The following is a 243,793-nucleotide window of genomic DNA, read 5'->3' as shown; positions in this document are numbered from 1 at the left end:
TCCAAGACGACTGGTGGCTTCCCGTGTCGCGCACCCCGAGACGGGAGGTTCTGCAGCTCAGCATCTGGCGCGGGCAGTGCCTCGGGCTCGGACAGGGGCGTGTCCAGAGGCGTGTCCGGGGCGTGCCGGAGGCGGGGCCACCGCGGGCAAGCCGCGCCCCTCGGCCGTGCGAGAGGCCGAGCTTGCTGCATTGCAGCCGCCGCGGCGCCGCTCGGCTCTTCACTCCCAACAATGGCGGCTCCGAGCCCGAGCGGCGGCGGCGGCTCCGGGGGCGGCAGCGGCAGCGGCACCCCGGGCCCCGTAGGGTCCCCGGCGCCGGGCCACCCGGCCGTCAGCAGCATGCAGGGTAAGGAACGCGGCCGCGCCGAGACCCCGGCCCCCTTGCGCGGCAACCCGCGTCGTCGCGGCCTGCCCCAGCGGACGCCCCCGGACCCGGCTGAGGAAGCTACGGCAGCCGCCGGCGTCTCCCTCTCTCCCTCCCCAGCTTCCCGCCCGGCTCCCGGCCGCCTCCGGCCCGACTTGGATCCGGGCTCCGGCCCGCACAGGCCCCGGCCTCGGCCTCTGCCTGCGCTTGGCCACTGGGCCCTGCCGGGCTCCCCGCCGGCCCGCGGGGCCCACCTGGCCCGGGACCGCCCCCGCGGCCGCCCCCATCGCGCCCGCCGCTTACCTGGTGCCCGCCCAGCCCCCGTTTCCGGGAACGCGCGGGCCCGGGGCTGCGGCGGGGCGGGAGGGGCGTCGGGCCTGGCTCCCGGTCCCTGACGCCGCTCAGGTAGGCGGCGGAGACAGCGGCCCCGGCCGGCGCCCCTCGGCCCGGTCGCCGCAGTGGGCCCCGCTCAGGGCCATCTTGGCTCTCGGCTGGCACAGCTGGAGCCAGACCACCTAGCTGACTTCGGGCTCCGCGGGCCTCTTGGAACCTGCGTTTTCAAACTTTTGCAGGGTTTCTGTGCTCTGGAAGGGATGGGGGTGGGGGGCGAGTTGCTCAGTCCTGTGCCACCTGTAAGGTAGGTAGGTAGGCTGCCATTGGCCTGGGATAGGCGTTTTGTTCCAGGCCAGGGATTTCTGTGTTAGCAGGAAGGGGGAAAAAACCAGAAGACTGAATTCAGTTTAAATAGAGAGATACAGGAAATAGGCAGGGGTCAAAGTGATACTATCGTGTCTGGACATCTGAGGCAGCTCTGCTAATTAATGGCTTTGCCCACTGGGAATGCCTGTTAGCTCTGTATGGCTTTTGACAGGGGGTGTTGTGAAAATATCAGGCCCAAGCCTGTTGGGGACCATTTCCTTAAATTTACTGGGGAATTTTGAGTAGTAATGCTATTTTTAAGACAGAGAATTTCAGAAATCTCTTGACAACTTTAGCAAACGGCTTATGTTGAATTGGTAGCAGAATAAGCGTCGGGGTACCTTTGGTAGTCGGCGTGACCATGGTTACTTTTTGATTGCATTCTTCTTAAAGGGCTTTTTGTATTTAGTTAGGTTCAACAGACATTTATTGACTATTTCATGTTTATAGAGCATGCCGTAATTCAGGAAGAAAAGACAGGATTTTATTTATCTTTACATCCCTGTCACCCTGGCCGTGAGATAATTTTAATATACGTAAAAACCAGTGATAGATATATAGGCAGGATGATGTCAGAGCTTAGAGGACACTTTCTGTGCAGGCCTAAGATAATTCATTCAAATCGAATTAGTTATTGGATGCCCACTGTGTTGTACAGCACATTATACTGATGAAGTATAAGATTGGCTTCCTGACGGGACAGCTTTACCATCTAGGTGATAGTGGGGGGAAGTGAAGTGGCAAAATGACAATTTAGGATTGTATTTCTTGTTCTAGATGGGTGACTTAAGCTTACAAAAAGAAGGTTGTTTGTTTTATTGGTGGGGAAGCTGACAGTTTGAAATAGCTGGGTACAATTTTTTTTTTTTGGTTCAAAAAATATTTATTGAGCATCTGCATAGAACTCTTATGCTGAGTTTATAGAGAATTGGACAGTCTCTTCCCTGATGGAGGTTATCCTCCTGTGAAGATGGGGGAGGGAAGGCTACTTAGCTAAACATGAAAAATTCCTAGTTGGGAAAGTAATAAAGGTAACAAGCTGGGTTTTAATGGAGAGCCGGCCGCTTGATAAGATGGTCAGAGAAGGCTTGTCTGGAAAGCTAACTGTCTTTTGCTGGAAGACGGTTCTAGACAGGGGGAACAGTGTGTATGAAGGTTCTAAAGCAGGGAAGGGCTCAGACTGTTCTAGGAACTCTTAAGTCGTGTGTTTAGGAATTTTTCTGATGCTCTCCATTCTCCTCAACCCTTGTATGTTGATACCCAGTAAACTAAACTGTCTAATAAGCAGAACCCATTTTAGATGGGAAAAGGACCTAAGACCTCTCTTTGAATTATTGCTGAATTTTCTTTTGTATCAATATTGTGTCTAGTCTTAATTGATTCAGGAATTTGTTAGTTATATCTTGTTTTTGAAACTCTTGATTTGTCAGAATGAAGAGAAGTGCGTGAAATTCTCAGGATCTTGTCTAGCACAGTCTGAGTTATAAAGCTTGATCTTAAGCAGCAATTTAGGATCTTTCTTTTTGTTTTGTTCAGAGTCATACCTCCCATACCATACTTCATCTACCAAGGATCTTCTTTTCCTTTAGATCAGACTTTACAGAGTGGGCCTTAGAAGATGTTTGATGTACTTCCATTCCTTCTTCCCCAATCTGGTTATACTTGCCACTCAAAAAACTTCCGTTCTGGGAGTTGTTAATGACCATGCTCTTAGAAACAGCAGGATTCAGTTGTGGGACATAAGGAATGTTTCATGCAGTAGACACTGGACATCTCTTACGTGATAAGCACTGTGGTGGGCACTGGATAACCTTGGGTACTTTTTCATGACTTGATGTTTGTGGCCCAAGAGTTGTCCAGATTGGGCAATGTTTTCTTAATACACTACTTAGGAGCCAGAGCTCTGGAGTCCTGGGTTTGAATCCCTTGGCCAGGATTTAGGTATGCGTTTTGTGACCAAGGGCAATGTACTTAACCTTTAGTTTCTCACTTGGAAAGTAGAAATAATGCTTACCTCACAGGTGGCCTTGAGAATGCTTGTAAGTAAGCCTGGGACCTGGCATGTAGTAAGGATGCAATACACATTAGCCATCATTGTTAGTAGTGACAATATTGTTATAGTCTCATTAACGGTCCCTTTTATTATTAGTAAATGAGTCCCTAACCTCTCATTAGTTACCACACAGTTTCTTAAGCTTCATATTATTGGGTCCCATCCTTTTCTCTAGCCTGTTGATTTCCCCACTTTTCATTATTCAGCAGTCTTTTCAGAGTATCCTAGATGAGATTTTATTCTGCTTCAAACTCCAAATCTGTTTTTTTCTGGATCTGAGGACTCTCAAATAAATTATAATGTGAACAGTATAAAACAGAAGTCTAGCTATCAGGTCGGGCGCGGTGGCTCACGCCTGTAATCCCAACACTTTGGGAGGCCGAGGTGGGCGGATCACGAGGTCAGGAGTTCGAGACCCAGCCTCTCCAATTTGGTGAAACCCCGTCTCTATTAAAAAAACAAACAACGGTGGCTCACGCCTGTAATCCCAGCACTTTGGGAGGTCGAGGCAGGTGGATCACGAGGGTCAAGAGATTGAGACCATCCTGGTCAACATGGTGAAACCCCATCTCTACTAAAAAAATACAAAAAATTAGCTGGGCATGGTGGTGCGTGCCTGTAATCCCAGCTACTCAGGAGGCTGAGGCAGGAGAATTGCCTGAACCCAGGAGGCAGAGGTTGCGGTGAGCTGAGATCGCGCCATTGCACTCTAGCTTGGGTAACAAGAGCGAAACTCCGTCTCAAAAAATAAAAAAAAACAAAAAAAAAACAAAGCAAAATTTAGCCAGGCATGGTGGTGCATGCCTGTAGTCCTAGCTACTCGGGAGGCTGAGGCAGGAGAATCGCCTGAAGCTGGGAGGTAGAGGTTGTAGTGAGCTGAGATCGTGCCACTGCAGTCCAGCCTGGGTAACAGAGCAAGACTCCATCTCAAAATAAAAAATTAAAAAAAATAAATAAAAGTTAAAGAAGTCTAGCTATCAATTTGCTCTACTTGTTTTTTTCCATAGGGGATGGCTAGATGGTTGGAATGGATTCATAGTGAATTTGACTTTATAACAGTAGTCAACAGATGTAGTTTTGGTTGCCTGTTTAACAGTTGTGGCTTCTAATCTGGCCATTTTGCCACTGTCCCTCAGATAATAGGGAATAGCCGCTAATTTTGTTATTACTCATAGATTTGAGTGTTTTCACTCTTTCTGACTCATTTTTTTCTCGTGTCCATTCACAAACACACCCAACCTTTATAAGTTGAGTAGTTCTTATGCTTTGGTTCCTTGATGACTAAAACTAACAAAATGTAAATCTGTTTGCCAAGTAAGGTAAATGGTTTTATAAAAGTATATTTGACATTAGGATGAGTTTGCATTTGAGAGAGGAAATAATACTCAAATGAACTACTCTGAGAAATGTTTTTATTCTTTTTTTTTTTTGAGATGGAGTTTCGCTCTTGTTACCCAGGCTGGAGTGCAATGGCGCGATCTCGGCTCACTGCAACCTCTGCCTCCCGGGTTCAGGCAATTCTCCTGCCTCAGCCTCCTGAGTAGCTGGGATTACAGGCACGCACCACCATGCCCAGCTAATTTTTTGTATTTTTAGTAGAGACGGGGTTTCACCATGTTGACCAGGATGGTCTCGATCTCTTGACCTCGTGATCCACCCGCCTCGGCCTCCCAAAGTGCTGGGATTACAGGTGTGAGCCACCGCGCCTGGCCCAAATGTTTTTATTCTTAATGTTTCATCAGTTATTTGTTAATTTAGATAGATTTAATAGGGAAATTTCTTGGATATTAAGGCCTCATTCTGTGGAAAAGTATGATTCTTTTTTGTTTGTTTGTTTTTTGAGACGGAGTTTCGCTCTTGTTACCCAGGCTGGGGTGCAATGGCGCGATCTCGGCTCACCGCAACCTCGATCTCCTGGGTTCAAGCAATTCTTCTGCCTCAGCCTCCCGAGTAGCTGGGACTACAGACGTGTGCCACCATGCCCAGCTAATTTTGGTATTTTTAGTAGAGACGGGGTTTCACCATGTTGGCCAGGATGGTCTCGATCTCTTGACCTCGTGATTCGCCCACCTTGGCCTCCCAAAGTACTGGGATTACAGGCGTGAGCCACCGCGTCTGGCCGCCCTGCTCTGCTTTTTACAAACACTGTGACTTTAGGGAAATTACCTAACTTTTCTGAGCTCTCTGTTCAGAAATTTCTCATCTGTTAAAATAGGGTTAATGCTTCACCTGTAGGACTGTTGTAAGAATCATGTTATTAATGCATGTGAAAATGCTTTATTATAAAATATCTGTAAGTATATACAGATTGTTATTAGACATGATTATTTGCCTGCTATAGTTACTAGTCATTTAAAATGTAATCGATTTTAAAGATCTCTTACCTGAGAAATGTCAATTTTCAATAAAATGGTTAGAATAGAATCTGTAATTGATTCGGATAAACACTGAGCCGTTTGTAAAATACTTGTTACAAGTAATAGTTACAAAGTATATGTTGTAGGTGCTTCTGATTTTCTTAAAGCGCTGATCTGGGCAGTTTTTTTTTCTTCTTCTTAGGTCTTAAATATAGGTATATAACAGAAAACTTTGGGACTCATCCAGTCCTTAGCTGTTTACCCTTAGCTGAGCATTCTATATATTAATTTAAGTAAAAAGATAAGTTTATTCTGCTTTAGAAAACACACCAATACTTTAGAATGTAATGAGGTATATCTGTTAAGAAAAAGTTAAGGAAGATTTAAAATAAATGTAGTTATTTCTCCCAGTAGTATTTGAATATAAAATGTATATGAAATGTCCTGCTTTTGATTCTATTTATCTGTTTTTACCAATTGGTCTGGTTTTCGAGAACCGTGGGAGAACTTTATCTTAATTTTAAAGAACTAAATTGTGCAGACGGTGAAGAGTTTCAGACCCCAGAACTGCTTGCTCTTCCCAGTGTGTTGCATAACATTTCTTTTACTGTTTAACATAACCTCATACAAGTCCACCTCAGCAAGTTAGTACCCCCTGAAAGCACAGATTGCGTTTCATGTTCCCTTAAAAATTAAAGCAACCCTAGTATTAAAGTAAAAAAATGGAAAAACATCTCTCTTCACCTTTAGAATACATATTTTTTTCACATTTTCCTCTGATATACCTTACTAGAGTGAATGTATGCTGAAACTTGTTGAAGATGGGATATTAGTTAACCTTGTATTTTGAGTTATTTTCTTTTTTAGTAAATTTTTCTTCTTTCATGAATTTGAGAAGCTGGTTTGATGTGAGCCCACAGGTTACTTATTTTTAAGGGTCTGAATATCATAATCCTAACTCCATTCTACATAATTCAGGTTAGTCTCCTTTGTAGTCTCTAGGACATGGAGAGGGCTCAAATGATACAACCTGAGAAACTTCAATTGAGGCTTAAAAAAGAAAGGGAAACTGTTAACACAACTTTTTTTTTTCACTGTTCTTACCTAGTTTGATGCCCACAACCACCTGTAAGGGTAGAGGGGCATAGTCCCTTTCATAGATTAGGGGATAGACATTTATTTGTTCCAGTAAGGGTGGGTTTTAACCACCTGCGTGACTGGTAGCCTTTGCTCCTCTTAATACTCTACTACATGGTTCTCTGAGCTCTCTTTAAGTCATTTTGGCCATTCAGGTCTGAAGGAAGAATCTTTGCCAGAAGTGATGCAGATTCAGGAATAGAAGAGAGAGATTATTTTAGATTTCAGTCAGGGGGCGGAAGCTCCAAGCAACCAGACACCTTTTGAGATGATTTTGGAGCCTTGGTGCTCCAAGAATGGTGCACTTTATGTTACAATGTTCTAAACTTGCTGGAGGGTTTACAGTGGCATTTTGAATCTGGAGACATATTGATTGGGAATCTCCATGTAAGTAGAAGACTTTAAGTACAGGAAACCAGTGCAGATTTGAAAGGTAATAGAATCCTCTTAACACTATATAGATATATAAAAGGAACTCATTTGGCGTAGAATTTAACAAATGTTGCCATTCTGGCTAAATTTGTAATCTGGGCAAATTACTGCTTTTGCTAATGGGTTAGCTTCTAGCCATTTCCTCCCAACTCCAGAAAATCTTCAGCTGTCTCTTCACACTCTTGGTAAAGTTGGGAGTTTAATGTGTGCTTATATTAATGGAAGGTATTCAAGTACAAGGAGTCATAAGATTGGCTTAGCTATTGGCTACACAGTGAAAGGGAGATGAGCCAGTAGTTTACACAACTCAAGGTGGGCCTTTTCAATGAAGAAAACAATTACATCATATGCAGCTTGGTTCTTTAAGAGCAACACGTTGTTCCCCTTCATGGAGAAAGAAGATTAAAGTGGACGTCACAGCAGCTTTTTCAAGCTGTATTGTATTTCATCTTACTCAAAATTGCTCAAACATTTATAAAAGAGGAATCAAGAAAAGTGTTGCCAGATATATATATATATATATATATATATCTTGCCTATGACTATAATGTATATATATATATGACTTGCCTCTGTCTGTTGATTGCCTGGCTTTACTAAAGAAATAAGTGATGTTAAGTGGCTCCCCTGATGCTTTTGGCAGTTTTCCAGGGATCTGGTTATATGCCTGTCTTGGGGACATATCCATCTTTTTGGGGTTGTTAAGCGTCCTCAGGATACCAGCCTGTGCCTAGGAAGGGTTGTGGTAGAGGTATAGAATGTGGGGTGGGGATCCCCAGGGCTGTTTGGAGTCCTACCCATTTAATTCTCTCAAGGTGACTGGGAAAGAAAGGAGAAAGACTGGTTTTGTTTAGGTTAAGCTGGTCTGGTGAGCCACAGAAAGATAGGGAAGGTGCTATTATTGCTCCCATGAGGGAGAGAACAGGAATAATAATGCCTGTGATGATAATAACCTGCTTTAGTCCAGGCTCTTGGTTGGACATTTTAGATATATTTTCCCATTTAATCATCAAAGCTCTTTTGGGTATTATTTTCTTTTTCACAGATGAGGAAATTGAGGCTCATAGAAGTTAGATACTTGCCCAAAGGAACATAATTGTAAGTTACTGTCTCTGAATATACTGTGCTTCATTGAACCGGCTTGAGAAGGTAATGTGGCATTTAGTTTTGTGGTCAAAGAATAAATAAGGTGGTCATTGCTGAAAGGAAGAAAAAGAGCTAGCATTATGAGGAGGACAAGATCTTGAATTTAAAAAGTGTGGAAGGGATTTGATTAGTATTTTATCAAATCCTGACTGGTTTTGGATGATGCAAACAACCTGGAATTGCTAACTTAGGGTGGCTTCCTTTTGATAAAGTTTGAGAAAGCTCAACTAAGAAAATCTGAAAGAAATAAACCAGCAGGAAATAAATCTTGTGGAACTTGCTCTAAGCACAGTGAAAATACAAGTTTAGGATAAGTTTAGATAATACCTTAGATAGTAGAGCCATAATGATATACTACGGGTAGCCGTGGTTTAAGGCACATGACAGAATTTTGAGACTGGAAGTTTGAAGGTGTCAGACAACTAGACCCTTCATGCTTGTGACCGAAGAAAGACTGTGGCATGGTCTATGAGCCTGACCCAGTAAAGCAGCTCTGATTTTGTTTACATTAGTGTGGGTTCATATTGTAGTTCATAATGCACTTTCAGCAGTAGAAAAATTCAGAGTGTCCAGGGAATCAGAAGGAACTACTGAGGAGGTAGGAAACCACTTATGCCCCGCCCCGGACCCTCTCTGATTATATCATCAACCTAGAGGAATGGGAATGGAGATAACTACAAAACCCTGTAATGGCCATTACACAAGCAAAATTAGATTTAGGCACACTGTTTCCAAACTCTTAAGATAATAATCTTTATTTAAAAATGACAAAACTGGGGCTCAAGTGAAATGACTTCAGTTTCACAGTTGGAACTAGAACTCCGGTCTCCTAACACACTTCATTTTGTTTTTTATGTTATCAAATACTATTTGCTTTTTGTTTTTATATGCACTTACATCCTAAACAATCTCTTACCTCACTGTATTTGGTAAGAACAGTAAATTGTAGGTTTCAAGTTATGGCCACATGAAAGATCTTAAAATTGAGGTAAGAGGGTAAAAATGAGGGACAAATGTGGAAGTGAGAGTAGGAGAGACCCAGAGAGAAAGAGGAGGAGGAAAAAACCCCCATGTAGCTTTATTTCTTTTATAGGCTTACTAGTATTCTGTCCTATTCATTTTGATATTGATTCTTAAATATCACTGCCAAGAATTAAGAATTTAAATTCTTAAATATTATTTTTGATATTTATTCTAAGATTTACTTAAACTTGCCTGGGGCCAGGAAAAATGAAAAAGACTCAGATTTACCCCTACTTGCAATGGGGAAAATGTAAGTGGAGGATCATGTCAAATTAAGCCCCAGGGTACAGATAGTTCACCCAGATATAAAAAAACTGAGGCACACAAGACTTTTAAACCAGTTACAGTCAACAGGTTCAGCTGATTATCTAGTACTTCCAGAGATGTAGGACTTAAAGTAAGTGAATATAGAAAGTCAGAATTTCGGAGTCATGGGAGACCAAAAATTGAACATATGGGCCAGGTGAGATGGCTCATGCCTATACCCCCATCACTTTGGGAGGCCGAGGCAGGAGGATTGTTTGAGACTAGCCTGGGCAACATGTTGGGACTCCATCTCTACAACAAAAAAATACAAAAATTAGCTGGACATAATGGCTTGTACCTGCTGAGATGAGAGGATTGCTTGAGCCCAGGAATTTGAGGCTGCAGTGAGCTGTGATCATGCCACTGCACTCCAGCATGGGTGACAGCAAGACCCTCGTTCTAAAAAAAAAAGAAAAAGAAAAAATTGAACATAAGTGAGTGAATATTAATGAATATTATAGCATAACTATGAACTTGCATTTTGTAAAGTTGAGGATATTGGAAGTTTTCCTCAATTTTCCTTCCCACCATCTTTCTCTTGTACAAGATTGTTGGTTGTCCCCTTTGTTCACCCTTGCTCTTTGAGTATGAGCTAGTGGAGCTATTTGATACTTTCCCAAATCTGTACTAGAAGCACTAACTTTCTGACTTTTGCAGGTCTTAGAGGTTTAGACGGTTTAGCTAAAAAAGCTTCTTACCTAATTTAATTGATAATGTTAAGAAAGTTATAGAATACTAAAGAAAAGGTGAGCCAGTGTGTTCCAGTTAATTTAGCCCTTGCTTGTCAGTAGACTCTGGGCTAGTTACCTAGTATTTTCTTAGTGAGAAATAATACGGAGAGATGGATGTTTGGATGAGACCCCAGAATTCATTCACCTGGTCACTTCCTCCATAATTAGATACAAAGAGCAAATCTGTACTTATGCTTTGAAAATTTTAATCCCCTTCCCACCTCCTTTTTAGCTACTTATATGGATTCTGTACTGTGACAGATCTTCAGGTTTTGAGAATTTTTTAGCACTTAAACTGGGGCTTAGCTTCTAATGTGTTAGAGCAGTCATTGGTGACATTCTGTCATTCTCAGTCACATATGCCTTAACATTTTTAACATAGTATACACTGATTAAGCACTGTAACTTTTTTTTGACACAACCTTACATACACATTCAACTGATTTCATTTTCATCTACCTTACAAATTTGTTTTCTTGCTCCTTTCAGCATCCACATTACTGTTTTGTTCACCTCTTCTCTCACCTTTTCACCTCTTTCTTTTTGCTATCTAGTTACAATCAATCTCTGTATTTAGAGCTGCAAATAAATTGCTTTAAAGCTGTTTCTCCAGCCTCCTCTCCAGTTGTAGTAAAAGGTGAGTTTCATCTTCCCTTTTCCAGTGAGATTCAGGGAAGACTTGCCTGCTACTTCCAGAGAACCCTTTTCTTCCTGAATGTACTCAGCTCATTTTGCGTGTAGGAGGGGGCTTTTAGTTTAGGCTTAGAAGACCCATACACCTCGTTTTTCTGTCTGAATTCTGTTCCCATTGCACATTTGGTGGGGTAGCATATTGACCTTCAGTGGTAGAGAGACCAGGGCCATACTTTGTAGGTTTGCCCTGCTATTTCTTTCCCATGAAGTCTCCATTCTTACTTCTTCCTGCATTGTCATTTGTGTGATTAGGTAGTCAGCAGTGGATTACTTTGGTGGTACACCAAAGACACTTTCATGTCAAAGTAGCTACATTAGCATTTTTCAGTTTTTTTGCTTTATAGATGATATTTTAGAATCCTAAAAATTTTGATAATCTGATAGGAAAGACTATTTAACTATCCTTCCTTCAGTCTTGGCTCTTTTTTCTGCAGGTTTTGATTGAATTTGTTTAAACACGAAGTTATTATAAGTTTACTTCCCCAATTTTGTTCCCCAGAACAATAATAAACACAAGCATAGATAGACCACTAACCAGATAATCTCACTAAACTAGAGGTGAAAGAATATTTTGTGAAGGCTTTTGTTTTAAATGGCTTATTTTACTGGGACCACTAACCAGATAATCTCACTAAACTATGGGTGAAAGAATATTTTGTGAAGGCTTTTGTTTTAAATGGCGTATTTTACTGGGTGCATCTTATTAAAACTTACATCTGTATACAATGTATACATAAGGTATAACCAGATCCAACTGGATTTGGAAAATGTGTTTAGGTTTCTAAGGGGAAGTCACAAGTTTTCTTCCTGTAACTTCTGAAGTACTTGGCTTTCTCATTCCTAGGGATACTATCTTTTTTCGTGCCTATTTTAGAAGAATTTCAGCCCCTCTTCAGCAGTTCTTTGTCTTATTGTTTGAAGTTAGCTAATTTACTAGGAAATGTTTTATGTGTGTGTAAGTTTCACAATTTATGAACTGCTCAAACTTGTGAATCATAGATGGTAATTAATCATGGGTAACTCTAAATCAGTAATTTAAGCTAGTTAAGTAACTCATATTTTGTATTTGTAGGTTGAAAATATTGAAGAAAAGGACATAACTATCTTAAAGGTTACTGTTAACTTCTAAGGGCTTATAGCTCTTCTTTTTATTAAATATGAAAAATAAAGATTCAGACAGTGCAGTACAATTTAAACTTGATTTCAGTGCTATGTAATACAGTACATCTACCTGTAAAAGAGCTAAGTTTTTAAAGAAAGCTCATGTGTTATCGTTGTCTCTGGTGGGTGTAATGTGATTTGACCTGTTCTTGAATTCATTTTATTCAAAATGTAATACAAAAATGCAATGTCATGTTCCAATTTTGGTTTGTTTGATTTACAGTAAATGAACTGGAACTTATCTTTTTTACTTTAGGCTTTCAGATAAACTTCTGTGAAAAGGCACAAAGTAAGCTACAAATTTTATGATATTATACTATTTATTTTTTTCATATCTATCTTGGTTGTGGGAATGTGTCCACTATTGTTTCAGCTAACCAACCATGGCAATTTTACATTAAAAGAGCTTCCATTTTTCATTCTTCTTTGAAATATGAAAAAAATGGTATTCTTGATTGTAAATTGTTCTTTTTTCACTTGAAATTGAAATGGCAAAATACATATAATACGGAAATATGTATTTAGGTATAGAGAAGTATATATAGGTATTCAGACTTAACCATAATTTAAATTACAGTTTGAAGAGAGTTCACTTTTAAGATTGTGGTGCAGAAAGTATAGAGTTATATTCAGAGATCTTATGCTTTAAAATTGAATTATTATAAACCATATATTGAATGTATTTTTACATTTTTTCATTTAAACAAAACAGTGTTTTTCTCCTGTCTCCCTCACCATCCTTATTCTGTATTAGGACATTAGTCTTCATATAATACAGAATAGACTTTCTATATTAAAAACAAAGTTATAAACCTTGCATTTTATTTTATTTTTTTGAGACAAGGTCCCACTCTGTTGTCCATGCTGGAGTGCAGTGGTGCAATCATAGCTCACTGCAGCCTTGACCTCCCTCAAGCGATCCTCCTGTCTAAGCCTCCTAAGTAACTATACAGGTGCATGCCTCCATGCCTGACCAACTTTAAACTTTTTTGTAGAGACAGGGTCTCGCTTTGTTGCCTAGGCTAGTCTTGAACTCCTGGCTCAAGAGATCCTCCTTTCTTGGTCTCCCAAAATGCCAGGATTACAGGTGTGAGACACTGCACCCAGCCAAAAAAAAAAAAAAAAAAAGCATTTAAACTTAAATGTCATCTGTATAAAGTCATCTGTATAAAAAAATCTCAAGGAGACTATTCTCCAGTTAACATAAAAATATCCCAGAATGTGATATAGGTTGTTTTAGCATTTACTTCTTATTCATGAACTGGAGAAGAATGATGCTTTGATATGTGTCATCCTTAGGTAAATTGATTCAAAGGCAAAAAAAAATCTAACCTGGAAAAAACATTTCTGCTATGTTTAAAATTTTTTTTGAATGAGAATGCTTAATTTCTACTGGTTGACTGTTGTGACTTCTTCAAAATGTAGTTAGCAAAAATTTATGTCTTGAATGGTTCACCCATGATGTAATTGTATATAAATAATAGAGATCAAACACCTAGACCCTAGGATAAAATTTTTTAATTGGTTCATTACTGTTACTCTTCCCTTGCCTTAAATAACCAGCTAAAAATAATACATGATTTCCTGCTTACAGTGAACCTTTATATATGACATATATCAATATGTAATAAAGTTACAACTTCTATTTTGTACTTTTAATTTTGACATATTCACTGTGATAATTTTTACCTTTCACTTTTAAAAACATCTGCTTAATATTTAGCATGACAGTGTTTAGCTTTTATTTGTATTTTGACCTAAAATCAATTTATGAAAAAAAAAAAAATAAAAGACTGTCTTGTATTTTTGTTCATTTTGGAGACAGGGTCTCACTGTGTTTCCCAAGTTGGAGCCCAGCCTCCAATTCCTGGGCTCAATTGATCTTCCCATCCCAGCCTCTAAAGTAGCTGGGACTACAGGTGCACACTACCACACCCAGCTCATTAAAATTTTTTTTTTGTAGAAATGGGGGTGGGGTCTTGCTGCATTGCCCAGGCTGGTCTCGAACTCCTGGCTTTCGACACTCGCGCTTTGGCATTCCAGAGTGCTGAGTTTACAGTCATGAGCCACTACACCTGGCCTGACTTTTTAAAAATTTTAAGTTGTATTCACATTATTGTTCTTTTATCTAACTTATCTATTGAAGATATAAAACAAGAGAAACATTAAGTATAGTAAGATTGTATATACAGTATACAGTGTCTATAAGTAGCTTTGTATATGGATTAAAAATGCCTTTGAATCTTCTAAATGGTTCTGTTTTTTCCCATTATAGAATGATAGGTTTGCAGTGTGGCCTGCTTTGATACCTATGGAAGAATTTAACAATGGAGGCTTGGGATAGCAGAACCTATTATGACTTAATGATGTGGTGGGAGGAGCATATTTATTCCCACTTTGATATTCACCTTTATTGCCCTCACTGTCTCTTTACACTGTGGCTACTTTCTCCTGGCTTTTCACATCTCTCTTTTCATTTCTGTCTCTTCCTGTTGGGAATCTCCTCCTCTTTATTTTCCAGCTTTTGGGATTCAACACAGTTATTTATATACTTTCATTCATGAATCACATATTGGACACTTAGAAACCATACAGTAAGCGAGATTCTTGGTACAGAAATGAATGGAATAGGCCTCTGCCCTTAGCAAGCTCATAGTGTGGTGGACTAGAGTTGATCCTTCATTGATTACATAAGTGTTAAACCACCGATGATACATAATGATTGATTTTTAGTTGGAACCATGGTGAGGATGGTGCAGGAACTGATCTGTCCTGGGCACCTTTGCTCCTGCTGTTCTCCCAAGAGAAGGAATGAGCATAAAGGGTGCTGTAAGTCTCATAATAACTGCTTTCTTGATTGGACACCATGTCTTAGGGATCCAGCAATGGGCCTATCCTACTTTGGAGTTAAGCAGATCTGTCCCTGCTGGCTCAGACCTCAGTGAAAGACTCGGAGAACAGGAGTGCACACATCAGAGCGGGGAGCTGGAGACATGGTAGAGATGGCTAGCTGTAAGTTGACAGTATTTATTTTTGTACTATCAGTACCTATATGTTAGTGCAAGGTTTCAGTTGCTTACGTATATTAATGCTTTTAAGTCTGGTCCTGTGATTTGCATGACGTAAAAAAATTAGAAGTGCAAATTCGTAATGTTTGTAGACAATCTGCTGCTTTGCTCTGGAATACAGACATTAAGTTTATGGTTAAAGTGGTAACTAATTTCTTTAAAGGCTAGAAATCATCAAAGAACTGATTTCTCTACAGGGGCACGCCGTAGTTCTGGAATCTCCACCTTTATTCTAAGGATATTTCAGAATTATCAGATAAACTTTTGCTTAATTTATTAAAAAATTATATATCACACAGTAGGAGGAGGGCATGGGGCAAAGAGCTCACAATTAGATATCATTCAAGTTTGATACGTATGAGTACTGGCTGCTTCAAATGCTCAATTCTCTATCACAAATAAAGATTTATTGTAAAATGATTCTGATGACTAATGGAAGCTCTGAAGGATTTTTTTCATTGTTTGACTTTCACGTCGTTTCTGCTCTTTATATTGCTGCATCACTCTTTTAATCACTTTATTACGGTTGCCTGTTACAAGTCAGTGGAATTTTATTGGACATGTGTATGTATGTATTTACATACACAAACAGAGATTACATATTTAATTTGGGAACCAGATTTCTATAGAAATTCAATAAAACTTTGCTTCTCACAGTCTTCCTTTTATAGATTATGATCTACTCTTCAGTTTATTTTCTAAATGTATGTTTTAGATAAAATAAAATTCAAGTTATATTTATTTAAGACCATAGTGTCATGCTTCTTTTAATACTGTTGCATCACTGAATTTTTCTGAAGTCTGAATGTAAGACTACTTCAGGGAAAAAATATTTTTCCATTTGCAAATGTAGAGTTATAAGTGTAGAGCTCCTGCTTTAGAAGGTTGATTAATTTATCAGTTACCATTTGGAGATAATGTTTTTGTACACGTAAAGGTATTTATATAGTTTATGATCATATCTCACTGGCTTAATGAGCTAACCTTGAACATAGTTGTTTAGAAAAACTGCTTTATAAAACCAGTTTTTTATTTTTTTGAGGAGAGGTGATTTGTCTGAAAACTTTTTTTTCATGATCTGCCCAACTCCACCAAAAAATCATTCTTCCAAAATCTCCTGATGTTTATTCCTCATGAAGAGCAATTGAGTATGTACCACTCATGACAGAAGCCCCCTTTTTAGAAACATTGTTTTTGAGGCTGTGCGCAGTGGCTTATGCCTGTAATCCCAGCACTTTGGGAGGCCGAGGTGGGCAGATCACCTGGGGTCAGGAGTTCGAGACCAGTCTGACAAACATAGAGAAATTGTCTCTACTAAAAATACAAAATTAGCTGGGTGTGGTGGCGCATGCCTGTAATCCCAGCTACTCCAGAGGCTGAGGCAGGAGAATTGCTTGAACTTGGGAGGCGGAGGTTTCTGTGAGCCGACATCGCGCCATTGTACTCCAGCCTGGGCAACAAGAGCAAAACTCCATCTCAAAAAAAAAAAAAAAGAGAAAAGAAAAAAGAAAGAAACATAGTTTTTATAAAGTTGAATTTACCTTAATGTCAGCATTCTAATTTTTTTTTTTTTTTTCAGATGAGAATCATGACCCACCCATTAAGTGTCCTTGGGCATAGGGATTTTCCTCAGAAAATGCGTAACCGAATTGTGTGCTAATCAGAGTGATATTAGCTAGGAGTTTGGCAAATACTCTTTTAATAACATTTTTCATACAAAGGCACTTTTAGCTCCCCCACCGTTTTTTTTTTTTTTTTTTTAAACTACAGTATATTATCAGTTCATGGCTGAAGAGTTCTGGAGCTCTAAATATTTTGGGTAGTGGTAAGTTTCTGTAGCTTTGTCTTTTACCTTTTTGGCGGCCTTAAAAACCTTCTTCACTCCTCAAAAATTGCTCAAGTTGGAAATGCTTGCATAGCAACAGGATATTTATTTAGAAGATTAGATGCTCCAGAGCTATTATGTACAGGTGGTGGTGGGTTTTGGTGGCAGTGCATATCAGTATATTTGGAGGAAAAAAATGAGGCATCTTGGAGACTGATTTTTATAAGTAACTCTAATTGTTTTTTAAATTGATAATAATAATAAGGAAACTGAAGAGGAAGAAGGATGTTTTGTGAATCTTCTTAGAAATTTGGGAAAGATACTAAGTTTACTGGTCTTTCAAGAAGTATCTGTAAATGATGATGTTTTGACTTTTTTGGAGTGGAATATAGAAAAACAGGGAAAGTAAGGAGTGGAGGGAAGGTTAAGTCATTCTTCATTTAAAACTAATAATTTAGAAAATTCAGCTGGTTAAATTTCTGATTCCCTATTTTATGTAGCAAAAGTCTACAGCAAATGACAAAAATTGTATCGTTTGAAATTTACTAAATTCAGCTGAGTCTGTCAGCAATTCTAAGAAACAAAAATGTCATTTACTGCTCTTGGAGGTTTATACAGTTTATATATATATAGGTAATGAAGTTAGTTGAAAAATGAGACTTTTGTAGGAGTACCCATAAGTCAGACTAACATCCAATATTCATCAGTATTTGTGGGGATCATGATAAATTGTCAATGGGAAGTCCATCTGCTTGGAAAAAAGTTTTTATACTAGTTAAAGCCCAGGAATTGTAAAAGTGATATATTGGCAGAATGAGGATTCACCTATTCCTCTTATACCTTTTTTTCCTTTTTTTTTTTTTTTTGAGGTGGAGTTTCGCTCTTGTTACACAGGCTGGAGTGCAATGGCACGATCTCAGCTCACCGCAACCTCCGCCTCCTGGGTTCAGGCAATTCTCCTGCCTCAGCCTCCCGAGTAGCTGGGACTACAGGCACGTGCCACCATGCCCAGCTAATTTTTTGTATTTTTAGTAGAGACGGGGGTTTCACCATGTTGACCAGGATGGTCTCGATCTCTTGACCTCGTGATCCACCCGCCTCGGCCTCCCAAAGTGCTGGGATTACAGGTGTGAGCCACCGCGCCGGCCCTCCTCTTATACCTTATACCATTCCAAAGGGAATGTTGCTTAATCGTCTTTGACCTTGGAAATGATGGGAACATGAATTTGTCCTGAAAATGCTTTTTGTTGCTAGGAGAAAAAAGGTTTCTAACAACTATTGTACCTTAAAATAATTTGGGGATGCTTAATGTGTGACATTTTTGATAAGAAAATAATTAGTGACTTTCCCACATTGCAGAAAGTTTCCATTTACCTGCCACTTGAACTTTACTACTAGCAACAAAGGGATGTTGACAGAACTTTCATAGTTGAACAGATACAGAGTAAAAATGATATGGAAGGTTTCCAGAGAGTATTCCCAACTGAATCACCAACTAAAGTGGTTTTCAATTTAGCTCATACGTTTAGGGTGATGGTTTTCAAATAAGGTGTAGTAAATATTTGGATTGTCACTACATGGTTTCATGAGTTCCAAATCTAGGCAAAAATGTCCAGTTAATAAGATGCACTAAGAAAAACTTGTGACTTTCGTCTTGGTGTTCATTTTCTCTGGGTAGAACTGCCAAACGAACATTAATCAGAAAGTAAAATCAAGTGCATACAAACATATTCACTCCCCTTTAGAGATGCTCTTAGAAGGATAAGGAAACAGAGGCACAAATGTAACAGTTAACAAATCTGTATCTGTATATATACCTTAGATAGATAAAGATATTACCAGTGATAAGCAATGGGATCCTTAAAGATGAATTAAATCTAGAGCCTTGTCTGAAGAAGTGTATGTTCCTTGAGAGATTGAGCATGTATAGGAGCTGTGTGGTAGAAATAATAACTTTTAATGTGTGTCCAACCCTGCTCTAAGCACTTTATATTAACTCCTTTAATTCTCACAACAACGTTATGAAGTAGGTATAAGAGTATAGATGAGGAAACTGAAGCATAGGCTAAATAAAATTTCCAAAATCATACAGCTAATGAGTGGCAGAACCATGTTACTTTGGTCTGGTTGCATGTTGTAAACCGTAATGTTTTGCTAATTCTTGAAAGTAGTTGGCACTTAACGGGAATGATTTTCTAAATCAAATGGCTTTTGAGGAGTCTTCATTTGCACTAGGCTATGAGATCTGGACCTACCATTTATATCTTTGTAAGACATTTATAAGCCTTACCAAGGTTATTCAGTAAGCCTTACTGAACACTAAAGTAGAGAGATTTGTGTTGCTACGAAGCTAGGAACACAGGGGATCTACCACTAGGGAAAAAATGTTTAGTGAAAACCCAAAACTCTACTGGCCTAGGCAGATGCAAGGAATAAATTGCTCTAGGATTCTCAGATGACTTGTGTGCCTGGATATAGCTGAAGAAGATTAGTAGGTCAGGAGACCGTGAAGTTAGTGGACAAGGTGGCACAGCCATGAACTCTGTGAGGGCAGACTGTGTACAGACTGTCTTAAGAACAAACTGATGCTTTTAGTAAAATTTTTATGCATCCCTACCCCACTTTGTTTTTGGCAGGGTTAGAAGAAAAAATACTGAAGGTGTGAAAACTTCTAATAGTAGAAAATTTCAAGCATATTCAAAAATAGAGTAGTATAATGAACCCCCGTGTACTCATTATATAGCATCAGCAATTATTAACATATGGCCAATCTTACTCCTCCTCCCTCCACCTTTCTCTACTGAAATATTTTAAAGCAAATTCTGATTATCATTATTTTATCCACATAAATGTCAGTTATATGTCTTCTAAGTGATAAGGACTCTTAAATACATGACCTCAATACAATTATCTTACCATTAAATGAACAAAACAATATTACTAGATAGCTACTCAATGTTCACATTTCCCCAAAAGCTTTGTAAATACTTTATTTACAGTTAATTTCTCCAAGTTGAGACCTCAGCAAAGTCTATGCACACGTTGTGTTTGGTTGATGTGTCTCTTAAGTTTCTTTTTTTTTTTGAGACGGAGTTTTGCTCTTGTTACCCAGGCTGGAGTGCAATGGCGCGATCTTGGCCCACCGCAACCTCCGCCTCCTGGGTTCAGGCAATTCTCCTGCCTCAGCCTCCCGAGTAGCTGGGACTACAGGCACGCGCCACCGTGCCCAGCTAATTTTTTTGTATTTTTAGTAGAGACGGGGTTTCACCACGTTGACCAGGATGGTCTCGATCTCTTGACCTCGTGATCCACCCGCCTCGGCCTCCCAAAGTGCTGGGATTACAGGCTTGAGCCACCGTGCCTGGCCTCTTAAGTTTCTTTAACTCTATGGTAGTTTCCCTCTTCTTCCTTTCCCTTACCATTTAATTGTTTTTAAAAAAATGATTAGGCCGGGTGCGGTGGCTCACGCCTGTAATCCCAGCACTTTTGGAGGCCGAGGCGGGTGGATCACGAGGTCAAGAGATTGAGATTATCCTGGTCAACGTGGTGAAACCCTGTCTCTACTAAAAAAAAAAAAATTAGCTGGGCACGGTGGCGCGTGCCTGTAATCCCAGCTACTCGGGAGGCTGAGGCAGGAGAATTGCCTGAACCCAGGAAGTGGAGGTTGCTGTGAGCCGAGATCGTGCCATTGCGCTCCAGCCTGTGTTCCACCTCAAAAAAAAAAAAAAGATTAATTTATTTTGTAGTATTTTATACATTTTGAATTTGACTGATTGTATCCTTTTAGTGTTTAACATGTTTCTTCATGCCCTGTTATTTACCTTTAACTGGTTTATAGAAACTTGATCAGATTTTTGGTGAGAAGACTTATTTCATAGATGGTGTTGTGTGCTTCCTGTTGTATCACATCAGGAGGCATGTGATTACTTATTGTACCTCTTGTTAAGATCAACGAGTGGGCTTAGGTGCTGCCAATGTGATCCATGTAGTGTAAAGTTCTCCATCAGCCTTTCATGTGGTAGTTTTGGCCCATTAAATTGGTCTTCATTAATTATTTCCTTAGGAATAGGTTACCTCTCATTTTCAGACATTCGCGGGCTTTGGAGATAGTAGTTGTATCCAGCCAAAAAAAACAAAGTTTGTGTTTGGGGAATACCACTGAAAGCAAATTGTAGTTAAGCCTTGGTCATCTTTGACTTAACTATGCCAGTACTGAAGGATATGAAAGTTTATTTATATGCACACTTATGATATATAAACATTTATTGGGATATTCAGTATTTTGATAGAATAAAAACTGAATACCTGTCCTTTGTACCTTGGAACATGAGTCGACCCATTCATTAGAGCCTGTTAATCTTTGCAGATAATCAAAAGCCATGTCAAGTAATAAGACATTCTTGGGTGAAGTTGAGGAGCCAGTGGTTAGGCAAGTTAGTCCTGCCAAATTAAGATCAACCCCACATGAGAGTCCAGCTTTTAAAATTTGTATTCAGTGCTTAGAATGCTCAGATCCTGCACGGCATTGCCTTCCCAGTACTTGGAAATCAGATTTATACATCAAAAGTCAGTTTGGTGAGGATTAGAAGTGAATAAAAGTTCTTATCCAAGATTTAATAATAAAAATCTGATGACCTACTTGTGTTCCAATTAGTGGTCACCTTTTTAGTGACCAGTATATTGTTGTCAATATACTGGTATCATTCACCGTTTAGCAGTAATAATTTCTTAACCAGCTTTCCTTTTTTCCTATTCCTATTCCGTCATCTAACTAAATCATTAAAGTCTCTCTCTCTCATAATGTTCTACAACTGATTTGCTCTTTTGATTTTCTTTTTGGGTCTTTGTAAGTAACAAATTAGAACATTTTAGTCAGGATTCTCTCATGCACTTTATACACGTGAAGTAGATAGAAATACAACCTATCTTCTGTGAGTGCCGTTCACTCTCTTGATTATTTTTAATTTAGTCCAACCTTTTAAAACTTTCAATTTGTAGAATACATTTATGGGCAGCAAGTAGTTTTTGATTGTGTCCACTAGGGAATAAAAGTGTTATTCACAGGCTAATGTTTTTGAAATTGGGAGTTATCATTTAATGAGGTCAAAAGAAGCCATTCGGATGGGAAGAGGAGTATCATAATGCTGGTTATTACAGTATTATCTTTGTGTGGAAGATGCCTGCTCATTTTCTACCTCAGTTATTTGCTTTTGTGGTGACATAGTTGAATTTGAATTTAAATTTTACTGTGAATTGTTACCTAACATTTCTTAAAAATGATTATATAGTGTAATGTAGCATTGAAATGGAAAGTCGGTGGAGTATGCAAAAGATCGCCACATGTCTTATGACTCATGGCAGTTAAAAATGCCACATATCTTTTTCAAAGCCAGAAGATGCCTGACTAATTTTTGTGTCATGAAGTTCTATTGTTAGGAACATTTTTCTTTTTCTTTTTCTTTTTCTTTTTTTTTGAGACAGAGTCTCACTCTGTCACCCAGACGGGAGTGCAGTGGTGCAATCTTGGCTCACTGCAACCTCTGCCTCCTGGATTCAAGTGATTCTCCTGTCTCAGTCTCCAGAGTAGCTGGGATTACAGCCGCCTGCCACCTTGCCCGGCTAATTTTTTTGTATTTTTAGTAGAGACGGGGTTTTGCCATGTTGGCCGGGCTGGTCTCGAACTCCTGACTTCAGGTGATCCTCTCACTTTGGCCTTCCAAAGTGCTGGGATTACAGGCGTGAACCACTGTGCCTGGCTGTTAGGAGCATTTTTCTACTAAAAGCTTCTGGTAACTTTTTCAGAGAACCTGCATAACATCCAGTTATACATATTTTGATTAATGAGAAAAAAAAAAGAAACAAATTGGACCCAGCAGGAAATACAGATAAAACACCCTATTGTGTCTGTTAGTGAAACTGTTTGTCCTCAAGATGTTAAATCAAAAACTTGAGCTTTGATTCCTTATTTATTGAAGAAATATTTGAGTTCTTATTAGATGACAGGTGCTGTTATGAAAAGAACTGAGTTGTCAGATTCATTGGAATGTTTTATCGGATTTCCAGTAGTCAGAAGTCATGCAGATTGAGTCTGGGCACAGTGGCTCATGCCTGTAATCCCAGCACTTTGGGAGGCTGAGGCAGACGGGTCACTTGAGGTCAGGAGTTTGAGACCAGCCTGGACAACATGGTGAAACCGTGTCTCTACTAAAAATTCAAAAATTAGCCGGGTGTGGTGGCGGGCGCCTGTAGTCCCTGCTACTTGGGAGACTGAGGCAGGAAAACTGCTTGAACCTGGGAGGTGGAGGTTGCAGTGAGCTGAGATCGTGCCATTGCCCTCCAGCCTGGGCAACAAGAACAAAACTCCGTCTCAAAAAAAAAAAAAGGCACCATGTAGTAGTAACAGGTTATCTGAAGGCTATCTAAATGGTCTTAATTAAAATATAAACAAAATTATGTGTATGACTTAAGTATTCTTTTGCCTTTCTGGATTCCTAAGGACACATCATAGTGAAAAACAGAGTTATTACAGGTTAAGTATAATATGGTGGTGTGAATTGTTTGCTTTGAGAATAAAGTAATTGGTCACTTGGATAAGGTAGTCAGGTGTGCCCTGGAGAGTGTAGAGAAGTCAGCTTGGAATAAAAAATTAACTGTGAACTTGGGCAACATGATGAAACCTCTTCTCTACAAAAAATACAGAAATTAGCTGGGCATGTGGCCCGTTATCCCAGTTACCCGGGAGGCTGAGGTGGGAGTATCGCTTAAGCTCTGGAGGTGGAAGCTGCAATGAGACGTGATCATGCCATTGCACTCCAGCCTGGGCAACAGAGTGAGACCTTGTGTCAAAAAACAAACAAACAAAAAACTGATTCATTGTGGAGTCTAAAGGAAGGAAGGTAGACTCTCTGTCTGACTTTGCTGAGATAGGATAATGTGGACATACATGCTCCTTCTTTGCTTTAAGAGGATGTTCTTGAAAGGAGTCAGCTAGGTATTTGAAGGACATCTGGCTTGATAATCCTTGATAATATTTTCACATCAGTTTGTAAATCAACTTTGATATTTGATGGAGAAAAATATATTCATAAACCATATCTTCCTATTTTATCCCTAATTCACTTGGAATTATTTTAATTGTTTTTAGGCTTGTTTACGTATTTGGGTCTTATAAAAATCAATTACAAATATTAATGGAAATAAAGAAATTTTTATTTCATATTTCCAATATTGACACCTTGGGGTGTTTTCTGACACCAGGGGTTCTCCAATTCTCTGAAAACAACTGTGTATCCAACAATTGAATTCATTTCTGGCACTATATACCTGTAGTTAGCTTCAGATCCCACAAGTTAAAGGACTCAGTGCTTCAAGATTCTCCCCACTTAAGATGCTAGTCACAAATGGAGTGTTCAGGATACTCGTACTCCTGCTTGGATGACTACAAATTTGAGGGTTCCCATTATCAAACTTGACCATACCCTCCATCAAGTTTGGTAATTTGCTAGAATGTCTTACAGAACTCAGGAAAGAACTTTACTTATGGTTACTGGCTTATTGTAAAGGTTACAGCTCATGAACAGCCAAAATGGAAAAGACAGGACCTTGCATAGGGCAAGGAATTAGGAATGAGGGGACAGTGAGGTAGCACAGAGGTTCTGTGACCTCTCCAGGCACACTGTCCTTGATTAGTTTACCAATCTGGAAGCTCCCCAAACTCTATTGTTCAGGGGTTTTTATGGAGGTTTTATTAGGTAGGCATGATTGATTGTACCATTGGCCATTGGTGATTGAACTCAGTCTCTAGTCCTTTTCCCCTTCCTGGAGTTGTGTGTATGGGGCTGTGGTAGCTGAAAGGTTTAACCCTCTAATCACTTGTTTTTTTCTGGTGACCAGACCCTATCCTGAAGTTATATAGGGGCCTTCTGAGAGTTACCAGACTCTTGCACAAACTCAGGTATGGTTGAAAGGGCCACATTATCGTTAATAAAAGACACTCCTATCACTTGGGAAATGCTAAGGGTTTTAGGATCTCTGTGTCCCAAACCTGGGACAAAGGCAAAATCCAATTATGTTTTTCATTACACTACAGGCAGTTCTGTAGCAAAACTACCTTGCACACAATTGGCCCACAGCTTTATCTGGAAAGGAGTGGGAACCCAATAATGTTTTATATACTGGATGGCTGATTTTTTTTCTGTTGTGTAAAGGATGAACGTGGTATGTTTCCTGGGAACGAATGCCTGTACTCATGCTATGAAGTTGTCTGTGTCTTATAGCTTTCTTTATTCTAATCTACTTGCTAATGAAGTTCATATAGAATTGAAGTACAGAAGAGTTAGTTACTTATGACCAGTCTGGCTTTCTTGTATAGTTAATACCATTATTACTTAAAATATTATAAACTTGCCAAGAAGGAGAAGTCAGATCTGATTGTTTTGATATAAGGAAAAAACTCAACCTTTTTTTTTTTTGAGACACGGTTTCACTCTTGTCACCCAGGCTGGAGTGCTATATGGTGTGACCTCAGCTCACTGCAACCTCCGCCTCCTGGGTTCAGGCGATTCTCCTGCTTCAGCCTCCCAAGTAGCTGGGATTACAGGCATGTGCCACCATGCCTGGGTAATTTTTGTATTTTTAATAGAGATGGGGTTTCACTGTGTTGGCCAGGTTGGTCTTGAACTCCTGACCTTAGGTGATCTGCCCGCCTCAGCCTCCCAAAGTGCTGGGATTACAGGTGTAAGCCACCGAACCTGACTGTGTCATTGTCCTTGAGTCAAGAACAGCCTTGTATTTCTTTCATTGTGTTGTACAGTTTTTTTTTTCATATCATACATATATAAAAAAGGTTTGGAAGCAGTGATTGAAAAAATATTGATGGTATAGTTGTAAAATATGAGTTTTTGTTTCACTTATAGGTGGTGAAAAGTTGTTAAAACAGGGTGGTGATAGGATGTTGTGGCATTTACCAAGCAGGAAAAATAAATGTGATGTAAGACCTGTGGGCACTTGGTTCCTTGCTAGGATTCAAGCAAGCTGTTCTTCAGAGAGTATCTGATATGTGCCTCTGTCTCTACAGTGAAGTCAGACTAGAAACCACTCTGTGGGCTCTGGGATATACGTGGAAATCAGAACAAGCCTTTTGACTTTTCTTGACATAGCTTTCGTAAGTTTGCATATTATGTTCCTTGTTCATTTGTAAGATCATTACCAAAAAAATAAGCATCAATTATGTGGATGGTTTTCCAAAAATCCAACTATCTTGTTCTCGGTATGTTGTGAGACAGTGACTTAAAACTTTGGGATACTCATGAGGAACTTAATTAGAATATTGAGTTTGATGAGGAGGCAGAGGTTATCAAAATGCCTATATATTATGAAGTAATAGAACACTGTTGACTCTTCTACATAGAAAATTTTGTTGGGGTTGATCAGTTTGAGTTTGTGTCTCACTTGTCTTAATGGAATTTCTGTTGACATGTTCACAAGTTCGAGGCTTAAAAACACCAATGCCCTGCGGATATGCCAGTGTTTTAGGCATCACATGGATTTAAAGTGGTCTGAGCACCTGGATAAAATGCTGAGTACCTTTACTGACTCTTGCTGTTCTATAAATGTTACCTCTTCCTGGCTAGAACTCTCAGCACTGTGTATAGCAATAGTGCTTCTATGTGAATGGAATTAATGCAGGTATATAGCAGATCAGGCTGTTCTTATTAAGGACTGTGAAAGATGATGGTATAAGAGAACTCTTTAAATGAGCTAGGGACAAATTAAGGATTCAGAAAACTATTAGCACATTCTCTTCTCCCCTGAACCAAAGGTGGAGATGAGTTAACAGTAATGGCTGTTTCTTTTTGAGTATCCATTTGAAACTGTCTCAGGGTGGTGTGTAATTGTGGAATTCCAACTCTTAGGTTCCCATGAACTCTACTTGCAAAATCATTGGAACATGGAGTTGGGGGTTGGGTGTTATTTTGGATAAGCTTCTCATATTTTGTTGGCGATTAAAATTTAGCAACATTTTAAACTGCAGTAGGGCCTTCCTGGATTAGCTGGCTCCCTAGGTAATTTTTATGGTGTTGAACTAATAATGACTTGGCCAGAGAGATTTTCAGTTTAGCCTGTGGAATTACGTATTTGCTTGTTGGTAGTAGATGTCTGGCTCAGAGTCTGATAGAAGGTGATGCTGTTACTGGCTTTTAAGTGATAGCTCAAAGGTGTGGCTGGCTGTAGAATCCCATAATGATGGCACTGTGCGTAATTGATATGAAATAACTGGAGATCAGAGAGGGGCTATTATAATCAATGGCATTGGTAGTTAGTTGAATCAGTGAATGATGAATCAATTATCATTGATTTAAAAGGAATTTAGGGTGTTTTGGGAGCTTCATTCCATGAAACTCCATAAACCCCTTATTTTATTGTAACTGAAATGAGTTAAATTTTTTTTTCCTTGTTAGATGAACACCTTGGAAGCAAGTTTGGGGCTTTTAATTCTTCAAACTCTCCCTGAAGACTTTTGTTAACCAAACAAGGACCTCATAGTAAGAAGTAGTCTACAAGTAGAATGCTTCTGTTGCCTTTGTTTAGTGTTCTAAGAATTTCATAGGAGCTGTTAAGCCTTTTGTTATCAAAGCAGTACCCTTTCAGGAAGTGATAAGAGGAATAACACAATCCTTGGTATTCTGGGTTAAAAATTTCTTTTTCTATCCAAGAAAGGGACTGGATCTTTTGCCAGCGGTCAGAAATGCTGAAGGTGAACTCTTGTTTTTTTCCTTGGCATCAGAGCCTCTGAGGCCCAGGCATGTCAGATGGGGAAAATGTTTACTATTTAGGAAGCATGGCTGTTAGTAATCTACTTCCATCCTAGTTTAGAACTTTGCCATCATAAATGTAGACAATTATCATAATTGATAATAAAGCTTAGAAGAAATGAGTGACTAGCTCACTCTGTTATGCATAGTAATGCCTTTATTCCTCACAGTGCACTTCTGGGGAAGGTAATAATAATCCCATTTGGCAGATATGGTACTGAAACAGAGAGGTGAAGTCATTTGCCCAAGAAGTGTTCTATAGCTAGTAAGTAGCAGAGTTGAGTTTCAAAACTAGGCTGATTGGCACTACTAGTCTATATTACTTTTTCTGGTTTCCAATTTAGTACAATTAGGAAGGATCCTGGCTTAGGATAGGAATAGGATTTTTATGTGAAAGTAATTTTAAACAAATCTACAAAGGAAGATGAATTCTTTGTTGCTAATATATTTTGTTGGTTTAAATGCTATTAGGCAAACATTCTCTACTTCTCTAGAGAATTTAATTACTTTCTCAATTAGGTTTACCACTTTTCATGTCTACTGTTTGCTAAATCTTATAGCATATTTAAGGTATATCCTTATTACAACAGTGCTGCCAAGTAGGGGACTGTTTTTATCCTGGTTTCACAGATATGTAGTGTACTGGACCACAGAAATATTCCCGTTTTTATTAGTATTTCAGTGGTGATCATTCACCATCTAGCAAAAGAACATTTTTCCTATCCTTATCCTTTAACGTTCTTGAATTACATTTCTTTCTTTTTCTTTTTTTTTTGAGATAGTGTCTCACTATGTTGCCCAGGCTGTTTTTGAACTCCTGGGCTCAAATGATCCTTTTGCCTCAGCCTCCCAACGTGCTGGGATTACAGGTGTGAGTCACCATGTCTGGCCTCACATTTCTTTTTATTTTTTTGGCAGAGTGCCCAACAAAACAGTCTTTGTGGAGGGGTCAGCTACCTTATCTATTGTTCGTCTCCACTGCCTGTCATAGTCACTTGTTTGTAATTGTGGTATTTCTGCACTTGTGGTTGTGTAAAGTATTACATTGGGCTTTCTAAAAATCCATTTTACATACAAAAGTGTAAAGTGTGCTAAAAGTTGCTGTTGGGATATTTACTTGTTTTCTTTTTTTTTTTTTTCTTTTGAGATGGAGTCTCGCTCTGTCGCCTAGCCTAGAGTGCAGTGGTGCGATCTCGGCTCACTGCAACCTCCGCCTCCTAGGTTCAAGCAATTCTCCTGCCTCAGCCTCCTGAGTAGCTGGGATTATAGGCACCCACCACTGCGCCCGGCTAACTGGATATTTACTTGATTTCTTAAACTCAGAACTATCCAGTTTCTAAAATGCTCAGCTGTGTGGATGAATAACAGTGCTTTATTGATGAGAGTTCTAAGTTCTGAGTGAGGTTTTATGAATTTTTTAGTAATTGCTCACTCTTATGTATCAAAGGTTGCCAGGAGGAGACAGGGGCAGTATAATATTAGCTGATAGCAGCTCATGTAATACATGGATATATGGAATACCTGGTATTGCAAGGCTAACATCTCTATTTCTTTTTTGAGATGCGGTTTCGCTCTTGTCATTCAGGCTGGAGTACAATGGTGCGATCTCAGCTCTCTGCAACCTCTGCCTCCTGGGTTCAAGCGATTCTACTGCCTCAGCTTCCCAAGTAGCTGGGATTACAGGCATCCGCCACCATGTCCAGCTAATTTTTGTATTTTTAGTAGAGATGGGGTTTCACCATGTTGGCCAGGCTGGTCTCAAACTCCTGACTTCAAGTGATCCGCCCACCTTGGCCTCCCAAAGTGCTGGGATTACAGGCATGAGCCACCATGTCCTGCCTAACATCTCTTTCTTTTGAGCTTCTGAAATATTAGGTCTCTCATTACTGTAGTAATTTAGGGAGGAAAGAGAATGAAAGTAAGTTATTTTCTATCAGTTTATTTCCTCATTTCTGAAATTGTTTGACTGTAAAGTTGCACAGTTGGAATTTTGTGTTAACTCATTTCATAACCAGTGATTACAGATAATTAAAAAGTTATTCTAGGTAATCTTTCTGTTTTGAAAATGAGGTACTAACAATGAGAGCCAAGGGGGAAATGAGAATTGAAATGACAATTCCCCTCTCTGCAATGGAATGTTCTGAATACTTGTAGGTCAAATACCAATATCCTTAAAGGTATTCTATGAATGACTTGTACACTGGAATTCCAGTTTTCTCTTTTTTGTGTCGTTGATTCTAGGGAATACCCTGTGGTGTCAGTGGGTGGGTGTTCCCTAAAAGAGATTGCTTCAGATTGCATTTTGATAATTTCTTCCTGGCTCCTTTCACAGGTGAGTGGTGGCTTAAAAGAGCAGCTATTTAATTTTCATGATTCCTTTCATTAGTTGTGTGGTAGTTCTGTCTCACCTGAGCTCGCTTATGTGTATTTAGTAGGTCTGTTAGGATGACTGGAACTGCTGGGCCTTTTGTTCCATGTGGTCTTTCATCAGGGAGGCTAGACTAAGCTGCTTCACATTTAAACTCAGGGTGGCTTTCCAGGAGGGTGAAAGTGGAAGCTGCAAGGCCTCATAAAGGGCTTAGATTTGGAAGTCATACAGTATTCATTCCTTCTGCAGTAGTATTGTGCTTAAATCAAGCCCCAAGGCCAGCCCAGATTCTAAAGGTAGGGAAATAGACTTCACTTATTTATGGAAGAAGCAGCAAAGTCCTTTTGCAGCTGGGTATGGACTCAGGGTATGGGCTCAGGGAGCTATGATTCCTTGGTGGTTATTTTTCCAACAGTGTACCAAATAACCACAGTGAACTCAGCATTATATCAAAAAAGCTGTACACTAGAGGCAGCTACTATAGATTTTTCAGTGATCTTTATTGCCATGGACGATAAAGTACTTTGCTATTACTACAGCAGATGTTAAAGAAGGGCTATTGAATATGGTGATATCAGTGATGAAGATGCCGGGACTGCTTAAAATGTTTTAGAGATGGTCTCCATTCATACAGGCTGGGTGGGAGGATTCTAGTTCTTCTAGTTCTCTGTTTCTAACCACACAGGTAACAGAATCTTGCTTTCCCGAGATATAATGAAACAAAACAAGCCCATTAGATTTGGGCGGCGGGGGGGGGGGGGGCAGTGAAATATTGATAAGAAAAACAATCTAATAATTCTAATTCAATAAATATTTGTCGAACTGCTATTTTGTCTGAGGTACTGTTGTTATAGGTGATTTGCAGAGTTCAGAGGTAAATCAAGATAGTTAAAAATTTAAAGCAGAAAATAGTTTGATGGGAACAAACTTGAGGATGAGAGCGGATGGATGGTAAAATGAGCCCAGTGTAAACAGTGTTTCTCTCTGAAGGAAAGACTGATGTTTTTGGAGACTAAGTAATGCTGGCTCTTAATAGAGGAACTGACACCTTTTGCTCATCTGTAGAAGGTGAAGGAGAGTTGCTTTTGGTAACCTAGATTGCAGAGGTTCCATAGATTTTGTATTGAGGGGTGGACTCTCAACTGCCCCTATTGGGGTTTTTGGCCAACATTGAACCAAACTAGATGCTCAGCTTAGCTGGTTGTGGAAAGTGATGTTAAAGGTTTGTATTAGTTGAGAAGTTAGTGGAGGGAGAGTATTCAGAGCTCTTTATCATACTTGTTTTTAAAGCTAAATAAAGCTGGAAGGTGTCTTCTCTCCAACTCCAATATTCTGTGAATCAGTGAGTTGCTCACAATTAGACAAAGGATATTCCTAGGCCTCAATGAATGTGGATACACTTGACCAAATCCCATTCTTCAGAATTATAGTTCTTAATATTCTGGATGATTCCATGCTTGGGAGTGCTTTTCTCATGAGAAGTTTGAGGAAGACACTGTATGCAGACGCTGTGAAAAGCTTGTTTGAATGGTGCTGGCTGTTAAGGCAGAGTTCTGAAACCAGAATTTCGAGGATGATTCTTACAGATTGTTCCCCACAGCCTTGGAGTGACTGAGTGGGGACAGGACTGCTCAATGCCTAGGCCAGCCCCTCGGCCAGATGCAATTCTCATTTTCCCAGTGTGTTGAACAAATATTCTCATTTTCTAAACAAGCCATGGCATGAAAAAAGGTAGGCAGTATTGCCCTGAGGGGTAGAACAGTGCTTTGGAAGTGTCATGAGAACAGGTACCATTTTCCTAAGTCAAAGTTCTTGGTTGCAAACAACAAAGATTTACTCCAGCCAGTAACCATATAGACTTCAGTTGTCTGGGGCTGTCCATGTCAACTTTATTCTCAAATCAATAAACATTTGAAAGTGTTTTCTGTATCAGGCACAGATCTAAGATTTTAGGTATACAAAGAATCTCTCACAGGAAACTGCTCTGCATAAATATTTTAGGATGTTTGATGCCTTGTTTCTCTCCTGCTGTAGTTAAAGGGATGATGTTTATCTGTGTTGACTGGTTAGAAACTGATTATATGACAGTTCCACCAAAGGGTAATTATAATCACAAATTCATAATCTTTTTGATCAGTTATTTTAAACCTTGTACAAATATTTTAATCTTTGTTAGCATCTAAAAATATTCATAGGCCATTATAGTATCACTTCCCTCCTTTCTCCCTGTGAAAGTTGTTTCAGGCTTTTGAAAAAATTCATATTAATGTTCTATTTGTTTGTAATTTTTGGTAATTAAAAATATCTGAATACATGGTGACAGATTGCTTTTCAGTTTTGATTTTTTTTGAGGGACACTTGAGAAGGAAGTAAAGGAGAGAAGGATCCAGCCCCAGTAAAGGCTCTGGTACTTAGAGAAGGTGAATGGGAGAGGAGAAGATGCTTTTTTCTTTTCTTTTTTTAAAAAAAGCTCATGCCTCCAGATAGGCAGAAACAGCCTCTCTTGAGTATTATAAGAGCTATTTACTACTTTTCTTGAATCTCACCTTCAGTTGACATTTTGGGGCCTTCCTTTTCTTCCTCAAAACTGCCTTTCAGGTTCATCTTAAACTGATCATTTGAAGAGGTGGGGTACACAGATGACACCCAGCAATGTAACTTGATCATATGCTAAACTCCTGGGTTAGTCACTGGTTTTAGACTGGGAGTAATCTTTGCTTGGAAAGACTTTGAAATTTACAGAATTATTTAGTGTATTTTGTTAGTAAATGATCAGAATATACATTTGGGCTTTTTCAAGATAATTGCAGATGTCTCTGAAATGTAGTGTTTTAAAATCTGATTTATGTAACTTAAATCACATTCTGTTAATCATGGTGTACATTTATGAAGTTAATGGCCTTTAAAGCTTTCAATTTAGTTTTTATTTAAATGTGAATGCAATGCTGAAAAAGAATCTCTCTCTGTGTATAAATATTTATGCTCAAGAAAACAGCTTGAGTAAGTTTTAATTGTTGTAATATATTTTATTGTTTATCTGGTAAAGTTAGCTGCTATTCTGTTAAATTGGGCTTTGAAGAAAGGGCCGGTTTTGGTCTTTTTCTTTGAATGGTTTTCACAGTAGTTCTTTGTTCTGTCCTTGTCTTGCATTTTATCTTAGTCTTATATTCGTTTTTCTCCACATGGAGATAATGCATGATGTGCCAGATGGTTTCAAACACAAACTACATGACATATGCTCAGTTTTTGATTTGGGGAGTTTGTAAAGATTAAGTTTGTTCAAATTATGATAGCAAAGTTCCTTAATCTTTTCTGGAAACGATTTGCTGTATTAAGGTAATTCATAGGTTCAGGTTCTGGAGATTAGGAGCTTAATATCTTTGGCGACCGCCCATTCAGCCTACTACAGTCTGCCTTCTGGCCCCCAAATATTCATATCCTTCCCATGTGCAGAATACATTTACCCTACTCAGCATCTCCAAAATTTTGACTCATTTTAGTATCAACTCGAATGTAAATCTCACCTAAATATTATCAGCTCAAAAATCCCAAATCTTATTACCAAAATCATTTAAATCAGGCATGGATGAAACTCGCATTATCCATTCTGGCACAAAATTCTCCTCTATTTGTGGACCTAGAAACTAGAAAACAAGTTATCTGCTTCCAAAACACCATGGTGGGATAGGCATTGGATAACAGTTACAGACATTACAATTTGGAAAGGGAGAAAATGGAAGGAGGGGATCAGTAATCCCAAGCAATTTCAAAATCCAGCAGGGAAAATTCCTTTTGGTTTCAAGACCGGGAATAATCCTGTCTTTAAATATTTTCTAAGACAAATTTTCAAGAAGTAAAAGAGCATATTTACTAAAAATAACTTTTTTGTATATTGCTGAACCTCTTGTAGAAAGTTGTATCAATTTATTTTTCTATCAGCAATTTATCTTATTAGTGATTCTTTTACCTAGCCATTCTGATCATCATGTTATCATTATGTATATATAATATAAAACCTTCAAACTTTGCCACTTTCACATGAACAAAATTTAAAATGTTTGTGGTGTTAGGGCCTTTTATTTTTTCTCTTAATATGTCTTTATTGCTCACATTCTTGCCACATTTTTTTTTCTATTCTTGATTTGTGTGATGTCTTTATATATTTAGGAACTACTGATTCTGATATTGCAAGAATTTTTCCAAGTTTTAGTTTTTTATTTAATTTTGTTTTTTGGTAACATACTGAGGGTTTTTTTTTTTTTTTTAAATACAGTCATATCTGCAATTTTTCCTTGTGTACCCTTTGCACATGTTGTTTGAATGTCCTTCCTCTACGTTGTATGGAAAAGTCATATTGTACTATCCTTATTTCTGAAAATGGATGTGTCTGGTCTTTGGGGGAATTCACATGATCTGGTAGGAAGGAGGCTCATCTTTGAAAGCTGATCTAGGAGCCATGGCGAGGAGCTCTGTGCTCTTGTCCCTTTGCCATTTTCTCCATCGTGTGGCTCTGTCAGAATTTCAAATGTCATGTTTACAGTTTGAACCCTCTATTAAATCCTCATCCACTGAGGTTAGAAAGTGTTTGGATTACAGAGATATTTTTTGAGTAGTTAGATAAATGTATAATAAACTCTGGAGAGTGAGTGCAGGAAAAAGTGTCCCTAAGGTGAATGTGAAACCAAGATTTGCTGCAAATGCTTAAAAAATTCAGTTCTGTTACAAAGTATCCATATAAGTCCTAAATAAATGATTCTGTAAGACTTATTGATATAGAAAGAAATGTCAGTGAGTAAAGCATTTTACAAAGCAGTTTCATGGTCTGATTTCATTTGTAGTGAAAAAAATACATGTCCATATCTATGTATAGAAAAACGTCTGCACTAGAAAGTAAACCGAATATTTTGAGGTACTTGGATTGATAAGTTTATGTAAAATTTTAACCCTATGTATTATATAGATGTATATATAAGATTTTTAATATGTTTTATCTTTTTTTCCATTTTCTGCTCTTCTATAATGCATGTTTCACTTGGGTAATACAAAATATTGGTACCCATTTCCTTCCTACCCTAGAGAAACTGCTTCACAGAAATAATAGTTTAGAATACTTGTGTTACTGACTTGAAGTTTACTCTACCATGATGTTTTTAGCTCATTATGGTTGGGGAATTTTTCAGATTCTTCACTGTGTTGTTTATATTAATTAAAATGAGGGAAAATGATACTTATTAAACTGAGGACATTAAATATACACTGGATAGATGGTAATATTTTTAGAATTTTTCGGTATATCTGTTGAGATAAATGATTTCTATAGTAGTGTTTTCATTTGCAAAAGTATTAACTTTCCTGCACAATGGAAACTTGGAAGTGATAAGTATTTTTATCATAGCCGAGTGAGTGATTTGTAGTTAGTAATAACTTTAGATAATTTTATTTTTTCTTAGTTCTGAGATATTCCTTGTTGCCTTTCAAAATATTGTCATATATTATCTGTTAAAGCAAGTTCTACTGCCTTTTGGTGTGACTTTCTTATGCCCTCAGAATAGTACCTGTTTTGTAGTACTTGAAACTTTTACTTTTTATTTGTTATTTCTCAGGTAAACGCAAAGCACTGAAGTTGAATTTTGCAAATCCACCTTTCAAATCTACAGCAAGGTTTACTCTGAATCCCAATCCTACAGGAGTTCAAAACCCACACATGTGAGTATTCTTGGTAATCAAATAAAAGGCTCAACTGAAGCAAAGGTGTTAAAGTTACTGTATTTTATAAATTTTTCCAATTGAGGGAATGAAAGATATTTTCATTTTATATTTATTTTTCTCAGAATGCTATCAGTTTTATTAGACTGGTGTTGATAAATAGACTTCTTATCAGAGCCCAGCCTAGAGTCTCACCCTTTTTACCTTCTCTGAAATATCAAGTAGGGGCTATCTTGAGGAAGGAAACTTAGTACTTATTAATTATTCTGAATTTCAGCAGCAAGGAAACAATTCTTAAAAGAACCTCCTTCCTTATTTCTTAGAATTTGTAGTGAAAGCTAGTACAAAACGAATTCTTTAACGTAACCCATTTCTGTTACCTTGGTTACTAGCTGAACCATATGTTTGAAGTCTGAGAAGAAAAGGATATAGCAGTAATCACCAAACTTACCAGGTTTTTTTTTTTTTTAAAAACCTTTTTGGACAAGGAGAAAGACAACCTGACTTAAATTAGAACTGGAAAAACATTCATCTATTTGTACTGTTTTCCCTCTGGAGTTTCTTTATGTATGTGGAATTCATGGAGAAAAATTGTTTAAAAACAAATAAACACAGGGTGGAGAAAACTTTCTTCCAAAGATTGAGTTCAGGTTTTATTTTTTGTTTTGTTTTTAACGAATGCTTTGTAATAAACCTATAGACAGCTAGGTTTCTCATGGTTTGTTTCTTCCCAGCAGGTATTTAAAATTTGAAAGGACATGGTAATAGGTATTTTTACCTTATAATAGAATCTTTAGAGCTTGATTCCGGTATGTAAAAATTTTAGACCCAGATTTTGTTGGGAGTTCATTATTGTACAGATCAATTGTTCTAGATTAGGAATAGGTAACTACTAGCATTGATACTAGTCAGAGATAATTGTTTTATTACTTAGAACAGCATTATCTCCTCTGCCTTCCCAGCCCCTTCCAAGAGGTATCCTTTTGTACTTTTCCTCTGAGTTGTTTGCCATCAGCGACTAAAAACCATTGTTGGTTTTTGTTTAGGATGAGTACTTGGAATTGAAAAACATAACTTGTAGTTTGTGGGAGTTTTGAAATAAGGTGTCTCTTATCATTTATATGTTTTCTCTCCTACAATTTCCTTGAACTTTAATAATTATGGATGTGAATATAAAACTTGTTCATGGATTTAGGAAAATATAAGATGAAATATGCAACCTAATGACGTTAAGATATGTCACAGGAACTGGTTTCAGATTTCCTTGGCATTTGATATCTCCTGGATGCAGGATCCTTTAAAAGATTTTAAAAAAAATTGTAAGACAGTGTTCTTTTTTCTCAAAACCAACAGTTTAAATAAAATTCCAAGAAATGATAGTTGGCTATGGTAATTTTAGTTAGGCATAAGGTAATAATGGATTGAATGTCAAATGAGAGGTGCAGGAGGGGTAAATCATTTTTAGATAACCTACTTGATGAAATGTTTCCCAAAAGAACAAGATTTAACTGGATTTTGAAAGGCAGGGAAGGGTAAGTGAAGACAAGGGACAATGGCATTCTGGTGAGCATAAGTACAAGAGAAGTTTTGGAAACCATGTGTAGATCTGTTTAATTGTAGCAGATATGTTATTTATAGATTACCTATTTCTGTCTCTCACTGGAAGCTTTTAGTATTTTTTCTTTATTCTTGATATTCTGTAATTATATGAGGATAAGCCTCAAATTGCATCATCTTCCTATGTATTAAATTAACCCTTTTAAAGATTCATGTTATCTCTTTTTCTGGGAAAATTGCTGCTGCTTTCCTTTTGATACATTCCTTCATGTTTTTCCAATCATCTCCTCCTGAAACTTGTGTTACTAGGATGTTGGACTGCCTGTAGCCCCTGTATCTTAGACTTTAAAAAAATGTTTTCCATCTCCTTGTTTTCTTACTCTGTATTCTGGGAGATTTTCTTTATTTTCCAGCCCCTCTATGGAATCTTGGCAATCAATTTTAATTTCCAAGCATTGATTATGGCATTTTCTTAGTATTCTATTTTTAATTTATGAATACAAAATGGGGAATTTAAAAATTCTTTTCTGTTGTTTGAATTATCAATTTCCTCAAGGGTCAGTTTTTCTTTTACCTCTGTCTTTCTCCTTTATGTTAGTTTTTTTTTTTTTCACCTCTTATAATTTTTTTTTCATGTCTTGTTCTTGATTGTCCCTTGAATGGAAACTTTGGTTATGGCTCATCACCTGGTGGGCTTGGCTTTACTTTTCTGTGAGTATTTTGAGAGCTAGCTCTTACGCCAGGAATATTACAAATGCTAGAATTAGTAGAGCCAACATTTACTTTAGGAAGCCTAGTTCTCTCCAGATATGTTTGTTTTCTCTGAAGATTTGCCACCTTTTTATTTTAGGGGAAGAGTAAAGAGGAAAAGTGAAACTGACTAGACCTTTCTTTGTTTTTTAGTGACAGGGTCTCACTATATTGCCCAGGCTGGTCTTGAACTCCTGGACTCAAAGGATCCTCCCGCCTCAGCCTCCCAAAGCGTTGGGATTACAAGGCATGAGCTACCACACCTGACCTAGACCTTTCTTATAGAAACAAGTTTAATTAACTCTGGTTTCTAGGCCTTAATTTCTTCTGACCATGAATCCTCTCTGATCCAGGGTTCTATTGGAACCATGATTTATCTCTTATATTCACTGCATTCCCTACTCCTACCATCTGTTATAGGTTATAGTTTTTTCTCTCTATTTTTAAACTTTTAATAGGGAAAATTGCAAACCTACCCAAAAGTAAAGTGGTAGATGAAATCTCTCTTTACTATCAATCAGCTTGATCAGCTTCAACAATTAATAGCATGGCCAATATTGTTTTATCTATTCCTCCAACCCCTTTGTTTTAACCAAACCTCAAATGTTATACCACATGTATAAATATTTTAGTATGCATTTCTAAAAGATAAGAGCTGCTTTTTAAAGACATAATCACAGTACTATTGCTACATCTAGTAAAATAAATAATTCTTTAATATCATCAAATAAGCAGATGACCTCATTAGGTTTTTTTTTTCAGTTTGAAGTGAAGTCTACACAAGGTCCTACATTCTATGCAGTTAGCTAATAAGTCTTTAAACTAGAGTTTCTTCTCTGGAAATTGATTAGTTTTTCTTTGTCAAACATTTTTATCTACTCTAAGGCATTCAGAAATTTGTTTAATTCTTTTAATTTGTTCATTGCTTATTTTTTTTTTAAAGGATTTTTTGAGCATTCTAGGAGGATGAGGAGACAACCTGAACAAGAAACTTTGATTTTTAATTATCATTGGTTAAAATTATAAATATTTGTAACAGAAAATGCATATTATAATATAGACTCTTGTACCCACTAACATTTGCCCCTTGACTTTTAAATAAAAGATTAAACTGGTTAGCCAAAGAGTACAAAGAAAGATCCTCATATTTCAAAGGAAAAATATGTGGCTACCCTTTAAATTTTCATCAGGTTTGGATTATACTAGACACTATAAGTCATAAATATGGCCGGTTTATGTTAAAATTATGTTGTGTATATGAATTTGACAAACAGAAGTAGATATTCTACTCTTAAACATTCTGTGTATTTATAATGGTGAGTTATGGTTGAGTGCTGTCAGTGTACTAAATCATTTAGAATGTATTCAGTACAATTGTTATTCTGAAAGAACAGCCCTTTTATCTTCATAACATATTACAGTTGTCAAGCAAGAAGAGATACTAGCTTAAAAGTTAACACTGAAAATAAATAGTGATAAATGCAGATAACATTTTGGGGCTTAAGTGTTTTGGAACCAGGTGTTTTAAGTTTGAAGGGCTCTCTTTTTTTAGACAAAGAGGATCTCTAGGATCTCCCTTATCTTTGTTTATTACATTGGAACAGACAGAGACTCAGTTGTGCTATAGAACATATATAAGTAGTTTAAAGAGGTTTCAAAGTCCCTAGTTAATCACTAATATTCCTTATATTTCTTGATGAGCCTTCTCAGTAGAACTTTATCTTAAAACTTAGAATTTCTTCTTCTGTTGGTTAAATTGTGGAAACTTTGTCTTTTAAACGTTGCTGTCATAGAGTTAATGACGAGGCTGGGCACAGTTGCTCATGCCTGCAATCCAGCACTTTGGGAGTCCGAGGCAGGAGGATTGCTTGAGCCCAGAAGTTCGAGACCAGCTGGGGCAACATGGCGAAACCCCATTTCTACAAAAATAGAAAAAATTAGCCATGTGTGATGGCATGTGCCTGTGGTCCCAGCTACTTGGGAGGCTGAGGTGGGAGGATCAATTTAGCCCTGGAGGTTGAGGCTACAGTGAGTCGTGTTTGTGCCACTGCTCTCTAGCCTGTGTGAGAGTGAGACCCTGTCTCTATTAAAAAATAAAATAAAAAGTTGTTTTTAAAAAGAAATAACAATGAGTAGAAATTTAGGAGTCTTTATTTCTATTCTTGCATTGTCCTAATCTCGGTGCCCTTACTATATCACTTAATTTTGATTTCAGTTTAGGCATTGAATTAGAATAGCGACATTTACTATTTTATATAATGAGTTGGGGAGAGAATTAAGCCAGCTTTGCACTACTTCCTTTAAATAAAGTCTCATGTACAAGATTGATAGGCTAAAAAGATAAAAAAGGAACTGCTCTGACTGAAGTATTTGTGAGGTGGGAGAGGGCTTTGTAGCGTTGTCTGCCTTCATTCCCCAGAATAGTCCCAGGACATCTCTGGTGAATTTCTAAGTGTGAATACCTTTAATCTACATGAACTTGGAAGTTTTTTTCTATCTCTGAAATTTTTTGAAGCAATCATGATACTGTGAAATCTCTACATTTCTGTGGTGGAACGCTTTTACAAAATAGCAGTAATAGTAGAAGTGTTTATGGGTATGTATTAGTAGATGATGTTTAATCTCAAATGTGTTAAATACCATGGGATAAGAGAGAGAGAGAGAGAGAGAGAGAGTGCATGCGTGTGTGCCTGTGTGTGTGTGTGTGTGTGTGTGTGTGTGTGTGTGTGGCTGGTTTGGGCCTACTGCTGCAAATCTCTTTTTTCTTACTGTAGTAAATATACATAACATAAAAATTTTTATCTTAACCATTTCAAGTATACAGTTCATTGGCATTATGTTCACATTGTTGTGCATCTGCCCCCATCATCCATCTCTAGAACTTTTTTATCTTCTCAAATTGAACTTCTGTACCCATTAAGTGATAACTCCCTATTCTCACATCCTTCCAGCCCTTTCACCTACCATTCTACTTTCTGTCTCTGTGAATCTACTTTAGGTACCTCTTATAAGTGGAATTGTAACAATATTTATTTTGTTTCTAGCTTATCTCATTCAAAATAATGTCTTCAAGCTTTGTTCATATTGTACAATGTGTCTTTCTACACCCTTCTTTTTAAGGGAGAATAAATATTATTTTATTGTTATGTGTATGCAGCGTTTTGTTTAGCCATTCATCTATTGCTGGACATTTGGGTTGCTTCTACCTTTTGGCTCTAGTAAATAATGATGCTGTGTTTGAGATAATCTTTAAAGGTTAAATCATTATACTTCTTAAATCTACAGTTCAGGGATATTCAGTCTTTAGTCTCACGTTCTACCTCAGAGTACCTGAGGGTGTGGTACACTTCCTTAAATCAGCAATTCACTGGAGAAGTAATTCTCGGCAGAGATGGCAGTGGTAATAGGAGTGATAGAACTGATTCTCTTTATGGACCCCTACCTCCTTGAGATTCACATTCCCTTGAAGCTGGATGTTTATAGCTGAGATGGTGAATGCTAGTTCTGGAATATATATTTGCATAGATTAATGATTCATGCCGTTGAGTTGTGTGCTTTTGGTGTTATAAATCATCTTTATTCTTGAATCAGAGACTGAGGCAGACATTAGAAGATAGCCCAGGTTTTTTAACTCACGGTACTCCCAAGTGCTGCTCCTTGAAGATATATGTGACTTTTTAGCTGTTGATAAGTTTTCCAACCATTTCTAATCAGGCATTTGTGTTTTTGAGTTCTGATTTTGTTCAGAATATTATGAGGCCTTTTGCCTTTGTAGTATGTATGTTTCTGGAAACTTTTATCTGTTGTTTAGGAAATTTGCTATATAAAAGTAACATTTCTTCTGTTTTTTTTTTTTTTTAATTATCTACAACTAACGTGATTATATTATTGTTCTTGAGCAAATTTGTTTTCCCCAGCATTAATTGCCTCATTTATGGTTCACCGTGAATCTTCTCTGAACATAAGTAAATGTATCAGTTAATCACTCAGTTCTCCCCCTTTCCCCCCTTTTTTTTTGTTGAGCTAGCTACTCATCCATACTCTCGCTCTTATCTGGAGTTGGTTGCGCTTGAGGCCTGCTTCATACTGCTGTTCCCATTGTTTTGTGAAGGTCTGATTCTGATTCTCTGTTTCTGGGATTTCATCTTTTTGTTTTATTTTTCCCATTTCCACTCTACCAAAATGAGAGTAGAGATATATTCTTATCTCAGGAAGACTTAGAATATATACTCTACCAAAATATACTCTAATTTTGGTACAGTATTCTAAGTCTTCCTGAGATAAGAGTTCTGTCTTAGTAGTTTTTAATTATTTCTTAAGCTTTTTGGGTCTTTCTGTGCCTGAAAATGCCTTTTTCTTTTTTGAGACAGGGTCTTGTGCTATTGCCCTGGCTGGGAGTGAATGGTGCTATCATAGCTCACTGCAGTCTTGAATAGCTGGACTCAAGCGATTCTCCTACCTTACCCTTTTGAGCAGCTGGCACTACAAGCATATGCCACCATGCCTAGCTCATTGTTAAATTTTTTTGTAGAGGACAGGGTCTTGCTCTGTTGCTCAAGATGGTCTCGAAATCAAGCTATCCTCCTGCCTCGGCCTCCCAAAGTGCTGGAATTACAGGCATGAACCACTGCCTGACCTTGAAAATGTCTTTAAATAATTAATCCTCATAATAGATTAGTAGATTTATTGGATATAGAATTCTGGGTTAGAAATTTTTTTCCAGAATTATGTTTGTATTTCAACAGCATTTTCTATTTTACATGGTTACTTTAAAAGGTTAGATGTGATTTTGATTCCTGAACCTTGGTATGTGACCTTTTTTTCCTTTTGTGATTTATTGTGGTGATTTTCCTTTTTCCCCAGTGTCTGAAATCTCACTATATTTGCATTCTTCATCCCCCTCCCCTCCCCTCTTCCCTTTTCCCAGTCTTTTCCCTCCTTTCCCTCCCCTTACCTTTCTTTTTCCTTCTAGTTTGCTCTCAGTCGACTCTTTCAATCTAGAAACCTCTCTTTGATTCTAGGAAAGACAGTTTTTTATTCTGTTATTCATCTGGGATGTCTGTTCTTCTTAACGTTGATGTATTGATTCAGTGAAATCTCATCAGACTTTTAAAATGCGTATAATGTGACATTTTGATTCCAAAATATGTGTGAAAATGCAAAGTACCTAGAACAGCCAAAAACAATTTTGTAAAACAGTAAGTTGGAAGACTTAAACTACCTGAGTTCAAGTACAACCTACAAGCTACAGTAATTAAAACTTGGTGGAAGGATATTAAGGATAAATAAATAGAACAATGGAATATAATAGAAAGTCCAGTAGACAAATGCACATGTATATTCAATTTATTTTTGACTATGGTGCTTATACAGTTCAGTGGGAAAAGGGATAGGCTTTTCGTGGTGATGGAACAAACTGGAAAAAGGTTTGAAAGGATAAATCTTAATTTCTACTTCACACCACATGCAAAAATTACCTCAAGATGGATCATAGACCTAAAAGTAAAAGCAAAAACTCTATAAAGCTTCTAAAAGAAAATATTCAAAATATATTTATCTCACATAGGCAGAAATTTCTTTGATAAGACAAACCACTAAAAAAAATAAATAAATTGGATTTTATCAAAATTAAAAATTTCTGTTCATCAAAAGTTTTTTAAGAAAATAAATAGGCAAGGCCAGGCGTGGTGGCTCATGCCTGTAATTTGGGGAGGCTGAGGCGGGCAAGTCACTTGAGGTCAGGAGTTCGAGACCAGCCTGACCAACAGGGTGAAACCGCATCTCTTAGCTTGGAGTGGTGGCGCATGCCTGTAATCCCAGCTACTTGGGAGGCTGAGGTGGGAGAATAACTTGAACCCAGGAGGCGGAGGTTGCAGTAGCCGAGATTGCACCACTGCACTCCAGCCTGGGCGACAAGAACGAAAAAACAAGAACAACAAGAAAAAAAAACAAAACAAAGGCAGATCACATACTAGAAGAAAACATTCACAATGTATATGTGTGACAAAGGACTTTTGTAAGTGTAATGAACTACAACTCAAAACAACCCAGTTTACTTTTTTGTTTTTGAGACAGAATCTTGCTCTGTCACCAAAGCTGGAGTGCATCATAGCTTACTGTAACGTTGAACTTGTGGGTTCCAGTGATCCTCCCACCTCAGCCTCCAGAGTAGCTAGGACTACAGGCACATTCCATCAACCCTGACTCATTAAAAAAATTTGTTTTGTAGAGATGGGATCTTGCTATGTTGCCTAGCTGGGTTTTGAACTCTCCTTAAAAGTGATCCTCCTGCCTCGGCCTCCCAAAGTGCTGGGATTACAGACGTTGAGCCGCTGGGGCCAGCCCAAAGAACCCAATTTAAAAAATGGTTTAAAGACTCTGATAGACACTTCACAAAGAATGTATTGGAATGGATGATAAGTATACAAGAAACATCCATAAGAACATTAGTAATCAGAGAAATGCAGACTAAAACAGAAGGTGATAACCACTACACCTCCACCTGAAGTAGAATTTAAAAGACCAGGCAATATCTTGGCAAATCATGGTGTGAGCAGAATTCTCCTATATTGTTGAGGAAGTAGAAAATGGTACAACCACTTTAGAAAACTGTTGGCTAGGTGTTTTATAAAATGAAACAAGCACCTGCCTCATGACCCAGCCGTTTTACTTTTTGTTATTTACCTAAAGTGAAAATAACCTCAAATATTTTTAAGTGAATGTTCATAGAAACTTTATTTGTAATAGCCTCCGAATTAGAAACCCAGAGTGTTCAATAATGGAAAAATGAATAAACAAATTATGGTATATTATTCAATAAAATACTCTTCCTCGGTAAAGTGGAGAACATACTAATACCTGCAGCCATATTGATGAATCTCTAAAAATGCTGAGCAGAAGAAGCCAGACACAAAAGAGAACACACTGATTCTATCTCTGTGAAATCTAGAGTAGGCAGAAAGCATCTGTGGTGATTGAAATCAGAGCAATGCTTGCCTCTGGAGGAGATTGACAATAATGGCATTAAGGAACCAGGAAATTTTCTGGGCTGATGGAATATTCTCTATCTTGCTATATTTTGTGAAATAGAAAGGTGTCGGCATTTGTCAAAGCTCATTGAACCATGTATGCTTATGATTTGTGCATCTCACTATATGTAAATGATGTCTCAATTTTAAAAGCAATACAGAACAATAACACATATATATATACATATATTATTATTATTTTTTGAGACGGAGTCTTGCTCTGTCACCCAGGTTGGAGTGATGTGATCTCAGCTCACTGCAACCTCTGCCTCTTGGGGTCAAGTGATTCTCCTGCCTCATCCTCCTGAGTAGCTGAGATTACAGGTGTCCACCGCTACGCCCAGCTAAGTTTTCATATTTTTAATAGAGGCAGCGTTTCACTATGTTACCCAGCATGGTCTTGATCTCCTGACCTTGTGATTCGCCAGCCTTGACCTCCCAAATTGCTAGGATTACAGGAATGAGCCACTATGCCTAGCCAGTAACAATAAAAATTATATTGATAGATTTTTTTTTTCCTCTCACTGAATAGTATTTATGGTTTTCTGTCCTTGTTCTCAAAGCATCTGTATATTTCAACAATTGAGATGACTCGATAAATATATGAACACTGTGTTTTTATTGAATTCAGCTTTTATGCCTGTGGAACAATATTGCGATAAATTTTATTTCTGCCCATTTGGTTTCCCTTTTTGTGATGTTTGTGAAGGAACCCTAGAGTGAAATTTTTAATATCTGTTGCGCCACATCAGGTATGGTGTACCCCTAAGCAGTTAAAGTCCCCTAAAAAGTATGTGGAGACTTTTTAGTGTGCTTTAAAAATTTACTATTTTTTTTTCTTTTTTTAATACAGAAAAAGTATAAAGAAGAAAGCCAAAATGGCCCATTATCTTATCATCCAGGTAGTTCATGTTACTCTTTAAAAAATCAGTAGTACCTGCTTCTGGTAAGATAATTCAGTTGGTGCAGAAAGTTATAAAACAAAAAATAAGCTTCATGCCCTTAATATTTATCCCCAGAGATAAATGTTATAAACCCTATTTATATAATAGGGTTAATAGAGATAACACTATTAAATGTAATATGCTCTGCAGAAAAGCTTATTATAGATCAGAATATATAATAATTTATATAAATCCTTAAAGAATATTTACACACAATAGCAGTTTTATTCTGTACTTTTTGTAGCTTGATTTTTTTCACTTAGTAACTTAGTACATCTTGAAAATATTTCTGAATTAACACATAGCTTTTTCTTTTCTCCTCCTCCTTTCTTCATTCTTCTTTCTCCTTCCTTTTTCTTTTGGAGACTCTCACTGTGTTGCCCAGGCTGAAGTGCAGTGGTGTGATCTCAGCTCACCACAATCTCTACCTCCTGGGTTCAAGTGATTCTTGTGCTTCAGCCTCCCAAGAACCTGGGTTACAGGTGTGCACTACCACACCTAGCTAATTTTTGTATTTTTTGGTGGAGATGGGGTTTTACCATGTTGACCAGGCTGGTCTTGAACTCCTGTCCCAAGTGATCCACCCACCTTGGCCTCCCAAAGTGCACAGGGGTGAGCCACTGTGCCCCACCCACATACTTTATTCTTAGTTATATAGTATTTATTACACTGTATAGGTGTATTCTATATTTAACTAGTTTCTTATTAATAGCTATTTAGATTATTTTCATCGTTTAATTAAAAACAATGTTTTAAAGAACAACTTTGTGCTGGTGAAACATACTTTTAAAAATTAACCAGTGTTTAATTGTTCATAATTGGTAATGAGACTGGAAGTAGCTGTGTCTTCTCAACCTTGTTACTACTGAGATACTAGACTGGAAAATTCTTTGTTGTGGGAGGCTGTTGTCCTGTGCACGGTAGGATGTTTACTGGTATCCCACCAGGTGTCAGTAACACCTGCCCCCTACTAGCTATGACAGCCTAAAATGTCTTCAGACATTACCAAATAACCCTTGGGGTGCAAATTTGCTCCTTTTTAAGGACCACTGGTACAGAGAGCACTGCAGGTTTACATAGATGAGTCTTTTTCCTGACTGAGGAGCTGCAGAGGTCAGATATAAGAGGTGTATTCCTTATCTTGGGGTTTGAATGGATGCCAGAAAGGGGAATTTGGGGAATGGTTATAGGGATATCTCATAGAGTCCAGGGAGAACATCAGAGCTTTCGGAGCAACTCATAGTTGCCAGAAACCAAAGCAATCCAGTGTGTGTTTTTTCATACATTTAGCAAATGTTTGTTGGATGTCTACCATCTGCTAGTTACCATGGTTTGGGCATGGGTATTTCATTTTGAAAAAAGAGATGTGATTGTTACTTCATGAAGATTGAGATTTAGAGGTAGACACAGACTGTGTGTTTGTGTGTGTGTGTGTGTGTGTGTGTGTGTGTGTGTATAACATTATAGTCACCTATATGCTATTAAAGGAAAAGAACCAGGTGCTAGGAGAGAAATACAGGCCTAATTTAGAATGAAGGTGGTGAAAAGGTAGTCAATGAAGGTTTCTAAACCTGAATGAGTTTTACTAGATTTGGGGGAGGGATTGATGAGTGTTCCAAGTGGAAGGAATAGCATGTATTTGACATTGCCAAAGTGGGAAATATTCAACTTGCCATGGAATGGAAGGAATGACAGTTTGCATGGAGGATGACTGAGTGGGAAAGGTAAAGTGGCTTTAAATTAAGGTGTAGAGATAGTTAGATATGGAGAGATGGGCCATGTAATATAGGGCCTTGTAGATAAAGAGCTGGATGACATCCAAAGTGCATTGGGGAGCTATGGAAAGGTTATAAGCAGGTGAGTGATTTACAATCTCAACTGATTATTTACAGGCTAAAGTAATTATTCTGGCTGCCATATAGAGTATGTGTTGGAAGCAGGTAAGAATAGAATTAGGGAGACCTGATAAAGTTATGGTAATACGGCTAAAACATAGTGGTCACCTGTAATGGCTTTTATAATATTAAATTGTTGACAGTAGAGGTAGAGAGACTGTGAAGAGATTTTGGAGATAAGTAATAAATATTGGTAATAATTTGAATGTAGGCGGTGACAAGGAGGAAGGTGTTCATAGGGACTTGTAGAATTCTGGCTTGAATTAATGGGTTCAGTTGCTATTACTGTGATGGAGACAACTGGGTATGGAGCATCTGTAGATAGGGGTCATAAAAGGACAAGAGTTGAGTTTTAGATACGTTAAGTTTGAGATGTCACATATTTTATTAGAGATATCAAAACATACATATATGTAGTGTGTGTATATATATATGTATGTATATGTATTATATGTGTGTCTGTGCTTATGTGTATATGTCGCATACTCTGGTGTTGAAAATATGAGTCTAGTGCCAGAGGTGAAGTTGTAGGTTGGAGGTAAAAAGTTGAGAATTGCTGGCTTATAGATGATAGGGTTACCTAGGAAGAGAGTGAGAATGTATTTTGATGAGAAAATTTGGTCCAGAGCTAAGTCCTGAGGAAATCTAACATTTAGAGGTTGGATAGAAGAGGAGGGACAGGCAAAAATTAAAAGATGCTTGAGAATTAGAAAGCAAACTGGTAGTGTGTGATGTTATAGAAATCTAGCATTGTTTCAAAGTGCAGGTCAGAAGGAATTATGGTTGGCTGTGTCTAATGTTCTGAGAATACTAGTAAAGCTACCTTGTTAGTAAAAACAACAAGTTTTTAGAGTATGTAAATATCCTGAGACACACTCTAAACTACTCTTAATGTCTTACATACTTGGGAAGAGGTTTTAACTGCCACTGGAAATTGGGGCCTAAACAGGGAAAGGATCTTATGAAAACATGTAACCTATAGGTTTAGGGCAGCTTTCTTTACCTTTTCTTAAAGAAGCACAGCCCAGAAAAACTATTCTAATGGTAAACTTTGAGTACAGCTGACACAGGATCAGGTCTTAGGAAACAGTCAATAGCAGCACGATGCAAACATGAATGTTTGTCTTGTCTTCCGTGATGATAAAACATTTCTTTGTGTTTTATAAATCAGTACTGCTTCAGAATACTGCAGACTTTCCTAATTTGTTGAATACATCCTGTTCACTAAATGTCAATATCAGAATTTGGAATTTTCTTTTTAGAATGTTTGAGCCATTCTTCTGGACATTTCAGTTTTCAGTTTTTCCTTTCGCCTCATCTTAGATCACAGCAAAAATACTCATTTGTTAGTAGTGCCAGGAAGCAGGCAGTTTCCATGGTAACTGACAGACCGAGTTTACTGTGGAAATTTCCGGAACTAACAGAGCTGCATTGCAGAAGGATGCATAAAGCAGTATTCATCTAGAGATCGTAACAGTACGGACACAGAAGAACAGTTGCAGTGGTGTGCAGGGTATGTGTTACCTTTATTTTCCTGTCTAAGGAAGGTTAGTCATTTATATATACTTATACTGAGGAGAGCAAAACAGCTTGGGTCATTTTAGTATATGCTGGCTTGGTAGAGTCAAAGTTGCTTAGGAAAAAGAAGGAAAAAATGATTTGAGAAAGAAGGTATGTTTGATAGCATTGGGAAGAAATCAAGATCAGATGATCGAGGTAGAAGAATGTGATAGTGAAATAAGAGGAGAAAACATACTTCAAACTAATTTAAATAATAAAAGGTTCTTATGGATAGTGGTTCTAGGCACAAGAAGATATTTATTTATTGAAGGAAAATAGTAGACATTGGAAAGTTTGAGGAATCAAGTTCTCATGTCCAGGAAGAAGAAATCTGTTAAGATAATTAGCTATTACTTGCTGAAAGATAGGTAGATATGAGAGATGCCCAAGACATTAAACAAGGAGGTTTGCTGCCATCTTAGTGTTCTTACCTAAGTGATGAGAGAATCCTAGAAGGGTTTCTGCCCCTAATTCCACTCCCTGTTGATTGGTGGGGGATTTTCAAGAAAAATTCTGAAATGTGTCTTGAGATTAAATTCTGGGAACAAAACTACAGAATTTGGGCACATAATTGAAGGTGCTTATCATATACATCATAATTATAAATTTAAAAGAGAAAAAGGGTATAGAAAATATGATTTAAATTGTTTAAATGATAGATGCAGTTTAGATTGCTAGATACCATTTAGGTATCATTTATATCATGTAGTCAGTAAACTATAGCTTATCAGCCAAATCCATCCTGTTTGCTTGTTTTTGTAAGTAAAGTTTTATTGGAACATAGCCACACCCATCTGGCTGCATAGTTGCAACAGAGACTCATGGCCCACAAAGCCTAAAATACTTGCTATCTGGTTCTTAACAGAAAAAGTTTGTGACTCGTGATTTAGATGGTGTACTGGATTTTTCAAGGCTGCTGTGAGATTGCCATGAACTTAGTGGCTTAAAACAACAGAAATTTATTCTCTCACAGTTCTAGAGGCCAGAAATCTGAGATCAAGGTGTTGAGAGGGCCATGCTTCTCCCTAAGGTTCTAGGGAGGATCCTTCTTTTCTTCCTGTTTCTGGTACTGCTGCTCTTCCTTGACTTGTGGGAGCAGAACTGTAATCTCTACAGCCTTCTTCCTTGTGTCTGTCTTGTGTGTCTCTGTCTTCTCCTTTTCTTTGTTTGGTCTCTTATAAGGACAGTTATTTTATTTAGGGCCCACCTAATCCAGGATCTCTTTTTTGAGATATTTAATTTGATCTGTAAAGATAAGGTTACTTTCTGAGATTATGGATGGACATTCTTTTTTGTGTGTAGTGGGTGGTGTATAGTTCACCCTACAACAGATGGTATTGAAGAACTGAGTTATGGCTTCTTAAGTCACATTGTGTATTAAGGATAGCCAGTTCTTACTGTTTCCTTTGACCTACTGGAGAAGATATTAAACTCACGTTTCAAAGGCAACGTGATCGAAGCATAGTTGAAATCATAGAAGATAGCTTCTGTGACACAAATATAAGCAGCAGAGTAAAGGGAGTACTAGAAAATTCACAGGAAACTGACAAAGACCAGTGTCTGATGCTTTGTATTATTCTCTTCTTGTGTCTTCATGTCTTTCTCCCCTTAATTCCCACCTCCAAAAAACAACAAAATGAATTTGAAATTTTAATGAAGAATAGTTGGCACAAAAACAAAAACACAGTTTTGAGGGATGAGACTCATGGCTAAATTATGGCACTGGGAAATATATATATATATATATATATATATATATATATATATATATATATATATGATTCAAAAGAAGTAGACTTAATAAGCAAGTGGAGGAGTGGCAGTGTAGAAAGTATACACCAATGTATAGACCAGTGAACCTGAAACTTGACTTTTGTTGACAGGGTACAAACTATTGGCCTAGGTAGGAGAGGTCTGTGATATTTTCTTTCCTTTTATCATATGGGCATATTTGTAAACCATAATAACAGTGATAGATACCTATCTTTGCATTCTCCAGAAGTCTCATTTAGCATATTTGGGTATATTCTGAAATGTTTAAAAAGTGATGAATTTACATAGTGAAGAATCAAACAGTAGGCAAGGGATTCCAATGTAGATCCTGGAGCTGCAGAGAAAACTCACCTAATATTGCCTATATCTCACATGCACACTTTGAAATGAAGCTTCTGATACAGACTTTATAGAGGGGATCATCAGAGGAATTAAACAGAAATGGTTAATCCAAATTAGTGTTCACTAAGTGTAAGTAAGCAGTACCAAAGTAGCCTAATATACTTTTTTGAAAGTGTTACTAGGACTGTGGATCAGGAGTTTGGCACAGACTAGTTGTATCTTAGAGATTTCAACATTCTTGGGTACAGAGGAGGAACATGAAGCCCAATCCAGTATTTTCAAGAAGTTTCGTAGAAGGACTGAAGTCTGCATTTTCTTTCTAATCAAATTCTGTTAGTCTGTGACTATGTATATTCTGAACGCCAAATTGAGACTTTGGGAAGCCATGGGAATGAAAGTTTTCTTACTTTCTTCCTTTAACAAAACATTGAATTGAATTATATGCTTAAGCCTAAATAGCTTCATAGAAAGATTCAAATTCCCTTGAATCCAACTACAGTTAGACTTTAACTTTTAATTTTTCTGTTAATATCATGAGTATATGATAAAAATATCAAAAGGAAATAGAATGAAATCAGGTTTAAAGCGTAGATTGGTATTAAATTATGCTGGTTGATTGTAGTTCATATGTACAGGCTAAAAATTTAAGGAGTATAAGATACTCATAAATACCCTAGATTTCAAGTCTTTATATGATGTAAATACATGTGTTCCTAAATGTGTCCATACATAAAATTTATTTCTATAAATTGCTTTTTCTTTTCTCATTGACATGTTTAGATAAATGTCTCAAAAACAATAAAAGTAAGTTTGAGAATGTTTAATAATTAGGTGTTCAAAACACAACTCACATAGTAATAGTATTAAGAATTAGCTAACAGATCACAAATGAAAAGTAGCTAAGACTCTTGGTTCTTAATTGCTTCAGGAACTAAATTTCTGACTTCATAAAAGCAATTTGAAGTTTGTAGTACAAAATGATATATGAGTAGCAGTGTCCTGCTAAAATATTTATTAAGAAACAAAGATGAAAATATGAAACACTGAAAATTGAGATGACTTGTTGGATCTAATAATAGATACTAATAGTAACACAGCCAGATTAAGGAAAATTTTTACCAAAGGTTTGTTTTATAGCAGAGACTTCATCCCATCCTTTTTCATGCTCCTTCCTCTTCCTGCCCACACTGGTAACTACTAGAAAAAAACTGGGTAGGGATGGGAAGAGGAAGGAGAAATGGAGGCTGACGAATTTTATCTGGGAAGTGTGGTCATTATGAGTAAGGTGTTCTAGGTGGAAGTAGAGAAGGATTGTAGTAACAGTATAGTGCTTCCCAGTATAGACTTAGGATTGTATTTTTATATTGCTGTTGTCAGTTCAGAATACAGTATTAGAGACCAAGGCAATTTGAGAGAGGCGAATTTACCATGGGGGCAGTGAGCTCTAATTGGAAATATACTAAGCCTTAAAGGATATCTCAAATCTGCCTTTGAACCATAGGCATGTAGTGGGCAAATCCTTATCAGACAAGTAGAATGCGGCCCAAGGATAATCTTCTATAATCTTCTGTCTTTTTCTTTCTCTCCTTCTCTCAGCAGTGTTATTGAGATATAATTGGCATAGAATAAACTGTACATATTTAAAGTGTGTATAATTTGCTAGGTTTTGACGTGTACATCTGTGATGCCATTACCATAGTCAAGTTAACGTAGCCATCATTCCTAGAATTTCTTCCTTCTCATTGTAGTTTTTATGTTTAGGCATTTGATTTGGTTATTTTTTTTTTCTATTTTCCATATCTATATTTAACATACTTTATCCATCCTTTGGTTTTTTTAAAATGTGGAATATGTGTTTCATTGTCTTTGTCTACTAATTCTAGTATTTCTGGGTCAGTTTCAATTGGTTGATGTTTTTCTCTTCATTATGGGTCATGTTTTTCTGCTTTTTTGTGTACTGTAGTAATTTTGGATTGCATGCTAGAGATTATGGTGTGATGGCCGATTTTGTATTTTCATAAATGTTTTTGAGTTTTGTTCTTTAGTTAAGTTACTTGGAGGTACTTTGATTCTTTCAGGTCTTGCTTTTTAGCTTTGACAGATGTGATTACTCTAGAGCTAATTTTGCCTTACTAGTAAGGTAAAATCTATCTAAGTACTTGATTGAATTTCAATTAGGAAGTTTTCCACTCCAATGGATAAGAATAGGAGCTGCCTTGTATGAGCCTGGGTATCATTCCCTCTTAATCCTTTTAGGTGGCTCCTTCTTCAGGCTTGTGTAGGTTCCTCACAAGCATGCATCGATCAGGGAGGGCCCTCTACATATCTGTGGGGTTCTCTTTCTGTGTAGCTATCTCTTATCCTGCACTCTGACTTGTGAACTCTGGCTGCCTTGGTCTCCGCAGATTCCCAGATCCTTGTTCTCAACATAAGGGTACTGCCAGGGTCTGCCTGGATCCCCTTCCCTGTAGCACAGTTGGTGAACTCTTCAAGCTGTAAGCGGGGACAGTTGTAGGGCTCACCTTATGTATTTCCCATTTTTCAGGGTCTGCTGCCTTTTGTTTCCGGAGGACTTCCAGTGTCTTCCAGATTGCCTCATACATTCTGTTTTTTCAGTTGTTTTAAGTATAAGGTTAAGTCTGTCTCCTGATACTTCATAGTAGGACAAGTGGAGGTGCCGCATGTGAGATGGGAACAGGAATTGTGGAACTAGGGAATAATATCTTGATGACATTGAGAAAGAGCATCTCCAAATAAGATATTTTGCAAGATTCAGAATAGTTTTTTTACAATAGTGACTGACATTCTTAATACAGTAAAAGAAGTCATGCCATTTATAAAAATGGATTGGAAAATCTCAAGGAGAGAACAGATTGGATGGATAGGCAACAAGATTATAGAAAAGGGTGACAGATGAGGGAAAGACATAGCTAGGGACCTGAAAATGCAGTGGTAGAGTAAAATCCCTTTTGCATGCAGTTGTGAATTTAAATGATACTGCATGACAGCAAAAGAAAAGAATGTGAAGGCAATTATTGATTTGACAGCATACAAATTACTGAATTTTTTCTAACAAGATAAATCTGATATCAAAATACAGTTTCTATACATTGTACTTTTAATAAGGCCTGTATTATATGAATTCATGCCCCATATTAACTATCTATAATCTTGCATGTTTTGCAAAAGTTGGGACCATTCATATTTCACTTATTTTGAATGTCTGTAACATCTGTGGCAGTTTTTCTGGGTGTGTGTGTGTTTTCTCTAAAATACGGAACTGCTAGGTCTCTGGGAACCAAGAATTATTAGATGTGGAATAGTAAGGCTCTGAAATCAGGGACAGCAGAGTTAAGGATTTTTTTTGTTTGTGTGTATTTTTTTGTGTGTGTGTTAACAATCAAATTGTATTGCTTTATTCATATGGTGTTTTTTGCAGAGTACTGTGGTATGGACTAGAAAACTTGGAATGATTCATGAAGAAACCTTGGAGTGAAACATGAAGGATGATAGGAAAGTCATTCTGAGGCAGGATGCTTTGCTGAATTGTTTTCAACCAGGGTATCAAGCATCAGGAATGAGTTCAAGTTAAAATTCACAGAGAAACGGGAACATCTTAGATGCTCTTCACATTCAGAGAAACTTCTCTAGTATTGAACTATAGAAATGACCCCCTGAAAGTATAGTCTTAGAGTTAAGGATTCTATTTAAGGAAATACTTTTGGCCTGTTGTCTGGAACTGCTCTGTGAATTTGAAGACAGCATCATTGGTCCCCAGCCACTAAATACTAATTGCACTTCCCAATGATTGTGATAACCAAACTGCTGCTGCTGATGGAGGTGTCCGGGCATTACTTCCTTTGAGAATTACTGGGTAATAAAATAATGCTAGGGGCTGTATTAATTAAAAGTAAGTTTGTTTGCATCTAAACAACAACAAGGATAGGAACAAATAGTAGCTTAAACCAGATAATTTATTTCCCTTTTCCATAGATAAGTCTGGAGATAGGAAGACTAGGGTTGGTATAGTGGCTTCATTGTTTTTGGATTTAATGTTTCTTTCTGCTCCATCATTCTCAGGACATTATTTCAATTCTGCAGGGCATTACAAGTGACTGGAGCTCTAGTCATTACCTACATTCCAGGCAACAAGAAGGAAATTGGAGGAAAAGAAAGTTTTTTTTTTTTTTTTCAAGCTAGTTAGCTCTTTTTTTATATATATTTTTTGAGACAGAGTCTCACTTGGTCACCCAGGCTGGAGTGCAATGGTGTGATCTCGGCTCACTGCAACCTCCGCCTCGCAGGTTCAAGTGATACTCCTGCCTCAGCCTCCTGAGTAGCTGGGATTACAGGCTCATGCCACCGCGCCCAGCTAATTTTTGTATTTTTAGTAGAGATGAGGTTTCAACATCTTGGCCAGGCTGGTCTCGAGCTCCTGACCTTGTGATCCACCCGCCTCGGGTTCCCAAAGTGCTGGGATTACAGGCGTGAGCCACCGTGCCTGGTGAGTTAGCTCTTTCTAAGTACTGTGTTTCTATTTTCCACCTCTAAGTGCAAGGAATGTTGGTAACTTAGATCGGGCTGCAAAATACCACACACTAGGTAGCTTAACCAACATAATTTATTTCTCACAATTCCAGAGGCTAGAGAGACCAAGATTGAGGTACTGGCAAGGTAGGTTTTAACCTGAGGCTTCCTCCCTTGGTTTACAGGTGGCCATCTCTCACTGTGAGCTCAAATGATGTCTTGTGCATGTAAGAGAGTGAGCTCTGTAGTCTCTCTTCTTATAAGGATACTAATCCTGTTGGATTAGGGCCCCACCCTTCATTAACCTTCACTGAACCTTTGTTATCTTCTTATAGGCCCTGTCTGCAGTACAGTCACATTTGGGGTTAGGGCCTTAACATGTGGATTTTGAGAGGGAACATAGTTGAGTTTATAGAAGTTGGGAAATGTAGCCTTTTAGGTGGGTGTATTGCTGCCTCAAATAAAAGAGGATTCTGTTAGGGAGAATGAAGAGGAGATTGGATGTTGGGTAACAGCTGATAGTTACTGCCATGGTGGCTGTTGGCTGAGTTTCCCAGGTTGGTAATGAGGACCTTGGGGTTAGAAACCTATGGAGTGTTCACTGGAGGCAGGTAAGGGTGATCTGTATAAAATAATGCACAGAAAATTAGGATGGGAAAGATGAGGGGTATTTAGGAATTACTATTTTTTAGGGTACATAGGTATATATGTTTATGGAGTACATGAGATGTTTTGATATAGGCATGCAATGCATAATAATCACATTGTGGGAAATTGGATATCCATCCCCTCAAGCGTTTATCCTTTGTGTTACGAACAATGCAATTATATTAGGAATTATTTTTGATAAAATATAATCCCCATTCTCAAGAAAGTGATATCCCAAGGAAAAGTCAGGGAACTTTTTTTTTCTTTAAGAGTATAATTGTAGGCAAATATATATCAACAAATAAGGGCAACTTTGCATCTTTATTGGTTTTTATTTTTCACCAGTCTTCTCATTGAGTGTGTTTTCTACTGTTTATGCTCTTTCTTTCCTAGGCCTCTTATGTAGTTTAGGACAGAAATTGATTGACTATAGAGTTTAATGGTAAGGTTCTGGTCCAGTTCATGGATCCAGTCAGTCCAGCACTGTATCTGTGTATAGTCCTTCTGTGGAAGTACTGACTTCTGTGGTTGTAGCAACTATTAAAGCAATTGCTGTGAAATGGACTCAGTTTTACTGGAAAGATTGCTGGCCCAGTATAAAAACGACTGTATGAACATGCCTTGGTGATGTCGTAACTGTGGCATGTTTTTCTGTGGTTTTTATAGCACTTTTTCTTTCTAAATGAGAAACTTGAAACTCTGGGTAGGAATCACATTCTGCTTTTTTTTTTTTCTTTTTTTTTGAGACGGAGTTTCGCTCTTGTTACCCAGGCTGGAGTGCAATGGCGCGATCTCAGCTCACCGCAACTTCCGCCTCCTGGGTTCGGGCAATTCTCCTGCCTCAGCCTCCTGAGTAGCTGGGATTACAGGCACGCACCACCGTGCCCAGCTAATTTTTTGTATTAGTAGAGACGGGGTTTCACCACGTTGACCAGGATGGTCTCTATCTCTTGACCTCGTGATCCACCCGCCTCGGCCTCCCAAAGTGCTGGGATTACAGGCTTGAGCCACCGCGCCCGGCCACATTCTGCTTTTTTAACAGTTCTACTGAGATATAATTCACATATTCTGTAATTTACCCATTTAAAGTGTATAGTTCAGTTGCTTTTAGTATATTTACAGAATTTTGCATCTGATACCTTATTCAGTTTTTTGATATTAGCCCAAATAGATACCCTGTATCACTTAGCTTTCAACCTATTCATTTTCAAAAAGTAAAAAGGACTTTATCCAGAAACTATACAAAAAGCTATAGTGAACTAAGCTATTAGTAGAGATATTCCATAATACTAAAATTTGATCTTTAAAGTAATAGAGATGATATTGTAACTATTTTCATTCTGTAATTTCTATATAGTAATGAAATATCTTTCATTTCAGTACTCAAGAAGGCTAGCAATAAGTATTATATAGCAATGTAGTCATGAGAGTCATATTATCTCATGTTTACCATATTCTCTTGGTTAGAAGCAAGTCACAGGTCCCACTTACACTCAGAGAAAAGTGCTTACACAAAAATATGAACTCTAAGAAGGTGGGGATCATGAGGACTTCCTGGAGCCTGTCTGCCACAGCCCTGAAATTAGTGAATACTTAAAAATTTTGCTTTTGATTTCTAAGTAACTTTAACTTTTTTTTTTCAGCTTCCCTCAATGGTAGATTGGTACTGTATGTTTCACCAGTGATTAAACTGTGCCATTGATATGGTATTTACTTGCCAAAGATTATAGAACAATAATCATTATACATGGAACTTTCTTCATGTTAGATTTTTTTTCAGGCTTACTCTGTCTACTTCATGAAAATGATTACCAAGAAAAGTTTTCTGTTTTTACCTAGATCTGATTTCCATCTTAAAAGATCAGTTCTGGCTTCATCCTCACCTAAATGGTCACTTATGCCACTGATTTCTGGGCTTATCCTGTGACTCTGGGTGCTAGAGTATCAAATAATATGGGTGAAAGGATTTTGAACCGAAAAGCACTTGTATGAATGAAAGCTGGAGTTATGACCTAGTATGATTTGAAAGTCTGCTATTTGTAACACCGATTTAGTAAATTGTTATTTAGACCGAATGTATGAATCTTTGAAGTGTAACTTTGGACCTTAATATTAGTACATATGATTATTCTTAGGGTGGGGGTGGATTTTAAAGTGCTAAGTTTTTTGGGAACCTTAAAAGTTGCTACAGAAAACCATTCTACTAATTGGAGAAAACATTCCTAAATTTTGGAATAAGAAAAGTAAATGACCAAGCACATAACTTTCCTTGTTTGTATCATGGGATCAGAATTTAAAGGAGATACTGATCATTTAGTATGAAACTGAAAAATATAGTTAATATTTAATGAATTTTTTTTCATTAAGTATATGGTTGATAGAGTTTGTTCCTACACGTTGGGGTTTGGTGTGTGTGTGAGAGAGAGCGAGCAAGAGCGAGAAACAGATTGATTTTACATTTTTCATTGGATTTACTATTTTACAAAGCATGGTTAGAAGCTAATACCTAATACTTTGATCTCCAGGTTGAGATTTTGGAGATGATTTTTTTATTTAATGGAAATATGTAATGAGTGAGCTCTTTTGCCTACGAGCCACTCATTTTTCATCCCATTGCTTTATTGAACAAGGTCTGAAAATTTTAATTTTGAATAGCACATGGCAGTTTTCCTCTTAGAGCCAGCTGGCTATTCAGTTAACTGTTCCCCCACCTCAGCATGGTATAAAGAACAGGACAGTATACTAGGGCACTATCTAAACATTACTGGAATCATCTGGGGGTCTTTAAAAATACTGTTTTCAGACTCCTGTCCCTGGATAATTCAGATTTAATTGTTATGGGATGATACCTGGGCATTGAGATGTTTAAAATCTCCCCCAGGTGATTGTAAGGTCCAGCAAACTTTGGGAATAGTTGTACTAACTGAAGATTGAGGCACTGGAATAATGAATGTTGGGTAAGATACAATAAGAGCTTTTTTGCAGTGAGGTTTGCAGCTCTTGGGATTCTCACTTGATAATACTGTTTGACTAAGTTTAAATAAGATCTTATATTTAAAAATAAAAACTGATCTGCAGAATTAGTTTAATCAATAAATGGGAATTTTAAAAAATCTTCTTGGGAATTTGTTTTTATGAATCCCATTGAAGGTATATGTGTTGACTCCCTAAGTCTAGATCATTCTCAATCCAGTGTGTAAAAAACCAGGATGACACAAACGAAAAACTTCAAAAACCTGGAGGTCAGACTATTTTAGTAATTTAGAAAACATTTTTCCCACACATTAATCAGTACTAAAAGAAAAAAGTTAAAACCTATTTAAAATGTGGAAAAATTGCTTCCCAATATTTTAACAGAGAGAGACTGAGAACACACAGCATTGAGTCATCAGGAAAACTGAAGATCTCCCCTGAACAGCACTGGGATTTCACTGCAGAGGACTTGAAAGACCTTGGAGAAATTGGACGAGGAGCTTATGGTTCTGTCAACAAAATGGTCCACAAACCAAGTGGGCAAATAATGGCAGTTAAAGTAGGTGATGCCATGATTATTTTTGGTACTTTAATCCATTAGGTGAAATTTCATGGTGCAGTAATACCACTATTGTTCTGTTCCTACTTTTGTGGTAAATGTGGGTGTTTAAAAAATTGTTTCTCCAACTCCTTTGAGGGTGTTTTGTGTAGAGGTTGTCTTATTGGTGGCACATTTTCTCTTTGGAAACATGAGTGTATGAAGTGTGCATGTTTATTGCATTTTTGGCATGATGCATTAACATGTTTTAAACTTCAGGCCCTTCTACTGCCAAGGTGAGTTCAGGCTGGGCGGCTGCACCCCTGGGAGCAGGGCAGTGCTGCACTGAGCCAGGCGGGAGCTGGAAGAAGAGGCAGCACACTGGGTTGGGCAAGGTGCGGGGCTAGGGCTAACAGCAGTCTTACTGAAGGTTTCCTGGAAACCACGCACATGCTGTTGCCACTAACCTCAACCTTACTCGGTCCTGACCGGCTCGGCTTCTGTTTGTTTATTTCATCTCTACTCAGTACTGCCCTGTTCCCTGGTTTTAAAGTTGTACTGAAATGCATACCTTGTGATAATGTTGTCACATTTTGTCATTATTGTGAGTTTCATGCCACTTAATATATTCATTAAAAAAAATTGCCAGAAATGGAGATTTGATCCATAGATAATACCTGGCAAGCTTATGCTGGTACCTGTTATGAACTGGTGGTTTCCATCTGATTACTAGTGGTTTCATGTAATTGTAATTTATTCATTTGTTTGTTTAGATGTTTAATAAATCTTTGCTGTATGTAAGCTATTTCAGGAAAATCAGCAAAAGGGGGAACAACTTATAAAAATAAAGGAAAAAAAAGCTAGCCAAAGCCACACCCTCACTGAGCTTAAAATTCCTATGGGGACAAATAATGTTTCAGTTTACAGGAATTGAGAATGGGTTTACATATAGTTTAAGCTAATCATCTTCCTATTAGTGTCCTGTTTCGAGAGTTTGTCAGAGTAGCTTGATGAGAGTCCTTAGTTTTTTCTTGACATTTGAGAATGAATTTACATCATATTACAATAAAGTGCTTTCTGTATATAAGTTTGTTGTGAGCCAAACTTACTGTAACTATTTTAGTCTCCTTCATTGTTGAGCTTTTCTTTTTGCTGGCTCATATGAAAGTAATGTTAAATTAGTGGTGGGGAAAAGCTTTATGATTCTCTCTATGAGTTCTTAACATTGTTTTTGGCTGTATTTTTTAATGCGGTGAGAACTGTAGACTTTTCATATGCAGATGTATATATACACAACATTTTACATATAAACCATAGACCTCTACAGACGCACAGGTTAAGAACTCTTCATTATGTGTTAAAATAAAATGTTCTCTTGGAATGTGAAATGATTTCTGTATTCCTGTTTTGTGCCACTGCAGTGTAAGTGGAAAGAGTCATTTATTTAGACCCCTGGATGAGTGTCCTTATGTGCTATCTGTGTGTCACATCCAGTTTTAGTTGGCTAGATCTTAAGGGAAAGGTTTCCTGTATAGTTAAAGTTGTAAACTTTTCTTTCAGTTATTAGGGAAAGTAGTTTTAAAAAATTATTTTCTGCTTTTTTCAGTTTGTGTTCTGTGTGCTTCAACTTTGTTGATGAACATTACAAACTGTTTTAGTAATATGGATTGATTTTAGCCATTGTTAAAAAGGTCATTAAGGTAAAGAAGGTACTTCATTTTGACATTTAAAAGTTTTCCTTAGTGATTACTTTGATAACATTTTGAGTGATATAACACTCAAGTTTTGAAGGAATTCAAGAATGAAAATAGGAAATTCTTGTCCACCATTCATAATTTGAGCTAATCAATGGCTACAGTTCCAGTTGGGATGCTATTAAAAATCCCAACTGTACTTGAAGAACTTTGAAGGCAGTCACGAGACCTCCAAACTGGTTGCTGTCACATCTGTACCTACCACATGATACTATCTATCTTTGTTTACCGTCTTGAATTCTTGAGCAAGCATAGCAGTTGGGGATGGGAGAAGATGGCAGTACAACACATCAATGAACGTATAGCTGAGGAATACCTTTGGATTCCATGACTTTATTAATACTGGAAGTAAAAGTGTTTTTGCATTAATATGCATTCACATTTGATACCAATTGGTGAGTGATGTATGCCATCTCTGAATTAAAAAATGTATTTCTTGTCAGTTTCTTCAAAGAAACATAGTCTTTGATCACACTTGAGAGAGTTTGTTCATTCCTGACCTAGGTACATTGACCAGATTGACAGGCACAAATATACAGAATCAGTGTATGACTAAGGAGAAGTTTGATTTGAGAGTTTATAGTTAAAGGAACCATGAGACAGTGGTTCACATGGCTGAGGGCTTTCCATTGCTGTTGGTGAAATGAGAAACACAGTTGAAGTAGTACTGTGCTAGCATCTTAATACTCATTTTGGGAATAAAGAAGGATTGCTTTATTAGATGTTAAGCTGGAAATAATCCTTAAGATTTATTTGCAATAATTGTAGAAAAATGAACTGTGGTATTAGCTTGATTTTTTTTCTTTGCATTATTCCTCATTTTTAGTTTTGAAGAAGTCCTTCCCCAAATTTATTTTGCCACATATAAGAAGTATTTGAAAAAGGTGACTTCTTAGTAATCAGAAATAATTACCACAAAAACTAAAAATCAGTTATAGTATAATCAGATTTAGTAAGGTAACATTGTAAGAGTTAAAGAATTTTTTTATCCTTGGTTAGAGGACAGTCTCCCAAGCTGTCAGTGAGTTTCTGTGTTGGGACCTAAGATGTGACCGTTTTTTTTTTTTGAAATGGAGTTTCGCTGTTGTTACCCAGGCTGGAGTGCAATGGAGCGATCTCGGCTCACCGCAACCTCCGCCTCCTGGGTTCAGGCAATTTTCCTGCCTCAGCCTCCTGAGTAGCTGGGATTACAGGCACGCACCACCATGCCCAGCTAATTTTTTGTATTTTTAGTAGAGACGGGGTTTCACCATGTTGACCAGGATGGTCTTGATCTCTTGACCTCGTGATCCACCCGCCTCGGCCTCCCAAAGTGCTGGGATTACAGGCATGAGCCACCGCGGATGTGAACATTTTTTACCCTTTAGTTTTAATTGTACATGCCTGAGGAATGGGTCTTGGTCTCCTGTGAGTGAGAGTAATTTTGTTTACTTGTGCCTGAATGACTAGTCTTAGGGCTGCCTAGGGCAAAGCCATTGTTTCCTCTGGGGTTTCTTAAAGCTCAGGGAGGACAACCTTCAATACTTACTGGGTATTTACTTTTTACTGTGATCAATATCCTTTACAAATAATATTTATTTAGTGTCCTATTTTGCATGGTGGTGAGGTAACCACTGAATGAAAACATTAGATGTGAATAGTCACCATCCTCTACCTAAAGTAGGTGTCTGCTCAGCTCTCTGGCAGGGTTAAATGTAGTGGGGTAAAGCCCAGAGTTCAGAGCAAATGTTTGAAGATGCGGTTAGGATTAGGTTTCTGAGCTAGGGTTAGAGAAATTCAGATCTGGGAGAAACACCCAGCATCATTGATCAGAATCACAGTGTTGCCACAGAAAATCTAGGGACACAAGAGAAAAGAAAAAGAGTAAATGAAATGTCACAGCTTAGAGCATGGACTTACAAGTTCAGATGGCTGACAGAGGGAAGAATGACTGTCTGTAAGCCTCCAATACTTGGTAGTATGTTCTCCACCTGACCCTGTGTGCAGTATAAAAAATCCTGCACGCCTAGAGTACCAGCTTCCCTGCTGTTTTCTAGCAGACTCATGTCCAGATTGACTTCTTGAAGGTATGCATGCCCTTTTTATGTTTGTACAGTATGTTTGAGAAACCAAAGAAATATGGAAAATTAAGAGTGAAAATGAGAGGGAATATAAGGGAATGAAGTTCCTGTCACTAAAGCGGAATCTGAATTGTTGTATGAAGGGTTAATGCTGTAATAAAGCTGTCATCTCATTGAAGAACTGAATAATATTGTGCAGGTAGGTGGGAATAAGAAGGTGTCATGCTAAATTTGTCACTGTTGATCATTACGATGACTTTTCAGTCTTCTGCTTGAGAAATTATCTGGATTAATCAGGAAAAACAGATCTGTTGTTTGAGGGTAGGTGCATAGGCCAGACTGAGTTAGCAATGTGACCTGGTTTGCAAGAATTTCAAGTGTTTTCTTTCTGTTGGTGATCTGCCTAACTTGTCTTGTTCTTTTAAACCTCATCTCTACTCTTTCAGCACAACTATTTTATTGATTTGAATCTTGATGATCCTGCCCTGTTAACCTGATTTTGATTCCTGCATTCCTGCCTATCCTTGGTATTTAGATTTTGACTTTAGTGTCCTTGACCTGGAATTGAGACACAGCCCAATCCTGATGCTTGATAGGAAGGAATAGAGCCCTCTGCTGACAGTAGCAGCAGCCCACAGCTCAGCTGTGCCTGAACAGAATGGAACTTTAATCTGCTGGTTGTGTAGGCCTCACTGGTGTAAGATAGTATGGCAAGTATGGGAAGTCAGGTATCAGAAAATGGCTTGTTTTCCTGCCATTGGAGAGACCATGCCACTTCTGTCAAAAGTTCGATTACCGAATGATTTCAGTGAAGATTATGATGATAAATAATGATTTGATGAGGTTCATTTTAGTGTTTAAACATTGGTTTTGCATGTTCTGAAAGCACTAGAATATATTGGGGTGGCCTCAAATTGGAAAATTTCCTTTTTGATGGCATAGAGTGCTTTGTTAGGCCATTTTATTCACTTCCAGCAGGCTAAAGTGATCATATTTGATTATCCAGATCACCTGTGGGATGCAGATGTCAAGGCTCTTTTGTTTAGAATTGAGACTGGAGTCTAATATCTTACACTGTTGTTTGGTCAGATTATGTGACTTAATTAAGGCATCTGTGATTGACTGAGCCATGTTCTTTTGTGCTTCCTAATGTTGTTTAAAAGCTGTGATGTTCATATGAAAAGTGTAAGCAGAGCATTTCCAGGAGTGGGTACATTCCAGGCATGTGGCAGGGCTGTCCTCTAGTCAGCCTTGAATTTGAACTCAGGTACCTTATGTAGATGGGGTTGGAACTCCCAGTATTCATGTGTGTGTGTTTTGCTGTCATTCCAAGTTAGTGTTTTTCAGACTGTGAGTTTGTTCCACTAACAGAATTGTATGTGCAACCCAAGAAATAACCAAAACTAGTATTGTTCGGGGTATGAGAGGGTGGGAAGTAGAGACTCTGCCTACAGCCATATTGAAAGTCCTTGGCACACTAGCTCTGAGGAGGTAATTAGGGATACACAATTAAGACAGTTTGGAAATGGTTGCTCTAGGTGAACTTTAGTCAAGCATTATGTATTTTTTAACATTCTAGAGATCTGGTTTCTGAAACCTTCTACCGTCACTTGGTTAACCTAAATGAATTTTGACTTTGGACTAAATCCCAGCTTATATAGTTATTTGGAGAAAAATCTGTTTTTTTTTTTTTTTTAAAGACACAGTTTCACTCCGTCACCCAGGCTGGAGTGCAGTGGCACTGCCTCAGCTCACTGCAACCTCTGCTTCTTGGATTCAAGTGATTCTCCTGCCTCAGCCTCCCAAGTAGCTGGGACTAAAGGCACGCATCACCACGCCCAGCTAAAGTTTGTGTTATTAGTAGAGGCGGGGTTTCACTATCTTGGCTAGGCTGGTCTCGAACTCCTGACCTCAGGTTATCTGCCCGCCTCAGCCTCCTAAAGTGCTGGGAACAGATGTGAGCCACCATGCTGAGCCAAAAACCTGTCTTACCACACTTCACTCTGCATGGGTGTCATTTGAACCAGTCAGTATTTGATATATTTCCTGCATATTTTCTATCATTCTTTGTCATTTTATGGCCATGCCTCTGAAATTTGTTGTTATATCAGATTTCTACTGTTATCTCACTTTATGTCATAAGTACTGAAGTGATGATCTGTCATTTATGGTCTTTAGACCCTTAAAATTTTCAGTGCTAAGGTTGACATTATTTCTTTAAATGTGAATGATGTAATTAGTAACGAGGAAGAAGATGATACCACTCGTACCAAGGCATGTCAAACTTGTTCCATTAACTTTGTCCTGAGGGCAGCGCTTCCCATGACATAATATAACATGTGCTTTTGGAACTGATCTCCCAAGTGCTCTGATAATACATAGCAGAAGGTAATGTAAAAGGAATTAAGTGGATCTCAGTATCCCCAGTGAGAAGAATGGGGTATTACTATTAATTAATTAATTAATGAGGCTAAGATACAACTGGGAGTTTAACTTGATTTTAAAAGACTTGGATGATTTTTGCAATTATTAATTAGCATTCTTCTTCCACATTCCAGGAATGTAGCAGAACTGTGGAAAACCATATGTGCTTTCATAATTTAAAACAATTGACTTAACAGACAATTATTTTTTCACAGGAAAGCAAGATTTACATCTGTGATCAGCATTCCAGATAACTTGCTTGCTTCTTTTACTGTTTGTTTTGGGTAATGTCACCATCTGCTTTGACCTTATTAATGATCGTTTTTTGAGATGATATGGCCATTTGTGTGTGTGATCTTTTCAGAAGACTCTAGCTGATAAGGAGGAACTCGTACTGCAAACTAGGAAAATAAGATTACCCATGATTTCCTGCAGCCCAGAGGAAGGTGATAGGATATTGATGTGCTGCTATGGTTTCTAGGATTTTCCAACTTTGTATTACAACTGAATTCTTGACATTTCTGCTGGGAAAGCAGCATATTTGTAGGGATCAGAATAGTGGGGATTCTGTAGGACTGTGATCCTTGCTCTCCTATCCTCTACATCACTGACTTTGGTTGATCTGGTGTCATTCATTGACTAGCAGTGGACTACCCTTCACATTTTATTCGTAGACAGTAGCCTTAAGAGGGATCTTTAGCGAGGATTGCTAAATGAACAAGGGAGGGTATGATTATGGCATAGCAGTATTGGTGTTTGTAGATCACAGAAACTGGATACATTTTCAAAATATGATTATAACTACATTAATTAAGACAATCTTTGTTCTTTTCATCTTTTGATTTTTAATGCTGAACCTTTGCTATATCAGTCTTCATTTTCTGTGGAGAAGAGGTCCCATGTGCTGTGTTTGCTCATGTACTAGTTCTAGGATTTCTGCGTGGGTGATAAAATATTTACTAATGTCTACCTGGTACAAAAGGTAGGCAGCTGTCATAATAGGGAGCTTTCGGTTTGGTTCTTGTCTTGGGTGTCATGGTTTTAGCCATCATATTAATTTGACAGGACAATTGGCAATTACTTGAAATACGGAATACAGATTCTTTGGTAACCTTACATGACAGTAGGTGCTTATGTAGCAGAATGAGTCCCCTGCCCTGAAGTATGGCTTTTAGCTAACTTAGTTATAGCAGATTCCACATAGATTGCTGAAGAGTAAATACCTTCTGGCGTTCTGATTTTGGTTGCTGGTCAAAAATGATGTTTTGCCTTGCTAATGGCCAGATTACTAGTAGCTTGCGTTATTTTATTTTGTGTCAATTTGTTTTAATTGGTGTCTGGAATAATCTCCATAGCCTTATACTGATTTTCTCTAATGATGATAGAATTCATCACCTTGCTGAGTTTCATTGTGTCTGTGCTCTATTATCTGATCCAGGAACTCACCTGTATTTTACTTTGGAATACTCGCATCTACCTATTCCTAACTTCTCTAAGTAGCTAAACATGTACCTGTGTGGCAGGGAGCTGTGTCTCCTGTTCTGCTCTTACTGTCTTTTTATACTGCCCTCTGGACCCTCAGCTGAGCCATACAATCATCTGACAAGAATTTGTCATGTGAGAATTTAGAGATCCGCCAGGATAGATGATCATGCCCTTCCATGTCAGTTTTCCCATTTCTTAGGCTCCTCATGTCTCATTCCTTCATGTATTGTCTCCATTTCAAAACAAAACAAAAATAGCATCAGTTAGAATTGATAGCCATTTTGTAAGTTTATTTGATTGTATTGCTGTTTTTAAGTGTGTCTATGGCACCACTGCTTTCTAAAGTTGTTTTCTGGACTCCTCAGTTCTTGATTCCTTACATGTTTGCTGATGACTCATATCCTTTTTGCCTAGAATGTTCAGATCCTAGGAACTGACACCTGTAATGGCCTCTGTGGAACTTCCGTTTTATTGAAGTTCATATATGACTTCATCCAATAATGACCTATTTTCCCTTTCTCCAGGCAGGAATGGGATCAGGTAACCCAGAGTGCCTCTTACACACATTGTTTAAGAGACAGCATTTGTTTTCTGTCTGGCAACTTTCTTTCTTTTTTTTTTTTTTTTAAAGAAAGAAAGAGAAAGCGGGAGAGAGAACAGGAGTCTTGCTCTATTGTCCAGGCTGGAATGCAATCTAAAAATAGGTATTAAAAACCTCTTTTATGCCGATAATTGTGCTTAACAGCGAAGACAGGAAGGAATAAGGGAAGAAAATAACAAACAAACAGCCAACCAATATTTCATTTAAGTCTGTGAAATTCTATGCAAATGCTGAAGAGTGATTTACTTCCAATTATATAGTCACTTTCAAAATAGGTGTAATGTGATACTGAGAAAAATGTATGTTCTATGGACCTGGGGTGAAGAATTCTATAAATATTCACTGAGTTTTCTTGTTCCAGGTCTGAGTTCAAATCGTAGATGTCCCTGTTAATTTTCTATCTCGTTGATCTGTCGAATATTAACAATGTGGTGTCAAAATCTCCCGCTATTAGTGTGCGGGAGTCCAAGTCTCTTTATAAGTCATTAAGAACTTGTCTTATGTATCTGGGTGTTCCTATATCGGGTGCATATATATTTATAATCATTAACTCCTGTTGTTGCATTGATCCTTTTACCATTATGTAATGTACTTCTTTGTTTCTTTTAGTCTTTGTTACTATTAAAGTCTATTTTGTCAGAGACGAAAGTTACAACTCCTGTTTTTTTTTTTTTTTTTTTTTTTTGCTCTCCATTTGATTGGTACGTCTTCCACCAACCCTTTGTTTTAAGTCTTAGTATGTCCTTGCTTATGAGATGGATCTGGATACAGCGTACTGATGGGTTTTGACTTTTTATTCAATTTGCCTGTCTGTGTCTTTGATTGGGGCATATAATCCATTTAAATTTAGGATTAATCTTGATATTTATGAGTTTAATAATTGTCGTTTAATGCTAGTTGGCTATTTTTCCCATTAGTTGATATAAATTCTTCATTATGAAGATACTCTTTACCTTTTGGTAAGTTTTTGGGATGACTGATACTGGTTGTTCCTTTCTGTGTATAGTGCTTCTTTCAGAAGCTCTTGTAAAGCAGGCCTGGTGGTGATGAAATCTCTGAGTGCTTGCTTGTTCGCGAAAAATTGTATTTTTCCTTCATTTATGAAGCTTAGTTTGGCTGGATATGAGATTCTGGGTTGAAAATTCTTCTCTTTAAGGATATTGAATATTGACCCCCACTCTCTTCTGGTTTGTAAAGTTTCTGCTGAGAGATCTGCTGTAAGTCTGATAGGCCTCCCTTTATGGGTAACCTGACTTTTCTCTCTAGCTGCCCTTAGAATTTTCTCCTTTATTTCAACTCTGGTGAATCTAACGATTATGTGTCTTGGGGTTGCTCTACTTGAGGAATATCTTTGTGGTGTTCTCTGTATTACCTGGAGTTGAGTATTGTCCTGCCTTACTAGGTTAGGAAAGTTTTCCTGAATAATATCCTGAAGAATATTTTCCAACTTGAATTCATTCTCTTCATGACATTCAGGTACACCTATCAAACGCAAATTAGGTCTTTTCACATAGTCCCATATTTCTTGGAGACTTTGCTCATTCCTTTTTACTCTTTCTTCTCTAATCTTGTCTTCTCGTTTCATTTCATTAAGTTGGTCTTCGACCTCTGATATCCTTTCTTCTGCTTGATCAATTCGACTGTTAAAACCTGTGCATATTCGCGGAGTTCTCGTATTGTATTCTTCAGTTCCATTAATTCACTTATATTCCTCTCTAAATTGTCTGTTCTCGTTAGGATTTTGTCAAACCTTTTTCCAAGGTTCTTAGTTTCTTTACATTGGGCTAGAACATGTTCTTTTAATTCACAGAAGTTTCTTATTATCCACCTTCTGAAGCCTAATTCTGTTAATGGAACACACTCGTTCTCCATCAGGCCTTGTTCCCTTGTTGATGAGGAACTGTGATCCCCTGTAGAGGGAGAGGCATTCTGATTTTGGGTATTCTCAGCCTTTTTACGCTAGTTTCTTCCCATCATTGTAAATTTATCCACCTGTTGTCTTTGTGATTACCGACTTTCAAATTAGGTCTCTGAGTGGACATCCAACTTGTTGATTCCCAGCGCCAGAATCTGAGCAACCCACTGTGCCGGCTAAAACAGTGGTGTTAAGATTCATGGTGCTTTTCTACCCTGGAATCTCTGGTCTGGCTTCCCTCTTGAGTCCCTTTTTCAATCAGCTGAATAGGCGACTCTGCCTTCCCAGAACTCCAAAAGTCGACCAAAGGGGGACCAAGTCCTGTTTACTCTGCACCAAGAACTGCCGCACTGGGGCGCCGGCAAAATCGCCACACCGGCCACAAGAGTCACGCTGGTGACCCTTGGGGCTCCTCCGCTGGGAATCTCCTGGTCCGTGAGCAACAAAAATTCATCTGAAAGTGTGGCGTCCTCTCCTTCTCTGTGCTTTCACTGGGAGCTACAATCCTGAGCTGCTAGTAATCAGCCATCTTGGATCTCTCTCTTGACAACTTTCTTTCTATAGCTTGACTTGATAGGAAGAAAAACTGGGTTTATCTGGGAGAATCAGTAGTTGTCACATCAGGACACAGGCAGTTACAGAATGGTCATTTCAAGGCAGGCCTTTGTGCTTTGAGATATCTTTGAGCACCCTAACATGGAGCTGTTAGGGTTAACTCTGAATCCAGGTGACTGCCAAGGACCACTATCAGAATTAGCCAGGTATTTATTGAGCACCTAGGCACAATGCTATTTGGTGACCTGCTTCTTAGGACTTACAATGTGAGCCTTTATTTTGCTTCCTGTACAATTCCACCCTTAGTCATTACATTGTCAGCCTGCCTGCCTTCCTCTGCCACATCTGAGTCTTCCTAACCTTACCCCCTGTAATAGTGATCATTTCATCATCATGCTCTTTTCCACTACCCCTTCTCCCTCTCTCTTCCCACCCCTGAAAACAAATTTAGAAAAGGAAGGGAAACAAACAAACAAACAAACAAAAGTTACCATTATGATGGGATTAAGGCATAATATCTCAGTAAGAAGGGGTAAATTAGTTTTCCTTGACGGTATATACTGCCTGTTTCTATCCATCCTCTTGTTTGCTTCTTTTTCTTTGCTCTTCCACTCCAGTCCTTAAGTGAGTTTAGTTTTATTGGTTACTCTAATCCCTTTTCAGTATAACAATGTGCCATAATCTGTTTGAAAGTTTTTCATACTTACCGATGTTTTATTGCTAGTCATTCATTCCTGATGAACACCAACAAATTGTATGTGAGAAACGGATTTGATAGGGTTTGGATACAAGGCTGGAGAATTGTGTCAGTGTGAAAAGAGGGCTCCCCTGGAGATCTCAGTGTAAAATTAGAGGACATCTAGAACAACACCACATTTACATAGTTCTTCAGTATTGGTAAAAGGGTTATTTATACTTTAAATTCAAGTTGTCAAAAATGGAGACATTGCACATGAGGCTAAATATTATTCAAGGTTTTTATCAATTGATGTTATAAGCTGTCAACATTTAAATCTACCAATGACTTCTGATGCCATGTTGTACAAAAAGAAGGAAAACACCCTTTCAACAACTTGGGATTTGAGCCATTTCTGTATGATTGGGGCTGTCAACTAAGTGGATGTTGCTATGTTTTGTGATGAGGTGGAATAGAGGGCAAGGGATTTGTAACTGAAAATTTTTAGCTTGTCCTATGGGACTTGTTAACTTTCTATTACTTTAGCCTAATCCATACAACTCCCAACAACTCAACTTGTGGCTGATCCAACCAATGGCATGAGGTGGACTGATAGTTTTAGAAAAATTACACTCTTTGGATTTTTTTTTTTAATTGGACAGGAACCATGTATTGTATTAGTAGTCTTAAAGCCAGAGAACTGGGAATGTATCTTTTTCCCCTGTGTCTCTAAGTGACTCTTAATTGGAGTGAGGTTGACATTTCTGACCTGTATCTACCTGCTGTTTTTTATTGGGTTTATACTCAACCTTGAATACAGATTTGGACACCAATTTAAAAAAAATTAACTTCAGGTTTATAAATTTCTTCACTATAGAAAGCTACTTTTACATGTAGAGTAGTAATTTTTGTTTTGATTTTAAATGTTAATTTTTAAATTTTTTCTTTTTGTTATATTTCAATTTAATTTTTGATTTTAAATTTTAAATTTTTTCTTTATGTTATATTTCAAATAAAGTGAAACTTGAAATGATCTGAAAATACTTTATTATTGGGAAATAGATGTGGAATTTTTTTTCAAGAAACACAATTTAATTTGTCCTGGGGCATGTAATAACTTAAGCTAAGTTAATAAAGTAGTATTAAGTAAAAAGAGCTCAGTAACCCCATAATAAAAAAGAATGATTTTGATGAGTTCTGATATTTAGATGAAAATAAAATAAAAAACTTAATATTCTTGAGTTGATTATCTTAAGTATGTTATGGTTTCCTATAGTTTTCATTCTACCCTTTACTGACAGAGAAAAAAGGTTTGCTGAGCTCAAGTAGACATCAGCCTTATATAACTTTTAAATTTATATAAATAAATGAAATTTTCCTGCTATTCAAGATTTTTTATTGATGGCTGTTACTTCTGAACATTGTGACTATGAGAATTTCAAGTCATATAATTGGCGTCACCTTTGTACTTGCATTTTTCTGTGCCCTGAAGGACAGCTTTATAAAGGGAAGAGAAGTTTGTTCTTTTTGATATGTTAAATTTTTAGGTGTGCTCCTTTAATATTAGAAGATCCTAGACTCACTTGTTTCAAATGTAGAAGTCTTTCCCATAGATACTGTTTTGATGGTCCATTAGAAAAACTTTCTTGGTAGTAGCTTTTGTCTCTAAGTATTCTCTTATTTGAATCATTGATTGTCACCAAGTATTCTACTTGAATTATTTATTGAGTTATTAAAATCACTAATTTGAAGTTACTGCTTTTGTAGGCATGTGCTTGTAGTTAATCCCCTTTTGGGGTCCTTTAGGCCTTTTGAAATAGTTTATATTAATTGCTCACATATGATAAATGTTACAGTTCAACCCTAAAACGTTAGAATAATTAGGAGTTAGCTGTACTTGCTCAATTCCAAACAATTCAGAGGTGATACCAGCAGCTACTTTTCTACCCACTGCCAGATACTTAGACAAAATGTTCGGAGAGTGTGGGGAGGTGTTGATCTGTTGAAAAGCACAATCAATTTTTTTTTTTTTATTGCAGATTGTTGCATTAGGCACACACATGGCAGCATGATTTGCTGCCTTCCTCTCCTTCACCTATATCTGGCATTTCTCCCCATGCTATCTCTCCCCAACTCAAGCACAATCAATTTTATGTTAGGCTAGTAGGCCATTCAGTTCCTCGGTGTTCTGTTTTGTACTAGAAGTGACATTAAAGAATACTTACAGATGAATAGATTTTGCTGCCAGTGCTGCTGATCTCAAAGGTTAGAGCTGTGCTGGGAACTCTCTACAGTCTGGTTAATAACACTTCTGTCAGAGATTGCCTCAGTATTATCAGTCAGATGTTGAAACTTCAGTTAGGGCCTTTAGATCATGTAGTCCATATATCCTTTCTGTAGCTACAGTAGAGTTTTTGGACACTGGCTCCCAAGTGTCAGTTACTGATGATAACTATTGAGGTTTTTACTGTAATATGCTTTCTAGTTGAAATATAAGTATTTGTACAATTGTATACTTAGCATACCACACAACTAGTTTTGTGAAACAAAAAATAAACTAGTAAAGAGGATACCTTTTATGTATTTTATGTGCGTTAGTGTATTTCCATTTGCCAATATATTCATACTAGTAAAAATAGAAAAAAATACATTTTTTAACACCTTTTGATAGTGAGAGTACTTTAACTAGTAGGTGGAAATCTTCCCCCAACCAAAGGGTTATTTGATATGTAACCAAAGGGTTATTGGATTTTTCTTCCCTGCTTGTCTCTAATTAATAACTCTTTGTCTATTTTAAATTTAGATATACAGGATTATTAAGATTTTTTAATAAATACTTTCCTGAATTAGCATTTTCACAACTATACTTTTAGAGTTTTTCTTTTTTAAAGGTATAAATGTAGTCAAAATATTTACAAAAATTATCAAATCATGCTGTGAACAAATTCACATCACATCTCTGGGCTATTTTGACTTTTTAAAAATATCATTTCTGAACATACATGCTGAAGTTGATTTAAAAGTAAAATTAGTAGTCCATAAACTATGAAAATAGCAAAATGAGAGAGAAAGGGAAACTTTCCTTAACATTAACAGAACTAGTGTTACTTTGTTTCTATTTTTCATTCTTATTTTAGTCCTTGTTTGTCTGAGCATTGATATTTACTATAAAAGTTATAGGTAAATCTGCATATATAACATAGATGCCAGTTAATAAATTTTATTTGCTTATGAAATACTGTAGCTAGCAAGCTATACATTTTAAGTAGCAAAGTTAAATTTGTTTGGAATCTATGGAATTCCTCAAAAATGAAACTGAGAGAACCTACTTCTATTCCTTAAAAAACTGCTTATACTCGTGTCACATGAAATACATCTTTTGTATCTCTTTGTGCCTCTGGCTTCTTTTGTGTAAAATGGGCTCAAGAATTTAATTGACTGCCTTCATCCCTTTCAAGAACATTGACAGATACCTTGAAGTCTTTGGAAGACAAAATGCCACCTTGTGTATTTTTTGATACTAACTTGCCTTGTAAGTATGTACTATGTATTGTACACAGTGGCGTGGTGTGATATTGTGAACTTTTTTTATGAGAACAGAAGTTGTTTGCATGCTTTGATGTTAAACTATAATTTCATTATTAATGTTTTATCATTTCTGAACATGATTCTTTCTTCTGTCTCCAGTGCAGTGGGCATTGTCCCTCCAAATACCTCTGTGTTCTATGCTGTTCTTGAATAAGAGGTGGGAGGTGGGGTACTTAATGTTTTCTGGCATTCTCTTAGAAATGTGCAAAGAAATTGTTGTGTACCTTGGTTAGGAATATATCCCTGGTACAGCTTGGTTAGGAATATATGGAGGAGGGCTTTATTAGCTTAGGAATAGACAAAAGAGTCCTCTGTTTTCTCATTTTTAGGTTTTCTTCCACAGGTTTATGCCGCCTTGCATTTTGTTTTTAGTGTATAGAAAGTGCAGTTAAAGGACAGAGTCCCAGTCTAGGATTTTGGTCACCTGGATTCTTGTCTGTGCACTGCTTCTATACTAGTATTCACTTTATCCAGTTCTGGACTATTCCCCATCTTTATGAATGAGGACATTGTGGTATGGTGATGCTAGTGAGTGAAGAGGGATGTTCTTGCATTGAATGCCTAGACTCCATACGATTTTGAAATGGTGATTAAAAGTATGTATAAAGCTACCTGTAATTATTCATATGAAACTGTTACAACTCATTATCATTTTATCTATATTTGCATGTGGAGGTTAATTTTTACTGCCTATGAACTTTGTTGTGTAACTCCCAACGTTATTAGTAAATGCTTGTGGTTAAATTGCCCTGTCTCCTTTAAAGGATTCCTAAGTGCTGTTTGTTAAAATTTCAGTGGTAAAAATTATTCTTGTAAAGCATAAGGAAAGCTGATAATTTTCATATCTCGTTAATATTTGTGAAGTTTACTTGGTTATTTTTAGTCTCGTGGTAGAGGTTTTTCTCCACCACGAGACTGAAAATTATTATTTTTTTTTGACAAAATTATTTTGGTTTTTTTTTTTTGACGTCTTTTGTCATTCTTTTCCAGAGAATTCGGTCAACAGTGGATGAAAAAGAACAAAAACAACTTCTTATGGATTTGGACGTAGTAATGCGGAGTAGCGATTGCCCATACATTGTTCAGTTTTATGGTGCACTCTTCAGAGAGGTAGGAATAAACTGGATTTTAGCCGATGAATGAGTATCTAATTGGGACAAATGACGATGGCAGGATTAGATTCTAATCTTAAATGCCATACATTAGTCATAAGTTAATATCTCTGTATCTTAGTATGTAACCATGATAATCTACACAGTAACTTCTGACACTCTTTTTGGGGTAGTGGGTAAGGGGTGAATCACATATATTTTTGTGTGTGTGTGTGTGTGTGTGTGTGTGTGTATGTGTGTATTTTAGTATTTGTGGCTATCATTTGTAAATCTCATATTTCCTTTTTTTATTTATAAGTATTTTCTTTAAGAACCTGACAAATCAACTGACTTCTAAATATCAGTGCTTTTGCTATAGGTTTAGATTTTCATTGGGCCTTGAGCAGTGCCTCCCCCAACTTTATTTTTTAACTTTTACTCATCTGTCATCAAGTGTATATCTGCATTTGTATAAACATTTGTGTGTCCCTGCCCATAATCCTGAAGTATACCCATCAGATATGGAAATTAACAATTACAATAGAAATTATTTTTTTCTGATTCTCTTATCCAGACTTTTGTGTAGAAACTAAAGCTCTAATTTCTTGGTCTCATAATCATGTTTCTTCTTTTGGCCTCTGGTTATTCTGTATCCTAATTTGGATTATCATTTCTGCCTCCAGCTCTCAGTCCACTTACTCATGTCCAGTCATCCAGCTGCCTGAAGTGTGGAATTGAGTTTGGGCTAGGAGTAGAGCTGGAGCTGTAAATGAGTCAATGCATTACGGTATCCTAGACTACCATCAAAAATTGTGATACTTAGTTGAGTAGGACTTGAACTGAACTGCTAAGCATTGCAAATACTCTTTAAAAAAATACCTTTCTCATTTGAAAATGTTAGGATGAATAGCTGGGTTATAATAAACTGGAAAGAAAAAGCCTCCCACTCCTCTCTTCTTTTTGAGATGGGATCATAGAGTGTAGCCTTGGGGTTTTTGCTGTTATTGGCTTTAAAATGAATACATATTTTTAAACAGGGTTGAATGTGGCACTGAATAGAAATATATGAAATCTTATAATTGGAAAACATGTTAGACGTTAGTTAATTCTAAACCTGATTCTGAAATTTTTATTTGTTTTTCTGTGCTCTTACTATGTAACTAGTAACAATGCATTCTACTTCATGACGGAGCCCATTTCTTTGTTGAATCACAAATTGTTAATTCTGGACTCATGTAGTTTCTTTTTATTCCTGTCTTGATACTTTTTATTCATTTTTATGACCAGATATACTGAATTTGTTAATTTTCTTCCATCATTTCACATCAGCATTATATTACATCAGTATACAGTCATGTATTCATGTGTATGACTGTATCTTGGACCTAAATGTTATGTAATATTATTCTAAATGTTTGGAACTTTTTTCATGTTGCACAAGAATCTTTCCATCTCCTCCTCTGCCTATTCCCAAACTGTGAACTTTTCTTCACAATCATTAAATCATCACACCATATGCAGAACAATAGTTAATTAGGGATTGAACTAGGTTTTCTCTCCTAACTAGATTCTCTGGTCAGCTTTTTCATTGCTGTATTCATTTTCACTATAGACTTTCCCCAGCTCTATCTGAACCCTAAATCGCCTCCATAGTGCTGGAATATACCAATTTATTTCACTTCTTCACTTATTTAGTCATTCATTTAAGTACCATTTACATACCTAGCCTTGGGCTAGATAGTGTGCCAGTCTGAATGTATGAAAAGAAAGCGGAGTAAGTCATATCCATGATTGATAAAAGTGGAAACAGCACAGAAGCTTGGAGTAGTATCTGAACAATATTCTGATGGTTTTCTTATGGATAGCTGAGTAAAATTTGATTTTATGTCTCGGAAAGGTTGAAGGGAGTTGACATATGCAGCTGTAAACACTGACATCTGTGGAATGCTTTACAGTTTTCACATATATTGTCTTCCCAATAATATTTGGGATTTGGTGGTATTATCCCCTATTTCCAGATAGAAAAATGAAATTTAGTGTTTTTGGCAAAAGTTACACAGCCAACAAGTGGCAGAGATGGGATTCCAGAGACAGAAATCTCACTGTTCCTTCTATTTTATTAGAAGTGGTCCGGAGATGAAGATATAAATATATATGCTTTTTTAATAAGAATTTTGATATGATAAGATGTATGATAAGATGAAGGTTACTTCACACTAAGATGAGATGAAGGAACTACACAGCTAAGTTGTATAAAGACACAAAATGCCTAAGTAGATGAAACACGAGCTTTCCCCTCAAGTTAGAATGGAATCTGTAATAGGTACTTTCTCAATAATAAAAGGTTAAGTTTTAGAAAAGCAGAAAATAGGGCTGGGTGTGGTGACTCACACCTGTAATCCCAGCACTTTGGGAGGCCGAGGTGGGTAGATCGTGAGATCAGGAGTTAGAGACCGGCCTGGCCAGCATGGTAAAACCGTGTCTCTACTAAAAATACAAAAAATCAGCTGGGCATGGTGGTGTGTGCGTATAGTCCCAGCTACTTGGGAGGTTGAGGCAGGAGAATTGCTTGAACCCAGCAGGCAGAAGTTGCAGTGAGCTGAGATCGAGCCACTGCACTCCAGCCTGGGCAACAGAGCAAGACTCCGTCTCAGAAAGAAAAAAGAAAAGCAGAAAGTACAACTTTTACAATAGTGAAAGTGTTACTTTTATTATTTACCTTTAAAGAGTGAATAGTAAAAGTGTATTTCCCGAAGTTACAAAGGTTAAAAATATTAAAATAATGAACAGATTTAGTAAGAGTTTAAAGAAACATTTTTCTTTTGCAGTAGATGATTTACATGCATCTTTTTTTGGTGCTGTGACCTTCAGTTCTAGTAATAGAACACAAAATCTGAATTCATGAAAGGAAATAGTAGAAATGAATGTATGTAGTCAGGACTTTTTACTTCACCTTACCGTCACTGTGTGAGAGAGAGTGCTTTCAATTCCTGTTACTGTGAGACACCCTTCAGGGATTCATTTCACCTAATTTGTACAACCACTAGACTTCAGCTCTTGTTTTGGTTCAGTCAGCCATCCATCAAGGAGCTTATGAGACGTTATTTTTCTTATTCTTGCAGCTACTATGTATTTATTTAAATTTAAATGTTATTTAAATTTAGGGGTACAAGTGCAATTTTGTTATATGGATATGTTGAGTTGTGGTGCAGTGTGGTTTTTTAGGTATCCATCATGTGAACAATGTACATTGTACCCTCAAGTAATTTTTCATCATCCACCCCTCTCAACTCCACCTACCCTTCTATGTCTCCAAGATCTCCAGTTGTGTACTGTGTCCATGTGTGCACATGATTTAGCTCCCACTTACAAGCAGGAACATGCAGTATTTATCTTTCTGTTTCTGAGTTGTTTCACTAAAGATAATGGCCTCCAGTGTATCCGTGTTGCAAAAAAAAAAAAAGATTTTATTTTTTTATGGCTGAGTAGTATTCTATTCTGTATATATACCATGTTTTAAAAAATGTGGACATTTAAGTTGATTCCATGACTTTGCCATTATACGTAGTGCTGCAGTAAGCATACCAGTGCAGGTATCTTTTTGATATAATGATTTATTTTTATTTGGGTAGATACCCAGTAGTAGGATTGCTAGATCAAATGGTAGTTCCACTACTTAGAGATTAATCTTGCTGTTGGGTAGTATTGAGCATCTGAAAGTTCTATAACTTATTCAGAGCAGTGAGTAATACTTAATATTGAAGTTGGTAACTTCTTTATTGCCATTGTCTTCAACCATGCATACTTCTTCCTAGGATGGAACCGAATTCAAAAGTCCAAGTACAGCTTGGATTTGGTTTAGATAAGTTATTAGATCGCTCAATTGCACAGGTTTCTAAAAGTCATTTTCAGGCTTTGTAGGTAGGTGGGAAAAAGAGCTTGATAATAATAGAATAATGGAAGTAACTTTTAGCCTATATTTTACAAAAAAGACCTACCACTTATCTTAACAATACTGAAACTTAGTATCACTTAAAAATCCTTTGCTTATGAAATAACTATTGCTAGCAAGCTATACATTTTAAGTAGCAAAATTAAATTTGTTTGGAATATATGAAATTCCTCAAAAATGAAACTATTGTCTTCTAATATATGAAACTTGAGAATTTCATAGCAGGTAAACTCTTATTTTAAACCTCTTTAGAGGTTGGGAAATAAATTCTAGTTGAGAAAGCACTGTTCTTAGTAACTTGTGAATGTAGAAGTTCATCAGACTATAGAAGACAGTGATGCTGACTGAAGTGAGCCTTTTCTATCCTTACTTCCCCTTTTCTATCCTTACGTCCACCCCCTTCTCCTGTCCCTTTTCTTTCTCCTTGCGAGTTTTAAATGCAGCTTATGGAGGTAAAATTGACATATGATAAACTTCCCATATGTAAAATATACAGTTTGATATGCTTGAACAAATGTATATACCTGTAGAATTATCACCAAAATCAAGATAATGAATATACCCATCAGTCACAAGTTTCCTTCTGCCACATAGGTAATACCTGCCACCTCTCTGTTGTCCCCATCCTCAGATAACCACTGATCTGCTTTATGCCACTATAGATTAATTTGTATTTTCTAGATTTTTATATAAATGAAATCTTACAGTGTATACTTTTCAGTTTGTTGTCTTTCACTTGGTATAATTGTTTTTGCATTTATCAGTAGTTTGTTTCTTTCTTTTAATTGCCAAGTACTATCTGTAATGTTACATTATGCAGATATATCAGTTTGTTACTCATTTACCTGTCGATAGCCATTTGGATTGTTTTCAGTTTTTGTCTATTACAAATAAAGTTGCTTTGAGCATTTATGTCTAATTGTATAGACAAGCTTTTATTTTTCTGGGGTAATTACATGGGGGTGGAATGGCTAGATCATATTGTAGGTGTGTGTTTAACTATTTAAAAAATGTGTGAGCCTTTTTCTAAGGTAGTTGTATCATTTTATACTTTCACCAGTAGTATTTGAGAGTTCTGTTTCTTCCATATCTTTTTTTTTTAAAGATAGAGTCTCGCTCTTGTTGCCCAGGTTGGAGTGCAATGGTGTGATCTTGGCTCACTGCAACCTCTGCCTCCCAGGTTCAAGTGATTCTGCAACCTCTGCCTCCCAGGTTCAAGTGATTCCCCTACCTCAGCCTCCCAAGTAGCTGGGATTACAGGCATGCGCCACCACATCCAGCTAATTTTTTGTATTTTTAGTAGAGATGGGATTTCTCCATGTTGGTCAGGCTGGTCTCAAACTCCCGACCTCAGATGAACCACCCGCCTCGGCCTCCCAAAGTGCTGGGATTACAGGCGTGAGCCACCACGCCCAGCCTCTTCCATGTCTTTTCTAACACTTAGTATGATCTTTTGTGTTAATCTTTAGCCATTCTAGTAAATGTGTGGTGCAATCTCTTTGTATTTTTAATCTGTATGTTTTTAATGACTTACAGTGTTGAATGTCTTTTCATGTGCTTCTTTACCAACTTTATATCTTCTTTGATGAAGTTACTGTTGAAATCTATTCTACATTTTTATTTAAATTGGGACATTTGTTAATTATTCAGTTTTGGGAAGTTTTAAAAAATATATTTTGAATACAAGTTTATCATCAGACCTACAATTTGCAGATACTATCTCCTGTCTATGCTTATCTTGTTATATTCTTAACTGTTTTTGGAGAGCAAAAGTTTTTAACGTTGATATAGGCCAATTTTTAAATTCATGTATTGTGCTTTTGATGTTGTATATAAGAGCTCTCGTCTAACTCAAGCTCACTTAAGATGATCTCTTACGTTTTCTCCTAGCAGTTTTATAGTTTTAGATATCACATACTTATCATCCATTTGGAGTTAGTTTTTATGTATATTGAGAGTTATATATTGATGATTTTTTTTGCATATGGATATCTTTTGCACCTTTATCAGATATCAGTTGTCCATACAGAGGTGGGTCTATTTCTGGACTATCTGCTCTGTTCTGTTCATCTGTTGTCTGTCTTTGCACTAATCTCACATGGTTTTGGACTACTCCAGCTTTATAGAAAGTCTTCAGATTTGAGAGTGTTGGTCCTTAAACTTTGTTCTTTTAAAAGTTGTTTTGGCTCTTTCATATCCTCCATTTTCATGTGGATTTTAGAATCCACTTGTCAATTTCTACCAAAAAAGATGCAAACAACAACAACAAAAAACAACCTGCTGGGATTTTTGATTAGGATTTTGTTAAATTTGTAGGTCTACTGGGGGAACATTGATATCTTAAAATAGTAAGTCTATTGACCCTTTAATGTGGCATCTCACTCCATTATTTTACATCTTCTTTAATTTTTCTCAGCAATATTTTATAGTTTCACTGTATAACTCTTTCATGTTCTTACTAGAGTTGCCTTTAAGTGTTTAGTATTTTTAATGCCATAATATATATTTTTAAATTTAATTTTCTCTTGTAACTAATATGCACAAATATCATTTGATTTTTTATATTGATCTTGTCTGCAGCAACCTTGTTAAACATATATTCTAGTAGCTTTTTTAGGTCCTTTCAGATTTACTACATAGATCATCATTTTGTCTGTTAATAAAGAGAGTTACTTCTTTCTTTCTCAATTAGTGCCTTTATCTCTTTTTGTCTTGCCTTATTGCACTGGCTAGAACCTTCAGAATGCTGTTGAATAGATACGGTGAGAGTAGACATCCTTGTTTTTTTTCCTGATTTTAGAGGGAAAGCATTCATGTTTTCATCATTAAATATAATATTAGCTATGGGCTTTTGATTGCTTTTTTTAAAATTGGTTGAGAAAGTTTCCTTTTACTCCTAGTTTGCTGAGAGATTTTATCAGGAATGGATGTTAGATTTTTGTCATATTCTTTTTCCACATCCTTGAGATGTTTTTGAGATGTATGATTTGTTTGTTGTTTTAATAATGGTAAGTTATATGGATTGATAACGGATATTAAACATAGCTTTTATTTCTGTGAGAAATCCACTTGGTTATGATGTATTATTGTTTTTGTCTATCACTGGATTCAGTTTGCTAAATTACTAAAATTTAGCTAGTTTGCTAAAATTCATTAAAAAATTTTATATCCATAAGAGGCATTGATGTATGGTTTTCTTATTTCTGTCTGACTTGTATCAGTGTAATGCTAGCCTCATAGGATGAGTTGGGAAATATTTCCTCTTCCTGAATTTTCTAGAAGAATTTATATAGAATTGGTATTATTTCTTCTGTAAATGTTTGATAGAATTTACCAATGAAGCCACTTGAACTTGGAGATTTCTTTGTGAGAAGATTTTTGACTGAGTATCCAATTTCTTTCAAAGATAGAGTTCTATTCAAGTTATGTGTTTCTTGTTGAGTGATCTTTGTTATTTGTTTCTTTCAAGAAATTTATCCCTTTCATCTAAATTATAAAATTTATTGGAATAAAATTATTCATAATATTCCTTTTTTATTAATATTGGTAGAGTCTGTAGTGTATACTTTTGTCTTCCCTGTCCGTCCTTCCCTCCCTCCTACTTGTTTCTGATACCGGTAATTTATATCTTCTTTTTTTCTTCCCAATTAGTCCGGCTAGAGGTTTATCAATTTTATTGACCATCTCTGTGAACCAGCTAGCTCTCAGTTAAATGATTTTCTTATCTTTTTTTTAAAGAGTCAGGGTCTAGCTCTGTGGCCCAGGCTGGAGTACAGTGACATCATCCTAGCTCAACACAACCTTGAATTCCTGGGCTCTAGGGATCTTCCCACATCAGACTCCTGAGTAGCTGGGACTGTAGGCATGCACTACCACTGCCTGGCTAATTAAATTATTATTTTTGTGTGTATTTAGATGGGGTCTTGCTTTGTTGTCCAGGCTAGTCTCAGACTCCTGGCCTCAAGCCATCCTCCCACCTTGGCCCCCTAAATCTGGAATTACAGGCATGAGCCAAAATCTGGCCCCGTAAATCACTGGAATTACAGGCATGAGCCAAAATCTGGCCCCCTACATCACTGGAATTACAGGCATGAGCCATTGCACCCGGCCTTAGTTACATGATTTTCTGTATTGCTTTTCTGTTATTATTTTTTGATGGGGGGGGTCATTCTGATTGTGATTTCTTCCTTTCTTTTTTTGTTTATTTATTTTACTTTAGGTGCATACTATATCTGGCATTTCTCCCCATGCTATCCCTCCCCACCCTCCCCTTCCTCCCTACCTCCCGCTGTCTCCCCGCCACCCTGCCACAACTGTCCCCAGTGTGTGATGCTCCTCTCTCTGAGTCCACATATTCTCGTTGTTCAACACCCACCTATGAGTGAGAACATATGGTGTTTGGCTTTCGGTTCTTGTGTCAGTTTGCTGAGAATGGTGGTTTCCAGATTCATCCAAGTCCCTACAAAGGACACAAACTCATCATTTTTCATGGCTGTGTAGTATTCCATGGTGTATATGTGCCACATTTTCTTTTTGCTTAATTTGGTTTTCTTTTGTTTCTTAAGGTGGTCCATGCTCTTTTTATACTGTGAAATATTTTAAACATAGACTAAATTACAGAAGAGAAACAACTACCCAAATCTTATATTGGCATATTTATTCTTTATCTTTCTTTAAATATTATAAATACAATTAAAGCCCTGATCACATTTCCCTTTACAGATCTAAACACTACCCTGAGTGTTTCCTTCAATTTGTTTGCTTGTTTAGGTTTTCCACATGTGTATTTTCCCCTACATTTTACGTAATAGTGCTTTCTGTATTTTCAGTTTAAGTAAATAGAATCCTGTATGCATTCTCTATTGTACATTTTATTCAGCATAGTTTTATTCAACATAGTTTTCAAGGTTTATGTAAATATAGATTTATAATATATAGTCTTAGTTAATTTATTTTAACTACTATGTAGTATTCTAATGATTAAATACACCCTATTTTATTTTATTTTTAGAAATCATAATGTAGATTGCTTCTAATTTTTTATAATTGTAAACAGTACAAAAATGAACAATTGTTTTGCATGTCTTCTTGACAACTTAGGTTACAGATGATTTAGCATATGTCCATGGAAATATAATTGCTGGATATAATGATACAAATGTCTCCAACTTGAGTACTGACTTACATTTCCACCAGAATTTCTGTATCAAGAATTGTATTTGATGTTAGTCATTCCTGACTATTAGTAGTTTGCTTAGTTTATAGTTTCAATTGTTAGGGTTACCTCATGGTCGAGGTTGGCTCCTAGAGTTCAGCTATCATGTCGATACCAGCCTGCCCAACATGGTGAAACTCCATCTCTACTAAAAATACAAAAATTAGCTGGGAATGGTGGTGCATGCGTGTAATAGCTACTCAGAAGGCTGACGGAGGAGAATCACTTGAACCCGGGAGGTGGAGGTTGCAGTGAGCTGAGATCACACCACTGCATTGCAGTCTGGGTGACAGAGCGAGACTCTATCTCAAAAAAAAAAGAAAAGATACTTGGTGTCAGTCATTCCTGACCGTTATAGTAGCTAGCTTAGTTTATAGTTTCAGTTGTTTAGATTACTTCATGGTCCACATTGGCTCTTAGAGTTCAGCTATCATTCCATATGAAGGAAGGAAAAAGGGAAGAACTAAAAGGATTTTCCTGGAGTCATGAACCAGTGGTTTTGTGTCCAGTGGTTTTGTGTTGATAGCTCTTTGGTTGCCTTTCTTTACATTTAAAGACTGAGAAATGTAGATTTTATCTAGGTACATTGTACAGAGGAAAGGGGGAATGTTTATTGAGTATGCTATCAGCATTTACTGTCACAGATCTTTTTTTTCCTGGTCTGTACTAACATTTGATAATAAACATTTAATTTTTGGCAGTTTGAAATGGTATCTCACTTTTAAAATTGCATTTCCTTGATTGGTGAGATACAGAATTTTTTGACACGTATTTAGGCTTTTTAAAAAATTGCCTTTGATGTTATTCTACTGTTTCGTCTTTTCCTAATTAATTTAGCGTAAATATTATTCAGGGATTTAAAACAATCTGTAATGTAAGTAATGTTTGAATGATACCATTTAATTATAGCCAGCATCTAGTTGTTTAACAAGTATTCTTTGAGTCCTTGCTCTGGCAGAGGTTACATTCTAGTAGGGAATATATATGACGAACATAATAAGTAAGTAAATTACATTTTATATTAGAGGACGGTGAGGGCTTTACAGAACAGCAGGGTAAGGGAATGCCTGGTGGGATGATTTGAACTTTATGTCAGTACAAATGCACTTTATATCAGTGGTATTGATCTTTTGTTTCTTTACATCTAAATAGATGTTTTTGTCTTATTTTTAAACTTTTGGTATGTTGTCCTTGTTTATACAGAGGTATTCATTATAATGGAGTTAAATTTAACAGGTCTTATCCTTTGTGATTTGTTGATTTTATGTGTGTACCTGGGAAAAAAAATTTTCCGACATAAAAGTCATGGAGAACTCTTACAAAAAAAGTTTTAAATGTTTGCTTTTACAAAATCCATTTGGGAGTTTTTGCATATATATTTGTCAATGATTTGATGCCAGAATTTAATTTTTTTCTATATGGAAGGCCAGTGGTTCCAGCAGCATTCATTGAATAATGCATTCTTTTGCCACGATTTGCTTTGTTGCTTCTGTCATTTGTCAGACTTCTGTATCTGCATGAACTTTTGCATCTGTTTCTTTGGTGTATTTATCTTTTGTTTGTGATGGTTTTATAAAAAGTCTTTATATGGTAGGTCAGTATCTCTTTAAAATTATCTAAGTTATTCTTGGCTCTACTTTAATACAAGCTTTAGGGTCAGCTTGTTCAGGTTCTTGAATTCTTAGATTAATTTGGGAGAATTTGACGTGCTTATGATCTTCACATTTGTAATCATGGTCTGCCACTCCATTTGTTCAGGTTATTGTTATGTCCTTTAGTAACATTTTATATTTGTTTTAATAAAGGTTCTGCCTATTTTATTATATACATTCCTTGGTGACATAGTTTGTATCTTTATCGAGAGTGACATCTTTTTTACTGTATTTTCTAATTGGTTATTATTAGTATATGTAATTGGTTATATGTGGATCTTCAGGAACTATTATGTTACCTTTGTAGTTCAGATTTTCATTATTCTCCAGCTTTTTTTTTTTTTTTTTTTACCAAATAAACCTACATTTATTAACTTTTTCTGTATTTCAGACCTGTGGTCATCCTGTTTGCTGCTTGAGCACGACAGTCATGCTGCTGTCACTACTTTTTCAGGCAGCTCACAGCATTTCATTTTTTAAATGCAGCTCATTGCCATTGCCTTGTTCTCTGTATGACCAAAAGGAACCGTCAGAGAGATAAGAAAGTTACATTAGGTTATGTTCCTTAAAAATTACAAAGACTTGTTGCTCTGGAGCTCATTGCTCTTTTCTCTCCCGCCTTCTCATCTTCAGTTTTCAGTTTTCTTCTTACCTTTATTCTCCCACTCTTATATCCAGCTTTCTCTTTTGTTTGCCCATATTTCCCTTCCTTTTCCCTTCCATTTGGTAACTGTAGTGTTTAGCACCTGCCAGTCACTTTAGTTTGTGCTTTGCATCCTCCACTGAGGATGTTGGGGCAGTCTCATTTCATAGATGACATGAGGAGGCCCAAGCTTATGTAAGTAGAAAGTAGGAGAGCTTAGATAATGTCAGGCCTTTCAGACTCCTAACATCTGTGCATCTGTGTGTGTGTGTGTGTGTGTGTGTGTCTGTGTCTGTGTCTGTGTCTGTGTTTTCAATTTGCTATATTATAGAGGTTGTTTCTGTCTGCTATTTTTATAAGTGGATGAGGTAAATGTGCTGTTCATCTCTAATGAAAATTTTTAGTAAAGCTGTTTAGATAGTGTCTCTAAAATAAAGCTGTGTCTGTTTTGGGTGGAGGGTGTTACTCGATCTTCCATGAGAGCCAGTCTCACAGTGCACTCTAAAGAAAAAGAGGTTTACAGAGAGACGAAAGATTAAATGCAGAAAATGTAAAAGTTCACTATGTCAGATATGCTTTACAAAAACTTATTATGTATAGCCATTTAGCTACATGATTGTTCTAGAAAGTGGTCCTGTTGTAAGAGTGCATTATAAACATTGATAGAAGAAAAGCATTAGGGACACTGGATTCTGTTCATGGGTAGTGTATTTTTCTAGGCAAGTAATTTTACTTTTAATAAGCATTGATCTCTTAGATAATCCAAGGATAGGATTGATTATATAATTATTATATAATTGAAGGATAGGAGATTAGTGGGTAGAAAATCTTTGATGATAATGGTTCTCTTTAAAAGTAATAACACAAATGACTATTTAAGATAATTTTAAAAAAATTATTTTGATACTATTTTCACTTTTGTAAGGTACTTTGTAGTTCTCGTTCATCTGCGTATCCTATACTTTTACAGCTATAATCATGGTATTTGCTTATAGTCTTTATTTTTTCATGACTCATGCATACTTCTCATGAACTGTACTGTTTCCAAAAAAAATGATTTTAGATAATCTCTTTTATATTATACTATTCCCTTTTATAAGATAGTTCATCAGTTTCTAGTTTTGTTTTTTCTTTTTGTAATTTATGAAATATTTGCTTAAGTTACATTCCCAGTCATAGGATGATTCTGTAAAATGGTATCAACACATTTATTTCTATTTTATTGTCAAATTGCTTTCAAACTGGTTTAAAACAATCTATAATGCAGGTAATGTTTGAATGATTCAGTTTAATTATAGCCAGCATCCAGTCATTTAACAAGTATTTATTGAGTCCTTGCTCTGGCAGAGGTTACATTCTAATAGAGAATATATATGACAAACATAATAAATAAGTAAATTACACTTTAGAGGATGTTGAAGGCTTTACAGAACAGAACAGAGCAGGGTAAGGGAATGCTTGGTGGGATGACTTACACTTTATGTCAGTTAAAATGGGCCTCACTGAGAAAGTGGCATTTGAACAAGGTCTTGAGGCATAGAATTTACTTTATGTGTTTTTGTCTTTTTCCTATTTTTGTCTAATTTAAGACGTTTATATAATCTCTTAAGATTACTGTCATCTATTTTTATTAGTAGGAATGAATGGTTTTCTACATATTTCTTGTTTTTCAATTTTGGCAAAATTTGAAATTTATATAAAAGCATAAAAGTTTTCAATATAAAGCTGTCCTTGTCCATACAATTAAAGAGTGGGGAAAATTGGCTTTAATTACATTGTTTGTGTTTAAACCTGAGTACAATATTCTGTTGAGGGCTTTAGTAAGAAAACAAAAATTATTACTAGTTTGAGATTTGAAATAAACAAGAAGATTGTTCCTTTCTATTGTATTTCCATTTTAAGTAAAGGCAAGGTGATATATAAGATATATAAGAATAACAGATACTTCTTTTTTATAGGGCGACTGTTGGATCTGTATGGAACTCATGTCTACCTCGTTTGATAAGTTTTACAAATATGTATATAGTGTATTAGATGATGTTATTCCAGAAGAAATTTTAGGCAAAATCACTTTAGCAGTAAGTACCTGGTCTTTAAATTATTCATTGTATGTATAGTTATATAGAGATGCTGCTGGAGTTTTGAATGCACATATCTGAGTGTCACTCACAGTACCTTCCTGAAAATAATTTGTAGTTAATAACCAGAGATAAAGTCACTTCTGTGGGGTAGTTAATATAATAGATCATAATGGTCTAGATAAATACTGCCAATGTTCTTTTCCTTTGAATCTCAATGAATCATAACAGACTTTTCTTTAAATAAGACTAGAAAAAGCAGTTTTCTGTTCATTTTTTTCCGTTGCTTTAACTATTTTTAAATCGGTTATATTATCACACTTATCCTGAAATTAATCAGAATCATAGCAATCTCCTTGAAGCCCCATAATTGAAGTCCTTGGACAAAGTATGTTTACTGTGATTTAAGATTTTGGTTATTCAGTCTAAACTATTTAAAATATTGATTAGCAGTTTTAGGGACCAGGCTTACTACTAAATTTGGTTAATTCACTTTTACCAGAGTACCAAAAAAGAAAAAGGATATTCTTTTACATATGTGTTTATAGTTTTGAAAGTGAATTCATTGCTCAATTTGTTTCTTGCTCTGAATCTTTAATTTGGCAAATGTTTATATATTTTTTTTTCTAAAGAAAAAAGATAATTTACTTTTCATAGAGCAAAATTCATAAGATTCTTAGAAACTCCTGAGAATCTGAGCTAGCCTGTTCTGGGTTAGTTGATATATAAACTAAATCATATAGGAAGTTGTAAGATAGATACTTTAATTGCATGTAATTTCCTAGCTCTTCCTTACCAGCATACTCCCCCTCCAATGTAGTTCACCAAGATATATACCCTTTCAAATAATTTCATAAAAATATTTTATCATTTTATTTTTAAATTTTATAAAAATAATTGTATAAAAAGTAGCTAACTTAGACTACAAACTTATTCATTATTTAGCTGGGTATGTGATATTTCACAATTATTAGTTTAGCCATCTCTCTCCAATATATTAAACCAGTATTATCTTGAAACTTGTTACTATTCATAATTATAACAGTAGAAAAAATGATAATAGCTAATGGTTATAAATGCTTATTTGCACCAAACTGTTGGTGACATTTAATCTTCATAGCAACTCTGTGGTAAATAGTGTTACCTCATTTTTATGGATGATAAATCTGAAGCATGAACAGATTAAATAATTAACTTGCTTTGAAGTGTATGCAGTTATAAGTGGTAAATGATTTAAATCCAGGCAGCCTGATCCCAGGACCCTGCTCTTAACCACTGTATGACATGGTGGCCATGAAATTAGAATTGCAATACAAAGAATATATACTGTAAAAAATGATTTATTCCATATTGCCTAAGTTAAGACTTGGTGATCACCTTGTATATATATTAAGCACACACGTACAATTTGTGTTTAGTCTCTTCTTGGTAATTAATAAACCAGCAAACACAAAAGCATAGCTATTCAACAACAAATTTATGTGTTCTACATTTATTGTACCTAGCAGCTTGATGTCAGCAAAGACTTGACCTTACAGCACATGGTTGGCCTGTCGTGTAGTTCTCCCTTAGTTTGAGGGGTATCTCTGTTCCTTCCCTTCCTGAAGAAATGTATAATTTTCTGATCATGATCAGTGACCAAGCAACAGGATAAATTCTGGATAAATTCCCATAGTGGTGAACAGAGATACACTAGCTCTTCAAATATCACCTTGAAGGCTTAGCACCCAGTGAGGGTGAATGATTGTGAGGAACTGAGAATTTAGAAAACTTTTCATTTACTCCTGGACTTAGAAATTGAAATAGTTTTTGCTTTAAGTTGTTGTTACTCTTAGTTGAAATGGAACCAAGTCAGTGATCTTTGTTGTCCTATTTTTAAATTTTGAACATTTCAGAGGTCAGGCACAATGGTTCATGCCTGTAATCCTTACAGTTTTTGAGAGGCCAAGGCAGGAGGATCGTTTGAGCCCAGGAATTGGAGACCAGCCTGGGCAACATAGCGAGAACCTTGTCTCTACTAAAAATTTAAAAAGTTTGCCAGGCATGGTGGTGTTTGGGAGGCTGAGGTGGGAGCAAGACCCAGTTTCAAAACAAAAAGGAAAAACAAAGACAGGAAATTTTAGGTTGGAGATATAAAAAAAGATAAAATTTTAAATGAGTTATTAAATTATAAGTCTAAAAGTTACTGGGTTTTTTTGTTTGTTTGTTTTAGCTATATGGGAACATCATATAAAGGCAACTAAGTTTTTAGATCTAAACATTCAGTTTCTTTAGTTAACAAGAAATGACAGACTATTGAAATACTAAGCTTAAAATGTATGCAAAAGACTACATGGGATATTAATTGTAATAAACTGTTGTGCTGTTTGAATAAAAAGAAACAAATTGTTTATCCCATCTCTTCTTTTTCTCCCTAGACTGTGAAAGCACTAAACCACTTAAAAGAAAACTTGAAAATTATTCACAGAGGTGGGTATGGATTGGTATTTTTTTTAAAATAGAAATGAACTTTTTTCTCCTAATTGGTAAAACAGTTATTCAGAATTACAGTGTCACTGTATAAGCTTTCCTAAAATATTGCTATTTTTAGCAAAAATACTTTATGTACTCTAAAACTCTGTTATTACTATTTTTGGGGGGGATTCAATAAATTTTAGTCTAACTTAGTATGTTGGACTTACAAATTGAAATAGATTTTGCAGCAAGTTGTTATTACTGTTAGTTGTAATATAATTATTCATTTGCCTGATAGATAATTAATGTTTTACTACATACATATAAGGCATCGAGATGGTCCTGTGGACGTTCAGAGAATAATCCGAGGAATAGTACCCTCAATCATTTTTTAGCACGCTACTATCCCTGTTTAGTGTTTCTTCTTCACGTTAGAAGATGTTTCTAAATTGAGAGAAATGTTTTAATTAGTATTATAAATTGAAATTTCTCTAAAGCATGTTGTATTTGTGTAAACAGTGGTCTTGCCCTTATTAGACACACAGTTTAAACATTGGATGTAGTTGAAGGCCAAACCTAGAAAAGCAGTAACCCTGTGGGAATCTGGAATTTAATCCAGCAAATAGATGAAATGCTTGCTCTACTTACTACTGTGTTAGACTCAGGGCAATGAGGTGCTGGCTTTGAGGAAACACACCAGCTCTCACTACCCCTTAGCAAATTTGTAATGGAAAAGCCTAAGAGAGTACATGGCAGTGTGTGATTTAGCCTGACAATAAATAGGAAGAAAAGTAAAAGGTCAAAATCAAGAGAAGTGAAACATTTCTAATTCTGGGAAACAATTTCTAGTGGTTAAAGAAATTAGTAATTGGGCCATTTATTTAAGTTCTTTTAGTTTGTGGTTGACACTGGGCCAATGAAATTAGTTCATCCTGAACATCAGTATATTTTATTTTGTTTGGCTTAATGCTTGTTAGAAATAACATCATTTTCTCTTTTGGTCTAAAATTATGTACAATTATGTTCCTAAACAAAATTCTTTGTTTCTCTTGTAGTTCTTCTCGTTCTTGTCTTGATTTTTTCTTTTCTTCTTCATTAGCTGTGTTTTATAATTATGAGAGTGGCACCTTTTGGGCATTTGATAGTTACCTTAGGAATACTTACTGATCGCAGTAAAGCACCAAGGGTACTGCCTGGGGAGTGGTTGAATGAAAAATCTTCAGAAGTAACTTTATTTTTCTCTTACTAAATAAAATGATGAATTTATAGCTGTCTTTTATCAGTTAGGATCAGTTAGCTTTTTTGTTGGAGTCAGTGCTTTTGATTACAGGTAATAAAAATCCTGATAACTCTCTTTAAACTTCAAGGAAATTCATTATCTGTCATAATAAGTCCAAAGATGGGGTGGCTTAAAGGACGATATGACTAGGAGTCAAGCTTGCTCCTTTTGTTTCTGTCCTTCATGTGTTGACTCTGTCCTCAGGGTAGTAATAACTAGGGCAGTTCTCACTATCATATCTAGATGGACTGCCTCTTGAAGAACCTGTGCAGCTATATTGGGAGTGTGGAAACTTTTCCCACATCTCTAATACCTTTTCTTGGCTCATTCACTAGAAGTGTCTCATGCCCTTAAACCTTAAACCAGCTACCATCAAGGAGCACAAGACTAACCTTATAAAACTTATACCAGCCAACAGCTAGGTTTTGGAGGTGTGCATGTTGAGGAGAAGAGATACCTCAATAAAACATGGGTTCCATTAGAAAGTATGGATGGGGCTGGGCATACTGGCTCATGCCTGTAATCCCAGCACTTTGAGAGGCCAAGGCAGGTGGATCACTTGAGGCCAGCAGTTCAAGACCAGCCTAGCTAACATGGTGAAACCCCATCTCTACTAAAAATACAAAAATTAGACTGGCATGGTGACACATGCCTGTAATCCCAGCTACTCGGGAGGCTGAAGCAGGAGAATTGATTGAACCCAGGAGGCGGAGGTTGCAGTGAGTAGAAATTGAACAACTGTATTCCAGCCTGAGCTAAAAAGAGTGAGACTCTGTCTCAAAAATGAAAAAAAAGAAAGTATAGATGGTTAGGAATGGATGTTTGATAGGCCAACAGCTGTTTTAATGATAGTAAGAGATCTTTACTGAAGTTTTTTATGGGTCACCTTCTGAGTTACATTTAGATGTTTTCTGCATCCTGTATTTTAAAACCATATTTTTTATTCATTGAGCCAGGATAGTGACAAGGACATGGATAGAAGAACTGAGATATGGGTAGAGAATTCGTTGGTATGTACTGGTAGTGACTTGATTGTCAGTGAGCGAAAGGGATTTGACATTCTTTATATTTTGACTGTTATGCAATAAATCTGAACTAAGTAAATGAATTTGTAAGCCTCTTGATGAAAACAATTTAATGCCTAAATTTCTTGTGAAACTTTTTTTTTGATATTTAGTACTTAAGCACTGGTATTCAGAAAATTCTTTTTCTTTCTCATTTTCAGTAGAAGAAAACCATCGTTTTGTCTGTTTTTTTATAAATATGAAGATGTTAAGAGAAAAATCAATCCACATCTGTATTTTGTAGATTAATGTTTGTTAAATGACTTTTGCTCTTACATTTGCATAATTATAGTTATTAAAGCTACATGTTTAAAACATGAATAATTATTGTATGGGAGGAATGAAGATGTTTTACTTCTTATATATCTGAATTTAAAAAGTTGGCCGCTTATGTTGTCTAAGGTTTTTCAATATTTTTGCTTAAAGTGAAGCCTTATGTAACTTAGGAAGATATTAATTGTATACTGAATGGCATCTATCTCTTGTAGATATCAAACCTTCCAATATTCTTCTGGACAGAAGTGGAAATATTAAGCTCTGTGACTTTGGCATCAGTGGACAGCTTGTGGACTCTATTGCCAAGACAAGAGATGCTGGCTGTAGGCCATACATGGCAGTAAGTGATAAGTCTAGGCCTTCTTGCATGATAGTCATTGCACAGAGAGCCTGTGCTCTTTCGTGCTATAATTCTAAGGAATCTGCCATTAGTCATGTGGTTTTACAATGAAACTGCTAGAATATTTCCCTTACCCTAAGGCCCAAGCTCAGGTTCTAGCATCTCCACGAAACTTTGCTAAATTATCCCACTCAGCTCCTGTTTTCATTGTCTTGCTTTATTTCTCTTCCTTGATATTTAGCAGTTGTGGTCTTCTCTGATTATTGTTTTTTCATTATATTCATTTCAACTCATCAGACAGTTGGTAACTTCTCAGAAAGTTCCCAGCATCCCTTAGTGAGACAAATTGGAAGCCCTGAGTTCATAGCAGAATTCACGGTGTGACAGTCTGAAGCTATAGGTTTTAATATTGTTAGTCCCTTTTTCAGGGGTAGATGAAGCTCACCAACAAATGCAAAGGTGGAGGCCTTCGGTATTTTGCCACCTGAAGCCTCTTTTCCTGCAGAGAGACAGATGTACACTATCCATCCATAGATATCACACTCATCTTACCCTAGTATATTTGTATACAGTGTTCCTACAGCCTGGACTTTGATCTGTATTTTAATGGGAATTTAGTGTCTGTATTTTAAACATTCCCCTAGATGTTGATGTCTTTCTTCAGTGTTACCATGGTTCTTTGGGGACCAGCACACTATTCTAAATGTGACACATAAGGTGTTGTGTTTGTTTCTTGAGGCCTTCCTGCCAGCAGTATTTCTTTCTGTCTTTGTAGACTCTTTTAAACTAAAGATAACTTAGAATTGAATAAAATTTTTCTCTTTCTTTACTTGTTAGTTTCCTCATTGATATATATGTTTTCAAACCTAGTGCTATACATAATATAAAAGTAAGAATCACAGGCTAGATATTACAGGTGTTATATATTGCTTATGAATGGATAGGCTTAGTGCTACTAAAATTTCACACTTATTGCATTTTTTAATACCTCTTTGGTTTTGTTATATCTTTCTATATCACCTTTTATTCAGATGAAAATGTAAAAGGTGTATGTGTGTGTTTGTAGACACCTAACCTGTGTGTTAAGACCTTCTTTTAAACTTTCAGTTTTATGCATATTGACTGGTCGGGCAGATTCTTGATTCAGTTGGAAGACTGAATTTGTCTATTATGCGTTTATCATGATAACTAGGGATAAATGGCACAATAGTTTCAAAGGCAAGAAATAGAAATAATTAGACATGGAGCATTTGGAAAATGATGTGATTTACACATTTATTAAGGATATCCTGAGAATAAACTTGAAATTGTTATCTGCAGTTTTAAGGCTTGTCTCAGTACTAACAGTTACTAAATGCTTTTGTTGTGTTACACTGGCTAAGAATTATATTTGATTTAAACAGGCTTTAAAAATGCAATTGCAGCTCAGATAAAGTAGAATATTTTGAATTGAGCTTTTAAAGAAAGACGCAGACTTTCTTTAAAACAGACTTTCTTCATTCTTGTGCAGAGATATGCTTTGCAGGCCCAGGAGATATAAGACTTCTGTTTTCCTGCTGGCCTTCATCTGTGGAACACAAAGGCTGATAAACTCTGTGCCTCTAATCTTTACTGAACCAAATGAAATTCTTCTGTCCATTCTCGTCTTTCAAGGCCTATTTTGATAGACAAGAACTCAATGTTAATTCAAGTGGTTTGACTTTTCTTCATATATTGACAAAATATATCAGAGGTGTATCATTTTATTTGAGATTTAGAATTGTCTTTACAGGACTTAGGATTACTCTTTAGATTGTGCAACATAAAAAAAGTATATAAAATGTAGAGTTTATTCATAAATTTTTCCATAAACTAATTTCCTGTAAACATTTTCCCAACTCTACACCCTCATATAGGTATTCAGTTATATGTTGCTTAACCGTGGGAATATGTTCTGAGAAATGTGTTGTTAGGTGATTTTGTTGTTGTGCAAAATCATAGAATGTGCTTAGACAAACCTAGATGGTATAGCCTACTACACACATAGGATGTATGGTATAGTCTGTTGCTCCTAGGCTACAAGCCTATATAGCATGTAACTATACTAAATACTCTAGGTAATTATATCACAACAGTAACTATTTGTGTATGTAAATATAGAAAAGGTATGGTATAAATATGGTGTAAAGGAGGTAGAAAAGCAACGTGCCAGAGGTGAGATGGAAAACTACCAGCCTTCGGAGGAGACTGCTTTTGTTGTTGACGAAGTGAGCAAATTGTAAAAGAAGCTATAAAAAATGCATGGTGGTAACACTTATCAACACAGCAAAGTGAACCAGTGGACCACAAATGTAGCAGAACAAATGTTAAGCCAACCCACCAAGCTGGCTGGGAAAACCATTTAAATACATTGTGACCTGTGTAATTAGGCAAAAGGATGGAGCTGGAATCCACATGGCAGGTTCCTGCTTCTGGGACAGCTCTGCTGATGGGAGCTGCACTGTGCAGTGGGAGAATATAACCATGTACTGCATTGTTGGTGCCTTCAGACTATCTATTAGACCTCCTAGTCCAGCCTATGAACTTTCTCCTTTTGTCTCAACATTTCTAGTTCAGCTTCTCACACCAGCCATGAATTCAGTGAATTCTTTTCTTGTTCTTTTTAAGTGTGTTTTGAGGCACTCTCAAAATGTAGAGAAAAAAACCAAAAGACCACACTGTTACATGAACTGTGCACTGAAGTCAGATGACTATCCCTATAGGGCACCAGCAGCCTGCATTGCCACTTGTAACTCTGAATGTTTCTTTTCAAAGGTGCTAAAGTCTGAAATCTGCTAGTGTGAAACTTGTTCTGCTCTCTGAAATGATTCAAATACATGAAATTTCCATACTATATACTTTTGTTAGAATAGATTATTCAAATCTAAAACAAAATATGGTATGAAAAAATAAATAGTGGTTCACCAGTATAAGGCACTTATCATGAATGGAGCTTACAGGACTAGAAGTTGCTCTGGATGAATCAGTGAGTGAGTGGTGAGTGAATCTGCAGGCCTAGGACACTACTGTAGACTTTATAAACACTGTACACTTAAGCTACATAACATTTATAAAAATTTTTTTCTTCAATAAATTAACCTCAATGTACTGTAACTTTTTTACTTTATACACTTTTTAATTAAAAAAATTTTTTTTTACTTTTTTTGTATTAACACTTCAGCTTAAAACACAAACACATTGTACAGCCATACAAAAATATTTTTTTCTTTATATCTTTATTCTATAAGGCTATTCTGTTTACTTATTTATTCTTTTTAAGCTTTTCTGTTAAAAACTAAGACATCACCCTAGGCCTGTACATGGAAGGATCATTAATATCACTGTCTTCTACCTCCACATCTTGTCCCACTGGAAGGTCCCCAGGGGCAGTAACACGCAGGAGCTGTCATCTTCTATGGTATCAGTAGTGCCTTCTTCATAATACCTCCTGAAAGACCTGCCTGAGACTGTTTAAAGTTAACTTTTTTTTTTAATAAGTAGAAGGAGTGTACTCTAAAATAATGATAAATAGTATCATACAGTAAATACATAAACCATAACATAGTCATTTATTATCAAGTATTGTGTCCTGTACATAATTGTGTGTGCTGTACTTTTAAATGATTGGCAGAGCAATAGGTTTGTTTAAAACAACATCACCACACACGTGAGTAATGTGTCGACCTACGTTATGAGAGCTATGATGTCACTAAGAGAAAGGAATTTTTCTGTTCCATTATAACGTTATGGGACAACCTTTGTATATGTGGTCTGTCATTGACCAAAATGTTGTTTTGCAGCACATGACAATTTCTGTATGTGAGTATGTGTGTGCCAAACCACTTGAAGGTCACTTGCAGATACTTTGCATTTTATTCTAGACACTTCAGTGCATATCTCCCAAGAAAAAGACCATTCTTCTGCATAATCATAATCATGATATCATTACCACGCCTAAAAAAACACAAGAATGTCATAGTACAATTTGAGCATCCCTATTCTAAAAATTCAAAGCCTTAAATGCTCTAAAATTTGAAACGTTATCAGCACTAGTATGACCCAAGTGGAAAATTCACCTGACCTTATGTGATGGGTCACATTCAAAATGCAGGTGCACCACACATTGTTTATTCAGTGTTCCCAGGGTAAAAAAGACCCTCCTAGCCCCCTTTAGCTGCAATCTATCTTTTCCACACATGCCCCGATTTTCCCCACATAAGCACACCTACAAAGGGTAATAAAATGGCATGTGTGGAGGCCAGATGTGCTAATGACAAGTTTCACACTATGGCCCACATGGGACCAAGACGTACCTGCATTACTCACTGTATTTTTATTTTTTATTTTTCTTATTTTATGCTCAGTAGCGTAAAGATAATGTTGAAAATGTCAAATAGGCCTGCAGATATCCCTAGAGAAACAGCAGTTTGTTAAAGGGGAAGTGTTTATAGCACAGAAAGTCAAGCTGTTAGAGACACTGGACAATGGTGTAAGTATGAAATGTCTTAGAGAGAAGTGTGATGTTGGTGTGACCACCATATATGACCTGAAGAAACAGAAGGATAAACTGCTGAAGTTCTGTGCTGAAAGCAATGAACAAAAGTTACTCAAAAATAGAAAAACACCACATATAGCTAAAAAGGAAGATCTTAATAATGTATTGAAAGAGTGAGTCTGTCACCCACACAGTGAACACATAACACTTGATGGTATGCTCATCATGAAATGAAAATCTATCATGATGAACTGAAAATTGAAGGTAACTGTGAAGATTTAACAGGCTAATATAGAAATTTTAGAAAAAAACATAGCATTAACTTTTTAAAGATTTGTGGTGATAAAGCATCTGCTGATCATGAAGCAATGGAGAAATTCATTGATGAATTCGCCAAGGTTATTGATAATGAAAATTCAACATCAGAACATGTATAATGCTGATGAAACATCACTGTTTTGGTATTATTGCTCCAGAAAGACACTATAGCTGTTGAGGCAGCCTCTGCAGGATTTAAGGATGTGAAGGGCAGAAAACCTTTGACGGGATGTGTTAATGCAGTAGGCATGTGTAAGTATAAACTTATAGGAGGCAAAAGCTTGCATCCTCCCTGTTTTCGAGAAGTGAATTTCTTACTAGTCTATCATTATGCTAGCCAAAAGGCCTGGATCACTCAAGATACCTTTTCTGATGGGTTTCATAAACATTTTGTACCAATGCCTTATGCTCATTGCAGGAAGCTGGCCTGAAAGAAGACTGAAAGATTTTGTCATTCATTGACAACTGTTCTGCTTAATGCTGCAGCTGAAATTCTCATAAAAAATAATGTTTATGCCATGTGCTTTCACCCGAATGTGACTTCATTAATTCAGTCAGGTGACCAGGATATCCTTAGATCAACGAAGGGTAAATATAAAAATAATGTCTTGAACATCCTGCTAGCAGCAGTGAACAGAGGTTTGAGTGTGGAAGGTCTTCAGAAGGCATTTAGCATGAAGGATGTCATCTATGCTATTGCCAGCACTTGGCCAGCAGTGACTAAGACACAGTTGTGCATGCTTGGCATAACCTCTAGCCTGTGACTGCTCAGTGATGATGGTGATGATGAACAAGGTCTTGACTTGGATGGATTCCACATGTTAAAGTGAGAAAAAAATGATACCTGACCTCCTTTTATATGAACAACAACAACAAAAAAATCTTTAGAGTCTGTCAGTAAACTGAAAGAAGTGGCTATCAAAGAAGTTTTTATTACATAATGAAGCTTCAGTTTTTCATTACTGACCAATGATGAAATAGCTAAAATGGTTCTGAATCAAGGTAAATGTGATACTTAGTGATGATGAAGATGACATTAACACTGCAGAAGAAATGCTCATAGAAAAAGTGCACATTTTGCATAGCAAAAAAACTATCAACAGAGTAAACAGACAACCTACAGAATGGGAGAAAATATTTACAAGCTGTTCATCTCACAAAGTTCTAATATCCAGCATCTGTAAGGAACTTATAAGAAAGAAAACAACCTCATTAAAAAGTGGGTAAAGGACATGAACAGACACTTTTCAAAAGAAGACGTGCACGCATCCAACAAGCCTATGAAAAACACAGCATCACTAGAGAATTGCAAATCAAAACCACAATGAAATAACATCTCATACCAGTCAGAATGGCTGTTACAAAAAAGTCAAAACAACAGATGCTGGCGAGGTTATGGAGAAAAGAGAATACTTACATACTGTTGGTAGAAATGTAAATTAATTCAACCATTGTGGAAAGCAGTGTGGTGATTCCTCAAAAAGCTGAAAACAGAACTGTCATTCAGCCCAGAAGTCCGATTACTGTAATTGGGTATATGCCCAAAGGAATAGAAATTATTCTATCATAAAGACACATACACACATATGTTCATTGCAGCACTATTCACAATAGCAAAGACGTGGAATCAACCTAAATGCCCATCAGTGGAAGACTGGATAAAGAAAATGTGGCACATACACACTGGAATACTGTGCAGCCATATAAAAGAATGAGAGTACATCCTTTATGGGAACATGGATGGAGCTGTAGGCTATCCATTAATATCTAAGGATACATAGCAAACTAATGCAGGAACAGAAAACCAAATACCATGTTTTCACTTACAAGTGGGAGCTAAATGACAAGAACACATGTACACAAAGATCAGCAAAATAGACACTGAGGCCTACTTGAGTGTGGAACAGGATCAGAAAAAATAACTATTGGATACTAGGCTTAGTAACTGGGTGACCAAATAATCTGTACAACAAACCCCTGTGGCATGAGTTTACTTATATAACAAACCTGCATGTGTAATCCTGGGCCTAAAATAAAAGTTTAAAAAAATAAAAATTAGACTGGGCGTGGTGGTGCATGCCTGTAATCCTAGCACTTTGGGAGGCCGAGGGGGACGGATCACTTGAAGCCAGGAATTTGAGACCAGCCTGGCCAAGATGTGAAACCCCATCTCTACTAAAAGTACAAAAAATTAGCCAGGCATGGTGGCACATGCCTGTAAGCCCAGCTACTGAGGAGGCTGAGGCATGAGAATTGCTCGAACCTGGGAGGCAGAAGTTGCAGTTAGCTGAGATTGTGCCACTACGCTCCAGCCTGGGCAACAGAGTGAGATTCTGTCTCAAAAAATATATATGTAAATAAAAAGGAAAAAAAAAGACAACAAAAAAAAGGAAACAAGCTCCCTCATGCCCCCATTCCCAAAAAAAGAAAAAATACTCTTTGTGAAAAGTGTGTAATGGACTTATTAAAGGGTTAGAGCAATATGCATTGATAACACAACAAGAAATCATGTCAGTTTATAAAGATGAAGAGAGACTTTTAAGACAAAAACCATTGTTAATGAGGCAGATGACTTGGGAGGAAACATTTTACAAAACCATCCAGCAGAATACCTCTTCATTACTAGAGGACCCACTTCTGGTCCCTCAAATGCTTTTGATGCTGCTTCTTACCTAAAAAAATAAAATACAATGTACAGTAGTCTTTTAATCAAAACACAGCATCATAGTTGGAGGCCAAAAGGCTGCAGCTGTTTGTTGTTGCTGCTGTGTAACAGCTGTTGCAGGTATTCTGGTGATGCTACTGTTCCGCTTAGTTCTCCAGAACTCATTGTTTTTCACTGTATTAATAATATGTCATATTTTTACTGTTAAGTATTTATGTATGAACAAGTATAAGACAATGATTGCTTGTTAATGGCATGTAAATTCTGATTCTGGAATGATGGTGATGCCCAACAACCACAGATTGTCTACCTGGGTGGCTGAGATAGTGACACTTTTGCTTTTTGGTGCTTCAGTTGACACAAACTTTGCTTCATGCACAAATTCATTTAAAATATAGTATAAAATTACCTTCAGGCTATGTGTATAGGTGTATATGAAACATAAATGAATTTCATGTTTAGACTTGGGTCCCATCCCCAAGATATATTATTATGTATATGCAAATATTCCAAAATTTGAAAAAAATCTTTAAATTGAAACACTCAGGTTTCAAGCATTTTGGATGAGGAATACTCAATCCATATTATCTAATATATAGTTCATACTCAGATTTCCCTTATGTTAAAAAAAAAAAACAAACCTGTATTTTTTAGCTGTCAATCCAGGGTCACATTGAGATTCCACACTGATTTTAGTTGTTATATTCTTTATTTTAGTATATACTGGGCTTGATAATTCTTTTTGTTATCTGTGACATTGGCGGTTTTGGAAGTGTTTTCGGAAAGTCTCACATTCTTAAAACATCTGATTGTTCCCTCATGATTAGATTCAGACTGCAGCTATTTCTAGACATGCATACTTCATATACGATGAGTGCTTTTTGTTGCATAACATTGCACAGCACATAATGGTTATTATTTGTAATGTTTACAGACATGGCTTTTTTTTAAGCAGTTAAAACAATTGCAAAATAGACTTAATTTTCCCAATTTTTTTCTACATTTCCCTCTTCCAATGAGTGATAATCTTTCATTTTCAAAGTGTTCTCACCTAGTATCATCTCATTCTCCCCTTCTGCCATGCTACAACATGACAAGACTTCTAAAAAGTCACTTATTTCCCCATCTTTTAGCAGCCTCTTATGCGTCTTTTGGTACTACAGAAGCCCATCTCTATTAGTTTGTAAGATGATATTAGATAATTGGTAATAGAAATAAGAACTTGTTTCCTAATGGTGCTTTCTGCAATGTGTTGATTTATTTATCTTGGGCATTTCCCAAATTTTGGCATAAACCTCTTTTGAATTATATACAGCCTATTAGTCATTAAAGTTTAATCAAGTTATATCAACATTAGGAAATGGTTGATATGCATTCCTGCTTTCATTTGGCAGATTTGATTTGTTAATTCTTACTCTTATTCTCGTTCTCACTCACTCATGCTCTGTCTCTCTCATTTCTCTCTGTCAGTGTCTCTTTAGTTTCAAAAGAACTTTATTCTTCAGGATATAATTTTTGTTTTCCACTTGTATACAACACTGAAAAAAATAGTATTTATTTCTTCCCCCTTGTATGACCATTCAGGTTTTCAAAATGTCTGGTAAAGAAATTGTCTATCAGCTTTTAAAGCAATTTTTTTGTTGTTGTTGGGAAGCTTTGGATTACTGATTCACTCTCTATTTGTTACAGGTCTGTTTGAGTTTTCTATTTCTTCTGAGTCAGTTATGGTCATATGTGTATTTTTAGGATTTTTTTTCCATTCCTGCTAGGTTATCTATTAACAATTGTTGGCTTACAGTTGTTCATAGTGTTTTATTATAATCCTTTTTATTTCTGTGAGGTATATAGTAATGTCTCCATTTGTATTTCTGATTTTAGTTATTTTCATCATCTTTTTTTGTTACTTAGTTTGGGAGATCTTTTCTGGGAAAAAACTTTATGGTTTCTTGGATTCTTTCTTGTTTTTTTTTTTTTTAATTTTTTATTTCATATATTTCTACTCTATAATATTTCCTTCTTTCGTCTGTCTTTGGGTTCACCTCTTTTTTTAGTTGCTTAAGGTATAAATATGTTACTTGTGATGTTTTTTCTTTTTAATATAGGTGTTTACAGCTATAAATTTCCCTCTGCATACTGTTTTTTTCAGAATCTCATGCATTTTGTTTTCTGTTTTTGTTTTTATTTATCTCAAAGTGTTTTCTAATTTTATTTTTTTCTTATTTTATCAATTTGTTAATTACATTAATTTCCACATATTTGTGAAATTTCCTTTTCCCTACTTTTACTAATTTCTAGCTTCATTTCACTGTGTTTGGGGAAAATACTTTGTATGATTTCAGTCTTTAAGAATTTATTGAAATATACTTTGTGGGCAAACATATGGTCTATCTTGCAGAACATTCCCTGCACACTTGAGAAAAATATGTATTCTGCTGTCATTGAATATAGTGTTCTGTATATAACTGTTAGGTTCAGTTGGTTTAAAGTGTTGTTCAGAACCTTTATTTCCTTATTGACTTTCTGTCTACATGTTCTATCCATTATTCCAAGTGGGGGATTTAAATCTCCAACTGTTACTATTAAATTGTATTTTCTCTTCATTTCTGCCAATGTTTGCTTCATATATTTTCCAGCTCTCTGTGTATGTTTTTAGTTGTTACATCTTTTTTTTTTTTATGAATTGGTCCTTTTTTCCATATTTAATGACCTTTTGTCTCTTGTAATAATTTTTTACTTAAAAATTATTTTGTCTAATATAACTGTCCCAGCTCACTTTTGGTTACTATTGCATTGAATATCTTTTTTCATTCTTTCACTTTCAACTTATTTGTGTGTTTCGATCTAGAGTGAGTCTCTTACGGGCAGCATACAGTAGGATCATGTTTTTTGTCTGTTCTAATCTCCCTCTTTTGATTGGAGAGTTTAATCAATATACATTTAAAGTAACTACCGTTTTCTCTATGTCTCAGTCATTTTATTACTCGTTTCCTTCATTACTGCCTTTTTTTCTGTTACTTTTTTTGTGGTATATCTTTTTGATTCCTTTATTTGTATTTTTTTTTTTTAGATATTTTCTTAATGATTATTATGTTCATTACAATTAGCATTCTAAATTTATAACAAGGCAGTTTGAATTAATACCAACTGAACTTCAAAAGTATACACACCTTCTGCTCATATTCAGTTCCACCCCTACATGTTGTCGTTGTCACTGATCCTATGTATGCAAGTTATGTATCCAGTAACATAGGTTTATAATTATTATTTTATGCATTTGTTTTTTAAATTATATAAAAAACACAAGAGGAGTTATAAACCAAAATACAATCATTATGGCTTTTATATTTGCCTATGTAGTTACCTTTATCACAGTTCTTTGTTCATATGGCTTCAAGGTACTGTCTAGTGTTTTTTAAAATATTCACTTGCTTTTTTCAACTCACAATCTGTTTATGTCTTCAGTTTTAAAGGACAGTTTTGATAGATAAGGAATCAAGCACATTTAAAATGGTTGTCTTTGGGGAGGAGGAGAGTGGGACTCAGGTGTCAAGTAAGAAAAATATATAAAATAAAACTATATCGGGATCTTGCACAGATCCATGGGGCAGGGTGCTGTGCACTGAGGAGTGGACAGCTTGGTTTTCTGCATCTCTCTTGAGTTTACAAAAGAAGTTTTAGGCTAGGTTCCATGGCTCATACCTATGATCCCAGTACTTTGGGTAGCCAAGGCAGGAGGATTGCTGAAACCCAGTAGTTCAATACCAGCCTGAGCAACATAACAAGACTCTGTATCTATAAAATGGAAAAATTAGCTGGGCATAATGGCACATGCCTTTAGTCCTAGCTACTCTGGAAGCTGAGGCAGGAGGATCACTTATGTCCAGGAATTTGAGGCTGTTAAATGAGTTGTGATCATGCCACTGCACTCCACCCGGGTGACAGAGCAAAACCCGTCTCTTAATAATAATAATAATACAATTTAGAGTATAATTATCTATAATCTATTCATAAAGGGAAATTTCTTGTCATTTTAAAAATGTAAATTAATCATATTTAACTGTTTTTCTGCTTTGTAGGTATACATTTTTATATATAGTGCATTTAGTCATTAGAAATTATTCAACTTTTATTATCTGCTTACATTTTTATGTTATTGTTTTCATAAATACTGCTGTAAACATTTCTAAGCTGTATTGTTGCCAAACTCTATTGTATCTTTTGTTGGACATAAAAGGTTTACACATTTTGGTACCTTTGGAACAAGTTGTATTATCGAAAGTTGTTTTATAAACAGTCTTTAATGTCTATCAGAATGTTACAGTTATATCTTTGTCAAATTGATAGGTCAGAGTGGAATCTCTTTTTAATTTATTGGGTTTTTTTGTATATATTTTGAAAATATTGATAGAGTTAGGTACTTTTGTACTTTTTCTTATATTTGGCCACTTTTATACATTATCTTTGGCCCATCTTTCTGTTGGCCTGTTAGTGTTTTGTGTTGATATAAAATATAATGACAATATTAATCCTTATTAATTTATATATGTTGGCTGAGCACAGTGTGTTATGCCTGTGTATTTGTCCATTTTCATGTTGCTAATAAAGACATATCTGAGACTGGGCAATTTGCAAAAGAAAGGTTTAATGAACTTATAGTTCCATGTGGCTGGGGAGGCCTCACAATCATGGCAGAAGGCAAGGAAGAGCAAGTCATGTCTTACATGGATGGCAGCAGGCAAAGAGAGCAAGCTTGTGCAGGGAAACCCCCATTTTTTAAAACCATCAGATCTTGTAAGACTTACTTACTATCACAAGAACAGTGTGGAAAAGACCCTCCCCGTGATTCAGTTATCTCCCACTGGGTTCCTCCCATGAAATGTGGGAATTGTGGGAGTTACAATTCAAGATGAGATTTGGGTAGGGACACAGCCAAGCTATATCAGCCTGTAATTCCAGTGCTTTGGAAGGCTGAGGTTGGAGGACTGCTTGAAGCCAAGAATTCGAGACCAGCCTGGGCAACATAGCAAGATCTTGTCTTTACAAAATAAAAATAAAAAACATTAGCAGGCCATGGTTGGCATGTGCCTGGAGTCTGTCTACTTAATGGGCTTAGATGGGGGGATCACTTGAGCTGGAGAGTTTGAGGCAGCAGTGAGCTGTGATGGCACCACTGCACTCTAACCTGGGTGACAGATGAGACCCTGTCTCTAAAAAGAATAAGAAAGAAATAAATATGGAAAACATTTGTGTTGTTGTTAGTTATAGTTATTCAATAGTTTTTTTCCTTTTTAATTCAAAAATATTGAGGCAGATTTGTTCAAAATTTATTAAACATTGGGATTGTCTGTTTTTCCTTTTACTTGGCTTTTATTTCATATATTTCAATACAAACTAATTTGGGTTGTGTATTGTAAACTATACAACTATGCATACTTTTGACATAAGATTGTTTAATCTGGTTTGTTTTTGTTAATGTTAGGTACTCTGTTCTCTAATATTTTCTTGTTATAGTTTTTTTTTGCATTTATTTGTATTTATATTTTATTCCAGTAGTTTTTGGGGTACAGGTGACTTTTGATTACATGGATAAGTTTTTTAGTGGTGATTTCTGAGATTTTGGTGCACCTGTCACCCAAGCAGTGTACACTATACCCAATATGTAGTCTTTTATCCCTCACCTCTCCCCCGTCCTTCCCCTGTAGTCCCCAAAGTCCATTTTATCACTCTTATCCCTTTGCTACCTCATAGGTTAGCTCCCACTTGTAGGTGAGATCATATAATATTTGTTTTTCCTTTCCTGAGTTACTTCACTTAGGATAATGGCCTCCACCACCATCCACATTGCTGCAAAGGCCATTATTATTCCATTTTATGACTGAGTGGTATTCCATGACGTATATATATACAGCACATTTTCTTTTTCCATTCGTTGGTTGATGGGCATTTAGTTTGGTTCCATATTTTTGCAATTGTGAATTGTGCTGCTATAAACTTGTGTGTGCATGTGTATTTTTTATATGACTTCTTTTCCTTTGGGTAGGTACCCAGGATTGGAATTGCTGGATGGAATGGTATTTCTACATTTAGTTCTTTAAGGAATCTCCATACTGTTTTCCATAGTGGTTGTACTAATTTACATTCCCACCAGCAGTGTAAAAGTGTTCCCTTTTCACCGTATTCCTGCAAACATCTATTATTTTTTGATTTTTAAATTATGACCATTCTTGTAGGAGGTAAGGTGGTATCTCATGGTTTTAATTTGCATTTGCCTAATTATTACTGACATTGAGCATTTTATATATTTGTTGGCCATTTGTGTATCTTCTTTTGAGAATTGTCTATTCCTGTCTTTTCCCTACTTTTGGATGGGATTATTTGTTTTTTTCTTGCTGATCTGTTTGTGTAAGAGAAAAGAAAAGAAGCAGGTAGGGGAATAGTTGATTATGTGTTCCTCTCATCCTCAGTAAATCAGCACTTTAAATAAGATAAGGTGAACAGAGTAGCTACCCTCCGTCTCCCCCATGCTGCCTACTTTTTCCCTTTAAATACTGAAGCCCTCAAAATCATCTTTAGAGAAAGGCACAAACTTCCCTCTCAGGCATGTCCTTAACCTTGCCAAAATAAACTTCTAAATTGATTGAGAACTGTCTCAGATTTCTTTCTGTCTTAGAATACTGTTATTGGGAATGGAATTAAAAATATTTTCAAATATCTTGCTATTATTATATAGAAATACAACTGCTTTGCATATGTTAACATTGGATCCTGTGACCTTACTAGTTTAGTTTTACTGTTAGTTTCAGCAGGAATTTTCTGTGTCTGTGAATGAAAGTAATGCTTTTCTCCCACTTGCCTTTCTATACTGGCTGGGTCCTCCAGTATAATGCTGAATAGGTATAGTGATAGTAGGCATATTTGCCTTATTCCCAATGTTTATTAAAAAGGAAGTGTTCTATATTTCACCAGTAAGTATGATGTTAACTCTTGGTTATTTTAGATGCCGTTAATGGAAATGAAGATCTTTTCTTCTCTTAGTGTGTTGTTGTTATTGCTGTTGCTATTAGTGGTTTTTAAATTTTATCAGATGTGAATTCTACATTTATTGAGATGATCACATGATTTTCTTCCATTCTGTAAATAATGGTGCATTGCATTGATTTTCAAGTATTAAGCTAGCATTGCATTCTGGAGATAAACTCTACTTGGTTATTGTATGTTACCTCTTCATTTGTTCCTGGGTAAGATTTGCTCATATTTTGTTATTTTTGTGTCTTTGTGTACAAGGGTATTAATTGTCTTGTAATGACTTTGTCAGGTGTTATGCTGGCCTCATGAAATGAGTTGGGAAGCATACCCTCTTTCACTTTTTTGAAAACAAAAATTTGTGTAAGACTAGTGTTATTTCTTTCTTGCATATTTGAAAAAAGTTCACCAGTGAGCCCATCTGGGTCTAGACTTTTCTTTCTGGGCAGGTTTTTAATAACGTTCATTGAGTAACATAGTTTGAAGATTAGTCACACTTTGATATTACTTTTGGTAGGTTTCATTTTTGAAGAATATTTCTATTTTATCTATTTCTGTAAGAACAGTAGTAATGCCCCCTCTTTCATTCTGATTTTAGTTATTTGAATCTCTTCTTTTTCTGTGGGTCAGGATAGCAAAAGGTGTGTCAATTTTATTGATCTTTCCAAAGTTTTCTTTTGCTTTTCTAGACTTTTCTCTCCTGTTTTTCTATTCCTGTTTTATTTGTCTTCACTTCACTTTTGTTACATTCTTCCTCCTGCTTGCTTTGGGTTTTGTTTGTTCTTTTTTTCTAGCTCTTAAGCTATAAAGTGGTTTGATTTGAGGTGTCTTCTTTTCTAATGTATGCATTTTACACTATAAATTTTCTTCTGAGCATGATTTCTGCTCTATCCCACAAATTTTGACAAGTTATAATTTCATTTTCATTTAGTTCAATTTTTAAACTATTTCTTGAGACTTTTGATTCATGTGTCATTTAGAGGTGTGTTGTTAAATCTCCAAATATTTGAGGACTTTGCAGATATCTTCCTGTTACTGATTTCTAGTTTATTTATTTTATGATCTGAGAACATGCTTTGCATGCTTTCCATTCTTTTAAAACAAGGTGTGTTTTATGCCCCAGAATGTGGTCAGTATTAATGAATGTTCCATGCTGGTTTGGGGAAAATGTTGATCTTGATGTTGTTGGATGGAATATTTTTTCTGTTGGTTAAATATCTGGGATTTTACTGTGTACCTTATCAGGCAAATACATATATTTCCAACAACAACAACAACAAAACAATAGCTTACAGTGAATTTTATGCGGTGCAGTACTCATGCTCAAAGCAAGATACAGAGGTCTCCAAAGTAGTTAGTGCTCACAGGCAGAGAATGTAATATGAAGTCAACTATTATGCTTCTCTGGACATTTCTTTCAACAGCAGTTACTCTCAGACTTAGTGAAGGATCCATTGTCAACTCTGTGCCACCAAGACCCTCTTTCTCTCTCCTCTTTCCCTGATATACCATATAAATAAATGATGGTCCTTAATTTCAAGGAAATGTAAAGATCTTCCCTTCACAGAAATTACTAAAAATGATTTCTGCTGTACATATAATAGGATAATATATTACTGTCTTGGCAGTGCTTTAATTTGGCTACAAATGACTAACAGACAAATTATCTTAACACATATGCATAGTGATAAATTTAGCTTTATTGTGAAATATGGGTGGAATAATTGTAATAAATTTAGCTCTTGTTTTGCTTTTCTGTCTCAAATATGTTGTGGTATGGCCTTATCCACTGAACAAATTCTTTTAAAATCAGAAGACAGTCTTTTTTGTTTGCCACTAATTGCCACAAATTTGACCCTGTAATCCTTTATTTTTTCCAGTTTTCTTCCTTTCTCTCTCTCTGTCCTCAGCTTCAGCTTTGTAAATGCTTTTGAGTCTTTGCGGGGAATAGTTAAACGAGTTGCTTGGTGTTCTTTTTATGGAAGTAGCCGTTAAGTTTTTTTTTGTTGTTTGTTTTTATGATAATGATGGCTTCTTATTACTTCCAGTCTGACCCTAGACATGGATTCCTCTAGGAATATACTGGCATTTTGGCTGTCTACCCAGCTGTTGCTTTCATTTGCCTATTCCTTGACAGTGAGGCAATTAATAACTTACACTTCTCTTTATGTTACAGCCTGAAAGAATAGACCCAAGTGCATCACGACAAGGATATGACGTCCGCTCTGATGTCTGGAGTTTGGGGATCACATTGGTATGTTTATGTTGATTCAACCTTGCCACAGTAGTGTAACAATGAGAAATTTAGAAGTGAAAGAAAACTTAATCAGACTTTCACCCCCCTCATTAAGAACTACTTTTTTAGTCTTTGATTTTGTTCACTTATTTTTTTTTTCTACCATAGCTATAATCACAGGCACAATGGTTTTAAGTTGTTGAAAGAAAAGTATGTATGTATTTACTTTAAAAATCAAATCAGACTTATTTCCCTTGATGTTATGTGAAGTGTCTAGAGCCCTTTAATGTGTTAGCTGGATCTCTTGGCCACAGATAATAGGAGTCAACTATTATCTGCGACTGCACTAAGAATGGGAACGGGAGAAACCAGTTTGCCTGCAATCAATTAATTGATGAGGGCATATAGGCTTCTCCCATCTCAGGCAAGGTGTAGTATGTCCAGTAATATTGTATATAGTGTGTATATTAAGTATACATATTTTTATATGTGGAAAATAGTTTCTTCTTGGAATTTTCTATTCACTTAATAGAAAAATCACAAGTGAATGAGCTGAAAGGAATTCAGTTTTTGAGGGACAATATATTAGTCCATTCTCACACTGCTGTAAAGAACTACCTGAGACTGGGTAATTTATGAAGAAGAGAGGTTTAATTGACTCACAGTTCCGCAGGCCATACAGGAGCAGAAGAGAGAGAGAGCGAAGGGGAAGGTGCCAGACACTTTTAAACAACCAGGTCTCATGAGAACTCTATCATGAGGCAGCACTAGGGGGATGGTGCATTAGAAACCACCCGCATGATCCAGTCACCTCCCACCAGGCCGCTCCTTCAACACGTAGGGATTACAATTCGCCATGAAATTTGGGCATGGACACAGAGCCAAACCATGTCAGACAGGAACTATCTAGGTGATAATTCTAAATGAAAGTTCTACCTTAGAATAACACTGAGAAAGAATAATAAGAAAGCTACTTAATTTGCAACAAGCAAGCACAACTATATAAATTCTTCTTTCTTACCTATGGACTGTATTGAAATTTTGGTTTCATTTAAAGTACCTGTATTAGTTCAGGCTGCTCTAACCAAATGCTGAACTCTGAGCTATAATCTTATCAAGAACAGAAATTTCTCACAGTTCTGGAGGCTAGGAAGTCCAAGATCAAGGTGCTGACAGATTTGGTGCCTAGTGAGGGCTTGCTTCCTGGTTCTTAAACATCTTCTTGTTGTGATCTCACATGGCAGAAGGGGCAAGAGAGCTGTCTGGGGTCTTTCTTACAAGGGCACTAATTAGATTCATGAGGTCTCCACCCTTGTGACCCCATCACTTCCCCAAAGATCAATCCCTAATCACGTTAGGAATTAGGTTTCAACCTACGAATTTGTTGTGGGGTGGGGACACACAAACATTCAGTCTCTAGCAGTATCTTTATTTGCTCATTTACTTTTTACCAAATTTTGTTTTGAAGTCTTAGGTTTATTTTCTTGTGCTTGCTGTTCTACCAGGACTTGCTGGGTTTTTCTGATTTGGTATAGCTTCGCTAGCTGCTTCTACATTGAATGTGAATTTTCTATCCCTAGATGAGGCTGTCCTGTTAGGTAGGCAGGCCAATCCTCTTCTTTCATTTTCTTCCATTTTCAGTTTTTGCTACCTAAGACTCTACAGCCCGGAAATACACAGGTTCAGAGCAATGAGCTTTTTTTTTATAGCTTATTAAATAAACTATTTGTTCATTAAATAAACTATTGTATGTTTCTAGGATCTTCCCTGTGATCAGAATCACATACCCTTGATAGTCATTCTTAATGAGTCACATTGCCAGGCCTAGAGAATTTTTTGTATAAAGAGTTGAAGGTTAACAGCTCACCTCTGCAGAGGACTTAATTTACTTTACTTTGTGACCAAATATAGGAAGTACCTTCTGGAATCTTTTCTCACTGTGAAGCCAACCAGCTAAAGAAGGGATTCTTTCTTCTTTAGACAGGAGAGAATATGGATTTTGGGCATCTTTCAGGTTTGGCAGCTGGTCCCAAAGACTGCAGCAAGACCTAGAGCTTCCAGCTGAGGCAACTGTTTGCATATACAGGATATTTATGATTCAGAAATATCCATCCCTGACTAAACAATTACTTTTTTAAAAAGCAAGTATGTACTTTCTTACAGAAAGAAAATTTTGATTTGTGAAAGGTTTTAACAGAAAATTTTTTAGCAAGTTTCTTTAAGTACTTTTAGCTAAATCTTGTTGCTTGTTGTTTAAAAGGTATTCTATACTTACAATTGGTTCATAATTTATTCTTCATAGGGATAATCTTATTAAAATTATGAAATGCATGAAATTAATTTCTGGGATCCTAAGTCTTTTATGATGTGCGGCCAGCTTTTCTTTCTATTAATAAAACATAAGGAGGAATCTAATGAACTTATTCCTAATTCTGTGAATAACCAGGAAGGTTTATGTCTTTAAAAGCATTTATAATTTTAATGAAAAGAAACCTCAGCTAAAGGAATACATTTTTCTGTGTGTGTACGCATTCATGCCTGCTTACTTTTTGTCCACACATGTTTGTAATTAGAAACAACAGTGAGCTGACAGAGGCATCTTTTAGGGAGGAAACTGAATCAGTCTTCTGAGTAATGTGCTCTCTTCCTGTATGCTGTCTTCCTCTGTAATGTTTGGAGCTTCATCCTCATGTATCCATCACCTGTCAGTGCACGTAAAATGGGATTTATTATGCCTGGGGGCAGATTTAGATATGTTTCTTGGAAAAAGCAAAATTTGTCGGTTTTCATTATTTCTCAGAACATAATGGGAGATAGATGAGAACATGATTCACTGGTTATTAGATAATATTTTTGACCTTTGATGGGATTGGGACCTACGTATGTAAGACTCTTCAGATGTCTTCTGGTGTGGCTTAGAGGTACTGTCCTGAGCCCTTTATTGGTGCTTCAGGGTGCAGAGTTTGACCCTGACTTGATTTATTCACTGCTTGTAAAATCTGGTTGTGGTTGAAACTGTACTAACTACAGGATAGCTGTAGAGCAGGATTTGCACATTGATTCCTCCAAGCTCAGATTGGGCTTTTATTTGTTGGATATTCTTTTGCCTTAAAAAGGAATGTAACCACTGTTCTGGACCAGGGTCTTCCACTAAGATGCCTACAAGTTGTGTATATTCCATACTAAAATAGTTCTAAAACCAGTCTTCCAGACTTTCTTATAAAGAAGTCAGAATCAGAGGCTGTCCTGGAGCATGTGTAGGGACATTGTCTAGCCTTAAGTTTTGTGTTCCCTTTTATTTCAGGTCCTTGGATTTGGTTGATTCAGAGTTCTCTATATTATCTTGATTTTTAAATACAACTTTTACTTAGCCTTTATGATTCTGAAGATTCCTCCCCAAACTAACCTGTGTTTGATTCAAGGCTTTACAAGAGTTTTGCTTGTAGTTTAGATTTCTTTTTATGGCCATTCCATTGGGGAGTAGTAAATAATTTCTGGCATATTTTGCTCTTTCTCCTCTTTGTTCTCTTTAGTATGAGTTGGCCACAGGCCGATTTCCTTATCCAAAGTGGAATAGTGTATTTGATCAACTAACACAAGTCGTGAAAGGAGATCCTCCGCAGCTGAGTAATTCTGAGGAAAGGGAATTCTCCCCAAGTTTCATCAACTTTGTCAACTTGTGGTGAGTACCTGATTTATGAATGCTCGAACACGCATGGTGAGAATAGTGAGGTTTACTTGGTCTTAGCAGCATTGGTACTTTACATGGAGGAAGGGGACCCTTTGTCACATCACCCTACTTTTCAAGCTGGGACTCTGGATCACTATGGCTGTATGGAAGGTTACAGCTAGCTGGGAGAGGCATCACCTTCTTATTCTACTACTCAGGTATTGGTGAAAAACAGCCATGAGTGGTGGAGAAGCTGCTGTCTCCAGACTTCCAGTACCTGGTACAAGAAATACCAGGTTAAACTTCTAGGTGAGACTGATCATCTTACTCTAATGTGGTTCTCACAATGCAATTACACCAGAATCACCTGGAAGCATTACTTAATCTACTGAATCAAGTACCTTGCCAGATCAGACATTCAGGGTTGGATCTTTGTTCTGACATAACATAGAAAACAGTCAGGTGTATGTAGTAGGATCACATCCATACCCAAAGTGTAGTTGGTAGAACTATATATTTTTTCACTTTGAAATCTTATTCCAAGGAAGGTGTGAAACCCACACCTGTTGTTGTTTGTCCACCTTTTTAATAGTTTTTTTTTGTGTGTTTGTGTATATATGGCACCTAAGAATAATTATATGCAGATACGGCAGTAATATAATCATGCTTTGTACTGTTTTAGTCTCTATTTTAAATAAAAACTTTTTGTGTTGTCATTTGAATATTTTTGACATTTATTTCATCTATTAAACATGATTTAAATGTAAGACATAGTTATGAACAAAAAACCTCAGAGCATTTTGTATATCTTCTGTTTATTCCTGAAAATACTTTCTGTTTCTCTTAATTTTTTCCTGCCAAGAATGCTCTTTCTCTCTACTGTTTTTGTGGCTTATAGGTGTATATCAGGGTCTAACATTGTCCTCCTCCGTATGAAATTTTAAAAAATACTTGTTTGGCTATAGTTTTCAAATCTCTTTGATCTTCTATAACTAAATTCTACTTTTGTGTTGGTTTTTCAGAGGGGAGAGGAACACCTCAAGGTTTTCTAGGCAGAAGGAGGACATAAGGATGACTCACATTAGCTACTTCCTCCTTTTAAAAAACAATCAATTCTTTATTAATTTCCACACAAAATGGATAGTTTATGTAATTGTATAAATGTGATCATTTTCTGTATTTCATTTTTACGACATATTTGCTTAAAAGTATCTAAGTCATAGAGTATAATATCTAAAATGATCACCTGTGAACCTTCCATCTGGATTGCTTTGTTTTTAATTCCTTTATCTCTTTATTGGTTTTGTTCTTTATGTGTGTGGTACTTGTACATTTTTATTTCTGTTTCCCTTGATGCCATAATACAGTAACAGTTGTAGACATTAGAGTCCCATTGTTTTCCTTGAGTATGTTCGTAGTTCCATGTCATTGCAAATCATTCCAGTCTACATTGAAGGATATTTATGTTTATAATATGCTCATATTACCTCTCCATATTTGTCCATTCTTTCTGCCACTCTTTGTTGTGGACATTGCCTGTAATCTCTAACCTAGATCATTCAGATTTCTCATAATTGAATACTGATTTTCTTGTAATCCAATATTGCCTTATTCCAAATCATTCTCTTTTTTATTAGAGTTGTATTTTTTATGATGTATAGCTGATCATGTTATTCTCTGTCTAAAGCATGCATTCTTAACAGGGTGATATTGACCCTAAGGAGGCAAAAACTGATTTTGGAGAAATGAAAGTCTTGTGGTGGTTTGTTCTCCAAAGGGCCATAGAATTTAAACAGATATGCACTATATCTATGGTATTTGAAGTTCATGATGGAGAGGATAAACAATGAAAAAAACATTGACAAATACTATTCTACAGACTTCCTCTTGCCCTTATAATATAGTCATTAATTTAGACTTTCAAAACTGGACTTAGTTTATTGCTATTGTGATCTGGACTTAGTTTATTGCTCTGGCCACATTTTTCTTTTTTTTTCTTTTCTTTCTTTCTTTCTTTCTTTTTTTTTTTTTGAGACAAGAGTCTTGCTCTGTTGCCCAGGCTGGAATGCAGTGGCGCAGTTTAAAATACAGTTTAAAATACTGACATACCAAGGATTGGTGAGGATCCGAAGCAACTGGAAGTCTCATATATAACTTGTAGGAGTATAAATTAATACAGTTCGTTTGAAAAACAGGCAGTATCCAGTATAGCTGATCTAATATGGTTGATGTATACACTATGGTTCAGCAATTCAAGTTCTAACCATATATCCAACAAAAGTGTGGACATAAATACACTAAAAGACATATATAAGACTGTCCAGAAAAGCACATTTATAACCTACAATTAGAAAATCTATCAACAGTAGAACATAATAAATTGTAGCATTATGTATACAACCGTATATGGCATCAGAGAAGATAGCACCATTGCTTCACTCAACAACTTCAGTAAATCTCATGAATGATATTGACTGAAAGAAGTAAGACATAAAGCAGTATGTATGGTTCTATTTATATATGAAAGTTAAAAGCAAACAATATAAGGTATTGGAAGTCAGAATATTGTTACTTTTATTGTAGTTCTACATGTAGTTGTGTTTTCTGTATGTCTGTTTCAATTAAAAGTTTTCCTAAGAACAAAAAGGGTAAGATTTATAGTTTAAAAGGAAGATCTTGTCAGCTGAGGTGCCTGAGCCCTCAGCATTGGGAAATGGTCGACTCATTAGTTGATAAAAAGAATTTACCGACAACAGTATAGGTTTGAAAAAGGAAAGTTTATTAGAAAGAAAGAGTGCTGCAGAAGAGTGCAGCGGGGTGCTGGGAGTGCCACAGTGGATTTTTCCTTAGGGGTATTCATGGACCTTAAAGCTTGAGAGTAATTTGGACCATATTAGCCAGGTAGGTCATGACAAATGATTAGTAGAGAGTTTTGCCACATTGGCCGGGCTGGTCTCAAACTCCTGACCTCAGGTGATCCACCTCCCTTAGCCTCCCAAAGTTCTGGGATTACAGGCGTGAGCCACTGTGCCCTACCTAAAGTGCCTTTTAAAATGTAAAAGAGTTGGTGCAAGACAGAAGAATCCATGGAGCTATGAAATTCAATGAAATTCAGGGAGAGAAGGAAGAGTCAAAGCAAATTAAAAAATGATAACCCAAGCAAATGTAGATTTGCTGTCTAAATTTATATTGTATATGGTATAAAATACTAAGAGAATTTAATTTTAAGAAAATTATTTTTTAAAAGTCCCTGGTTGGAAAGATACCTCCTTTTGCCCCCAGTTGATGGGCAGAAGCAAAAGCAAATCATTCAGCCTAGGACTAAATAATAATGAAAGATAAAATTAAGTGGAATATGTAGTCCACAAAAAAATTTCAATGCTCACAAATGAGAATAAAAAACAATGGATAGTAGGAATAGATCTGCAAAGACTTCAAATATTGGAATGAAAGGAAACAAAAAATATATAAGTTTATAGAAAAAGAAGTAGCTTGGAAATATAATCGGTACAGATTTATAAAGAACAGATAGAACTTCTAGAAATAAAAAGCATAAATTTAAACACTTAATAGCTGGATTAAACAGATAAGATATAATTGAAGAGAGATTAATGCACCCGAATGTAGATCTGAAGCTCTTTCAATAGAACTTTTTGAGATGATAGAAATGTTCTATAATCTGCTCTGTCTAGTGTGGTAGCTACTAATACCTGATATGTGGCTAATGTAACTACGGAAGTACATTTTTTTATTGGAATTAATTTGCTAATGACTACCTTATTAGACAGTCTAAGAGGATCTAATATAATTATTGATAACAGATTATTAATGTCAGCTGTAATTCAGAAACAGAAGACAATGTTAATAGTTTAAGATTTCCACCCAGATAGCATGAGTTTATACACTGACATAATTTTCTGCTCCAGTAGATGAAATAGAAAAACACAAAACCAGAAAGCTATGGCAGCTTTGCAAAGAAAGCAAACTTCTATGTGGGTTAAAAATGCAACAAAAATACTTACAAAATGCTGTGTAGATCTGAAGCCATGGGCTTGCTATATTCCAGCTCATTTTTCATTCTGGAGAATGAAAAAAACGATGTCAGTTACTTCCTGGGCCACAGCTTTAAACAAGCTGTGGTACTACACAGTGACAAGGATTTAGATACTGGTTTTGCAATCAGAGGACTGGAACTGTAATCGTCCTAATACCAACACAGGAATGGAACTTGAAAGGTCCATTATAGGACCTTGTTCTATACTGGTGGCCCTGTACAATAGACACATCTGTAAAACTGCTCTGTATTTGTGATTAGGCACTCAGACATTTGTTGAACAAATGAATGGATATGCATGGAGGGTAAGCATGTTATTTCGGAATGAGTCTGCAAATCAAAATTCCTAAATACTGAAGTGTAATGCTAAGAAAGCATCTAACAAAATGGAACAGAAACTTACTGTAAGTTGAAATAGATTTATTAAATAGTCTGAAATATGTTATAAAAGAAAATCAGTATATTAAGGGTGCTCAAGGAAATGAAGGTATAAATTCAATTAAAACTGAGGGAGAAATAAAATAAATGAAGCAGTAATGAAGCAGTTGGAAATAGAAATCTTGGAAATGAAAAATCTTAGCTGTTGATATAAAAGACACAACAGACTTGATGTACTCTAGACTGGAAATAATTGAAGACAAAATTAGATAGAAAATGGAGCTGAGAAGTGCATGACACAGATTTATGAAAAGCAGTAAAGAATCAGAGAGAATATAATACAGAGTAAGAAGTTCTAAGATGCGTGTAATGGGAATAGAGAAGGCAATTCTGAAAGTAGAGAAGCAATATTTACAGATATCATAGGGGAAAGAAAACATTTGAGAACTGATCAAGGATAGGTTTTCAGATTGAAAGTGAAGTCTCTATCATGTAGGATAAACAAAGGTATACGTTTAAAGGTAAATTTAAATTAAATTTAAAAGGTATGTTTTTCTTTTTTCTTTTCTTTTTTTTTTTTTTTTTGAGACGGAGTTTCGCTCTCGTTACCCAGGCTGGAGTGCAATGGCGCGATCTCGGCTCACCGCAACCTCCGCCTCCTGGGTTCAAGCAATTCTCCTGCCTCAGCCTCCCGAGTAGCTGGGATTACAGGCACGCGCCACCATGCCCAGCTAATTTTCTTTGTATTAGTAGAGACGGGGTTTCACCATGTTGACCAGAATGGTCTCGATCTCTTGACCTCGTGATCCACCCGCCTCGGCCTCCCAAAGTGCTGGGATTACAGGCTTGAGCCACCGCGCCTGGCAAGGTGTGTTTTAATTGATACTGTTCTGCAGTTTTGCTTCAATGCATAAATGATGATAAACAGAGGTACAAATTTAAAGGTAAATTTATGCCTTTGTTTATCATCATTTATGCATTGAAGCAAAATTACAGAACAATATCAAAAATCAGCAGGAAGAGAAAACAGATTATCTGTTAAGGATTGATAGTTAGACTGACGGCAAATTTGTTCCCAGCCAGAATAGTTGCAGGAAAAAGTGGAGACACAGCACCGGAGTGCTGAGGGAAAGTAACTGTCAACCTGGTCTTAAAGCTTTATTCTCAGGCACTCAAATATTTACAGTAAGGAAGAAATATAGATATTTTAAGGAATGGAAAGCCTAAGAGTTTACCATTCATAGACTGTTTTGATCCTTGAATGATGTGGAGGTTAGGGATGCTGACCCCCTGTGCAGTGAAAAATCCGCATATAACTTTTGATTCTCCCAAAATTTGACTACCAACAAATAGCCTACTGTTGACCAGAAGGTCAACTTACTGATAACATTGTCAATTAACATATATTTTATATATGTATTACATACTGTATTATTACAGTGAAGTAAGCTAGAGAAAAGAAAATGTTATTAAGAAAATCATAAGGAAGAGAAAATGTATTATTCATTAAGTGGAAGTGGGTCATCATAAAGATCTTCATTTTTATCTTCACATTGAATAGACTGAGGAAGAGGAGGAGTTGGTCTTGCTGTCTCAGGTGGCAGAGGCAGAAGAAAAACCCACATATATGTGGATTTGTACAGTTCAAATCTGTGTTGTTCAAGGGCCAACTGTACTTAACCAAGAAGAAAAGTTAACTCAGAAGAAGGATGCCACAGATTGCATCCCTGGAAAGCAGGCTTTTGAGACAGAGATAAGTGTGTAGGAAGTTGACTAGATAGTGGTCTTGGGATCAACACTAGAGATAAGAAGGAAACAAGATTGGGCAGAAGAAGTTGAGTTGCAGCAGTCTCAGTGAGGTCCTCAGCCACCTCTGTGGGAATCTGTGAAGCTGGGAGGTCTTTAGTGTTGACCACCTTGGAATGAAGGTCTTGGATTTTTATACACTTTTGTAGATCACCCTGGGAGGGCTAAGGTGGCTCTCTTTAGCTGTGGTAATCCTGAAGAGGCCAATAGTAAAGTGTTGTCTGCTGGCAGCATGCCACTCTGGCAGCATGCCCCACAGTGGAAGAAAACATCCTTCCTTCTTAAAGAGGGAATCTACAATAGCACATTGCAGGATCCATTACAGAAAATGTGGGATACGGAAAACAGCAATGAGTTTAGAAAGAAGTGAACTGTGTTACCCATATTAATGCTTGATAGTAAAATATTAATTGAGGTTGAAAGGTAATGGTGATTAAGATATTGGCCAAGATAGATGAGGTAAATATAAACAAAATGAAAATACTTTCAGCAACTTTAATTAGGCAAGATAGAATTCAAGGAGAAAATGTCAGCAGGGCAGAGATTTTTATATACTGATGTAGTCTTTAGTGAGGTTATATTGTTTTCGACTTTTGGACCAAAGAACATATCATTGAGATACAGAGTATAAACTTTTCAAAAACTTAAGGATAAATTAATAAAAATGCATATATAATGTACCTCCCAGAATTATTTAATTGCTGGTTTCTCTTGGGTAGTCACTGCATAAATATCTGTCTACTTATTTATTTACATTTAGAAAAGCATATATGTATACAGTTTTATACTTACAAATTCATATATTTAACTGTAGTATTCTGTGTAGCCATGCCATAATTTAGTCAATTTTCAACAATTAATATTTTTTCTAATTTTTAACTAATCATCCTACACTGACTATCCTAGAAATAAATCTTCAGATTATAGATTGTCTTAATTTTGTGTATGTGCTTTACTGTGTTTGGAAAGGTGTCTACGTTGTTTGTTATTTTGGATCTGAAGGAAAAAACTATTGCATTCTTTATAATATTTCATCTGCTAAAAGAAAAATACATGGGCAAATGAATCTACATTTTAATAATGTTATTTTTACGTTATTTTAGCCTTACGAAGGATGAATCCAAAAGGCCAAAGTATAAAGAGCTTCTGGTGAGTGTGGGACTGTGGGGATTGTAGATACATCCTCACTCCGGAACTCTCTTAACATACTGGTTCACTAAGCAAGCAGTGGGCCTCTCTGTCATAAACAAACATCTCAACTTTATTGCATGGTTTTTTTTTGTTGTTGTTGTTGTTAATGTTTTTAAACAACGATTTGGAAACAGCAAATTTGTAGTTATAATTTTTCTACTAATACTAGCTAAATTCTCATGGAAAATTTTGGTCTTAACATGTTATAAAAATTACCCCCCAAGAATTCTGACTTTCATTTTAAGAAGCCATTTTCCACTGCATAGTCTATGTATATGTGATGCATCCATAAGAAAAAAGTTAGTGAAAAGTTTGTGTTGATTCTGCCTTTATAAAAACTTGCATGCAAATATATATCATACAGCCTATTCCCATTTCTTTGAAAGTTCTCATTCATCTCATGGAACCTGGGTGTTGTAAGCAGTCTACTGGATGTGGCATTGGTTTGGGCGGTGGAGATTGTATTGTGATCTAATAATGTGGGAATATTTTAAGAAAAGATCCATTTGTTTGTCACATTTAACTACTAGCTCTCCAAGAATATTGTGTCAAACTTATGATGTCACAGTCCAGCAATGACTGTTAGTATACTTAGAGAGGCTGTAAAAGAAAACTGTTGATAGAGATAGAGTTTTAAAAGGTGGGTTAGTGAAGCAGATACTGGGGCCCTGGTTCTGGAGAGTAAAGGGAAGAGGCTTCTAGGGCAAATTTCTCTTGGGCTTCTTTTGGAGAAGAGGTCAAAAGGATTACAGCCTCTTTGTAAAAAGGTTCTCCTGTCACATGTGGGGGAAATGGAGGTTGAGATTTATACTGGTGTCACAAGAGGAATAGTGACTGAGAGTATTCACATCATTCTTCTTAGCTCTCAGATGGTGTAGTGGAGGCTCCAGCTCTGTTTTGTGCTGAGTAACAACTTGGCTGTCTTCCTCAACAAACACTCCCTGGTATACAGATAAGCTTCCAGACCTCACTGCCAAGGTGGCATCTCCAAATCATTACCACGAATCCTCTCTAGGCATGCTCATGTCCATTAGCATATCTGAGTGGAATAAAGGCTGTACTTGCCTCTCTGAATTTGTGGTGTTGCAGTATTTCATCACAGCCATGTGTGGTTGGGAGCCTGAAGTTCTGTGTTCTGTAGAAATTGGAAAATGTTCAGTGTGGGCTGTCATACAAATTTCTGGCATTTTTTTCTTTCAATTTTCTTGCAGAAACATCCCTTTATTCTGATGTATGAAGAACGTACCGTTGAGGTCGCATGCTATGTTTGTAAAATCCTGGATCAAATGCCAGCTACTCCCAGCTCTCCCATGTATGTCGATTGATATCGCTGCTACATCAGACTCTAGAAAAAAGGGCTGAGAGGAAGCAAGACGTAAAGAATTTTCATCCCGTATCACAGTGTTTTTATTGCTCGCCCAGACACCATGTGCAATAAGATTGGTGTTCGTTTCCATCATGTCTGTATACTCCTGTCACCTAGAACGTGCATCCTTGTAATACCTGATTGATCACACAGTGTTAGTGCTGGTCAGAGAGACCTCATCCTGCTCTTTTGTGATGAACATATTCATGAAATGTGGAAGTCAGTACGATCAAGTTGTTGACTGTGATTAGATCACATCTTAAATTCATTTCTAGACTCAAAACCTGGAGACGCAGCTACTGGAATGGTGTTTTGTCAGACTTCCAAATCCTGGAAGGACACGGTGATGGATGTACTATGTCTGAACATAGAGACTCGGGCTTGAGTGAGAAGAGCTTGCACAGCCAACGAGACACATTGCCTTCTGGAGCTGGGAGACAAAGGAGGAATTTACTTTCTTCACCAAGTGCAATAGATTTACTGATGTGATATTCTGTTGCTTTACAGTTACAGTCGATGTTTGGGGATCGATGTGCTCAGCCAAATTTCCTGTTTGAAATATCATGTTAAATTAGAATGAATTTATCTTTACCAAAAACCATGTTGCGTTCAAAGAGGTGAACATTAAAATATTGAGACAGGACAGAATGTGTTCTTTTCTCCTTTACCAGTCCTTCTACTTTTCATTGGGAAGACTCAGGAGTCTGCCACTTGTCAAAGAAGGTGCTGATCCTAAGAATTTTTCATTCTCAGAATTCGGTGTGCTGCCAACTTGATGTTCCACCTGCCACAAACCACCAGGACTGAAAGAAGAAAAAAGTACAGAAGGCAAAGTTTACAGATGTTTTTAATTCTAGTATTTTATCTGGAACAACTTGTAGCAGCTATATATATCCCCTTGGTCCCAAGCCTGATACTTTAGCCATCATAACTCACTAGCAGGGAGAAGTAGCTAGTAGCAATGTGCCTTGATTGATTAGATAAAGATTTCTAGTAGGCAGCAAAAGACCAAATCTCAGTTGTTTGCCTCTTGCCATCACTGGTCCAGGTCTTCAGTTTCTGAATCTCTTTCCCTTCCCCTATGGTCTGTTGTCGCTATGTGACTTTTGCTTAATCCAATATTTTGCCTTTTTTTTCTATATCAAAAAACCTTTATAATTACCAGGGATGTTCTTTACCAAGGATTTTTAGCCCCAAATCTCTCATATGCGCTAGTGTTTAAAAGGCTAAGAATAGTGGGGCCCAGCCTATGTGGTAGGTGATAAAGAGACATCTTTTCTAGAGACACATTGGACCAGATGAGGATCTGAAATGGTAGCCTTTATGTTCATCACCTGCTAGAGCCTCTCATAGTTCACCACCATTTCTTGGCGTTAGAATTCTACCGGAAAAAAATACAAAAAGCAAAACAAAACCCTCAGCACTGTTCGAAGAGGCCATTGAAGTATCGTGTGCTTCTTCACTTCCCCATTAGCCAGGTTCCCATTAGGTTTGCTCAGGCCTTCCTGGCACTGAACCTTAGGCTTTGTATGACAGTGAAGCAGCACTGAGTGGTTCAAGCACACTGGAATATAAAACAGCTATGGTCTGAGATGCAGGTGACGCCATTACAGAACCAAATTGTGGCAGGTATTGCCGTGTCTCCTCTCAGAGTGACAGTCATAAATACTAGAAAACAATAAAGGGAGAATGGTGCTGTTTAAAGTCACATCCCTGTAAATTGCAGAATTCAGAAGTGATTATCTCTTTGGTCTACTTGCCTCATTTCCCTGTCTTCTCCCCCACGGCATCCTAAACTTTAGACTTCCCACTGTTTTGAAAGGAGACATTGCTTGATGTCTCCCTTCGACCACAGCAAGCCATCATCCTCCATTGCTCCCGGGGACTCAAGAGGAATCTGTTTCTCTGCTGTCAACTTCCCGTCTGGCTCAGCATAGGGTCACTTTGCCATTATGCAAATGGAGATAAAAGCAATTCTGACTGTCCAGGAGCTAATCTGACCGTTCTCTTGTGTGGATGACCACATAAAAAGGCAATTTTAGTGTATTAATCATAGATTATTATAAACTATAAACTTAAGGGCAAGGAGTTTATTACAATGTATCTTTATTAAAAGGGTGTATAGTGTTCACAAACTGTGAAAATAGTGTAAGAACTGTACATTGTGAGCTCTGGTTATTTTTCTCTTGTACCATAGAAAAATGTATAAAAATTATCAAAAAGCTAATGTGCAGGGATATTGCCTTATTTGTCTGTAAAAAATGGAGCTCAGTAACATAACTGCTTCTTGGAGCTTTGGAATATTTTATCCTGTATTCTTGTTTGAATTCCTCCTCTATTTAAGATATATACATGGAATCGAAGTGTTTATGTAATAGTTCTATCCTTTTGCCTGCAGGTCAGTTGTAATAAATCTAGGATGTGATGATGACTTTGTAATTTGATTTTCTGAAATCAGACCCTGAGAGGGGAAAATCAAGTAAATCACATTAAATTATCTGCATTTCACACTGGGGAAAATTACCTCCTTTTGAAAGTGTGTTATGGCTGCTTTCTCTTTCTTCCTTCCCCTGGCTACCCTTTTTGCTTAGCCTTCTTGAAACCACAGATGTATATGTTAAGCATAGCTCTGCTTGAACAGGTGTAACACAGTCTCTGAGTTTCTTTGTTGGTTGTCCTGACCTGCCCCAGGTTTCTTAATGCTAAAGGAAGGGGGTACAGTTCTTCAACCTGTGTCATGGTGGAGGTACAACTTGTAAGTCTATCTGGGCCCCGCGCATGGTTTCCAGCCATGCTCTCTGCTCTTGGTGCTACAGTTGCCAGGTGAGCATTAGATGTCAGGTTAGATAGCAGGTTGGAATCACTCACTGTTACCTTAGAAGGGTAGGGAGGATTGTGGGTAAAAGAACTCTGGGGGTCAGACCTGGGAGGTTTATGGATGAGAGGACAACGGAAGTGAACAAAGAGCCATAGGAACCTGGAAACTGTTGGAGAAAAGCATTTTGCAGCTCCAGCACTGAATATATCTGCTGTAGTCTACCAGCTACCAGTGACTGATAATAGACTCATTGATCATACGGTAATTTCAGTACTTCACCCTTTTCTTGTGCCTGCTCCTAACTGAATCTCAGATACTATTAGAGAGCCAGATGTGTTATCAAACATTTCCCTGAGAGGGATGTGAAAGCAGGAATTGGGGCCTCTCCAGCTAAGCCTCAGCTGCTAAGGGAAAGGGTACCCATTGGGTTTCATGACTGAGTGGCATGAGAGAGACTACACACTCCATGTTTTGTAGGACACTACCTTGTATTTGTTCATTTCATTTGATCCCAAATACATTCCACTAAAATCAGGTGGCTGTATCCCCTTTTAGATATAAGAAAACTAAGGTTCAGAGAAATGAAGTTCTGGCCCAAATAACAATAGGGAGCAGAGCTGACATTCAAATTCAAGGCTGTAACACATTGCCTAAGAAGTTACATTAATTTAAAAACACTGTTATTAAAGAAGTGTTGTGGAGTTGAGAAGTAGAATGAATATAGTTGGGGATATTCTGTTCATAAACCTGACCAGGGCCTGCTTTGTTGTTTTGGAAATGAGTTGAAGGCAGAGGTTCTGGGGGCCACAGTAGGGCTTAGTGATCCAAAGGCAGCTGTGTAATTACCTTAGAATTAACTAGAGGAACTCTAGGTTGTAATTCCTAAGTGTGACACCTGAGAATTCATTGTCATGGACTGAATGTCACCATTAGACTGATAACTTGGAAATCACTGAGAATGAGTAAAGTGCCCCTTCGTTTATTTATATATTTTATTTTTTATTTTTTGAGATGGTGTTTTACTCTTGTTGCCCAGGCTGGAGTGCAATGGCGCAATCTTGGCTCACTGCAACCTCTGCCTCCTGGGTTCAAGCAATTCTGCCTCAGCCTCTCGCATAGCTGGGATTACAGGTGCCTGCCACTACCCCCAGCTAATTTTTTTTTTTCTTTTTTTGTATTTTTAGTAGAGACAGGGTTTTGCCATGTTGGCCAGGCTGGTCTCGAACTCCTGACCTTAAGTGATCTGCCTGCCTCAGCCTCCCAAAGTGCTGGGATTATAGGTGGGAGCCACCATGCCCAGCCGCCCTTTGATTTATTGATTCGATCCAACCGTCTTAGCTCAGGAGAATAGAGAAAGGACACATAAAGTCTTGAAAGTACCCTTGGGACATTGGTTACCTGTCTTGGCAGTGTGTAGTGATGATATGACTCCATCTCTTGTCCAGGGCTGTATGCTATGCACCAGTCACATCCATTGTACCTGGGCTTATCGCTTGGGATTTGAGGGACAGAGAATTCAAAGACTTGAAAATTACTAGCTTGCTTTTAAATACCTCATTAAGTGGTTGAGGGAAAATGTAATCATCAGTAATAACTCTTAGGATGAACTTAAGAACCACATGTTATGGAAAATGGATACTAGACGACATCATATAAAACACCTGTAGAATGGGAAACAGCTTGTCCTCCGGGAATTTACTACCTACTGGAGTTATCTTTATTTTTTGGTTCTTCCCATCTTTTGGATAAATAAATGTCCAGAAATTCTCATCTCAAACCTTGAAATCATAAGGATAGTGGTTTGGTATCTGCTTTTGATACCGTTTTTTTTGTTTTGTTTGTTTTTCTGATATGCCAAAATGTATTTATACATCTTAAATGTAAAATGTAGTCCTGCTGTTGAAAACTTGTTAACCCATATAGCATATAGTCACAATTCAGTAATTGTAATGCAGAATGAATCAAATTTTTGTCTGCATTTGAAATTTCTATCTACATAGGCATTTTGCTAAAGAACCGTGTATTAAGACTTCCAGTTTTTCTTAGTACTTATACAGATTTAATGTGAACACCACTCTTTAAGATAGATAGGGAGAGCATTTTGTTGCTTCAGCCCTACACATGGGTAACAGTACTAAATAATTAGGTAATTTGCCTAAGGTAATACATCAAGAGGGTATATAGAGCCCAGGTCTCTTGATGGCTTGTTAGGACTTTTTCTTTCTATTTTCTTTTTTATGACAGGGTCTCACTCTGTTGCCCAGGCTGGAGTGTAGTGGTGCGATCTCTGCTCACTGCAGCCTCTACCTCGGGTTCAAGCAATTCTCCTGCCTCAGCCCCCCGAGTATCTGGGATTATAGGCACCCACCACCACACTGGCTAATTTTTTCTATTTTTAATAGAGATGGGGTTTCACCACGTTGGTCAGGCTGATCTCGAACTCCTGACCTCAAGTGATCCACTTGCCTTGTCCTCCCAAAGTGATGGGATTACAGGCGTGATCCTATCTTAATAGGATTCTTATGAAACTGTGCTTCCTATTTGACAAGGTGATGAATTACAAGGTTTAAAAGCAAAGGCTTGTTTCTTACATACTCAGTCATAAAAAGGAATGAAGTAATGGCATTCGCAGCAACCTGGATGGAATTGGAGGCCGTTATTCTAAGTGAAGTAACTTAGGAATGGAAAACCAAACATCATATATTCTCACTCATAAGTGGGAGCTAAGCTATGAGGATGCAAAGGCGTAAGAATGATACAATGGACTTTGGGGACTTGGAGGAAAGGGGAAATGATGGGAGTGGGGTGGAGGATAAAAGACCACACACTAAGTAAAGTGTACACTGCTCTAGTGATGAGTGCACCAGAATCCCACAGATCACCACTAAATAACTTATTCATGTAACCAAACACCACCTGTTTCCCGAAAACCTATTGAAATAAAAAAAAATTAAAAATTTGTTAATTGTGGAAAAAAAATAGTGCATCAGTCTGAAAAGGTAGATACAGTCATATAGGAACTTGTGCATTGTGCCAATAATGCTGAACTTTAAGTGCTGGAGAACCATATGGGACTTTAAGCAAGGAGATTGTTTGATCTGATTTGTATTTTAGACAGTTCATTTCAGTGACCCTGTAGCCTAAAATGAAAGTGGGGAGACTTGGATGCCAATTAGAAAACTTGTAATATTCTAGACAAAAAAGAAAAAAAAAAAAGTAAAAAGTTAAGAGAGGTAAAGTGGTAGAACTGGGAAGGGAGAAAAGAGAATTTTTTACGAGATACTTTATCAGTTCCCAATCAAAAGTGCGGGGTAAAGAGGCCTGGAATAATGTTTTCTGGTTTGAGTGGTTTGGGTTGTTTTATACCATCTGTTGCACCATGCATAATCTTTCATGGTTTACCAGATCTGTTTTGCTCTTTTATGCCTTCTTGTTGCATAAGCTGGTTCCTTTTGTCTGGAATTCTTTTTTTTTTAACTTGCCTTTTGAAAGCACCTACTCATCTTTTAAGACCTGGGTTAAATGTCAGACACTTCAGAAAGCCTTTCCCAATTCTTTTATTTGAGCTCAAGAGAACAGAATATGTATTTCTACATATATTTATGTTACGTTTGATCATGTTGAGTTATGGTCAAGTTATTAAACTAAAGAGCTGCTGCCCAGCAAAATAAACTATCATCAGAGTGAAAAGACAACCTACGAAATAGAAGAAAATTTTTGCAATCTATCCATCTGACAAAGGTTTAATATCCAGAGTCTACATGTAACTTAAACAAATTTACAGGAAAAGAAACAACTCTTAAAAAGTGGGCAAAAGACATGAACAAGCACTTTTCAAAAGGAGACATACATGTGGCCAAAACATGAAAAAAAGCTCAACGTCATTGATCATTACAAAAATGCAAATCAAAACCACAATGAGACACTATCTCTCTCACACCAGTCAAAATGGCGATTATTAAAAAGTCAAAAAAAAAAAAAAAAAAAACCAGCAGATTAACCGTTGTGGAAGACAGTGTGGTGATTCCTCAAAAACCTAGAGGCAGAAATACCCATAGACTGGATAAAGAAAATGTGGTACATATACAACATGAAATACTATGCAGCCTTAAAAAGAAATAAGATCATGTCCTTTGCAGGGATATGGATGGAGTTGGAAGCTGTTATCCGTAGTAAACTAATGCAGGGACAGAAAACCAAACACCACATGTATGATGAAAACACATGGACATATCAGGGGAACAACACACATTGGGGCTGTCAGGGGTGGGATGGGGGGAGGGAGAGCATCAGGAAGAATAGCTAATGGATGCTGGAATTAATACCTAGGTTGATGGATAATCTGTAAAGCAGACCACCATGGCATATATTTACCCATGTAATAAACCTTCACATATACTGCACATGTACCCATGAGCTTAAAAGTTGAAAAAAATCACAAATGCACAAGATACCATGAGTGAAAATTAGCAGAGCAAATAAGCAGTAAGAGTTACTTAAATTGTCAGAAGCAGAATATAAAATGAATGTTTAATATGTTAAAATAAAAGGTAAGCTGGTGTCAAACTCCTGACCTCGAGTGATCTGCCCGCCTTGGCCTCCCAAAATGCTGGGATTACAGGCATCAGCCACCGTGCCCGGCCATTAATTTTTTTTTAGATTGTTCACTGTTGGTATATAGAAATGCTACTAATTTTTGTATCTTGATTTTGTATGAATTACTTTGTCAGCTATAACGGTTTTTTAGTTTAGGTTTTTCTAAATATAGGATCACGTTGTCTGCAAAGGAAGATGATTTGACTTCTTCCTTTCCAATTAGGATGTGCTTCATTTCTTTCACTTGCCTAATTGCCCTGTCTAGGATTTCCAATATTATGTTGAGTAAAAGTGGTGGAAGTGGGCATCTTTGTCATGTTCCAGACCTTAAAAGAAAGCCTTTTAATTTCCCCCCATTCAGTGTTATATTAACTATGGATTTGTCATATATAACTTTTACTGTTTTGAGGTATGTTCCTTTTATATACCCAGTTTGGTGCATATTTTTGTCATGAAGGAACGTTGAGTTTTATCAAACACTTTTTCAGCATCAATTGAAATAATCATATGGTTTTTGTTCTTGATTCCTGTAAAGTGATATGTATTTGAGTTTAGGTTATATTTTTATATTTTCTGAAAAAGCCATATCTATAATATTTTGGGAATTTTCCCCTTAATAATCTTTTGCTAAGCTTCATATTGCTTTTCATAGATGTATATTTCATTACATGTTCTTTTTTAAAAAAATCTACTTTCCCATTGATGAACATTTTGGTTATTTCCAGATTTTTCTCTAGTGAATGATACTACTATGAACTTTCTTGTATATGTGTCCTGTTTTACAAGTGTCAGAGTTCCTTTTGATACAGGAAACTCTGCTGCTATATAGTTAAATTGCTGGATCATATAGTATGTGAATGTTCAACTTTAAAAGGTAATGCCAAACTGTTTCCCAACTGGTTGCACCAATTTATTTTCCAGGTCTTCCCAACATTTCATATCTCAGACGTTTAAGTTCTTCCCAGTTGACATCGTTTAAAATAGCATTGCATTGTGATTTTGATATGACTTTCCCTGATCACTAATGGTGAGCAGCCTATGTATGGGTATTGGCCAGATACGTTTCCTCACTCAAGTTTCTGCTCATCTTCCCATTAGGTTACTTATCCTTCCCTTAGTAGTTTGTTGTTGTCATTCACTCATTATTGATCCAAATTATTCATGGATGTTATTGAAAATACCTTCTCGTAGTAACTTATCTTTTCACGTTTTTTAAGATATGTTTCGAGGAACAATAGTTATGAACACCAATTATTCAGACATTAGTACTTTTAAAAATTAACAGATCTTGTATCTTATTAAAAGATAAGATTTTAATACTAAGATTTAAAAATATTTATCCCATATTTTATTTATTTGTTTTACATTCTTGAAATTTCAACTTTTATTTTAGATCCAAGGGTTATATGTGCACATTTGTTACATGGGTACATTGGGTGACACTGAGATTTGGGGTACAAATGGTCCTATAACCCACGTAGTGAGCACTGTACCCAATAGGTAGTTTTTCAGCCCTTGCCCTCACCATTAGTCCTCTGCCCGCTGTCCCCATCTTTATGTCCATGTGTACTCAATGCTTAGCTTTCGTTCCTGCATTAATTAGCTTAGGATAATGTCCTCCAGCTGCTTCTATGTTCTTACAAAATACCTGATTTTATTATTTTTATGGCTATGTAGTATTTCGTGGTGTCATATGTACCACATTTCCTCTCTCCAATCCACCCTTGATTGGCACTTAGTTTGATTCCATGTCTTTGCTATTGTGAATAATACGGCAGTGAACATACCAGTGAATAAGTCGTTTTGGTAGAAAGGTTTATTTTCCTTTGAGTATATACCCAGTAATGGGATTGCTGGGTTGAATGGTAGTTCTGTTTTAAGTTCTTTGAGATATGGCCAAACTGCTTATTTATTTATTTATTTATTTATTTATATTTTTTGGGGGTACCAAATTTCTTTATTTGAAGGAATGGTACAAATAACTTAAGTGGATGTTTTGGTACAACTTATAGAAAAGGTAAAGGAAACCCCAATATGCATGCACTGCCTTGGTGACCAGGGAAGGCACCCCGTGGCTATGGGGAAATTAGCTTAAGGCTTAGCTTTCATTATCACTGTCTCCCAGGGTGTGCTTGTCAAAGATATTCTGCCAAGCCAGATTGGCGTGCTCCCATCTTGCGCAAGTTGGTCACGTGGTCACCCAATTCTTTGATGGATTTCACCTGCTCATTCAGGTAATGTGTCTCAATGAAGTCACACAAATGGGGGTCATTTTTGTCAGTGGCCAGTTTGTGCAGGTCCAGTAGTGACTGATTCACATTTTTTCCCAAATGTAATGCACACTCCATGGCATTCAGCCCGCTCTCCTGGTCATCATGGTCTGGTTTCTGGATATCCTGAAGGAAGATGCGGCCACCTCGTTGGTTCTGCAGCGTCCTCAGTTTCTCCGCATGTTCCCTCTCCTCATGAGTCTGTTGAAGAAAGTACTTGACAAAGTTCTTCAAAGCCACATCATCGCGGTCAAAATAGTAAGACATGGGCAGGTAAACACAGGAGACGCAGAGCTCCAGGTTGATCTGGCGGTTGATGGCGGCCTGTGAGTCCCGGTGGTAGTTCTGGCGCACCTGCGAGCAGGACACAGTAGTCATGGCCCGGGCTAAGCAGAGGCGGCGGCGCGGTGGCTGCGGGCACTGGAGCCGCGGCAGTGGCCCTGGGGCGGTCCGAGGGCGCGGTGTGCAGGTGACGGAGGGCTGGCTGTGGACGGCCGGTCGGGGTGGGGGACGAGCGCCTGTTCCGTCCGAGCACTGTTGAAGCAGGAAACTGCAGGGACTCTCAGGGAAGAACCTCTCGCCAAACTTTTTTTTTTTTTTTTTTTTTTTTAAATAAAGAGACGGGGTTTCACCATGTTGGCCAGGCTGATCTCGAACTCCTGACCTCAAGTGATCCACCCGCCTTGGCCTCCCAAAGTGCTGGGATTACAGGTGTGAGCCACCGTGCCCGGCCCAAACTGCTTTTTAAAGTGGCTGAACTAATTCACATTCCCACCAACAGTGAATAAATGTTTCCTTTCCTCCACAGCTTCATCACCATCTGTTATTTTTTGACTTTTTAATAATAACCATGCTGACTCATGTGGGATGATATCTCATTGTGATTTTGATTGCACTTCTCTGATGATAGCGATGTTGGGCATTTTTTCATGTTTGCTGGCCACTTGTCTGTCTTTTCTGAAGAAGTGTCTGTTTATGTCTTTTGCCCATGTTTCAATGGGATTATTTGTTGTTTGCTTGTTGAATTAAGTTCTTTATAGAGTCTGGATATTAGATCTTTCTCAGATGCGTAGTATATGGAGATATTCTCCTGTTCTGTAGGTTGTCTGTTTAGTCTATTGATAGTTTATTTTGCTGTCCAGAAGCTCCTTAGTTTAATTAGGTCCCACTTGTCAATTTTTATTTTTGTCTCAATTGTTTTTGAGGACTTAGTTATAAATTCTTTCCCATGGCTGATGTCCAGCATGGTATATATTAGGTTTTCTTCCAGGATTCTTAGTTTGAGGTCTTATATTTAAATCTTGAATCCATCTTGAGTTAATTTTTGTATATGGTGAAAGGTAGGTGTTCAGTTTTATTCTTTTGCATATGGCTAGCCAGTTATCTCAGCACCATTTATTTGAATAGGGAGTCCTTTCCCCACTGCTTATTTTTGTTGACTTCCTTGAAAGTCAGATGGCTGTAGGTGTATGGCTTTATTTCTGGGCTAGCCATCCTTTCCCATTTACCCTGTATTTTATACTAAGAGTTTTAAACTGTTATTCCTGAGTTTAATTCCTCAATCCATTTGGAATTGATTTTTGTAGATGGTCTGTCGTAGGAATTCAATTTCAGTTTTTTCCATGTGATAATCATTTTTCTGGCTCAATTTATTAAACAATCAACCTGTCCTTCTCATACTGATCATGAAGTCCATATTTATCATATGAAAATGTTTCTAACATGCATGGATTTTTAGGCTCTCAGTTTATTGGCCAATTTATCCCTGAACTAATACCACAGTTTTTATTATGGCTCTATAATAAATCCTGGGGGGCGGAGGTTGCAGTGAGCTGAGATTGTGCCATTGCACTCCATCCTGGGCAACGAGAGCAAAACTCCATCTCAAAAACAAACAAACAAACAAACAAACAAATAAATAAAATAAATCCTAATATCTGATCCTCTCTCTGCTCTTATCAGGTATTTTGGTTATTCTTGACCCCATTTTCTTTCATATGTATTTTAAAAATAGCTTTATTGAACTCTAATCCAATAATTCAGCTATTTAATGTGTACAATTGAATAGTTTTTAGTATCTTCAAAGATATGTGCCACCATTGCCACAATCAATTTTAGAATGTTTTAAGTACCTCAAGAACAAAAAACAACAACAAAAAACCCCGTACCCTGACAAACTCTCTCTCACTCTGACCCTGCCCAATCCTAAGTAACCACTAATCTGCTTTCTCTCTATAGATTTCCCTGCTCTGGACTTCTGCACAAATATGTGGACTTTTATGGTTGGCTTCTTAACGGAGTTTTAGAGTTCATGTAAGTACCATGTATTAGTACTTTATTTCTTTTTATGACTACATAATATTCCATTGTATGAATATGAATATGACTAAATAATATTCCATTATATGAATATACCACATTTTTTATCCATTTATTTGTTGCTTAACATTTGTGGTGGTGTTTCTACCTTTCGGCTATTATGAGTAATGCTGCTATGAATATTCATGTGCGGGTTTCTGTGTGGACATATGTTTTCATTTCTTACGAATATTCCTAGAAGTGGATTTTCTGGGCCATATGTTAACACTGTGCGCAACCATGTGAGGGGCTGGCAGACTGTTTTCTAAAGCAGCTGTACCATTTCATATTCTCACTAGGAGTATATGAGAATTTTGATTTCTTTCCTTTTTTTTTGTTCTCCCTAAAAGAGTTTTATATTCTAAAAGTATAAAGAGCAAAACTCTTATGCTTATATCTTTGACTCATTTTGAGTTAACTTTGTATTTGGTGTAAAAAAAAAGAGACCAACTTCATTCTTTTGTATGTAGTTATCCAGTTATTCTTTCTCTGCTGAATAGTCTTGGCACTTTTGCTGAAAATCAGTAGGCCATAGATGTATAAATGTATTTCTAGACTCTCGAATTTACTCCATTTATTGATGTGTTCATTCTCATACTAGTATCACATTGTCTTGATTATCACTGTTTTGCAGTAGGTTTTGAAACTGGGAAGTGTGAGTCATCCTCCTTTGTTACTTTTCAGGATTATTTAGTGTATTAGTCCATTGACTGTTGCTATAAAGAGATACTTGAAGCTGGGTAATTTATAAAGAAGGGAGGTTTAATTGGCTCAAGTTTCTGCAGGCTGAACATAAAGGAAGCATAGTGCCAGCATCTGCTTCTGGTGAGACCTTTAGCAGCTTATAATCTTGGCAGAAGGTGACGGGGAGCCAGCATGTCCCATGGTAAGAGAACAAGGGACAAAGGGAGAAGGAAAGTCTCAGACTTTTAAAAATAGCCAGATCTCATGTGAACTCAGAGCAAGGGCTCACTTATCACAAAGAGGATGGTGCCATGCCATTCATGAAGGATCCACCCCCATGATGCAATACCATCCACTAGGCCCCACCTCCAACATTAGAGATCACACTTCAACATGAAGTTTGGAGGAGGCACACATCCAAACCATATCATTTTCTCCTGCTCCCCGCAAATCTCACGTCCTTTTCACATTGGAAAATACAATCATTCCTTCCCCAAAGTTCTTCAAAATCATAACTCATTCTACCAACAACTCACTCAAAAGTCCAAAGTCCAAAGTCTCATCTGAGACTCAAGTCAAGCTTCTTTTGTCTATGAGCCTGTAAAGTCAAAGCCAAATTACTTACTTAACTTCCTTCCTTCCTTCCTTCCTTCCTTCCTTCCCTCCTTCCTTCCTTCCTTCCCCTCTTCCTTCTTTCCCTCCTTCCTTCCTTCCTTCCTTCTTTCCTTCTTTCCTTTCTCACAGTATCACTCTGTCACCCATGCTGGAGTGCGCTGGCACAATCGGCTCACTGCAGCCTTGACTTACCTGGGATCAACAGATCCTCCCACCTCAGCCTCCTGAGTAGCTGGGACTACAGGCATGCACCACCACACCTAGTTGTTTTTTTTTTTTTTTTTTTTTTTTGTAGAGATGAGGTTTTGCCATGTTGCCCAGGCTGGTCTTGAACTCCTGGCCTCAAGTGATTCTCCTTCCTTGGCCTCCCAAAGTGCTGGGATTATAGGTGTGAGCCAATGTGCCTGGCCCAGAATTGTTTTCTTAATTTCATTTTCAGATGTTCACTGCAAATATATAGAAATACGATTGATTTTTATATAGATACTATATCTTGCAAACTTGCTGAGTTCATTTATTAATTCTAACACTTTTTTTTAAAAAAAGTACATTAATTCATATTTTCTATATACAAGATCAAATTATCTGCAAATAAAGATAGTTTTACTTCTGCTCTTCCTATTTTTTTTTTTTTTTTTGAGATGAAGTATAGCTCTGTCACCCAGACTGTAGTGCATTGGTGCCATCTTGGCTCAATGCAACCTCCGCCGCCCGGGTTCAAGTGATTTTCCCACCTCAGCCTCCTGAGTAGCTGGGACTACAGGCATGCATTGCCACACCCAGCTAGTTTTTGTATTTTTTGGTGGAGAGGGGGTTTCAGCATGTCAGCCAGGCTGTTCTTAAACTGCTGACCTCAAGTTATCTGCCCACCTTGGCCTTCCAAAGTGCTAGGATTATAGTCATGAGTCACTGCATCTGGCTTTCCTTTCCTATTTGGATGTCTTTTATATCTTTTTCTTGCCAAATTTCTCTGGATAAAATCTCTGGTAAATGTTGAACAAGGATGATGAGTGGACATCCTTTTCTTGTTTCTGATCTAAGGGGTAAAATATTCAGTATATCATCATTAAGTATGATGTTTGCTATGGGTTTTCATAGATTCTCTTTTTTAGGTTGAAGAAACTATTCCTAGTTTCGTGTGTGTGTGTGTGTGTGTGTGTGTGTGTGTGTGTGTGTGTGTTTTTAATACCATAAAGGCATGCTGGATTTTGTTAAATGCTTTCTGTGTATCCATTGGCATGATTGTGTGATTTTTATTTGTTCTATTGATATGTATGACATTAGCTGATTTTCAGATATTGAAATAACTTACATTCCTGGGATAAATCCTAGTTAATCATGGTGTATAATTCTTAGGTGTTGCTGGATTTGATTTGTTAGCATTCTGTCATTTTTTGTGTAAGTATTCTTTTTTTTAAGCTTTTCATGTATTTTATTTATTTTTTATTTTTATTTTCTATTATACTTTAAGTTTTGGGATACATGTGCAGAATGTGCAGGTTTGTTGCATAGGTATACACATGCCTTGGTGGTTTGCTGCATTCATCCCCCTGGTCATCTACATTAGGTATTTCTTCTAATGTTATCCCTCCCCAATCCCCCCACCCCCTGCTATCACTCCTCTAGCCCCACTACGCACCCCCGACAGGCCCCAGTGTGTGATGTTCCCCTTCCTGTGTCCATCTGTTCTCATTGTTCAACTCCCACTTATGAGTGAGAACATGTGGTGTTTGGTTTTCTGTTCTTGTGTCAGTTTGCTGAGAATGATGGTTTCCAGCTTCATTCATGTCCCTGCAAAGGACATGAACTCATCCTTTTTTATGGCTGCGTAGTATTTCATGGTGTATATGTGCCACATTTTTCTTATCCAGTCTATCTTTGATGAGCATTTGAGTTGGTTCCAAGTCTTTGCTATTGTAAACAGTGCCGCAATAAACATACGTGTGCATGTGTCTTTATAATAGAATATATTATAATCCTCTTGGTATATACCCAATAATGGGAATGCTGAGTCAAATGGTATTTCTGTTTCTAGATACTTAAAGGAGTTGCCACACTGTCTTTCAAAATGGTTGAACTAATTTACACTCCAACCACAGTGTAAAAGCCTTTCTATTGAGGGAAGGTGTTCTCTTTCCGGGTCCACAAGGGGGCGTAGTTTTAAGGGCAAGAACTTCCCAGCACCATGCCCTCCTCCCATCTCTCTCCATCCAGAAGATTTAGCGGTTTCTGTTTTAATTTTCACAGACGTGGGAAGGGGCAAAAGTCAATCACTCCAGCGGAAGCTCTAAGGAACTCCTTTCATTGACCAGAGGTCTAGGAGAAGGTGTCCTCCCAGGTTAAAAGTCCCCTTCTTCCATACCCCTTTGGACTCCATGTTTGGGTCCCCTTCCACAAACACTCCCTGTGGAAGCCATTTTTCTCTCTTGGATTTCCCTTCTGGAGTCCCCTTCCACACTCTCTCGTGGAAGCCTGTCTTCCCCTCCTAAACTCCATCTCTCTCTATTCCCTTCCACTCAGTGTGGAAGCTGTTTTCCTCTCCTGGATTCCATCTTTCTGGATTCTCTCACTCAGTGTGAGAGTTAGCTGTTACTTTCTTTCTCTACCTAAATAAATCACTTTCTACAAACAACTTTTGAGTCCAGCATTTACTGTGCACTGTGCCATGATCTCCTCTCCCATTCTTGAGGGCATGATAGACCAAGAACCTGGAGAAATGTCCTCTCAGGGGAATTGAGGGCTTCACCTGAACCCCTGAACCCCTGAACCCCTACATTATGCTGTTCTCCATATCCTCTCCAGCATGTGTTGTCTCCAGATTTTTTAATAATCAGCATTCTGACTGGTGTGAGACAGTATCTCAATGTGGTTTTGATTTGCATTTCTCTAATGATCGGTGATGATGAGCATTTTTACATATGTTTGTTGGCTGCATAATGTCGTCTTTTGAAAAGTGTCTGTTCATATCCTTTGCCCACTTTTTGAATGGGTTTTTTTTGGTTGTTGTTGTAAATTTAAGTTCTTTGTAGATTCTGGTTATTAGCCGTTTGTCAGATGGGTAGATTGCAAAAATTTTTCCCATTCTGTTGATTGCTGGTTCACTCTAATGATAGTTTCTTTTGCTGTGCAGAAGCTCTTAAGTTTAATTAGATCCCATTTGTCTATTTTGGCTTTTGTTGCCATTGCTTTTGGTGTTTTAGTCATGAAGTCCTTGCCTATGCCTACGTCCTGAATGTTGTTGTTTAGGTTTTCTTCTAGGATATTTATGGTGTTAGGTCTTGTGTTTAAATCTTTAATCCATCTGGAGTTAATTTTTGTATAGAGTGTAAGGAAGGGATCCAGTTTCAGCTTTCTGTGTATGGCTAGCCAGTTTTCCCAACACCATTTATTAAATAGGAAGTCCTTTCCCCATTGCATGTTTTTGTCCGGTTTGTCAAAGATCAGATGGTTGTAGATGTGTGGCATTACTTCCGAGGCCTCTGTTCTGTTCCATTGGTCTATATCTCTGTTTTGGTACCAGTAGCATGGTGTTTTGATTACTGTAGCCTTGTAGTATAGTTTGAAGTCAGGTAGCATGATGCCTCCAGCTTCATTTTTTTTGTTTTTTGTTTTTTGCTTAGGATTGTCTTGGCTATGTGGGCTCTCTTTCAGTTCCATATGAAGTTTAAGGTGGTTTTTTCCAATTCTGTGAAGAAAGTCAATGGTAGCTTGATGGGGATACCATTGAATCTATAAATTATTTTTGGCAATATGGCTATTTTCACAATATTGATTCTTCCTAACCATGAGCATGGAATGTTTTTCCATCTGTTTGTGTCCTCTCTTATTTCCTTGAGCAGTGGTTTGTAGTTCTCTTTGAAGAGGTCCTTCACATTCCTTACTAGTTGTATTCCTAGGTATTTTATTCTCTTTGTAGCAATTGTGAATGGGAGTTCACTCATGATTTGACTCTCTGTTATTGGTGTATAGGAATGCTTGTGATTTTTGCACATTGATTTTGTATCCTGAGACTTTGCTGAAGTTGCTTATCAGCTTAAGGAGATTTGTGGCTGAGATGATGGGGTCTTCTAAATATACAATCATGTCGTCTGTAAGTAGAGACAATTTGACTTCCTCTTTTCCTAGTTGAGTACGCTTTATCTCTTTTTCTTGCCTGATTGCCCTGGTCAGAACTTCCAATACTATGTTAAATAGGAGTGGTGAGAGAGAACGTCCTTGTCTTGTGCCAGTTTTCAAAGGGAATGCTTCCAGTTTTTGCCCATTTAGTATGATATTGGCTGTGGGTTTGTCATAAATAGCTTTTCTTATTTTGAGATACATTCCATGGATACCTAGTTTACTGAGAGTTTTTAGCATAAAGAGCTGTTGAATTTTGTGGAAGGCCTTCTCTGCATCTATTGAGATAATCATGTGGTTTTTGTCATTGGTTCTGTTTATGTGACAGATTACATTTATAGACTTGCAGATGTTGAACCAGCCTTGCATCCTAAGGATGAAGCTGACTTGATCATGATGGATAAGCTTTCTGATGTACTGTTGGATTCAATTTGCCAGTATTTTATTCAGTTTGCCTGCACATTCTGCACATCAATGTTCATCATGGATATTGGCCTGAAGTTTTCTTTTTTAGTTGTGTCTCTTCCAGGTTTTGGTATCAGGATGATGTTGGTCTCATAAAATGAGTTAGGGAGGATTCCTTCTTTTTGTATTGCTTGGAATAGTTTCAGAAGGAATGGTACCAGCTCCTCTTTGTACGTCTAGTAGAATTTGGCTGTGAACCCATCTGGTCCTGGACTTTTTTTGGTTGGTAGGCCATTAATTTCTGCCTCAACTTCAGACCTTGTTATTAGTCTATTCAGGGATTCAAAATAAATTGATGGAGGAATATTTGCCAAGCAAATGGAGAGAGAGAAAAAAAAGCAGGGGTTGCAATCCTAGTCTCTAATAAAACAAACTTTAAACCAACAAAGATCAGAAGAGACAAAGAAGGACCTTACCTAATGGTAAAGGGATCAATGCAACAAGAAGAGCTAATCATCCTAAATATATATGCACCCAATACAGGAGCACCCAGATACATAAAGCAAGTTCTTAATGACCTACAAAGAGACTCAGATTCCCACACAATAATAGTGGGAGACTTTTAACACTCCACTGTCAATATTATACAGATCAACAAGACAAAAAATTAACAAGGACAACCAGGACTTGAACTCAGATCTGGATCAAGTGGACCTAAAAGACATTTACAGAACCTCCACCCTAAATCCACAGAATATACATTCTTCTCAGCACCACATTGCACTTACTCTAAAATCGACCACATAATTGGAAGTAAATCACTCCTCAGCAAATGCAAAAGAATGGAAATCATAACAGACAATCTCTCAGACCCCAGTGCAATCAAATTAGAACTCAGGATTAAGAAGCTCACTCAAAACTGCACAACTACATGGAAACTGAACAACCTGCTCCTGAATGACTACTGGATAAATAATGAAATGAAGGCAGAAATAAAGATGTTCTTTAAAACCAATGAGAATGAAGACACAATGTACCAGAATCTCTGGAACACATTTAAGGCTATGTCTAGAGGGAAATTTATAGCACTATATACCCACATGAGAAGTGAGGAAAGATCTAAAATTGACACCCTCACGTCACAATTAAAAGAACTTGAGAAGCAAGATCAAACAAATTCAAAAGCTATCAGAAGACAAGAAATAACTAAGATTAGAGCAGAACTGAAGAAGATAGAGATAGAAAAAAACCCTTCAAAAAATCAATAAATCCAGGAGCTGGTTTTTTGAAAAGATCAACAAAATAGATAGACCACTAGCCAGACTAATAAAAAAGAAAAGAGAAGAATTGAATAGATGCAATAAAAAATGATAAAGGGGACATCACCACTGATTCCACAGAAATGCAAACTACCATCAGAGATTACTACAAACACCTCTATGCATATAAACCAGTAAATCTAGAAGAAATGGATAAATTCCTGGACACTTATACCCTCCCAGTACTAAACCAGGAAGAAGTTGTGTTAAGTATTCTTAAGAGATATGTAGTTTTAGTTTCTTGTGATATCTATCTGGTTTTGTCATCAGGGTATTAGTGCCTTCTAAAATAATTTAGGAAGTGTTTTTTCCTCTTCAATTTTCAGAAGAGTTTGTGAAATAAAGAATTGGTAATAATTCTTTTTAAATATTTGGTAGAATTTATAGGTGAAGCCCTCTGGGCCTGTTATTTACTTTGTGAGTAATTTTTAGACTACTAATTCAGTCTCAGATTGTTTATTGCTTCTTGAATCAATTTTGGGATTTTGTGTCTTCCTGGGAATCTATTCTAAGTTGTCTCATTTTTTTGGCATATAATCATTAATTGGTATTCCTTTCTAATCCGTTTTATTGCTGTAGGTTTATAGTCCTATATCCATAAAAAAGAACAAAATTATGTCTTTTGCAGCAACATTATCCTAAGTGAACTAACACAGATACAAAATCAAATACTTCATGTTCTCACTTGTAAGTGGAAGGTAAACGTTGGGTACATATGGACATAAAGATGGGAACCAATAGACCATGGAAACTTCTAGAGCGGGAAGAGAAGTAGCGGAAAGACTGAAAAAGTCTGTAATGGGTACCATGCTCACTTCCTGGATGAAGGCTTCAATCATATCCCAAACCTTGCACTACACAAAATACCCATGTACCAAGCCTGGACACGTACCCCTGCTTCTAAAGTAAAAGTTGAAAAGAAATTAATTGTAATAAACTGATTCACTGTTCAATTTATGCTCTATGCATTGCAACAAAGTTTGTTTTGTAGACTTGAAAAGAGGGATATTATATTTTTGATCTTGTTAGAGACAAGGACATATTACTGTTTCAGGGGAAAGGTGATTCCCTGACATAACCACGTCTGTTAATAAGTAGGCCTTCTCATCTCACTGTGTACACTTTCTTCATAGCACTGACCTATATTGAAAGAATAGACTCTTAATAATTTTTTTTTGAAATGACGTCTCACTCTATTCCCCAGGCTGGAGTGCAGTGGCGTGATCTGGGCTCACTGCAACCTCCGCCTCCCAGATTCAAGCGATTTTCCTGCCTCTTAGCCTCCTGAGTAGCTGAGATTACAGGCACACACCACCACACCCAGCTAATAAATAAATATTTTAAAATAAATGAATGAATAAAAAGTAAAAGAAAAACAAAAGAAAACAGAAGGAAATTATTAATGGCAGAAATAAATGAGGGAGAATCCAATGATAAATTTTAATAGGGAGGATCAATCAAGACAAAAATAGATTTATCTGGAAGGGCTGATAAAAGGATTAATCATGGCAAGATTTCTATTTCTATATAAAGAAAGAAAAGATGCAAAGCACATTAGGATTGAATAGGGGTCTGTAACTAGACTTGTAGAGATTAAACAGTGGAATGTTAGGAAAAAAATATATGCTGATAAACTTGTAAACTTAGTGGAAATTAAAAAAAAATAAATAGAGAACTATAGCTTGCCAAAACGTATTCAAAAAGAAATAGAAAACATTAGTTCTATAATTATTAAAGTCAATGAAACATAATTTAAAATATTAAAAAACATACCATAGCTTAATGCTTGGTTTTCATAGTAATTCTACCAAATATAATAGAACAGATAGTTTCAAAGTTTCTCAGATTTTCCAGAGAATAGAATAAAAGGGGGACATTCTGTGACTATTTTTTTTTTTAAGAAATTGAATAGAGCCACAGAAAGAAACTCATGTATTCATAAAAAACTTGATTTTTGGCAGAGTGGAAATTCTCTGTGGAGAAACGTAAATTAACGGTTCTGTGACAATAAGTCTTTCAAATGGAAAAAAGTGATCTTACAGACCAATTTTATAGCATACACAAATATCAATTAAATATATATTTAGAATGAAAATGTGAATGGCAACATTTTAAAACTTCAGAATACAATAGAAAATAATATCTTGAAGGCTTGGGGCGTCTAAAATATATTAAAAAACTCCTGTGAATCAGTAAGTGAAACACAAAGAAATCAGTAAAAAAATGGGTAAAATCATGTATAGGCATTTTTTGCATTTCTTTGAGACAGAATCTTGCTTTGTCACCCAGACTGGAGTGCAGTGGTGTGATCTCAGCTCACTGCAACTTCCACCTCCTAGGTTCAAGTGATTCTCCTGCCTCAGCCTCCTGAGTAGCTGGAATTACAGGCATGTGCCACCATACCTGGCTAATTTTTGTATTTTTAGGAGAGACGGGGATTTGCCACACTGGCCAGGCTGGCCTCAAACTCCTGACCTCAGGAGTGATCTGCCTGCCTCGGCTTTGCTGGGATTACAAGCATGAGCCATGGTGCCAGGCTCATTTATAGGCATTTTAACAGGAGACTAACAGCATATGAAAAGATGCTTGTTCTTATTGGTATTCAAATTGTAGATACCATTTTCATACTCAGCTATATGAAAATATTTTAAAAGCTGGACCAAACCAAAGTTGGGAAGGATGTAGAATTGTGAGAATTCTCGTCTCCTACTGTTGGGAGCATCAACTGATATAAATACTTTGGGGAGAAATGTTGTAATCTAATAAGTTTGAGAATAATAATACTTGATGACCCAGAGACCTGCCCTAAGTATGTATGCCAGAGAAACTCTTGCCAGTGTACATAAAAAGTATGAACAAATGTCTATATTGCTTATAAAAACAAAACCCAGAAATGCTCAAATGTCTACTAACAGTGGAATGGATGTATAATTTGGCAAGTGTATAATTATACATATACTATACAAGTATATACAAGTGTATAATTTTACATATACTGTAGAATACTAACAAATTTATGATTATATGTAGACATATATACGTATAGAATGTTATAAGGAATTAATAATGAAGGCCGGGTGTAGTGGCTCACGCCTGTAATCCCAGCACTTTGGGAGGCCTAGGTGGGCGCATCTCGAGGTCAGGAGATTGAGACCATCCTGGACAACATGGTGAAACCCCAGCTCTACTAAAATAAAATAAAAAAAAAATTAGCTGGGATGGGTGGCGAGAGACTGTAGTCCCAGCTACTCGGGAGGCTGAGGCAGGGGAATCGCTTGAACCCGGGAGGTGGAGGTTGCAGTGAGCTGACATCGCACCACTGCACTCCAGCCTGGTGACAGAGTGAGACTCTGTCTCAAAAAAAAAAAAAAAAGAAAGAAAGAAAAGATTATATCCCTCCATATATCAACATAGATGAACCCCCAAAAAGTAATGTTGAACATAGGAAGCAGGTCATTGAAGGGTATATAAGCTCTGAATCCATTTATATAAATTTCAAAATCAGGCAAAACTAAAATATATTTTAGGAGTACATTTAAAGATATTAAAACTCATAAAAAGCAAAAGAACAATTAACTCAAAATACAAGATGTTGGTTTTCTCTAGAGAGAAAGAAAGAGAGGGGCATACAAGAGCTTGCCTCTAAGAGACTATTAGAGTATTAAGTCTGTTTCTTGTTTTTTGTTTATTTGTTTTTTTGAGATGGGGTCTCACTCTGTCGCCCAGGCTGAAATGCAGTGGCGCGATCGCGGCTCACTGCAACCTCTGCCTCTCAGGCTCCAGTGATGCTCCCACTTCAGCCTCTCAAGTAGCTGGGACTACAGGTGTTCTTCTACACCCAGCTAATCTTTGTATTTTTAGTAGAGATGGGGTTTTGCCATGTTGCCCAGGGTGGCCTTGAACTCCTGGGCTCAAGTAATCCACAGGCCTCAGCCTCTCAAAGTGCTAGGATTACAGGCGTAAGCCACCATGCCTGGCTAAGTCTGTTTATTAAGCTGGATGGTGGTGGCTACAGTGATGTTTGCTTTATTTGAAAAACCATACATACACATTTTATATATCCTTATTTATCTGAAATATTTCACAGTAAAAAATTTTATAAGATTCTAGAGAGGAGGAGTCTGAGAAGATGAAGAAGTAGGAAGCACGAGGGATCTGTCTCCCCATCTAGACAACAATTGCACTGTCAGAATCCGCAAATAGGCCAGGCATGGTGGCTCAGGCCTGTAATCCCAGCATTTTGGGAAGCTGAGGTGGGTAGATCACCTGAGGTCAGGAGTTCAAGACCAGCCTGGCCAACATGGTGAAACCCTGTCTCTGCTAAAAATATAAAATTCTCCGGGTGTGGTGGTATGCACCTGTAATCCCAACTACTTGGGAGGCTGAGAAAGGAGAATCTCTTGAACCTGGGAGGTGGAGAATGCAGTGAGCCAAGATTGTGCCACTGTAATCCAGCCTGGGCAAAAAGAGGGAAACTCTGTCTAAAAGAAGAAAAAAAAGAATCTGTAAACAAAACTTTTACATGCGCTGGGAAACCAAAAAATTTTTGTGACTCACTTTATTGCAATATTGGCTTGGGCTTTGTTGTGGTTGTCTGGCATCAAACCCACAATATCTCTGAGGTGTGCCTACGCCTGTTTGTACACGAGATCTCACCCTGTCACTCAGTCTGGAGTGCAGCGGCACAATCACAATCAGAGCTCACTGCAGCCTTGACCTCCTGGGCTCAAGTGATCTTCCCACCTTAGCTTCCCAAGCAGCTGGGACTACAGGCATACACCACCACACCTAACTAATTTTTAAAATTTTTTGTAGAGACGAAGTCTCCCTATGTTGCCCAGTCTGTTCTCAAACTCCTGGTTGGGCTCAAGTAATCCTCCCAAATCAGCCTCCCAAAGTGCTAGGATTACAGGAGTGAGCCACCATGCCCGGCCTAGCCTGTATATTTAATACCACTGAACTGTACACTTAAAAGTGGTTAAGACTGTGAATATCACGATATGCACATTTTCCCACAATAAAAAGATGACGAGGAAAAGCTGCTAGAGAATAACAACAAAAAAAATAGTAGAGGAAGAACCTCAGCAGTTCTAATTGTTCTAGATAGAAACTCAGGCAGCCACAGAGTGACAGGTGACAATACCTTCTACCCTCTCCCTCTGGTTATAACTTATTGGACTATGGAGAATCAACTGAGCCATAGGCGAGGCTATGACAGTGTTGAAAACAGTGAGTTCCAAATTTCTCTTCAAAAAATCAGTATGCCAGTATGTTCAGTTTCTGTATTCTTTGTTTTCCATTTTAAAGTTTAAGTTCCTCCTTCACTTCGTCTCCTTGCCCACAGTTTCAGTCAACAAACTCTCGCCAGTTCTAATCAGTAGTTCACATCGGTTCCCCTGGTTACCTGCAATGATGCCTCTCACCGAAACCACATGTCCCACTCACACATCCCCCTCCTAATCCACATATCTAGAGTCCTGACTCATCCTGGTCACCTGCTCTGTCTTGAGTCACGTTTAGTTACCTGTTCCATAACAGTCTTTCCTGCTGAAACTGCTCACCCCACCACTCTGGCTTGTACCCTTGCTTTCTTTAAAATAGCCAATTGGAATTAGCTTAGACTGTGTGATTCAACCCTAGCCAATAGGAGAATGACACAGCAGTAGGGGCAACCTGCATCAGGGATAATGACCCTTCCCCTCCCCTGTTCAGGTGTGCTCTCACCATTGAACCATTCGTGAGATGCACCATTCTATAGAAGTAAAAATCGCCTTGCTGAGAAAATTTATGTTTGAATGCTATTTCTTTTGCAGCATCGAAAATTTGCTGCTAATAACAAGGCTGAAGAAAAATGATGAGTGAACAGTTTATTTATTCTTTGTCAAGAATTTGAACTGGGAAATATTGAGATAAGCAGGTAGCGGTGGGAACTGATGCTGAAAGAAAACACAGAAATACAGAGCCCCTGAGTAGGGGAAGCATGATATATTAAGTCACACATAAGTCAAATTCCAAGGGAACAGAAGCCATTTGTGAGCAGAAGCTACAAGGGGGAGAACGTTCATAGAGAAGAAAGCCTATTCATGTAGGAAGAGAAATGGACAGACTTCAGGCCTGGAGGCATAGAGTGAAGTTCCTTCAGCTGCCCCCACAACCTTTGCTGAAGGCCTTGGATCTGAGCATCCCTGAAGGTTCAGTCTGAGCCCCAGGGCCACCTGGCCATGGTTCGTGTTTCCTTCTCCTTGGGACCCCTTCATGGACCAATCCACAACTTGCTCCCCAGCTGGTACAGGGAGTTCTCTCTTCCTTAAATACTGAGTCCAACTACTATCCAAATAGATTGTTCTTTTCAAGATGTCAAAACTATCTAGAGAGCTCCGGGGCTGGCAGAGATGCAGTAAGCTCACTTCAACCATCTCTCCAGTTAACAACTAAAAACTCCAGGCAGAATACAAGCGTTCACTCCCTGAGGGTGCTGAAAAGTTAACTATAGCAGGTGGATTGAGGAAAGAAGTCAAGAGTTGAAGAAATGTCTATGCTTTGTCAAATCTCATAGAAATACACAGCAGAAAGAGTAAATTTTACTGAAGTTAAAAATTTTTTTTAAAAATAGTGGGTGAAAGAGGAAAAAGAATGGGATATGGGTCCAGAAAACCTGGATTCCACAGTCTCAGCTAATTCTTAGCTGCTTGATCTTGGTCACTTCACTAAATCTTATAAGCGAAAGACTCCCTCAGACAACCTGGAGGCAAACAAGGACAGCAAGGCAAGTCAATCTCTGTGCAGTTTCTAATTGTGCTACTGAAGACTCTGATCTAAGGAAACTGCCAGAGTAGAAGATGCTTCTTGGAGTCCTGATGGATCTTAGAAGCCTGCCTTCTTTCCTATAGCACTGAGGGCCTGGACAGCATGGATAGCAATGGTTTTTCAACGGGACCTCGGTTGGCTTCTGAAATCCTTTCTGACCTCGGGAAGTGAGAAGAGAGCCAGCTAAGTCTCTCCACAGGCAGGTAGCCATTTATAACCTCTCCAAGTCAAGGGCCAACACCCCAAAAGCTTCTCCAGCCTTGGCTGTTCATCCGTTCTTACCCCTGAACAGTGACTTACACTGGAGAGCTTAGTTGTTAAGAGTTAAGACTCTGGATTTAGACTGCCTGGGTTTGAATCCTGGATCATCATTTCCTGTTGCTATGTGGAATCCTATGTCTCAATTTCCTCATCTGTAAGATGACAATATAAACGGTAACTGTCTTATAGTGTTTTGGTGAGAATTTAATAAGAAAATGCACCCCCTTTTTCTTATTAAATTAAATGCTTACTACATTGCTTACTAAATGCTTACTACATTGTCTGACATATGATGAATGATCAATAAATGAACTTATTAATAACCCACTGCATAAAACACAAGGCATTCATTCCAGTTACATTTATTTCATTGGCCACTTGGGGGAGCCATAGAGCTGTAAAACAAACAAGTTTCAGGAACGGTTTATTTTAGAAAAGATTTTAGTTGCTGACTATTAAGAGAGGGAGAGTTAAGGGTCATCTAATTCCACTCCCGTACTTTTTCTTGCGAAGAAATAAAGGTTCAGAGAGGAGAAATGATTTGTTTGCAGTCAAACAAGTAACTGGTAGTGTGAAGGCCAGAGTTCGTTTTTCCCAATTCATTGACAAATTACTTAATAAAAATCAAGTGTAAGGTTTCAAGCACAGCTAAACTTAGTCTCTTTGCTGTGTGTCTGTGTAGAGTTTAAAATAATCCTACTGTTCTCAGATTCTCTGCTGATGAACTTGTGTTGTGCTTTTTACTTTGTTGAAGTCTGTGCTTAACAAGATATGGGTAAAGTATCATGATATTTATTGCCATGATGTATACACTGTTCTTCTGAAACACAGGCAAACAGACATTATTTTCAAGAAACTTACTTATACACTGAAATAAGGACACACACAGACACACACACACATACACACACACACACACACGCATACATACTCTGTTAATGATCACATTCAATTCCAAAGCTTTCAGTGGCGCTGTTAGAGGATAATTCTCAAATTTATATTGTCAACCTGGATCTCTCCCCTGAACTTCTAGCTTATTTATCTAACTTCTGATGCAGCATTTCCACTTGGAAGCTTTCGAGCCATCTCATGTTTTCGATATTTAAAGCCAAGTTCCTATCTTCTCTCGTACTTGCTCCTCCAACACATTTTCCCATTTCAGGTAATGGCAACTCTGTTATCCATTTACTCAGCCAAAACCTTTGCGTTTCCCTCAAACCTCTGCTTTCTCTCATACTCCACATTACATTCAGCATCAACATGTTGGCTCTAGATTCAAAATAAATCCAGGATCCACCGACTTCTCGCTGCCTCCATCACCCCCACCACCATCTTGCGCTGGTTATTCCAACAGCCTCTTAATTGGTCTCCCCGATCTAACCTTGCCTTTCCTGCCAAGTGGCGCCGAGTGATGCTGTTAAAAGTCCTCGTAGTTATCAGGCAGACTTCTGCTCAAAAGCCTGCAATGGAACCTGCTATAGTCTGAATGTTTGTGTCTCCTCCAAATTCAGATGTTAAAATTCTAATCTCCAAGATAATAATGTGACTAGGTGGAGGCTTTAATAGGAAATTAGGTCATAAGAATGGAGCCCTCATAATAGGATCAGGGGCCTTATCAAAGAGACCTTGGGAAGATCCTTGGCCCCTTCTGCCGTGTTAGGATATGGCAGGACGATGGCCATCTATGAGCCAGGACGTGGGCCTGTTACACATGGTGTTGACTGAAACATTGCTTTGTGATGCATGCATTTCTTTTCTTGTCTAGTTGCCTTGGCTAGAACTTCTGGTAAAATATTATGTAGAAATGGCTAGAGTGGGCATCCCTGTCTTGTTCTTAGGGGGAATGCATTTAGTCTTTCACCACTAACTATAAGAGCTCTGGGGTTTGTTTTGTTTTGTTTTTTTTTTGTTTTTTGAGATAGAGTCTTGCTCTGTCACCCAGGCTGGAGTGCAGTGGCGCAATCTCAGCTCATGCAACTCTGCCTCCCAGGTTCAAGGGTTCAAGAAGTTCTCCCTGCCTTAGTCTCCCGAGTAGCTGGGATTACAGGTGTGTGCCATCATGCTTGGCTAATTTTTGTATTTTTTAAATAGAGACGGGGTTTCATCATGTTGGCCAGGCTGGTCTTGAACTCCTTACCTCAGGTGATCTGCCCAACTTGGACTCCCAAAGTGCTGGGATTACAAGAATGAGCCACCGCACTTGGCCTAGAGCTGTGGGTTTTTAGATGCCTTTTATTCGGTTGAAGAAGTTTCCTTCTGTACCTAGTTTGTTTAGTATTTTTTATCATGAAAGCGTTTGATTTTGTCATATGCGTTTTCTGTGTTAAAAGAAAAAACTGTTTCTTCTACACTCACATTTCTGACACCAAACGTGGAGTTTTTCCTACACTAAGCAATTCTCCAGCTTTCCAGATACCAACTGGTGTCCTGCAATTCAATGATGACACTGATTACTCAAAGTTAGCACAGACCCCACAGGTTAAGGGATCATCTCCACAAGACTGTTCCCAATTCAGATGCCAGACTCAAGCCCTGGTTGTCATACAGACATCTGACCAATGAACTAGAAATTGAGTTCCCACAATCCCTTCCTCACGTTTAATAATTTTGATAGAACGACTCACAGAACTAAGAAGGGTGCTTCAGTTATGTTTACTGGTTTACTAGAAAGGCTACAACTCAGGAACAGCCAGATGGAAGACATGCACAGAGTGAGGTTTGTGGGAAGGAGTGTGGAGCTGCTGCGCCCTCTTTAGGAAGGCCACCCTCCCACTGCCTTCCTGTGCTCCCTCACCTGCAAGCTTTCCAAACTTCATCATTTAGAGTTTGTTTGTTTTTGAGACAGAGTCTCACTCTGTCGCCCAGGCTGGAGTACAGTGGTGGGATCCTGGCTCACTGCAACCTCTACTCCCGGGTTCAAGCCATTCTCCTGCCTCAGCCTCCTGAGTAGCTGGGATTATAGGTGCGTACCACCATGCCCAGCTAATTTTTGTATTTTTAGTAGAGATGGGGTTTTGCCATGTTGGCCAGGCTGGTCTCCAACTCCTGACCACAGGTGATCCATCCACCTCAGCCTCCCTGTAATCCCAAAGTGCTGGGATTACAGGTGTGAGCCATGGCCCCTGGCCTGTTTAAAGTTTTTATGGAGGCTTCATGACATAGGCATGATTGATTAATTATTGGCCACTGGTGAGTAAGTCAAATTTTCACGCCTGCTTCCCTCCGCAGAGGCTACAGTTGGGGCTAAAAGTTCCAGCCCTCTAATCACATGGTTGGTTCCAACAAGCTCCGCTTCTCTAAGGGTCTCCTCATTAGCATCAATTCAAGTATAATTGAAAAGGGCTTATTATAAATAGCAAAACTTTTTTTTTTAACTCCTATCATTAAAAAAATTCCAAGGATTTTAGGAGCTCTGTGCCAGGAACAGGAGATGAAGACCAAATATGCATTCTGTATTATATCACAATATCATATGTATCTATTGAGATAGTCATGTGCTTGTGTCCTATATTTTATTAAGACGATGTATTATCCTCATTGAACTTGGATGCTATGCCAACCTGCATTGTGGGGATAAATCTCACTTGATCATGGTGTATAATAATTTTTATACATTGCTAGGTTTAATTTGATAATACTTTTTGGGAGGGAGATTTTTGCATTGCTATTTATAAGGTACGTTGATAGATTGCTTTCTTTTCCTGTCATGCTCCTGTTGTGGTATTAGAATAACACTGATCTTACTGAATGCATTGGAAAGTGTTTCCTACTCTTATTTTTTTGAAAAGTGTGTGTGTGTGTGTATTTATATTGTTGGGTCTAAAACATATAGAAATATCATATATTTGACAACAGTACAAAGGAGTTGGGTGATAATAAAACTGTATTGATATTAATTCTTTAATCATTTGGTTGAATTCACCAGTGAAATAACCTTGTCATGAACTTTTCTTTTTGATAACTTTTTTTGATTACTAATTCTATCTTCTTACTTGTTATAGGTTAACTCATATTTACCATTTCTTCTTGTGTCAGTTTTTATAGCTTGTGTCTTTCTAGGAGTTTGTCTATCTCATCGAAATGATCTAATTTGTTGGCATACATTGTTCATAATATTCACCTGTAATCCGTTTTATTTTGATAATGTCAGTGGTAATGTTGCTTCTTTTATTCCTGACTCTACTAATTCAAGTCTTTTCTCCTTTTTTAAAGACACTCTAATTAAAGATTTGTCAATTTTGTTGAACTTCTAAAGTTCAACAAACTTTTGGTCTCATTGATTTTTCTCTACTGTTTTTCGTCTTCATTTTATTTGATTGGGCTCTAATACTTATTATATCTTCCTATCTGCTTGCTTTGAGTTTGGTTTGATCTTTTTTTACTTTTAAGGTGGAGGCTCAGGTTATTGATCCGAGATTTTTCTTCTTTATCAATATAGACATTTACATTTATAATTTCCCTCTAAGCCTGGCTTTAGTTATGTCACATAAGTTTTGGTATGTCATGTTTTTGTTTTTGTTCACCCTGAACTATTTTCTGATTTGCGTGGTCTCTCCTTTGACTCATTAGCCATTTAATAGTGTTGTTTATTTTCCCTGTACTTATGCATATTCTGCCTCCTTATGTTATTCATGTCTAATTTTATTCCATTGTGTTCAGAAAACATGTTTTATATGATTTCAATTTTCTTATATTTACTGAAGCGTGTTTTATGGGCTACCATATGGTCTATTCTGGATAATGTTCTATGTGCATTTGTGAAGAATATGTATTCTGCTGTTGCTGGATGAAGGAGAGTTCTGTAGATGTTAGGCCTAGTTGACAGGTTTTCCTTTGTGTGTTTTGGGGCCCTGTTAGGTGCATTGTATGTTTATAATGGTTATATTTTCTTCTTGGATGGATGCATTTATTATTGTAAAATATCTTGTTTTATCTCTAGTAACATATTTTTGTTTTAAGACCTATTTTATCTGTTATTATGTGACCACTCCAGCTCTCTCATGGTTGCTATTATATGGTGTATATTTTTTCATTCTTTTGTAAACGATTTGTATCTTTGAATCTAAAGTATATCTCCTGTAGTTGGATCATATAGTTAGATCTTGTTTTTTAAAAATCTAGTCTGACAATTCTGTCTTTTGGTTGAATTGCTTAATCCATTTTATAATTATATCCTTTTTAATATAGTTTAATTTATGTCTGATATTTTTCCTATTTTTATTTCTTTTGAGACAGAGTCTCACTTTGTCGCCCATGCTGGGGTGCTGTGGTGCAGTCTTGGCTTACTGCAGCCTTGACCTCCCAGGCTCAAGTGATCCTCCTGCCTCAGCCCCCAAAGCTGGAACTACAGATCTATGCCACCACACGTGGCTAATTTTTGTATTGTTTTGTAGAGACAGGGTTTCACTATGTTGCCCAGGCTGGTCTCAAACTCCTGAGCTCAAGCAATCTGCCCACCTTGGCCTCCTGAAGTGGTAGGAATAGAAGTGTGAGCCACTGCACCTGGCCTTATTTTTATTTTCTATTTTTGTGGGTACATAGTAGGTCTATCTATTTAGGAGTTACATGAGATATTTTGATGCAGGCATACGATGCATAATAATCACATCAGGGTAAATGGGATATCCATTACTTCAAACATTTATTTCTTGTGTTACAAACAATCCAATTATACTCCTTTAGTTATTAAAAATGTGCACAAATTAATTTTGACTATAGTCACCTTGTTGTGCTGGCAAATACTAGGCCTTATTTATTCTTTCTCTCTATTTTTCATACCCATTAACTGTGTCTGATATTTTGTGTTCCATATGTCTCATGTATTTTTTCTTGTTTCTTTTTTACTGTTTTTTTTTCATAGAGTGAATTTCCTCTATTGCAACATGTTAATTTTAACCAATTTTTAATTTATGTTTTTGAGATACTTTCTACATTTTGTATCTATGTTTTTGAGATATTTTCTTAATGGTTGCTCCAGTGCTACAATATAAATCTTAAATTATCTAAACCTACTTCAGATTTCTGCTCTCTTAATTCCAGCAGTATTTAGAAATATCACACCTATGAAGTTCTATTCCCTATTCCCTACTCACTATTTGGTGCTGTTGTTGCATATATTATGTTTATATATGCTACAAAGCTATCAATACATTGTTATAGTTATGATTTTTTAAATAAAGTATGTATTTTAGAGAAGCTGAGAGAACAGAAAAGAGCAAGTATATGCTTACAAAGTTTATTATATTAGTCTTCTTATTTAAATTTCAGATTCTCTTCATTTTTCCTGTGGATTCAACTTACTATATGGTGCTCTTTCCTTACTATAATACAGCTTTATTATCACCATCTGCTTTGTACTGTTGTTGTCAGATATGTTGCGTTTCTATATGTTATAGGCCCAACAATACAAGTACACACATACATGGACACATAGACATGAGAACACAATGTTGTGCAATTGTTTTTAAGTCAGTTAAAAGAACAAGAAGGAATAAATATACACATATACTGTATTTTATGTTTGCCTGCATAATTACCTCCAGCAGAGCTTTTTGTTTTCTCCCATGAATTTGAATTATTATTTTGTGTCATTCATTTGTTTATCTTGGAATGCCTTAATCTCTCTCTTGTTTTTGAAACATAGTTTTATTGGATATAATACTTTTAGTTGACAGTTTCTATTTTCAGTACTTTGAATATGGCCAGCTCACTGTCTTCTAGTCTCTGTTGTTTCTGATAGAAGTCAACTAATAATCTTGTTGGAATTCCTTTGTATGCAAAGAATTATTTTTCTCTTGCAGGTTTCATAATTTTCTCTTTGTCTTTGATCATGTTGACTATTATGTATCTTTGTGTTTATCCCATTTGGAGTTTGGTAAGCTTCTTGTATGCATGTATTAATTTAAAAGATCATATTTGGGAAGTTTTCAGCTATTATTTCTTCAAATATTTTTTCTGGATCGCTCACTGTTTTCTTTCCTTCTGGTACTATCACTAGGCATATGTTGATGTGCCTAACGTCTCATATTTTTGCCGAGGCTCTGTTTATTTTTCCCTAGCCTCTTTTTCTCTCGGTTGATTTGATTCTTTCTTCTGACAGCTGAAATCTACAGCTGAGTCTCTCTAGTGAATTTTTCGTTTTGGTTTCTCTAGTTTTCAATTCTGAAATTTCTATTTTGTTCTTTATTAAATAATTTCTACCTTAATTGCTATTTTTGATTTTATGTGACATTGTTATTATATCTTCTTTTAATCATTTAAGTACTGTTTCATTTAGTTATTTGAACATATTTATAGTAGTTCCTTTAAAATCCATATCTACCAAGTCAACTTCTGGACCCCCACTTAAAGGCAGTTTCTGTTGTCTGCTTTCATTCCTGTGTATCAATTGCACTTTCTTACATCTTTGAAAATCTTTTTATTTATTTATTTATTTATTTATTTTTTGAAAACTAGGCATTTCAGATAATATATTGTAGCAACTCTGAATACTCATTTCCTGTCTACCCCCACCCACCACCCCAGGAAGGGCTTTGTGGTGTGTTATTTGATTGTTCTTTTGTTTAGCTACTTTGTTGAACTATTTCAATGAAGTTTCTTTTTCATGCAGTGTGAAACCTTTAATGTTTTTCCTCAAATGGCACAGACTTGTGCATTCTCATTTTTAAGGATGACAGTGATTTTAGGCTCTCCTTGACTTTCTCTTTTTCTGATATTCCTCTAAGTTTCCGGCTGGTCTGCTTCTGTTGTTCTCTACCGATTGCTAGCTGATCGTTCTACTGTTTTCAGCAATGCCCCTGGGCATACATTGCTCTACAGTCTGATCCAATTAAGGTCAAGCTCTGCAGGGATGAGTTTTTGAGGCCCGTCTTTGGGGATTGTTTTATCCCCATGATGGCCTTTTTAGCTGTCTCTCTGTCTTCCCTGGTTCTCTCTGCTAAACTTGCTTATTTATTGCTATCCTGGAGATACCAGCTTCCTCTAATTGCTTACCAACAAAATCCTTCTTATTAATAATGCGAGTGCCCTTCTGCCTGAACTTTCATACCCTCTGCTGCAGATAAAACAAATCTCCTCTGACAGAGGTATGGAGTTCAGCTCTCTGTTCTTATGGCTCGTGTGTTACCCACTGGGCAGAACCTTTGCATCATTGCTCTGGAGCTGGGGTTGGGGATTGTCTTAGTCTATTTGTGCTGCTATATAACAGAATACCACAGACCGGGCAATTTATAATGAACAGAAATTTATTTCACAGTTCTGGAAGCTGGGAAGTCCAAAATCAAGGCACCGGCAGGTTGGGTGTCAGGTGATGATCCAGGTTTTGCTTCCAAGACGGTACATTGATCACTGCATCCTCTAGAGGAGAGGAATTCTGTTCCTCACATGGCAGAAGAGTAGAAAAGAGAAAGGAGAGAATCTACTCCCACAAGCCCTTTTTATATGACATGAATTCACTCATTGGAGCAAAGTCCTCATGACTTAAATACCTCATATAAGGCCCACCTCCCAACACTGTTGCACTGGGGATGAAGTTTCTAGCACATAAATTCTGGGGGACACTGTCAAACCATAGCAGGGCAATGGTCCACTTCTCTTGGTGCAATATCTCTGCTTTATGAGCAGAGGTCTGGGCATGGGTGGCAATCTCTGGTGTTTTTGTTTTTTGGCTCCTCTCTCTTTTTTTTTTTTTTTTTTTGAGACAGAGTCTCACTCTGTTGCCTACGCTGGAGTGCAGTGGTGCGATCTTGGCTCATTGCAACCTCCGCCTCCCAGGTTCACGTGATTCTCCTGCCTCAGCTTCCCGAGTAGTTGAGATTACAGGCACCCACCACCATGCCTGGCTAATTTTTGTATTTTTAATAGAGACAGGGTTTTGCCATGTTGGTCAGGCTGATCTCGAACTCCTGACCTCAGGTGATCCACCTGCCTCAGTCTCCCAAAGTGCTAGGATTGCAGGTGTGAGCCACAGTGCCCAGCTGGCTTATCTCTTTCACTACAGACTCTTCACTCCATAAGTGAACTAGAGTAAGGGCGATCTGAACCAAGCATTTTTGACTTGCTGTGCCTAGCTTTCACCCTATAAATGTGGGTTGGGTGGAGGAAGGGAGCCCCAGATCTCTGGGTATTAGCCTCTGTGTTTCCAAAACATAGAGCTTGGAGAGAGGGATAAGAACTGCTGGCAATATGCTCCTCCCAGGGGGGAGCTGTACCCCTGGACTGAGAGCTGGGGGAGAAAGAGCTCTGTTCCTGGTGGCATCTGCCCAGAGTTGAGCTTTTGTCACACTGAGTTGCAGGGGGAGTGGCCTCTAAGGAGTTGACTCGCAGCTAAAATACCACAGATTCTCACTGTTTTACTGATATTTAGTAGATTTCTTCTAAAGAAATGTTTCTCCATTTGTTTTTAGTATTATTTCTGGAGAACTTTAGTTGGTTGTTTTATAAATTTCACCCACTGTGGTTGTTTCATTGGGAAGAGGTTATGTGGAGTTTCTCAGATTGCTGTTCTGGAGTGCTTCTTGAGTGCTATTGTGTTTATATGCTGCTCTTATGTCAGGAAATATTGCTATATTATCTCATTCATTCATTCACTCATTCATTCATTCATTTTCTCATTAATTCAACAAATATTCATGAGTTTGATTGTTTTGAGATTTCTAGTAAATGAGCTCAAAGAATTGCAACTTTTAAAATAATTCTGGGCCAGTCACAGTGGCTTATGACCGTAATCCCAGCACTTTGGGAGGCCAAGGTGGGCAGATCACTTGAGGCCAGGAGTTCGAGACCAGCGTGACCAACATGGAGAAACCCATCTCTACTAAAAAGTATAAAAAATTAGCTAGGTATGGTGGTACATGCCTGTAATCCCAGCTACTTGGGAGGCTGAAGCCTAAGAATCCCATGAACCTAGACTAAGGCAGAGGTTGCAGTGAGCTGAGATCATACCACTGCACTCCAGCCTGGGCGACAGAGAGAGACCCTGTCTCAACAAATAAAAATAAAAATAAAAAATAATTCTGTCTTCTGGAAGCTGAGATTTTCAAACAATTAAAAAAAAGTCTTTAAATAATTGCAAGTTTTCTTACTTTTTTCAGTCTTTTTCTTTTTTTTTTTATTTGAATGAATTAGACAAGGACTTTCAAAGATTGGCAAAAGTAGTGATTATAGCAAGTATATTTGCTTTGTTTTCTACCTTCCAAAGTGGCTCCATTACGTGGGTTTGCTGTAGGGTTTTTATAGGTAAGCTTTATCAATTTAGGAATCTCCTTTATATTCCTGTTTTACAAGAGTTTTAAATAAGAATGTATTGACTTATAAAAATGATTTCCATTATCTACTAAGATAATTTGAGTTTTCTGTGTTACTTTACCCTTGTGAATAAGATTTATAGATGTTCTAATGTTGAATCATCCTCTAAAATCTGGATAATGTCTGATTATGATAGCCTATTTTAAAATATATGTTGGATTTTAGTAGTCAATATTTTATTTAGGATTTTCATTTATATTCATAAGTTAAATTGGCCTATAATCCTTTCTTTGATTTGCCTCTGTATGGTTTTGCTATCAAAGTTATACTTTTTTTTTTTCATACGGGTAAGACAGCTTTCCTTCTTTTTTAATTTTCTTTGTGTGTGTGTGTACATGGCACAACTTGTTTAACATAAAGATCAGTTTTTATTTGAAAGTTTGGTAGCAAACCTGTAAAACCTGGACCTGGCTTTGTGTGGGCATGAGGTTTAGAGAGAGAAGTCTTTTTATTACCTTCTAAATTTCATAAGCATTACTGGTATAAATGCATTTTCTATTCCTTTGTATTAATTTTTTTTTGCATTTTGTACTTTTAAAATTATTCATCCATTGCTTCTGGATTTTGGCATTTGTTGGTGTTTACTTGTTCATATTATTCCTTAAAATTATTGAAACATCACTTATATCTATAGTTATTTCTCCGTTTATATTCTCTATTGTGTTTATTTGAATCTTCTTTTTGTCCTTTGATCATTCTTTCCAAAGTTTTATCTTTATAAGCCTTTTCTATAAACCAACTCTTGTTTCGTTAGTTATCTGTAATTTTCCTTGTCCTATGCCTTGTTGACCTTCACCTTTATTATTTTTGTTCTCCTTGTTTTTTTTAAGGTTTTCAACCATAGTCCATCATTAACACATAGTCAATGAGGTCATCAGACTCTTTCATATATGGACAACTTTTGAGATATAACCCTGGTTAAAGAAAACCATAGATGTTTTAGAGCACTGAATTGTAAGCATGCTCAGAGATCATTTATTCCATTGAGGGTACATATTTAATGTGCTCATTTTGAATGCATTGTCCACATTCATTTTCCCCCCACTGAGGTCAAATGCATCCTGGTACTCCCAATACTGTCGGAGATGGCACTGCAGGTGAGGATTCTTTGCCCTCCCTAATTCTTTTTCCTACTTAAAGTGTGGACCACATTGCAATCATCGGGGAATTTTTTTTTAAGAATGCAGAATATTGGGCCCTAGCCCAGGCCTACTCAATCAGAATCTATATTTTAACATCTTGAGCTGAATCATTTAGACATTGAAGTTTGAGAAACACTTGGTCTAACACCTTTACTTTGCAGGTAAGGAAACTAAGAGCCTCAGAAGTAAGGTAATTTACCCAAGACTATGTAGAAGAAGGAGGTTTTCATAGCAAAATTAGGCAGGGGAAGAGAGGGAAAGAAAAAGGAAGGGAGAGTAGCAAAGCCAAGAGGCAGATGAATGCAATGGAAAATGAGAAAAATGAGTGAGAAGGGAGATGGGGAGGCAGTCTTCCCTCAGGATGTAGGGAAGTCTTCCCTCAGGATGTAGTTCATCTGAGGCCAACTTCTGGGCATGCTGAGTAGCCAGAAGTTGTATTCACCATAATAGAAGCTTTTCTCAATGTCTTTGGTATCAGGCTTGAATGAGTGTCAGAAAACACGCCCACATTTCAATAAACCTCAAGTTCTTTTTCTGATGGTGAAAGTAGCAGTAACAAAAGCTAGAAGATGAAAACATCTGTCACATGGCTCTTGAGGTGTCAGGTGTCACAGCCCTAGGGCCAGCTGTCCTTTTGCAGCATGGCTTCCTTGGACCTCCCACTATCTGCAGGCCTCTGCCCTGGGCTGTGGGTAGCCTGCTGCCTCAAGGATGGAGTCATAAATCTGCAGTGACCCTACCCTGTCTGCTCACAGAGCTCCTTTCCAGGAAGATCAGGAATTATTTATTGCAGCCCATAGAATTCTCTGTAAGGTTTTACCCCCAGATGTGGGAGATGCATGTTCTATTTCTGTTTGACATCCCATGTCAGAACTGAGCTCTGGAAGAGGAGTAAGTAATTCAGCATTATACACAGAGAGTAAAGTTATGTGGTTATATATCAACACGGGGCACTGGAAGTCCTTCGAAATCAGGAGAGTATAATTTTAGAATGAACGTAATGAAAATGTCAAAGGAGATCCATTTTTCTCTTCTACCTCTAAGATGTGCTAAAAATAATTGAGACAATTTTCCAAGTGTGGATGCATGCCTTATACTAGAGTTACCACGTGGGGAGGACACTGAGCTGGGAGAACAGTACTCCAGGTCACCAACCGTGATCTCTGTGGACTTTCAAGACCTGAAAGTCCAGCTGCTTCTCAAATGCCTTCCCAAGACTGTCCCGCCAATAGCACCTCAAACTCAACATGTTAGAAACTGAACTCATTATTTTTCCTTCCAAATTTCTTCTTCTTGATTTTATCTTTTTTTCATGCAATGCACCGATGCAAGATCTTCTCGATTTCATATCCAGGTTATTAGCATCACTCAGTTCCCTGTTGGGCAAGCTCCAAGAAATTGCTATCTTTGACTTCCCCCATTCCGCTATTTCTCCCATCCAAAGAGTAGCTGGTTCCCATTAATTCTTCTTCCAGAGCGGTCCCCAGATTCATCTTCCCAGTCAGCTGCAGCTGTTCTAACCCAGGCCATTGTTTTTCACTGTACTATTGTGTATTGTGATGACCTCCAAAGGTTAGTCTCTGTCCACACCATCGCTGGTTTATCTTCTGAGAGCATCAACACAGCCCATCTCTTGCCCCCTTAGGGGCCTTCTCTCTCAGGCAGAATCAAGAACTCGCTTAGATACTTGCACACGCATGTTTATAGGAGCATAACTTGCAATTGCAAAAATATGGAACCAACCCAAATGCCCATCAATCAATGAATGGATAAATAAACCGTGGTGGATAAATTTGAAGGAATACTACTCAGCCATAAAAAGGAATGAATTAATGGCATTTGCAGCAGCCTGGATGGGGATTGGAGACTGTTATTCAAACCGAAGCAACTCAGGAATGGAAAACCAAACATCGTATGTTCTCATTCATAAGTGGGAGCTAAGCTATGAGGATGCAAAGGCATAAGAATGACACAATGGACTTTGGGGACTCAGGGGGAAAGGATGGGAAGGAAGGGAGGGATAAAAGACTAGAAATACTGCTTGGTGTATTTGTATAGTGTATACTGCTTGGAGGATGGGTGCACCAAAATCTCACAAATTATACTAAAGAACTTACTCGTGTAACCAAATACCACCTGCTATGGAAATAAATAAAATAAAACAAACAAAGTCACTTAGGAGCATCTCCTGTCTTCTCTGTGAGCTGGCCCCATCCACCTTCTCCATGCTGTCTGTCACCATGCCTCTCCACACAGCTTTGGCCACGTCAGCCTGCCTGTTCTTCCTTCACACGCTCACACCTTAGACCTTTGTGTATTCCCTTTGCCAAGGCTGGGAATGTCCTTCCCTGCCTCCTACATATCAAAAAAATGACTATTTGAACAGTGCTATTCTTTTCTCCTCAGCTTTCTGGGGTTAATGTGTCCTCTATATTTTGATGAAATGGTGGGTGGTTGAGTCTGCCAGCTCATTCTTCGGAACTAAAAAGTCCTCCAGTCGTTTTTTTACCATACAATAATTCTTATTTTAGTAATTAATACATCCAGCCCAAGGCAATGTTTAAGAAGAAAAGGCACCCAACTGTATTCAAGGTAAAAATGTTTGTTCCCTTTTTCACCCCAGTTATGCCTATTGTCAAAGTCATAGTGTGTGTGGATGTGTGTATATGCGTATGCATGTATGTGTATATGTGTGTGCATATGTGTATATATGTAGGTGTGTATGCCTAGATATGTATATATAGGTGTGTATGTGTGTGTATGCATATGTATGTGTATGTGTGCATGTGTATGTGTTTATGTGTAGGTGTATGTGTGTGTTTGTGAGTCTATATGTGTGCATTCATGTGTATACTATGTGTGTGCATGTGTGTGTATGTGTGTGTGTATTTATGTCTATGTGTGCATGTGTATGTGTTTATGTGTAGGTATATGTGTGTATGTGTGCACGCATGTGTATACTATGTGTGTGCACGTGCATGTGTGTCTGTGTGTACATGTGTGTATGTGTGTGCATGCACATATGTGTGTGTTCATGTATGTGTGTGTGTATGGTGTGTGAGTGTGTGTATGCATGTCTGCATTGTGTCAGATGGGGAGTCGGGAGCAAGTGGAAAGCTTCTTTTCTGTTTCCCATCTTGTGTTTTTCTTCTTCCTGCCCTGCCACCAGTTTATTAGCTGAGGTTTCTGACCTTCCAGGTCAGAATGGAGGTGGGGGGATGGGGATAGGTGAGGGCCAGGAGAGGTCTAGCACAACTGGTATTTACACAATTGTGAGTTGACTGCTTCTGACCATAGCAAGTTAGTAGATGCAAAGCTGACTCCATTTGTTGGAGTACATTTGTGGGCTCTTTGGGGTCTGCACTGGGAATATTTGACAAAGTTTCTTGTAGTATATGCCATTTCTGTTTTCTGCTGCTGTTCTTAGGAATCCAGGTCTAGTGTTCCACTCCAGGCTGGGGTCCTCATTCTTCCCCAGGCAGATCTCAGGGGCAGTATTTGAGTGATTCTACAAATGTCCACTCTCTCCTATGGCCCATAGCTGATCCATTAGAAACAGTTGTGCATCTTTGCTGCTGATTTGGGTGGACATGTCTACCTCTTCTGGCTCATAGGGACAGCTTCTTCTATTTAGATAGAGGCACCAATATAGGGAGGCTAAAAGTTCCTGAGCACAGCCCATTGTGGTAGCCAAACTCCAGGATGCAAGGGAAGCACCCTGGAGGGTGCCTTGAAGTCATACTAGGCTTAGGTGAAGAGAAAATATCCCTCCAACAAGGGACCTCACCACCCCATCATCTCAAAGACAATTTCTCCCTAATTTCCAACTTTAACTCTTCAGCTTTTGGGTAGGTCAAGGTGGGCTATGGGCCACATAATGATTCTATTAATTCCTTTGTAAGTTCTGCAGAGTTGGGCAAAGGGAAAGCCTGTGTTTGCCCTTTTGGAGCACCTGCTGAAATTGACCCTGCATTGATGTCTGTCTACACTGTCATTCAAGATTTTGCTCAAGTGTCTCCTCCCTAGAGGACTGTGAGGCTTCCATCCTCCTCAAGTGTGAATGATGGTAGTGAGGTAGGAGGTAGGACTCAACTCAGGAGGTGGAACCTGACTCTGGAGGTGGGGCTTGGAAACTGGACCAAACTGAGGACTAGCTAAAACAGGGACAGGGCGGAAGCACCTTTCCAGAAGACACACCCACCAGTGTGCCATGACAGTTTACTGTTGCCATGGTAATGCTTGAAAGTTACTGTCCCTTTCTAGGGCAACAACCTGATGGCCTGAAGTTACCACCTTTTCTAGAAATTTCTCCATAATCCACCTTTAAATTTGTGTATAACTAAAAGTGAATATAAATATGATTGCAGGTCAGGTGCGGTGGCTCACGCCTGTAATCCCAGCACTTTGGGAGGCTGAGGCGAGTGGATCACTTGAGTTCAGGAGTTTGAGACCAGCCTGGCCAACATGGTGAAACTCCGTCTCTATTAAAAATACAAAAATTAGCCGGGCGTGGTGGCAGATGACTGTAATCCCAGCTACTTGGGAGGCTGAGGCAGGAGGATTGCTTGAACCTGGGAGGTGGAGTTTGCAGTGAGCAGAGAACACGCCATTGCACCTCAGCTTGGGTGACAGAGTGAGACTCTGCCACAAAAAAAGAAAAAAAAAATGATTGCAGAACTGCCTCTGAGCTGCTAACCCCACACACTGCCTATGCAAGAACACGCTAGGAGTTGTAACAGCACTATCTCAATAACGCTTCTACCACTGGCTCACTCTTAAATTTTTCCTGAATGAAGCCAAGAACTCTCCTGTGCTAAGCCCCAGTTTGGAGCTCACTTGCCCTCCATCAGTGGCAGGGGGTTTTCTGGCATGAACCAGAAGTTACTTTTTCCTAAAAAAAAATGCCTGGAAACTGAAGAGGGGTGCCTTTGACCAGTGGGGCTTCAGCCTGTCTTTTACAAATTATTTGCCAATACCTACACAGATGCACATGTGCAAGAGATGCCCACCCGGGAATGGTCTTCTGTTCCCACGTCTCTGTCCTTCCAGCCTCACTCTGCCTTCTGAGCACCAGCTGTCTCTGAAGGAACAGGGCTGCCACCTACAATATTAGAGCAAGATGGAAGATTTGTTTGGGATCTGTGCCTTATCTTGGTGCAGAGAGAGCCAGATAAAAGTGACCCAGTTAGTCATTCAAGAAATATTTGAGCATCAAATATGCCAGGCCCTTGGCTAAGTACTGGGGATTTAATGATTAAAGGAAAATAGGAAGAAATAGTTCTTACCTTCATGGAAGATGTGATCCCCAAGTAATGGAAAGTTACTATCATTTGTAATTTTTTTTTTTTTTTTGAGACAGAGTCTCGCTCTGTCACCAGGCTGGAGTGCAGTGGTGTAATCTCAGCTCACTGCAACCTCCACCTCCTGGGTTCAAGTGATTCTCCTGCCTCAGCCTCTTGAGTAGCTGGGACTACAGGCACACACCACCAAGCCCAGCTAATTTTTGTATTCTTAGTAGAGACGGGGTTTCACCATGTTGGCCAGGATGGTCTCAATCTCTCGACCTTGTGATCTGCCCACCTCGGCCTTCCAAAGTGCTGAGATTACAGGTGTGAGCCACTGCGCCTGGCCTATCATTTGTACTATTTTTCCAGACCAGAGCTAGTTGATGACCTAGAAGCCAGATCCAGGTCATTGATGTACATTTTTGGGCCCACACAATATTCTAAAATAAGCTGCATTGGTTGATGACATTTAATAATTGGGAGATTTTACATAACCAAATCTTTTTTTCTTGTTTCTCCTGAAAATCAGCAGATCTGACAGCCCCAGGTTCTTATTTTTTCAGAGCAACAACCTGCTGGAGTTGAGTAGCAGCTAACTTTTAGAGGAAGCGTGCACATGCCAGTTTGCCACACTCCCCACTACTCCTTTTTGTACGCTCCTCAGCCTGCCTTACTCATTTAGGTTACTAGTGTGTCACTGTAGAGGTTTGATTTTTGGATCTGGCTCTGAATTAGTCATTTTCAATTTTTTTCTAAGAAAATACCTTTACAAAAAAAGAAAAAACAAAATTTTATGCAAACCCGAATATATAAAATACTTGAAAGCAGAGCTGCTTTCATTGGAGGAAAAGAGAGCTGGGAGCCTCGTCTCCCCTCCTGTCCACTGAGGGAAGTCTTGGGGCTCTGAAGGATGTATTAATAGTTTGGAATCCCTTGCCTTTTGTTCAGACTCTGACCCTGCAGCCCCCTGCTGCAACCATCTATAACCATGAGTAGTAACCAAGTAGACCTTCAGGTTTGCCCCGTTCCCTTTGCCACCTGGAGCCCCGTCTAGCTCACACCGCCCTCTTTGCTCTGATGGGCTTAACAGCCCTGTATGCCTGGGTCTGAGTGGCCTCCGGGCTGATGTGGTCAGTGCGGGACTTACCAGGAGGCATCTCTGCAGAAGGTTCCACTGCACTTTGTGCTTCCTTTAGCATTTCAGCAAACTATTGGATTTCACTGTGACTTTAGCTCCTGTCTGATGAGTTTAAACAAATGAGGCAAATATGAATCAAATCCTCACCTATAATAAAAACAATTCAAGAGAAGGACCCTTGGTCTTTATATACAATAGTCCCCAACTTCTTTCCAAAATATTTGCAACTCTTTATGCCAAAGGGTGAGCCCACAAGTGAAGAATGTGAGCTTGGAGGGTAAGAAAATTGTCTTCTTTTGCATTTACGATATTTCGAGGCCAATATGAGGCTCTGCCTTAGGTTTGGGCTTGGACAGTTCTGCCTCTGTCTTCCTAAAGTCCTATTTTAGGATTTTAAAGATTGCTCTTTTTTTTGGTCTGTCCCATATGTGTGTCTCATCAGAAGGTCAGAGGGTAGGTCAGGGGTCTGCATGTCCTCACTTTCCTCCCAATTTGTCTTAGAGACGGTGGGAATTCAAAATTTTATGGCCTCTTTGGAAAAGAGCTTGGCAGTTTCTCATGAAGTTAAACATTTATCTACCTTATGAATAGGTTTTTACTCAAGTGAAAGAAAACATGTTCACAGCAGCTTTTCTCATAATTGCCCAAACCTATAATAATCCAGGTGTTTATCAGAATGTGAATGGATAAGCAGTTGTGGTATATCCATACCATGGAATACCACTCAGCAGTAAAAATGAACAAACCTTGAAACATGCAAAACATGGATGGATCTCAAAGGCATTATGCTAAGGAAAGAAGCCAGACACAAAACACTAAATCTTGTATGATTTTACTTCATGTGACATTCTTAAAAAACAAGCAAAGCTATAGTGACAGACAGCAAGTACATAATTAGCAGTCTGGGGTTCAGACTGGGGGATGAGGATTGACTACAAAAGGGTGTGAGGGAATGTCTTGGGATAAAGTGTTGTGATTTTAGCTTTTGTATTTAGGTTTGTGGTTCATTATCAGTTAAATTTTGCATATGGTGTGAGGTAAGGATTGAAGTAGGTTTTTGTTTGTTTGTTTTTTGCATGTGGATATCTGTTGTTCCAACACATTTGTTGAAAATGTTCTCATTTTTCTATCAAATTCTTTTTGCATCTTCCTCACAAATCAGCTGGCAATATGTATGTCTGTGGATTGTAATGATTTGCTAAATGATAGATTTTACTTTAAATTTGCAATTAAAAAATCTGACTTTCCCTCTAGTTGTAGACTCTGCCTTTGACATCACTGCTTCCTAACAGTAATAACTGGTGTCATAATAGCTAACATTTACTGAGCACCTACCATCTACCTAGCACTATTCCAAAACTTTTACATCTATCAACGAACATAATCCTCACAACTACCCGGTGAAATGCATTCTATTATTTCCATTTTACAAAGGAAAGAACTGAAGCTCTGTAACATTAAATAATTTACGCAAGTTCCAAAGCTAAAATAACAAAGCTGGGATTTGATCCAGGCAATCAAACTCTCATGGACTGCTTAAATTCAACACTGCAACTGCCTCTCCATCTCTCCCCAGCTCCTGGCATATAGTAAGTGCTCAACAAGTGTTAATGGAATCAACAAATATAATAATTGATAATAGCACATTGTGATTATTTACCTGTTTATCATTGCAACTTGATAGTGTGCTCCTTTGTTACAGAAGGAAATGTGCCCTTGACTAATTCTAAAACATTTAGTGAGGCTTACTATTATGTTAAACAGTGCGCCAGATGGAAGGAACACAAAGATTAACACATGGACAAATGATTAAGTGAATGAACAAACACATTGGCTTCAACTGGTAGATTCTGTTCCCAAAAAGGTTGACTTAACTTACAAAACTATCCCTAGGATTTAGATTTGGAGTGGGAACCCCATTGCTTGCTATAGCTCCAACTTTCTGATCTTCAGTTTGATTATCCATGGCATGCGGCTAATAAAACCTGCCCTGCATTCCTCTTAGGGTTATTGTGAAGTCAAAATAATACTGCCCATAAAAGAATTTAGCAAACTGTACAGAGCTAAGCAGATGTCAGAGGCTGTTACCTTGACTTTAAACTTGTTCCAGGTGGGGCAAGGCCAAGTATGTGATTTGCTCGTATGTATGTTTTGCAGCCCCTGTCTCAGGGCAGCAGAAGGCGTGCTGCAGAGAGTAAATCTACAAATGGTGCGCAAGGAACCATAAGGTAGATGTTAACTCCGGCCTAGAAAATGATCAACTGATTCTGTGCTGCTCATAGGGGCACTGACAGTGTATCCTCATATCCTGGTTTGTGGCTGGAATATAATCCCCACAGATCGGAGTACTAGGTGTAGGCATGTGTTAGGTGCCTGTGTGCCTGGTACTGCATGGCAGAGCTGCACAAAGAAAAGCCGTCGTGCAGGAGAGTGACAGAGAAGACTGGACAGAGGCCTTAAGGTCCTGCGGATGTTGGGAATGAGCTTTAGCTTTGTCAGTATCAGGAAGCTGGAGACTTCTCTCTTGATAAGAAAGAATGTAAAAAGAAAATCTACCTTTTTATTCAATTCAATTCAATAAATGGTCATTGAACACCTACTGTATGCCTGGCATTGTATTAAGTACTGTGGGGACCCTAAAGATGAACAAGATCCTAACCATGTCCTCTGGGAGCAGATGTGCCCTCAATAAACAGAGGTGCGAAGGGACAGGCCTTGTAAAGAAGCCAACCCACTGAAGTGTCCTCTGAGCCTCATGGGGTCACTTGGTTTTGGCTTCCTCTGTATTTCAACATAAAGCTCATCTTTGCCCTTGGCCTCCATTTGAAAATTAAAAACTGTAAGCATGCATTGCTGAGCATCAGTGAGCATGTCTGATGCTTTACTGGAGGTGTGGGATGTCATGGTGGAGGGGTAACATTCTCAGCACTTAGGGTTCACCTAAAACATTCAGCTCCACAGGTTTCTCCCTAATCTCCCCTCCCAACCCTAGTCATGAGGCTTGAACTTCTTCCATCCTCCCCCTAGGCCTCTGCCCCACTTCTTCCATTTTTCCTTGGCAGGTTAATTTCCTTCCATAGAAACCCTGGGCTCCAAACAGGACTGGGAGGTTCTTTCTCCTTCCATAGACCCCTCATCAATACCAAGTGTCTTCTTTACCAAGAAGCTCTTTCCCTGCAAAGGAATGCTAAGAGCAGCACTTGGAAAATATACACAGACATAGGATTTATCAGTTGCTATGTTCTGCATTCTTGTGTACCCTCAAATTCACATGTTGAAACGTAACCCCCAGTGTGATGGTATTAGGAGGTGTGGCCTTTGGAAGGTATTAGGTTATGAAAACAGAGCCCTCATGGATGGGGTTAGTGCCTTTATAAAGGAGATCCCAGAGAACTTCCTTGCCTCTTCTGCCATGTGAGGACTCAGCAGGAAGGCATCACCTGTGAATCAGGAAACAGGTCCTCACCAGACAATAAATCTGCCAACGACTTGATCTTGGACTTCCCAGCCTCCAGAACTCTGAGAAAGAAATTTCTATGGTGTATCAGCCACTCAGTTTATGGTATTTTGTGATAGTGGCTTGAATGGACTAAGATATTAATTAGTTACTAGTTTTTTTTGATTGAGGTAAAATACACATAACATAAAACTCAACATTTTACCCTTTTTATGGTGTGCAATTCAATGGCTCTTAATCCCTTCACAATGTTGTGCAACCCTCATCATTATCTAATTCCAGAACAATTTCATCACCCACAAAAGAAACCCTGTACCTATGAAGCATTCATAGGTACTCTCTTACCGCTCCCCCAGCTACCCGTAGTTATTTGTGTTGACAAAACTGGTTCAATTTACATGGCTCTATGATTTAATTTTCTCACTTCAGACATCAGAAACATGCCTTTCAGTTTAAAAGTCGATCTTCTTTTTTCATGGCTGCAATGTGATTTTGTAACTTGCCTATACCACAGCTAGTGGACATTTTCCTATTGACAGTCAGTTGTTTTCCTGTCTGAGTCTCTTCAGAGATCCTTGTTTGCATGTTCTCATGTACTGCTATTATTAATTGTTTTTTTTAATCACCCTATCGCCCAGGCTGGAGTGCAGTGATGTGATCATAGCTCATTGCAGCCTTGAACTCCTGGGCTCAATCTATTATCCCACCTCAGCTTATTGAGTAGCTAGGACTACAGGTGTGCACCACCGCATCTGGCTAATTTAATTTATTATTATTATTTTTTTGGCAGAAATGAGGCCTCTCTTTGTCGTCTGGGCTGGTCTTGAACTCCTGGCCTCAAACAATCCTCCTGCCTTGGCCTCCCAAAATGCTGGCATTATAGGCATGAGCCACAAGTCTGGCTTGCTATTAGTTGTTGTTGTTGTTATTTTTCTTTGAGATAGGGTCTTGCTCTGTTGTCCAGGCTGGAGAGCAGTGGTATGATCGTGACTCACTGCAGCCTTGATCTCTCTGGGCTCAAGTGACCTCCCACCTCAGCCTCCCAAGTAGCTGGGACTATAGCATGCATCACCATGCCTCACTAATTTTTGTATTTTTTGTAGCGATGGAGTGTTGCCATGTTTCCAAGGTTCACTTGAGGCTTGAACTTCTGGCCTCAAGTGAACCTCCTGCCTCAGCCTCCCAAAGCACTGGGATTACAGGCATAAGTCACTGCACCCAGCCCTATATTACTTGTTTTTTTTTTGAGATGGAGTATCGCTCTGTCGCCAGGCTGGAGTGCAGTGGAGCAATCTTGGCTCACTGCAACCTCCGCCTCCCAGGTTCTAGTGATTCTTCTGCCTCAGACTCCTGAGTAGCTGGGACTACAGGCGCCTGCCATCATGCCCAACTAATTTTTGTATTTTTAGTAGAGGTGGGGTTTCACCATGTTGGCCTGGATGATCTCGATCTCTTGACCTCGTGATCCACCATCCTCGGCCTCCCAAAGTGCTGGGATTACAGGCGTGAGCCACCACTCCCAACTATACTACCAGTTTTTAAAAGTTGAGTCCCAAAGTGAAACCGCTTTGTCAGGGGCATAAGTATTTTTAAATGTAGGAAAGTATGACTTTCCCTAATGGTTCATACAGTATATATATTTTTGTATCACATGACATTTTATTCTCTGTTCAGAAAGACCTTGCACATGACTCACCTAATGTCACACATCCTTCAATCTCTGCCTTTGTGTGGTGTCTTCATTTTCACATAGTTGAGGACATCTGAGCCCCTAAAGCACTTGGAACCAGGATGAACAAGAAGGGTTTGTCCCCAGGGACCTGGGGTTTTCTGTATACTCTCTGGGCTTTTCTGTATACTCTCCTGGGGCAGATGAGGTTGGCAATGACTGTCTGTTTATTTCTCATTTTCAGCAGGTTCAACTATGGCGGTCCTTTCTGTTCTGTAGCAACAACGCAGCAGGCTAGCAGAGGTGTTTTTTTTTTTTTAATAAGTATTTTCTTTTAGAACAGCTTTAGATTTACAGAAAAATTATGATGATTGTACAAGACGTTCCCATATCCCCCACACCCAGTTCCCCCGTTATTAACATCTGACACTGGTGTGGTACATGTGTTACAATGAATGAACTGCTGTTGATACATTACTATTAACCAAGGTCCATCAGCTACTCAGATTTCGTCAGTTGTGTGTTTTTCTTTTTTGAGACGGAGTTTTGCTCTTGTTGTTCTGGCTTATGTGTTCTTTTAGTTTTCAAATCATTCTAAACAAACCCAAATTTACATCTGCCCCAGGAGAGTGTAGAGAAAAGCCCAGAGCATAGGGAACAGGTCCCTGGGGGAGAACTCTTCTTGTACATCCCGGTTCTAAGTGCTTTAGCGACCCAGATGTCCTCAAATATGTGAAAATGAAGACACCATACAAAGGCAGAGACTGAGCAGTGGTGCGATCTCAGCTCTCTGCAACCTCCGCCTCCTGGATTCAAGCAAGTCTCCTGCCTCAGCCTCCCGAGTAGCTAGGATTGCAGGCATGCGCCACCATGCCCAGCGAATTTTTTGTATTTTTAGTAGAGATGGGGTTTTTCCATTGGTCAGGCTGGTCTCGAACTCCTGACCTCAGGTGATCCACCCACTACAGACGTGAGTCACCGTGCCTGGCCTTAGTCAGTTTTTATCTAATGTCCCTTTTCTGTTTCCGATTCCCATCCAGGATCCCGTATTAGATCGAGTTGCTTTGTCTCCTTAGGTTCCTCTTGGCTGTGACAGTTTGTCAGATTTTCCTTGCTTCAAATGACCGTCATATAGCACTTTTGAAAGAGAAGATGTCTTCTCTATCATTATAGGCATTATATAAAGACCAGAGACAGATAAATTCTGCCAGGGATGATGTGAAAAGGCTTCATGGAAAACGCAGGATTTGAGCTGGGCCTTAAAGGATGGCTTTGTAAGCAGAGATGCTGCAGAAAGCTTCTGGGCAGAAGCGATTGTGTGAGCAACACCACAGCGGTGGGAATGTGCTGATACGTTCTGAAAGTGGCAATTAGCGTAGCAGGGGTGACTTGTGTGGGGGCCCTGAGAAACGCATTTAGTGCAGTAAGTGGACTGCTCAGGGCACGCAGGCATGGCTAGTTTAAGAAGAGCCCTCACTTGCTTTCCCTGCTTCTATTTTTTTTTAAGACAGAGTTTCTCTCTTGTTGCCCAGGCTAGAGTGCAATGGCGTGATCTTGGCCAACTGTAACCTCCGCCTCCCGGGTTCAAGAGATTCTCCCGCCTCAGCCTCCCGAGTAGCTGGGATTACAGGCATGCACCACCACGCCCGGCTAATTTTTGTATTTTTAGTAGACGGGGTTTCACCATGTTGGCCAGACTGGTCTCAAACTCCTGACCTCAAGTGATCCGTCACCCTCAGCCTCCTAAAGTGCTGGGATTACAGGCAGGAGCCACCACACCCGGCCTTCCCTACTTCTTCCTTACCTCTTTTTCTAGCATGACAAAAGAAATAGCTTATCAGAGAAAGAAGAGATCCTGCCCAACACGGCCTGAGTGTGGTGTTTGTTGGAGGGACTTGTCACACAGATATGCTCTGATCTTGTCAGTCTCGGTAATCAAGCTCCCAGTCTGAGCCTCTCTCTGTTATTGCAGATGTCTGTAGCCTCTGTGGGGTAAATAAGGGACACCATTTCTAAACTATTTTAGAGATTACTTTACAAAGTCATAAAAATGCACAATTCTACCAACATTATATTACAGTTGCTAAAAATATCACATGACCATTGGTTAGCTCACAGCAATAGATATCCCACAGGCTAATTTAATCATTGGCAGGAGGCCACGCAGTCTCCAGACAGGATCAGAATCAAACCGGGGGCTGCTAAATATAGAAATATAAATTTGGGTTTGTTTAGAATGATTTGAAAACTGAAAGAACACATAAGCCAGGATGCAAGCATGGTCCTCTGCTCAGAAGGCAGAGCCCCTGAAGCCTTTCTTGATCACCTTGTACTTGGGTCTGTCCTGCAGGCCCAACCCTGCTTTCAGCTTTTCATAGTAAATAGTAGGCAGGGATCCATGTTTGAAAGTCAGAGCAGACCTTTGATGTCATCTGGGCTGGACATACATTCTTCTTCTGGGTATGATACCATTTTCATTGGTTTGCTATGAGGCTTCTATGATGGATTGCTTTTAGAGATGACTAACAATTCTCCTATTCCTCTCTTTGACCTTGCATCAGTGCTGCTTTTCCCACCCAGATGGAAGAATGAGTGTCTGCAGAGTCGCCTTGAAGTTTTATCCGGGGCCAGGGGGCTAACGAGTCCCGTAGGGAATGACTAAAAGGCAAGTAAGGGATAAAGAAAAATTGTGCCCTACACACTCCTCTTGTTCAGTGTTTATTGTGAAGAGGATCTTAAGGCACAAATGTCCTTAGCCAGAGGAACGCTAGTAGGTGGGGATTCAAGCTGGTGATGGCCAGGTATGGAAAGGGGAGTGGTGAGGCTCACTCATGTTACTATTTGGAATGTTGCCCTTAAAATCACGGAGGAAATCAGCATGGTTGAGTCAAAGGGCTCTTGAGTACATATCAGCACAACCAGCCAGCTTATCCAGTCCCAAGTGCTTCTCACGTGGCCTTCAGGGTATCTGCGACTCCCCTCTTCCTTGCTCGGGATGCAAGAGGATGAGCTCTCACCCACTTTCCCTACTTCCTGTTACGTATCCCTCTTGCTGTCCTTCAGACGCCAAACGCTTCCGTGTCCAGGCTTTTGTCTTCACACACTGCCTGGAATGCTCTTCCAGCAGATACTTCCATGGGCTTCTTCTCTATTTAGGGGTCAGTTCAAACGTCACCTCCTCTGAGATGTCTTCCTGGAAGTCTTATCTACGATAGCTCTTTTATAGCCCCATTCTCTCTTCCTGCTTTATCTTCTTCGATATAACCCGTTACTCTGTATTATATATCACATCATATTGTGTGTATATATAATGTGATATTATGTGTATATATAAATAATACATATTTAAATTATATATATATATATATATATAAAACCATATGTGTATTTTAGAGATGAAGTCTCCCTCTGTCACCAAGGCTGGAGTGCAGTAGTGTAATCTCAGCTCACTGGAGCCTTGAACTATCGGACTCAAGCAATTCTCTGGCTGGGACCATAGGCACACACTGGCATTCTTGGCTAATTTTTAAAATTTTGTTAGGGGATATTAACATTTTGCTATGTTGCTCAGGCTAAATATTATACATTTATTTGTTTATTTGCTATTTCCTTCACAAAAATGCGCCCTACCTAAGGATGCTCAATAAGCAGTTTTTGAGTGAATAAATGAGTGAATGAGGGACAATAATGTCCATTCATTATACTTGGATAAAACTTTACTACAAACATGGCGGGACACTGACATGCAAATTCAATCAGGAATTCATATCCTCATTCTTTTAATATGTTGTTTATTTCTTCCGTGGTTTTGTAACCATCTTTGTAAATGGGTAATTACAGACTGAGATACAGGCTCTGAAGGGAGGCCAGAGAGAGCAATCCTTGAGCTGGGAACTGAATGGCAGTAGTCTAGATATAACCCATTACTCTGTGCTATATATCACATCTACTGACTGGGTGAAGTGCAGAGAAAACAGAATACACATCAGAGTTCCTCCATGTTACGGCACGCATTTTCAGATCTTCACCTTTCTGACTTCGGAATGAGCCTTAGAATTGATAGCCATCTTACGATCACTTTCGGTCAGGTGGCAGCCATAACATATCGTCATTGCCTGCACTCGCAAGAACTCTACTCCTGTTGGTGATGGCGTGGCTGGACAACTGAAGAGCCATTTGAAGAAGGCTCATCAGTCTCGATTGTCCTCTGAAAAACTCCCATTGACATCTTCTGGTTAGACCAAGAAAGTAGCAACATCAAAAATTTGAGAATGCCTGTCCAGGGCTTGGGAAAGAAAAATCAAGGCTATAAAGGATGTGGGAACTGAAGATACTGAGTCATCAACACTCTTGAGGGCTCAGAGAAAGAAAGCTCAGAGGATGTGAAATAACACAGACACTGATGCCTCAGAATTGAAAGTGATTTGGAAGTGCCAGACTCTCAACGTGACGAGATTTTAGAAATACCGTAATCAATGGATCCAGCATGTATTTTCATTTTTTATGTAGGCATAAGAGCAATAAATGATTCAGTCCTATGTCTAAAGAAGGCTACAAGAACTCGTTTGAGAAGCATAAAATAACAATTCCGAGCATTAATCGTTAAGGAAGCATAGTGTCACAATTTCATTGGCAGAAATTTTTATTTCTTAAAGTTACATAAACTTTAAGAAATAAAAATCTTAGAATCAGTCAAATCTTGGCATTGGATGAAATATGGCAAGATTGGTTTGAAGACCTGAGGGTTGGGTTGGACAGTACCAGGGGATGTAAGCAAGTGGGTGATGAGGAGCACCCACGTTGGTGGGAGGAGGCTGATCAGTGGAGCACCCACATTGGTGGGAGGAGGTTGATCAGTGGAGCGCCCATGTTGGTGGGAGGAGGCTGATCAGTGGAGCACCCACGTTGGTGGGAGGAGGCTGATCAGTGGAGCACCCATGTTGGTGGGAGGAGGCTGATCAGTGACTGGGCATGGTATGCCCTGAGAAGGGATAGCTTCTTCGAGATGGAAGAAATGGGCTATTTTCTGCAACACGAATGCATTGTCATCTTAATAGCGCTCAGTACAGTTTAAGTGTAAGAATTACTTTGCTACTGACATTGAGAAAAAACACATGGCAGATAGACACAATACTTATTCTCCAAATCACCCCAAATAAATACAAGAATGCCGAAGGCACCCCTAGGGATATGTTAAGGGAAGAGAAAAGGCAAGGCTGACTTAACCAGCTATGGGCCAGGGAGAGGAGGTCAGATGTCTTTGGAAATACTGTTTCGCTCTCCAGGTCATTCAGTATTTGCAAGCAGTAAATGAAATTGTCCAAATTTGTTTTCTCGTGAAAATGTCAACTTAAGAGCTTAAAGTGAGTTATTCTTTTCTTATGGTCTGAAAAAAGAAGCCTGTTTTATTTTGTTGCCCTCAAGACAAAAGAGGCTTTTTGTTCTTGTTCTATGTTTCCAGTTTGCTGGTACTTTTCAGCTTTGCTTACACAGAGCAATGATGTAAATTTTCAGGTGGAAGAAAGATGCTGACATGTTTGTTTGGTTTAAGCCAGAGCTGTCATCACCAACCTGCTGGGCCTAGAGGGATGAGGTTCTTGGTTTCCCCTTTGTCTGTTCCCCAGGTGAGATCTGTGACCCACAAATGACTTTTTCTTTGCAAGACATTTTAATAGGATGGCGCATAAAAGGGATATGGCTACATAATTCTTGTTAATAAATGTCCTGTTTAGTTACCTCATGTTAATTAATCTCTAAGCTAAGACAGTTGTCAGATTTTGTTTGGGTTCAAGTCTGAAAATAACGTGTAGCTTTTAAAAAATGCTTAGTTTTTCTTTTCCTCTTTCTCTCTCTCCCTCTCCTCCTTCTCTTCTCTTTTTTCTTCTTCCTCCATTTTCTCCTTCTCCTTTCCTTTCTCTTCCTCTTCTTTCCCTCTTCCCCTTCCTCCTCCTCTTCCTCCCCTATCCTTAATGTTTCTTTTTCAAAGAGTAGAGCAGAAACCAATATGTTGTCATCTGGCTCACGAAGGAATCAGCAGCTGTTATAGCTGAAAAGGATGTCAGAGTGCACAGAAGCTGGTGGTTTTCAAGCTGCTCTGAGGAGTTGAAGGGTTTTAATACCCAATCTATGGGATGAAACTGGAAGGCCTGAAGGGCGGGGCTTCCACCCCTCCTCTGATTCAGCCACAGTGTCTTGATTTTCTTTTTGATTCTAATTATGTGATTTCTGTCTCAGGTTTTGCAAGGAGAAGAAGATTTGAGTCTTGGAAAGGTCTGAAAGCTGCTGGTGCAAATCAAACCTCTCACTTACAGATGAGGAAGCTCATGTCCAAAGTGATTTGCCTAAGGTCGCAAAGCTTCTTGGTAAGTGAGTTGGAGTTAGGAGTCCTTTACTTTTCCCTGTTGTCTGGGGCTGAGTAGAGAGAGATATTATTCTGAGAAGCAGAGATAAAATTGAACATAGGAAAGTGTAATGTGTTTCCATCTCTCTGGGATGCAGAGTAAGACAAGTCTCTTGAAACACCTCTTGGGTGACAGAAGATGGTATCTCCCTGATGGTCAAAAAGAACAACAAGTCATGTGTGAATCGCTTCTTGGCCTTTTGGCCAAGATGAAGTGCAATGCATGTGTGACCTCTGGTCCTCTGGTGTCTCTGATGATTAGATGAAGACAAGTAAGGTCTGCTGTAAAGTCTTCAGAGTTTGTGCTGTGGAGCTGTTACCATTTCTCAGTTTCACAGCCAATACCATTTTCTTCTCTACTTTTTGGTTTATTTGTTATTATTTTTGGTGTTTTCCTGGGAGAGATTTATAGAAATGTGCACCAAGTCTACCATATTTCCCAGTAAGATTCAGAGTTAAGTCATACATCAGTCTACTGACCAAGGAACATTTTAAGGTAAATAATTAGACATAAATAAAAACATTACACGTATTTATTTTTTAATTATTATTATTACTGAGATGGAGTCTTGCTCTGTTGCCCTGGCTGGAGTGGAGTGGCGCGATCTTGGCTCACTGCAACCTCCACCTCCCAGGTTCAAGCGATTCTCCTGCCTCAGCCTGAGACTACAGGTGCCTGCCACCACGCCCAGCTAATTTTTGTATTTTTAGTAGAGATAGGTTTCGCTATGTTGACCAGGCTGGTCTCGAACCCCTCACTTCAGGTGATCAGCCACCTCAACCTTCCAAAGTGCTGGGATTGCAGGCGTGAGCCACTGCGCCTGGCCAACATATTTATTTTTTTTTAAAGCAATGCCTTTGTTATTTTATTAAAACAGTGAAGATTTTTTTTGAGAAGTTATACAGCACTGTCGTAGGAGACTGGAAAATGACCTCTTCTCCTTGCTGGTTGTATGACGCTGGGAAAGTCACTTACCCTCTCTGTGCCTTGAATTTCCTCATCTATAAAATGCTAATAAGACCTCCATATAGGGTCGCTATGAGGATTAAATGTATTAATACATAAAGCTGTTATAACAGTGCCCAGCTTGGGATTCACTGTGCTTTGTTAATCTGAGTATTGGTATCTCTCTACAATTCAGGGAAATTCTTGACCTGTATTGCTTAAAATGTTGTTTGTACCCATCTGACTGCTATAGACTGAATGTTTAGTCAAAATTAATATATTGGAACCTAATCCCCAGTGTGATGGTATTTGGAGAAGAGGACTTTGGGAGGTGATTAGGTCACGAAGGCAGTAACCTCATGAATGAGATTAGTGCCCTTATAGAAGAGACCCAGAGGCTGGGCACGGTGGCTCATGCCTGTAATCCCAGCACTTTGGGAGGCAGAGGTGGGTGGATCACCTGAGGTCAGGAGTTGGAGACCAGCCTGGCCAACATGGTGAAACTCCGTCTCTACTAAAAATACAAAAAATTAGCCTTGTATGGTGGTGCTTGCCTATAGTCCTAGCAACTTGGGAGGTTGAGAAAGGAGAATCTCTTGAGCCTGGGAGGTGGAGGTTGCAAAGAGCCGAGATGGGGCCATTGTACTCCAGCCTCGGTGACAGAGTGAGTCTCCATCTCAAAAAACAAACAACAACAACAACAAAAAGAGACCCCAGAGAACTCCCTTGCCTCTTCCATCATGTGAAAATACGGCAAAAGGACGGTCATCTATAAACCAAGAAGTAGGCCCTCCCCGAGAGCCAAAGCTACCAACCAGCACATTGATCTTGGACTTTCCAGCATCCAGAATGGTAAGAAATAAATTTTGATTGTTGATAAGCCACCTAGTCTGTGACATTTTTGTTATAACAGCCTATCGGACCTCCTCAGGACTCAGAACATCTCTTTCATCTTTCTATTTCTTTGTCTCTGGAGGAACTTCTGAATTATTTTCTTGTTTTTAGCCTTTAAGCTATTACTATTCTGATGCACTCTGTCCAATATGTTTTGAAATCTATTTGTGATGGAGACAACTTGCTGCACACAATAGTCCAGTATCTCCTTCTTTTGAATTAGTGGTATTGTAGTTGGACACCTGAAGACTCAGCTAGGTGACATTTCTCAGACACCTTTGCAATTGGATGTGGTCATGTGACTAACACTTAACTAGAATGTGAATGGAAGTCATGTGGATCATGTTTTTTTTTTTTGAGACAGAGTCTTTCTCTGTTGCCAGGCTGGAGTGCAGTGGCGTGATCTTGGCTCACTGCAACCTCCGCCTCCCTGGTTCAAGCGATTCTACTGCCTCAGCCTCTCGAGTAGCTGAAATTACAGGCAAGTTCCACCATGCCCAGCTCATTTTTGTAGCTTTAGTAGAGACAGGGTTTTACCATGTTGGCCAGGATGGTCTTGACCTCCTGACCTTGTGATCCACTGGCCTCAGCCTCCCAAAGTGCTGGAATTACAGGCGTGAGCCACTGTGCTGGCCCAGTGGGCCATGTTAACAGAGAGAGTGCATCTCTTCTATAGCTCTTCTCCTTATTGCGAGCTAGAATAATGCTATCCTAAAGTTGTCGATCGAGCGCAGCGAGTCCTTAAACTGTCACTGGTTTGCAATGGGATAAGTTGGAAAATGGAAAGAAAAGCACTCAGAGACATGGCAGCAGTTTAACGTTGTCACGATACCCAAGCACGCAGTCATTTTTCTGGAAATTCATTGATTGCATTTTATTGCATTTTTAAAAAGTAATGGTTCAAAAGGATTGAAAAAGAAGAACTATCTTATCACCTGTGCCTGTGACCAGCTGAGATTAATGTCCTAGGGGATAGCTGAGAAACAAGAAGGAAGGCACTTGCGTCCCTCAGTGACCATCCAGAGCAGAGCCGTCTGCCTGCTGCACTGTTCACCTCGGACTCTACCTGGGAGGGAATTATTGTCTTCTTTAACCTGTTGAATGATTGTTAGGCCTCTCTCTGTGGCAGTCAAACCTTACCTCATCACACATCCATCCCATTTGAAATCCCAATTCTTACATATTTTATTTCTGTAAATTGTATTTGATTCTTTTAAATATCTCTTAATCTTTAAAAACAGATTCTCACTCCTTGATTATATTTGCAAGCCTCTGCTGTTTTTTAATCTTTCAACAGTTGTTAAAACAAAGTCTTGTTTACGCACCAAGATATGACAGCTATGAACTTTCAAACAGAGGTGCCAAATCTCCACGTGCAGATGTTCATCAGGAATTTCTGAGAAACTCGCTCTGCAACACTGCGACTGTCTCAACTACTTGGAGAATAGAAAAGGATTAAGAGCATGGACAAGAAAAGATATCCAGGGGATAGCTGAGAAACAAGAAGGAAGGAGCTTGCATCCCTCAAGTTCCTTCCTCCAGGTTCCAAGATCTTGGTGAAGAAGATCTCTTTAGGAAAATGGATATTGAGATTTCCCTCCTCTCTTCGCCCCAAAGACAATCCTACACCAAAGTTGATGGGAGGCAAAATCAGAGCCTGCCCCGGGGCGGCCACAGTCTGGGTAGACCTTGACTAACTTAAAAGCTAGTTGAAAATATTTTTTGTTTTCTTTCTCTTTCCTTTAATTGACTGAGGTTAAAAATTTTAAAAGTAGAGTATATTACCACAGTCTGGGTGCCGTAAAACAACAAAAAATTCTTGTCTCACAGTTTTCTAGGGGGCAGAAATCTAAATTCAGAACATTAGCAAGGCCATGCTCCTTCTGAAGCCTCTACCATCCTTCCTTACCACTTCCGGCTCCTCGTAGCCCCAGGCAGTCCTTGGCTTGTGACAGCAAAGCTCCAATTTTTGCCTCTGTCTTCTCGTGGCTGTCTTTCCTCTGTGTCTGTGGCATTCTCCTCCCTGTGTATATCTGTGTCCAAATGTCACTGTTTTTTTTTTTTTTTTTTGAGACGGAGTTTCACGCTGTTGCCCAGGCTAGAGTGCAGTGGCACAATCGTGGCTTGCTGCAACCCCCGCCTCTTGGGTTCAAGCAATTCTCCTGCCTCAGACTCCGGAGTAGCTTGGATTATAGGCATGCACCACCACACCCAACTAATTTTTGTATTTTTAGTAGATACAGGGTTTCACCATGTTGGCCAGGCTGGTCTCGAACTCCTGACCTCAAGTGATCTGCCCACTTCAGCCTCCCAAAATACTGGGATTACAGGCATGAGTCACTGTGCCTGGCCCAAATATCACTCTTCTTATAAGGACACCAGTTGTATTAGACTAAGGGCACACCCTACTCCAGTATGATCGCGTCTTAACTAATTATTGCATCTGCAACAACCGCATTTCCAAATAAGGTCACTTTTTTGAGATGCTGGGGTTTAAGACTTCAACATACATTTTTTGGGAACACAATTCAACTCATAGCATAGGGAGAGAAAGTAAAGGGCTTGAGGGGTAACAAAAAGATGAGAAGTCCATCTTCTGACATCCGTCTTCCTAAAACCCCTGTTTCTGCTCTACTCAGCTGGTCTGTGTCCTTGCTTCCTCAATAAACTTTTGGTATAAACTTCCTGCTTAAAGACTCTTGACCTTCTGAACTTCTACCTAATTCTCCATCCCTGAAGACTGCTCTCCACCCTCACCCCCACTTTATGCCTTGGTTGCCGTGATGGATCCTGCTCACCATCCCTCCTGGGTGCCCCCCGCCCCCGCCACCTTACCTAGGTCTGCTGTGCACACAAGGTCACAGCCCTGACCTTCTTGCACTCCCCAACAGGATACGTATCTCACCTCTTTGGTTTCTTGCCCAGCACACATTGAGCCTCACACGTCCAGAAGTCTTGCCTTAGAGTCTCCTTCCTCACTGACCTCGCTGATCCCACCATCTGCTGGAAGCTGAGCTCCGGCCACCTGCTTGAGGACTGTGTCTGTGTCTCAGTGCTGGGAATCCCAGGGTAAACGGCTAGGGTGAGAGAGTTCTCACGCTGGCCCTTGGAATTTCCCATATTTTTCCTTTAGGACCAGTATGGCAATTACATCCATTTGTCAAAATGCAGGGACCAGTGCTTGTAAAGGAGGAAAATAAAATGGTTGGAGAAAAATTTAATGTTAGAAAATCTTCGTGTGGTGTGTATAAAATTAAATTGAGGCTCAGAGTTTTCAAACTTCTTCCCCTGATTAATGCTTTGTGTTTCTACGAATACACTAGTAAAATACAAGCCCAGTATGTTGGAAAAACAATATGTGAAACCTTTGACTGAGGTTGACCCAGGAGCACTGAATAGCTTACTTGAGATGGTATTTTCCTGAGAAGATACCTCCCAGAAGAATGTTAGGGTGGTGAGAGCTTTGAGTTGGGCATTAGGGAACTGAAGCAAGTCTTTTCACCATTCTGCATGTCGGTTTTCTCACCTGCAATAGCACAGGGTAAGTGATCCTACAAGTTCTTTCTTTCTTTCTTTTTTTTTTTTTTTAAGACAGAGTTTTGCTCTTGTTGCCCAGGGTGGAGTGCAATGGTGCAATCTCGGCTCACTGCAACCTCTGCCTCCTGGGTTCAAGTGATTCTCCTGCCTCAGCCTCTCAAGTAGCTGGGATTACAGGTATGCACCACCACGCCTGGCTAATTTTTGTATTTTTAGTAGAGACGGGGTTTCACCATCTTGATCAGACTGGGTGGTCTTGAACTCTTGACTCTGGGTGATTCACCCGCCTCGGCCTCCCAAAGTGCTGGGATTACAGGTGTGAGCCACTGAGCCCAGCCAAGCCTATAAAGTTCTTTCAGCCTTACCATTCCAATTATTTAAAAAAATGATCAAAATCTTTTAAAGTACATGAAACGCATTAAACCTATTAAATGTTTATATCCTAATTCAATACATTTATACACTTTTGTGGCCAGAAAATAATAAAGTGACCTTTTATTTCTGTAACAATACTCACTCTACCCAAATCTAGGAGATAAATACATCTGCAAATTATTTACAAAAAATTAAAAAACTGTATGAACTTGGAAAACGTATACTCTCAATTAAGCTTTCTAAAATTCAGTGTTTCATTTTTTTCCCCAAAACACGTTAGCCCGTCTAAATGTTTTTTTCTGTCTGAACACATTGTCCAGATACATCTTGATCCATCCCTCTCATGAAAGACTGCAGCCAAAAGTTTCTTCCTCCTTGAAAAGCAATTCTCTAAATCAAGACCAACTATTTAATAATTCAAAGGCAAAGAAGCATTTTGGATGATGCAAAAAGCCATTTAGACACAGGACCCTGCTTCTCATTTGCCCTAATGTAGCGGTGGTTTAAGGTTTGGGAAAAGTTCTTTGGAGATTATGTACAACGATAGCTGCAGACGGATAGGGCCATTCAAAGGAGAGTTTTGCAACCATATTTTCAGGAGATCACAGAAGTCTCTCATAAAATTCTCTCAGTTCTTCGTTTTTAAAAAAGTTACGTTATTTAAAGTATAATATATGTGTACACAGACTAATAATTTGACCAGAAATGTGTGCAGCCAGTTTGGAACTCAGGAGTGTAGTGGTGACTTGGAAACAGATTTGGGGTTGGCTGGTAGCTGTGGACATTCACTGGTGGCACATTTGGTATCCATTACCTATCTGCTTCCTTCCCCTTTGGGGGAAGTGTCTACCTGCATTTCGTGGCTGCCTAGCGTTTTGTTTGGAGTTCCAGGGCAAGACTTGCTTGGAGTAAGCATATCTAGGAAATCCCATCTCATTGGCTTTAGGCAAACAGGCTGCTATGGTCTAAATGTTCGTGTCCTCCCAAAATTCATGTTGAAATCCCACCCCATAAGGTGATAGTATTAACAGGGGACACTGTTGGGAGAGGTGATTAAATCATAAGGGTAGAGCCCTCATGAATGGGATCAGAGCCCTTATTAAAGAGGCCTGAGAGAGACCCCATTGGCCCTCTTACCATGTAAATTGGCCCTCACCAGATACCTCATTTTCTGATGCATTGATTTTGGACTCTCCAGGCTCCGGACAGAGAGCAATAGATTTCTGCGGCTTAGAAGATACCCACCCTATGGTATTTTGTTATAGCAACACCAATGGACTAAGACACAGCCCATAGCTTTCCTCCGGCCACAGGGATTGGCTCAGAGTTGCTCGGTAGCATGAAGAGGCTAGGTGCAGTGGCTCACGCCTGTAATCCCAGAACTTTGGGAGGTGAAGGCAGGTGGGTCATGAGGTTGGGAGTTTGAGACCAATCTGACCAACGTGGTGAAACACCATCTCTACTAAAAATACAAAAATTAGCTGGGCGTGGTGGCATGCACCTGTAATCCCAGCTACTCAGGAGGCTGAGGCAGGAGAATTGCTTGAACCCAGGAGGCAGAGGTTGCAGTGAGCTGAGATCGCGCCACTGCACTCCAGCCTGGGCAATAGAGCGAGACTCCATCTCAAAAAACGGAAATCAGGATTTCTGTGGGAAATGGCTCTCTTCCTGTGGATATAAATGAAGAAGCATAAAGCCCTAGTTTCTGCTGCTGTTAGCCGCTTTACCATCATGAGGAAGGCAAAGCTGATATGAGTGAAAATGGAAACCTCAGCTCATTGCAGAGAACTCTTGTGGTGACAGTGGGGAAGAGTGGAAGTAGGGAGGAGACAGTGAACACAAACAAATAAGTAAACGAGGTGAGCCTGCAACAAAATTCAATGGGGTCATATGACGTGTGGTGAAGAGAGGATGCCAGCCTGCCTTTGATAGGCTGGGCAGGGAAACGTGGACGCCTGGGGACTGGGCGAGGGGGATTTCACACGAATGAGGGCCTCTGCCGTGTGTCTTTGCAGCAGACGTGCAGTATGTCCGTGTCAATTCCTCCGGACTCCATGGAGCTGACCCTCTCGCGCCCTTCCTGGCCTCTGGTGCCTCAGATCCTGTGCAGTGTCTTGCTCGCTTCAGTGGGTCCAAGTTTTGGTTTTTGCAGTTTCACAAAAAGGTGTATGAACAAAAGGAAATGAACACGTCTGTGCCTCACCCTTAGTCTGTGTCTGCTGAAAGAGAGGGAGACAGATGTTACCTTGAAGCTTGCCTCCTGGCAGACTTGCCGAGGAATGCACTCTGGACTGGAAGAATGTCCACAGCTGTGTGGAGGGTGGTGTGCTCATGGCCGGGCCCCAGATGATGCTGTTGGCCCATGTGGAAGACTTGATCTTTGCAGGGAGGTCAAGGAAACTTAGAAAAAATGATGGAAGGTAGCAAGGCGAGAATGGTAGGAGGAATGTGAAAAGAATTGGGAGTATTTCTCCTTGAGCAGAGGCATCTGAAAGCAGACAACTTTTACATAGTAGCTCGATTTTGAGGAAGCCCTTTTCTCTTTCTGGGCCTCAGTTTGCTCATCTGGGAAATGAAGGAAATTAACAATATGGTCCATACAGTTGCCTTTGGCCCTGAATGCTGTGATTCTAGGAATAATATTTACATATATGAAAGATTTTTATGCAGCAGCAAGGGTCGGTTTTCCAACTCCATGGTAACAAAAGAGGAAAATATGAGATCTGAGGTAGAGCTTCTTGACTTTGAGAATTGTTTTTCTCTAGGAGAAAACAATGGAAGTTTTAAAATGCATTTCTTGGAAATTTATAAGGAAATAGTACATTGCTATTTTTTTTTCTGGGATGAAATTATCTAAAGAATCCACCCCTTAAAAATGTGAATTTGAATTTGCATGGAAGTTAATATATTAAAATGTAAATGCCAGGTTCTAAGTTCTTAAAAAAATTTCTTGCATGCCAGCAGGGGAGGTGTGAGCTGACTTCCTTTAACAAGTGAGCTGTGCATTTTTAGCTATATGAATCCCTCTTAAAGAGGAGAAGCTTTCTAAATCGAGCAAGTGGGATTTATAATCCCAAGATGGACACAGAGCAAAATTTGGGAGCATTAGGTTTATAAAAATTATCATTAAAACAATGCTCTAAGTTTAAAAAATGTGGAAGGCAGAGTAATGCATCCTCCATCTCCCCAAATAGCCAAGCGCTCATCCCAGGAGTTTGCCACTATGTTAATTTACAGGGCTAAAGAGAGTTTGCAGCTGTGCTTAAAGTAAGGATTTCGAGATGAAATTAACCTGGGTTGCCCAGTGTAATCATAGGAGCTCTGAAAAGATGGAAGGGGGAGGCAGGAGGGTCAGAGAAGGAATGTGTCCACAGAAACTGAACCTGGAGTGATGTGATTGCTGGAAGCAGCATCAGCTAAGAAATTAACCAGTCGGCTAGAACCCGGAAAAGACAACAAAGCAAATTATCCCTCAGAGCTCCGGCAGGCGGCGTGACCCCACTGACACCTTGATTTTGGCCCAGTGAACCCGTTTCAGACTTCTGAATTCCAGCACCGTAAGGTAATAAATGTTGTTGTTTTGTTTTTGAGACTTAGTCTCGCTCTGTCACCCAGGCTGGAGTACAGTGGCTCTATCTCGGCTCACTACAACTTCTGCTTCCCGGTCAAGTGATTCTCCTGCCTTAGCTTCCTGAGTAGCTGGGACTACAGGTGTGTGCCACCACGCCAGGCTAGTTTTTTTGCATTTTCAGTAGAGACGGGGTTTCACTGTGTCTGCCAAGCTAGTTGCAATCTCAGGCAGCCTTGGCCTCCCAAAGTGCTAGGATTACAGGCGTGAGCCACTGTGCCCGGCCTAGCTTTTATATTTTTAGTAGAGATGGGGTTTCACCATATTGGTCAGGCTGCTCTTGAACTCCTGACCTTGTGATTCACCCGCCTCAGCCTCCCAAAGTGTTGAGATTACAGGCGTGAGCCACCACGCCTGGCCAAATGTTTATTTTAAGCACTACAATTGTGGTAATTTGTTACAGCAGATAGGGAATTAATACAAAGAGAGAAGGCAAAATGAATTGATGCAGGAAGAAAACACTTAAGGAGCAGGAGAGTCAAGATGAACAGGAAACAGGAGATGCAGAACTGGGCTCTGGAGGGGCAGGGGTGCTGCTGTGGGGCTGTGGACCTGGACTGCTGCTCTCCTGGAGGCAGGTGAAATGTGTGGGGCAAGAGAGATGAGAGTGGAAGAAGGTGATGAGCTGTGAGGACAGTCAGAACAATGTTCCCTTCCTAGTTGTCCCAGCAATACGGCTTCAATGACTGGAAGAACAAGAACACCAGGGTTCTTAGCTTCGCGTCGATTTGATAAAACCACACAAACACATGTGGAGTGGTTTTAAGGAGCGAAACGTTTAGTAGGCAAGAAAGAAGGGAGGAAGACGAAAACAGCTCCCCTGTACAGAGACAGGGGGATGGGGGATTCGAACAAAGAGAAAACCCTGTGTGCGGCGGAAAAGTGGCTGCTTATATGCTGATGCTGGCAGAGGTGGTGCCTGGTTTGCAGAGGGCCCAGGGGATTGGTTTGACCAGGTGTGTCATTTACGTAATCCGAGAAAAACCTGGCCCTCCCAGTTTAGTCCTTTAATATGCAAATCCGGGTCGCCAAGATGTTCTGAACACATGGTGTTATCTGGAGGTGGCCATGGCACTTGGTATACCTAGTGACAAGGAAAAGACAGCGGGGACTGTCACATTGAGTGAACCCAGTTTCTAATAACTGTCATTTGCATATTAAAGCTTGCCTGCCTGGCCCTTCAAGACACCTTTTCTGTTAGAAAAGAGACGGTTCGTGGGTTGTTTTTTATTACAGGAAAATTTCCACTGAGAACATTTACCCTTACTCTCTGCCTAAAAATTATTTCTTAATAACTCCTGTATCACCAGCCTGCATTGCCCTCAGAGCAGAGCCTGAGGTAAAGGTTTCTGTGTGAGTAGTTTGAGAATGAGAGAAATAGTGAGAGAAAGAGGGCTGGAGAGAGGAAGGAAAGCTGTTGCCAGTATGCAGAATTGAGATGGTCCTTGCTGCAGGTGGCTGGTTCTTGGTGATGGCAGGTGTGCAGCCAGGCCTGGCGAGAGGGGCTCTTGCTTTTGTTCTAGGCACAGCCCCCCGTGCTCTGCCGTGCCGTAGATTCATTTCTGTTAATGAGTTGCTCCTTCAATATGCAACTCACATTTGGTGACAATTCTTTTCTTTTCTTTGAGATGGAGTCTTACTGTGTCTCCCAGGCTGGACTGCAGTGGCCCGATCTCAGCTCGCTGCAACATTTGCGTCCCAGGTTTAAGCAATTCTCTGCCTCAGCCTCCCGAGTAGCTGGGACTACAGGTGTGCACCACCACACTTGGCTAATTTTTGTATTTTCAGTAGAGACGGGGTTTCACCATCTTGGCCAGGCTGGTTTTGAGCTCCTGACCTTGTGATCCACCCACCTCAGCCTCCCAAAGTGCTGAGATTACAGGCGTGAGCCATCATGCCCGGCCGACAATTATTTTTCATTAAATAATCAGATGAACAACCTCTCTGAGTATCTGAGTAAAAAACAAAGGCCATTTTGGAGGAAGTCTGACCTGAATGGGTCATGGTGCACAAGGAAATGAGAAAGCAGGAGAGAGAATTCAGAGGAAAAAGAGGGATTCACATAGGAGACAGGTGAATCCCCCCACATACACTTCTCTACTGTTTGTTTTCTCTTTTTCTTTTCTTTTTTTCCTTTGAGACAAAGTCTCACTCTTGTCACCCAGGCTGGAGTGCAGAGGCGTGGTCTCGGCTCACTGCAACCTCCACCTCCCAGGTTCAAGGGATTCTCCTGCCTCAGCCTCCCTAGTAGCTGGGATTACAGGTGTCCACCCTCACGCCTGGCTAATTTTTGTATGTTTAGTGGAGACGGGGTTTCACCATGTTGGCCAGGCGGGTCTCGAACTCCTGACCTCAAGTAATCCACCCATCTCGCCTCCCAAAGTGCTGGGATTACAGGTGTGAGCCACCACGCCCGGCCTAATGTTTGTTTTTTCTTAGGGACTTTGGTGCTGCTCTGCACATCGCAACCTGTTCACTGTGATTTGTGGTGCACGTTATCTGGACAGGTTGGGAGAGTGAGCTGCAACTGTGACTTCTGCACCCAATTCAGTGAATTTGTTCTGGGTAGGGTCTTTCAGGAATCTCATTCTGCCTTAGTGACCTCTCTGCATTTTTTGAACATGTGCCCATGAGCATAGAAAAGTCCTCAAATGGGGGTGGGCACTTCCAACTACCCAGCAAGAAGCATCTTTTTCAGATCCCCCATGTCCTTCTTGGATTACTAGGGTTAGGACCCAGCATCGGTCAGCAGGGAAAGTGGTAATATCACATACTTAGTAATATATTGGTTACCCACTTTGGCAGGAAGAAACAAATCTATATTACTCCCCATTCCTATGAAATCAGCCATCCACATAAGCACCCACAATGATAGGGATGAGACATGGTAATGAGTGGTAACATCACATGCTCAGTAGTATCCATGAGTGGTAGTACTGTGAGTGGTAATATCACATGCTCAGTAATATCTTTAAACTGACTAATTAGAAAGGGGGAAGGGAGACCAGTGCTCTGAGACTAAAGGGGATGCAGGTCCCACGTGGTCTTGTCCCATCTGTAGATAAGGAAGTCCAGGATGGGTCCTATATCCAGGAACAAGCCTCGTGAGTCCAGGGGAGTTTTGGTTCCCTTCTTTTTTTTTTTAGATGGGATTTTGCTTTTGTTGCCCAGACGGCAGTGTAATGGCATGATCTTGGCTCACTGCAGCCTCTGCCTCTCAGGTTCAAGCATTTCTCCTGCCTCAGCCTCCCAAGTAGCCAGGATTACAGGCATGTGCCACAACGCCTGGCTAATTTTGTATTTTTTTTAGTAGAGACGGGGTTTCTCCATGTTGGTCAGGCTGGTCTCGAACTCCCAACCTCAGGTGATCCACCCGCCTCCACCTCCCGAAGTGCTGGGATTACATGGTCCCTTTCTTAAAGCCTCATGATGGGGAGTCAGAACTCTTGGAAAGTAGCTCCTCCCACAGGCTCTATTGAGTCAAAAGTTTTAGGCTCAATCCTCAGATATTTCACGGCTCCCTGATTTTGTGTCCTATTGTGGAGACATGCCACAGGTTCACTTGCTTTGTATTTCCCTCTCCCTGGACACCGGGGAAGACTGTACTTCCAGCCTTCCTAGCAGGTGGATTGGGAGCATGTGACCAATTCTGGCCTATGGGCGAAGTGGGAGACATGTGTCACTTCTGGGCTGAAACGTGGCTAAATGGGAATGAGGTCTCCAGGCTTTCCCATCTCATGCAGAGACTCCCACCAACCCCTTCTGGATGTGTAGCATAAGGGGGAAGTCAATCCTCACTGAGTTTTGAGATGCACTTGTTACCACAGCGTAACCTTGCTGATCCTGACTAATAGCAAGGATAGCTCCTGGGATAGTTTGGACATTCAGAATTTTTTTTTTCTCATTGAAATTTCCCACATTTTCTTTTCTTTCCTTCTTAATGCATTTAAGTGCTTATTCTATGTCAAGATTATAATGGGAGGAGACAAATAATTCCTGAAAGGAAAGAGAACGTGCAAAACGGGTGATGTTTTATTGGAGTTGTTTCATGCTTGGTACCCTGTGGGAGTATAACTCAGATGGTGGAGTAAATGGAGAGTGACACAGATTTGGGTCAGATAGAGCCAGAGGGAGTGACATCTGGGGCAGGGCATATTAATGCTGCCAAGATGGCGTTTCTGGTCACAGCCGCCTGCTTTCCTTTTAATAGTTTCTACTTTTTACTCTATATAAAACACTCTGTGTTTAAGTGTGAGCACGGAGCCACAGGTCATATTTGGCCAGGATTGGAGAGAGCAGGGGAGGAAGAATTCATTGGCAGATGTGGACACAGCACACATTTGGATCTTGGCATGCGTTTTCAAGCAGTCGCGTGAAGGAAACCCAATCTTCCCTACAAGGCATCTCATTTTTGCCTTCCACCTGGATTTGTGCTCGGAGGTCTGCTTGCCAGTCCAAACGGACCGTTTCCTTTCTGTCCCTGCTGATGCCTGTGCTAGTTGTGATTTGCCGTGATGTTGTTGCTATCTTTCCTTTAATTCAATTCCATCCCTGGGCCTGGCCTTCTAGGATGGCTCTCCATGCTCCCAACGGTTCTCTCACCATAACTCCCTGGCCATTCACCTGTTTTATTGTCATGGTTTGATGGTGAAAGTTGCTCTTTGCTTTCCAAAATGACAGCTAGCCGATGTGTTTGTCTCATCCCTAACATTGTGGGTGCTTATGTGGATGACTGATTTCATAGGAATGAGGAGGAATATGGATTTGTTTCTTCCTGCCAAAGTGGGTAAAAATATACCACAGTCCTTCCCCCAAAGAGGTAGATATTCGAGCTAGTTCTCTATCTGCCTCAGAGCAGGGATTCTCAGTGCTGGCTGCAAAGTTGAACCACTGCAGGGCTTCAATAATACTAACATCAGCTCCATCTTAGTATAAAGAGATTCATTTTGTTTTCTTTATTAGAGTTAGGTATTGGTGTTCATTTAATCATTCACTAATCAACAATCAACAGTGACTGATGAATGATTATCAAGTGATGTCATATGCTGTGGACTGTCCTAGGGGCTGGGGATATGGGGGTAAGAAAGACAAACTGGCAGGCGGGTGGATCACAAGGTCAAGAGATCGAGACCATCCTGGTCAACATGGTGAAACCCCGTCTTTACTAAAAAAAAGTACAAAAAAATTAGCTGGGCATGGTGGCGCGTGCCTGTAATCCCAGCTACTCAGGAGGCTGAGGCAGGAGAATTGCCTGAACCCAGGAGGCGGAGGTTGCGGTGAGCCGAGATCGCGCCATTGCACTCCAGCCTGGGTAACGAGCGAAACTCCGTCTCAACAACAAAAAAAAAAAAAAAAAAAAAAGAAAGACAAACTGGCTTCCCCATTCCACTGGAGGTTTCGTTCTAGTTGAAGAGTGAGGACACACAATACATAAGCCACACAATAAGTAACCAAAGTAATTTCAGACAGTGACATTTGCTGTAGATGAAGGTAGGGAGTATAATGGGGGGAGTCCGAGGGAGGGGTGTTGCTAATTTAGTATAGATGCTTCTGGAAGGTTCACGGAGAAGGCGACAAATGCTAGACAATGAGGCTGGTATTTGAAGAACAGGAAATAACCTGTCCTGAAATGTCTAGGGCAGAGTGGTCAAGGCTGAGGGAACTGGGAGTTCACCTTCCTCTGATGAGAATTGGCTTGGTATACTCCAGTACCAATAAACAAGGCCAGTGTGGCTTGAGGAAGAAACTCACAGCAGAAAATCAAGCTGGAGAAATAAAAGAATGGGTAGCCATAGAGTCAGATCTTCAGGGTGCAGACTTGCTGGGAGAAATGATTTGCCTCCATAGCAGTGATTTCTTTTTCTTTCTTTCTTTCTTTCTTTTCTTTTCTTTTCTTTTTCTTTCTTTCCTTCCTTCCTTCCTTCCTCCTTTCCTTCTTTCCTTTTCTTTCTTTCTTTCTCTCCCTTCCTTCCTTCCTTCCTTCCTTTCTTTCTTTCCTTTTTCTTCTTTCTTTCTTTCTTTCTTTCTTTCTTTCTTTCTTTCTTTCTTTCTTTCTTTTCTTTTCTTTTCTTTCTCTCTCTCTTTCTTTCTTTCTTTCCTGATGGAGTCTCGCTCTGTTGCCCAGGCTGGAGTGCAGTGGCATGATCTCAACTCACCGCAACCTCCGCCTCCTGGGTTCAAGCGATTCTCCTGTCTCAGCCTCCCTAGTAGCTGGGATGACAGGTGTGCGCCACCACGCCTGGCTAATTTTGTATTTTTAATAGAGGCGGGGTTTCACCATGTTTGTCAGGCTGCTTTCAAACTCCTGACCCCAGGTGATCTGCCTGCCTCGGCAGATTGCTGTGGCAGTGCTCTGCCCTGCTTTGCCCGGGGCCTGAAGTCCAAGTCTTCTCTTCCTTTAAGAGGAATGTGGATCAGGTCGTGTGTTTTCTGGACCTCAGTTACTTTATAGAATGTGGTGAGGATGAAAGAGTATAGCATATGTGAGGCTGCCTCCCGCGTCTGATCATCTGAGACACATGACACACTTGGGGAACATTGGTTTCCATTCCTCCCTCTCTGAAATGCCAAAAAAGGAGAGAAAAAGATACTTTCTTTTCCCAATGGTTTGGAATGACAGTAACAGAACTCCGTATTTCTTATGGAAAAGCAATTTTATTGAGATTCATTTGATATATAAAAAGCTGTACATATATAGGGCTGGGTGCGGTGGTTCATGCCTGTAATCTCAGCACTTTGGGAGGCAAGGCAGGTGGACCACCTGAGGTCAGGAGTTCGAGACCAGCCTGGTGAAACCCTGTCTCTACTAAAAATACAAAAATTAGCTGGGCGTGGTCCTGGGCACCTGTAATCCCAGCTACTCGAGAGACTGAGGCAAGAGAATCACTTGAACCCAGGACGACGAGATTGTAGTGAGTCAATATTGTGCCATTGCACTCCAGCCTGGGTGACAAGAGAGAAACTTCATCTCAAAAAAAACAAAAAACAAAAAAACAGAAAACAGCTGTACATGTTTAATATATACAACTTGACAAGTTTAGGGATAAGAATAAAGCATGAAGCCATCATCCCCATCAAGGCCGTAGACATACTCAACACCTTTCAAAGTTTCTTCACACCCCTTATTACCATGATTATTATCTTGGTAAGAACACTTAAGACAAGATCTAGTCTCTTAGCAGATCTAACTGTACTCCCTGTGCTGTGCGTTATATCTCCTACAGACCAGAACTTTGACCTTGGACTATCTCCCCACTTCTCCCACTCCCCAGCTCCTGGAAACCATCGTTCTATCCTCTGCTTCTATGAGCTGAACTATTTTAGATTTTACACATCAGTGGACTCATGCAGTATTTGTCTTTCTGAGTGTGGCTTATTTCACTTAGCATAATGTCCTTTGGGTAGATCCATGTAGTTGCAAACAGCAGGATTATCTTCTTTTTAAAAGGCTGAGTAATATTCCATTGTGTATATATGCCACATTTTCTTTATTCATTCATCTGCAGAAGGACATTTAGGCTGTTTCCATATCTTGGCTATTTTGAATAACACCGCAATAAGTCTTGATGAAATCTCACTGAGAAATAAACAATGTGTAACTATGATTGTTTTCAAACCTGAGGAATGGCTGCTGCCCAGACTGAAAGAAAATCAGAAATACTGTTGTTATCTGACTCCCAGAATAGCCGGCTCCTCCTCACTTAACTCTTACACGGTTAATCTCCAGCTCCCAGAGGTGGGCCTTTTACATCAGAGATTTCTCCACTGCCTTATCAGGGGATAGAGCATTCCTTGGACGCTCTTTTCATACACAAAGGACTGTAGTTTTAGCTGCAAGGTCTGACGGAGAGGATGCTTATGTCCAGTTTAAATTTAACAAACAAATGTGTGCTAAGCTGCATTTTGCTTTCCACTTCCTGGAGTTAATAACTATTCTCACTGCATACTCCTTTCCCTACAAAAAATTGTGGGCCTTGAATAATGGAGTATTTTCCTGTCTCCAGTTGGATGGCAAAAACTTAAAATTATTTTTAGAAAAGCAGTGGCCCAGAGTGAGTGTAATTCTAATAGGGTTGTCTCCAGTCCCTGCTTGTTTTGCTGGTTCTCACTATGTTTGAATGAGAGCACAGGCCAAACCACAGTCAGCTCTGAATTGTTGTAAAAAATCTCCATTCAGTACCTTCTCCCTAGCTCAGCCGTTGAGGGGTGCTTCAGGTAATACCCTTTTTTGATGGTTTCCTGTTGTGTAATCATTTGCCTATATACATGTCAGTCACATATTAAGATTCTCCAGAGAAACGGAACATCTATATCTTTATCTATCTATAGATATGCCTCTATCTCTATCTATAGATATGTCTGTATCTACAGATATCTCTATGTAAGAGGAGATTTATTATAGAAATTGGCTCACTTGGTTATGGAGGCTGAGGAATCCCACAGTCTGTGATCGGCAAGCTGGAGAACCACAGAAGCCAGTGGTGTCAAGTTCAGTCAGAGTCTGAAGGCCTGAGAATTGGGTGTTGCAATGATTTGAATCCCAGTCCGAGTTCAAAGGCTTGAGAGCCAGGAAGGCAGAAGCTGGATATCCTAGAGCAAATATAACGAGAATTTGCCCTCTCTCTGCCTTTTTGATCTATTTGGGCCCACAGTGGATTGGATGGGCCCTCAGTGTGTTGGGTGGGCCCTCAGTGGGTTGGGTGGGCCCTCAGTGGATTGGGTGGGACCTCAGTGGGTTGGGTGGGACCTCAGTGGATTGGGTGGGACCTCAGTGGGTTGGGTGGGCCCTCAGGGGGTTGAATGGGCCCTCAGTGGGTTGGGTGGGCCCTCAGTGTGTTGGGTGGGCCCTCAGTGGGTTGGATGGGCCCTCAGTGGATTGGGTGGGCCCTCAGTGGATTGCATGGGCTCTCAGTGGGTTGCGTGGGCCCTCAGTGGGTTGGGTGGGCCCTCAGTGGGTTGGGTGGGCCCTCAGTGGGTTGTGTGAGCCCTCAGTGGATTGGGTGGGTCCTCAGTGGGTTGGGTGGGCCCTCAGTGGATTGGCTGAGCCCTCAGTGGATTGGGTGGGCCCTCAGTGGGTTAGGTGGGCCCTCAGTGGGTTGGGTGTTGCTAACCTGCATGGATGAGATTGGATCTTCTTTACCCACCCCACTGATTCAAATGTTAATCTCTTCCAGAATCACTCTCACAAACACACTGAGAAATACTGTTTTATCCCTTAGGCCCTGTCAAGTTGATACATAAAATTAACCATCACAGCCACTGAATATTGTCCTATACTCAAGTCATAACCTGTCACGTAGATGAGTTAACATATGTAAGGCACAGTGGTCACAGAATCTGAACACTTGTCTGGGAGTCATGGCTTTGCTACTTTATGACCATGTTAACACCTTGAAATGGAGAGAGGACCCCACCACACTCATAATTGGATCAACCTCCTGTGACCTTTGTGAGAATTGAAATCTGGGTTTTGCAAACTCTGGAAAGTCTCTGAATACCAGAGGTTCCTGAGAGTCTTCCTACAGCTCAGGAGTGTGCTCAGTTGCCAGGAGGGAGGCTGAGCTCTTGGGGCATTCAGAGTGCGAGGAGCTTCCTAACACTTCATTCCAGCTGCTCCAGGGAGCTAGACAGAGAAGTGGGAAAATGAGAGAACGCACAGGCTTGAGTTGGTGTAAGGTAATGGCAGGGGGAGGCAACAGCTTGTGAGGACAGGGAGGAGAAGTAGCCCTTCCAGCATTTCCTGGACGACAGCGCCTGCTGTGTGGTCTGGCCTTGTCACCCGTTTGGCGCCTTCCTTGCCTCTCTTTTAGCCAACATGGGAAGTTGCTGCTTCTCTCCTGCTCAGGGCCAGGTGGCCTGTTAGACTCTTAAGTCTCTCCAAGAGGGGAACTTGCCTTCTCCCCTAATTGCCTTCATTCTCGTGTTGTCATGTAGAAAATCATTTACACCGAAGTGGAATTTAGCCCGGCTTAGCTGCGTGAATCTGGATTTCCACTTTTGTAGAATATAAGGGCAAATTACAGCATCGTAAATAAGGGCAGGACCCTGGAGATCTCATGACTTTTCAGGCTCCTCTCTTGCTGGTGTGCACTGTGCTAGGGCTGTGGTGAGGGTTAAATGGGACCATGGATGTGTCGTTGGTCAGCCCTCAGTGTGGTTCAGAGGGATTGATAGAAGAATAATGTAGTTTCAGAGTTTCACTTTATAGATGAGGCCATGAAAATGATTTGTCTGAACTCATACAACTAGTTAGTGGCTGGTCTGGGACAAAGCTCTGGTCCCCTGATAGCCACGCAAGGCACGCTTCTCACTGGTGTATGGCTGAAAACACAAGGAAAGGAGAACCCGTCTCATCTTTATCGCTAGGGACAGAACAGAGCGATGTAAACATAACTGGGTTTACGTGTCCCAAAAGATGAGGGCTGCCAGGTAAAACAGGACGCCCAGGTCAGTAAAGGCTTTTTGGCATATGCTTATATGAAAAATTTATTTGCTGTTTATCTGAAATTCAGACTGAACTGGGCATCCTCCATTTTTATTTTCTAAGTCTGGCAACCCCGTGATAGATGAAATTCACATGAAAATTACTTAGCAAACCAAATGATGGCTGTGTAGCCTTGTCTTGGGTCTCTACATAGAGGCGGAATCCCAGTGCTTTCTGGAAGTTCTTAGGAGGGCTGTAGCTACGTCTGCAGTGGTTCCAAATCGCCATACGAAACCAGAACAATTCAATCGCTTATTCACAGTCTAGCTGTTTGCACCGGGTAGACAAAATATTGAAATGTTTGGCCGAATTGCTCACTTGTTCTTTGGAAGTCTGGCATCTTGCAGCTGCGGGCTTGGAGTTCGCCCTGTGCTGGGACAGTATCTACAGCCCAGCTCTCTGATTTGTGATGACCCTGTAGTGTCTGTCTCCTCCTTTCTTAATGAGGGTGGGACATGCTACTAGAATTTTCAATGATTTAGTTGAAGTCTGGACATGCTTTGCATTTTGTTCATTTTTTGGCCCGAGACTCACATGTATGTACAGTTGTTTTACTTCAGTCTGCTGATAAAGCTCAGACTTCTGCAGACTCCTTTTTCTTTCTTTATGCTAGGCAGGAAACCCAGAAAGAAATTCAGCCTTTTTTTTTTTTTGCCCCAAGAGCACAATGAACTGCAATAAATCCTGTACATATAACAACACTTTGACCTCGTTAAGAAGATGGATGAAGAACAGTGATAGCAAACAGCACTGGAAACCCCTAGCAGCTCAGGGCTCCTTCTGGAGGAAGGTACATTCATTGATTCAGTTATTCACTCATTCAACCGACTTTACTAACTCTGTGTGGCATAGGAGAGGGACGAGCAGCTGGGGAACGCAGCAGATAGAAGCGCAGACTTGATGGCCAGGAGGCCTGGGTTCTGTTCTCGGTTCTGTCACCTATTAGTTGAGTGATCTTGACCAGTTACTTCATGCCTCTGCAACCCCATTTGTTTGTTCATCTGTAAAATAGGATGAATAACAGTTCCTACTTCATAGGGTTGTTCTGAGGATTAAATGAGAATTCATGTAATTGCTTAAGAACAGCGCCTGACATTTAGTAAGTACTTATGAATGTTAGCTATTGTGTTGGACACATAGCTATGGAGATGCTTTGATCTCAGAAAGAGCAGGCTCTTCTTCCTAAAGGTGAAATTCAGAGTTATTGTTTGGCAAAGCCAACTCTGAGTCATGGCTGAGGAGCCTTGTGCTGTGTGTCACAACTAGTTGTCTCATTCCCCTTGGCTAGCAATTGGTCTAGGAATGGCCCTGATCCCTAAGTTCTGGCTAATGGGATATAAATGAACACTTTCTTGCTTTTCTGACCAATAAAGGAAAAAAAAACAGAAAAGAAAAGAAAGGTCTCTTTGGCCTGGAAACTGGTTATGATGCTTGGAGATACAGCAACCATTTTGTGACCCTGAGGTCACAGCCTGAGGACAAAGGTCAATGTGCTAACAGTTGTAAAAAGAAACGCAGGTCTCTAAGGCTATGTTCGAGTAACTTCACCAGATAACCTACCTCCAGATCTCTTATTAAATGATGAAAATTAACATCCTTTTTTTTAAACCACTGTAATCACATTTTCCATCATTTGGAAGCTAAATGGATTTTTCCTTGATAAAACCAAATAAGCCAACAAGCAGTCTCTTTCCTCAAGGAAATCACAGCCACATGCAGGCAAAAATGCAATGTATTCTAGTACAATCAAACGGACTAGCAAAGTAAACAAAGTGCTTTGTGTACATAGAAAAGAAACGGTTAGTAGGCAATGGGGGTATTTTGTTGGATTATAAAGATACAACTCTGCATGATCTCAGTGTATGACTTGTCATCCATCATCTGGTTCTCAATCAGAGTACCCTTCCATAGAAAAAAGAGGCAGAGTTCTCCACCTTGATGCCAGATGATGTTCTCTCAACTTTGCGCTTCCCAGGTCAATGCTGAAGCAGCGTTTTCTGTTTCCCTCTTGCAGGACACTGACCCTCACTGTGTGGCCTGAATCTCGCTGCTTTATTCTTACACTGAAGTCTGGCATATCTGCTTGCCATCTGTTCCTCCCGCCTACTTCCAGCCTACAGTCCTTGCTGGAAGATCTGTTGCTTGTGGTCTGTGCTTGGCTTGGGTCAAAGACAAAAGGACAAAAAAATCTGTAGAGAGAAGAGGAACAGTCTGGGGCCTAAGGATGTCACAGAAAGCGTCCCAGAGCCAGGGGTGAGCAGAGAAGTTGGTTGGAGAAGATAAAGTGAGTTGAAGAAGAAGGAGAGATGACTCTGGAGGGGTTCAGAGAGGCTGATGGAGTGAAGGTTTTGGAGGCTAAGAGTCAACACTTGATGAGACTAGCAGTAGGGGGCCACTCGAGGTCCTGAAACGAGAATGTAATGATTGTGGAAGGTTCTTTTGGCAGTTGTGGAAAGTGTAGTTTGAAATAGTATTGACTAAGGAGTGAAGGAAAATCTGTCAAAAGATTTACGGTCATGAAAAAAAAGGAGGCTGGGTGCATTGGCTCACACCTGTAATCCCAGCACTTTGGGAGGCCAAGGCAGGCAGATCGCCTGAGCTCAGGAGTTCAAAACCAGCCTGGGAAACATGGCAAAACCCCATCTCTACAAAAAATACAAAAATTAGCCGGGCATGGTGATGCATGCCTATAATCCCAGCTACTTGGGAGGCTGAGGTGGGAGGATTGCTTGAGTCTGGGAGATGGAGGTTGCAGTGAATGGAGACTGCGCCACTGCACTCCAGCCTGTGCAACAGAGAAAGATCCCATCTCAAAAAAAGAAAGAAAGAAAGAAAGAAAGAAAAAACAGAGACTCTTTCAAATAATTTCAGAGGCATAACTGACTGTTTAAGTTAGATATGGACACTGCTGGGGGCTTCACTTTGCCGTCTACAGCATTAGCCTTGCTAACAGAGTTCATTAGCAAGGCTTTGCTGAAAACAACTGATAACAAAATGAAAGCTTCAATTAGTTAATGTTTTGGCTACAGATTTTGTTTTTTCACTTCATTGACAAGTGGTTTCTGTGTCTTAGAGACACAGCCTATGAGAAGGCTTCTTGCTGGATTGGCCTGTCTCTGTTAGGAGAAAGTCACGACAAATGAAAAAGTTGGAGGTATTGGGTAATACGGCAGTTCATATGAGAAATAAAAAAAATTTTATTACAGAATTAACTGTGTGTCAGACCCTGGTTTAAGAGCCTTAACATATTTGAACTCATTTAATGATCTGAGAAACTATGAGGTTGTTACATATCATTACCCCATTTTATGGATTACATTCTCGTTTCTGGACCTCGAGTGACTCCCTACTGCTAGTCCCATCAAGTCTGGACTCTGCTAGCCTCCAAAGCCCTCCCTCCATCAGAGGAAGCTGAGGCTGAGAGAGGCTGGAGAGATTGCTCAGAGATTGCTCAGTGTCATGCACCTACTTAAATGGTGGAGGCAGCATCTGAATCCATGCTATAGAGGCTGTCATCTTAACCACTACACTTGACATCCTCCCACTTTTTAAGTCACAATGCCCAAGAGTATGACTAAGTAAGTCCCCAGCGCTTATGATGTTATGATGGCCATGCCAAAGTCTAGACGTTCCCTAGAAATTAAAGGGAGCACAAATAGAAAAATGGTCCATCTTCTTCATCTCATTATTGCGGGTACAGTAGTGCTCATAGATTTCAACTATGAGCCCTATTGATGAAAAGTGACCCGGGGACCTTACAGAGCACTTACAGCCAGTGAGTGTGACTTCCAAATCCTAGGACGTTGACAGAGCCCATGATGAAGGACCGAGTCACCTCCCTTACAACCAACCAACAATTGAGGGAAAGGCACTGATCTAAAAAGGACATTGTGTAACACTTATGAGAGATTTTGAAAATAGTAGAAGGGCATGTTAAGGTCAAATGGATGCTTAAGCCTTTGGCATATGGATGCAGATTATATGTCAGTGCAATTAAAAATATCTAATTTGACATTCAAGTCGTCATTGAAATTTTTAGAGTCAACAGAGGCTGTTTTATGAGAGATAAGGGAATGGCTGGTAGATATGAAGGGAAGGGATGGGCATGTTGCCAAAGCAAGTCTTACGAAGTGTCATGATATTCCATCTGTAGGAAAAAATGCACAGTGATCACATTTGATATGAAAGTCATCTTGGGCCAGGTGCCGTGACTCACGCCTGTAATCCCAGCACTTTGGGATGCTGAGCTGGGCGGATCACCTGAGGTTGGGAGTTCGAGACCAGCCTGACCAACATGGAGAAACCTTGTCTCTACTAAAAATACAAAATTAGCTGGGTGTGGTGGTGCATGCCTGTAATCCCAGCTACTCGGGAGGCCGAGGCAGGAGAATCACTTGAACCCAGGAGGCGGAGGTTGTGGTGAGCCGAGATCATGCCATTGCACTCCAGCCTGGGCAACAAGGCCAACTCAAAAAAAAAAAAAAGTCATCTCTTTTAGGTAAATAAGTGCAAACTTAATGAGAATAAATGGTACAAGAAGAAATTGTTTTTAAGATGGATGAACACACTGTATGTAATTCCTTTAGTGTGAACTATCAAGCTGCATGCCTATGATGAAGGGCATGGTACATCAAATTATACTTTAGTTAAAGGACCCTGAAGTCATTGTTCATTGTGCCCTGAGTTTGTAGTCTATTGCTAATTTGGGCAGTCAACAAAGGGTTGCAAAGGGTTTTGTTAATAAAACAAACAGCTTCATCTTTTTTTTTTTTTTGAGACGGAGTTTCTCTTGTTACTCAGGCTGGAGTGCAATGGTGTGATCTCAGCTCACCGCAACCTCTGCCTCCTGGTTTAAACAATTCTCCTGCCTTAGCCTCCCGAGTAGCTGGGACTATGGGCACGCACCACCATGCCCAGCTAATTTTTGTATTTTTAGTAGAGATGGGGTTTCACCATGTTGACCAGGATGGTCTCGATCTCTTGACCCTGTGATCCACCCGCCTCAGCCTCCCAAAGTGCTGGGATTATAGGTGTGAGCCACTGTGCCTGGCCTAACAGCTTTATATTAAATCGACACCTGAGGCCGGGTGTGGTGGCTCACGCCTGTAATCCGAGCACTTTGGAAGGCCGAGGCAGGCAGATCACGAGGTCAAGAGATCAAGACCATCTTGGCCAACATGGTGAAATCATGACTCTACTAAAAATACTTAGCTGGGCATGGTGGCATGCACCTGTAGTCCCAGTTGCTTGGGAGGCTGAGGCAGGAGAATCACTTGCACCTGAGAGGCGGAGGCTGCAGTGAGCTGAGATTGCACCACTGCACTTCAGCTTGGTGACAGAGTGAGACTCTGTTTAAAAAAAAAAAAAAAAAATTGACACCTGAAGACTGAATACAGATTCTATTATTACTCCTTATAAAAGAACAATTGGATTGGAAAGAAGGTCCAAAATCTATGTGGATGGTCAAAAGGACAGACCAAGATGGGGATAGAGAGTCTGTGTTAAAGTCAGGCTGAAAAGACCCCAACACTTCATTGAGGGGGATGTTCAAAATCTGTAAACTCACCCACAGAATAAATCTTTTCCATTGACTTCCCAGAGGCCAATGTAGCAGGTATGAATACTATTCCACCAACTCAAATTAAAATCAACACTGAGCCTCCTCCCTCCTGGAAGGCAGAAATTCCATCTGAGACAGAATTGGGGTGCCCTCATCTCCCCCATTCTCTCCACCATACTCAGGGTCTTCTCCATGTTCCGAAGGCCTTGCACAGAGCAGAGTGCTGGCAAAAGCGTGCATGGCTTTTGGTCTATGCTTATTACTGTTGAAGTACCTGTTGTCGAAACTGAAGTGGTCCCTTGATGTTTGATAGTTTCTCATGTTTCTGAGAATCTTTGCTGAAACTAGGACTTCAGAGTGTAGGGTTTACTTCTCCCAACTGTACAACTCAGCCTTTTATGGCAAGGTAGGCTGCCTTCAAATACCCAAGCTAGATACTCCTGCTGACCGTTGATCTGAGCATGATAGGCTGTATTGAAAAACAAAATTTTGGCCAGGCGTGGTGGCTCACACCTGTAATCTCAGCACTTTGGGAGGCCGAGGCAGGAGGATCACCTGAGGTCAGGAGTTCAAGACGAGCCTGGCTACAATGGTGAAACCCCATTTCTACTAAAAATACAAAAAATTAGCCAGGTGTGGTGGTGCATATCAGTAATCCCAGCTACTTGGGGGACGGAGGCAGGAGAATTGCTTGAACCTGGGAGGCGGAAGTTGCAGTGAGCCCCCCAGCCTAGGCAAGAAGAGCGAAACTCTGTCAAAAACCAAAAAACAAAAAACATTTTTTAGAAAGGCAAATATCACAACTGCCATATAAACATAAAATTAATATCTATCACATGTTTTAGTTGACTGTTAATGAGAAGACCAGTAAGATTATTAAATCAGTTCAAAGGAGATCTCAAAGAATGTACACACATGTAGGCAATCAAATACTAAAATTAATTTTCTAATATATGCAAAACTGGATAATGTCCACTGATCGACAACCAGTTGCATCTCCAGTAGACAAGTTCATTTGTATTTTTCTGGACAAGAATCATTTGCATTACTATCAGTTTCCCACAACTTATATAGCAGTAAAATTGCTCAGTGGCATCAAGGCACAGATCTTTGTGGAATCCAGGAACTCAGAAGAATGTACCTAGTATTTGATTGAAAGGATACCCAGTGAACATTTTTGCTTATTTTAAAGTCACTTTTTAAAATTCTGACATTTGCCTACATGTACTGAATCAAAATGTGGGTTTCAGGCAGAAACCCAGCAACTAAGTAATTCTTAATGACTAAGGGTTGTAGTGAAAAATGAGTTGGCTCTAATTAATGGGATTAGGTGGTCAGCTTAGAGAATAAAGTGGGTCATGTTAAAGAGAGCCTCTACTGCCAGGTGTGTGCATGGGAGAGGACAGCTTAGAGATTATATCCAGATGATTGTATCAAAGGTATACATGGGGTCAGGGGAGGAGTCCTGAAATTTTTTTTTTTTTGGAGATGGAGTCTTGCTCTGTTGCCAGGCTGGAGTGCAGTGGCTTGATCTTGGCTCACTGCAACCTCTGTCTCCCAGGTTCAAGCAATGCTCCTGCCTCAGCCTCCCGAGTAGCTGGGACTACAGGCGTGTGCCATCACACCCAGCTAATTTTTGTATTTTTAGTAGGGATGGGGTTTCATCATGTTGGCCAGGCTGGTCTCAATCTCTTGACCTGGTGATCCACACTCCTCAGCCTCCCAAAGCGCTGGGATTACAGGCATGAGCCACCACGTCTGGCCGAAATTGGGCATGTTTTATAGAGGTTGTTTAAACAAGATACTGGTTTTGATGTGAAGGTACCAGAAATCCTAAACTTTTCATAGAACGGTTTTAGGATTTGCCTTGATGGAAATTTGCAGAGGAAGAAAAAATAAAAGAGAACACTCACTAGAAGTAGATAGGTGTTGGATCCCTAACTTGGAGCCTGATTTTGGTCTGATTTCCTGAAGTTTTCTTTCTTTCATAGGGGAAACGCAAATGCTACTTTTATCTTCTTAACCTTAGGTGGAACGCCATGCCTCCGGCTTATCAGCTTCCCCTGAAATCATGGATGGGAGCTTCTTAAAGCATAGACACACCCCACAGATCCTATAAGCATCTAGGCCACAGACTGTAAATTTTATTTTTTGTCTTACATCCCCTGTATCTATTGAGATTATCATAAACATTTTCCCTCTTATCTTTTTACTTATAGTTTTAATTTTGAAATAGTTTTCGATTCACATAAAAATTGTAAAGATAGTATAAAGAATTCCTGGATACCCCTCACCCAGTTTTGTATGTTACTGTGGTGCATTTGTTAAAACTGAAAAACAGACATTGCTCCATTACTATTAAATTAACTCCAGACTTTATTTGGATTTCAACGGTTTTCTATTAATGTTTTCTTTCTATTCCAGGATCTAGTTCAGGACACCACATGACATATGTTTTCACATCTTCCCAGGCTTCTGTGGTCTGTGAGTTTCTCAGTCTCTTCTTGTTTTTAATGACCTTGAGCGTTTTGAAGAGTACCGGCTGGGCATCCTGTAGATTGTACCCCAGTCTGAGTTTGTCTGATGTATCTTTCTCCTAATTTGATTGAAGTGATGGATTTTTGTGAATACAACCACAGATATGAAATGCCCTTCTCATCACATCGTATCAGAGGGAACCCTGTCCACTTAGTTAAGGTAATGTTGGCAAGGTCTCTTCATTAGAAAGTCACATTTTTTTTTTCTTTTCTTCTCTATTCATTGGAACTGAGCCACTAGATGATTTGTAATTTCTAATTCCATCCTTCAGAATGACTTGGAAATTTTGTTTGTTTGTTTGCATGAAAGTTCCAGATAATTCACTCAAAACACCATCTGGGTCTAAAGTCTTTTTGGAGGTAAAATTTTAAAAACATTTAAAAAATTTTTTTCATGATTTCTGCTGTGAGTTTGATGGCTCAAACCTATAATCCCAGACATCAGGGAGGCTGAAGTGGGAGGATTGCTTCAGCCCAGGAATTAAGGCTGCAGTGAGCTATGATCATGCCTCTGCACTCCAGCCGGGGTGACATAGCGAGACTCTGTCTCTTAAAAAAAAAAAAAAAAAAAAAAAAAAATTTAAGATTTCATGTCTATAAAGGTCTTCTACATCTTCTAAATGTCGGAGTTTTGGGTAATTAAAAAAAATAAAATGATCAATTTCATTGTGATTTTGAAATTTAATAGACAGTGTTTGCCTAGCATATTTTTATTCTTGTATTTATGTTTGGTATCTTTTTTTCTGGATTTCTAATATAGATATAAATTTTCTTTTCATGAGTAGGCATGCTATTTATGTTGTTTAATTTGTGGAGGAAGTGGTAGGGGCTTCCAGATTTGTGAATCTAAGGCACGAAAGCCCAGTAATGGGAATCGGTAAGGTATAAGTCTTGCAAAAGTGAGCTTTGCGAGGCTTAAGCTTACTTGTCCTAGAAGCTCTTTTTGGCAGATATTCTGGTTTGGAAGTGTAGAGGCAACATGGAATCCTGGGAGAGATAGAGGACTATTGTTTCCACCCTTCAGTGCTACTTCCCAGACTACTTTCTGCTAATAGCTACACAAGATTTGGTTATGTTTTCTGCAAAAGGCCTTCTGCCTAGCTTGAGAATTACACTCTACTGATAGGATCAGGTATTTGGGGGTATTTGGGCAGGAAAAAAAATCATAGAATGTGAAGTCTGAGTAGAACCTCTAGTTCAAGGCTATCTTCCTTCCTCTTCATTTTCTTTTATTATGAATTTTTTTTTTAAATTTTACCTTAAGTTCTGGGATACATGTGCTGAATGTGCAGGTTGTTACATAGGTATACACGTGCCGTGGTTGTTTGCTGCACCTATCAACCTGTCATCTAGGTTTTAAGCTCCACATGCATTAGGTATTTGTCCTAATGCTGTCCTTCCCCTTGACCCCCACCCCTCAACAGGCCCCAGTGTTTGATGTTCCCCTCCCTGTGTCCATGTGTTCTAGTGTTCAACTCCTACTAATGAGTGAGAACGTGTGCTGCTTTTTCTTCTGTTCCTCTGTTAGTTTGTTGGAGATGATGCTTTCTAGCTTCATCTATAGCCTTCCTCTCTCCTCATTTTAAGGATATGAGAACTAAGGTTAAGTAAGGTCAAAAGGATATTCTAAGATCACAGAAAAAAATCAGTGGTGAAATTAGGACCTGCACCCCGATTTCTTTACTCCTGGTATAGTGCTCTCTCTTAAAGCCACACTGTCCTTGCTTTTGACCTAAAAGACCTAGAGGCCATCCACACAGAGAAAAGACAACGATCAACGTGGTGGAGTTTAAACACTCTAAGTCCAGGGAGAGTTTCATAGAGTGGGTGCCTCTGGACTCTGTCGTGGGATAGAATTGCTGTGGGACCTGTCCCAGTCAAATCGCTCATAAAGATTTGACCCTGCAAATCTCCATCAACTGCACTTTACAAATCCCCAGGGAAAACAAAGGCATATTTGGAGGAGTTGCTTTATCTCTTCAATCTACTTGTGAAGTAGTCCTGAACTTTTAGAGCACAGCCAAGGGCTGGGATACTTGCCAGTCCATATACACAGTGTCCATCTGTAGGGATAGACCAGAATTCAGGCTAAATGGAGATTCCCTCTTTTGGCTGCTGTGTGCTGTCTCAGACTGTGTATCTTGAAGCAGGATCCACATTCTTGGCAGGTCAGCTGTGAAACGTGTTTGACGTTGGTGGAAAAGGGCAGTTCTCAGATCCAGGAGCCTTGCTGCTTGTCTGTCTGCACTCCTGAGGAACCCTGTGGCAGGAGCCAACTTTTTGCGAGTCTGTTTGGCTTTCTCTTTGACACTGATGGAGCAGGGTAAGCTGACTCCAGGCTCAGAAAGGTCCCTTCCCTCCACTTTGTGTAGAACACGTACAAACCCGCCTATGTGTCAAATGGGTATGTTCAATGCCTATTAGAATTCACTTGTCACAAAGAGAGTAATGGGAAATGCCAAAGGAAATGAAGGTTATGCCATGTTATGGATGACAAGGATTTAATGAAGGGAAGATCATTTCTTCTTTTCTCAACCTCTAGCACCCAGGTGTGTTGATTTGTTTATACCGCTTTCCATCTGTCTGTAGAATCACAGTACAGCGGGACAGATTTTAGACCTCAAATTCTGGGATCCTGGCATTAAGCCCAAAATAGATCTGGGATTTCCCTCGAGCACCTACTGCTTTAATAATTTCCGATGGCCCAGCTGGAGTCACCTTAAACTGTTCCCCAGGTAAATAAAGCAACCGGCCTGGAGTGGAAGCATCCCATTCATAGGGACACAAACCCAGAGAAAACAAGCAAAGGTAAGAAAATGCCTTCCCCCGAGACTGTGCCTATACTTTGTCCAATCAATTCCTGGGATGCTGTGAATGGTGTCCCCTCAAATCATGCCCCATGTCCTCTTCCTGCCTTGGCTGAGACAAGTTGACTGACAGGGTCCACTGCAGTCTTGAGATATGCAAGACAGGGCAGAGGTCACGCTAGGTAAAGCAAAACCATCTGCTTTAGCAAAGCATGCACACAGTGGAGTGAGGGAAGGGACAGGCAGGTGATGGAGCAACTCTCATGACAGACATTCAGTGTAGCTCAGAGGACCTGTGCTAACCAAGTGGCTTTAAATCTGTTTCTCCTTCCATGCCAGCAGTGACGGGTACCTGACAAGAGGCTACCCTAACTTTGGTCACTTCCAGAAGAAATGGAAGTGAGGGAGGGACAGGGTGGGCAAGGAATGTAGGAAAAATGCAGAGATATGAGACTTCCCAGGCCTAGATTCTGCTGTAAAAGTATGGGAAATTTCCCCTGGTCAGAGGCTTTACTGAGCAGCTTACTTATTCAGCTAATATTTATACGGAAAAAAAGAAATTAACAAGGCTCTAGCTTTAAATGTTCTATCATCTCTCTTTTTTTTTTTTTTTGAGATAGAGCCTTGCTCTGTCACCAAGCACTGGTGCAGTGGCTCCATCTCGGCTCACTGCAACCTCTGCCTCCCAAACTCAAGCAATTCTCCTGCTTCAGCTTCCCAAGTAGCTGGGACCATAGGCACGTGCTACCACGCCCAGCTAATTTTTGTATTTTTTAGTATAGATGAGGTTTCACCATGTTGGCCAGGATGGTGTCGATCTCTTGACCTCCTGCTCCGCCTTGCCTCGGCCTCCCAAAGTGCTGGGATTACAGGTGTGAGCCACTGCACCTGGCCTATCATCTCTTATCTGTAGTCATTTTTTTTGTACTTTTTATAAATATAGAAGTTCAAATCTGCACAAAGATATATGTTTTCAGGCTGACATCTTTGAGTGTCTTTGATCTTTTCACGCCTCTGTGTATATACTATTGGAACATGTATAAAATCTTGCAAATTAGAGGTGAACCAGATTATTATCCTATGTTCAAAATTCTGTCATATCTGCAATTTCAATTTGAAACTGCAGCTATGAGAGAGACTTCAGGGAAAAGTATAGAAGTAGCTTCTAAAATATTTGCTTAATATTAATTTTAGAATTTTTAGAAAACGCAAAAAAGAAAAATTAAGAAATTAAAAATCATGATTCTATCATTTAGACTTTATCACTTGGTGTACACAATTCCAGTCTCTCTTTTTTTTGGGGGGATGTATGCATATATTAAGATAAAATAAAATTTAAAAAAATATACCTTTAAGAGTCACTTTTACATGTTTTAAACTTTTTTTATTACTTTTTCTATTATATTATCTTAATGGGTATATATCATCATACCATACAGCTATACCATAATCTATTTAATGAATCTCCTATTGTTGGAAATTTAGATTATTTTCAATAATTTATCATTACTGGCCGTACTATGATGTTAATCATTGTAGCTATATCTTTATGCACAGTCATGATTTTTATTGTTTTTTTCTTTTGAGATGGAGTCTTGCTCTGTCACCTAGGCTGGAGTACAGTGGCATGATCTCTGATCACTGCAACCTCCACCTCCTGGGTTCAAGTAATTCTCCTGCCTCAGCCTCCTGAGTAACTGGGACTACAGGCACACACCGCCATGCCTGGCTGATTTTTTTGTATTTTAGTAGAGACGAGGTTTCACTGTGTTGCCCAGGCTGGTCAGGAACTGAATTCAGGCAATCTACCCACCTTAGCCTCCCAAAGTTCTGGGATTACAGGCATGAGCCACTGCGCCTGGTCATGATTATTTCTTTATGCTAAATTCCTGGAAGTAGAGTTACCAGATCAAAATGTAGGCAAAGATTCTAAGACACAAAAAGATTGCCTAAAAGTTGTATAAATTGATCTTCCCACTACCTATTTGTGAGAAGGCTCATTTTCTTCTATACCTGACAATAACTGATAAATTATTATTTTTTACTAATTTGATAAATAATAAATACTACACTGTTGTCTTTTTTTTTTTTTTTTTTTTTTTTTTTTTGAGATGGAATCTCCCTCTGTCATCTAGGCTGGAGTGCAGTGGTGTGATCTCAGCTCACTGCAACCTCCACCTCCCAGGTTCAAGCAGTTCTCCTGATTCAGCCTCCTTAGTAGCTGGGACTACAAGTGCATGCCACCACACCTGGCTAATTTTTTGTATTTTTAGTAGATACAGGGTTTCACTGTGTTAGCCAAGGTGGTCTCTTGTGATTCACCTGCCTCTGCCTCCCAAAGTGCTGGGATTACAGGTGTGAGCCACCATGCCTGGCCACCATTGTCTTACTAAGCACTTGTTTGATAACTAGTGATGATACATTTTGTATGTTTACTCTTAATTTAACTTTCATGGGTTTAAATTAGATTTTCATGTTTTTAAGTTTTTGTTTTTTGAACTACTTCGTAAATAGTCAACTTAATTGAATCATCTTATTAGTTGAATAATGTCTTAGTTCTTGCTTTTAGATTTTTTTGAGCAAATTACAACAATGGCAATTTCTGGGAAGATTACAACTATGCAATTTTCAAATGATGATAACTCATTCCTCTGTTTCAATGTTTATACTTTTCTTTTTCTTAGTCATTGGCTGAAACCTCTCTTTGTTCTTTGCTTCAAATCCTTGGAGAATGTCTTGAGCTGGTGTTAATTCCCTGATTAATTCTCTTCAGTACGCAATATGTTGCTCATTACCTCCACTGTGTTTTAAAATTTGGTGTTTATATTTTCCGTCTCCAGGTAGTTTTTTTTTTGATTTCAGACTTTTTTCTGCTTCTCCTCCAGTTTTATAGATGCAATTTGCTCTTCACTCTCATTGAGAGTCCACTCAGAGGCAGTTAGTTTATTTACCTTGGGAACAGAAGTTTACGATGAGACTGGGTATGCTAACACATTTTCCTGAAAGTTTTCTCTTATTTCATGGACTAACACATGTTTTTAACTTATGAGTTCTCTTCTTTTGAATTGCTAGACATTTTCATTTTATTTTGAGATTTTTCTTTGTTCATTCTTACAGCAGCAATGTTATGTTTGTCCAAAATGAAGAGTAGAGATGGCCTTTGTCAAACAGAGTGGATGTTTATTCAAACTCTTTAGTCCTGAAGTTGAGAGCCAGCTTGACTGTGTCCTCACTTTTATTAGTGTGCTCTTGGTGTTAACTGGAGTCTGCATCTTTCTAACTCTTGCTAGTTTTATCAGAGAAGCTGACGAATATTGATCCTTCATTGACTGCCCCTGGCTTGCCCACCCTATTAGTTACCATGGTTAACTCAGACTTAGGGGCCATCTGTAGTGACTCCTGCTTTCAACATTTCCTTTTTGGTTATCTCTTAAATGTCAAGCTTCTATGGACTCTACCTTTGTCCTCTTTTCATTCTTTAAACTTTTCATTATGTCACCTTCATACATGGCTTCAATCATCTCCTATATGCAGAAGACTCCCAAGTCAATGTCTCCAGCCCAGACACTCCTCTTAAATATAAAACTGGACATGTCCATGTGGCTGTCCCTCAGCTGATCAAGCAGACCATGCGCAAAAATGATTTACTGCAGAAGAGGCCATCTTAATCAAGCTTCATTACCCAATTTTGGGTTGAACAAATTCACCCCATCCTCTCTGTAAGTCACAGTGACAATGGCAGCAGAACTCTGGTGAGCTCTGGTACCACATCTACCCTTCTGTTTCCACTGGCGTGTGCTCCCCAAAAGTGAGCGTGGTTACTCTCAAACTTGGTTATGTAAGTTAACCTGGTACTGAGACTTGTCATGTAAAATAATGAAATTTGAACAGGAAGGGCTGTTGATGCTATGAAACCATATTGGAAGCTTTGTAAAGACTTTGATAAAGTGAATTTACTTTAAAAAATGCTGCGAAACTGGATATGGATTGGTTAACTGTAAGAGTGAAGGATTAAAAGAAAAACAGCGAACCTCTGTTAGAAAACCCGGAGAAGTTTTTTTTTTTTTTTGAGACAGAGTTTCGCTCTTGTTACCCAGGCTGGAGTGCAATGGTGTGATCTCGGCTCACCGCAACCTCTACCTCCTGGGTTCAGGCAATTCTCCTGCCTCAGCCTCCCAAGTAGCTGGGACTACAGGCACGCACCGCCATGCCCAGCTAATTTTTTGTATTTTTAGTAGAGACGGGATTTCACCATGTTGACCAGGATGGTCTCGATCTCTTGACGTCATGATCCACCCTCCTCAGCCTGCCAAAGTGCTGGGATTACAGGCTTGAGCCACTGCGCCCGGCCACCCGGAGAACTTTTAATTTAGATTGCTTTACACGTATCTATAAGTTCCCACTCTATTTCAAAGATATCAAAACTGAGAATTACAGGTGATTCATTATGTGTATTGCTTCTGTGAGAAAGGTGAGATAAAACTCCCCACTAGCTAACTTGCTCAAAGGCCTTGGCCCTATATCAAATGACTGGTGATTCATTGATACATTTGAATGTTAAGATAAAATGAAAGGTTTAAGACATGCTTATTTCATTTTCAGAAATTATTCTCTTTAAAAAAAAAAATTTTTTTTGAGACAGAGTTTTACTCTTATTGCCCAGGCTGGAGTGCAATGGCCCAATCTTGGCTCACAATAACCTCTGTCTCCTGGGTTCAAGCAATTCTCCTGCCTCAGCCTTCCAAGTAGCTGGGATTACAGGTGCCCACCACCATGCCTGGCCAATTTCATATTTTTAGTAGAATTCGGGTTTCACCATATTGGCCAGGCTGGTCTCGAACTCTTGACCTCAAGTCATCTGCCTGCCTTGGCCTCCCAAAGTGCTGGGATTACAGGCTCATGATACCTGGCCCAATTTTCAGAAATTATTCTCCTATCATTGATCTCTTGAACAGTTTTATGAGTCCTGATTTATCAAATTGAGGGCTTATATTACTTGTATCTTTTATTCCCTTGTACTCTATCCTAGCAGAAATCCAGCATGCAGTACAAGCTCTATAAAACTTGCGCTGCTGAGCTGGTGTGCCAATGAGCTAGCTGGAGGCTGGCTTGGATCTGTCCTGTCACAGTTCTATATAATTCTCTAACATTCTCTTGCAGTTTCTGCAGACACAGAAGAGGGGTATCTTTAGAGAAGTTTCCATTTTTAGAGGCAGTTATTGGTAAAGCCTTTTTAGCTCGTAGTTTTTACACTTTCTACTTCATTAAATGTCCATATTTATCATTGTGGTTCCCAAGCACTTGTCAGTTCCTATTGGTAGGGGCAGTAAATTTGGCACAGCTTAGAGAACTACCCTTCATTTTCCCCATTAGCTACAATCTAAGACAGAATTGTCCACATGGACACAACTTTATAAAGAGCAAATAAACAACATATTAGAAATATTAAATATGAAATAGTAATATAGTGGTAAAACGTTAAGTATGCAAAACTTGTTTAATCACTGGCCTGAACTCAGTAGAGTTCAAATGAAAAGAGTTTTTTTATTTTTCACTCTAAATGATGCCTCCAATCTTACTTCCGGCCACATTTTTCTGTTTTTTAATGAATCTTGAGCAGAGATCATAATTTTGGGGTGATTCGTCACTGTCAAAATTAAGTCCAGGGAGCTGGGTGTTACAGGTAGCTTAAACCTGTAATCCCAGCACTTTGGGAGGCCAAGGCAGGTGGATCACGAGGTCAGGAGTTTGAGACCAGCCTGGTCAACATGGTGAAACCCTGTCTCTACTAAAAATACAAAAATTTAGCCGGGCAAGGTGGCAGGTGCCTATAGTCCTAGCTACTCGGGAGGCTGAGGATGGAGAATTGCTTGAACCCAGGAGGAAGAGGTTCCAATCAGCCAAGATTGAGCCACTGCACTCTAGCCTGGGTGATAGAGCAAGAGTGCATCTCAAAAGAAAACAAACAAATAAAAAATTAAGTCCAGGGACTTCTGGCCATGACGGAGTAACTAGTACTAGATTTACCCTTCTATCAGAAACAACTAAAAAATAAGAAAAAATATATGAAACAGTGGTTTTTGGTCATTAGACATCAGGTAGCAGAGGACAGGGATCAGAAGGAGGGGAAACAAAAATGGTGAGCCCTGTGATGACCCCAGCTTACTACCTGGAGATAGTCTCCAGGCTGCAGCACAGGGAAAGGAACTCAGCGGAGCTGATGATCTCTCTGTGTTGATAAGACAGAGATGGGAATGTGGGAATACAAGGCAGCTATGTATACAAGAGAGGAGAGGGCTTTATGGAGAGAAAGCTCCAGAGATCTGCAGAGGGTCCCCCTCGAGCCTTAGATGAGTGCTGAGTAGCTCCTGTATGTGAAGAAATGTCCCCAAAGCTGGGGAAAGAACCACTCCGAAGGACTAGAGGAAACAAATCCCCGTGTTCTGGATTTGAGGGTCTATTAGAGATACAAAGGAAGACGTGGGAAGACCAGGGACTCTGAGCTTCAACAGGACATGGATGAGGAACTGCATTGTGGAGGACTCATCTTTGGGCAGAGGACTTGCTCCACGGCCCAGGCTGGAGTGTAGCGGTATGATCATGGTTAACTGCAGTCTCAACTTCCTGGGCTCAAGTGATCTTCCTAAGTAGCTGGTACTGTAGGTGCACGGCACCAGGCCTGGATAATGTTTTTAATTTTTTGCTAGAGACAGGGTCTCACTATGTTGCCCAGGCTTAAGTGTCCTTTTTAAAAAGTAGATTATATATATGTATGTACTTGTTTTTGAGACGGAGTCTCGCTCCATCACCCAGGCTGGAGTGCAGTGGTGCAATCTCGGCTCATTGTAACCTCCACCTCCCAGGTTCAAGTGAGTCTCCTGCCTCAACTTCCCAAGTAGCTGGGATTACAGGTGCCCCCCACCACACCTGGCTTTTTAAAAAAATTTTATATTTTTAGTAGAGACGGGGTTTCACCATGTTGGCCAGGCTGGGTTTCGAACTCATGACTTCCAGCGATCTGTCCGCCTTGACCTCCCCAAAGTGTTGGGATTATAGGTGTGAGCCACCGTGCCTGTCCTAAAAGTAGATTTTAAACTGGAGTACAACATTCAAATAGAAATGTGCGCTAATCATCATGTGCTCATTGAGTTTTCACTAGCACACTTGTATAAACCAGATTATGAAATAGCTCTTCAGAAGCTCCTTTTGCACCCCTCCCAATCATTAACGCTGCTCCCCCAAAGGCCACTATCGTCCCCCACCCCCATCCGTCACCATCACCAAGGCAAACCTTCCTCCTCAGCTGGACCTGTTTACAATCCCCTCTGGAGCTGCTGCTTCTCTGGCTGACACTGCCTGGCTCAGTGCTGGGTGGCAGGTGTCCAAGTGCTGGCTGTCTTAGGGGTGCTGCTTGAGTTCTTTGGAAGACCCTGTGGGGTCTCCCCACTGCCCAGTTCCCTGACACAGGCACTCTGGCTCTGGACTGATGTCCATTCTTCGTCAGCTCCATTATTAAAGTCTGCTCGCCTGGCAGGCAGCCCTCTTGGTGGGGTACCGGAAAGATGGCTTGAGCCCAGCTACATTCCACAGCGTCCGCTCAACCCATGGGAAACTTATGTATCCTGGCCATGCCAGTGGGCCAAAGGCTGCTCCACGACCCCCTCCCAGGCTTCCATTTCCCTCCAGCTCTCTTTTCTCTTGTTATTAAGGCTATGATGGATGGAGATCTCCAACTGGAGAATGGAATGCCGGTGCCCGTACCCCTTCCTGGAGGCCCCCATCATTACTGTAGGAGATGATCTCGGATAATGCCTGTCACTTAGCTTTGGGGGAGAGTGAGGAAAGCCACTGCTTGTCATGAGGCTGACAATGGCCTGTGCCTAATCAATTCTCCCTGACTCATTCTCCTTTTTTTTGAAACAAAGTCTCACTGTCACCCAGGCTGGAGTGCAGTGGCAGGATCATGCTCACTGCAACCTCCACCTCCCAGGTTGAAGTGATTTTCATGCCTCAGCCTTCCGAGTAGCTGGGATTACAGGCACCCACCGCCATGCCCAGCTAATTTTTATATTTTTAGTATAGATGGGGTTTCACCATGTTGGCCAGGCTGGTCTCAAACTCCTGACTTTAGGTGATCCACTCACCTCGGCCTCCCAAAGTCATTCTCCTTTTAAAGGGGAGTGAGGTAGGGAGTGTCTGTGAAGGTATGGTAAGACACACAAACAGGGAAATGACGGTCATGAAGGGAGAAGTTTTTTATACTCACAGTTCCCTAGAAGCAGGGGGCACTGCCTGCCATGTGGAGTCACACAGGGAAGCACCAGGTGGGTCAGGAGGCAGAGGGAGAGGGGGAAGTGTGAGTAAGAACCTTTACTGGGGTTTTCACAGAAGGAACAGGTAAGGCAGGGTGAGCAGGGTTAGGATTGGCTAGTTTGCATAATTTCAGCAGGCTCTGGGACATAGGGGCTGACCCTAGTTATCTGGGACCTGGCTCTGTGGGGATTAAGGGCAGGTGGAGAGTGACCCAGAGTGTGCCGGCCCAATAGAGGAGGTGGCTGGGGATGGAGGCTCTGGATGGATTGGTTTGCATTTGAAAGACATGCTTGGCTAGGCGCAGTGGCTCACACCTGTAATCCCAGCACTTTGGGAGACCGAGGCAGGAGGATCACAAGGTCAGGAGTTCGAGACCAGCCTGACCACCATGGTGAAACCCCGTGTCTACTAAAAATACAAAAATTAGCCAGGTGTGGCGGTGCGCACCTGTAATCCCAGTTACATGGGAGGCTGAGGCAGGAGATTGCTTGAACCCAGGAGATGGAATTGCAGTGAGCTGAGATCATGCCATTGCACTCCAGCCTGGGCAACAGAACAAGACTCCGTCTCAAAAAAAAAAAAAAAAAAAAAAAAGACGTTCTCAAGCTGACTCATTTGCTGTATCTAGGAATGAACTTACCTTGGGAGGGACAGTCCCAAGGGTCAGCAAAGTCCCAAGAAATCAAAGCATCCTAATGCAGAGAAGAAAAGACATGATTAATAAAGCCAATCTGATGGTTTCATAGTGAGCTCTGGAGGGCTGGGGCTGGGGGTGGAGGTGTTCTGGTTGTTGTTGGGTCTTTTTAGAATGTATGAAACCTTTTATCTCTTCGTCCTTAGCTTTGAGTCCTGGCTGTTAAAATTCTGAGACAACAGGAAATACCTCAACATTCTGCTATATAGTGATTAGTGAAAAATGCTATATTGCATACTACCTGACTTTTATATTATAAATGAAAGCAGCAAATGCTGAAATGGACTACACTTTTGATTGGGGCTCAAGGTCCAGATTCTTTGCTTGCAAGCAATATAATTCACCCGGTTGATGTCAACAAAACCACCATCTGTGAAATGTGTGCAGAGGAGCTCAAGGGGAAGGAAAAGTGACTGTCAGGCTTCTGAAAGACAGAGAGCTACTGTTGGCTTCAGATGCCACAGCATTTTGTATGCCCAGGAGTCAGGTTCCAAGGAAGGGGGATCCTTGGCCAGAGGCTTGAGGTTGCAGGGAATCGTTGATTGACATTCTCATCAAGACTGTGTCATAAAGGACTGGCTTCCCAGAGGAAAATAAAGGGCTAGTACCAAAAGAAGAGGATATGAAATCTGGGTTGGAAAAACCAAAAGACGTTCACTACAGGTAGACAGGTGCACATAAAGCGTCCGGATCTAGCGTCAGAAAAGCCATATTTGAGCTTCGTCTCTGTCGCCGATTATTTTAGTCATGATTTTATGGACTTCTTAGTCCATCTATAATATACAGGGCTATAATACCTACCTTACCATATTGTTGAGACAAGTAACTAAAAATGCTACAAAAATGACAAGCCACTATGTTATTCATACCACATTGGTACATACTCCATCATTTCTCCTGTTCCCGAAGCTCCAGCATCTCGTAGATGCTATATGTTCTTGTGTATGGATTCCCTATGAACACAAGCACTGATTTGATAGTAAAGCATAAAAACTTTAAACATCCCATGGAAATGCCAGCGTGTTCTAGTCTAATACATTTTTAGGCTCTGAATCCCCAAATGGAGCCAGTTTGACATCCAGTTGTGCAGGTAGAGTACCGTTAGAAACCCAACGCTTTATTTACCCAGATTCTCTATTTATCTTGAAATGAAAAGCATTTGAATTTAGAGGACTTCGTGCTTTTCAGCATGCAAAATGTCACACAGATCTTATCTGACCTGTTGCTGCCCCTGTGCGCAGCTCTGAGTGACTCCAGGATCTGTGTTGACAATATTCCAATGTGTTCAGCTGATGTGCCAAAACCTATTGAAAACCCTAGGCCTGGATTGTGCTAACAGCACCCTTTCAAGTTCTTGAAATCCAGGCACATCCTGGGAGGAAAGAGGCCTGCGAGGTGTCTCACTTCTCTTACAAGAGAGATGGGTGGGAAATGAAAGCTCTTGGGATCCAGACAAAGCCCTGGGTATTGCTAGGGGCATGCTCCTTTGCTAATGGACAGAAACTTTTGTACAGAGACATTCCAGCTTAACCTGGAGCTGTGTTCTCTGCTGGGATGCTGGCCCTTTCCCATGGGGGCCTTTGCTTGAGAGTCTAAAGACTTTCCAGTGAGAAAACTGATTCTGAGTGAGTACAAGGGTCAGGCACATTCTTCGTTGCCTTTAATAGTTGTTGGAGGAATGAGTAATTCTGAAAGCAGAGCATGTTATTTATTTATATTTATTTACTAGCCCAATCTCCCCATGATTGAGGGGTACGGGGCGGGGTGAAGTGTGGGTTTCTAACGTGGGTTGTGGATGTGAAATAAAACCTACAATCTTAAGGAAGGCAAGACACAAATGATAGTGCTTTGGTGCTAGAGTGAAACAGCAAAATGGCGAAGCAGACGGAGAGAGGCTGTTTCAATGATCTGTTTCTGTGGAACAGTCTATTCTAAAACAGTGGCTTAACACAACCACCATTGTATTAGCTCTCACGGTTTTGTGGGTGAAGAAGCTGTGCAGGCCCTGGCCGGGTGATTCTTCTGCCTCAAATGACGTCTGTTGGGCTACTTGATGGTATCTAGCCAATGCTTGTCTAGGCTAAGATGGCTTTATTTACATCCCCGGCACATCGGCAGGGATGGCTGGAAGGCTTGGCTCAGCTAAGTCCTGTTTCTTCTCTGGGGCCTCTCTGCATGGTACCAGGAGGGTACACAGTGTCAACATGGCAGCTCAGAGCTTCAGGAGACCCAGTTAGCAACTGCTAGTTTTGTTCCAGGCTGAAATGGAGTCAATTTCACGTACTCTCTTGGTCAAAGTAGTTGCAGCGTGGCTCAGATTCGAAGGCAGAGAAAGTAAGCCCAGTTCTAGTGAGAAGGAGGGTCAAAGGATTTATGGTAATCTTGTATTTGCCATACAGGCATTGTTTCTTTTGCAGGCAGTTTACAGTAGCTTCTGCCTAGGGTGGGTTCCTAGGAAAGCAGTGTTGTCCCCGAGATGGTAGAGCCTGGCTGTCGAGTATGGACAGCACCCTAACGAGGTAGCTGGCCTGTGTGTGACACGGGGGTCCCCTCATGCAGTGAGGGAGGGAGAGGGGCTGATGCAGGTGTTAGCTGTCTGGACTTGGGTGTATCACATGGAGACACCCTTTGGGAACTCCCAAAAGTACTTGGTGGGTGGGAAGGTTGTTGTACAAAAGCTCTGTACTGCCTCTGCCTGGACCTTGAGGTACAAAGCAGATAAAGACAACAGAACCTGGGATATTAGTGTTCATGACATACTCCATCAGTATATCCTCTCCACCTTACTTGCATACCCACAGGCAGATATCGTTTGTGCAAAAGTTGATTTTGGGATTATGTGTGTTGAAGATTCACCCCTAGCCTGATAGCTTCTCTTTTCTTTTCCCCTTTCCCTCCCCTCCCCTCTTTTTTTTTTTTTTTGAGACAGAGTTTCACTCTTTCACCCAGGCTGGAGTGCAATGGCAGGATCTCGGCTCCCTGCAACCTCTGCCCTCCGATTTAAAGGGATTCTCCTGCCTCAGCCTCCCAAGTAGCTGGGATTATGGGCAACTGCCACCACGCTTGGCTAATTTTTGTATTTTTAGTAGAGACGGGGTTTCACCATATTGGCCAGGCTGGTCTCAAACTCCTGACCTCGTGATCTGCCCGCCTCGGCCTCCCAAAGTGCTGGGATTACAGGGATGAGCCACCATGCCTGGCCACCTGATAGTTTCTTGAAGTCCTGTTCCTCAGAGGGCAGCAATACTGTGCAGGTGTGGCTCATGAGACCCCAGTCTCACCTCCATGGTGACGTCACCTGGGATGTGGTGAATCCCTCATGAAAACAAGCTCCTTTTATTGAGGGCTTACCCCTCACTATTGCACCTTCTTGTTTAGTTCTCACACCTTCTTTGAAATACAGTGTCCGGACTCTCATTTTTACAGATGAGGAAACGGAGACCGAGAGATGTTAAGTGATGTGCCAAGCTCACAGAAGTCAGGCAGATCTGAATGTCTGACTGCAATTGACTTTCTTGAAGGCCTCACCTCACGAGGAGCCCTTCCAGGCACCGGCACTGTAAACTCTCTAAGAGGAGTGTGCTTATTTTTCCTCTGCTGCCAAGGTGTATTCACAAACCTGGTGATGATGCCCTTTCACTTTCTTTCTTTTTCTTTTTCTTTTTTTGGAGACAGAGTCTCACTCTATCCCCCAGGCTGGAGTGCAGTGGCATGATTTTGGCTTACTGCAACCTCCGCCGCCTCCTGGGTTCAAGCGATTCTCTTGTCTCAGCCTCCCAAGTAGCTGGGATTACAGGCGCCCACCACCGTGCCCAACTAATTTTTGTATTTTTAGTAGAGATGGGATTTCGCCATGTTGGCCAGGCTGGTCTCAAACTCTTGACCTCAGGTGATCCGCCTGCCTCGGCCTCCCAAAGGGCTGGGATTACAGGCATGAGCCACCGCACCTGGCCCCCTTTTACTTTCTTTGGCTCAAGAATCTGGTGGGGTTCCTGCAGGACAAATGCTTTTTGTGTGTCGTGTTTCCTAGTCTGGCGTGATCCTGCTGGGTTTCAGTGGGTCTCATCTATTGTGAGATGATGCTGAAGGAGACTGTAGCAGGGTCCTTTGATTTCTAGTTTCTTTTGTTTCTAAAACAACCTCTCTTAAGTTCTCCCAATGTTGGACTCCAGGAAAAAAGTTTGGTTTTCCTGGCTTTTGATTGAGCTTCTGATCATAGATTCTGCTGCACACGTGGGAATTGTGACGGATGTGACCAACTGCTGTCTGGTGTCTTTACCCTGTGCAAAGAGTTCATCCTTATTGTTTGGGGCATTCTCTATTTTTAAAAACTGTCAGCTTTGAGATGACACATCAGTTGCTATTTCTCAATCATAATCACTGAAGTGCATTTCAAAATCCATTTAAAGAAGTAGTTTTTAAATGTGTTAGTGTGTATTCAGGGTTCAGTATCCTCCATAAATCAATTTTGAGGAATTCCACCTCCAAATTCTACCTGCAAATAGTTGGAACAGGCTTGAGCTCCAACTGTTGCCTGGCAGTGCACATAACTGGGCAGCTGACAGCTGAAGCCTGTCATTAAACCTTCCTCTTTTTTTTTTTTTTTTTTTTTTTTTTATTGAGAGGGAGTCTTGCTCTATCACCCAGCCTGGAGTGCAGTGGCGCAATCTTGGCTCACTGCAACCTCTGCCTCCTGGGTTCAAGCAATCTTCCTGCCTCAGCCTCCTGAGTAGCTGGGATTAGAGGTGCCTGTCACCACACCCAGCTAATTTTTGTATTTTAGTAGAGATGGGGTTTCACTATGTAGGTCACGCTGGTCTCGGAACTCCTGACCTCAAATGATCTGCTCGCCTCGGCCTCCCAAAGTGCTGGGATTACAGGTGTGAGCCACCACACCTGGCCAAACCGTCTTCTTTTACCCCACCTTCCCTTCCTCTCTCCCTTGCCTTCTCTTCTTGCCCCTCCACATACCTTACAATACTCACAAAACTAAAACTCCGCTAATGTCTGGGGTCCTGGTGTAAAGTGAGAATGAGCTCCTCTCATGAGCCATCCAAACAACCAAACTCTTGGACCAGCAAGAACATCCCCTCTATCTGTCCTGCTTTCAGCTGTGAGTGTTCAGTTTCTCCTCTGGAAAGCCTTCCCCATTGCATATGGTGGACAATCCATTGTGTTCACGTACATTCAAGGACCTTTGCGTTCCCACTCCAGCTTATCTTTCAAGGCTCACCGCTCCCACGTTAGGACAACCCAGACTCTTCACCTTCTATAAAAATGCTTTCAACCTCTGTGCCTTGCTGGTATTATTTGTCTGTCCAGAATGCCCTTCTTTGCCGTATTTTGTTTTCAAGAGCTAACCAGTTTCTCTAAGTCATGCACAAATTTTTGTCTTCTCAGAGAATCCTGCCTTGAATTTCACAGCCTGAATAAATCTCATCTTTCTCTGTCTTTTCATGGCATTTTCTAAGTACCTTTTTTATAGGCCTTCTTACATTTTTACACAGAGACTGGCATGCTTGAAAGTGTTTGCTGAGCTGTGAATCAGTTATTTGTGTGCCTGGCTAATTAATTACTGATGTTCAGAGACTATATTCTTGCTTGTCTTTGGGGCCTTTTCTGAAAACCACTAGTAGGTAGGTGCTCAATAATTGCAGGGAATTAAATGATAGTGGTTGGCATGCACATTTCTTTCCTTCTGCAATGGATTTATATTTTCCTAAAATGTTTGTTTAACTTTCGGTCATTTTAAAAAAAGAGACAAATTTTTGCTATTCAAAAGTAGACAATCCCTGGTTTACATATGTGTTGAATAATTGGCCTATTAATCTGAGGCACTGATTTTTATTTCAACATGAGCGTGGCATTTACTGCCACTTGGTGGCAGTGTACCCCAATTACAAGACTGTCTAGGTGACTACTAGACGCTGATAAGTGCTAAAATTACAAACCAGAAGCTACGAAGTGACAGTCTGTAACAAATCACATCTAGATTCTATTTTAGTGACAGAGATTCTAGTACAATATCATAATACTTAAATACTTCCTAAAATTAATACCTTTGGGTATGTCACTATTCTGTTGAATATGTCTTAATTATCTTGTACTTATGGATGAAGAATAGAGATGCAAATCTTGTGAAGAATTGCCAGAAAATTAACCCCTGGCAACATTTTATTAAGGATGTTTTAAATGTTTAAGATAAGGTGTTCGCATGTGACTAGACAGGTTTAACCCTTCACTGTGATTTATAAAATCTGTGCAGAAGGAAGAGTTCTGTGTAAACTTTCTACTCCCCCAGAAAGTAATGCAAATATAATTCCGAAGGGAACAAGGGCATTCTGGAACAATCAAAGCCCACAAATCCAGGAAGCATCAGCTGTGAGAGTGTTATCAGCAGGGGCAGTTTTCTGGTCCGTGGGAGGAAGAAAAGGTGATTTTGGAAGCTGGGTCTGGAGACAAGTCACATTTTCTAAACTCGCATTTGTCCTTGCACATGCTAAGTCATGTAACTCAGGTTGTCATGAGAAAAGATGAAGCTGTGTTTTGCAGTTGAGGGGAGTGGTAGAGAGATAACAGCAGCAGAAGACCAGGGACCTGGAGAACGAAGCAGCTTCTCTTGGATGAAGAACTGGGTCACTGGAGACTTGTCCTTGGGCAGAGAACACATTCTTGGTGTCTCCATTGATGTAAGATTTTTGCTACTGCAGAGGTAAACAGAGCTACTTAATGGCCCCTTTATCAGCAAACCTAATTATGGAGCTAATGTTGGGAAGCCTGAGTGTCACAGGAACTCTGGGAGCGGTAGTCATTAAGCCCTGCAGGGTTACCCAGAGGCTTGTCGTCTTTGTGTAGATGGCTCAAGACAAAACAGGGAAAGAACATGATGATACGTTTGATGCTTAGAGGAATCTGACTGTACAAACTTTACTGATAATTGAAATTTATTTATAGTTTTATATTATAATTTTAATATATTATAATACATTTTAATTGTTTACAATTTGTAACTTATTTATAATTAAGGGGCCCCTTCATGTAGGGAAAGCTGGCATCTTGGAAGTACAACATTCGCTAAGGCCATATTGTGTCACCTATAAGACCTGCTTTGAGCTCAGCATCATTGAGCATCGTTAGCCCAGAATCCTTCTGGCTAATGGATCTTGCATGGAAAATCCTTCTGGTTAATGGATCTTGCACTGAAAAATGAAATAACAAACAACACAAACTGCTACTCTTTTTTTTTTTTTGAGACAGAGTCTCACTCTATCGCCCAGGCTGGAGTGCAATGGTGCAATGGTGCGATCTCAGTTCACTGCAACATCCGCCTCCCGGGTTCAAGTGATTCTCCTGTCTCAGCCTCCTGTGTAGCTTGGATTACAGGTGCCTGCCGCCACGCCCGGCTAATTTTTTGTATTTTAGTAGAGGCGAGGTTTCACCATGTTGCTCAGGCTGGTCTTGAATTCCTGAGCTCAGGCAATCCACCCGCCTCGGCCTCCCAAACTGCTAGGATTATAGGCGTGCGCATCACCCGGCACAAACTGCTACTTTAATAGAACCACCGGTGTGATGACCAGACTCTTATGTGTCTTATGTAGTCATTTCACTTAATCTCCCAACACCTGTGTGTGATAGTTGTGACAATCTCTGCTGTAAAGATAAATAGCACTAGGCTCGGAGATGTTAAATAACCTGGTGAAGCTCAGACAGCTCCTCAGCTGTGAAACTGGGACTCAAATCATTGTTTCTGATCCAGCCTTTGTTTTCCCAAGGTGATCAAACCTTGGAGGACAGATGGGCCACAGGAGGAGGCGAGCAAGTGTTTGTTGGCACGCCAGCCACATTGCACAAGTCCCAGAGATGCCATTCAGATAGGCTACCACTGTGCATGCTCTATTCTGAGACTAGTACCCCTGAATTGGGCAGCGCTGTGAGCCTGTTTGTTTGACTGCCTTCTGATGTTGTCAGGGATAATGCAATAAGCTAACCATTTTTGCATACTATATATAATCAGAACCACAGTCAATAATTATGTCTACCTCTCTGGAGTGTTGAGATGCTTCATTGATCAGTATCTGGATTTTATCTATTTGCTTGGCTCTTAGAAACTTAACCATTTGAGATTTTCTTTTCCTTCCTTTTTTTTTCTGAGATGGAGTCTCGCTCTGTCACCCAGGCTGGAGTGCAGTGGTGTGATCTCGCTCACTGCAACCTCCGCCTCCCAGGTTCAAGCAATTCTCCTGCCTCGGCCTCCCGAGTAGCTGGGATTACAGGCACCCACCACCATGGCCGGCTAATTTTTGTATTTTTACTAGAGACGGGGTTTCACCATCTTGACCAGGCTGGTCTTGAACGCCTGACTTTGTGATCCACCCACCTCGGCCTCCCAAAGTGCTGGGATTATAGGCGTGAGCCACTGTGCCTGGCAGCCATTTGAGATTTTCTTAGCCAGAGTCTGTAGTGACATTCCTCATATGTGCAAACACCATATAAGAATAAAGTGAATGTGAAATAATTGTTTATTATATACCAAGTGCTTTCCATGCATTGTCTTATGCAATCATCATGATGTGTTTTTATTTAAATCTTTATTTTACGGGTGAGGAAATGGAGTCTCAGAGTGACGATCAGGCTACTAAGTGTCAGCACCAGGGCTTGAACTCGTGATGCCACAGCCCGTCTCTAATCAGTACTCTCCGCTCCATTGGTTAATGATGCAATTTTACATCAGGGAATGGAGGTGATATTGTCAGACAGGACTCATTAGCTCAAGGAAAACTTCCATCTGGCTTAGAAAGTCCAGCCTAGGAAATTTTTGAACCATACTAAGCTGTATAAAATCTATTCCTTACCAGCTGTATGATCTTAAGTGCCTTATTTAACTTTCCTGTGCCTGTTTCTCATCTGTAAAGTAGGGATAATAATAGTAACTACGTAATATTACTGTCAAGAATAAATGAGATAATGTATGTAAAACATTTAGCAGAATGCCTGGCATATAGCATTAATAAATGCATTAATAAAATGCTTAATAAATATTAGCTATCATCAGCAGCAGCAGCGGCATTGTCACGATCATCATTATTATTAGGTAAGAGCAGGACATTTTAGCTAGTGTGCTCAAGAGGAAGCAGGAAGGTAAAAATGATGTGAAGTCAATAAAACCAAGATACAAGGACACTATCTTTAGAGATTTGACATGTAAACAACGAGACTCTTTAGGAAACAGAAATAGTTGAAGACCCTAAAGCCCAAAGTGTCCCAAGTACCCTACTGGGGGAGGCGTCTTTGAGTTCAGTTGCAGAACTTCCTGAGCATTCTAGAAGTTCTTCACCAGCGCCGCATTTGGACCAGACGATATGAGAGTCTCAGGTATTCGTCACCTAATGGGTGTTTGCTGTTGGAAAGCCCATGTATGTTTCCACTTAAAAAGTTTGTTGTGGCTGGGGGTGGTGGCTCACTCCTGTAATCCCAGTACTTTGGGAGGCCGAGGCAGGCAGATCATGAGGTCAAGAGATCGAGACCATCCTGGCCAACATGGTGAATCCCCGTCTCTACTAACAATACAAAAATTAGCCGGGCGTGGTGGTACATGCCTGTAGTCCCCACTACTTGGGAGACTGAGGCAGTAGAATTGCTTGAACCCAGGAGGCAGAGGTTGCAGTGAGCTGAGATCACTCCTCTGCTTTCTAGCCGGGCTACAGAGCAAGACTCCATCTCAAAAAAAAAAAGTTTGTTGTGTAAATACAAGATCTTTCTCGGAGAGAACAATATCAGCAGGAGAAAGCTGTCCTCAAGATTGGAGCTCATTCATTCATTCATTCATTCGTTGAATTTATTGAGCATTTTTTTCTGGGCACTACAACAAGAAAGATTAAGAGGGCCACATTTCTCAAGGAAGTCACAGACTGGGAAGGGAGATAAATGTTATTAAATAATTACAAAACAATGCAATAGCAGCAATGTGCTAAGGAAAATGGTGGGATAAAGTAGGGAGAAGGCTGGGTTTCCTACTGGGCTTTGGGAGGCCTGGATCTCAACAGTGAGCGCTCTGAAGGCCTTGACTGTTGCGTGCTCCACTGTCATCTCTATGACATTCCCCCACTGCTCCCTCCAGAACACAGGCTGCCCTCCCTGCTCTGGGTTGCTGCAAGAATAGCCATGCTCTTTGCCAGGAGATCTGACCTCAGTGCTTTCCTTTCAGGGGTCTAAGTGGGACCACCTGGAGCTGCAGGCTTTGCTAGATCTCTGAGTTCTTGGAAGGGGGCACACACAGTAATTTGGCCAAGTTCGGGCAGCAAGGCAGGCTTCCTAGACCTGGGAAGTGGGAAACTAAGAGCTACGCAAGGGCTCTTCTGCGTCTTAGTAGAGGGAGCAGCATTTTCCATTTAAGGCTGACTCAGATTCTCTCTTAGGCCAAACTGAAGTGTGTCTCCTTTAAGAGATGTGAGAGCCCATGGGTGCCTCAGAGAACTGGGTGACAGCTAGTTCAGAGAGGAAAGCACACACTCAGCCATGAAAGGTTTTGCACACCCACTTTGGTGCATCTTTCCATTCCTTTCTTCTGTCAGTTCACCATGCAGACCGTTCGCACTAGCTGCACAGACTTCCAGGTGTCCCCAAGCAAACTTCATCCTCTCCTGCAATTCTTCTTCCTGGAGTGTGTGGCTCCTTAACACCCTCACCTGGTGGACTTCTACTTGACTTTGGAGGTCCAGTCAAGCTACCCAAATGTGTGTTCATCTATGATGCCTTTTCTGCTCTTCCTGATCTGAAGTTATTTTTATTTCTGAACCCAACATAAAAAAATTAAAATTGTGTAGAAATGCAAATAATGTAAAATTTATCATCTCGCCCAGGCGCAGTGGCTCACGCCTGTAATTCCAGCACTTTGGGAGGCCGAGGCGAGTGGATCACCTGAGATTGGGAGTTTGAGACCAACCTGACTAACATGGAGAAACCCCATCTCTACTAAAAGTATAAAATTAGCCCGGCGTAGTGGCGCATACCTGTAATCCCAACTACTCAGGAGGCTGAGGTAGGAGACTTGCTTGAACTCGGAAGGCACAGGTTGTGGTGAGCCAAGATTGCACCATTGCACTCCAGCCTGGGCAACCAAGTGAAAATCTGTTCCAAAAAAAAGATCATCTCAAAAGGGTTCAGTTCAGTGCTATTAAGTGCATTCATAATGTATCTAATGGTGGTCTATTGCCATCACCACCATCCATCTCCAGAGCTTCTTTATCTTCCCAAGCTGAAACTCTATACCCATGAAACACTAAGTCTCTATTTGCCCTATTCTCAGGCCCTGGCAACCACCTTTCTACTTTCTGTCTATGAATTTGACCACTCTGGATACATCATATAAGAGGAATTATACAATACTTTTTGTTTTGTGACTGGTTTGTTTCATTTGGTGTAAGTTCTCAAGGTTCATCCATACTGTAAGATGTATTAGAATTTCCTTCCTTTTTCATATATTTCACATATATGCCTAGCTACGCAGACTTCTGTGGCTCACCATATGTATATGGCAGAATATTATATATATCTCATATATTATATATATGCTATTCACATATATATGTGTCATATATCACATATATATCACATATGCATCACATATATATCTATCACATATCTATCACATATATATCAATCACATATATATCTATATATTAATGATGGTGTAACTATATATCACACATATATAAATGGTGGTGGAATTATATATATAATATATATATAAATGGTGGTGGAATTATATATATATAATAAATATATAAATGGTGGTGGAATTATATATATAATATATATATAAATGGTGGTGGAATTATATATATATAATAAATATATAAATGGTGGTGGAATTATATATATATAATAAATATATAAATGGTGGTGGAATTATATATATAATATATATATAAATGGTGGCGGAATTATATATATATAATATATATATAAATGGTGGCGGAATTATGTATATATTACATTTACATGTAAATGGTGGTGGAATTATATATATAATATATATATATAAATGATGGTGGAATTATATATATATAATAAATATATAAATGGTGGTGGAATTATATATGTAATATATATATAAATGGTGGCAGAATTATATATATAATATATATATAAATGGTGGCAGAATTATATATATATAATATATATATAAATGGTGGCAGAATTATGTATATATTACATTTACATGTAAATGGTGGTGGAATTATATATATAATATATATATAAATGGTGGCGGAATTATATATATATAATAAATATATAAATGGTGGTGGAATTATATATATTATATATATAAATGGTGGTGGAATTATATATATATAATAAATATATAAATGGTGGCGGAATTATATATATATAATATATATATAAATGGTGGCGGAATTATATATATATAATAAATATATAAATGGTGGTGGAATTATATATATAATATATATATAAATGGTGGCAGAATTATATATATATAATATATATATAAATGGTGGCGGAATTATATATATATAATAAATATATAAATGGTGGCGGAATTATATATATATAATAAATATATAAATGGTGGTGGAATTATATATATAATATATATATAAATGGTGGCGGAATTATATATATAATATATATATAAATGGTGGCGGAATTATGTATATATTACATTTACATGTAAATGGTGGTGGAATTATATATATAATATATATAAATGGTGGTGGAATTATATATATATAATAAATATATAAATGGTGGTGGAATTATATATATAATATATATATAAATGGTGGCGGAATTATATATATATAATATATATATAAATGGTGGTGGAATTATATATATAATATATATATAAATGGTGGTGGAATTATATATATATAATATATATATAAATGGTGGTGGAATTATATATATAATATATATGTAAATGGTGGCGGAATTATGTATATATTACATTTACATGTAAATGGTGGTGGAATGTAACCTCTGGGATGAAATAGGCTGAGCACAAATGGCATGGATTCTGAGAAAAGTGCAGTTGGCAGAGTAGTAGTAAAATATCTTCTTGCAGGGAGCTCCCAGTTCAGAATAGATTTTGTTCTTCTAAGATGGTAAGGCTATCTGTCTTTTAAAGACGCACCTTTTCTATTCCTGTGTTCACTTATCAAATCTTTATTAGGAGTCTCCTGTGTGGTGTACAGGCATTGTGAGGAATATTTAAAAGTGCAGTAGGGCTGGGTGTGGTGGCTCACGCCTATAATCCCAGCACTTTGGGAGGCCAAGGCAGGCGAATCACGAGGTCAGGTGTTCGAGACCAGCCTGGCCAACATGGTGAAACCCTGTCTGTACTAAAAATACAAAAAATTAGCTGAGCATGGTGGCAGATGCCTGTAATCCCAGCTACTTGGGAGGCTGAGGCAGGAGAACCGCTTGAACCCGGGAGGCAGAGGTTGCAGTGAGCCGAGATTGTGCCACTGTATTCGAGCGTGGTGACAGTGTGAGACTCTGTCTCAAAAAAAAAAAAAAGGTTCAATGTCCATTTTTCATAGCTTTTATAATTTAGAAATAATACAATAATAATAATTAATGCAATACGACATATAGAAGAAAACAGTGGCCAAAGCAGATGTGATTGAGTTCAAGTTGTGCAAACACTGTGACCTTTGCCTGCTGAGGAGGGAGAGGCTTTAACTCGGATGCATTCTGGGAGGGCTGCCTGGAGGAGGGAACATGTTCAGGCTGGATTCTGAGGAATGCCTTTTTTGAGAGTCTATGCTGGTATATTTCTTTGTTAGACATTTTGATGATTTCTCAGCCAGGAAAAGAAAAAAATATGACGTTTGACTCAAACTAACTGCTGCTACACCTGGGGTATGGGAGTTGACATTCATCATTTTGACTTTAAAATTTGAGACTTTCTGAGTCCATTTAGATTTAAGGTTTAATTTTCCCAGCATTGTCATGGAGGGGAGGAACGAAGCCACACACTTGCAGGACAGTTGAGAAGAAACAGTTACGGAAAAAGTCTTACAACATTTCTCTTTTTCTTCATCAAATTTATATCAAAGTATTTTCTTTTCACCAGATTCTCATCTTTGAATCTTAATCCGCTAATCTTTGGGGAATTTAAGAAATGAAGGGGCTGGTGCCCGAGCAAGATGTGAGTGGAGAGTTTGCAGGAAAGGCTCAACTTATGTAAAAAATGAGAACCGGAACAAGAAAATCACTTGAAACCCATACAGTATAGGTGAGAGACGTGGTGGGGTTTTTTTGTTTGTTTGTTTGTTTGTTTTGTAGTGCGGAGGAACCATCGGTTAAAGATTCAACAGGAATAAAAAGGAAGTAATTGAGACTGGTTTGCTCACAAGATGCCTTGTAGCATAATTTAAATAAAAAATAAGGGAATCTTGGACACATTTCTTTCTCATGAAACAAGAAAACCACTTCATGAAACAATCTGGAAGCCCCGAACAGTGGGGATATGACTGCTTGGGGAAGGCTTATCAGGCTGATTGTTAAGGAGTTTAGAAAAATACTGAAGCTGGGTAGGCCGTGAAGTGTGAAAGGAAATGTGTCTCTGTCTCTAAATGCATTTCTCTTGTCTTATAATGTCACAGTGCTCAGCTCAGTTCTTCACACAGAGTAGGCGGCCGATAGCTGTCGAAAGAATTCATACATTCCCTTAATTATTCAACAGAGATTTACTGAATATTCCTAGGTGCAGGCAGGTAATTTTCCAGGCTCTGGGAATATAGCAGTATAGAGATACACTGCTATATATTGTCCAGAAGGAATTTACCAGCCCCAAATATTCTCTCTCTCTCTTTCTCTGTCTTTAATATATCTATTCAGAGAGAAGTGAAGAGAAGAGAAGAGAAGAGGAGAGAGAGAGAGAGAGAGAGAGAGTGTTCTTTATATAAACAGAATATAGCCTCTCCTGTCTTCTGTAAGAAAACAATTATTGGTGAAGGCAGTCAATAAACAAAATAAAAAAAAGTATCAGCTGGGTGTATGGTCTAGAGAAAAGAAATAAATCTGGGAAGAAGGATTGTATGACTTTGCTTTGAGATTGCAGCAACAAAGTACTACAGACTAGGTGGTTTAATCGACAGGAACTTATTATGTCACAGTTCTGAAGTCTAAGATCAAATTCACAGTCCCTCTGCTAGGAAGGGATCTGTCCCAGGCCTCTCTCCTGGCTTCCGGTGGTTCCTTGGCTTATGACAGCATGGCTTCCATTTTCAAACGACATCTTCCCTGTGTCTCTGTCTCAGAGTCCCAATTTCTTCTTTTTAAAAGGACACATGTCATATTGGTTTACGGCCCATCCTAATGACCTCATCTTAATGTGATTATCTGCTGAGATCTCACTTCCAAATAAGGTCACATCCATAGATACTGAGATTAGAATGTCAACATTTTTGGGGGAGACACAATTCAATACATAGGAAAGGTTAGGTAGTTGGTGGGTTGCTGTTTTATAAGGGTGGTAAGGTGAAGCCTGATAAGGGTCATTTGACCATGGACCTGAAGAAATGGAGGAAATGAGCCATGCAGATATCTGAAGAAAGAGCCATTTGGGCAGAGAGTGGGAGAAGACTCTGCATGCTCCAGAAACAACAAAGGGGCTCATGTGGCTGGAGCCAGGCAAGAGAGAGAGACAGAGAAAGAGAGCCCAAGAGATTATGAGGTTTTTCCTCTATGTGAGATGGAGAGCCCTTGATGGGGTTGAGTAGTGGCGTGTCATAATCTGTCGTACATTTTGAAAGGCCCCCCTCTGACAGCTCTCTTGTGAATAGATTAAATGGGATGAGGGTGGAAACGGGGGCCGTTGCAGGGGAGACTTGACAGTGGCCTGGAGCAGAGCGATGAGAGGCGCCTGGACTTGGGACACATCTTCAAGGCAGAGACAATAGGATTGTGGGGTGGATTGGATGTAGGCTGTAGGACCGAGGGGTGACTCAAAGATGATGCTCAGGCTTTTGGCTTCTGCAGCTGAAAAGATGGATTTGCCATTTATGGAAATGGGGAGAATAGGTTTTACTGGGACAGAAACAGGAGTTGAATTTAAGTTATGCAAAGTTTGAGACGAGTTTTGGCATCCAAGTGGAGATAGCGAATAGGCGGTTGGAGATATGAATCCAGCATTCAGGAAGTCATCAGTATAGATGGTTTACAGCTATGGTTTGGGCTTTAATCACCAAGGGAATGAGTACAACTGGAGAAGGGAATCCAGGACTGATGCTTGTGTTCTCCAGCATTTAGAGGCTGCGGACGTGAAGCAGAACAAGCAAAGGGGACCACAAATGCATGGCCAATGGGGTAGGAACAAGAAGAGAGCAGATTGCATGGAGTTAAGTCAAGGGAGTGTTTGGAGATGGGGCGGAGAATCTGCAAAATGTACAACAAGGACTGGATACTGACCATGGGATCTGGCAATGTGGAAATAACTGGACACTTCGATATAAGGATTTTTAGGGAGCAAATGGAATGAAAAATAGATCATAGTGGGTTCAAGAGGTCCTGGAAAAGAAATTGTCCACATTCAGCATCTCCAGCTCCTTTAAAAATCTGCCTTTACAGGGGAGCAGAGAAATCACTGTAGCTAAAGGCGCATGTGGGGCCAAGGGGAAATTCTTTTTTGTTAAGGGATGGTAATACAGCATTTTATATTCTGATGGAGATGATGGAGCAGAGTAAAAGTTAATGATGGGGAGAGATGGCAGAATTAGTGTAGTCATAGCTTTGACCAGGTGAGAAGTTACGGGAATCCAGCATCGAGTCCAGGAGCAGAGGCAATTAACCCATAAAAGCAGTAAGGCGGGCAAAGGAAGGAGGTTCCGAAGGGCAGCTTGGTAGAGAGGGCGGTAAGAGTGTGTGGACAGTTTGCTGCTGTGACTTCTGTTTCATTCGGTAAATTAGAAGTAGGGGCACTTGTGAAGAATGAAGGGAGTTCTTTAAGACATGAAGGCAGAGGTGATGATGTAAAAGGTTCCCCAGGTGCATGGGAGAATGACTGGATTTGGGAAACACAGTAGGATGGCTGAGCAGTTCCAAGCACTTGCTTGACATTGGTGGTCATTGATTGAAAAATGGACGCAGGTCAGCATGATTGGATAGCGTTCCACAGCCATGTTGAGCTGTACAGGATCGGGGTCAGAGAGGGCAAAAGATTGATGAATGGAGAGAGGAAAAGGAAGGGAGTTGAGGGAAGATACAAGTGATGACAAAGATAGATTCTGGAATCTAAGCTGGGTGAGGGGAAGTGAGGGCGAGGGAAGGGTGATGGACAGTGGGCACTGATTGGATAAATGGACTGAGGCCCTGGTGGGGTTGAAGGATGCTGCAGTTGGGAGTCATTCAAAAGACCTAGCTGAGAAAGTAGGGGCAGTCATGAGAGAGTCGTTAGGTGCCAGCAATTGGGATGGTAGAGTGGTGGGTGCAGTTATTGGTGATAATCAGGTCTGAGCATGACCATAAATTGGTGATTGGGAAAAGGCAGAGGACAATATAATTAGAGGTAAGCACGAGGATTTGGGAAGCCAGGCTTCTGGAAGGATCATTGACTTGGATTTTAAATAATTATTATTATGATGGCAGGAGTATGGTTAGAGAATTAAGAACTAAATTGTCAAGGAATGAGGAGTTCAACTGAAGTCTGTTGGTAACTAAAGCATGGAGGGCCACCCTGTGGTGACGTCCGAAGGCATGAACTTTGCAGTTGAGCATGTTGGGGAGGAGGGAAAGATAGTGGTTTGAGAAAAGCTGTGAGGAGCAGTGAGGACAGATGCCACCTTCAGGTGCAGTGGCATGGGAGTGAGAGGGAGAAGCAACCAACACTTCACAGGTCTGCAGGGAAAACTGTGTCCTCTGGGTAAGCCAAGTTTTAGTCAAAGCAGAGTGATGGGAACATTCAGAGGAAGGTTCAGAATACAGGGAGTCTGCTGATATTGGATGAATTCAGAGAGGTGAAGACGTGTGAGAGATGTCTAGAGTGCAAGTGACAAGGTTTGAGCAGAGAACCGTGGGCTTCCCACAGTGACTGGCTTTAACAGGGACACAGGCCATCATGGCTTCCAAGGCAGATTGCGGTAGTGAGGTCACTGGAGTGGCATGGGGCCGTGGAGGAGGGCTTTTGTCAGGAGCAAGGAGGGCTCTGATCTCCCCCATGTTCACTCTGCTTCTGGCATTTGGCAGCCTGGAGGGGCAATGTCACATCTGGAACTCTGGGACCTTCCTTGTGTTAAGGCCATGGAAGGAGGTTGCCAACCTATCTCAAAGTTCTGCAGATACCGCATGGGACAGCCTGAAAGAGGGGAGAGACACCTTAAAATGAGATGAAGAGGAGTGATGATTGGCTAGACCAGGAGGTAAGCTTGCAGGCACTGTGTGTTGGGCCTGATGTTTAGTTACCGCTGGTTGTAACTGGGCTTGGAGATTCTGTTCAGTCAACTAAACAGAGCCTAATTATCCAAATATATTCAGAATTTTGTTTCAGTATATAAAGATAAAAGACCATTTTTCCCTAGTGATAAACAAAAAGAATGTTTTCTCAGCTGAATAAAAGGTTAAGCTGTTATTCATGATGTTTTGTCTGAAAACCTTTGATAGGAGAAACTTTGGTTCTTACCATTTATAGCTACATAAAAAAGATAGAGTTTTGGGTAAGTAAGTACAGTTTATGAAAGAAATTTCAACACATAGTGATTTGAACAGAAAAAGTAAAAGAACCAAAGTCAGTTCCATAGAAGGGCTGAAATACCCCTTCAGTTTTGTTTTGTTTTTAATGGCTTCAGAGATGAGAATCACTACTTAATTCTAGAGTAACAAAGGGAAGGGACTGTGAGAATATGACTTTTGAAATATGCCTTTTAGGATGGGAAACATTTAGGAAGGTGTCTGGAGTCATATGGGGAGAACAGGGGGGCAGAAGAATTTTAATAAAGAGCTAGACAGAGACAATCCTTTATCAAGCTTCTTAAAAGCAAGTTTATATAAACACTTCATGTATTTTTCTTAATAGAAAAGCAATATGTGGAAGACTTCCCAACAAAATGGCAGGTCTACCTGACTTGTATGAGACATTCTTTTCCTATCAGGAACACAGAGAAATTCTGGGTCAATTATTTGCAAATGATGTTTTATAATCCCTCCTCAAGTTGAGACAAAGAAGAGGATATCACAAGGGGACAGAAGTTAAGAAATAGATCCAGGCCAGGAGGGTGAGAACTGATGCTACCCCTGCCCTCTGAGGATGTGAGACCCATATGGAGGCCCTTGGGGACATGGGCTGCAGGTTGATTGTCTGCTCGCTGAGCAGATGAGCCAGAGCAGACCTTCTGGCATAAATCCTGGAGCCTGCAACTGTTGCTTCTTTGCTAAAACCACTCCCGCTACTAGGCTGGGGAAAGCAGCAAGGGAGCTGGGCCCTTGGGTGGGAGAAGCAGAAAGTCACCCTTCTGCCTGGGCTTTGAGTTTCTCAAATTCTAGGCCTGTACCACAAATTTAGGCCACCTCCTTAGTGTGAGAAGACTAGACCAAGAAATTAACATGAAAAAAACTCCTCTAGAGAGCTTTGGTGCTACAGCATAAACAAATTCAATACTGCTCTATAGGGGTTAGTTTTCCAACTCAGAGCACAACAGAGGAAAATATGAAGAATGTTACACCACAGAAGGAAATTTGCATATACTTAAAAAAAATCTGTATTCACTCCCTAGATGACATCATCTAGTATTATTTAAATGTCCCCTTTATACTGTTCATTTCTACATGTATATCACCAGTCTGAACCTTTCCCCTTAATTCCAGATGGTTCTCAACTCTAGATTATTTTCAAGATAGCTCCTCTGAGGAGTCTAATAAGCATCTCAAATATAATGTGTGTGTTAGGCACACTCCCAAATGGCCCTCGGGAATCTTGGCTCCTGGTTTTCACATCCTGTGTAGTCTCTCCCACAGTATGCTAAGGGTTGGCCTATGTGATCGTGGACTCGAGCAAAAGGGGTATCGAGTCCCTTCTGAGATTAGGTTATAAAAGACACTGTGACTTCTATTTTGGTTGCCCTTGATCTCACCCTTTCCTAGATCGCTTGCTCTGTGGAAGCCAGCTACCATGACTTGACACCCTGGCAGCCCCACCTGGAGAGGAACAAAGCCCTTCAACCAATAGCCAGCATGAACTTGGCAGGCATGTGACTTTGGAGGTAGATCCTCCAGCCCCAGTTACACTTTCAGATAGCTGTAGCCCTGGTCCAGTCTTAACTGTCATCTCACGAGCCACCCTAGGCAGAATCACCCACGTAAACTGAGGTCAGATTCTCAACTCTTAGACCCATATCCATGGCAGCAATGCATAACTAATACAATGCGTCCAAAAAGGTTCTCTGGTTCTCCCTGCAAGCTCTGTCTTCCTGCAGTTTTTCCCGTCTCTGTAAATAACTCTATTCTTTCAACAGCTCAGGCCAAAAACTATTGTCTGTGCTTCTGACATTTCACATCCAAGTTTTCAGCAAATCCCTGTTGGGTCTACCTTCATAATCTATCTGGAATCAGACTACTTCTCACTACCCTAGTTACTCTCTTGCTCTAAGTTGCTATCATCTCCTGACTGTTTTATTATAATAGCTCTTTTGGTCTTTCTAATTTTGCATTTGCTCAATTTCAGTCTATTCTCAACAAAACAGCCAGAGTTACCCTTTTTTTGGAGATGGAGTCTTGCTCTGTTGTCCAGGCTGGAGTGCAGTGGTGGGATCTCAGCTTACTGCCATCTCTGCCTCCCAGGTTCAAGCAATTCTCCTGCCTCAGCCTCCTGAGTAGCTGGGATTACAAGTGTGTGCCACCATGCCCAGCTAATTTTTGTATTTTTAGTAGAGAGTTTTACCATGTTGGTCAGGCTGGTCTCGAACTCCTGACCTCATGATTCGCCCACTTCAGCCTCCCAAAGTCCTGGGATTACAGGGGTGAGCCAACGTGCCCAGGCCCAGAGTTATCCTTTCACAATATAATCAGATCATGTCACTTTTCTGATCAAAGGCTTTGAGTGCCTTCCGACATCACTTAAGGTAAAAGCCCAATCCTTACATGGGCTCTGTTGCTCTTCATTATTATCCTCTCTGCCCTCATCTTTCCTCAGCTCTCTTCCGTCCAGCCACACCGGCATCCTTGTTGTTCCAACAGACCAAGAATTATCCTGTCTTAGGGCTTTTGCACTCACAATCCCCTCTGCCAGGAATGTTCTTCTCTTTGGTAACTGCAGGACTTGCTCCCTCATTCCCCACTGGACACAGGTCTCTTCCATGGCAGCCCTATTTAAAATTCCAGCCTCCTTTCCTTGCTTCCCTCCGCCTTTCCTGGTTTATTGTCTCCCTAGCTTTATCATCTTCTGTCATCCTATACGTTTTACGTATCTTATGTACTGTCTCTCTTCCTCCACTAGAATGCAAGCTCCATGAAGGCAGAGAACTTTATGGATGCATTCCAAATCCCAACAGCAATGCTTGACATCTAGCAGCCAGCCGCTCAAATAGCTTTTGAAAAAGGAAGTGTTATAAACAGGACAGATAGCATCATATTTAGATAAGATGGAAAAATCTAAAAGATACTATAAAGTAAGTGTGGTTAAAATTGTTAAAAGTAAAAGAAGTAAAAAAAAAATTAAGGCACTTTTGAAACCATTCAGTTTTGAGAAACAACGAAGTGGAACTTCAAGGAATGAAAATATAGTAGCCAAAATTAAAAAAAAAATAAACAGCCAAACAAAGGATCAGTTAAAATCAGCTTGATTTGGAGGGCAGATCTGAGGAAACCACCTCGAAGGTAGCACAGGCCTATGACAAGATTAAAATTATAAAAAAGACACCAAAAGACTTGGTGTGAGAAGGCCCAGTATGTATTTCATAGGAGCTCTAAAAGGAGAAAATAGTGAGACAATATTTAAAGGACAATAGCAAGCAATTTTCTTTTCTAAAAAATTTTACTTTAAGTTCTGGTATACATGTGCAGAACATGCAGGTTTTTTAGGTAGGTATACATGTGCCATGGTGGTTTGCTGCACCTATCAACCCATCATCTAGGTTTTAAGCCCCGCATGCAGTAGGCATTAGTCCTAATGCCCTCCCTCCCCTTGCCCCTCACTCTCTGACAGTCCCCAGTGTGTGATGTTCCCCTTCCTGTATCCATGTGTTCTCATTGTTCAACTCCCACTTATGGGTAAGAACATGGGGTGTTTGGTTTTCTGTTCCTGTGTTTGTTTGCTGAGAATGATGGTTTCCAGCTTCATCCATGTCCCTGCAAAGGACATGAACTCATCCTTTTTAATGGCTGCATAGTATTCCATGGTATATATGTGCCATATTTTCCTTATCCAGTCTGTCTTTGCTGGGTAATTGGATTGGTTCCAAGTCTTTTGCTATTGTAAACAGTGCTGCAATAAACATACTGTGCGTATGTCTTTATAGTAGAATGTATTATAATCCTTTGGATATATACCCAATAATGGAATTGCTGAGTCAAATGGTATTTCTATTTCTAGATCCTTGAGGAATTGCCACACTGTCTTCCGCAACGGTGGAACTAATTTACACTCGCACCAACAGTGTAAAAGTGTTCCTATTTTTCTATATCCTCTTCAGCATTTGTTATTTCCTGACTTTTTAATAATTGCCATTCTAACTGGTGTGAGATGGTATCTTATTGTAGTTTTGATTTGCATTTCTCTAGAGCCAGTGATGATGAGCTTTTTTTCATGTTTGTTGGCCACATAAATGTCTTCTTTTGAGATGTCTGTTCATATCCTTTGCCCACTTTTTGATGGGGTTGTTTGTTTTTTTTCTTGTAAATGTGTTTAAGTTCCTCATAGATTCTGGATATTAGACCTTTGTCAGATGGGTAGCTTGCAAAAATTTTCTCCTATTCTGTAGGTTGCCTGTTCACTCTGATGATAGTTTCTTTTAAACAGCAAACAATTTTCTAGATTTGAAAAAAAGACATAAATTATTGTATTTTTACAATATTTTTGGATTTAAATGGTGTGTAGAATCTCAAGCAACATTAAAAAATAAGCTCTACCTAGACACATTAGGCTAAAACTGTCTAACATTGAAGACAAGGAAAAAATCCAAAAAGAATTAGAATAAAAGATGAAATATCTACAAAAAAACAACTGTGAGATAGGCAGATTTTTCATAAGCAATATATCAGCATACAATGTAATTATGTCTTCAATGTGCTAATGGAAACAACCATCACCCTAGAATTCTATACTCAGCTAAAAGTATCATTCAACATGAGGGCCAAATAAGAACTTTTTTTTTTTTTTGCAAATTCCTTTGGAGCCTTATAACAAATGTTTGCCTCGGTCTTGAAGCCTTAAACAAACAACTCCTGTACTTCAAAAATGTCTGCTAATGAGAAAGACATTTCAGCTGAAAGAAAAGAAGTGCTCATTAGGAAAAAATGGACTGGATTGTGTTGATCAAGCAAAGGATCAGCCTGGGACGCTAACCACGTTTGTTGCTTTTGTCAGAAATTGGGGTGATGGTGTTCAGATAGTATTATGTTGAATGGACTTGTCATTTGAACAAGGATTGGCCTCTTATATCTGGAATTGCCTAT

At 39.1% G+C, this 243,793-nt stretch overlaps 2 protein-coding genes and 2 pseudogenes across 3 annotated transcripts; 2 read left to right on the top strand and 2 right to left on the bottom strand.

The window, feature by feature from the left end:
* The first annotated feature begins 231 nt into the window (after nucleotides 1-231).
* Nucleotides 232-127,263, top strand: MAP2K4 (mitogen-activated protein kinase kinase 4). 2 transcript variants are annotated; one of them, XM_064378290.1, is made up of 12 exons: nucleotides 232-346; nucleotides 12,359-12,391; nucleotides 35,781-35,883; nucleotides 60,265-60,439; nucleotides 76,467-76,586; nucleotides 89,988-90,107; nucleotides 92,525-92,576; nucleotides 95,393-95,520; nucleotides 112,216-112,293; nucleotides 115,809-115,957; nucleotides 123,287-123,332; nucleotides 124,586-127,263. In XM_064378290.1, the coding sequence occupies exons 1-12, from the start codon at nucleotides 232-234 to the stop codon at nucleotides 124,697-124,699; spliced, it is 1,233 nt and encodes a 410-aa protein (XP_064234360.1). In that variant the 3' UTR covers nucleotides 124,700-127,263. The 2 variants fall into 2 exon arrangements, with proteins under 2 accessions (XP_064234360.1, XP_064234359.1); XM_064378289.1 differs by lacking the exon at nucleotides 12,359-12,391.
* Nucleotides 55,347-55,422, bottom strand: LOC135275808 (small nucleolar RNA U3; annotated as a pseudogene).
* On the top strand, nucleotides 97,448-98,337 carry LOC105717720 (dynein light chain Tctex-type 1-like; annotated as a pseudogene).
* A 7,011-nt stretch (nucleotides 127,264-134,274) lies between the features above and the next one.
* Nucleotides 134,275-134,802, bottom strand: LOC105717704 (ferritin heavy chain-like). Its single transcript, XM_064378030.1, has one exon. The coding sequence runs from the start codon at nucleotides 134,800-134,802 to the stop codon at nucleotides 134,290-134,292; it is 513 nt and encodes a 170-aa protein (XP_064234100.1). The 3' UTR covers nucleotides 134,275-134,289.
* Between the last annotated feature and the right edge of the window lie 108,991 nt (nucleotides 134,803-243,793).

This window comes from Aotus nancymaae, unplaced genomic scaffold (assembly GCF_030222135.1).
Source record: "Aotus nancymaae isolate 86718 unplaced genomic scaffold, 86718_ANA_hifiasm-v0.15.2.pri h1tg000018l, whole genome shotgun sequence".
In the NCBI taxonomy this organism is placed as follows: Eukaryota; Metazoa; Chordata; class Mammalia; order Primates; family Aotidae; genus Aotus; species Aotus nancymaae.
The sequence above is the reverse complement of the archived record's forward strand: the minus strand, read 5'-3'. Positions and strand labels throughout refer to the sequence as shown.

Excerpts from the sequence above, each read along its gene's own strand:
- MAP2K4 (XM_064378290.1), top strand. The coding sequence starts at position 232 with ATGGCGGCTCCGAGCCCGAGCGGCGGCGGCGGCTCCGGGGGCGGCAGC. Across the intron at positions 60,440-76,466 it reads GGCAAATAATGGCAGTTAAA|AGAATTCGGTCAACAGTGGA; the intron begins GTAGGTGATGCC and ends ATTCTTTTCCAG. Across the intron at positions 123,333-124,585 it reads CAAAGTATAAAGAGCTTCTG|AAACATCCCTTTATTCTGAT; the intron begins GTGAGTGTGGGA and ends ATTTTCTTGCAG.
- LOC105717704 (XM_064378030.1), bottom strand. The coding sequence starts at position 134,802 with ATGACTACTGTGTCCTGCTCGCAGGTGCGCCAGAACTACCACCGGGAC.